Below are 288,358 nucleotides of genomic sequence, written 5' to 3'. Positions count from 1 at the left end.
GTATGATTTAACTGGTTAAAAATGTTCCTCTATTTTGCATAGAGCTGAGCAAATCACTCATTATAAATAATGTATTAACCTAATTTCATCACTTTTACTCTGTGAAATGTTCCTGACTAGATTTACAACTATTCCTTCTCAAAAAGTCCTGGTACCTGGGAGCAAATCGGCAGATATTTCATCTGCTCATGATAATTCCATACAAACAGGTAGTGCTGTAAATTAAGAAAGTCTAATATTACCTCTCCAGGTAGTATTTGAGAATTATTTAGGAAATAGCTTCAGAGAAAATATTTATAGCTAAAAGCAGCGTGTTGGGAACATTTTGTGCACCTGAAGCTAACTGATGTGCTTGAGGAGAGTCATTGTGAAGAACTCAGGGCCAACTAAAAATTAAATATTTCTTAATATGCCAGTAAAATGATTGCTATCCCTAGAACTGCTTAAATTAACAGAGTCATAGTTTTGTGAGACAGACAATATCACCTCAGGTGTACAAAATACCCAGATATTGCAGTGCTCCAGCACAACTCTCGATCTTTAGCTAAACTTGCCTTGGGATTACAGCAAATCTTTTATTTCCCTTGATGCAGTTGCATTTTTTGCTTTGAAGGTCTCCGTGCAGGGAGTTCAAATAGCAGGGAAAACACCTCCTGAGGTAATGCAGGCAGACAAAATATGCAAAGTGTGTCCAGATCTCTGTTTTGGAGAAGAAATTGCATTTCCAGCAAGCAGCAGAGATCAAATCAGGCAGCAAGAGCCTGGCTGCCCCCAGCCTATGAAGGGCAAGGAGAGTCAAGGGAAGATCAATAAATTTTGGGTAAGGCCTTGAAAGAGACTTTTAAATGTGCATAATTAGCCAGTCTTAGAAGTGCCAGAGCAGCTCACAGCAAAGGTGTGGGAGTGCAGATTGCACCCCCTGAAACCTGGGCTGGCCACCATAAAAACCACGAGAATCCCGACTAAAACACTGAATTTATTGTATCAGCCACTCACACTTTAGAATTGGGAGAGGATGAATCCAAAATTTCATGTCAGGGGTTGCAAAGCAGCTGGCCTGGCCTTTGGGGTGGGAAATGTTCTTCAGAGACTCGTGCTGCTGTAACCACACATCAGAAACCACCCTGACCCTGCAGCTGCACAAGCTTACAGTGAATCGAGTTTTAGGATAATATTAAATAGGAACAGGCTTCCACACAGCAGGGCTTGGTTTGTCTTCCTTACAGACTGCAGGATGTGATCCAAGCAAGCTTTTACCATTGGTTCCTTCCTAAACCCGAATTTTCCCTGCCAGGGTCTTTGTGAAAGCTTGGGCTGCAGAAATTTGGGTTGTGTTGAGTTTGGGCCCCTGCTCCAGTCCACTGGAACTGGGATTCTTCTTTTAGCATCTAAAGGTGTCACCAAGAGGAACTTTGTTTTGCAGTTAATCTTCAGCCTGTTGGTTTAAGAAGTGTGGCTAAAACTCCATGAATTCCACGCAAAAATCAGATTATAAAACAATCTGGTGGTCTGTTTATTATGGTGTTAGTTCATAACTCTCAGGAATTCAAATTAAAGCAGGATGGAGGGATGGTTTATAAATGTTTGTAGTTCTTGCTGCAGCCACTCCAAAAACACCAACACAAAAAGCAGATCTTGTTCACCCACTGCAAAATTAGCTTTTACTTTGCAATTAATAATCCACAAACAGATTTATTCTCTGACTGCTTAACAATCCTCAAACCAGCATTTTTTTCCTGGTTTAATGATTGAAGGAACTAAACTATGTGAATAGAATTCCTTCTTTTTACTCTCTTGTGACATTGGACTGGCATTTGAGAATTATCATTAGAACTCTCTGCTGCTTTTGGAGCTGAACCCCAGGAACTGCAGGAAACTGAAAGATGTAAAATCTCTTTTCAGGATGGGATTGTGCATATCCTCTGCTGCAATGTACATAACATAACACAGTGCCTCTGCTTGCACTGACTGCTACAGGATACACTCAAACTCTCAGTCTATTTATTAAAGATCAATTTTTGTGATATCATTGATCCCCTGCACTCTGGGATTGTCATCCTCGCTCAGGAGCAGCTGAAATTCAATCCTTTCTTCTCCATCCCTCTGCAGATGAAACCCTGGGACACACATAATAGACACTCTCTGGGAAGATAATGTGCCACTGGAATTAGACAAAAAATGACAATAATGAAGGAATATGTTGTTAAAAACGGTGAAGAAGAAAAAACATCCTGATCATTTCCTGCTATGTGCCCAGGAAGACACCAGGATAAACAGTCAGCCAATCTATTTAAGCACTCAGAAGATAAAGGGTGATAAGAAAAATGGATGTTCTGAGAACAAATCATGCCAAGCTACCTTCTGCAGATAAGGTGATAGGGAAGATGTGTACAGGAGCTGTGGTGGTGGGTTAGTAACAAAGAGAAACAGAGAGAAAATCAGGATGAATGAGCAGGAGCAGCACATTTTCAGTGTGGAGCAATTCCTCAAGGCTACTCTTCAGTTACTCCACAGGAGGAATATCTGCCTTGTCTTGGACTGAAGGAATTCTGGGGGGAACGTGGCCAAAACTGCAGGAAAAACGGAGCATGAGGAAAGCCTGGCAGGATGGAGCTGGGTTAATCTAAGGGGGGATGGTGAGGGAGGGGAAATAGAAATATCTTCTTCTAGAACCTCCACGGCATCAGCTCCAGCTCTGTCCTGTGTGGGAGGAGGGCTGGGAAGCGTCCTGACATCAGTGAGGGACTATCAGAATTCCCATGATGAAACTGCAAGGGAAATTCAGGTTAAACTCTTGGGAAATGTCCAGCCTAAAGGCCAGATGGGAACTGGAGTAAATAGTGCAGGATCTGTGGAAGGACAGGTTAAGCAGACACCTGCCAGACAAAACAATTTAAGTCTGGTTTATGTCATCTTGAGATAAAAATAATGTGGGTGACTTCATAAAAAAATCCTTTTCCATTATCCCTGCTTTCTACCTTTCCATTTTCATTTCTGTTCTGACATCCAGCTTAAGTTTGGAGTAATTAAAATATTTGAAGCCAAATAATAAATGTAAAATTTTTGGTATTTTGTATGGGGAAACTCAAGAGACACCATGTTTATTGTTAGTTGTAAGGATCCCCTCAAAGCCAATCTCAATTAAAGATATTGATCTTAATTTCCTTGTTTTTAGAGCAGTGAAGGCCCAGGTATGATCTTGACTGTTAATTCCATGGATTTACCTCATTCTGCAGAGGCAGAGCCAAAGGTTTCTTTAAATTAGATGCCCAGTAGCCAACAAGAATTTGCTGCTTATAAAGTCCTGCTCTCATGAGAGCAGAGGCAACTTCCATATTTTCCCTTGTTGAATTAATTTTACGAGCTCTTCAGGCTTGCTGTTGTTTCCTTGCTTACTGTGTGTTTTGCTTTTCAAGATTGTTTTCATCCAATTGTCCTTCTCCAGATTTACAGTGAAAACAACTGAGGACACTTTGTACATAACCCTTTCATCCAAAGTGATTGAAAAGTTCAGCTGGATGTGCTCAGTGCATTTTTTTCTTTTCACTTGTCATCCTTCACAGCTTCCCTTCTTTACGTTCCACCTCCAAATATTGTTTTGTTTAAGGAGGAAAAAAAAAAAAAAAACCCATCCTGGTGCCAATTTGCATAATATGTTAATGCTGATATGCATCCAGACATCTGGATGGCATTTTAATATCTCATTCTCATTCAGACAAGTAGGAACCACACAGATGGGAGAGACAATTTTAAGAGCATTGTTGTAAACAAATAAGGCAGCCAGGAAATCAAACACACTCCAGGATGGGCTTTGTGTGCGAGGATGTGCTGGTGACACGTTGTGAGTGCAGGAGAGAGCTGCCTGCTGCACCCCCAGCTACACCCAGAGCTAAATGCACCACTGGAAATGGAGATTTGGGATCATTTCGTGGCAAGTTCCTTTCCCAACCCAACCAAACTGGCACCCCAGATTATCCTCAGGAGTTATTTGGGGCTCTGCTGTGTGCAGACTGTGGGGTTTGGTTTATCTCATTTTCAATTAGTAACCGAAATATGAACAATCCTGATTGCTTCAGGAAGGAGACCTGTGAATGGTGTTCTCCTGCTCCACATAATCATGCACCTCCTGGGAGTGATTTGTTCCTGCTGCTAAAAATTCATCTCCACGGAGGCCTCAGTAATTCCCTGCAGTCCCCTTTAATCTGCTGCTCGTTTGTAGCTCTTTACAGAGTGAAATGCCTCTGAACTCCAGCAGCCACAGCCAGCTCTGATATTTTGGGTGTCTGCTCCAGGTGTTTGTGTAAGAGCCGTGAGAAGCCTTTGCTGTAGGTGGAGCTGCCAGCTCAGCAGATGCTGCACATTGGTGCTGATCCCTGGATTGCTCTGAAAGTCACAAATCACAGAGTATTCCCAAGGATCTGAGCCCCACAGGGGTCATCCCAGCCCAGCTCCTGGCCCTGCACAGGCCAGCCCCAAGAACTGCTCCGATCTTTTCCAAATAACACCATAAACTGATTATTTTCCCCTTCACCTCTCATCACCTATGGCTACAGATCCTGCACAATTAAATTCCCATAATTTTCAGGAATTCAGCTGTGTTCAGTGAAATAAGTGATTAAAGGGTCCAGGACTCTTCATCTCCTGGAACACAGGTAAAAAGTTACCTTTAAAGGTCCCTTCCAACCTAAACTATTCTATCATTTCAATTATATATAAATGAAAATAGGAGAAAATCTATTCATTTTCCATTACCAAAATAGGTGTCTAAGCCTGTACTGGAATATTTCAGGCACTGAAACATCAATGAGCTATTTAGGAAACCAGTTAAAAACTTCTCCTGGTTCAGTCTGGTTAACTGAAGACCAAGAGACTCTCTTGAATAAAAGAAAATGTGGTTTTCTTTTAAGAAAGAAAAAAAATAAAAGAAGCTCCAAGACAAGGGTGGGTAATGACCTCAGAAAGCAGTTTAGCAAGGGAACTTGTGAAAACAGCAGTTCCTAAAATAATTCTGCTTTTCCTCTCACCTCAAAGCTGCAGCTTTGCATGTGGCAAATGCTAAGGAGGGGTGGAAGACAACTTAGAGGAATGAGAAACAGAGGTAATGGAAACACAGAAACACAGCCTTAGTTCGTGTCTCAGACCTAAAAATAAAAACAAGACTGCAGCATAAAATAACCTGACAGGAGCCTTTCAGAGAGAATGGTGAATAAACCAATTTTCCTTCACAATTACCTGTTCCCTGCGTTGCAGAAATGATTCCAGGGGACCGTTCCCATCAACCTGTGGATGATTTCCTCCACTGCTTCTTCCTTTTTTCATGACAGAAGTTTCTCTCATGCTCCATCTCTCTCTCACTGTTGCTTTTTTCTGAGCCCACATTTGGGTGCTGTGTCCAAGCTGTGAGCCAGGTAGCAGCAGATTGAAACTGTCACCAGGACTGGGATCAGGAGCTCCTGGCAGCAGAACTGGAACAGGAATCTGGGCCAGGAAGTCTTTTAATGCAGCTATGAAAACTTTATGTGCCATATCTTAAGTTTGCCTTAAAATAAAAAATAAAAAAAAAAATAAAAAAAGTCAATAAAACTTTAATCCTAAGCATGCTAACGTTGACAAATTGAGTTAATGTCTGGCAGAAAAGGGAGGATAAAAATAGTCATTTAATTTTTAGTCTGAAAATTGCAAGATTGTAAACAGCATTTGCTCTCCAAGAGGATTCTGTACTTTGTTCACACAGCTGGAGTTTTGTCATGGCTGGGACAGGCTTAAAGAAAATCACGATCTAATTGTTCCTCCAAGCCTGGGGATGATGGAGCTATTGTGGAAACCAGAATGTCTGGAAAAAAACATTAATAACAAATGATTCCCTGATAACAGAGTGCTGGAAAACAGGAAAATCATTAAATTATGATGGGAAGAGTGAGAAAACAGGAGACAGAGGCTTTAAAAGCAGAGATTTGTTTGTTTAAGGCAGATGGGGCTGATGTGTTCTCTCACCAGGCTTAGCAGGCCATGCTCATTCCATGATCAATCCTCCACCTTCCCCTCCTTGGAATTTCCCACCTCCCTGAATTAAAGAAGCAGCTCAGAGAACCCAAAGTTATTTTTGAAGTCAATCATTTTCCCAAATATCAATCTCCCTTCACCTCAGCATCCACCAGAAGCCAACATTTTTAGAGGATTGCAGGAGCTTTTGGTGAAAGGTTTCCATAAAATATGTATGAATTCCTTGTATACACACAGCAAGAGGAGAACAGATACATCACAGCAGATCATATTTTTGTGTCATCTTTGGCGAGAAAATATAGATCAATTGATTCTAAACTGTTTTCTGGGACTGGAACAGCACAGAAAGCCCTGGGTAAGTGATGGGGACACCACAGGCAGAGTTATTGTCTGATGAGTTTTCTCCACTGGGATCTGTAACATACAATTCCACCTTGAATGAAATTAAATTTGTTGTCTCCTGTCCTTTATCGAGATGTGAAAACCACAAAAGGAGTTGCATCTCCATTGTTTAAACCACATTAAAGCCCTTCAGCTGAAAACTCACAAGAACTTTTCTGTGAAGAATGGGATGTCTTGTTCCTCAAGCCTCTTTCCAAAGTGAATATCTTTTCAAAAACATCGAGATTTCTCCACAACAATGGAGCTGCTCGTTCAGGCTGCATGATTAAATTTGAGGATTTGAAAGCGAGTGAACAGAGAGCATTAAAGCAGCCAGTATTGATCTGCATTAGGAGCATAATCCCCACTGCTGGAAGAGGTGGAGAGGAGCAATCCCAGTGCCTGGAGATGACTTAAAGCTGTTCTTAATTTGTGCAGCCCTGGTTTGGTAGCAGAAGATCAGTCAGTAAATTGAGGGATCATGAGGGCTGATCTTTTAAAGGATTTTTAAAAATATTCTCAGGAACTTGGATACCTTGATTTCTGTGAAGAAGCTGTCAGTGCAGGTATGCTCCACAGCAGCATCAGGTGGACACAGTAAACTTTCTAGCAGTGATTTCAAAACTTACATTGTCAAAAAAAGGTTTAATTAAAAGGGCAAGGGTTCCTTTCAAGTTGTTCCAGGCTTCAGCTGATTACCTTAATCAATTTTAAAAAATAATTTAAAAAAAAGGTGTTGTTTCCTCCAACAGATCTTTTGGAATTGCTCCAATACTCTGTAATTTAAGACACAGGACAGCTCCTCATTGTAACCAAAATAATAAAATTTCACAGTTCCCAAATCCCCCCCTTCAAACCAGCACTGGCTCTGGCTCAGCAGACTCATCACCAGGGCTTCAGTGGGGCCCTTCTGATGGTGCTGAACCTCTCTGGGGCTCTCTCAAAATCCTTTAGTTTGGGTTTTTTTTAAAGCCAGAGGTTGCAACACTTCCCCACCAACCTGCTTTCCACCAGCCTGCTTTCCACCAGCCTGCTTTCCACCTGTTCTTGGATTTCAGTGTGGAAAATCCTTGCTTTTTACAGAGAAGTTGACCAGAAAAGGCAGAATAGAGAGACACATTCAAAGTGCTGGAACTCCAGGGAAAGGGGATCTGATTCTGCTGATCCTCAGTAATTCCTTTATTTTGTTTTGTGGACCACATGGCAAAAGCCCTGCTGCTCCTTTCTCCTCCATCATCTCGTGTTGTTAAAATTCCCTTCCATCCTCGATCTCCATGCAGAATAGGTTGTGTCCTAAAATGGTATCAATTCAGCCAACTCCTCCTGAAAGAACAGGGAACACTCCTCAGCAATTTGCATCAAAATTGTGGACAAAAATTGTGGATTCATCCTCTGTCCCTCCAGCTGGCAGGAGAGAGGAAAGGCTTTGTTTTTATCTGGGTATTATGTACAGTATTCATAACCGAAATGACAATTTTTAATGTTCTTGGCTGGTTTTTGTTCAGTGAGATCCGTTTCACCCTCCTGCCTTGAGAGGGGGATATCTTAATCATATTTATAAAAGTCATTCAGACCTTATATTGTAGGAGATCTGAGGCACACAGTGATTTTCTACTGAGAATCCTCCTTTTTTTTTCCCCCCACCCTAACAGAAGATAGGACTGCATTAAATTATCTGAAATTTAAATGCATTAGCTGTTAGCCAAGGCAAATTTTCATATAAATTAATATTGTTATTGTATTTTAATAAAGCCACAGCATTTATGGAATTATGCAGACATCAATTACTTAGAGATATCTTGGAACAATTATTGACTTCAGGCATCATCTATTCCCTCCCTTCCAAACCAGTTGCACTCTTCAGGAGCACCATCCATCAACAAGCCATAAACCACATTTTCAAAGCCTTGCAGCCCATCAGTGTTAGAAAAAAGCCCCCTGAGCCCACGACATCCTAATGTGTGTCTGTGTAATTAAAATTTTGACATATGCAAGGAGTTGTAAGATAGATAAAAGAGCCTGGGTTGTAAATAGAAGTTGAAAGGCTCCCAGCAGATGGTTGGTTTGTGGGAGAGGCACGGGCAGAGCCAAGAGATGACAAACAGATGGTTTAGGTGTGAAGGACAGGCTGGGAGAGCTGGGGATGGAATGGGCAACAGCTCTGTGGAATTTTGCTTGGCGAGGAGGTTAAACATTTTACATGTTTCTATTTGCACTCACAGAAATGTGTCAGTGGAAAACAGCCAACAATACAGCCTAAGAATAATAAAAATAATAATCTGTATCAAGTCATTCCAGACAGGCTTTAGGGAGGCAAAATCTGTTTGAGCTGCAGCTCTCACTGGGGTGAGAACACGGCCACTTCCACCCCAAGTCCTGTGGGTGGGCTGAGTTCTCTTAATTCAAACAGAAATATTCAAAATGGTGGCAAAATCAGATTGCCAATATTTAAATATTGTTTAATATTTAATATTATTTGCCTGAGAAGCAGATTTGGTCCTGCTGTAAATGAACTGGAGCTTGCAGGCTCCTTGCTTGTCTCTAAGAGTTAATTGTGTGATGAGTGAATTCAGTTCAGATTTAGGTGATTCTGCACCAAAATCATGATCAAAAGGAATCTCCTCTGAGCAGAAAGATCAAATCAAATATTACTTATTGTTTTTAAACTATGGCAAGTCTGAAATCACAATCAAATTAAAATGACAGTGCTGTTAATCCTATTCTTGGGATTACTTCCCTGTTAGGTTTTGACTCCTATTTGTCAGATAAGCTCAAAAACTGCAGCAGCAGCTACAAAATAGAAGAATTTCTCCACAATAATGGACAAAATATCCTTTTTTAGTAACCATAATCAATTTTCCTAAGAACAATAAAGGTGCAGGGATTTTGAGGGTGATCTTTGATAAGATTCTGTGGGAAAATTTGATCCATGTAGTAAAAGAGAGACATTTATGAAAAATAATCAATATTTATACTTTCCTCTTACTACAAAAAGCCATTTACATTTGAAACAGCATTTCTGTTTATGAGAATGAATTTCTGCAAAGCAATTGTTACATGGGAAGAACTTTTGAGGTGTAAGTTTTAACTTGCAAAACTCAGCATAATTGTGAGTTTTGTGTAGGTTTTTGCTCAATAGTAAGAAGTTGTAGTTTCACTAGTAGGGGAACACTGGAGTGCTGATAAAACTGGTGCATTCTATAAAGGCTTGGATTTTTTTTTCTCACAACTATTTGAAAGATTGGCACAATCTGTTGCTCCAAGAACCAAACCAAAGTGTCCTGTAGTAAATATTCCTGAAAGCAACACCTGCTTGTCTTTGAGGAGCTCCCACAAACTGGTGGAATTATCATAAAGATAATTATCATAAAGATAATTATCATAAATATAATTATCATAAAGATAATTCCTGTTTTCCTGCCTTACCAAGCCCAGGAGTTGTTCCAAGCCTGACCTGGGGAGGAGGTGCCCTGGGAAGTGCAGGTTTAGATTTTCTCTCTGCTTTAACTCCATCTGCATTCCCTCTGCTCACTGAATCATCTGTTCCAGCCCTGCCAAAATGCCTTTCTTTGCTCTTTTGTGGCTGCCTGTGCCTGCTGGATCCTGGCTCAGCGTTTCTCAGGCGCTCCCAGCTGTCACCACTCCTCGGGGTGACAATCCCTGCTCCTGCCAGCTTCTCCCTGATTTTCCCACTCCAAGCCCTGCTCTCCATCCCCCTGGCACTGCAATCATGCAGCATCATCCCCATCACTGATCCAGGCTTTTTTCCCAGGATGTTGGCAAATTTATCTTCTTTTTCTGCCTGGAGAGGAGCTGAGTATTGGAGCTATAAATTATTCTCAGGATTAACTTATTTGACCTGCTCTCTTTTTTTATTTTGTCTAAGAAATTGTCACTTGTGGTGTTTGTTTTTGTTGTTTTTTTTTATCTCACTGCTGTATCCCTGGTTGTTCCTCTTGATTTTTTTCTCTCCTGTCCAAAGGAGGTGAATTTTTCTGTTTTTGCTCTGACAGCTGAGGCTGTGTCACAAAAATATTACAAACCACATCCTGCACAAGTTTCCAGTAGCCATAAACTTTTGCTCTAAAAACCTGTGTAGGATTTTGTTGAGGAAATTATTTCTATAAATCTGGATGATATTTATTTAAATGCTTATTAATAATGTGCAAATAAAATATATTGATATATTCTCAGGACCTAATAGAAACCACAGAAGCACAAATGTCTAAGAGAAATAACAGAAGCACATAATAAATGTGAGTACAGATTGGTCTTACTTTTGTGGGGGCATTGTTCTCATGTAAAAATTGTATATGAATATCAAATAGCCAGACCTATTTGGGGATATCTATTTTTCAAGGTTTTTAAAGCATTACAATAATATTTAAATATAATACATATTTCTTATAACTATCTAACTGGTTCTCAAAACTAGAAAAAAAAAATAATCTCACCTCTGCCCCTGTCTCTAAACTTCCAAAAATGCCTTAAAATAATCTCTACAACACTAAACTTCCAAAGATACCTTAAAACACTCCCTACAACAATCCCTCCTCTCTGGGTGAAGCATGGAGATGCAGCAGGGATTTCTCATGACAGATCTGATCTTTTCTCTCTGCTTCCATCAGGACTGTGACAAAATCATGGTTCATTTTGCTTTGCTCTGTTATCCTCTGTGAGGGTAAAACCCTGGAGCTCAATGATTTCTCCAGATGACTTCAGGCTGGAAGTGTCCTGAGACAAGAATTTGACTCATAATTGTTGGGGTTTTTTTAAGTTATGAGATTTATTTTTTTCAGCACCATCCATCTAAAGACTCACTTTACTCACCCATCAATATTCACACTTTAAAGGATGATTTCCTGTCAATGACCTACAGAAATTGGGCCCCTCCAACAATAAAGACCCCAATGACATCAACATCTGCCCCCATCCAGCCCTTCATTTGCATTAGAGAAGGGCTGGAGTGATGAGGAAGTTAACAGAGAGATCATTTTCAATTTTCACATTTCCCAATTAAGTGGCTCCATGAATCACCATTTATTGGCAGCCCAATCATGGAAGCAGTGACAAAACATCCCTTGACTTCCACAGGATCTTCTCCTGAACGCTTCAGAGAGGGAAAAAGTGAAGTACTGGCATTTATTGACCTTTACAACCCATACAAATACAATTTGTCTTTTCTTGGGCATGGAAAACCACCGACTGTCCTTCGGCTCCAAACTTCCCATGGCTACCTCAGATTTTCCCATGGACAGCATCACAGCCCTACAAGCAATAAACTGACAATATTCCTAACAATAAAACCTGGTGGAATGACAGGAAAGAATCATTTCTCTGCCAGCTGATATTTCTTTACACATCTGGTGCAAATCTAAAAGCAAAGTGATGGGGCCAGGGATGGAGGGAGATGTTGCAGCATCCATGTGGAGCTGGAGGGGACAGAAAATTGTCTGGTGTGTGTGTGGACTGCTGCTGGTGACCGTGGCAGGGACCTCCCTGAGCAGAGAGAATGTGGGGGATACAGGGGGTGTCAAATGTCAGGTGTGTAAAATACAGAGGGTGTAAAATAGAGGGTGTGTAAAATATGCAGGGTGTAAAATAGAGAGTGTGTAAAATTCAGAGGGTGTAAAATGTCAGTTGTGTAAAACGCAGAGGGTGCAAAATAGAGGGTGTGTAAAATTCAGAGGGTATAAAATGGTGTGTAAAATTCAGAGGGTGTAAAATAGAGGGTGTGTAAGATGCAGAGGGTGTAAAATACAGAGGGTGTGTAAAATACAGGGTGTGCACAATGTAATGTGTATCAAGACACAGAAAGAGCTGAAGTTTGGGGTTTGGGGAGTTATCCTGGCTCACTTGGAAGAAAAAGTCACAAAATCAGGGGGTGAGCCCCAGCTCATCCCCCTGCAGCACCTCACCCTTTCCTGAGTCTTCTCCAAACACATCCCCTCATCCAAAGGCCCGATTCCATCTGGATCTTGGCAGAGCTGCCTCAAAGGATCCAATTCTCTGACCCAGCTCAGCTTTGCTGCTCTGTTCTTGGCCTTCCCCAATATTGTGCTGTGAAATTCCCTGTGTGTACACAAACATTTATATATGCACATATGTATAGGTCATTGTATATACATTTATATAAATATAAATATATATATATATGCAGGTTGGGATTGCAAATACAGATTGAACCAAACCCAGTATATTTTAAGAGAACAGAAGCTTTTAGCAAATGAAGTTTAAAGAGATCAGGTTGTCAATGAAATAGAAAAACTCTTGTTAAAAAGCAAATAAAACAGTGCTAAGTACGACCATTGTGATCTGGTTTCTGATACATCATTATAATTTTTTTTAATACTAAAAATATTTTAAAATATTAAACAATATTAAAAAATAAGGAGGAAGCAGAACAATTGTAGTGCTGACACTGAAGCAAATGGAACCAGCAAACCCCACAAAGCACAGCCCTCCCCAGAGCAGAAGCACATGATGGAGAGGCTGTTTGACCATTCCATTTGTTGACAAAATTATCAAGATCATTAGGCTGAGTAAGGAGATGAGATTTACAAGAAAAAAGAACAGTAACATGGAAAAATAGAGGTGAAGGGTTTTATTTGAACTGAGAAATTGCATTTATTATTTAAACACCATCATCATCAATTGTCTGGGTGCCAGAAGTAGCCTGGAAAGATGAGATTTAAAAAGAGCTTAAACATGGAGAGAAGATCAGCACAAGGGCAATGAAAACCAGCCCAGACTGCTGTCAATTGAAAGAGCAGGTTTGGATGGGATATTGAGAAAAACCCTTCCCTGTGAGGGTGGTGAGGGGCTGGAATTCCCAGAGAAGCTGTGGCTGTCCCTGGATCCCTGGAATGTCCAAGGGGATTGTTGGATGGGGCTGGGAGCAGCCTGGGAATGGGGAAGGTGTCCCTGCCATGGCAGGGGTGGAATGAGATGAATTTTAAGGTCCCTCCCAAGCCAAGGTGCCTGTGCCATGAACGTTCTCCCTGTGCCACGGGATCAGCAGCAGCAACATCCCCAAATTACCCAGAGGCTGCATAATTTATAAATTAAATAATATATAATGCCTAGGAACGCAGACTCAGAAAATGCCCTTTCATCCTTATTCAGAGTTTTGAGTACACAAGCACAGATGCTCACACATGGGGATAGAAATTCAGTTTTTCTGATGGTAGAAGTTCTCCCTGTCTCCTCTGATATCATGAAAAGCCAAAATAATTCAGTATCAGGTTGGAATAGATCTGTTGTGAGCAGCAATGCATCTGGGGCTGTGCTAACATAAACAATCCCAAGCCAAATTTTATTTCTCCAGAGAGTCCCCCTGTTTAAGCTGCTTTTCCTCATCCTTCAAGGCCATGGCCTGTATTCATCTGGAGAGAACCTCTCCAACTCTAAAGCACATTTCTGAACTTCACTCAAAAGCCAGGGCTCCTCTGAGTTATTAAACCATTAAAGGCCTCTGTCACTCCCAATATCGAGGTTACTCATCAAGTGATTACAGCAGTTAAAGTTGCAGCTGGAGCAGGAAAAATGCAGCACCCATTTTTTGAGATGAAGAACAATCCCAGGTGGGTTTGACATGTCAGAACTGTGCTGAAGTGCTGCTAATTAAAAGGCAGCTGACAGAAAAGGAACTTAAAGTATTGTTCCTAATGCTATGAAGAGAAAGTTGTTTGATTCTTCTCTGCACTGAAGAAATTTGTCTTCCATTTCATTTAAATGTATTAAAAGTCCACTATTAATTTGATTTAGCTGAGTTCCTTTAGGTTTGGAGAATTAAAGTGTTCCCAAGATGGGAAGTGACAAATCAAGAACAACAACAACAGCCTTTGCTCTGAGCAACCAGCAGCTGCTTTGATCCTGAAAAACTCTGGAACCAGGGAATACAAAGTCCCTAAACATTCTGTACACATTCCATGACTTTTTGACTTGGAATTTTGCCAGCACACAGCGAAGAGTTGGAAGAACAATCCTTGTGTAGAATTGAGCCTTGAGGTGAACGTGGCTCCCGTGCTGGACCCACCTGGGGTGAAACTCTTGGTCTGCTGGAACATTTCACCTGCCAAGAAAGGTAATTCCAGCATGGAGCACCCCAACATCATGGAAAAGACAGAAATTTGACTTCCCTCTAATTTCTGTGGAGCTCCAACTTCAGTGTTGGTTAATTTGGGTTTGGTTTTTTCAGCTCTCAAGGCCTCGAGTGCACCTAAGAGCTCAGATTTACCAAATCTTGCTTCTAGAAGAAACATGGAAAAAAAAAATCCCTCATTTTGGACTAATCTCCTCTTGGAATTTTCTGTTTCCCTTCACATTTTGTGGAGGGTGACCACTCAGTTATTTGTAACCCCATCAAGCAATGCTAATTTAGTCATGATCACTCCTGCTCCAGCTTGTTACATTCTGGATTTGGGCATCCTTCATTAGTTTCCTTATTGCAACCACCAGAATTATTCATGTGCTTATCTGTGTGTCTGAGCATTTGGCTGCTCAGAAACTTATTTTTAAAATGCTAACCAACAGCTGGAGTTAATGTTACATGAAAAATATTAATTCAACTGATATTTTCAGTAACTCTTCAACTCCTGAATTTCTGTGTTCGGATTGGGATCATCCAGACTTGGCTTTTTAAGTGCAAGCTACGCTAACAAAGACAAAAAGTGGATTACTCAACAATTACATGTAAATGTATGAGTGTGTATAGATATAAATATATTTATTTACTAGCTGGTTTTAATATGCAGTGGAAAGTTAGAATTTGCTGCAGAAACCTTTGCTGCAGAAACCTTTTCCTGGAGGAGAGATGTATTAAAATTCATTCAAGAAATCTTGCTGACAACTTCAGAGAATTCTATTGCTGCTTCTATTTTGAGCTGGTTTGTGAGGGATTTATCAGGTTTGTGAAAAGCTGCAAAATGGTGCTGTGCATTGTGTGGTGATACAATGAATTCAGCCTTCCTGGGGCCATTCAGACTTGTGCAGAAGTATTTCAGCTTCATGATGGGATGCTGCTCAGAGGGCAGCACCTGAGTTTTGTTTACAGAATGAAAAAAAAGTTCTGTCTTTAAATGAAAACGAGGTGTTAGGGCACACCAAAGTAAAATGAAAATTAATGTTATTAACATCTCTAATATGTCATGGCAAAAAATGCCTGTTTGGTAATAAACATCATTTGTGCTTCTGGATTAAGAAAATCATCTCAGAAAATAGGAAAGAAATAGAATAATAGAATTCCAAAATGGTTTGGGTTGGAAGGGACCTTAAATCCTATCTGATTCCAACTCCCTGCCATGGGCAGGGACACCTTCCACTGTCCCAGGCTGCCCCAAACCCTGTCCAGCCTGGCCTTGGACACTTCCAGGGACCCAGGGGCAGCCACAGGGAAGAATTCTTCCCTAAGAAACTCCATTTTTCATGGGACACAGCTGGACTTGGGAGCAGCTCAGGGTGCAGGAGCCTGACTGCCCCAAGGTCAGCCTGGCTGTGTGTGAGGCTGTGCAAGAGAAAACCATCCAGGTTATTGCAGCTTCTTCAACAAAGCCCTTCCAGAGAAAGAAATAACCCCAAACAGCATAAAACCAACTCTTCCCCCCAGATCCCACAATAAAGCAACCACGGGGCTAAAATCTTGTTCTCTTTTATAACTCACAATATTTATATTTATGATTGACTTATTTAATCTTCTTTAGACACACTAGGACAACTCTTTCTTTTCAAACTGAACAAAATGTAGAGTTTTAGATGAGTTGTATTTATGACAGGAATTATGTGATGTGATGTGCCAGCAGCAGACAGGATATGCCAACCCAGGAGATCTTTTCCCTCTTCTATTTCCCTTTCAGTGTTCCTGTGTTCCTACTTAGGAGCCTGCTATAATAAAAGTAGTGCTCATAATATTGCAATATACTTTTCCAGATTACTTTAATAGTGCCAGAAAGATAACCAATGAATAATCATAATAAAATATATGTAAAGGGGATCACAAATCTCACTGATGCAGAACAGGAAGAATTTATTATCAAAGTGTTGTTAATGACTTTCTGCCTGCCCCTTTGAAAATGGCTCTGAGCTTAGCACTATCCCTTGGAAATCCAATTCATAAATCCACAAGCAGCATGAAATTCCAGTAGGAAATGAAGCACTTTTATTCCAATGTATTACAGCACATTAATGCTGTTTGTTAGAACATAAACTGCCGGAAACGCCGGAACACAAACAAGGAGTGACCTCAGTGTGGGGCTTTACAAAGTTCTGGGGTTAAAAGCCAAAGCTCAGCTCTCAGACAGCTCAGGTTAGGAAAAAAACAGATCTGGATGAAATTCCTAATGCAATCCCAGTGCTGCTTCTGGGAGCAGAGCATCCCTTCCCTGCGCTGGGAATCGCTGCAGGAGCTGCAGGGACAGGAGCGATGCTGCCGAGCACAGCCCTGTGCAGAGCAGGTGCTGCAGGCCTGGCAGCAGGGCTGTGGCATCCAGCAGCTGCTGATAAGGGATAATTTTTCCTGGGAGCTCTCTCCAAAGCCTTTCTCCAAGTGCCTCCTCCTCGTGACTGCCTCTGCTCCCATTTCCCTCTGAGTGCTCCTCTCCAGCACACTCAAGTGATCTGCTCTGCCTGGAGGGGGAGAGAGAGTAGCTGAATTCCTAAATACTGCCATAAAAACACATTGGCTGCTAACAGGACTCTGGAAATAACTGGAAGTACCCTTGTTTCTTATTCCCATAGCTCTGCTGAATACTTCTGCTTGGTGCAGCTGGAAATTCTTGTGCTACCCTGCATTGCCAGGACAGATTTGGCTGCCTTGTGGCAAGAGCTGCTCATTCCCTTTCCTTCTTCTCTGTTTTTAAAGGAAATCAATATCATTAGAGACCCATAAGAGGCAGCCACAGAGGTTTATGAGTGAGAAAAAAATGGGGACCTCAGCACTGCAGAGAATCCCAGAATGGTTTGGGGTGGAAGGGATCTAAAAAATCATCTTGTTCCACTCCCTGCCATGGCAGGGACACCTCCCACCATCCCAGGCTGTTCCCAATATCCAACCTGGCCTTGGGCACTGCCAGGGATCCAGGGGCAGCCCCAGCTGCTCTGCACAGTCTCAGGGCCTCCCCACCATCACGTGGAGGAATTTCTACCCCTCATGCCAGGCAGACCTGCCCTGTGTCACCTGGAAGCCATGCCCCTTGTTCTTCCCGTGCTGGGGACCCCAGAGTCAAACGGTGCCTCTTTGGGAGAGAAATAAATTCCAAAAAATCCTTAATCACAGATCAGAGTAATTACCTCAGGAAAAAGAGAAGATTAATTAACCACAGCTCCTGTAGGTCCTGTAGGGAATGAGAGTTTGGCAAGCCCAGCCCAGTCCCTGAGATAAGAAGTGAAGGATCAGCCACCTGGAACGGCAGCACCAGGAAGGCTCTGGAGCCACCAACGCGGCTTCCATGGGAAACCTCGCCTCTCTCTGAGCTGCAGTTCCCTCAAAATATTAAAAGGCAAATTAAAGTGACCTCTGCCATGCACAAACTTCTTCAATAACCACGGAATCCCCCTCTCCATAGCTCACTTTCCATTGCAATTTTGTATTTTTTAATAACTGTTAAGTGCCTGGTAAAGAAGAAACTGCAGCTTCACCGTCTGGGATGAATGAATTGCTGGAATGACAGGAAGAGGAAAAGAAGGAAGGAAATATCAAGAATTGGCTGATTTGGGATCAATGCTCAAAAATCAATAAGGATCCATAAATGCTGTCTTGATATCTCCATAGCTGCATGATTTATCTCCATTATCAGTGTGTTGATTTATAAGCAGGCAGGTTAAAGCTGCCTGTGTTCCTAAACAAACATTTTCATCTCATCCTTAGCCCAGCACTCTTCCCTCCCTTTCCTTTTGAGCTCTAATATCCCAGACTGACTAAAACATCATTTTTGACTTGACTTGAGAGACAGAGAAACAAAATCTGCAACAGGACGTGCCCAGAGCAGCTGGGGCTGCCCCTGGATCCCTGGGGGTGCCCAAGGCCAGGCTGGACACTGGGGCTTGGAGCAGCTGGGACAGTGGGAGGTGTCCCTGCCATGGCAGGAACTGGATGGTTTTTAAGGTCCTTCCAACCCAAACCATTCTGGGATTTCAAGTCCATGAGCTGAGAAAGAACCCACGCGTTCCTACTGCAATTTGATGGCAAAAGACCAATTTTTGTGTTTTCCACTTTGCTCTTTCTTCCATCTCCAGGAATCCAGTGATGAGGATGAAGAACAAACACTGCTGCAGTGACTGATGGCCTCTCCTACCCAATCTCTTGTGGTTGGTATTCCTGCTCTGTAGCCTGGGAAGGGTTTAGTCCATTATTAAACATAATTCCAGCTCTGTCTTGTCAGGTTTAATGCAGCTGGTGCTGTCTTTGAAAGTCAGGGCCCAAGACAAGCACCTGAATGTCTCATTGCTTAAAATCAGACATCTAAATCCACCTTACACATCCAAATAAGCCAGAGGAGTTCTCAGAATGCTGAGAATCTCTAACATCCACAGCCTCAGTGAGACCTCTTTAGAAACAGAGAGCTCTGATTAGTACCAAAATTGTGGAATGCCTGGTACCCACACTTGAGTATCTCCTTCAGAGAACTCTGTATTTCATCCCCTGAAATGTTTTCATTTCCTGGAACAGCTGTGTTTATTACTTTAATAAACTGAATTAGGAAATATGGTTATTGGTTTCCTAACTAGGCTGAATTAAGTTTCATTAAAAAATAAAATCCAGGATTCTAGTTTATACTTGGTATAAATGCACTTAAAATGTTAGAGCAACCATACTCCTTTTCCTTTTAATATGTAGATTTAAAAAAATCCTTCCTGCATTAAACCCAGAGATATACTCAATATTTCAAATGGACTAAAATATAATAAATAAAAATTTAAATTAAAACATATAGTACATAATAGTTGTGGACTTATTATGTGTATTTTTTTTTCCTGCTTGCAGCAGACCACAGATCTGTAAAATATCCTCATTAAACCAGCAGGATGATGCTCCAAAGATGTCACCTGGATTTAGGGCAGTGCAGGGATCTGGCTGCAATGTCCCAGTGAAGTAAAAACCAGGGAGGATCAGGATGGAGGCAGTGCCACGCCCTGAGCAGGGATAACCTCATCTAATCTGCTGGAAAGTCCTGCCAAAATCAACTGGAATTTGACATAAGGAAATATTCATCATCATGTTTAGATTGAAAATTAGGAAGGAACTCTTCCCTGTGAGGTTGGGGAGGCCCTGGCACAGGGCTGTGGCTGCCCCTGGATCCCTGGCAGTGCCCAAGGCTGGGCTGGATGGGGCTTGGAGCACTCTGGGACAGTGGGAAGTGTCCCTGCCATGGCACTGGATGGGCTTTAAGGTCTCTTCCAACCCCAAACTCTTCTGTGACTCTGCACAGAACTGGGGTAAATGCTAATTTATAATAAACACTCAGAGTACAGCTGATTATCAGCTCCACACAAACAGAAGAGTAAAACGGGACAAGACGCAGCTCACAAAAGCAAAGTCCAGATCCCAGGTGTTAGAAAGCAAACTGAGAAAGAATTACCAGGTTCTGGATTTTCCACGGCTTGGGGAAGCAGAACTCCTGATGATCTGATGTGTTTCACAAAACTCGCTGTGAGCAGCACGGCACAGAGAGTCAGGCAAACGTAGTAATGAGGAGATGTAGGATGTAAAAATAATTAGTCAGGGTTTATGGAGCCTACCAGCGAAACACAGGGAGCTGTGAAGTTATCAAAGGCTCTGTGCAGGGTATGATAATGGGAAAATGTGGCGTGGCAGATTCAGAGAGAGAAGTGCAGGCCCTCCTAGCACAACTAATACAACTTCATTGCAGTTACTCTTGGGATTAGTCATTGTAAGCACAGCAAAACGTGGATAAAACAGCCTATTTGCACTGTATCAGCACCTGCTTTATTGATCCTATAAACTGCTCCTCCAGTCCTGCTCTTAACACATTTTGAAACAAAGAATCCTTGAAAGACATGGATGGCACTCAGACAGTGGTTCCCTTTCAAACAAGTGGGCTCTGAACACCAAACCCACAGAAGCAGCTTTGAAAGTGCCCACCTTCATCTTTCCCCTCCCTCACCATTAAAAACACTCTTCCACATTGCCAGCGATTTTCCATCAGTCAAGATCAGAGAATTCTGCATGCTGGGGAGGACTTTTGGAGTCACCTGAAACACAGCCACCTCCTGTATTGTATCACCTACAGGTAATGCAGCCGCAGAGCACAGAACAGCACCTGCAGAAAGCTTTGGAGCAAACAGCCATCCCTGGGGAAGGTGCAGACTAATTAAAACCAGTGCTACAAAAAGATGCTGCTGTTCTAACATGTGTTAATGTGAGCTGGTGCAAGGGAGAGCAATAAAAGAAATGTCAAAGGAAGCAAGGAATCGTGGAGGAGCCTGCACTGAGAGAGGCACAAACAAGAGTCTGGGGAAGCAGGGCACAGACTGTAGAAAACAGCTCTGTAAAAATGTAAATATGGGGGAAGGAAGGGGCAGATGAGTCTCTGCCATGGGGCCAAGGCCTAGTCAGTGCTCTTGGAGACAGGTGCTCCCATCAGAATAGGTGACACCGCCAAATGTGACATTTGGTTCACGTATCATCACAGTTTAGAACATGGGCTCACCTGGGGGCATCCACAGTCCAAGACAACCATTTCTCCAGGTTCCTCATAGCTGTGCTGGAATAGGAAAGAGGAGACAGATTTCCAACTCCTTCTGCAATCCCCAAATCCCTCCCCAGTGCTGCTGGTCAGATCACCAGAGGTGCCATGGAATGCACAATGGACCCCTGGTCAGCTGGGGAGAAAGGATTTGTCTGCTTGTGTCTGTCCTCTCTGGCTCTGGGATCACCAGGGCAGTGGGCAGAGGCTCATCTGACAGCCTGACTTCATTCCCAGTTCCCATCCATGGCCTGACTCCATTCCCATCCATTCCCAGTTCCCACCCACGGTGACAGAGAGCAGAGCTGCATCTTTGCTAACACAAAATCACCTGGGTTCCATCAGTGTTCTGCAAACTGAGGCTGGAGGAGAACCCAACCCTTCTCACAAAGGGCTGGGAGTCCAATTTCCCTTCCTGTGTTCAGCCTCCTGGAAACATGGAAAGAAATTAAAATCCCAAGTGCTCAAAACTGGGCAACAAGAAGTGCCTCTGAAAGCTCTGTGAGAAATCCTTCCCCATCTGGTCGGTCTTCAGCTAATTAACTGACATGGTTGCAAATGAGCAGCAGCTAATTGGAGCTCTCTGTTCTGCCTTTCCCTGGCAGGAATGGAAGGGATTCCACATGACCAATGCTTCGACATTTTCCAAGTAATCTCCATTCTGGGCCGGGCCAGCCTCCCAACAACTTGTCCACATCCTCACCTTGGACTGCGAATCCAAAGAGCATCACTGGAACTGGAGAGTTGTTACGGGGAAGCATCAGGCAGATGTGTCAGGCAGGCTCCAATTCCAAGGATATTTTGGAAAACACCTGCAGGCGATCAGAGGCCAGCTGAGTCCCAGCCGTGACTTCTCCTTGCAGCCAAGGGAACTCTCCGAGCTGGCCCATGGAACCTGGAGGCACAAGGGCCATGCTTGGTGCACTCTGCAGGGGAATTGCAATGTGGAAGAGGAGGTTCTGTGGGTATCCAGCAGCTGATGGGTGCCAGATCTCCAAATCTGAGGTCTTAAAAAGTAAAAAAAAATAATAAAAAGAAGCACCAGGAGGTTTTCCTGCTCCAGCCTCTGCTAGCATCCCTTCCCTGAGCTCCCAGCCTCTGTTCCAGTGATGTTATTTGACATTACCCCCAAACACCAGGAACAGTTTTACAGCAGCAAGAAATCCCCTAAACACTCTCCGTATCTCAGAATTACAGAATGCTTTGGCAGAGAAGGAACCTTAAAGATCACCTAATTCCAACCCCCTGCCAAGGACAGGAACACCTCCCACATTCCAGATCCAACCTTGAACACTTCTCCCATTGTACAGAACCAGTGGAGCAGGTTAAACTGGGACCAGTGCTGTCCCTGTCCTGTTGTTGCCTACAGATGGTTTAAACACCTCAAACACAAACAAGCAAACAGAAATCCCCTCCCCAAACACCCAGGTGTGCAAAATTAATTGCAAAAACACAAAAAAGCACCACAATGCTCCAAAGATCAGGCCAGATGTTGTGGTTAGGCTGGACTGGGAATAACCCCCAGGATTTCTCAGAAAAGCAGAGATGAACATCATGTCCATGTGAACATATTATAGACAGAAATGTCCTTTAAAATGAGCACATCCAGTGATGGATGGAAGCCCCAGTTGTTTTCACGTGTTTTGCTCTTAATTGCAATATGGTAAAACAGGCTTAAGCCCACTGAGATTTTTAGTTGGGTTGCAATGAACTCAAAATCTGTGAGGAGACTCATTTCTAATAAAGGTTTTCCCCATTCCTCCACAATATGGAATTTTTAAAATTCTCCTGGCTTTTTCAGTTGTCTGGTCTTTAGTGGATGGTAAGAAAACCCCCAGATTTCCAGTCCCAAACCATGACCAGTTCAAGTGAGGGATTTTTTTTCTATTTTCATCTTAAACTATTAAATTCTAGCAAAATTACATTAAAAGCTGGATTAACTAAGAGGAGTTTTGTGTTTCTGAGTTTGGTGTCTGTGTTTATCAATTTTGGAAATAAGAAAGCATAAATAAAACATCTCCATGGGATACAAACTCACTTCTCTGTCTCGAATACAAGAAATGCAGCTGTGGAATACAAATCATCTTCCAGCCAGAAATATCATTTAATATTTATTACTGCACACTTGGCTCTGTGGATTCAGGGAGGGTGTCCCCCACTTCATATCTGTCACCTTTTGGGGTCCTGACCTCACAGTGTGCCACCATTAAACAGTGCTGGAGCAAAATTTATTTTACCCCCATTTAAAACTACATCAGATTGGATGTTTCCCACTCTCAGATTTTTAGAAACAACAACAAAAGGCTCTCTTTTTCCATTGTAAGACATTTGGGAAACCAGCTGAAGGATATTCTTCCACTGTGAAAATGGGAGAACGATCCAACTGGAAGAAATCTCATGAGTGAGGGCAGAGTGGTGCTGGAATTGCCTCTGCAGAGGCTGCGTGGAGGTTTTGGCTTCCCAAAGGACTGCAGTCATCAAGAGCTTTCCAAGAGCTTCCAGGAAAAACAAATTACTCATTTTGATCAAAAAGTCAACTCAAGTTTTGAGGAAAATGTGAATATATAAAAAACCTAATACAGTGTGAGGTACCTGTAGGAGAAGGCTGATCACAGGCAGTGGTTTTTAAATACTGTCCTTATTTAAACCTCTGTCCTTATTTTTTGCACCTCAAAAATGAAAGTCAGAAGAGGTAACCATAGATTTGCTGGCAGAACTCGAACTGGAGTTCCTGTGCTCCCAATCTCTGGGTGGGAATGGTGGTGTTTGGCTGAAGGTTGGACTTACTAATCTTGGAAAGCTTTTCCAAACCTTAAGGAATTTGTGATTTTAATGCATATGGAAATAAAATTAACACCACTAAGGGCCTGCTCCATGTCCCCAGTGGGTTTGACATAGGGCTGTCTAAGGCAAAAACAGAGTTCAACAGCTTTTCAAAAAAGTCTTTTAAAGACAGGGAGAGCTCTTGGGCAGGGAAGATTTTTGACAATCAGGGCCCTTTGAACAGGAGGCAGAACCATTTTTTAGCTGTGTCTTTACACTCCCTTCCAACTGGCACCACTCTTCCTTCCAGCATGAGAAATGGGTGCCAAAAGGAGGGTGATTTTTGGGGGAAAAAAATGAAAAATAAAAAAAATAGCATTGAAAGGAGAAGTGCTTTTCTATTATAAAAGGGTTAAAAAGGCCTAATTCTGAGTTTCTATTTCTGCATCCCAAGATGCTTCTTTTCCGAAAGTCAAAAGCTGATTTAAGTGCCACATAATCATGTACAGACTGAAGCAGCAGAAGCAATGCTTTACCTGCTTCCCAGAACAAAAAATAATCCAAAAAAGTAACTTTCCCCTCATTACTATGCACTGGCAAAGCAGAAACCAGCCAATTATCCTATGAGAAATAACAGCACCTTCCCCCAAATGGGGGCAGCCCTGCAGTGGCTGGTGACAGAAACACTGAGCCCACTGCAGCCCACACCCCACGGGTCATCCCTGTCCAACATCCAGGATCCCACTGGATCCTCTCCCAGGATTTTTATATCCTCATGGAGATTTTGTCAGAAACAGCAGCAAGAATGGAAGGCTGGAGATCTGCAGATGGAACAACCAGGACTAAACCAAAACATCCTAAAGCCACTGAAATGCAGGTTAATTTAGGGACTGCCTTCAACCTGAGCCTGCAGAGGGTCCTGCTAGCACCCATCTATCAGCTGCTAAAACAGACTGCCCACAGCTCTAAATATACCTTAAATACATACAGCCACTGCCAGGGAAGAGCTGGTGCCCATAAAACACTGGGTGCTGCACAGCACAAAATTTAGGAAGTGAAAGCTGGAGGTGAGGACACTCCAGCGACCCTGAACACCACGGGACATTGCCAGCACTGGCACAAGAGGTTTTTTTCCTTCTGTCAGTTTTACAAACTTCTAGGTGTTTTCCATTTCCAGAGGTGGAACCACCCTTCTGTTACCTGTACCAAAATCCAGCACCTGTTTTCTGATCACCTTTGGCTCTTGCTTATCAAGGTTGCACGCATGAAAATGATTTTTTACTGCTTTAATGTGAATTATTTCATAACAGCTCTTGGAGCACTGATTCTGTAGCTGCTGAGGTGAATCCCAGAATGGTTTGGGTTGGAAAGGACCTTAAATCCCATCCAGTGCCACCCCTGCCATGGCAGGGACACCTCCCACTGTCCCAGGTGCTCCAAGCCCTGTCCAACCTGGCCTTGGACGCTTCCAGGGATGTGCTTTAGATAATTTTCCTGTAGATATAAAGTCTTCTACACCTTTCTCCGTGCTATCACGTTTTGTAGTCTTTGTCCAGCTGTTTCCTTCCCCTTTTTATGCTCAAATTCAGCACAAAAAAAAAGAATTCTGGGGCAATGCTACGTGCATCTCCAAAGTCCCATTTTCCTGTGTAATGTTCCCTCACAGGTGCTACTTGCTCCCAAGCAGATTAGGATCACTGGAAAATGCTCAAATCTTTTAGGAGCTCTCTCATTCCCACTGTTACATAATTAACTCTCCCTGCCACCTGCATTTGTCTAATTCCAGCAAAAACAACTCCCGTGCCAGAGCCCTCACTTTTGGAGGAGTGAAGAGCCTGGGGCTGGGTGAGAGCAGCCACTGCAGCCCCAAACTGCTGGGCTTTGTGGTATTTATTAGGAACTGAATTGCCTCAGACATCACCACAGCAGTGGATACTCTAGAAAAAACCTGGATATTGCTGGCTTGCTCCTTTCCAGCAAATGGAATTATTCCAGGTGCCAAATGCCTCATCCCCACCTTGTTCAGGGCTCTTTGTGAGCTGGTTTTTGTCGTGGTTGCCTGGAGAAAGAGCATCCTTTGGGAAGTTGTGGTCAGATGGTTTGAACACCTAAAATACAAACAAGCAACCAGAAATCCTCTCCCTGAACGCCCAGGTGAGCAAAACTATCTGCAAAAATAATTTCAAGTAACAAAAGGATCATGCTGCTCCAAAGATCAGGCCAGATGCTGTGATCTGCAGAGGAGGCATGGAACAAACCCTCACCTCACTCACCCTCAAAAAAACCTCACCTGGTTTTAATTAAACAGAGCAGAGGGTGGAAATCTGGGAAGCACTGGAAAAAAAAAAAGAATGGGAAAATATAAAATAATTCTGTTTTCCATCAGCACAGCCCCTACACAATCCAAAGGTCAGGGATCCGGTTGAACAGGGGATGGAATAAACTTCAAATGCTGAATTTGCCTCAGAATTCACTCAAAAAGTCCCTGCTTTGTGTTCCTATCTTTTCTTTTTATACTTATCTTTTGGCAGAGGTGCTGCAGCACTTGTGGCACAGCTGAGGAGGTTTTCTGGGAGGACATTTGAAGCTCCCAGGTATGGAAGTCGCTCAAAGTCTACCATTATTATTGTCCTTCAGGAAAAACATCTGTGAGAACTCCGATTGTGCTCACTTTCAGGCTTGCTGTTATGTTGATAAACAGAACTGCTGCTGAGTTGGGCTTCTCAAAAGCCAATTTTTTCCGTTTATCTGTAGGAAAAAATATCCAGAAAAAGTGCATTCCACAGGGATGTCTTAAACAGCACAACTTGGAAAAGTTTCCCATCTGCTACAAGTCCATTAAATGCGAAAATGTGGAATTTTCCAGCCTGTGATTTGGGTGGTGAAGGTTTAAGTTCTGTTCACAGCCACATTTGCAGCCATTCGGGCAGATGGGGATTGTTTAGCATTGCCTGCAAAAAGCCTCAATTTGTACCCACGGACGAGATAATTTTTATTAATGAATCATATTGACACATCAACCTCCACTTGTGTGTCACAGGCTTGGAGTACACAAACATCTTCTGACAGGGGAATATGCCATTATTCACCAGAACTTAATTTTAAAATGTATTTAAAAGATAGACACTGTGTGTCACTGCTCTAAATCACAGTATTTTTAGCCTTTCCTGTCTTTCATAGTAATGTTCAATTAATAAATTTCTTCATTAATTAGCTCAGTATAAAAACTGAAAAAAAAAATAAGAAATATGCTCTTTTTTAGTTCCAGTTACATAATGGAATAGTCTGGAATGTTTTTGTTTTTCCTTAATGAATAACGTGTTTTAAACTCACTCTTACTTAGCACATCTCCACCCTGCTTCTTTGTAGTGCTAATTACACACCATGAACTGTGTATTGGATAGTTGTGTTGAAATTTCGAGTCAATAATTACTTTCAGCACAAAAATAAGGTATTTTTACACCCTCCCTGTTCAAAGAGATAAACTCAGGAATGTAATGGATGCAGTAGATACAAATAGTAAATTTTAAGTGCAAATTGCATTTGGCCGTGATTTTTTCATCATCTCAGCTTTGCTTTACATGGTTTTTAAATGCCAAATAAAATGCCATATTCTGTATAAAAGGGGGGAAATCCCAACTCAATCCTGCCTGAGGTTCTGAAGGACAGTCACAGTGTAGTGATGATAATGGTAAGAACAACTCCATGAACTTCTGATGGTCAACTCACAAAATGAGTTTCAATCAGAATATAAATCCCTCCAGGTCTTCCTGCTAAACACAAAAATGAAATTACCATCTTAATCTCTCCATCCTTTTTTTTTTTTTAATATTCTTAAATTTTAGTAGTTTCTTCTCCTGAATTTTGTGAGTTTGACAGTTCTGCAGTTCTAATCTAAATAAAAATTTCTTCACCTTCTTTAGCATCAAGCTTTAGTCTTGCTTTGCCTTATGAAAAATCCTAATTGTATTAATTACCCCATGTGTTATTTATTTAGGGTGGTGGTTGCAACAATGTGGGAACTCACAATGGAGCTTTGTTTTGATTTTACTACAGCATAAAATCAGTGAAATCTGAGGCACACGTGGCAGAATGGATACAAAACAAAAAGCCTTTTAACAAAACATTTTAGCTTTTAAAACCCCTAAACCTTGTGATGTCCCTCCATTTAATAAAGATATTTCAATTACAAACAGCTTTATTTTAGTGAATATCAGTGCTCAGCATCACAACCAGCGCTGGAGGATGTTTTTCCCTGTTTTTCTGGAAAATAGCACTGCACACTCTGCTGTCCATCAGATATGCTGGAGGATGTGCTGGAAAGCTGAGATACCAACGTATGGATTCACTAAGCCTTTAAGAAGAAGAAAGTCTCACTGCTATCCACTTATCTCAAATTAGAATCCAATCCCAGCAAAGGGAAAGGGGAGATAGAGGTATTTATAATATCAAAACTAGACCACATGGTAACAAATGACATTGGGGAATAAAGAAGAGAAAATCTACTTTATCTCTGCTGAGGCCACCTTGGAAAGGCATATCCTGCATTTAACTGTAAAGTGGAAATCTCCTCCTCCTTCTTTGGGTAACAACATTTCCTTCTTCTGTAAAACATACAAGGTATCAACATCTGATCCCAAAATCCCAGTGCCACCAAAATTCGCCTCCTGTTGGTTCCTGAGGGAAAGCAGCACCCGCAGCATGAACAGGTTTGGGGCAAGGGCTGTTCCCTCTCCTAGAGCACACACTGGATCACATCCAAACAACCTTTTAAAATTCTAACTGAAGTTTTATATATGCAATAACCTGAACACTGAAATGCAAATTAAAAATCATCACTATTGCTGCCATACAGATCTGTCTTCTCCAGGCACCAGTTGTCCTGCAGCATTAAAAACTGGGGGCCTGGGGGGTCATTTCAGCTTTGATGCCTTGTTTTTACAGGAGAGGGGAACAGAAGGAAAGCACCTGGAGGAACATTTACCCCTGATTTGCATTTAGCCATTCAATCTTAAAATCCCATTTCTGGCTTTGCAGGAGCCCTCGAAGATATAAGCACAGATTCTCCCAGGACAGAGTGGAGCAGAGCTCTTGTTTCCTCCCAAACTGCTGTGCAACCAACTCTATCTCACTGTTTATGTTTCCTGTCCAGTTTATTACTTTGTTGTTGCTCCAATGTGCCCAAGGAGGGGTTTTCAAACTGTGCCACACAGAATTACCTCAGAACTTCACAGAAAGCCTGATTGAAAAGCTCGATTTCCCCTCAGGGCCCTGTGTGTGGAGCTGGGCCTGCAGAAATCAGGAGCAAATTATACCTGGTGACCCAAAAGTGTTGGGTGAAGGTGGAAGATGATGAATTTGTGGGTAGTTGAGCAGAGATCCCACCTAAAAGAAGAAGAAAAACTTTCCTGGAGTGCTTGTATCCAAGCTGGTGCCACCTAATTCTCCAGAATCCTTCACAGCGCCCGAGGAGCGGAGCCGGGCGCTGCCGAGTACCCAAAGCACTCTTCCTCCCTGAACATCATCACTGCCATCTTCCCCAAACCCAGCCTGTGCCAGCTGCTCCTAATCCAGCAGCTCCTCTCCTCCAGGCCCCACAGACCTGATGGAAGAGGGTGAGAAGTTTGCAGAGTTATCCATAAACTCTGTCTCCCCAAGAAAACGCCGTCTGCCGTGCTAAGGTTGCCACGCACGGAGCAGGATGTGCTCTGCTTGATGAAGGAACACATGGATGAGTGGATTTTAGCTGCCCCATTATTCTCCTTTATGGAAAACCTGCTCTCCCTGTTAAACCCTGGCATCAGAGCTGGCACGAGGGGAAACCAGGAGCCTGCTCCCATATCCTGGATCAGGAGACACAGCTCAGCCCCGAGAATCACAGCCCGGAATGAACCACGAGGAAATTAACCTGTTTAAAACACAAATCCTGCCCCCCTTCCACATCTCTTGGAAGTTATCTCACAAAAAATCTTCACCTCTCCAAGTCTCCCTCCTTGATTTGTGTTTCCAATGAAAACATTCCTATTTTTCCTCAAATCCCTTATGTAGAATGAGCCCAGATCACCATCAGAGCTGGAGAATAAGGACTCTGTAATCCCTGGGGTTGTTTTTTTGATAAAACAGGTAACAAAGGAGAGAAAATGTCAAGAACAGTTCACCCCTCTGCATCCACATTGCCAATACAAGAATTGGAGCTGCTGGATCATCCCTAATTCTTCCAGCAGCCCATGAAGCAATCAAAGCAAACATCTGTTTTCCTAAAAAACCCTTTCTCACACAATCACAGCACCTTTGGTATAAAATAAGAGCTGAGATGTGCATCTGTTACAGTAAAAAAAAAAAAAAAAATACAGCAGAACTTTTTAATATATTAAATTAAGCTATATTGGCTAAAATTCCATTTTAATTTGAAACTCGTTGGATATTAAAGTCAAGTTTAAAAAGTTATTATCTAGGGTTTAATTGCATACATTATGTTTGTAGCCTTAGGTACTGCAGGTAGATCTTTAATATTCCCTACAATATATTGAGAGCATGGAGCAACCATTTAATTCTGCTCCAAGAAACTTCCAGAGGTAACTTTGGGAAAACTGATTAGAAAATTCCAAACTTTTGGCTGTTGAGTGAAACTCTAATGGATTTGGGCCTGTTGGCAGGGAATTTCCAAAGTTTTAGCTGTAGGAAGTATATTGGAAACATATGGGCTGTCATGAAAACATTATTGAGTCCATCCTTGACAGTCAGACACCAGATTAAAAATAGAAGGATTTTCAAGCTGCAATATGGGTGCTTGGAAAAATATCAGATATTTTCCTTCAAAAATATTTAAAAAAATCAAATGTGTCCAAACATTTCAATGGGACAGCACCTCCCCTCTACCTCACGTGGTGGAGGAGGTTGGTTGTGTGAGCACTTCCACGCTTTGGCAGGATTAAGCAGAAAAATTGTAAAAATTAGACTAAAAATAATCAGAATTCCAGTCCTGTGCCAAAAGAGCTGCAAATTTGGTGGGGAGTAATGAATCCCCTTAGTTTCCTGTGCACCTGCCTTTCTGCAAACACCAAGGTATTCAAAATCTGGGTTACAAGAGACTAAAATTCCCCAGTGAGGAACTGTGTAAAGCCAGAACCATATTCCCTATAACCAGAAGTCATGTCACGTTCCTCACTTTCACTCTGGGGGCTCTGGTCACCTTGGCTCCCCCTGGAAATGCATTTTTGGGTCTCACTCAAGCAGGGGAACACCTTTATACCCATCCTGTCCCTGTTCCTGGGGCACAAGGTGGGGTCAGAGCAAAACGAGCACTCAAGGAAACTGCTGGAACATCCAAACCACTCCTTCCTCCCACACACACACAGGTTTTCTGCACAGCTGGTGGCATTTCTCCAGCCCCAATTCTTCTCACACCAATTGCTGCTCAAGTGCCACCTCAATGATCTGAGCATTCACACAAAGAATTTCACCTTTCCACCCTCACCACATCAGCCAGTACCAGGAGTATTTGACTTCCAGTGACAATTATCCTTCTAAAACCAATTCCTGGGCTTAGTGCTTAATGACACAATTAATTTGCTAAATTGCTAAGGAACTTCTGAAAATGCCCATTTTTTTTAAATATACATGAATCCCTTTAAATATCAATAATCATCATCATCCTCAGCATCACCATCCTACACAACTTCAACTCTCAGGTATTTTTTAAATGATCCAGAATATCTGCCCTGATTAGAATGTTACTTCCTGTGCTTCTTCTTCATCTTTGAAGAGTGGAAATCTAGAGAAGCACTCTGAGCATCTTCCACATCTCATTTTGACACCATTTTGGACAGAATTTGCCCAAAGCTAGCCCTGTCCAACACTAAAGATAAATAAAACCTCAAGTAATGCACAAACAATTCCAACTCATGCAAACATCTTCCAGAAAAGGATTAGATATCAGGAAATACAGATCCTTATTTCTTTCAAAGCACATGGAAGGACTTCTGACCCAGGACTTGTGATGCTGCTAAAGAACCCGAGCCCAGGATGGCAGCTGGAATTCCAGCCTGTGGAGGATGAGCAAAGTATCTTTGCCTCCTTCTTTTCAATTCCTCTGATTACCCCAGAGTGCTGCGTTCACCAAATGTTTGTTTAACTCGGAATGTTTGCTTATTTAAAGCAAATCTCTGCAATGGGAGTGTGCAGCCTGGTGTCTGGGTGGGTTCTGCTGAATGGAGAGCAGGGGACTGGAGGAAGCCGAGCTCAGCTATTCCAGACACACTCCACGCTCAGCAAACAAAGAGATACAGAGTTTTCATCTTTTGTTCAATCATTTCCAATGAATGCAAACTTATTTTATTTTTTTTTTCCTTCCTTGCCATTTAATTTTAAATTAGTCTAATCAGACATCTGCTAGGATGTGTCTGAATTAACAGAACTCAACACAAATCTTCTGCGAGCTCTCAAGTGCTGCTTCCCTCAAATGGCATTAACTCACACGGACACTCTGTGGAACTAATTGAACATCCCCAGCACAATATTCCAGACTCTCTGATTTAACTTTATTACAGTCAGAAGAAATCACAGGATAGAAGGAAACATGTTGTTAAGGACTCCGTTCTGAAGCAGTTCAATAAAAGCAGACTGCTTATCCTGCTTTATTATCTTTATTATTGCTGTACAAAGATGAAAAGAGAATTTCCTCTCAAGACAGAAAAGCAGAGTTTGTCTCAAAGCTCTTTGTTTTCTTTTCAATAGCAAGGTACAGTTTACTCCTTAAAATTTACAGGAATTTTTTTTTATTGCCTGTACAGGGAATTTTGATATTGTGGAGTTCTCTTGTTGCTGTGACAAATTATGGTGGCATTTGTCAGCATTTACTAAAGGTTTTGACATTACTCAACAATGCTGAGGTGGATTCTGCTGACTCTGGACATGTTCTGAATGAAACAGCTTTTGTCAAACCCTGACATTATCCAGGAGATGCACACAGGTGGTCTGTTCAGCTCAGTGGTCCTGGCCTTTGCAGGGGATAGGCATTGCAAAATCAGGTTAGTTAGAATTGAGGGACTTTTTTTAGCTTGTGTTTGTGGGGCTGACACCAACACAACAACCATCTGAAAATCCCACTAATTTCAGGAGCCAGCTTAGATCTGCTTCAAGCAATACTTCAGTATTGATTAAAATACAAATTCTGAATAAAAAAACAAGACTTCTTACATATTTTTAACCAAAAATTTGTGGTTTTTAAGCAGTACTTTTAAATCTATTTAAGATTTCAACCCACTAATTCTAGAAGTAGAATAACTGCCACATTCTGTAAAAGAAGCATTTCCCTAAGAGTTTTAAGCTCTGGCCATATTTGTGTTCCTGGGCTTCAGAGGATGACCTAGGAGAGGAGATTTCATTCTTGGGGCAGTCCTGTCCCTCGAGGTTGCTGCCAAAGCTCTACAAGAAACACCAGCGGAGTTTCCATGAATTTTTCAGCTACCTGCATCTCTGTCATCTCTTAAATACAAATAAAATCGAGCCCAAATGTCCCTTATTTTTATGAGTGATGGGAAATGAGACAGAATCAATCGTTGGCAAAGTAAAAGATGCTTAATATTGATTGTTCTTCTGAAGGATGAGGAAGCTTTTCTAAAGCTTGTTGGGGGACACGAGGAGGGGACAGCTTATGGATTTGTTTTCCTTTCTGCATTCCCAAGGGAGAAAGGAAAAGATGAGGCCATGATAGATGATAATTCTGCAAAGAATGACTAATGAGGCACTGAGCTGCCTCTGTAGCAGTAGTGAAGGCAGTAATAACCAGAGTAATTGGGTTTATTTGGTTTCTGCTTAGCACACATCCAGTCCTCTCCAACATCCTGTCCCTCCAAAGCATTTTATGCTCTCTTGTCTTTCCTTTTTATTATGCCTGACTTGAGTTATTTCATGAAATTTGACCTTGTACTCTTAATCTCATCTGCTTGTTCTGCATAGTTCATCTTCTTTATTTTCCTCAGTAGCTGTTCTGTCAAACTCTCCACGTAACCACGACATCTCAGGCTGCAGAGCCGGCCCTGACTCAGGGTGGATTTACATTCCCGCAGCCCTAACAGCTCCATTTCATCTTCTCAGGGAGTCTGGCTCAAGAATTAATACTCCAGGATAAATTTGCTAGAAGTGCATGACCCTCTTTTACAAATCACAATGCTAAATCCGTGTTAGAATTAATAACAACTTCCATTTTCAACTAAATGCAATTTTTTTTTAAGAGTAATTTTTTTTAAATATTGATGTGTCCCCCCAACAATAATTTCAATATCTCAGATTCTTTAAGAGCATGAGAGGTGCAGCTTTAAGGCCAGAATCTTCCACAGCATAAAAAGGAAAGGGATTGCTCAGCTCCTTTGGAAAGGCAGAGAGATGAACTGATGAGAAATATTCCAAAGCACCCTTCTGATACTCTGCTTCCTCCAGGAATTTATTTTCTCCACCTCTTTGGACAAAGGATTATTGTGAAATCTCCCCCAGACCTGAAATCTGCCACTTGACCTTTTAGTTACAAATGTGTGCTTAAAACAGACAACTTCTGATTTGGGGATGGGAGCCAAAGCACACAGAACATCTCAGAATGTTTGTGGTGGTCACATTTTAAATCCTCTTGGGATGAGCTCTGTTCCCATGTGACAAGCCCCATAGTCCAAACAGGTTCTGTGGAGTGGTTGTGGAAATCTTATTTCAAGACTCAAGCTTCTTCAGTTCACCTGCAAAGCACGTTACAGAAATGAGAACACACGTTTGGTTTTCTTCATAAAGGCAATTGAGGTGGTTCATCCCCACTGAAACCACACACTAAACATGTCACTGGGTCAGTGAATGATGGAAATTCAGAGTTTTTTGGGGATTAGCATTGCTCTGGCTGTGCCAGCTATGGTGATGACAATCACACCGTGAGCCTGTGAGCGCTGAGGCACACCTTGGACAAAATTTCCCTGCAAATTAAGAATAATAATGAATAGATAGCACAGGAAAAGCTTCCAAGATAAAGGTATTCATTCCTAGGAGGCTTAGTTCATTCCAGAATAGCAATGTGAAGTCAGGAGGAGCAAGGCAGGGCTCTGCACAGGGCTGGCTGAGCCAGGAGGTCTCTGAGGGGCCTCATTAACGTGGATTTCCCCATCACAGACGCCTCAGATGGAACCTGGATCAACACTGCTTCTGCAGGGCTTCAGATGGTTTGTGTTAAATTTCAGCAGTTACATGCACATCATTCGGCATGCAGCAGGAGGAGAAAGTGTTACTAACTGAGGAAAATTAAATCTACCAAAAGAGATTAATTAAGCCTCAAATAACACAGATTATTCAGGTTTTTGTGCTTCCTGGACTCACTGAAGTTGCCCAGTGAGTGCAGCCTTAGAGTGGCCCTCTCCTCTATCCACTAAATCTTGAGCTGATATCTTTATTCTGTGCACTCACATCCTCCAGCTCTGTTAACAAAGAGTTCCTGGCACTTCTCAAATCCCTGGAATGTGGCTGCAGCACAAATAATAAACACAAGAGCTTGTGCCTTCAATGACAGAGACTCAGCAGCGCAGGCAGGAAAGGGACTGATGATAATAATAAGTATAATAGTGACTGCATTAGGCCAGCAGGGCCAACAGCTCATCTTGCTGCATTCTGAAAGGGGTTATTTTAATTCCAGTAATTGGCCCCAGCCAGCAGCAGGAATTGATGTGCTGCCACTTTTATCTGTTTGCTGCTCACCATGTTCACATGCAACAACACTGCCTGATGAAAAAAAATTACCTGCTGGAGTCAATGAAAGCAATTGCTTTGTTCCCATTATTGATCAGTTGTGGTGCTCAGACAAAGCCTCAGCCACTGTCCCATCCCCAGCTTATTGAAGATGAGTGGTCTGTGGGTACCACAGCATCCGAGGAGCCGGGGAACAGCTAATTGTTATTTTACTGCTGATCATTATTATGATTCTTGCACTTAATGACCAACATTTATATGATGCTGATCATGCAGTTACCCTACAGCACTCTGCAAGCTTCACAAAAGGTTTTACAAATTATGTTTCTGAGCCTAAAAGCATTATTATGATTTGGTCACTCCATGTAATGGGGAAAAGAAAGATCAGGATTATCCTTAGTAAGTGTTCTGACAAAACATTTTGTCTGTTTAAATACTCAGAATATCCAGTGGGACCTGTAGCTGTGCTGGATGTGTAGGGACTCATCACAGTTCTCAGATTTACCAGCACAATGACTGAAAATCTACAGAGTCACCCAAAAAGGGCTGGTGCAGGTCACAGGAGTTCACAGGTGAGGGTCACAGCCACCCAACAAATGACACGGTCACCATCTCAAGAGGTTCCTTCTCACTCCCAAGGTTTTAGGGAGTATAAAGCTCCTGACACACGCTGGGTAATGCTGTTAAATGGGGTGGACATAACACAGAATTGTGCCTCTGTGTGAGTGCTGGAGCTCCATGTCAGAGCTACTGTTGTAATTAATATTTTAGATCATATCCCAGTTCCTCTGCAGAAAGGACAGGACAAAGAAGGTTTGGTCCCTGAGCTGGCTCAGTGGCCTCACAGCCCCAGCCCTCCCATCACAGGTGTGTTCTCAGCTACCTGCATCTCCCACTGGGATCCGGATTTTACCTCCTGTTCCAGCCCCACACTGGCTCTTACCTCACTTTGCTACTGAAGGAAAAATAAAAAAACACAAACACATGAGTTCAAGAGCTTTTAAAATTAAGGTATTACCTGATGAAATGCACTGCAATAAACAGGGCCAGGAGTTGGACTCCATGATCCTTGTGGGTCACTTCCAGCTCAGGATATTCTTCTAAATAACCATATCTAGCTCTATCTTATTTCAAGAAAATTCCCAGATCTGTAATACCCAAGGGAGAAAAACATGATCTATAATCCTATGTCATAAGAGAACAAGAAAACAGGGTACCTTAAAATTTGGGAAGTTTCATTAGGAAAGATCTTGGCTGCCCTAATAATCCCCAGAATCATGGGTTAGGTGGTGCTATAAATAATTGGATAATTTGTGGTTTTAGCCACCCTTTGTCCCACAAACAGGGCACAGGGAGGCAGCAGCAGCCTGGTGGAGAATCCTGCATTTCCCACAAGATCAGGACACATCTAAATGTCTTTTCTTCCCGCTGCTTGAACTTCCCATCCATGTGCTGAGGTGGAAGGAATTAATTACAGAGATTTCAGCAGAGCTGAGAGCTCTTCACAGGAAAGCACCTTAATATCAGGTGTAAATAAAACAATCCAGGAGCCTTGGACCCACTCCAGGAGCAAGACTTGTCTCCTGTCTTTATGAATACTCAGAGAGCTGCCCCATTCCCAAAAAAAAATATTTGGGGAAATTAGTTTTTCCACCTGATTCTTTGGCCAATTTCCCGTAGCAGAGATAAGACCCACAGCGTGTACATTTACAGATTACTGCTCTCTGTTCTCCTTGTCCTTGGAAAAAGGGACTTGTTTCCTCCAGGAGCATTTCACCCTACACAGCTGGAGAAATTTTTTAACAACATAAATAAAATTTGAATGTTGTGTTCAGCAAGGAGAAATGCAGCTGTCTAGATCCAAGCCACACATGAGATGATAAAACTTTTTAATTTTAATTGCTAAACTCCTTCTCATTGACTTTGCTAGAAAAAAAAAATAAACAAATAAACCATTTTGTTGGATTGAAGAAAAACAAGCAAACAAAAGTAGCAACTGGCAAAGAATTCTGCCCTAAACCCCTGAAATTTAATGGAAGTAAGATGTTTATCATTTGGAGGGGAAAAAGTAGGTTTGTGATTTTCCATGCCATTTTTTAAGGTGTTTTGTTTAAGATGTTGGGGAAAGAGGGAAGATTTTCACCAAACTTAAAAGTATTGATTTGTATGCTTAGAAGGTGGGTCTGATCTGGAAGAAAACCTGCCTAATTCCTGCAGTGATTCTGCACAAAACCCATGACCTGCGACTATTCCCATGTAATAAAGAGAGTTATTTCCAAGTCTGGTATTTATCCAGACCCTGGTGTTTCAGGGATTGGTGTCCACATCTTAATTTTGAAGCTGGCTTCATCCTGGTTCTGTTGCCTGGCCCAAAACCTACATGTTTTTTGTTACTCCACAGTGTCAGCAGCGTTAGTTTGTGCTGCCCCTGGATCCCTGGAAGTGTCCCAGGCCAGGCTGGATGGGGCTTGGAACACCCTGGGATAGGGGAAGGTGTCCCTGCCCATGGCACTGGATGGGCTTTAACATCACTTCCACCCCAAATCATTCTATGATTCTATAATTTCAACTTTACAATGAATTTCAGAAAGGTTTGGATGAATCTGGCACAAACAAGTTCAAGAAGTTTGGCAAAATCCCAAATTCTTACACATTCTGCAGGAGAGGTGGGAAATTGGAAAGGAAAAGATAACTTAAAACCTTTCTTTCATGTTTAGCTGTGATTTAGACATTGTTTTCCATCTAATTGGATGCAGATTAAAAAGCAAAATATGTTGGAAACACTCACCAATCCATTGGGTAAATAAAGGTAACTAAATTACATGTATTTTTGCTAATTACTACCCTAACTACATGGGGATTTGTCAGCAATCCTGTTCTTTATTCAGATAAAGGCAAGCATATTCCAAACAGCAATGCCTGTACTTCTGTATTTCAGTCACATAAAAGGTGGCTTGAACATGGCTGTTTTATAGATCAAAAGCCTAATTCATAAATAAAATTAAATGGTTTATATGTTAGAGGGTGTGCTCAGCCTTGCAGTTCTTTATAAATGAGCTGTGGCTACAGTGGCTGTTGCAGGTTTTAGATCAAAATGTTTCAGGCCTGTTTTCCTGTCCTTTTCCAGAGGAATCCCAGAGCACTTTGGGTTGGAAGGAACCTTAAAGATGATCATTTCCATCCCCTTGCCATGGGCAGGGACACCTTCCACTAGAAAGGAAGATATTTTATAATTGCCTTCATTTTCCCAATTTCCATTCTTTATGGGCCACATCCTCAGCTCACATAAACTGCAATTGCTCTGATTTTATAAACTGAACTAGAATGATTTTTGCTACCAGGAGCTCTGGCTGATTGCTTTGTTCTGAGGGGAAACACCAAACTCCTCATTGCATTTTCCATAGAATCTGAGAATTTTGGGGGTTCTATGGGACCTTAGAGTGCCAAATCCTTGTCATGGGACACCTTCCCATCCCAGATTGCTCCAAACCCCGTCCAACTTGGCCTTGGACACTTCCAGGGATCCAGGGGCAGCCACAGCTTCCCACATCCTGGGAAATGATGCATTTGGTAATGAATTATTTATCTTTAGATTGATTATTTGCAGTGGGAGTCATCCCTAGCAGCAGACAGGGAGTGTCACAGCAGCTGGCAAAACAGGGAAGAGTTGCACCACGGACTGGATTAGTTGTGGAATTTGGCCCAAGTCCCTCACGGAATTGGAGTCTTATGAGAAACTAGACATGAAACAATCTTTGTCATTCCAAAAGGCAACTCGTTTGATAGATTGGGAGGATGATAGACAGTTATCTCCTCAGAAAAATCTGATGGCTGACAGAGTGATGGACACGGTGATAACTGACACGAGGATTACGGCAGGTTAATGAAGTACGGCCGGCTCCCTGCAGCAGCAAAATTCATTATCACGTTTCAGGCAGATGAATCACAACTCTCCTCACATGCTACATTTACAGGGTTTATTTCTGCAACTGAAAACAGCCTTAAAAATTATTGTAAGCTTCATCTGGCTAATCTGTCAATATTCCTGAAAATCATCCCCAAAACTTTCCCCTCGGTTTTTAACTGAGCTGATCAAAAGCTTGCACTTTTGCTCATGTAGCCACCACCTTTATCTCCCCAACACCAAGGAATGCTTTGTCCATCTCACTGCTACTGCAACAAAAGTGTGTCTTGATTGTAGGAAAAAACTTCCATCACAAAGCAGGGGAAGCAACCCAAAGAGCTGCGGAGGGTATGGGACAACCTCAGGATAGGAGAGCTTGGGATGTGGGGTCATGGCCCATCTCTCTTTGCATGGATAAAGAATAAAGTGACTTTTGCTAAGCTGAACTTCATTGCAAATTAACAAGAAATTCAAGATCTGCTCCTGCTCTTCAGGCTGCTCAGTTTAACCCTGGCTAAAAGCTTTTATGCACAAGATCTTAGAGTTGTTAAGGCTGGAAAAAAATCTCCAATATCATCAAAAGCCCAACCTTGGACCGAACAGCCTCACACGCACTAAACCATATCACAAAGTGCTGCACTTGCTCAGTTTTTGAGCACTTCCAGGAGTGGTGACTCCACAACATCCCCAGGCACCCTGTTCCAATGTTTGACCACCCTTTATGTGAAGACATTTTCCTGATTTCCAGCTAAGATGTGCAGCTTTTCCTTCTGACACAATCTCAGTGTGTAACGATCACTTTGACAAGTGATCTAACCTGGAGCTCTGTGCTGTTCCAAGGCTCCACTCAGGTAGAACAGTGATAAATACTCAAACAGAACAGAACTCCCAGGATTTATTAATTGAAATTAAGATGAAGCAGCTTATGACACTCTGAAAAACAATTTCAGGAAGCACTCACAATAAAGCGAGGCAGTTACAGCCATATAAAGCAATCAGTGATTAAAGATTTAACATGTTGTCCTGGACTCACAATACAGCCATTCTGGAAACCAGGAATGTGCCTGTGGGATTTGTAATTCCTTACAGAAAGCATTCTCATTTACTTGGAAGAAATAAAGCCCATTTGATGGCGATATCATTTCAAGGAATGTACTGAAGCTTATTAAGAGCAGCAGATTTTATTTTTTCAATTGAATCAATGGTAAATCTAATGAGAAACAATGAAAAATTTTTGGGTTTGTTTTATGTCTTCAAAACAACCTAACAAGAACAACTGTGAATTTAACTGGAACATGCCAAAGTATATTTGGAGTGTACTTTATCAATCAATGTGCTGCCAAAACAATGATGGTTGTAGGAGATGGTCTCAAGGCCAGATTGGACAGGATGAGCTTTAAGGTCCTTCCAACCCAAACCATCCTGTAATTCTACAATTCCACGAGAAAAACAACAAATGATCCCTCAACCCACAGTGTGAAAACATCACTGAGACTTCCCATTTTCTATTAGCCACTTCCTTTGGTCTGAAATAACTTAGAAATTTTGTAGGAAAAAATCTGAGCGTTAATTTTAGCATAAAACACATCAAACATTCAAATGCGGCTCTGCATGGGAGTTGAATTCCTTCCACGTATTACAGCAAGCTGGATTCTGTCACCTCTATTCAAAGTAATCATCTGAGCCTAATCTTCCAAGAAATCCTGGCACTAGAAATGCAAAAAGGACTTTCAAAGGAGCTCCCTGAGTAACTCATTTTAGCATCAGTGCTTTTATTTAAGTAATAAAACTTAAATAATTGAAGATACACAGGCAACCACATATGCAAATAAATGTCATTGCAGGGCCCTAGACAGGTGTCATGCACCAGAGCTCCTTTGAAATTTCCAGCTGACATCTCTTTATGTTCAGGTCGATGATTATTTTAAAAATGTAGCTCTTAGGTGTTTCCATGGACTTCCCTGAGAAATAAAGATAATCCCTGACTGTTGTAAAAATTAATACATTTAAAGACTGTGCCACGCTCAGACAGCAGAGTAAAAGGTGTGTTCTGAAAAGATCAGAAACAAGACACCAGAAATGAAAACTTTACTGTGTTAGGGTTTATGTGTTTCTAGGAAATTGAGAATTGATAGATCAGAGACTTCAGAAAACTGGGGAGCCCTGGGAAGTTTTTCTGAATGGGCAGAGAATAGTTTCATTTCTCTGCCAAATCTGCCATACTGCAATGTAGAATATTTAAATCTAAAAATAATTTATTTTTTTTAATAGAATGGATTTCAGTCAGGCCCTTTCTTCTCCTAATATCAGTAAAATCATTATTTTGACCACATGTGTCCTTCCTTCACTAGACTGCTGACACAGCTCCAGCTGCTGGAGCAACTTTTCCTCCTTGCATTTTCCAAGTGATCCAGTAAAGGCTTTTCCAAGTCGTCCTGCTGGCCACAAGAACATGAACTGGAGATGTCAAAGTCTTTGGAAGAAGGGCAAAGCAGTCCCACACCTTGGATCCCCCCAGATCTCCCCCAGACCTTGCTTTGAGAGAGCAAGTGAGAGATTAGGGACAACAGAAATGATGGTTATGAAGAATTAATCCCTCTGGACGTTTGCCTTCCCAAAGCTTAAATCCCCCTCTGCCTCCCCCTGCAGCCTCAAATCACTGAGGGCTGGCTCCTGTAAATAAATGTTGTAGGGTGGAGGAGGCAAATCCTTCATTACCTTTGGGGAAGAACTCATTTGGTGACCTTGAAGTGGTTACACAACCTTGTTTTGCAATCCAGGGTGAAACAAGGACCACGCTCAGAGCCATCTGCTGCAATTCATCTCGGCCTGCCCTGCCAGAAGGATTGCAGTACATGTTGCAAATAGATTAGTTTGCCTGGGAGCAATCTATTTTTGGGTCCCAAGTTGTAATCCCAATTTACAAACCCTCTGTTGGTCGAGGGCAGTGGGAATGGCCAGTGTGGGCAGCTCGAGTGTGACATTAACGTCACCCCAGCCCCAGATTTTTACACAGTGAGGCTTTTGAGAAATGATCCATGGGAAGGAGGGAAGGGAAAACTCAAGTGATTCCACGTTTGCTGCAGAGCAGGAGTGGTGGCTAGGAATTTATCAGGTCTCTCTAGAGCTTCTGCATCTCCCAAAACCTCGTGTGGACAGCTTGGGGTTCCCCACCCTTCCTGCCAAAGCCCAGCTGCCATCAAATCCCAGGAGGATCTCGATGTCTCCTGACCACCCTTTCAGCAAAGAATGTGTTTTTTTTCCTGGATCAGTTAAAAGGAAAAATTTTCTCACTGAAAGAGTGGTGAGGCACTGGAACAGGCTGATCAGGGAAGTGGTGGAGTCACCATCCTGAATGTGGCACCTGGGGACACGGTTTTGGGGTGAACACGGTGGTGTTGGGTTCATGGCTGGACTCAATGATCTTTGAGGTCTTTTCCAACTTTAATGGTTCTGTGATTCTATGAAAATTCTCTGAAACTAAAGCACCTTGTCATAACCAGAGTGCAGCGATGTGTGAATGCCATCACTGCCAAAACGAAACACCTGAACATTCTGAATAGGGGAAATTCAATCCAATCACAGGTTGTGTCTGTTACCAGAATTTTCATTTATTCTGGCATTCTCAAGCACTAAGAATAGTGAAATCTGAGCTATTATCTCCATTTTGCTGCTCTTTTAATTTGGGGTGTTTTGTGCTGCAGTGAATACTGAGACATCACAATATTTTTAGACTCTGCAAAATAACATCACTCTGAGGTAATGGCACAAACATTTGCATTTAGAAAATAGGACAGGTGCAGCTCTAGCATCAGCTGCAGGCAGAAAAAAATGTGGCACCAATACCTGGAGAATGACTTTATTTTGCTAGACCTGCCTCATTGTAACTTTTCCTCGTTGAGTAGTCTCATAAAAGTCCTTTTCCAAGGCACTGAGCTTAATCCAAGCCTTACTGAGGGTAAATCCTGTGGTTTAAACTAGATTCACAAAATCTCCTGTGATAATTTTACCAAAACACACCCATTCATGGTGCAAAGGCCTCCTTGACTCACCAGAAGGATGTGAGGAACTGCCAGTCAAGTCCCACAGCTCGGCTCACTCTACAACTCCTCTTAAAACACAAAAAGAACAAGACAACCAACAGCTGGAGCTTTCCAGCTTGGGTTTTTATTTTTAATTTTATTTTCCTCTGGTTTGCTTGACCTTTTCATAGCTGGCTGAACATCACAAGGAAGCTCCACACGGGATCAGGCATGAGGATACAACTGATGAAAGATCCATGGCCTGCAGCCTCTCCCCACTGGACGCATTCTTTGCTGTCAATACACTTTACCCTACCCTATTCATTATAACCACTTCCCTGAAGTCCCTAGGTTTTAAATACCATGTGTTTTCACTTCAAAACCCAGAATAAATCTCAATTTATTCTGAGTATGGAGCTTTTAGGCTCCAATTTTTTGCCGTAAGTGAATAAATCAATTTCTATTTAAGTTGTAGTGTCTTTCTCTCGCTGTTTGAAGCTGCAAGAATAGTTACACTTATTCTACACTGAAAAAAATCACCTCATTGGGTACTTTATAGACTTTGGTGCCAACTGAGTCACTAATTTACTCTGTCAAATCAAATTAATCTTGTCTCAAAATTCACTCTGTTATGGTCAACGGATCAGAGATGAACTGCAAGGAATTCATTGGAAGGCCATGCTCAGATTAAACAGTGTATTACAGAATAACACTTGAAGAAATTAAATTGGAATTACTTTGGCTGCAGGGAAAGATTCCCATTCAGAATTTACTTTCAGAGAAAGGCCTGGAGTTTTTCAGCTTTACTGACATGAACATCCCAAGTTTAGAAACCTTCAGTTTTCAGTTTTAACCTTCAGGTTTCAGTTAAAACCTTAGTTTTAATTATAAAATGGAACTGAGACATCGTAACACAAACGATTCCACAGTTATCCTGCCTTAATTGTACAGAAATCAAGATACTGTTTGGAAACGCCAGAATTAGGTGAGCCAAAGCTAAATCCTTTGTACAAATCCTCTCCTCCAAACACTTGACTGGGCCACTTTGGATGCAGCACAGCTATTTCTATTCCAAACAGTTCTGGTGCTCTCTGATTGTTTTCTCTTTAGCTCAGTAAAAGGTACCAGAACAAACAGAGGAGGAAAAGGAGAGCAGCGAGGTGGGCGCTGAATCATCTGCTGATGCAAACAACATCTTGCCATTATTTTCACACACTGTTCCCAAGCTTAACCTCTTCAAATTCCAGCAAGAATTTTAAAAAAATAGCAGTTTTCTAGGTTCTGGGTTATCTAATTAAAAAGTTTGCTCCTTCCTTTTTGAGGGATGAGGCACAAACCCAACAGGCACGATTAAAAACTTGATCTACCCCGGTGAGCCCACACTGTCACACAGCAGAGCTGGCAGGATGCAGATAAATGGCAAAGCAACTCTGGGCACAACACCCTTCATGTTCCTTTTATTAGCAACGTTTAATGGCCTTGCCACTTTTTGCCATGAATTAGAGGCGCTCATGTCTGACATGTAAGAAATTAGCACGACACAAATCATCTGTAAAAAGACTTTTTAACACGGTGACAACTGATTTCAGCTTGCAAGGGAGAAAATTAGTCTTTTGTGAGCAGCCCTGAGAGCACTGAGAGAGAACCATCCTTTTACAAGGGAGCTGGGAATTTAACAGAAGCACTCAACCCTCTGCAGGATCAGAGCTTTAATTTTTTATTCTGCAAAAGGAACTCGGAAGAATTTGCTTGAGGAGAATTTATAGAGATGTACTTTATACACCCAGTCCATAATACAGATGAATAGCTCTAGATGTTTACGGTATATTTAAGTACACTCATGGGACCCATCCCAACTTGATTCTGTAATATCAATTTTGTTATATATTTGCTGTGGGGAAGATGTTAATAGGCTGTTAAAACAGTCACTAGGAAAAAAAAAAATTTGAATCAGCCTCATAAATCCTAAAGCATCTGATTTCAGTTTTATGTTTATTTCTTTCACTAGGATATCGAAAAGAAGAGTTAGATTCCTAGTAAATCTTTTATAGGTTACACTGGTTTATAGTCTTAAAATGATGGCTCTCGGTAGTTAATTTTTCTGCTTGGAAAAAAAAAAGGCAACATTATCCCTATATCACATCCTCAGCTTAACTGCACATTCTGCACCCACTGCTCTTTAAGGAATCGTTACTTAAAGCCAGGATTTTCATTTCCCTCCCTCTCTCAGGTTTCCTTGAGAAAAACACTTGATGATTATGAAGCAGGTTATTATTTAGAACAGGAGATCAGGCCTGAGGGTGGATTACCCTGCCCATGTGAGCAGCAGCATCACTTTTACCACAGCCACAGGGACAGGACAGCCCTGGTACCGCAAAAACCACAGGAAACCAAATCTGACACAAACCAGGCAGCACTCAACACAAACCTGACACAACACTCCCTGCTGGTGGAGAGAAACTGCCACTTTCCAAGGAAAAAAATCTCTCCAACAGCTTCCCTCCCCATTCTAAAAGCACCTCAAAGAACATTTAATGAGCTTGTTTGGTTCCTGAGCCAATTGAGGGAGTTGTTCTGCAAGAAGGTAAATCCAGGTAAAGGGGGGAGACAGCTAAAAGTGAACGTGCCTTGCATTTACCTCCTTCTAACACAGAGCTCTGCATTTTCTCCATTTCTCTGCCCAGGCTCTTCCTCTTCTGCCTCATCCCAAAGCAGCAGCTCCAGTTCTTTGGCCAAAAGGATGCTGAGGGCACTGCTGCATTGTCTACATGTTTTTGGTTCATTCTGCCTTGCACTGAGCTCTGGCTGTAGCTGTCAACAGACAACAAATTCAAATTATGATGCAGGCTCCCTCCCATTTTGAGACACAATTTAGCTGGCTGCTTTGGGGTTTTCTCTTTGGCAGCCTCTCAGCAGCCTGGTTTCCTTTCCCAGTCCCACAGGAAGGTTGTGCCACCACCCTCAGTGCCTCCAGTAATGCCTGGTGTGCAAGATCCCAGGCTGGGCACTTGTGTTTTGCAAGTTCTTGCTCTCTTGGGAGGCTCCACTCTGAAGAAATTGTTGGTGTTTCAAGATAACCTTCTCTCCTGGACACCAAACTGCTTGGCTACCACTCTAAAGAGAGATATAAATATTTTTTTGGACAAGTTCATTCCTGGCACAGATATTGTATTCCTACTTCTCTCATTTTGCATCGGGGTAATGCTGAGTTAATTCCAAGACAAAGAAGCACAGTCTCCCCAAATTCAGGCTGTTCCCTGTCTCCTATCATAGGAAAACACCTAATTTAGTTGAAATCAATGTTTATTTCTAAGGAAAGCAACAACTTCAGAGCCATCAAGGCCCTCATGCAGTATTCATTATTGATAAGTATTCAGGTCAGCAGTGACAGCAGAAAACACCACCTCCTTTGAAGCTCTGAACTTCAGTCCCCCAAGCCAATATAAAAATCTCATTTAGCAGTGTTTGGCTGTGTGAGGAATTGGGGGGACTTGTCTAAACGTGATTTATGAATTGCATTGTGCTTTTATGAACTACCTATACTCTTATATGTTGTGACTCTCTCTACTGTCTTATGACTCCCTTTTATTGTATTGGCCCTCACGGTTCTTATGCTAAGGACACCAGAGAATGGTTTGGGTACATCAGCTCTTAAATAATTGATAGTTAAGGACTACAAGTTGCTGAATAGACCTGTCTGGGGAGAACAAATGACCCATGACACTCAAAAAAACGAGTTTTCCCCAATTTCCTTCCAGAACCCTGGCATCTGAAAGGTTGTGCTTTAGCCAGAAGGAAGACAAACATGAAATATTAGTGAGGGTTCTTAAAAACAGAGTCTGAGTCACTCACTGAAGGCACTGGGAAGCAAGTCCACTCAGCACAGAGACCTTTTAGTGCTCAGCTCTGATTGCCAACTCAGAGCAAAGCTGGGCTTCATCCCTACCAGCTCCAGCTGAACTGTCCCACATCAGTTTCAACAGCCAAGTCAGAAGGGAAGAAGTGTTTTAAGAACAAAGCCAGAGCATCAAAACCCTCACAACACTTAGAAATTCAATCTGACCACCTGCACTTCTGAACATGTTTCTGTTCTTCTTTCATTTCCAAACTCGTCACAGATGCAGTCAAAGCAAGGCCAGAAAGGTCCAACCACTACAACTGACAGAGGGTAAAGGGCTTTAAAAACTGCTGCAGTGTGGTTCTGCTGGACTGGCAGTGTGAGAGGACTTTCATGCTTAAATAAACAAATAATATTTCCTTGCTGACAATTTATACAGGATTTTATGTTCCTAGCAAGATTTCCAAGCCCTCCAGTGAGCTCCTGGAAGAGGCTGAGCTGACAGTAAAAAGGCAGAGCAGCAGCAGCAGAAAACAGAGCATGAATGATAAAACAGAGCTTGAAGCAGTGGATGGGTTTGGCACAAGCATCTCCTTTGTGAGGGAACGTTCTTCTGTGTAAACTTAGCCAAGAGCCTTTTCATTTCAGCAAAATGGGCCCATCTCTTACATCTCTATTTTCTCCTCTGTAATGCAATCGTTTTGCCTCTGAAAACGACAAAAAAAATCTCTTCTTACAGTTTAACTGGTTCCACAAACATAATTCTGTTTTGTAAACTGGAGGATTTGTCATGCCACAAGAAAGTTAGGAATTCTGAGGTTTAGAAGAGATCTACACCAGGGTTTTGTGTAAGTTTTTCAAACACAGGAGAGACCCAAAGATAGGATCCCAAGAAAAATATCCTCAGTGGAGGAGCTCCCTCTGATCTCAGCTCCACACAGAGAAGAGAAAGGTAATTTTTCTCAGACTCCCAAAACCTAAATTTGTGCTTGGGCGAAGAACAGAACAATTGAACTCTTGAAATGGATACCCCTGTCCCCAGGGAAACGTGTTCCCACTGCAGAGAAGCTGGAATCTTCACTGCCACGTCAGAGAATCTTGGAATCACAGAGCCCCAGAATGGTTTGGGTTGGAAGAAACCTTTAAGTGTCACCCCTGCCATGGGCAGGGACAACTTCCACTGTCCCAGGCTGCTCCAAGTCCTGTCCAACCTGGCCTTGGACACTGCCAGGGATGGGGCAGCCACAGCTTCACTGTCAGAAGTGTTGTAGTAGACAAAAGTTTATCCACTTTCACAGATTTCTTACTCAGTTCTGTCTGAACACTGCAAATATTCCAACAAAAAGCCAAAACAAACATGGCTGGGCCTTGTTATCCCAGCTGATAACCTGAGCTAAATAAAACATTTGAAATTTGTAATTCTGGGAGGGTTTCTTAGATCTGCTGCAGCATTCCCGTGGGAAGGCTGTGGGCAAGACAGAATTACATTTGTATTTATAATTGTGTCTTGTGTAACACATAAACAAGAAAGGTCCACCCAAAAAACAAACCCTATTTTCTTCTAACAGTATGTTAACAACTAAATCAAGTCAGCACTTTGTGAGGAAAACAGCTAAGAGCTGTTATTTAAATAATATCAAAAGCAGAAGCTTTGGAGTGGGTTAAAACCCACAATGACTATAAAAAAAAATAAATTTGCTCAAGACAAGAATCTGAAACAATTCCTGCAAACACCTTTTAGATCATTTTACAAGTTCCACAAGCAGGATTAATTTAGGATGTTTATTTTTAATAGTTCCTCTGTGTAGCAAAATTCAGATGATGAAGTGGTGGAAAACTAAATATGAATAGCAAACAACGATTGGGAAAGGACATAAAGACGCATTTAATAGTGAGGGAACATTTAAAAATAGTAAACTAAGACAGACATCTGCACAAAACTCTGTGCAGGGTGACATCAGCTGCCACTAGAAAGGGTGAGATAATCGGAAGTTATTTATACTCCATCAAATGAGTGCTATTTTGAGACAATTTTTGGAGAAATATATGCCAATGTTAGTTTACAATGACTTTGTTTTGGTTGTGTCAGAAAATTCCTGCAGATACAGCAACGTCTGCTAGAAATATTCCTGTTCCTGTGCTGCTGCTGAATACCTGAGCTGTGACTTAGGAGGCAAATGGGATCTGTCAGAACTAAAAAATAGCTCTTCCTAAGAGAAGCAGGAATAGCTGAATATAATGATGAACTACTGAAGAATTTGATCATCCTGTTTCAGTGTCATTGGGATATGATTGACTCATAGACTCCTACAGCATTTACAACAGAGAACTCACTTCCCAGGTAGAGCTGGGGGAGAGTTTAGCACTTATTTACCCCAAGGGGTGATTTTACTCCCAAGTTCCAACAGCAGTTAGCCCAGCAGAGTCAGTTTCCCCTTTTGACTAAGATCCCACGATAGCAATTAGTAAATAACCCATCCTTTCACAGCCAAACGTGAGCAGACACACCGAGGTCATGGCAAAGATCTCTGACGTTCTCTCAATTTCAGCAATTATTAAAGCAAGCACAGGCAGGGATGTTCTGGCCTGTGGAAAGTGAAAGGAGTTTTGATCCTGACTTCCAGCACGCTGCAGATCTGTGTCTCTGTGTACCCAGCTCTTTGCCTGGCAGCACAAAGGGAAGCAAACAGTGCCTGGCTCTGCAGCGCAAATGAGCGCAATTCTGGCTGCCCAGCTGAGCTTTTCTCCAGCCTGGGAATGCAGACTCTGCCCTGAGGAGAGCAGGTATGGCCACAGACAAAATATCTCCTCTTCATCACATCCTATCCGAGGTCTGGCTGTGATTTTTGTGGCTGTAACTCATGCCCAGCAAGCTGGTTCTGTTCGGGAGTCACGGAGCTGGCAATCCATTCCCTGCTGTGATTTGGGTTGAGAGCTGAGTCCGAAAAGGAAAGCACTAATATATTACAAATACATCCTAAATCTGTTCAGAGGGGCTGACAGATCACATTAAAACATGTGCCCTTAAGCTCTGGGTGAGATGGCAAGTGACTGGTGATACATGATGCCGCTATTGACCTTTGAATCGGACAATTCATAACAAAAAAAAAAACAGACTTTTTTTGCCTGGTACATAAGCTAAACCAAAGGGGGAAAGCTCCATGCTGACATCATAAGGGAAGTTGTCTGTAAAGCTAAAAGTTCAGATTTATAGCAGGGAAGTCACACACAATACAAAAACAAATTCTATCATTCTTCTGTTGCTTGAGATTTTGATTTCTGTGTATGCCATAGAGATGAACTGCAGTGACTGATCCTGGTGCTGGAACAATTTGCACACATGAACACACTGCAGCTCTCACTGGCTTTCCAGGACTCACAGAAATACATGTCAATGCCACAGGATTTTTCTCATGGAATGGTCAATGCTGGCTTGAAGGAATCCTCCAAAAGAAAACACTATCTGTGACATAGGAATTTTTTTTTTTACTACAATGATTACTTAGTGTTAATTAAAGAAAGTAGAGTCAGGAATGAACTCCTGGAAAGTTCTTGTCATGCAGGTGAACTTCTTCCTGATGAACTTTTTAGTGCTGAATTTGATGACCTTAAAGTCCTTTTCCAACTGTATCAATTCCATGATTCCAGTCCCTCACAGCTCTTTTGAGGGAACACTGCACAGAAAAAGCTAACACAATATTTACTACAATAAGCAATTTTATGGATCTCCTCATTCTTTCCATTTATAATGCACCAAGGGCTGTGTTTAATTCACATTTCTCCACTAACTGAGAAAAACCATTTGCCTGGAAGTCTGCCTTGGATGAGGATGAGGGCACATCTCTGTGGCCATGGCCTGAGCACCTCCTCCAGGAGCCCAGGTGACCATCAGCAGCCCTGCTCATTACCTGCTCCTCCTGGAGAAGAGAGCAGCCAGAGCAGGGGACAGACAGATGTCACATTCACCACGGCCCAAAGATGGAATTCCAACACCAGGAGCATGGGAAGAGGCACGGAGCAGGTCCAGAGACATTCCAAGAGGCATCAATCAGCAGGACCAGCAGCATCAGCTGACAAGTGGCCTTTGGATTAATCACTTTACAAAACATAATTGGGGCCTTGTTCTGAGTCCAAGCAAATAGAGAGGCACTTACTGAGAAATGCTTTAGGACAAAGAGTTCAATTTTAGCTTGTTTTGAACCTCAGAACCAAACACTGGGCAATTATCTCTGATCACATTGCAGCCCTATGCCCAAAACCAGAATCCAAGTGATTAGTGATGCTGGACTTGCTTGTGTCTCAGTTCTCACTGATGTAAAGTGGGAACTGGAGCACTGAGTTTCATCAGTGACAGATTAATAAGGCATAATCAGAATCAAGTGCCTGATTCAGGGTGTATTTTGAAGGCTGTGCACACTGATCCTGCTCAGTCCCATTTCCAGCAGCAGTAAACTGGGATATATCCACTGAAATCAGGGAAGCCACAATAATTCTGCCCAGCTGAGCCCGTGGCCTGTACTCTCAGAAAACACTGATTAGAGACCAGAGTCCAAGAAGTTAATCACACTTTGTTCGAGGGGGAAGCTCTGCTCCTGTCAAATTCCCTGTCTGCAGTGTTTCTACAGACCATTTTGAATTTTCTGTCTCAGTTTTCCTGTTTTCTAAAACATAGTTTGTGAGCCTCTTGCAGATTTTTTCTGTCTGCAGAGCCAGAAAAAGAAAAGGATTGCGGCGAGACTTCTCTCAGATTGGTCTTCCCTGGATTTAAAAGCCTTCAGGAAACATTTGAGGTAATCCAGAAAGATTGAAGAGTACAGATGTACCTCCCAGGATGTGAGGACTAATGCATGTAATAACTGTATTTCTTTAAAATGACTTTCTCAGGCAGAGTTAAAGGCATAGATGTAACTAAAGGATTGGACTCAGGCCAACTTGTAATGGCTCTGCTGTTTATTTTTTTTCTTTTCTTTATCCCCTTCAGCAGAAAGAGCAGAACAAGCATTTCACTAAGAGATTTAAGGTTTGCTTTCACTCCCTCTCTTACTCAGCCCTCCTGCCCCAAACATTGCTGGGTCACACAAATCAAAGCCTGAATTGCCTGAACCGCAGCAGAACCAGAAAACTCACTGCTCCAGCTATTTTTACTTTCTTTGTCTGCTAGAAGAAAGGGAAGATAGATAAGACAAAATATTCATCAATATTTTAGTATTAATATATCAGAGTAAAAAGAGTAAAAAATTGTCTGTTATGCAGAGTGCAATTTAGCAGTGGCCACCCTGTCACCAAGGTGACTGAGATTTGTCTTGTATAGAAGTTATTTTCTTAACATTTTTATCAAGAGCCAATGGAGCAGACCCTGAAAAGAGTGAGGATCTGGGGTTTTTTTCACTGTTTTTCATATAAACAGAGTTTTTGCTGATAATCCACCTCTGCTGTGCTTGCCCATACTCATAACTAGGGGATTAAAGGCTGCCCTAAAAACCCTTTTCAGTCTTTATTAAACCCATAAGGAGTAACATTTCTCCTTAGATGGCTCACCCAAACAATGAAATCCCTACACAGAGCCCAGAAGAAAGTCTGGAACTCTGTCATGGTTATTTAAAATTGTGCAAAGGTGACACCAGCCCTGTGGTGCCCCTCTCCTGGAGAGCTCTGTCCTGAGAGACAACCCTCGTGCAAAGCACATTTTACATCCTATGGAAAACAGGGAAAATCTCTCACTTAGCATGTGGAACAGCACATTTTACATCCTATGGAAAACAAGGAAAATCTCTCACTTATCATGTGGAACAGCACATTTTACATCCTATGGAAAACAGGGAAAATCTCTCACTTAGCATGTGGAACAGAGTGGAAAAAGAGCTGTGTGGCTTTCCTGCCTCTGGATTTTATCCACTTCTGGTTTTCAGGGCTTTTCCAGCCAGCAACCTGCTATCCCAACCTTCAGAGCACTGATTTGCATGATATTTTAGATATATATTTCAGATGCTTGGCTAAAAAGGCTCAAATGCCAAGCCCAGAAGTGATTCAACGCTACTTTTCCTACAATTCTCATTCCAGGACAGGACAGCAGCAGCCCCTGAGCCCTGGCTAAGAGGACAGACTTCTTTCCTCCTACTCTCTTTATCCATGGGATTCCAGCTTATTTCTCAGTGCCTGCCCCTGAGTTAAATGCTGCTTTTTGAAATCCACACTGCAGAAAGCAAAATCTAGCCTCTTCCCATCATTTCCCAAAGTAATTTTCACGGTTAACCACAGGAAAGGAAGATGAACTGTGTGAAAACCATCACCTGCAAAGCCCTTTTTCAGGTGCTCTCCCCCACCCTGGCCATTTGCTCAGCGTGTGCTGTGGCACTGGACACTCACAGCACACTCCTGACCAGAAAATTGGTCAAAGAATTCAGATTTATGCAGTGCAATAATAACCAGCTTCACAGCAAGGCTTGCATGGAGCAAATAAAGATGAAAACTCTCCTCGCTTCCTGCCAAAATCTCTGGCAAACAAAACAACCCCGTAATAGAATCCTGCTTGTAAAAATGCTTCAGGGTGCCCGTGTTCCAGAGCTGGGAGCATAATAAATGAAGGAGTGGATGCCTAGGACAAAACCCTGTGGGATACCTGAGCCAAGCCAACAGGTGGAGAAATTGAAAACAAATTGATAGCCTTGGGAGAGGAAATATTAGAAGCAAGCAATTAGAGTGCCAGACTGTCTGGGATGAAAGGCAGGCAGAGCCAGCAGTGATTTGCATCGATGCAGCACCAGGAGTGGAGTGTGTCAGTGATATCCCAGAGCTTTACACAGCAAGGGAGCAGCAGAGCATGCAACAGCTGAGGATGAAGGGGGAAAAGCAACCGGCATCAAAATCCACACCCAAACAACAAAAGCTGGAGTGGGTTTGAAAGCAGGAGAGAGTGGGTTTGTCATGTGGGGGCAAGGAGGAGGCAGCTGGTTTGGGAATCAGCCTCCATGGTGCCTGTGCTCGGAGGAACTCAGTAAATCCAGTGGTTTCACCTGGCCCAGAGGTTCTGTTCTCCAACTTGAAGTGATGAAGCAAAGGAAGGAGATCCCTGCTAACACAGGCTGCCCCTTCCCCCTGCTCTCATTATTTTACCTCTGCACTCTCCCAGCCTGCATGGCTATCCCAGCTCTACTCCTGGCTCAGTGCAGCAGAAAGGAACAGAAACCATTCATTTTCACTTTTAGTCTATACTTTTCCTGATGCAAACAGGAACTTGAGCCACTCTGCCTCCCCCTGAAAGCTATGCCTGATGGATAGATTCTGCAGGATCAAGCAATGATAGCTTTCAATTGTGACCTTGGTTGGATCCACCTTTCCTGGGACAAATCTATAATTAACTGCAGCTCCAGTCCCACTGCCAGCCCCGTGCTGTTCTCTCTCAGTGCATCACTAAGGTTCAGAAAATGCCACACTCAAGGCTCTGTTAGATCAGAGAAAAGCGAGCCCATTATGAATTTTCCACAAGTTTTCCATTTTTCCCTGTGCCTGGGTGTGGAATACAGAGGTTGTCACCTCAGCTCTGAGCTCCTGGCACAATCCATCCCTTGAAGGGAAGGGTGGCCTTGTGGTAGGAATGGGAGGAAATGGGGTAAGAATGCTCCAGTTCAAGGCACAGGGAATCCCTGAAGTTGGAAAAGAACTCCAAGATCATCAAGTCCAACCCCCAAGAGTCTCTCCTATGGAGCTTGGCACAGGAAACACAACCACAAAGTTTCCCCAGGAAAATCTTCCTCACAGATGTAGTCTGAGGGATTCATATTTTGCAAGCGTCTACCCAATGGAAAATGCCAGAGAAGCACTCTCTGTAATTACAATTTTACCACTTGAAAAGCTTGGCTGTGTCATAGCAGTGGCTCAATTAAGTTGAAATGCAGGACTGCTCCTGATGGTGCAACGGTTGTGAATAATATCACAAAGCATTTGCCAGGCTGCTGGAAACATGCTGATTATGGGCACAGAGTACACTCTGCTTTCCTTCTGAGCACTGAGGCTCAGCACATTCACTTACGTGGGGAATCAGGACAGCTCCTGCCTTTTTTAATACAACTTCATGTCATTTATGCTTCACATCAAAATAGCTCCTCTCTGGAGCAGGAATCGCTGCTTTGGGGAGCCTGCCTGTTTCTCAGGAAAAACACCTCAGGTGGAGCTGCCACAGCTTCCCCTGACTGCTGGGGAAGTCAAGGCACTTTGTGGGACAGCAGAGAAGAGAAATGAGGGAGCCAGGAAGTTTCTGGAGCCCTGCTGATTAGGCTGCACTAATTAGAAAGGCTTGGGATTCAAATAATTCTACAAGAAACGCGACTGCAGACAAGATGTGATGGAACAGGCAACTTCTGCAAGGAATTCAAGACGTTCTCCTCTGCAGCTGCATGCAGGAGAGCAGGCAAAGAGAGATCAGCATTTCTGGATGACAATCTAAATGCAAGAACATCTCATCTGAGAGGGGTGAATCAGGGCAAGGGAATGATTTACAAACCACTCCTGACGTTACAGAGCTCCTGTGGAAGGATCAGTCACCCTTTGCTGCTCAAGAACACAAGCCAAAGACAGCAGAAAGAAGGAAGCTCTTGTCTACTTGCTTGCCCAAGGAAGCAGAGATTGCTTCCCTGTCTTCTGATCAAAACAGAAAGCATAGGTCAGCTGCTTTTGTCAAACATCAGAGCCAGAAAAAGAAATCTGAAATATTTTTAGTACCTCTTTTTTCAGGATGGAGTAGCTACATACCCATAAAAAATTAGAGGCTTTGACTGAAGAATGTTTCCATCATAAATAAGGATGATTCCCTCATTGTAAAGAGTGTAAAAATAAGCAAATACAGAGATTTTCAGAGTAGGGCTTGAAGAAAATGTTGTCTCTGGCTGATTTCTTGAAGCACACTCATTTTAGCTGCATTATTTGCCCCGCTACAGAGCTGTGATGCTCAGCTATTAACTGTGGACTTTGACTCAAAATACTGTGAATTTATACTTAGCATAAAATAACAACAGTCACATGTCCTGAACACCCAATGCCAACATTATTCCTCAGCTCAAATGCTCAGGGCTCTAAACCTGGGCCTCACACAAGGACGCCTGAAGGTTTTATATTAAATATTTCCTAACCCTAAATGAGAACAGCAACTGCTGCTCAGTAATGCCCCAAAGACAAAGTTTGACAGAGATCTGCTTCATTTTGTACCCAAATGTTAAGGCAGTGCCAGACAAAGCTCTGCAGAGCAGAGCCACCAGTTCTGACAGCTCAGGGCAGCCTCTGCAAGGAGAGTTTCTGGCAGGCAGGACCCTGCACAAGATTTGCTGGTGCAGCTCAGTTTGGCATTGGCGTTATCCTTGACAAGATAAATCAGATTAAAATGTGCAAGTAGCCACTGGGTCTGGAGTTTGCTGAGAGTAAGGGAGTTCTGAACATGTTCATTTTGGCCACTCAGCTGGACAAGGGACCCTGGGGGAGCATAAGTCCACATTAAGCTGTTGTAAGGAGATATAAATCTCCTCTGACTGGATGGCCACTGGCTATTAAGTGGCTCCATAATAAATGTTAATCATCCTGGACCTGATGGAGGATTAAAAGAGTCAGATTTTTGTGTCTGAAGTTGGGCAAGGCTGAGGATGCCCTGACATTGATCTGTGCAGGAGCCAAGCAGGTGCTGGGGTTTGAGGCAGGATTCACTCAGCCCAGAGCAGCTGCAAGAAACTGAGATTCCAAAGATTCCTAAACCCTTCCTAAAACACATTCCTCAGTTTTCTACATTCCAGCATCACAGGTGATACTTTAGCTCCATTTGCAGATTTATTTTTTGGATCATTCAGCACTGGAAAGCTCCCTTTAAGTAAGGTATGTTATGAGTTTTTTCAGGGACAGTAGTGTAGGAGAAATATGAAGTGGGGGTGATTTAATGCCCTTCAAACATTAGATTCCATTCACTGGATTCCATTCTTACTGCTTCCTTTTCCTGCCATAATTATCCCAAAGTCTTATGAAGCAGCAAGTGTCTGAGCACCAAAAAAAAATAAAAATAAAAAAAATCATCATCCTGGTCCGTTATATCTGTAAAAATATGCAGTTAAGGTGATGTTTTCATCCACTTCATTATTTGCCTTGTTTATGGAGCATAATCTCTCAGCCCCCTCTTTGTATTTCTGCAGTGACAATCCCTCAAAGTCTGGTACTCCCTAAAAACTCCCTTCCCCCTGTGATCAGCAATTCTGCTCTTCTTGGTCTCTGGGTTTCTTCATTTCAATTCTTTCCAAGCCTTCATGCAGTGTACCCAAAAGGAAGTGGGATGTTAATGTGAGCCATGTATTTATAACCACTTTGCTTCAGCTTGTAAGTGACAAATACTCCTTGTTTCTAACATTCCCTCGAGCCTTCTGTAGAGTGTGATTTCTTATTTTATATGTAAAAACCTCAATCTCTGTTCTTCTACAGCTCCCAATGAATCTCTCTAAGTTATACACAGACATGAACACATGTAAAATTGCCAGCCCAAAGCTGGAGGCAAAAAAATTAAATTTATTGATAAATGATGTTAACTAGATTTGACATTTGACCAAACTTCTTAAAACAATCAGAATATCTGCTATCATTAAACCTAATAAAGATGAAATATCCAGGATTATACATTCTGCCATGTACCCCAAGATTTATCTTCAACATAATGGTACTGAACTAAGCTGCCTTTATCAACTCTAAGCATGGCCTTGTGTCCAAACTAACAGCTACTGCAAACACATTTAAGGACTAAAAATTAATTAAAATTGCATGAACTCATATTTTAACTAATTCTGGAATGCTGCAGCACTGAAAAACAAAATGGATTTGAATCATTCAAGAATCCAGTCTTTTTTCACTCAGATCCTGTGTCTCTAAAAACCCTGAAAAGAATCCATGAAGAAACAGATTTGTGTTATATAGGACCACATGGAAATGAAGAGAATTCCCACTTCCTGCTAAAATTCATGGGGAGTTTGTTTGTTTAATTAGGGAAAAAATGTTTGTCCCAGCTGAACCAGGCAATACCTCAAGGAAAGGGAAAGCCACCCCTTAATTCTGGTTCAGCATTCCTGGAGATGTCTGCAAGGAATCCAGGGGATAATGAAAGGTCTTGCTGGTAAAACTCCTGAGACAGCTGACAAAGATCCCTCAAAACTCAGCCATTTAGAGTCCAACTTCCCTGTGTGCCTCACAGAACATTCCATGCATCAATTCCTCTGAAACAGAGATGAAAATCCACACCTGGAATAACGGGAATGGGACTGAACCATAAAATCTGCCCAGACCTGGATGGAAAGCAGAAGGGCTGAGCTGGACATTGGAAAGGAGCCACTGGAAGGGTACAGGGAAATCCCACAGCCCTGGGGACAAAATTCCCAGTGCAGAATGAGGTTGGGATGAAGAGGTCTGGAAAAGCTGAGTGGGTGGCAAGGACCCACCGAGCACAGAGAGGTTTCTGCAGGTCCTGCTCAGCTCTGCTCTCTCAACACAAGCTCTTAGCTCTTGTTTCCTTTCTCTCATCCCCTAAGCCAAATTTCCTACTGGAGAATAAATCTGCAGGGAATCGAGGCCATTGTTTTATTGGAATCTCTCAGTGGCTGCTGTTTATCCCTTGCAGGAGTGATAATCCTGTCTTTGTCATCAGCACCATTCTGCCACAACCCAATGCAATGTCAGAAATGAAATTATGACAAACATCTGGATCCAATGAATCCCCACGGAACAAAGGCCCTGTTCTCATGCAGATCAGTTCAGTAATAAAAATTAAGAAAAACCCACAAATCCTCTGGAAATACACTGTAATGGATGAGCAGAATTCCCTCTGGATAAAGGGCATTGTCACTGTATGCTCCCATGCCACATCAGCCAGGAGATTTCTAAAGAACAGATCTATTTTCATTGAAAAGTATCCTTTTTAAATGAATTTAAGCCTTTTATTTGTGACTGCTGCTGAAGGCTTTGTGTCCTGTGACAGACATTTCCACCGAGCTTGACCAATTTGCACATAAAACTAATTGAAAACAAAACATTTGGGGCGGTTTTGTTAAAAAATAATAATTATAATCTTTTAAAATTACCATGGAATAGAAACATTCTGATGAAAATCCAAAATGTGAATCTTAAAGATTTTTTTTTGTGTGTGTGTGATTTCTACTAAACAGATGTTCTTAAAATAAACCGTGGGGATTTTTTTTGTTTTTAAAAAGGATTAAGAAATGTTTCCTTGGTATTTTCAGGGTGATTATTATGAAAGGGAATGGAAAGAGTTCCAGGGCTTCACCACCCTCACAGGGAAGAATTTCTTCCTAATATCCCATCTAAATCTACCCATCATGTTCATTGTTGAATAATGCACGTCTCCATCGGTTGGATTTTAGCCTGTGCACGGTTTTCCAAAGTTTCCACTGGATCAGACACAAACACAGTACACAGGCCACGAGAACCCAAAGATTTTTGGGGAGAGGTTTGTTGTGACCAAACAAACCTGGATTTCCACTTGTTGGAACGCTCCCGGTGTTTTCTGTGGCACAGATTGAGCTCAGGTGCCTTCCCAGGAGCAGTGGGGATGGAAAACTGTCTCAAAGAGAGATCAGTCCAGGTAAAAACCCCTCACCATCCCCTCCAAGATGTGCCAGTTCCCAGCCTGAACACGCACATGGAATCACAGAAGCGTTTAGGGTGGAAAAGACCTTTAAGATCATCGAGTCCAACCACTGCCAAGCCCCCCATTAAGCCATGTCCCCAAATGTCACATCCCCACATCCTCCAAACACCCAGCTTGGGGTGGTGGAACAATCCAAATCCCCAGTTTGTCCAATTTATCCTCAGTAAAAATGGCTGACTCTAAGCCAAGAATCTGTGCAGTGAATTTCCAAACTTGTATTCAGCACTTACCAGCCTGCAAGAACATCTGAAGGAGCAGAGCCCTTTCTAATCAGCTCGCCCTGGAATTTGCTCACAACAACGTTCTCTTTTCTCACTTTGACAATTCTCATTAAGGGCTGCCTTCCCTGCACCTCCATGTGGAAAGGCTGATGTGAGCTGCATGCTGATCTGCACAGGGAGAGCTCACTGCAGGCTGCAGCACTCAAACTCTGCCCAAACGTTCGTGGAAAGAGAGGGAAGAGCGTTTCAAGAACCTTGAAGGAGCAAGGGGAGGAGAAGTGGGATACCTGAGCTGCAGAGAGCATTGGGATGGACTCAGGAACTGGGGAACAGCATCCTGCAGTCCCCACTTCCATCTGTCTTAAAATTTGCATTTTCCAGGTGAAACTTTCAGCATGAAAAAGGAACTTTGGAGGTATTTTTTATTTTAATATCCACTATTACTAATCTCACTAATACTCAATGTATTAATATCTAATTACCTACCAGCTGTCCTCAAAAGATTCCACAAATCCCAAAGGTCCAAATGTGACTTCAGAGGTTAAGTCAGGAAAATCAGGCACACAGCAGCTCATCCTTTATGCTGACAGGGAATTTGGCCACAATTTAAAGTTTTCAGTAAGAAAGTCTGGGTTCTGGGTATTTCTCTACAGAGAACAGTTATTTGTCAGAACAGAGCCCTGATGAATGAAACCATAAAGGAAGAACAGTAGCTCTGTAAGATAAGGAGATAGTTCAATCAAACATTTCCATTGACTAAACATCTTTTTAATGAGTAAGAGCAATTAAGTGTTACTCTGACCTGCTCTACCTATTTTTTAAATTGACTAATGCATTTTATTAATAATTCAGTTTTCTTTTTAAATGCACGTGAAATCTGCATTTTCCATTTCAGTGATGTGCAAGGCAGCACACAGATCTGGCAGTTCTTGATTTGACAGAAAATACTGTTTTCTCAAGACCGACATACCCACAAACATAGATTATGTTTGGGAAATCCCTCATCAAAACTGTTCCAAGCAACAACACATCTGTTCTTATTTACAGACATAAAAAGATGCAGCTCCCCATCAACAAGCAGAGTCATTAATTCTGATTTACTCTTTGCAGGCTCTACAAGTGTTTTAGAGGCCACCTCCTCCCCATTCACACAAACTCTTCCCCCCCCTTCATTGTTTCAAAAAACCTTCAGCTCTGGATGGAGAAACACCTTGGCTAAAATCTTCTTGCTGATATTTCCACCTCAATAAGTAAAGATATTGTTTATGCCTTTGAATTCAGTCATGTTTGCATTTTAAAGTGGTTTTGTTGTGTACACAATTAATTGAGGGGGTTCAAACCTCAGATTAATGGCTCCTCCAATTATGTTACAGCTTTGTGCCACTTGAAAGTGTTCACAGAAGAGCAAAGCAGATTTCACTGCCCAGAGCATTTGCACAGATTCTTCTCCAGCCTTGAATCCACGTGGCAAGTGCCAGAAACTCCCTCTGGGTATGAAACATGTGAATACTTTGTCTTTTTAAACAGCTGAGGGAATTTACTTTCATGCTTGGGAGATAATCAGAATATTCCTGGCTCAGAATTTGGATGAGCCGTGGCTTGTGAAGAGCTTTATGGAATTTTTAATGATCACCAATGATCAATGACTGCTCTGCTTCAAGGCACAGCTCCAAGGAACAGCCACAAGCCCCTGCTGCCCGTTCTTGACTGGCCCAACACAACCCTGCACAGATGGCATGGGGGAGGAAAAGGTGAAACAGGACAATCAAAAATCATCAGGGTTGGAAAAGACCTCTAAGATTATAGAGTCCAGTCAGCCCAGCACCACCAGGATGTTCAGCACTAAACCTTGTCCTCAAGTGGCATAATCAGACATGGTTTGAACACTTCCAGGGCTGGGGACTCCACCACTTCCCTGGGCAGCCTGTTCCAGAGCTTGACAACACTTTGAATGAAGAATTTCTTTTCCTAGTATCCAACCTGAGCCACCCTTGGCACAGCTTTCTCCTGTCCTGTCACCGGGGAAAAGGCACTGACTGCCACCTCTCTCCAACCTCCTGGCAGTGGTCACACACACCACAAAGAATCCATGGTTAGGCAGTCAGAAGTGTTTCAGAGATGCAGCCATTGAAAAATCAAACCAAACACAATTAGTGATGGTGATGGAGGTGTTACTGGTATCTGTGTCCCACATGTTGGGAAGGGCAGGACACCGATGTTTGCCCCTGTAATTGGGCACATGTTTAACTCTGAGTGCCAGCTTTAACCCCCAAACCCCTGCACAGCTCCACATCAAGAAGAAGCAAAGAGCATGACAATCCCAGTGGGAAGAAAAACTGGAAATGTTCAGAGCCTGGAGCCTTCAAAGCAGCTGAAGGAGTGCTTGGATTCATCAGACAATGCAGCCTCCCCAGAGACAGCCCTGCATGGGAGTGCATCAGGTCACAGCTCCACGTGAGACTGACAACGGAATGACTCAAATGCACTTCAAAGAATGTAAATATTTGGGAGACTGGCAGGTATGGAGAAAATATTTACCATAAACAGGAGGACGAATTAAACAGCGTGCCTGGAATGGTACCAGAGCTTGCTGAGCTGGAGAGAAGGTGTTGAATACCTCTGTAGCACTGCTCTGCTCATCTCCTTAAGGTTCCAGGGATGCCTCAGGATTTCAGCTTTTCTATTTCCCATCTCTGTGTAACCCTGCAGTTGTTTAGTGCAGAACTCCAAACTCCACACCCAGTGCCAGCTGCTGCTTCCCCACTTTGGGCAGACACAGCAATTCCTCTCCAGGCCTGGCAATCAAGGACACCTCACTGCCTCAGGCCCCAGAGATGGAAACAAAAGGGACTTGGGGGCAGCAAACTTGGGCTAAATGACTTCATTCCCTGCAGCTGGAATTGGAAAATCAACCCCCAAAATTCAAATGGACCAAACTTATAAAAGTGTAAAACCTGTGACCATTTTTGGGTGCAGCCCCTGGGGGGCTTTGTCTGCCCTAAATGTCCCTGAAAGCCTTCAATGAATAGAACTGCTTTTTATTCCCTTAATTCTGTTTGCCCTATGTTTTTAGGGACCCCAAATGGCATCACTACAGCAGCCAAGGGTTTTCCATCGGCTCACTCCTCCTTGGTACCACTTTATCCCAGCTCAAGGTCAGGGCATTCCCAGCAAACTCTTCACTCTGTTTTTCCAAGGGTGGAATTTCTGCCTAGGAACACACCAAGGCTTTTTGACAGCCCATCCCTTCCTCCCCCCTCTCCCAGGAACAGCCCCCCAGAACAAGAACCTGACACAGCTCACGCTGGCACTGGAGCTGCTGGGAAGGCACCTGGGCATTGTGAGCATTCATGCTCGGTGCATTCCTGTAATTTGTGGGAATGTGCTCCCGATCTCCCCTGCATACTAATGATGTGTTATATGCAGAAGAGATGGATGGCATTGAGTAAAATTTTTTTGGATGATCAAGAGGAAAAATGAGGAGCAGAAATGTAAGGGAAGATCCTTTCACCTGGCTGTGATCACAAAAATGTTGGTGAATGGTAACAGCAGTTTCTGCTCCAACATAGACTCCGTGTAACTCTGCAGGGATGGCTCTAATTTCACAGGTTTCTCATTTGTATGGCAGTGACAATGATGGACAATGTCCCCAGCATACAAAATACAAGAAACAGGACTTAAAGACCAGATGTACCTGATTTCTTACCTCTTACATTCCACCTAACCTTTCCACCTGTATTTCTTGGTCTAATCTAATAAGACAAACAAACAATATTGAAGGAGATTTACCATTTTTGTCCTGTGTTGGGGGGAGATATTAGGCTGTAAACACTTCTGCTGTCCTTTAACAGAAGGTGAAAATGCTGTAAACAACACTCACTCCACTGCAAGACAGGAGAACTGAACTGGCTCAGCTCCCCTGAAATAAAGAGTGAGTTAACTAATCTGGCATACTGAGCTGTTCCTTATATCTATATATTTAATGTTGAGGTATTAGGCACATGGACAGCAAGAAGAAATCCTTCCCTGTGCAGGTGGTGAGGCCCTGGCAAGGTTGGACAGGTCTTGGAGCAGCCTGGGATAGCGGAAGGTCCTGCCCATGGCAGGGGAGGAATGGGATGGGATTTAAGGTTCTTCCAGCCCAAACCACCTATCCTAAACGATTCTATGATCATTTTATGAGACAGACATTGCATCCAAAGCTGCTTCTTTTGTCCTGCTGGGAAGCTGGAATGCTGTAGGTAGTGAACACTGTAAGCTTTTATGAGAGGATAACTAGGAAACAGCTTTTATTATTCCAATAAATACCATTTGCATTCAGACAGCACTAAATAATGTCCACAAACACATGAAAATAGAGTCACTGGCTGAGAGAGCTTGCAGTGGAAAAGACAAGTTTTATTTACTTTTTAGAAACCTTTTAGTTCCTTAAAGCAGCAAAATATGATTTCATAATTATTACCTTATGCTGTCCTGACATTTACATTACCATACAGTGCTGAAAGCCAGAAAATACCAACTGTTCTGCAGAGGATTTTGTTCTCTGCAGGGTAAAAAAATCTATTAACTGCATTCAGACCTGTATATATATTTTTAAAATAAAAAAATACACTGGTGGATTGCAGGATTGGCTTGGAGGCTGAACGTGGAGTTTCATAGGATGGATCAGTGAATGATGGTGGATTTGGAAGGGTTAAAGGGGGTTTATGAAATCCCCTATGCCAGGGAGAGGTGACCTGTACACAGAAACTGGGCTGAGAAGGGGAAGGGAAAATGTAACAAAATGTGAGATACATTTCTGTTGTTCTGTATTTCTTGGTGCAAAGGCCTCCTGGAAATGTGTGTAGATCTGCATAATGATCAGAAATAATGCACTGCTCCATATCACCATCACCTCCTGAAATGTACAGACTGTGCCATGAAAGAGGGTGGTAAGGTGGGAATGAACAGGGACTTAATCCAAACCCTTTCACATCCCAAGCAAGGTCTCACCCCCAAGGGGCACCCAGAGCCCTGTTTCTGCACAGGGATTCAATCCATCCCCTCCCAAACTCCACACTGCCCTCACCAGTGACATTCAGCAGGGATTGGGGAGGGCTTGGAGCAGCACTCCTTTCACCAGTTCTCACTGGACTGAGGAATGGCTCCTGTAAAACATTAAATCCTCACTTTTCCTGCCCCTCAGAGCCGCAGCATTTCCCAATCCAAACAGTGCCCTGAGCACTCAGTGAGGGGAGAAGGGTGTGAGCAGCAACAGCTTTTCCCTCAAGGCAAAAGGACATTCCCCAGAGTCCAGCCAACTTTCCTTCCCTCTACCTTGAGCCTGGGGCTCTCTCCTTAGCCCTCATCCTCCGGGGATGAGGATGGAGCAGGGATGGAACAGGGATGGAACAGTCCCAGACCTTGGCCCAGCTTGGCCCAGACCTTCACTCATGTCACTGGATGGCTGACATCACCAATTAATTCATTTCCCAGCTGATGATGAGGGCCCAAATATCCACAGAGCAACCTCTGGGATCTCCAGAGGACCATTCCTCATGGCCAGAAGCTGGGAAGAACTGGCACAGGGAGCCCAGAGAAGCTGTGGCTGCCCCTGGATCCCTGGGAGCATCCAAGGCCAGTCTGGACAGGTCTTGGAGCAACCTGGGAAAGTGAAAGGTGGCAGAGGATGGAAATGGATGGTCCTGAAGGTGCCTCTCAAGCCAAAGATTCCATGAGGAATCCTTCCTTGCACTGCAGAAGTGGCAGTGGGCAGGGATGGGAGGAGGCCTTGGCCAGGCAGTGGATGAGGGATGTATTTCTGGATTCCACACAAAACCCTCAGAGGGAAGGAAGGGCCAGGAGCTTGTTCCCCACTGCCCTGACAGGCTAAAGATGCCAAATCCATCCTTGTCCTCTGTCACCAGGAGGTGCAAGGCTGTACCTCCGTGTCCTCGACACCGAACGCAGCCAGGCAACGTGTGGCACTTATCTTTAAATTAGAAAATAATTTAAAGCTGCAGTCCTGACACTCCATCATGCTATGGAGAGGCCAGCACAGCCTCATTATAGATAAAAATCACAAATTAAGGTGTCTCCTCTCATTGACTGAAGAGTTTCCTTCAGAGATAATTCAGAACAGAAATCTAATTTTTGTGCTCTGAATTTTCTGTGAAGGAGCCCTGTCGCCCTTCCCATCACTGTCTGCTCTGGCAATAATGGGAAATTATCCATGTCATCCACATCAAGCATCTCAGGACATCAGATTTGCTTGTCCTCTTTCTTTCTGGATTAATTATTAGCTGGATGGTCAGAACAGTAAATTTTGATGCTCCACTGCTTCCACAGCACTTCCATGTGAGAGAAATGGCTTCATTTCAAATCCAAACAGAACTTTTTGAAAACAAGGATAAATGTAATTTTCCTAAAATTAAAACCCTTAAGTTTACAGAGAAAACACCACATCACAGGTAAGATGATTCATGTAATTAAAAATACTCATGTACTATTAATAATCTTAATTTGCATGAGTATTAGGTCATTTTTGTGTAATTAGCTGAAGCAGAAGGTTTTTTGTCAATTAAACTAATTGTTTTTCACACTAGGTGTAGACTGAATATTGATCTTTTTTATTCAGCTCACTTACATAAGCAAATGAGATCTAATTGCATCCTTACCACATCATTACTCAGTTATTGTAAATTACAGAACATAGATTCTCTCACACAATAACACTTTCTTTGTGCTATTGCTGTTGAAGAGATGCTGCTTAATTTGGGAACTTCAAACTCTGTTTTCCATCTGTCGACTTAGGACAAATTTGCATTGGGGAGTTTGTCTCCTTAGTAGTTAAGCTAAGGTTCAAGCAGAGTTTTAGAAGGACAAAGGAAATGCCCAAAAGAGCATCTGTGTCTTTCAAAAACCAGTCAGAAGAGAGATCAGTCAAGCAATGACAGCTCCCACATACAAGTCATGACAGGACTTTTGGATTTAATAATCAATCTCAGCTTTGTAAAGAATTAGTGCTTTTGGCTTAACAAAGGTTCAAAAAAACAAGGATTTTCACAGGTTTAGTTGTGAGGTTTTTGCTTTTGTTGATGCTTTTTTGTGTGTTTGTTTTTAATGCCTCTGCACTGGGGCAGAGAAGCAAAAACTATTTGTTGTATTTTACCTGTAGCAAATTCCAGACTCTCAACAGCTTTACTGGGTGCTCCACTTTCCCACTGGCTGTTTTTATTATGGGATAAAGGGAAATGATAATCTGTGCCTGAGCCTCACCTTGTCCCCAGCCCAGAGCACTGAGTGCCGTGTCCTTCCTTGGACACCTCCAGGGCTGGGGACTCCAGCACATCCCTGAGCATCCCTTCCAGTGCTCTCCATGGAGAAATTCCTCCTGATATCCAACCTGAGCCTTCCCTGGCACAGCCTGAGCCCCTCACCAGGACATTTCACCTTCGAGCACCTGAGCTGCCGTGCTGAAGCTGCACCAGCCCCAGACAGCCCCCACTGCTTCCTCAACCATGGGGTTAATTTGTGTGTTCTACCCAAAATGAAAAGTCTTCAAGAATTTGTTGTTCCAGCAAAACTCTGAGTGTTTTGCAAAGAAAATCATAGCAGTGTTTCTGCTGCAAGTCAGGCTGGAAGAAATGCTCCTGAAGAGAAGTCACTGGGAACAACAATGTGTCTTGATGCTGTACAAATTGCTTCCCTTTAAAAAAAAAAAAAAAGAAATGAACAGTACTTAGGCTTGATGGATTGTTTGTTCTCCTCACTTGTTAAAATTCTCTGGTGCTGAAGCTGGGCCATATGGAGCAGAGCTGTTGGTGTCAGAGCTCAGATGCCAGCTGCCTACATTCTTCTAGCAACTGCATCTGGATTTCTCAGCACTCCGGATTCAAGATTAAAAGCAAAAATGCTAATTTCCAAAATGAAAACACTTTTTCCCCCACCTAAAAACGTTTTAAAAATTAAAAAAAAAAAACTCAAGATGGTCAAGTCCATGGAAGTGGAGGTAAAGGATTCCACACAGTTGTCTGCCTGTTGAGATGCCTTTACTCATCCCATGGCCAGCACTTACCCAGTGCAGCTGGGAGGTGAAACACATTCACTGTGGCATGGCCAGAGAGGGTTTAGGGGAATGCATTTATTGCTCAGTGAAGTGGAGCTCCCAGCACTTGCAGAATCAGGGAGAAGCTCGGCTGGTGAGCGGGAACTTGTTAAACCACTATAAAACAGTCGTGTTCAATCTTGTACCACGAGCCTACACAAGGGGGATGGAAAGGAAAAAAAAATCCTTAAGAACAAACAGTCACCCATCAGCTAAATTTAACCACTTCAGCAGGATCAGAGCTGTGGAAAGTGCAGTCCCCATGAGCACAGGGTGTGTGGTGCAGAGAGTGAAAAAGCCACTGGGTTTTTTAACGTGTTCCCTATGAAATGGGAGCATCTGAATTTAGGGTCTCGGTCTGGATCTGCTGATTCTTAAAAGTGCAAAGAAAACCTTCCACAAGCCAAGTAAAACATCCCACTCTATAGGGAATGGGACAAGAGGGAATGGTCTAAAGTTGAGCCAGGGGAGGTTTAAATTGGGTATTAGGGGAAATTTCTTCACTGAAGGGGTGGTCAGGCACTGGAATTGCCCAAGGCAGTGGTGGGGTCACATCCCTGGAAGTGTTCAAAGTGTGGATATGGTTCTTAGAGCCACGGTTTAATGGTGATTTAATGGTTGAACTCAGCCTTAAAGGTCTTTTCCAACCTGAATGATTCCATGATCTAAAAATTCACTCAGATATTTAATGTAACACTTCTTTAGAGCAGTGAGAGCCACCCCAAACTCAGCTTGGACAAGCCAGTTAAACAGACTGTCAACCAGCAGCAAATATTTACATGGTTCTAAAACATCTCACACTTACCAGCTGTGCAATTTTACCTCTGTTTAATCAGAAGCAGAAATTAAGGTGATAGCACAGTCCCTTATATACAGGGAATTTTTCAGCATTAGGGTCCTGCCTTCTTAAGGCACAAAAGCCACAGTGCAAAGGCCACGGTGCAGAGCAGAAGGACACACATTAATTTAGAAATACCCATTTATCCAGCAGCTTCAGGTGCACAATAACACATTCAGGTTTCACTGAGGACTGCACTGCCTGCGTTAGATACAATTCCCATCAACATAATACCTGTTCTATTCCACAGCAGAAGGAGGAAGAGCCCTTTGTTAGCAACACACAAAAGCCCTGCAAGTCACACCCAGCCCCACAGGGCAAGGTTTGGAATCTCCTCTCAAATACTGCTCAAGACGAACTGGGAGACACAGAATATCTGCTTGGAGGGATCAGTGGATAGCGGGAAAAATAGAATTAATTATCATCTGGTGGGCCATAAGCAGGATTTACTTTTTGATCTACCCCTCAGATGTCCAACTTGTAACATATTCTTAATTTACACTCTGCACTGGAGTTTCTGGCTATGTCCCTGCTTTGAATGTTATTTTTTAAGGCTCAACTATTGCTGTCCTATAGGTATGGAAACCAACAGCAGCCATCTCACTATAGGCAGCCGAGCCAGCTATAAGATTTTAACTTCCAGCACATTAATTTCTGTTAATTCATCATTATTTTGCTCCACAAGGTGGTGATTTTGCATATTTGAGAGCCCAGGATGAAAACACATCTCAAGCCCAGCCTGACACTCAGAAGGGATTGTGAGCAGACTGAAATCCTGTTCCTCCTTGCCCTGAGCTATAGTTTCAAATACCTTTCTACATATTCCCAGATTGTTAAGTGAGAAGTTTCCCTTGAAATCTGCAGCCCTTTGCCTTTTTCTTTATGCAGAAAGAACAAACTTTGGGTACTATTTGCTGCTTTGGTTTCAGGCACACTGGAATAATGAACAGAGAGAGGAGGACTCTGAGTAGCAAAAGAAATATCCAAAAAATAGGTGGAATATACATTTGGGATCATCTCTGAGCAGCTGATATTGGTTACAGAGAATCAATCTTCATTAATATTTCTAGAAAATCCTGTGATTTCCTAAAATAAATAAAACCGTTACCACTATTCAATTATTGGTGTAAATTAGAAATTAAACAATAATGATTTAAACCAGAATTCAAGCACTCTACCTCTTTATTTCTCATACCTTTTAATGTTGAATATTATGATCTGGAAGCTCCTAAATCAAGTGAAAACATCAATCCATACTCCTCCAGCATCTTTCCATTTACCTCCACTGGAGGTAATACACTGAAACTGCAGCAATTTTACTCCTTTAAAATATTTATTCCTAAAGTATTTTTAACCAACTGTTGACAAAGTACTGCAACACAACATACAGGCAAATATGTCAAGAATAACTTTCTCCTTGAACAATTTCCTTTGCACACACAAAGTCTTCTCTGGCACCAAGAGGAATCCCAGTGCAGTCAATTAACACCCAGCTGGTAGAACACTCAGCCCTTTAGGAATCAGCTTGCAATCTTCTTTTTGTTCCTTGAACAAAAGCAGAAATGTGAAGGAATGGAGAATGTCAGAGTCTGGAAAGCAGCAGGAGCATTCTTGTTTATGCAACAGGTTGAAGTTTCAGCAGGATAGTCTTTGCTGAAGATCATTATTTTAATGATCAGCAAGTAAAACATCAAAGGAATTTCCAATTATCCCTTGCTTTTATTAATATAAAAACAGTACCCTGTTTTCCAGAAAGTTTTGTTTATATCTGACGATACCTAGAGTTTTTTACTGACTTAATACTCGATATTCCCCTTAGACTATCAACAGAAGAACCAACAGAGTCCTTCTCTTTTGGCTTTTCTGAGCAACTTGATCTAGTAGGAGGTGTTCCCATGGTGGGGGAGTGGAATGAGATGTTCTTTAAGGTCCTTTCCAACCCAAACCATTCCAGCATTCCATGATGATCCCACGAATAAGAACATTCCCGTGTTTGTCCTGTGCTAGATAATTTTCTAACATTTATTTAAACTGGGTGAGGTATTTGCACAAAGTCCTTACCACCAGCACATCTCACAGCACCAAGCTCCCTCACCACCCCCAAGACTCTCTATTTCCAGCCACTCTGAGCAGAACCAACTAAAAACACCCCAAGAACTTTCATTTGGGCTGACTTCAAGCCTTGCTGAATTTTGAAAGGCTCTGGTTAATTGAATCCTCATCCACAAAACTCTTTCGTATTACAGCAGAACGCTTGGAAAAGAAGCAACTCCTGGCTGACTTTAGGGAATAAATTCACTCTGTAATATTCCTGTACTCCACACTCTGAGGATGCTGCTGAGCATAATTTCATTCCAAACCCCACGCCCTGCACTTCCCACAGGTCCATGGATGGAACAGAAGGATGATACACCATCAAGAACAACCTATTTGCTACTTTTGGGAAGAATCAGTTGTGTTCTTTAGGGCTGCCATGAAGGTGTTCAAAGGTGCACCCAGCAGGAGTGTCACACATTAAAACCCAGCTCCACAAATGACCTTTTCAAGGGAAGGGCTCTTCGCAGCTCACCTCACGCTCTCAGCCTGATCCAAAGCCTATTTAAAGCACGCTGCTCGCCTTGAATGATGCTCAGAAGTTTTAGAAAGCCTCGCTAAGTGCCTCCAGCTGCCGCTGGAATCACCAGGAGCTGCAGACACTCAGATGCTCAATCCCCTCCTGCAGGAATGTTTCTCTCTCCTGCTGTGACTCCTCCAACCTTCCTGCTCCAAGAATTCCCTCCCAAGGGAACATCCTGACTCTGGGAATCAAGGGACTGCCTCTTTTGCCAGTAGTTGTTCAATTTAAGATCATTCTTTGCTCCTGGAAGAGGAAAAATTCCTCTGCTCCCATTGCTTTCTATAACATCTGTGTTATTACAACATCTTCCCAATACTGATGCTTTATTTTATATATATTATAAAACCTGGCATCAAATTTAATCCAAATGTTTAGAAGTTCCTTTGGTTTATGGACAAATTCTCACTCCAGATGAGGGGGAAAATAATCCACCAAGTGGCTTTTTCTTTTTTTTTTTTTTCCCAAAGACATATCTTCCACAATTCCCCTCTTTTCTACTTGCTATTACACTTAGGCTTGAATATAGATTAAGAATTAAAAGTGAAATGAACCCAGTAAAAAATTTACCTGCAGATAACAAGCTCAGACAAAAAGAGAGCTTCACTGGCTTTTTTTTTTTGTTCCCTATGTCTCGCTCCTTTTTCAATTTTAAAAAGTGAAATCTCCTGGAATGGTTTTTACAGTCTTTATGACTTCTTTAATGAGTCTTCTGAGTGATAAAAAGTACAATTAAAAACTATAGCTCCCCCAGTTAATTCAGATTTTCTCCTTGTGCCACTAGCACAATCAGCTTTATAGTCCAGTTGATACACCTTTTCTGGGGCCCATAATTAGGTCCCTAAAAGTTCCCTAAGATCTTAATTTCAGGTCCATCTTCTATAAAAGATTATTTGCAAGAGAGATGTCAGCTTTTCAACATAGAAATACCGACAGAGACAGAAGTGTTTCAGTGATTATATCAGTGAAAGATGTGAAGTAATGCTCATGGATGGCTGGAGCTGTGTCAGAGAAGGTTTGGGTTGGATTTTTGGGAAAGGATCTTCCCCCAGAGGTGCTGGCACTGCCCAGGCTCCCCAGAATGGGCACGGCCCGGAGGCTGCCAGAGCTCCAGGAGATTTTGGACAGCGCTCCAGGGATGCCCAGGGAGGGATTTGGGGGAGTCTGTGCAGGGACAGGATGGACTCTGATCACTGTGGATCCCTTCCAAGTCAGGATATTCTGGGATTAACACTTTATCCCTGTCTGGAGGTTGCACGTGTTTCACACCTCACAGGGAACTTGCAGTCAGACACCTCTGCACTGCTGGACTGTGCAGTGAAAAGTTATTGAAAAGTTATTGAAAAGCTATTGGAAAGATATTGAAAAGCTATTCCATTATTGAGATGTGAAGTCTCCAAAGATAACAAAGCTATTTTAGGAGAGTATTTGAAGGAAGAATCCCTGGAGTAGAGCAGCACAGGTCACCTCAGAAGCTACAAGGGAAGGAATTCAGGGTAAATCAGCTGCTCCCCCAGTAATGAGACTCCCTCTGTTAAGGGAGGGATGCAAGACAAGGGATGTAAATCTGCTTTGTTAAGAGAAACCAGAGAGCTGCAGAGTCAGTGTCCAAGGCCAGGGGTGTTGAGCATCCTGGGACAGTGGAAGGTGTCCCTGCCCATGGAATGGGATGCTCCTGAAGGTCCCTTCCACCCAAACCACTCTGTGATTCCATGAAGAGACCCAGGGAACTCCAAGGCAGCTGAAGTGAGTGCCATCATCCCAGAGCAAAGCCCTGGTGAGGACAGAGCCACGGCCAAGTTTAGATGCAGAGTTTGCCTCGGGCCCCCTCAAATCACGATGGGACACATTTACACCTTCACAGCTTTGCTCAAGCCTGAGCAAATCATTGCCTTCCTTAAGGAGATGAAAAGGAATTGAAATCCTGGGGGTGGGCCTTGGTGGGCTCGGAGAACACTGCTTGCCAATAGATACTGAGCTCCTTAGAATAACAAACACTTTGTTATTTCAGCTTTTATCTTCTCTCAATGCTGGCACTGTACCTTCACCGTCTTTCTCATTAGAGCCCCTTTCTTCTGTCTTCACTCCTGACTTTCCTTACACTGTTTGCACTTCTTTATTCTTGTTCTCTATCCATGTATCAAAACTGTGCTGTTGAAGAGCAAATGTCTGAGAGTGAAGGGTTTTGAGCATCAAAAAGCACATCCCATACCCAGAAAGTGCAGCACAAAGGATTAAAAGAACTGAGTGATGCAGTGGAGATTAGAGAGAGCAGAGAATGCTAAAGACACACAAAGAGTGCAGGAAAGCTAAAATCACTTCAAACATTAATATCCTTCTTTGTCCCATATTCTACAAAAAGTGTTCTGTATCTCAAGCTTGAATCTTTTATTCTTTTTTATTTTATTTCAAGCACTTCTCTGATAAGATGAACATCCAAACTTTTTAAAAATTAATGTTGTTATATGGATATGGGTTAAAATATAGATTTCAGAAATATAATACCCTGTGAGGACTTCTGTTAAACCAATAGTTAGTGCCTGAAAAATACAATCATGGAAGTTTTAGTGCTCAAGACCATTAGAGCAGAAAAAAGGAAAGGGTTAGATGTAATCTTGAAAATGTGATGAGAGTACAAAGAGAAATGGTTTGCATTTTTCCTTCTCATTTCTTTGTCAAACAGTAGAGAAAATAGCTTTTACAGGCCACAACCACCAGTGGATGCTGTGACAGAGAAGGATATCCATGAGATGTCTCCTTAAGGAACAGATGAAGGAAAGGTTTAGGAAGGGGCTGTGTTAGTTTGGGTTTCCTTGCTGTGTTTTTATTTGCTTGTTTGTTTATTTCCTCGATACAGTTGAAGATTTTTGTCACTTTCTGATAAGTTTCACTGTCCAGCTGTTCCTGCTTGTGATCTATCCATTACATCTACTGTGACCAGGAAGAACCTGATGAAAAGTTCTCCAACCTCAAAAAAAACACACCAAAAAACCCCCACAGAAACCAAAACTCAAAGCAAAACCAAGTAAAGGGATAAGAAGAAAACCTAACTGAGATTATACAGAATTTTAAGGAATGACTCGAAATTTAAGACCTTCAAGAGAGTTCAACTGCAATTTCTCCATTCCCTGGAGTTTAAACCAAGGAATGTGAAATGAGGTGCTGGAGCAGACAGGTCCTTCCCAGAGAAGGGCACCCTTTGCTGTGGATCCAGCTCAGTGCACAACAATTATGTTTTCCATGGAAACTCCTACAGATATTTCACCTGGGATGAAGAATGAACTCCCAAGAATGTCATGTAAATACAGAAAGAATTTTTTTTTTCCTTGTTTACCTCGAATTTATCTTCTCTGCTTCTAAAAACACAGTGAGGCCATTCCCATTATTTCCTGCCATGGAGCAGGGAAAAGAAAATGCAATTTTCCAAGCAGAACATGGGTTTGGATTGATTCATCACATCCCTTTGCTTGGAATAAAAGGGACACATTTGTTCTCACCAGGGGAATGGGAAGGTGCCGGTTCCCCTGGCAACAATCGCTTAAGGACTTTTCTCTCCTTAATCATGCAAATTCTCGACAATTCGGGACAAATGCAGTAGGACGGTTCCACTCTCAGCCTGATCACTTGAAGAACAGTTTCCACACTCACATAAGTTCTGTATTTGTTGCCTTTATCCCAGCAAGGGTTGACTAAGAACCCTGTCCTGCATCTTGACTCCTTTTATTTTCACGGAATCATTAAAGATTTGAAAAGTGCTCCAGGAGCACCAAGTCCAACCTTCCATGAATGGCACCATTCCCACTAAACATCATTGTTCTCCTTTTAAATAGCATTGAAATTGCTTTAAAATAGCCTTTAAATAGCTCTTAAATAACAAAAAAACCCACATTCTGATCAGTTCTTTACCTGAGTTTATAGGACAGTAAAGTTCTGAGCTATTTTAAATTCCTAACCCATACCAGCACTTGTCTAATTGTCCCTTATTTCTCCTCTAAATCGAAATAATCTGCTTTGGCAATGGAGTTGGGGATTGTTTAAAAGGGGTAAAACCCTGCTGAGTTGCTTGTGTGTTTTATTAAACAGTAAAACCCAAAGGTACAAAATGTCAGTCCACACCCAGAATTCAGAAGTTTCAAGACAGATATGAGAGCCTGGAAATGTAGCTTGTAATTAGAACTAGCAAAGACTCTTTCATCCCATTAAACATCACCTCCATCCTAGTTTTCCAATATCATGTGATTATGTACTTCATTAAGGCAATTAGAACATATTTATGAGCAGTCCCCCGTCTCCCCAAGCACGGCTCTGACTGGGGGTAGGGTGAAATCTTATTTCCAGCTCTTCCAAAGTATTTTTTCCCCTCTTTCTGTAGTTAAAAATATTTTAATTAAATCCCTGGGCACAAATGGATATGATTTAGAAGGCAATTCAGGTCTTTAGGCCTACACAGATGTCACTTAAAATCATCTTTGAAGGATGACTTCAGAAACAACTAAAGCACCATTAACGAGAGTAAATTGGAGGTGCAGGAGTAACAGCCTCGATTATTTTGACAGCATTCAAGTCAAACAGCAGCTACAAGGAATGTCTGTCCATTAATGCTGATCAGCATTCAGCAGAAGAACTCATTAGAATATCAGTCAAGCTTTTTGAACTTTTTTTTCAATGAAAAAGCCTCGATACAATGAAGAATTTGCGAGATGCAGATAAAAACATGAATTTTCATAAAGCACTAAACATGTAGGAAATGAAACTGATTCACAAGGTTAAATACGTCTGCTGAGATCTTTTCGCATGTGGCTCTGCTCTATTGAATTATTTGCAAGAGGTGTTTGATGGTTCTTTCAAAACTGAATGGTGCAGCAAGCAGAATCTTGAAGTTAAGATGAAATCAAATATAAAACAAGATAAAATTCAGCTGCTGTCAGGTCTCTTTGCAAATTGAAACTTGATTTAGTGGCACGAAGAGGATGAAGTTTTTCACCGAGTTTTGAGCAAATCTGGCTCCAGTTTAGAGCAGGTGACTGCGGGAGGCAGCAGGGCTCAGTCCATCCTACAAGCCCCGCACTGGGGCAGCTCCTGAGAACTCAGAGATGATTTAGGATTATCCCAGTGACCCATCAGGACAGAAATCCTCTAAACCAGGGCTGTGGATGAGCTGCTGCAGCTCCACAAGGAGCTCACCATTTCAGAGCAGCAGGGCCCTGTCTCCCCTCATCTTCATCTCCTCACAGGATCACAGAGCCCCTGAGCTCTCCCACACACAAGGGTGAAATAAAATCCCTTCTGATCATTCCTGCTTCGCAGGCACCACGGGGAAGGAAACAATACCACGGCAGAAAGCAAAAAGTGCAAGTTCTCATGGCAAAATCCACAGCCCTAAAGCATCACAGCTGCCTTGCCTGAGCTGAACGCCAACAAATCCCCGAGATTTGCAGCGCTTTGAGAGCCACATGCACAAAATTATTGTCAGGCTTTTGGGATTCAAAGACAACTCTCTTTAGCAAGCACCCCGTTTTTTTCAGTAGATGCTTCCCATAGACTTTTATGCCCGTGCCAGCTGGGTCAAGTGCTATTATCTCTGATTTCTGTGGCTACTTAAACAACTTACTGCATTCTCCTTAAACATGCAAAGGGTAAAGGCAGTGCAGAATCCGCATAATTGTGGCTTTTTGTGGTTGTGAATGTGCTGCTGACAAAACTTGGAGTAGACAATGAAAATTTTAGAGGTTACACAGAAGGAGGCAGGAATTCAGAAGTAAAGGTAACCTAAGGCTTCACTGCTTCTAAAATTCTAATTCCTGTGTGCCGTGCCTTTCCAGATATTGTCACTGGGGTCATTAATCCCAAAGGAAAATAACCAGGATGCTGCTTCCTATGGCTACATTTTCTCTCATTACGTTATAAAAGAGAATTGGCAGAGTTTTTTACCTCGAGGGAATTAGAATTGTTACCCAATCACTTCGAGAGCAGCAGAGGGAAAGCCCACGGGAATACAAAGCTTCTCACAGTCCCCAATTTAACAGCGACCAGGTCTACGAGCCCAAAACTGAAATGGAATTCTTAAACCAGACCCCCAAACTCCAAACAAAGCCCTAGTCAGGTTTCTCACCCCTCAGCACCGCTGTTCCAGGAGGATAACCCTTCCTGGGACACCTGAAGCTGCAAATGCAGGCGGTGAAATCCTTGAGGAGCTCGACCCCACCAGCCACGCTCTCTCCTGGCCCTCATGGGGCTGAGCCTCCTCTTGCCCTCGAGTGGTGGCTGTGCTGGGGCTGTGGGGTGAAGCTGTGGGGTGAAGCTGTGGGGTGAAGCTGGGGGGTGAAGCTGTGGGTGAAGCTGGAGAGTGAAGCTGTGGGGTGAAGCTGTGGGGTGAAGCTGTGGGGTGAAGCTGTGGGGTGAAGCTGTGGGTGAAGCTGTGGGGTGAAGCTGTGGTGAAGCTGTGGGGTGAAGCTGTGGGGTGAAGCTGTGGGTGAAGCTGGGGGTGAAGCTGGGGGTGAAGCTGTGGCTGTAGCTGTGGGGTGAAGCTGTGGGGTGAAGCTGTGGGGTGTAGCTGTGGGGTGAAGCTGTGGGTGAAGCTGTGGGGTGTAGCTGTGGGGTGAAGCTGTGGTGAAGCTGTGGGGTGAAGCTGTGGGTGAAGCTGTGGGGTGAAGCTGGAGAGTGAAGCTGTGGGGTGAAGCTCTGGGTGAAGCTGTGGGTGAAGCTGTGGGGTGAAGCTGTGGGGTGAAGCTGTGCGTGAAGCTGTGGGTGAAGCTGTGGTGAAGCTGTGGGGTGTAGCTGTGGGGTGAAGCTGTGGGGTGAAGCTGTGGTGAAGCTGGAGAGTGAAGCTGTGGGTGAAGCTGTGGGGTGAAGCTGTGGGGTGAAGCTGTGGGGTGAAGCTGTGGGGTGTAGCTGTGGGGTGAAGCTGTGGGGTGAAGCTGTGGGGTGTAGCTGTGGGGTGAAGCTGTGGGGTGTAGCTGTGGCTGTAGCTGTGGGTGAAGCTGTGGGGTGAAGCTGTGGGGTGAAGCTGTGGGGTGAAGCTGGAGAATGAAGCTGGAGAGTGAAGCTGTGGGGTGAAGCTGTGGGGTGAAGCTGTGGGGTGTAGCTGTGGGGTGTAGCTGTGGCTGTAGCTGTGGGGTGAAGCTGTGGGGTGTAGCTGTGGGGTGTAGCTGTGGGGTGTAGCTGTGGGGTGAAGCTGTGGTGAAGCTGTGGTGAAGCTGTGGGGTGAAGCTGTGGGGTGTAGCTGTGGGGTGAAGCTGTGGGGTGAAGCTGTGGGTGAAGCTGTGGGGTGAAGCTGTGGGGTGAAGCTGTGGGGTGAAGCAGGGGACTGTGCCCTGCAGTTTTACAGGGCAGGGACTTGTTTAATCCCACTTTTCCCAGCACAGATCCCAGCCTACAGACGGGCACAAACGCCCCAAAGCAGAGGGGGCTCTCCCATCATTATCTGCTGGAGCCAAAGGAAAAGCACAGGGACAAGGACTCTTCCTCTCCCCGCTTCCCACGCCGCTCGAGGAAGTTCTGTCTGTAACAGAGCAAGCTGTGGAAGGTTTTGGACATTTCTTTCCTCCTCGTAACTAAAACAAAACAACCTCGTTTTTAATTTGTTAATGAAGTCTTGGGGCCATCTGAGGCAGATTCCGCGAGCTGCAGGGAAGGGAGGTGAGAACACGAAGGGCTGAGCTGCAGGGCATTGCTAGAAATGCTCAGAACTGGTTCCTTGGGCAGAGCTGGGGTGGCACAAGTTTCCCAGAGCAGCTCTGGCTGTCCCTGGATCTCTGGAAATGGCCAAGGCCAGGCTGGACTTGGAGCAGCCTGGGATAGTGGAAGGAGTGGCACTCGATGGGCTTTGAAGACACAACCTAAATCATTCTGAGATTCCATGATTCCATGATTCTAGTGAACAATTGAACAGGTTTATAGAGGTGCTGTCTTTGTGGAAAAGAGCAGAAATGTCAGAGCATCAGGCGAGGACAATGCCCATTGCCCACAGCCGGGACGCTTCACCTCTCTGTGGATTATTTCTATTTTATTTCTCGAGCCCGGCAGTCTGTGCTGAAAGTGAGCATTGCTCTGTAGAGTTTCTCCCGTAATCAGAGGAGACAAACTTTTCCCATTCCTTGCTTTTCCTTCAGCAGGAGCAGAGCATGTGTCTGTTCTTCTCAGCCAGCTCAGCCCACGGAGACCCAGCGGGGCCGAGGGGACACCTTTGGGTGATGCTGGCACCAGCCTCGCCCCTCCCTGAACAACCTGTATTTATTTTCCTATTGAGCTCTTCACTTTCAGCATCCTCTCCTTCCACCGATCTGCCTTCTTAAGAAGCTTTTATACTCCCACTGTTGTGACAGAGGGAAAAATGCAGGAAAATCGTGGTTTGGGGCTCATCTATGTGCACGTTCAAGTTTGCTGAGCGGTCTGTGTAGTGTTATTGAATCTCTGAATTGATTTTGGTCTGCGGCGGAGTTAAACTTCCAGGGAGTCAGCTGAGACAGGCAAGAAAACTTCTCTGGAAGGATTAAAAAATAAAAGAATTCCCAGAGGGGAGCCTCGGGAGTGGATTTTGAGGCAGGGTCGGGCTCACAGGTTGTCCTGGGGCTCACAGGTTGTCCTGGGGCTCACCTCTGCAGCTGGAGCTGTCTGAGAAGGACAGGGCTGGTGATCCTCGGGGCAGGATGGAAGTGACATGTCTAGTGCAACCCAAAAAGAGAGGGAAAAAAACCCAACCAAACAAACATAAAACTACTTTCCCCCCTGGATCTTCACAAAATCTATCAAGAAACAAGAATAACTTTCTCTGCTAGAAAATCTAGAGCACCTTAACTCTCACTTAAGTAGTAAAGTTTCCTAAATACCTTAAAGCAGAGAATGGCACCAAGATTGCCTGCAAAAAGCCGGCACTTTGTAGAATGTCTGTTTTTCCAAGAGCTCAGGCTATTAATCGGTGGGTAGTTAGCACCTTATCTCATTCTTATCTCCAAAACACTCTCCAAATCTGTAACATTTAACTTCTCTAATCACTGAGGGTTTTAAGGGTGAAATCCCGGCAGAGATAACAGCTGCCAAGTACCACATCACACAATTCAAGGTGAAAACAGCTCCCTCTGGCAAAGTAGACATGAAAGAAGGACAAAAAGATGGAAAGGGGTGGATGATGTGGAGGTGGTGAGGCCCTGGATCCCTGGAAGTGTCCAAGGCCAGCTTGGATGGGACTTGGAACACCTGGGATAGTGGAAAGTGTCCCTGCCCATGGCAGGGGGTGGAACGGGATGATCTTCTACCCAAAACCAATTCTATTGTTTGATGGCCAGGGTTAATAACTCAACTCCTGTGGCTTAGGCCAGTCAAGACCTCAATTAAGTTTTTAATTGCTACAAGTCTATAGAAATCAGTCTTCATTCTTAATTTGCATTAAAATGGGGGTTTGGGTACGCTGCACTGAGGGAATACCTTGGCTGATGCTTCCCAGCCCTGTCTGTCCCGAATTGCTCAGCAGTGCTGACAGTGACTGATCAACACTGAACACAAGAACCACAGAACATCTCCTAAGGACGCTGCCCCTGGGAGACTTCTCAGACTCAAAATAGCAGCTTTCCCAGAGCTTCTCAAACCAGATGTTTCAAGGTAAGCAAGAGTTATTAATTGTGGTCATAAAGTGTTGATGGCTTTGAAGTACAACCCTTTTTCCAGCAAAGTGAGAAGTTTTTTATACATGTTCTTAAAATGGAGAAGGGGAATAGGGAGGTCTATATCAGCAAGGCCTGTGGTTGAGTTCTTTGCTTTTTTCTCTCTCTCTGGATACCCAGATGACTCTGAAAACCTCATTTATTTATTACCTGAGATGGAGAATATTCAAGGTCATTCTCTTCCTTCCGCCACTAACAAAGCCTGGATTTGAACCTGGTTCCCCTGTAACCTTTTGTTCCTGAGGATTTGGAGAGGACTCTTTCTCTTTGACCAGAGGTTCTGCTACAGGAGGATAAATGCCCAGAAAAATAGATGCAGGAAGGGTCCTCTGCCTTCAGAGAGGGATTCACACAAGTGAATTTGTGTCTTTCTTCTTACTTCTTGCTGCCTTTAACAAGGTGAATAAGGGATAACAAAAGTTGAAGTACCCGAAGATCAGCCTCTGATGTTCTCATTTTTATTTTCACAATATTCTTTGACTTAAAAAAAAGAAGTGAAAAGGTGCATAAAAAGCTGGAAAATTTCAGTTCTTAATTTTCTGCATATTAATGGGAGCACCACAGAAGATTTTTTCATTTTCAAATAATACAAATGAATGTTCAAATCTTTAATTTCCTTTGTTGGGACAGATGATATGACATTTTGTCAGTTACATATGCAAATAGGTGCAGTGTATTGTTTGAATTCTCGATCATCTGGAGAGTAAATGCTGCTGACATTGAACTTTCAATACTGTGTTATTAAAAACCCACACTGTAGGGTAGCAAAAAAAATATATTTATTTTTTTCACTTCATGTGCAAGCCATGCTTTTGTTCCCATCAGACAAGCTAACAGTGTGTGAGGGGGGAAAAAGGGAAAAAATAATATCTTGAGATTTTTCACTCAGACCAAGGCAGAAAGAATAGGGCTGGCTTAGAAACTTGTATATTAAATTCCGAGGTCTAAAGGCAAACATGCCTTTAACTTCACACTGAGCAGAACGTGCTCTTGCTGCTTTGGCATTTATCACACGTTTGACAGTGAAGGAGCTGCTGAATCCCAATTAGGAATGGGAAGATTTCCCAGGGTCCAGGCTTTTTGAAGATTTTTTTGCAAATTTGCTGCTTATTCAAACTTTATTAAGAGTTTTAGGTAGGACTTTTCCTCTAAAACAAGTCACAGAATATCTGAAGGTCTAAAAATCCTCCTGGTACCAGAGCACCAAAGGTTAGAGCCAGCGCTTCTATTTCCCTGAACATTTCTGTTGTCATCTAATCAGAAACCTGAAACTCAACACAGAGGTAAGAGAAGTGGGAAAACTGAAGCTAAAGGTCAGATTGAGCAGATGAAAGGTCTGCTAGAAAGGTGGAATTGGATTCCTCCAGGTGGGTCTGGATGTAGGCAAGGAGAAAAGCCCTGAAATCAAGGGATGAACAGCAGTGTCCTACTGGAAGTCCCCATCCCTGGAGGTGTCTGAGGAATTCCTGGATGTGGCACTGAGTGCTCTGGGCTGGGGACAAGGTGGGGATGGGGCACAGCTTGGACTTGATGGTCTGGGAGAGCTTTTCCAACCTCAGTCGTTCTGTGACCCTTTGAAACTCCAAAAGGGGTGGTCACATCTTGGACTGGATGATCCTGGAGCTCTTTCCCAGCCTCAGTGATCCTTGTGATCCTTTGAAACTCCAAAAGGGTGGTCACAGATTGGGTTCAGTGATCCTGGAGCTCTTTTCCAGCCTCAGTGATCCTTGTGATCATTTGAAACTCCAAGAGTCCATTGGTGAGACAAGAAAATAGCAGATTTGGGGCTAAAGATAGTGACTTGGATTCATTTCACCTGACTTCACTCAATTACACGTTTGGAGCTTAAACTCCTCATGTGTTTTCTCCACAGAGTGATAGTCTATTGTTCTGGTGAAGACATGAATAAACCCTCCAGAGTGATTTGTTCCACCCTAAGATGATCTGTTCTGTTCATTGCTTCACTCACTGCTGAGCAGGGCAGGGCTTGGAGTGTAACTCCCCACCTGGAGAATTCAGCCTTTTTTATCTTTCTACAAAGATTCTCCTGGTTCTTCTTTCACCTTCATTGGCATAAATCTCGATTAAACCCATGTAAATCCTTGACATAAAACCAATTTCTAAAATTGAGTACATTTTTGTAGTGAATAGATTTTTCTTTTTTTTTTTTTTTTTCTTTTTTTTCTGAAAGGAAAATACCTCAAAAGGCACCAAATCCAACACAGGAAAGCTGAAAAATGTATATCTTGAATATTTAACTATTTTACCTGGGAAAGAAATCCCTCCACAACTCTTTCAGATAAATTTAAGAAGGATTTTGAAAACATGCAAATATTGATTAGAGCTGAAAATCAGAATTTCCGTTCAGCAGGGAATTATGGAATGCTATTTTTTTTTTTTAACATTCCAGTACAAACTGCTGAAGCATCAGCATATTTCCACATATGCCACATTTTTATTAAGAATTTAATTAACAGTTTTAATTAAAAATACCAGTGTTTGGCTGGCTAAATGTGAAATAACTGGGATGATGAAAAATGATACCAATAAATAATTTTAAAACTCAGTAAACCTCTCTCCAAAGCTGCACTGAGGAATGTTTTGATGATCTCTGCAATCAGGACACTCTTTTCCAATGTTTTATAGGGATTGCTTTGCTACAGAGTTTTATACAATGTTTTCCATAAAATCCCAGAATGGTTTGGATTGGTGGGACCTCAAAGCCCATCCAGTTCCACCCCGTCATGGACACTTCCACTCCAAGCCCATCCAGTTCGGGATTGAACACTTCCAGCAAAATGATTAGCATAAAGGATTGACCAGATTCCAAGAAAACCTTTTAAAGTACAAACTCACAGAGAAATAATAAATAGAATTTTAAAGGCATTTAGACGAGGATAATAGGGAGAATCCATATGTGAGTCTGTGCCTCAGTCTATAAAACTGGACACAGAATGCCAGTGATGAAACACAGGATTAACCAGCAAATTTCTCTCTACCATGACATCATCTAGCATATTTCTAGAAGTACTTTTCCTGAGAATATTCCTCCTGCACCGGTTTCTTCATGCTTAAAATTCCACATAATTTCCGCTAATACATTCATTAGGCTCGCAGCAAACGGAGAAAGAACAGTTGTTGCTGCTCTCAGCATCACACTTCCATCTCACTTCCTAGGCTTTAGCTCCTGCCCTGACCTGACTGCTAATATATTTTCACACTATTCAGAGTTGTATTTTCCTCAATGAAATGTGACCTACTTGCTTCCACCTGCGTGTCCCAAGTCACCCCAGCGAGGCTTCAGAGCTGTCAGGCACATGTGGGGTGGGAGAGGGAATTTTGGAGCAAAGCCTCCACCTGCAGTTACCAGTGGTGGGACTTAAAGTGATTATGGAGACATGAGGAGGGTTTGATCACAGCCTTTCCTCTGGGCCCAGTTCCACCACCTGGATTCACAGATAATTCCTCTTGAAGGAGCTCCTGGGAGCTCAAATTGGATCTTTTATTGTTGATACTACGAGGTTGCATGTAAGGGGATATTTGAGATAATGCAGGAGGGTAAAAGACAGGAACTTTCCCTAGGCAGGTACCTTCCAGGATGGGAAGAAAAGTGTTGTTTGACCTTTACTTCCTCTGCTAGACCTGGATGGGAGACCACAGGGAAGAGGGATAAGAGGGATAGAGGAAGGTTACTGGATCTCCAGTGTTGCCAACTCCTTCAATGCAGGACTCTCTGAAATTGGCTTAAAACTGAAAGAGAGTAAGTTTAGATGAGATATTGGGAAAAAAACCTTCCCTGTGAGGGTGGGGAGGTCCTGGCATGGGTGCCCAGAGCAGCTGTGGCTGCCCCTGGATCCCTGGCAGTGCCCAAGGCCAGGCTGGACAGGGCTGGGAGCAGCCTGGGACAGTGGGAGGTGACCCTGCCATGGCAGGGGTGGCACTGGATGATCTGTAAGGTCCCTCCCAACCTAAACAATTATGGGATTCTGTGAAATCATGAGATGCCTTTCAAAGCAGCAAATGCTGATCCCAGCATTTCAGCTCTGTACAGTTCAAGCCCGTTTGTTTTACACATTGAAGTTGTTGTTTGTGGGCTAAGATTAAAAACCTACTGGTTATACACGGCCCCAAGTTGTTCTCTGCGTTATCTCCAGCATATGGAGCAGGAGCTGTCCAACCACGAAAAGAGTGAGGAACAGAAAGCAGCACTGTGAATTAGTCCACCCTGCAGGGTCATTATCTCCAGTTAATATCTTTTATTGTGCCAGGAGAGCGATTCCGGCTCTGCTCCCGCTGGAGCCGGGTGATCCTCACTGGCACACTGCAGTGCTGGGCTGCTTCCCGTGAAAAGCAAAACCCTGGCTCTCTCCAAAAGGAGCTGCACCAGTGGCTCCCTGCCTGCATCCTTGGAAACTCTGGCTGTGTTGGTCCTGAGGCCACAAGAGAGAAGAATTCCAACTGCAGAGGAGCCAGAAGGCTGCAGGGCTTTAATATGAATTTAGAGGAGCTTTAATAAAAACGTGTCCCGATAAAACATTTGAACTTTGATGAACAAAAAGATCTTTAACTCACTCTAACTGGCACTGATCTCTACTCTCTGGTAGAGAAGAAGTACCTTAAATGTCCTGTAAAAACTCTCTTCTCCACAGTGACAAACAAAAGCAGGATGCAATTAACTCTGCTTTGAATAGATCTTGAAGACCCTTATGATGAAATGAAAGTCCTTTGAAAGTTCCAGAAACTTTAAAAGTCTTCAGAACTAAATTTAGCAGCATAGCTTTGAGAAAATTATGGAAAGTTACTCTTACTTCTCTTTCAAAAGTAAATTTGTTTTGCTCATGCAAATGAATCCCTTGTGCCCAGTTTCTTGGAAAACTACCTGCTTCCCAAAATAGTTGTTTGCTTTCTTTTCTACAGTGAATAAATAACATGCATCATCAAAGAAAATTGCCTTTTCAATTGAATTAGAAACAGCAAAATGAGGCACTGTAATGATGAATTCCATTAAAACAAAGACTGCTGATGTACAAGGTCAAGGAAAAGTTTCCATTGTAAAAGTCAGCTCCTTTAAGGGATATAAAAAACATTTCTTCTTTTCCTGTAATTCTCATGGTCACTTGTACCCACCTTGAGGAATGGATTTGTCTCCAAAAATAATCCCTGTGGTTTGAAATTTAAAATTAGTCTGGAATTAAAACCCCATGTGTCAATTGAGTGTTCAGTTTCTGGTTAATATTTCAGGGAAGCACCGTTAAAACACTACTGTGGCAACAAAATAATGCAGGTTCTAGGAAGAAGATTTGTTTCTTATTAGCTGGACTAGAAATTAATAAAACAAGCAATAATTTCCTGTTCTTTTCAGTACTGCTCAATTTGAATGGAATTTATCAAAGCCAGGCACAATATTCTCTGGATTCTGCTTATGTTTATCCACAAGAAAGACCCAAGAGTGCAGCACAAGGGGGGAACAGAAACTCTCTCCAAAGGCAATCTGTAACTTTGGAAGTTTGTGAAGTCTGAAAATGATGTTTGCCATAAATCTCCAGGATCTCTCAGGAGCCAGCAGCGCAGAAAGTATGTTATGGGAAGTCATTTTGGAAATGAATCTTCATTGATTAGGAGTTCTAAAGAACATGGGAATTCATTATACAAGTAACTCTGAATCTTGAGTAGATAAATCTTCTCAGACTGAAAATTTATATTGAGACATCCAGGAAACCTAAAGGTGATTAAAGACTGACTAAAAACAATGTAGGGAGCCTTTCTTGAAAATAATTTTGTTCTGCTACAAATCATTTGCAGCAGAATGGAGAAGGTGGATTACGAGAAATCCTGAAAAGTCACCATGCTCTGCACTGAGAGAATACAGAATACAGAATACAGAATACAGAATACAGAATTCAGAATACAGAATACAGAATACAGCAGCAGCACAATTTCTCTTGTGAATGCCTGAACTCCTTTGATTCAGCTGATGGTGGAATCTTCCTTGGATTCCTGATGGATCAATATTTGCAGGCATGCCCAGTGTGATTCTGCATCAAAATCTTCATGCCCTGGGTGCCAGAGAAAGGTGCATCCAACTTTTCAAAAGTCATTTTGTGTGTGGTATTTATTTTCTCTGTTTGCATTCAGTTCATGGGAGCTTAAGATTTCCTTACTGTTTGGACAAAACTGAGTAAATCTTGGTCCTGAAAGTCCATTTCAGACAAGCCCCAACAAGACATAAATCAGGAGTCAATAGCATCATGCTGCACTTTTTCAAATCCCCCTGAATTCGCAGTCAGAGCACTCAGGTTCAGTCTCAAGTGCCGTATTTTTAACTCACCCTCCTCTTACCTCACATATTGACACCATTCATTCCACCACTTACTAATTAAATCAAATTAGGTGAAGGCTTGATATTTGATCTACTTGTGGATTAGCAAGAAAATAAGGCTCCAGCTATGACAAGAAATTGCAAGACAATTTTCAACCTCCAGGTAAGCCCACTTGAGTCAATCATGTTACTCATATGCTTAAAATCTGTCTCTGCAGAGTTATGACTTGGATTTGCTCACAGGTTCCATGACAATGCTCAGTAAATTAGGAGCAGAACATGCCAATATAAATAGAGACATAAATATATTTATTTTTTTCAGAAATATATATAATTTTTCCTCTTGTCCTCTGTTGTTATGATAAGTGAAAGGAATGTTTGAATAATTTACTGCTTGATTAGTGAACTTAGGTTTTTTCTCACTTGAAATACTACATCAATTTATAGTCACTGTTATTCTCTCTCCTTTTGCTGAGAAGTTTGCATCACATGCTGAGAAATAAATACTGTGTGTTGTTAATCCATCCAGCAGCAGATGCCTGATAGAGACTCGCTCCGTAAATCAAAACATGAACAAAAGCAACTCTGAGCACTGCCAAAGACACAATGAGGCAAATATTTCATTCTTCTTTTAGAAACGGAATACTTTGGGCCAAATCTCAAACTTGTTTAAGTCTCCTGAGCCCACAAGAAATTCCTGTCTGCTTCCTGTGTTTTTCCACTCTTTTTAAAATTCCCATTCATCGTTTTTCAGTTCAGAGAACCACAGAAAGATGGAATGGTTTGGGTTGGAATTGACCTTGAGGTTCCTCCAGTTCCACTCTGCCATGGGCAGGGACACCTCTTACTAGACCAGAGCTCCATTTGACCTGGTCTTAAAAATTCCCAGTTCTTGAGAATGATGATGTAAATCCCAGTGCCTTTATCATTTTCCTTCCTGCTGAAGCATTAATGCTCAGTGTGAGATACCCAAGGATGTTTTCAGCCTTTACACATGCCAGGGTTCTTCCCCCAGAGGTGCTGGCACTGCCCAGGCTCCCCAGGGAATGGGAACATTCCCAAGGCTGCCAGAGCTCCAGGAGCATTTGGAAAACCCTCCCAGGGATGCCAGGGTGGGATTGTTGGGGTGTCTGTGCAGGGCCAGGACTTGGATTCGCACTCAGGAGATTGTATGATTGTACTTGAACAGCACAGTACACTCAGAACAGCCCCTGGCAGCTCCCTGAGGCACTGACAGCCCAGAACAGTCACATTTTCCCATTTTTTACAGCTCCAGTTATATGGGAAACAATTACCCTTCACCACCATTTATTTCCTAATAAAATGAAACTTTATCTTCTTATCATCTGTTCCTCTGGTCACTCCAGATTGTGTTGATTCCCATTTATTAGCAATACCTTCTTTCACTTGCCACACAAGGATCTATGGCACATTCATCACACCAAATAAAAGCAGTACCCAAGCCTGTCTCTGTTTACTCATTAAAAACACAGATTTGCTGCTGGTGTAAGAGTGGGAGCAAAAAGAAAAGAGACAAGAAAAGGATTTGCTGCACGTGCCAGAGATATCACCCGTGTGAATCAGGGCTGGCTGCAACTGCACCTGAGGAAATTGTGTAGCACAGCCTTTGATCCTTTGGTTTTGGAGCTTTCCTCTCCTTCAAGGATTCCCACAGAAAGCAAAACAAAACTCTAAAACTCGCCAAAGGCCATTTTCTTTTATTATTCATAAGTGGTAGATATTACCAACGGTGGCTCCATAAAATGGGGGAAGGAGAAAAAAAAAAAAAAGTTTTCTCAGTCCCATCTGTGTAGTAACATTTTATGAGAGATATATTACACACATTTATCCGGGAGTGAGAAAACAGCGACATAACTTTAAAATCCACTTATCAGGGGGGTGGAAAACAGGCATAATAAGCTGCATTTGGGAGGGAGGGAAAAGGGGAGGTTGGGAGGAAATGTGGATAAACGTCCCTGTCCGGGGGATACTCGTTCTGCACAAGCTCCATCTTAATTCAAGTCATCTCGCACGGCTCCATCACGTCAGTCCACAAGGGCCAAGGAATGTGTATCCTGCTCTCCCGGCTTTATATCCAGAACAAATCTATTTCACAGAGCTAAATGTTGCTGCTGGTCTGGGAATATTTGTTAAATGGCTATAATGTGATACAGTTAAGTTATTTACTACTTGTGGCTGGGGAGAAAATTGAGGTTTGTGAAATGTTACATTCTGAGAGTAAGAAAAGTGCATTTATGAAAATAAATAGTTCGGGTCTCCTCTGGTGTTCTCTGTTTTTTACAGGGTAAAAACAATGCATTAATATGCTTTTAATGTCATCTAGATGGGCAGGAATGCAAAGTTATTCATGTGGGAGGGGTTACACTAGCTGATAACTACACTTAGTAAAACCCATCATTTTTTCCACAAGTGCCAGAAAAATTGTGTTGGTGCAGCTTAAACCAAAATGCTGTGCTGATCCAATTTTTTATCAAGGCAAAGAAATCTCTCTTTGGCATCACCACTTGTTGGGCTCAAAATCTCCAGAACATAAGAATATAAACAAACCCAGAGTTGAAATCAGTCAAGCGTTGAAATCATGAGGGTGCTCCACTGCCTGGTATTGATTCACAAGGTACGACAGAATCCTACAAAGGTTTGGGTTGGTGGAAGGACCTTAAATCCCACCCGGTGCCCCCCATCCATGGCAGGGACACCTCCCACTGTCCCAGGTGCTCCAGCCCCAATGTCCAGCCTGGCCTTGGGCACTGCCAGGGATCCAGGGGCAGCCCCAGCTGCTCTGGGAATTCCATCCCAGCCCCTGCCCACCCTGCCAGGGAACAATTCCTGCCCAATATCCCATCTATCCCTGCTCTCTGGCAGTGGGAAGCCATTCCCTGTGTCCTGTCCCTCCATCCCTTGGGAATTGTCTCTCTCCAGGTTTCCTGCAGCTCCTTCAGGCCCTGCAAGGCCACCCTGAGCTCAGCCCAAAGCTTCTCCTGGCCAGGCTGAACAATGGCAGCTGTGCCAGCCTTTCCTGCCAGCAGAGCTGCTCCATCCCTCTGCTCATCCTGGAGCCTCCTCTGGGCTCTCTGCAGCAGCTCCAGGTCCCTCCTGTGCTGGGCCCAGGCTGGGGCAGCTCTGCAGGTGGGGTCTCACCTGAGCACAGGGGCACAATCCCCCCTCTCCTGCTGGGATCAGCCCAGGGCTCGGGGGGTTCTGGGTCCCAGCAGTTTCTGGCTCTGTAATGAAAATTTAGCACCATTTTACCACATCAACTTCCCAATTTAGCAATATTTTTTAGGCCTGATCTACACTTGATGCTTTAGTGACATTATTATGCCAGCAGCAGCAGGGATCGATGCAGCAGCATCACCTCAGGCCTCCCCATACCTATTTATTCATTTTCTAATGACTCCTCATAAAGTCTGTTTCAATTCACCAATTCAGAATGGGCTGTAGCAGGTTAAACACTCATCTTACAAAATGGTTTAATCTCCATAGTGATTATTGTTGTCTCCAGCAATACTGCCACAGTTACATGGCTTAACCCAGCCAACTGTTCAGTTGATTTTATGCAAATGTCAAAAAAAAAAAGAAATCAAAAATCACACTTAATCCTATGGCAGTCATGCCACATTGGAAAACAGTGATCTTTTTTCTTCTTTTTTAATGAAAGCTTTAATAATACTGAATATTTTATCTTCTTTATTTATTAATTCATGCTTCATGGTTCAAGCTGCTGAGGTGGAAGCAGGGATATATCATCAGATATCATGACATTTTCCTCATTTGTTCCATTTAGGACAGCATTTCTCCTGCTCCCAACAGCTGCAATGCTCACAGGAGTGTTCCAAGACTTCAATGAAATCTCAAAGGCCACTTTGATCTGGGTATTTGGAGGTCCCAGGGCGTGAAACTCAAAGTTATTTATTGTGTCTGGCTAAACAAGCAGGAAAGTTTATTGGAAGGCTCAGCAGACACCCGGTGCTGTCCCTCCATAGGGTCAGACACGAGTGTGAGGGCCCACAAAGGCAGGTGGGCAGGGAAAAATCACAGCTCTCACATTCCGAGGCAAAAATCAATACAGAACAGCAGCAGGCTTGGACTGTGATGTTGTTGAGGAGCAAGAGAGCTAAGCAAGCTTTTAATAGGAGTTACTGGGATTTTTGATAAAGATCTCCCAGTCTGGCCTGCTCTTGTAAAGCCTCACACCAGCTCACCAAAGCAGGGGAGGGAAGGCAGCAGCTGAGAGAATAAAGCAGGTCAAGCGTTGTGCCATCACTAAAACCAGCACTTTAATGAGAGGAGACCTCACCAAAGCTTGTTTTCTTCATCTGACACTGCAAACAGCAGCCTGGAAGTGTGGAAAGGCTTTGAGAGCCATGGGGACAAAGCTGAAGGGTCATTTCAAGCCTTCTCTGTGGGAAGTGCCAAAGGGGTGATTGAGTCGAGTTACTGCCTGAGCTGTGATGAAAAACAGAGCTCTTGATGAGGAATATTTGCTGTTGGTTCCCTGAAAAACCCTGTTCATCCCTCATTGTCCACTGAAAGTCACTGACAGAAAAACCCAGTTTTATGTCCCCAATATTCACAAACAAACCTTTTTCCCCCCGCAATTTAACGAGAATTTTAAGGAATATTGCAACATAAAGAGCAACTTGCTGGGTTTTTTCCCTCAACATTGACCACAATATATATGACTATTATATATAAATGACCCATTTCTTATTTTTGGGAGTAATCTACAAGTGAGCTAATCTTGAAGGCTTCTTACAGCAAGAATCTGTTTGCAGAATGAATAACAGAGACTCTTTGCCTTCACCAGTTCACCACATCACCACGGTCCTGCACCCCAGACACCTGAGGGTTCATAGGGAAGAGAGGTGAAAGCACTTTTCCCCTGTGGATATACAGCTGGTCTGATGTGGCCCAGAGAAGTTAAAATCACTGTCAAAACCAGGGGGTTGTGTTTGACCAAACCCAGCCAGAAATGCATGGGCTTGGCCATGAGGCCTCAGAACAAACATCCCAAAAGCTGGGGATTTTTGGGGGAGGAAGGTTGCCTCTGTGAGAGAGACAGCTGAAGGAATTCACATTAACTGTGTGATGACAAGTAAATCACTGGAACTAAGTTTTGAAAGACGGGCTCTGAGTCTGTACCCTGTATTTTACATGTTCCCGGCTTCACGTCCGAGGTCGTATTTCAGAAGAACAGAGCAGCTGAAGCACATTAAAATTATTCCCACAGCCCTGGGAAATGCTAAATACTCTGGGAAAAAAACCCATTCCTCAAACTTTCCACACTGGCAGCTGGAATTAGAGCATGTTTTTGGCATCAGTATCAAAATCCTGTGCCTCAGTTTCCAAATCCTCACCCACTGCGCTCTTCCCCAGCAAGGTCAGCGTTTGTGCTCCCCCAAACTCCTGCCAAGCACTCAGAAAGGTGATGAAAACCAAATAATTTCTCACTTGGGCTTCCATTACAACCTCCACAAGGTCTGGAGCCAGAGATTAGAGTAAGTAGCTGTTAATTTTATGGGCTCTGTCCCTCACGCACACTGAGGGGAGCAGAAGCCCAGCGTGAAATACTGCTCAGGCACAGGGTGTGTGTATATAGTGCTGACAGTAATGCTGACAGAAACGAGTCCTGCAACTTTGCAGCCTCCCAGGGCTTCTCTGAAGCATTAAATTATTTTAATTTCTGTAATTTATACTGTACCACCAGAAGTTTATCATCGTAAGAGCGCCGGTGACTCCACATTTTGGTTTCAGAGAGGATGGTGGTTTAAGTCAAACATAACCAGTAATTTGCTTGGGTTTTTTTATTTTTTTTTTTAATGTGAGAGAAGGTTGTTAAACCTTGCTTAATACTGACTGACTGAAGAGTATTAGCAGCGGACAGCTGATGTGCAGAGCTATTAGAATTTGGGTATTTCTAGACTGCAAAAGCTCAGGGGTTTATTATAAAACACTGAGAAAAGTTAGAAATTAAGTAGAAGATTGATAGGTTTGTTTTTTCAGGTTTTGTTTTTGTTTTTTTTAAACTGGGCACTGTATTAAGAAAAGAATATAAAAAAAAAAAAAATAAAAAGAAAACCAAGGTTCTGGAAAGGTATGGCTTTCACCTGATTTATTCCCAAATTTACAGCCTGCTGATGGTACTCCTGCAGGTTAATTTTTCAGCTGGCAAGCTCTGCTCAGCCCCGGGTGCTGGTGGCACTGGGCAGCTCCTGGAGGAAGGGTTGGGCAGTGGCACAGAACCCCTGTGTCCCCCAGCCCTTGTCCCAGCAGCTGCTGGCACAGGATGACAAATCCCTGAATCACAGGCTCTGTGTCACTAGAGGGTGTCACAGCCATGGGAAGCAGCACAAGGTTTTTACAAACGAGGCTCAGTGAATAGCTGAAATAGTTTTTTTCTTGTCAAACACACACCCTTCAGACCCAGGTGTTTGTTCCAGGTTCTGGGAGCCTCTGCTGGGGCTGCAGGCAGATCCTGCACCTTTCCCTGCTCCACCAGGCAGCAGCAGGCACTGGAAGCTGGGGTTGATAATCCTATTAAGGGCTTCTGTGTTTATTACCTGTAATTAAACGTTGCCATTTACAGCGCAAAGTATTCAAGACAATAAAAGAGTTAGAAAGTGCTTAAATCCTCTCTTAAACCCCCAGCCTCTGACAAAAGGGAAAGCATTTGGGTTTTCCTCCCTTATATATTTCAGTCTCATGAACATAAGGCTCTTAAATGGATTTAACAAAGCCGAACATAAAACCAGGTAGCAAAGCCCTGAGCTCCTGGCCAGACGGCGATTGAAGATGATTTTCTTTCTTTCTTCCTTTGACTTCACAGGGGACATCAAGATGGATCCAAACAGCACAGGCAGACACCACATCCATCAGCGAGTTCTCAATATTCATGAGCATTTGCTTCCCCCGTTCCAGTTTGTGGATTGCTTATTAGCTTTGCTGACATAAACACAGTGGTGGAGGGGGGGTGTTTTTTGCTGTTTTGTTAAGTGAATAGTCTGGGTGGAAAAACAACACTATAATTAAAACAAAACAGGACATGTATGTGTTGTAAACAAAAGGACTGGTGATCTTCTTCACACCAATCTTCACTGAGCTGCCATCTGTTCATTATAACGAGCTTATATTTCTTGAGTGCTCGCCGTCGTTTGAATTTCTGGTTAAGTCTGAACAAAATGAAGGGAAATTAATTTCTGCTCACTCATGAAATTGTTTCCCCATGAAACAAATATTCTCCTAACCCCGTTCTGCTTGCCACGACCACCCTGAGGTTCATAAAACCACAAAAAGTTTGGGTTGGATGGACATTAAAGATCATCCAGTTCCACTCCTGCCATGGTCAGGGACAACTTCCACCATCTCAGGTTGTTCCAAGCCCCATCCAACCTCGTCTTGGACATTTCCAGGGATCCAGGGGCAGCCCCAGCTTCCCTGGGAATTCTGTGCCAGGGCCTGCCCACCCTCACAGGGAACAATTTTCTCCTAATATCCCTTCTAAACCTACTGTTTTTCAATAGATTTGTTCCATTTAATTAGGAACAGTTACTGCCAAAGGTACCTTTAAAGTGATCTTCAAGGAATTCTCCTTTTAATTATGCTGTTATTAGGAAAATCCTGATTTGCAGCCAAGCCTACTGTGCTCTGCTTGTAGTGATGAGTGGCAGTGGCAGAGTGGGGAAGATGATGAGAAACATCTTGGTCTTTGCTTTGGTGAAGGTCATGTCCTGGTTTCCCTGGAAAGCCCTGATTTCAAACCACTTCAAACCACCACAACCACTGAAAATCCTGGAGTAAAATGAAGGTGGCATCAGTGCTGCTGTCTGAACCTCACCAGAAGAGTGACAGCCGTGAAGAAAGAGCACGTGAATGTTGTACAGCAAAAACATCAACAGCAAAAATCACTCTGCAAGTGCTGTTTGTCTCGTCACACCGAATTTAATTACAGTAAGGATTTAATTAGAATGTTTCTGTTATTCTACTATCTGTTTTTTCCACCTTTTTTTTTATTTTTTTTCCCTTTTCCGCTTGACTGATCGTTTTGTTGTTTCGCTGATGTTCTCTTTATACTCTGAACCTCAAACAGCTCCATGCCCTGGGGATGACAAATACTTTTAGGCTTGATTACTTGTAATGATGGATGCCTGCATTGCAGAGAGTGATCTCTACCTGTGCTGCTCTCCTGCTCTGCCAGCCAGGATTCCTGGAGGCAGCTGCCTGGCACCCTCACCTGCCTGACCCTTCAGCACTGAGATGTTATTAATTAATGGCTTGTTTTCTGATGGTGACTTCCACCATATATTTTGCACACCACGATGATCTGGCAGGAGAGGAATAACTATCATTTCAGGAGAGACCCCGGTGCCATCTGTTTTTCCTGGCTCCAGCGCTCCTTGGGAAGTTACAAAGGTGAAGGACCAAGTATTTTCTCCTCCACTTTTCTCTAAATCATTGTCAAAGAAAAAATGCTAAGTTTTGAAACACTCTGCCACCTCCTTTCCCTCTTGAGGTGGCACACACAGAGGTTACACCTACTTTTCCACAACATGATCTTATGTATTTTTTTCCTGTTGTCTGACAAAATCCATATGTTCCCTGCTCAGACCATCTGTCACTCTCAATTCTTTTGCACAAAAGTTTTTGATGCATTTCTCCCCTGATTGATTTCTTTCTATAATTGCATGGGGGGCCATTTGACAGAAGGAATTTTCATCCCTCACCACCCCAAAGCAATCTACAGGCACAGGTGTCCTCCGTGACCAAAGGTTCCAGGAATAAAGAGCTTTCAGCTCCCAAGCAGAGCAGAGTTGGGTTTTTCTAAGTTGGCTGTTTTGTTGTTTTTGGTTTTTTTTCCCCTCCAAGAAATAAAAATACCCCTGGAAAACCAGCACAGCAGAGAAAGAGTTGTTTGCTCTTCCAGGATTAGGAGTTCCCTACCAAAGCCAAGTCCTAGAGAATTCAGCAACTCCAGTAATAACCATAGCCATCAGGGTTTGAAAGGACCACATTCCTTAGTGAACTAATAATATGTATAATTTTAAATTATTTTCTCATTATTTTCTGTAGAAATTGAAGTGTGTTTCAAACAGGAATTAAATCAGACAGGTTTATTTTGCTTTGTACTATGGCTGTTTGCAAATAACTTTTCCATATTCCCCTGTGTTTTCCAGTTTTCCTTTGAAGCAGTCACTCATGGAATTGAAAAGAACATTTTATTTTTTTTAAAAATTTCCAAACACAATTTTTTCATTCAATATCAATAATCACATTATTGCTTTTTTAAAAAATGAATTGTAATATATTTGATCTTACTTTTGTTAGCTTCAGTCCCTGTGGAAACAAGAGAAATCCTTTGAAAGGTGATCTCCACAAAAGAATTAATTCTGTCCCTAAATCTTTGGGTTCAACATTCTAGCTCTGATTTATGGCAATAAAGAGTCTGTAACACAAACACAGCAGCCAAAAAAGAAACAACACGTGACTAATTAAGAACCACTAAAGATGATGTTAGCAACCTGTCAAAATTTACAGTCCATTAATTTCAGTTATACAGTAGAAGTATGTATTGCCACACTAATAATAAATGAAATCCTCATAATTAACATTATTTCAGTACTGGGGAACTTTAATATATTATACATACTTCTATGTCTGATTAGTTCTGTGTGACATTAACAGTCCAAGGGATAATTTATGATCTCCCCCACCAAAAGCAAAGCTGGGAATTGTTGAAAGTAAACTCATAACCTGAATTTGAAACAATCTGAATTATTTATTGGGAATAATGAAAGCAGGAATGAGGAGGGTTGATTGGTTCTGTACTATCAGGTGAATTTTCTTTAGTTTGCCTCTGTGTTCTCAAACTAAAGCTGGCTCTGTCTCTCTGAACCTGCTCTACTCCTCTTACTCCTCACTTACTCCAATTCCTGTTCATTTTAATGCAGGAGAATGGTGAATCCTCCCAACTTTTTAAGGATGTTCTTGTACTGCCATCACCCACAAAATATCCAAATTCTTTGGTATTTTTCAGAGCTGCCTCACCCCTGTGAGAGCTCTGCTGTTCCTCTGGGTGACTCCACACCCTCAGCTCTCTCCTTCCACCCTCTAGCACCAATTCCTCTTGAGGACAGACCCTCTCTAAGTTTCCATCTCTGCTTCATTTGCTTTCATGTTCGTGTCCATTAAAATGAGGGGGTACAAGGAATTAACAATATCACCCTCGCTTTATATGGGCCCTTTAGCCTGGCAGCTCTTGTTGGAGTTAATGGGATTTTAGTTCCTCTTCCGGAGGGTCAAACAACAGCATTTACCCAGGCTTTTAAACACATTAATTAGCAGAGACAGAGGAATTTCTTTCGGGGAGGTAAAACTGGAGCTTTTCCATTTGCCACATCTCAACATCTGCAGGTGTCCCACAGAGGGAAGGTGGGAAGAGGAGAATTAAGGTAAAAAGGAGTTTTGTTGGGGACCCACAATAATAATCTCGCCTAAAACAGGCAAACTCCACCCGTCCTTTACAGAGGGTAAAGCGGCTTTCAGCTGAAAAGTTTCTAAACTGCATCTATCAAAGATGTCAGGGGAAAGCAGGCTTGAGTTTCCGTCCCATTTGCATTCTCTTATCAGGAACGGGCCCAAGGGATGACATCGATTTTGCTGTAGACAAAATAAGGCGTTTTGACTTGTTAGTAAACAGCAAATCCTGCTGGTTTGTATCACTCTGCAGTGACACAAAGAGATAGAGACAAAGCCTCCACTTGATGGTTGTCCCGAAGATGGGAGTGATATCCTTGTTGTTGCAGGAGAATAAAGATAATGAGTCAAAGAGAAGGCAATTTGAGTTTCAAACACCAGCCAGGACTCAGCAGAGGCTCCAGAAAGGTGACCTGCACTGGGTCAGAGACACAGAAAGGCCTGGGGCTGATCTTTTGGGATTTTCCAGTTGGTGACAAAATGGTTTGAAAAGGGACAATCTCCATGGTGGGAGGCTGAAAGGAAAAGGAAAGGCAGATTTTGCTCTCAGACAGTTCTGTTATTTCAAATTTTCCAATTCCTGGTGCCACTTGGCGATTACAGAATCAGGGGATTATTTAGGTTGGAAAAGCCCCCCAGGATCCTCAAGTGCTGCTGTTATCCCAGCACTGCCAAGCCCAGCAATGACACAAATTCTCACCCTGTCTCAGAAAGGCAACGAGCACATCGTGCCCCTGGTGCCTCTGATGGTGCCCAATGTTAAGACAATAAAATAAATGAAGAAGATAAATAAATGAGACTCAGTGCTGCAGTGCCACCCCTGTCAATGGCACAGCTACTGGATAATCATGTCATGCTCTGCTTGGTTCAATAGGGGCAAAGATCTGCCCAAAACAGGAAAAAGAAGAGTAAGCTGAAGCACAAACAGATTTTAATGAATTTAAACAGACGTGAATTACCAGAGAGTCACATTTTAAGTACATTGCTCAAACCAGAAGAAAATTAGGTTTTTCTGACAGAATTTTCTAACACTTTGAAGAGAAGGATGGCCTAGAGAATCCCACAGATCCTGTATGGGCAGAGGCAAGGCCCTGGAGTGAATTACTGGAGCCAGGACATTATGCACTGTGATAATCACACCAGTTCTTGCTAAATTCCTAAAGGAGGCTGAAAGGCTTTATCCTGCTTTCTTCTCCTGAGACTTGTTGGGCGCTTTTTGACATGAACCCTTGCCACAGCCTGAGCTTTTTTTTTTATATCTCTAGAAGCCCCTATGCAGTAAAATACTGAGTTAGAAGCACCTTAGGAACCCTCTTAAACTCCCTAAAAAGGCCTGACTGTAAAACTGGCTTAAAAACCAGAGCAAAAAGAAGACCACATCTTTTAAGATGCTGAATAAAAAGCAGTAACAAAGTGAAATGCATCTGGAGGCTGCTAATGACTGCTGAGAGACACCTCACAGACATGGAATGGAAATACAGTCCCCACACTGAGCCCCCAGATCTCTCCAAACACAGAAACAGAAACAGCAAGCACAGGACAGCAGAGAATTAATTTGTTTTTCAGCAGTGAACAGAGAATTCTGTGGATTGCAGCTGCTGCCCACCTCATCCTCATTTGACTTGTCCATTAAGAAGGGTGGAAAGAGGATCTGTTTTTTCCCTTTTAAAGAACAAAATGGAAAACTGCCCTCTCAGTTCTTTAAAGTCATTCTCTTTTGTTCAAACATGTTTTTACAGTCTTTTTATATTGGGAATAACAATTATTGCTACACTATACATTTAAAGAAACCCTTCAACTTCAGACAGACATTGTCATCAAAATTCAGAGTGAGTGGTCTTCTGAACCTCCAGTAAAAGTATTTGCTATTAAATCAAATTGTGCTTTGAATTGCCATTTCTGTGTGCTCACCACATGCAGAGGCACTCAGGGCACATCAGGGGAAACGTCTGAGACTGCCCAAAGGTGGTGTCTGATTTTCCCGTTATTTTTATTCACTAACATTTCACACATTGCTCCTGTGTGTTGCAGGCTGAGGGGTTTAAGCACCTTGCAGAGGGTTCTGTGAATGCAGCAGTGACATGTTTCAGCTCTTCTAATTCCTCTCTCCATAACTGGGGCTGTGCAAATGAAAGGAATTGTGCTTCAGTATGAAATCCCTGAATATGCCTGGGATGCTGTTCCTTCCTCCCTTCCTTCCAGGCATCGATGCTCAGATTTCCCTCTGCTCCCATCAAGCTCCAGCCCAAACTCTAATCAGACCATCCAGTAGATATTAAATGAGATCATTCAGCTTTACAGCTTAGACCTAATTAGACTACTGGATCCTCAGAACATCCACATCGTGTTCTTTTCCTCTCTCACAGCTCCACAGAGGCTGAAGACCTACAAGACTCCAAAGTTTATTCACTTCCTATAAAAATTGCATGGAGAAACTGCACTTGGTGGTTCTGCTCACTCTTGTCCTAAAGAAGGCCACTCCTTATGAAGAAAATAGATCAGAAATTGTTGTTAAGGGCACCCTGAAATGTCCTCCCAGAGGAAGGAGACAGGAGGACAAGAAGAATTTTGCTGCGAGATGACATTTTGGGAACATGGAGAATGATGGAATATAGCAAAAGCTTAAACAAAAAAAAATCAATTTATATACAGAGTCTGTGCTTCAAGTAACATTCCAGTAATAATCATTACATAATGGTTCGACCAGACCAGCGAAACATCTACAAGGTTTGAAACTGCAAGCTCAGGAGAAAAAGATTTTAACCTCAAAGCATTCACATTTCTCCCTTTCCAAGTCAGCAGGAAGAACAAGAACTAATTTATGTTTACAATCACTCAGTTTGATTAGAAAGTCATACTTCAACAACTCTGAAGATGCATTTTTTGAACATCCTCTTTTCCATTCAATTAATTCCAAATGATATTTGCCCAGAAAATGTAGAGCATGTTTAACAGCAATGGAGATAATGCTAAAGCAAGCAATCCCTGCTTAAAACTCGGGCTCCCTCCTGTCAGCATCCTTGCAAGAACATTACACCTTGATTCCCTCATTAATATTGTTCTGCATTAGCCTAAAGGAAAGCTGAGGGGAGTGCGAGGCGGCAGAACCCGGCACGCAAACAGTATTTTCCATATGGCACATTTCCAGTGACCTTCTCCATTTCCCTCGCCATAAAATCCCTCTTTTTCAGGGCTGCAGCTGAGATTTTGCCATGTCCTTAAATGCTGAGCATCCCTGTCCCCAGGTCAGAATCTTTTGGGACAGGGCTGGGATTTAGGATGCTGGCTCTATTTTTAGTTGCACCAGTAGCTTTTTTTGTGGGTAAATCACATCAAATGGGACATGACTGACACAAATTGAGGAGTCACAGCTAATGCTGAGAGAACAGGTATGGATCTCTGCTTGCATCTGCTTCCAAAAGATGCTAAAACAGAGCAAATTAAACTTTATTAGCTGAAAAAAAAATACAGGAAAAAATGATGAAGTTCTATATGAAGTTACTGAGGCTTTGGCAATCACAGCAAATACAGGAGTCAGCATTTGACTGTGTCAGGTGGGTCACACACTGAAAATATTTATTCTCTGTCCCTCTGACACAGTGTCAAAAATTAATGAGGCTGGGAGGGACCTCACCAGGTGATTTTGGGCCATTTTCCCATGTTTTCCCCTGGATATTCAGTTGATCACGAGGCAAAACCTTAGAACTGTGCTCTGGAGAAGTGCTTGGGCTGGGCAGCAGCTTCCAGGAGCACATCCCAGCTCAACTTTCCCTGCTGCAGAGCTCTTGGGACAGCCCTGGGAGATGGAGAAGCTGAGAAAACACTTCAGGAGGAGAACATGGAGAGCAAGAGGTGCCCCAAGCTGCCGGGAGTGGTTCTGCCACCTCTCAGGAGTCAGAAGCCAAGCAGACAGCTCAGTTGGTGGAGTGGCTCTTAACACCTCTTCATTCCAGTGCTTCCCCTCGGAAAGGATTCCTCGACACCCTGCAGAGCATCGGTGCCTTGCCAACATCCCCAGAGTTTAGCTAAAAATAGAGTGCTGTAAAAAAAAAAAAAAAATCCACCGTGGTTTTAACCAAAATATTTCTGCCTTTTTCCTGTATTTCTGTCCTTTTTCCACGTGTGCAGCTTCCCAGTGTCCTGCAAGGCTGAGGGAAAAAACCCCGGGAATAATTAACTGGCGCAATTGAGCGGGGAACACCACACCTGCAAAGTTTGCAAGCCATGGAAATTTATGGTTTCATAATGGAATGTGGGTTCGGTTTAATGGGTAAAATACAGCACTGCGAGGGAAACAACTGTAAATTTTCATGGCTAGCAAACTTTGCAGGTGTGGTGTTTCATGCTCAGCTGCCCTGTTTAATTATTTCTAGGTTCGTGGAGATCCCAGCAGAAGATCGTGAAGCCAACCATCTCTGAAAATTGGGTTCTTTGCTTTGAAATTGCTAATATGGCCAGCTGAAGTGGCCCTGTTGCAGGTAGAGTTGTGCTTCAGGTGTGTGAAAGAGAAATCCCAGTAAAATTAGAATATTTTGCTTTGAGATTTTGATGTGAATAGAATATATGAATTTGTGAGACTGAGAAAGAGGGGGAAAGGACACTCAGATTTGATGTTCAGCCTGTTTTATATGATTACAGAATATAAATCACTCTATCTACCTGCTTCATCTTGTCAAGCATTGCTGCCTCTTTAATGTTGGTGAAATCTCTCCTTTTGATGTAGATCGTGGGGTTTTAGCTCTGGATAAACCTCAAACACAAACCCAATATGCCATAAAATAGGATATATGTGAAAAAAGCCATTGATTCAACAGCCACCAGAATTAACAGAAACCTTTCCATTGGTTTGAATCCTTTTTGGACCAGATCTTCTTATTTTTGGGAGCAGGACCTTTTATCCTCCCGCAGTGCAAACGTTTATCAGAGCAATTTTTCATCTCTGTGCTCCAGCAGGGACTGGTCTGGAGCCTGAACTTTGTCCCTGCTCTGCCAGCAGCACAAGCTGTGCCAACACCTTCAGTTTACAGATCCCTGTCAAGCTGTCAAACCAATCAGAAATTCAAAGCACCCCAGACCTTTTAAATGCTGCCAGTGTTCTGTCAGGAAATAAATTCAAATACGAGGAAGTTTTCAGAGTCAATGTCATTTCTTACAGTGCAGGGCCACGAGGAATTGTTAATTAGTGTATTCTATTATTTTTCATTTACTGAAATTATAAACCTAGCATCTTTTAAACCAAATGATGGATTCAGATTCCAGTCAGACAGGAACGCTTTTATCACGGTGAGTTTCCAGACCTTCAGCTAACACCTGATAACAGGGTTGTTCCTTGTAGATTAAAAGGTTTGCAAGAACTCTCCAGTGGGTTTTTAAATTAGAGGTGGGAATACTGATACGTTACAAAAAATATGTCTGAGTATAAATGGAGCTGAGAGGAAATCCATAAAGCTCAAGATCAAGGATCTTTTGGACTGGTGTAACCAGAGACTACCTAAAGCTCTCCAAGGGATTCAGAAACTTCTAAAAGTGGCCAAAAACACCTATTAAGAGCAAAATTCCTTGTTCTCTTTCCTTCCTGGAGGAACTGAAAGCTGTGCAGATGTGGCACTTGGGGATGTGGCTCCGTGGTGGTCTTGGGAGTGCTGGGGGAACAAGTGGACTCAATCTTAGAGATTTTCCAACCTAAACCATTCCAGGTTTTCCTCTGCCACTTTCCAGAGCCTCAGGAGTGTCTCTGCCTCAATCCTACCCTGGTATTTCCTCGTGTGGAATCTCCCCAGCCCAGCAGAGGAGGCTTCAGGCAGAGCCTTCAGCAAATACTCCGTGTTCTCCTGGAATGGGAGCTCCAGAGCAGACACCAAAGCCTCCCTGTGCTCCTCAAAGCCCACACAGAAACAAAACCACCAGAAAGAGCTTTCTGACAAAAAAAAACAACCTGAAAAACTTCATGGAATGCTGACAGAGAAGGGACCCACATTTAGGAGGAATTGGGGTTGTGCCCTCAAAGGACAATTTGAACCCCTGGTGGTGAGATGCTCCTGTCTTATTTTATCAATATGTTGTTTTCAGCACACCAATTTTAAAATTTAAATATAAATTTCAAATTTATAATTTAAAAATAAGATGAATGCTGAATTCTGGTACCAGTGGAGAAGGACAGCTTCTGGAACACACCATTCTAAGTGGACAACGAAGATTTGGATAATCTAAGCAAATTCTATTTAATACAAATATCTTGAGGACAGAACTGAAGTCCTAACTTGAATTTTACTTTGAGGTACTCTGCTCACATCAGCTTCAATATTTGCACAGATATTTGTCTGAACAACCACCAGAAAATAACAAATAGGAAATAGAAAATAAAACAAATTGCCATAGTAAAGCCAAGGTGAACATTTCCCTCTTCCAGCTGCTCTGTCCCTGTCTGAAATACTGTAGAGTGATATTTTCTATATTTGCTGCCACTCCCAGCTCCAGTGGTAATTCCCTTTCAGGATTTTGATGATATAATGTGATCCTGTGATGGAGAAAATGGTGAATTAACCCCCCTGGAGCAAACACATCAGAAAGTGTTTAACTTTCCCACATGGAAGTTGTGTCTCCAGCATGTTGGGCTGGAGTTGGGAGCTGTTTATAACACTGGGATGTAATTGGATGCAGCTCCTTGGGAGCCTTGCAAAATCCAGGGGTAAAAACCAGTGCAAGACTACAGGGACGAAATATTGGCACCACTGGAGTCACTTGGATCGAGATTCCACCCTGAATCTTCAGCAGCTTTTGGAATTATCACAAATAAGGGCAGTACCTGATACTGCAAGGAATTAAGGAAGTCTCAAAATGTGTCAAGGGAATCTCTCTCCCTGGAAATTTCTCTACTGCAACAATAGATCTTGTTTGTGTAGGAAAAGTGGCCCCTTCCCACCGTTCCAGGCATCACTGCAAGTCCAAAAAAAACAAAGAACCTGTGGAATTCCTGCTCTGCAATCCCTGCTGATGTGGTTCCTTTAGGATATGTTGTATGTTGGCACCTCACAGGCTCAGCCACAGTCACCAAAGACATTCCTGAGGGTTGAATTTCTTATTTTTATTTTATTTTTATAAAATAAGCAGTTTCTCAGTTGTTCTCATTCCTTCTCCTCCCCCAGAGCTTTGGAAGTTTTAGGAACTGGAAGTTTTGTGTAACTATTATCACATCAGTGTTGGTTCTGGAAAAGTTACCAAGAGCCAACAGCAAAGCCCCTGTAGATCCAGGGGTTCCCACCAGCCCCACCCCAAGGTCTCCCAGCACTGTTTTCCTGTAGTTTTGCCAGGATTCAGATCTGTCAGTGCTTCCACTACTCTGTCCCGACTATTAAAAGCAAATATCATTGTAAAAACTCCTTTATTCAGAGCTAGGGCTGTACAGAAAGATTTCCTTTCCCTGGTTAAAACCTCCTACTTCCCTGAAGAACAATTCCACAGGCCATGGTACGGGGAAGGAATTATTCTGTATTAGCATAAGGACAGACATTGCTTTGAATCCATCAAAACACTCAATTCTCCACGACTGTGAGATAAAATAAAGCCTCCTATTTATTTTTATTCCTTGAATCACAGGCTGGAAGTTTTCTTTCAGTTAAAGAATCCATTACCTCCTCCCTGCCTGGCCCTCCTGCTGGGTTGTGTTGCTTCTCTCTTACTGGGAGTTTTCTCCAGCATAAAAATAATGGCATTATTTACAAAAATGTAAACTTTTTGTGGGAAGTGCATTATTTGTAAAGCAGATTTTGCCTCAGCCATCAAAGTAGCAGCAGGAAGACTTGAGCTAGACACAGTCATGTTTTCTTACTTGACAGGAACATTGTTTGAAAACATTTGGGGTTTTTTGCTTGGCTTTGTGTTTATTTGTTTTCTTGTTTTTATTGCCACAGATTAGTGGGAGTGCTTTTATTTAAATACAAAAGTCAATCAGGGGAAGCTCCTACTTTCTGGAGGAAAAGAAATATTTCTCTTTCCAAGTCTGCGCTTCTCAGCTGTATTGAAATGAAAGAGCTGGGCACAATAATTTGAAACTAAATGCAGAAATTAGAGAAGGAATTCTGTCCAAAATCTTTCCATTAGGTTATTCCCTCTTTGTTGCTCAGCTTTATCCCATCCCTTCCTGCAAACACAGGCTGCTCATCTTCCTTTTAGACAGAACTTCAGAAATATCAAGTTGCTTCACCTTAATAAATGCTTAATAAATAAAGCAGCCCCTCAGAGCTTTCCCAGGATCTCAGGGTGTGACAAAGGAGGGCAGGGTAAGGACTGAACAGAGCTGCCAAGAGCTAAACTGGATTTTGTAATCATTACATTATTCACTTAGCTCCAAAAATATCTATTTCTGAACAGCTTCTCAGGATCCCCAGCGTTGCTCAAGAAAAGCTCTGACCACTGCACCAGGGGGGTTTCCCCTCCTTTAATAAATTAACTGTTTTTCACAAGAAATATCAAAATGAGACATGTTTGAGCTAAAAGCCAGGGACTGATTTTATCAGCTGTGCCTGAGGCAGGAAGCTGAATTCAGTGATTTTATTAGTGGGGAATAATGTTTTTAATATGATGTGATCAACTAAAACCTCCCTGAGTTATTCCAATACCAAACACATCCTAAGAAACAAGGCCCTGGAGAGCCTAATTATAAATTAATCCAGTTTCCACCAGCATTCCTCTGTGGAAGTTGCCTTTCTGGAAGCACAGAATTCCCAGCCTGAGGGTGGCTCGTGCTGCTGGTGGTGTTGGATGGAGCCTCCCTCCCACTTCCCAAAAGGATGAAGCACAAGGAATCGATCCTGGACTCATCTGGGATGTGCCACAGGCACCTCCAGCCAGGCTGGGGAGTGTATCCTAAATAAAAGTGTCCTGTGGGATCCCCTATTCCCATTTTTGTGCTTCTTACAAAAAGGCAAAATTTTGTGCAAAGTCCCCAATGAAACTGTGGCCACAGAGAGCTGGATTTGATTTGGCTCGAGATTAAAAGGGCAAATTCTGCTCCCTTCTCATATCTGCAAATATATTTCAGAGCAGCTGAGTAGAAGAATATGCAGGTATGATATAATTTTAATTATTTCCTGTAATTATGGGGAGAGAGCACACACAAAACTTTTCAACATTTTTCATTTAATGCCTTTGAAGACAAAGATTGTCCTTCTGGTCCCTTTCTATTGCTATAGCATCTGGGCTTCAGAGGAGAAACCCTTAAAATAACATGTTCTCCAATGTTTTGTTTGTTTGGTTTTAATTTGGAGTGATCAAAGTCGTGATTTTCCGTGTCCTTGCTGCAAAAATATGTGTTTAAATAAATAAATACACACTTTTATGTGTATATATTCTTTGAAATCAACAGGACAGGAACATCCCTGGGGTTCAGCCCCTTTGCTATCTGCACCAGCACAATGTTTTGGGCTGCTGGAATGAGTCTTCTTTCCCTGGATACTTTTCCAAATGAAGGAATGAAATGCTGATTAAAATACTGCAGCGTCCCCTTTATTGTAAGATCTGTTGCAATACCTTGTGTTATAAAAGAATCACGCAGTTGCCTGTAGTAAAACTTGCTCCATCTCAATGAATTCCAATTCTGAAAATGCAAAAAACTCCAAGTGAAAAACGAGGTGACGAACAGTCCCCAACCCTCTCAAACTTCCACGAGGTTTTGGCAAAAGCATCTTTGCTTTGGGATTCCAGCAGTGACATCAGAGCTGGGAGAGATGAAGGTTCCCTTTTAGTGAGATTAAAACCAGGGTTATTTATTTTAGATTAATGCTGTGAGTCATTGTCCTTCTTAACGATTCAGGTTTGACTCTGCCGAGGTCACCCGAGGCCAGCCCCCCAGCCCAGCCCCTCTTTATGCAATAATTAATCTCACAAGTGACAGCCCAGCCTAACAGGCTTACACAGAGATGACGTTTTAATTTGCTAAAATATTTTTAAGCAGGATTTATGCAGCCAGCACTTCAATATACACCTAAAAATATCGTGGGATGGCAGCGGAGCGGGTTTTGCACGGCCAAATTTGGGACTCTGTGACATTTGAGGAGGTGTGGAGCAGAATTTGGGGTGTCAAAGAGGCCAGGGAAGCTCTGTCCTGCTCCTTCCAGAGGGGAAGAAATAAGGAACCTACCACAGGTGAATATTTCAGAGCCATTCACCTGAAAACTGATGGGAATTAAGTCTGAATTGAGAACTAAATGCTGAATTAAGAACTTTGCTGCCTCGCCTGTACCTGGCATGTGCTGGAGACGGGATGGAATTTTTGGGGAAAGGACATAATGTCAGGCCTGTACCTAGTTCAGCCCCTCTCCACAAGTGTTTTTAGGGACAACAACAACGATTTTCATCTATTAACACCTTTTTGAGCATCCCTCTGGCAACAAGCTCTGCACATGCCACGGTCATCACCAACGTCACAAAACTTCAGCAATCAAAACACACCGAGAGCAATTAAAAAACATAAAAAGGCACGTGGTGCTATAAAGTCTCATCTTTTCTAATTAAACACCCTCAATTATCAAAATATTGAGCTGTTCTACAGAACGCACTCAAACCCAGCTTTGCAACTCCTTTCCCCCAGCGTTTAACTCTGTTTTAATGCAGATTCTGCTGTAAAGCACCTTCCATCCCCCAAAAATTCGCACTTAATCAGCCACCTACACATCCCCCTATGGCAGAGCCAGAAAAGAGACCCAAAAATTCACATCCCACTTCTCCAGCGGGTTTACACACAAATAAACCCGGGGATATCGGAACCCAAGGTGCTTCGGGAGCCTCGCCCTGCCTTTAATTTTAATTTTAATATAAAATTCTTGTGAAACAAAACGCTGTTTGTTTTTAATGTCCGAGGCTGAATAGATTAGAGGGGGCAGATGCATTATTGATTTAATCACAGCCACGAGAATAAAAGCGCCCGGTATCTCTCTCCGTTAGGGTTTTATATTGCAATATTCAGCTGCAGTTGGACATCTCGGGATAAAAACACATTTGGCACAAACAAAGGTCACTTCCATCCAACCTGGCGGAGTAATTACAGCCTCTGGAATACCAAATGTTCCTCTGGGATGTTTCGCTTAAGGAAAAGAGGAATTTGCTGGGAAATCCCAGCGAGCCCGGGCTGACCCTTGGGGGCGATGCCTTTGAGCAGGACGGGTCCAGGATGGGAAATGAGACAGCACCAGCTGAAAACTCTGCTTTAAACCAAATGAAAATTGCGGATCCCAAAGGGCTTCGGTGCATTTTTGAGCGTGTATTGTGTTTTTTTCCCACACCCAGCTGCTCACGGGTTCCCACGCTGATCTTCCTTGGGTCATTTTTTTCTTTAAACCAAGTTCTTCAGCATCCACCGCTTGATTCCAGCGCTGCAGCTTTCCGGGGAGAAGAAAAAACAAACAAACCCAAACAAACAAAAACCAAACCACCAAAAAAAAACCTGGATTTGGAACATTTGGACTCATCAAAGGGAAAGGAAATGGAAGAGGAGCTCACCCATCACCGCATCCCCCGGATGGGCATCCCCAGGGGAAATGAGGGATGAAGGAGAGGTAAAAAAACCTCTTCAAGTTCCCAGGGCAGCTTTAGGCCAAGCCTCTCACTTAATTATGGGAGTATCAACCTAATGGTGTTAATTAATGTTTGCCCCTTTTTAATCGATAGCTGAAATAAAACTGATAATGAAGGGAAAAGTTTTCCTTGAGGGATTTTATGATTACTGAGCATTAAAATCGGGGATGGATTAGGGGGTGCCAGCGGTCAATGGGCATCCAGGACTCCTATAATCGAGGAGATTAATAATTCCTTACTTTGGGAACTTGGTGTTTTTTCCCATCAGGATGTGAGCAATTAATGAGAATTAAAGCTCTCATTGTGATTACCGATAAATTTACCCCCAGCCTGAGGAGCTGAGGCAGGACCTGCCCCCACTGCTGGAGTCTGGAATACAGAGTGTGTGCCCTTGTTTCTGATACTTAGTTATAAGATCTAGAAAAACCCTGAATTTCATATAACATGAAATCCATGAGCATGTTTTCATGGTGATATATGAGAACAAATGTTAAAGTTAGATAGAAAAAGCTAAAAGTGTGAGTGTGTAGATTAGAAAGTTTTTTTAAATCACTGGGTGAAAAAGTTACTTTAGAGAACAGGAGATAAGATGGAGGATTTTGTGTTGTCTCTTGTCCTTCTTCTTTCTTCTTCATGTCCTTCTCCTGGAGGTTTTTAGGTAATAGTGAGTGATTGGATAGAGAATGTCACAGTGCAGCAGACAGGTGATGGGTCATTGGGTCATTAAGAAAAATAATATACGTGTCTATTGTTAATTGGGTAAAAATAGGTATAAAGATAAAAGAACTGTGTATTTCGGGTCTATTTTGTGCATCAGACACGAAGTGTGCCACAAGGCCTTGTTTGTACCACCAGAAGAAAGAAATGTACCAGATTGCAAAGATTAACTTTGTTAATCTTTGGAGAGACCTGTTAAGTTTTGTGATCACCTGTTAATAAACACGAGAAACAAGATTCTAACGAGCTCGGGAGTTTTCTTCAAATCATAAGAACTGAGATAAGCAGGGCTCCCCACCAGGGAGGATCCCAAAAGAATTCAGTCCAAAGGAGGCTGAGAAATCCAAGAATAAAAAGAAAAATACAGAAGAGGTGCAGCAGAAACAAAGAAAGAGAAAAAGAACTTTTCAGAGAAAAGTGACACCCACCCTGAGAGAAGGAGCAGCAGAGGGGGTGATGATCCCTCATTAAAGCTTGCCATGGTTTGTTTGTTAAACAAACACCTCCCAAGTGCTGTCCTTCAGAGAACAGCACCGAGCACCATCAGCTCAGCCTCTAATCCCTGTGCTGGGCTGGGGGACACAAACACAAACCTCTCCAGCTGCCAGCTCAGATGGCTTTATCCATCATCTCTGCAGGACTTGCTGCCCGCAGTAAAATACTGAATTGTCATATTGAGGAGTGTAGATATTTTCTGTGAATAAAACCCCTATTTATTTTCTATTAGGAGTTGTTATAATAGCCATGAATTCTATTAATAGAGATGCTTTTTAATTCTCTGAACTTCTTCAGAAATTGTTCAATCACTGAGTTTCAGTTCTGAACCCTCCTAAATCTCACCCTTCATTTTTTTATGGGATCCCAGCATGGGTTGGGTTGGAAGGGACCTTAAATCCCACCCAGTTCCACCCCTGCCATGGCAGGGACACCTCCCACTGTCCCAGATTTCTCCATGCTCCAATGTCCATCCTGAGGTGTGGCTGTTCAAAAAACTAATTTTTGTAATTTTGTATATTTTTAGTATATTTTATTATATATTATATCATACATATTATATTATATTTTACTCTTATATTATGTTTTACTATGTATTATATTATATGTTTTATTTTATTATTATTATTATAGCTTTTCAGTATACTTTTTGTACACATAAAAATCATTCTTTTTAATAGTAAAAACTATGAGTATAAAAACCAATAAAAGTATGAAAATTTTGAGCTGTAGCTATATAAAAAACTCATTTTTGTAGCACCAACAACATCAGGGCTCGTTCCTACAAATGATGTTTCCCACAAATGAAGGTTTAGTGATGCAGCATCTCCCTGGGAGTCAGCAAATTGCTAAATAACCCTGACCCTGCTGCCACCAGCACCTCTGGAAAGGAATTCAGAGCCTGAATTTCCCTTCCTAAAGCTCCCTGCTCTTCACCTGGTGCTCCATTAAGTGATTAAGTTCAGGTAATATCCTAAAGTGCTTCATTTAGCAGTCAGCTCATGGCATATTAATTAAGACTTGTGGTGTGTTTTTCCCCTTTGAAGAGCCTGAGTTGTAAGACAGGTGAATTAAACCTGGGAAACTCAAATTTCCCTGACCTTTTCCTTCCAGCTGCCAGCCAAGCCCTCAGTGACAGCTCCTGACCCCCTGGCTGAGCATCTCGGGGTGCAGTGACAGCTCTCGGGGTGCTCAGGGGTTTGATGAGCCCTGGGAACAGCAGCTTCCAGCTTTGGGAAGGGCTGGAGAGGAGTGGGGAGTGCACTGGGGCAGGGAAATCACAGCCTTGCACAGAGCTCTTGCTCCCACAGCCAGAAATTCAGATTATCCAACTGCTGCCCAGCGCTGGAGTGACGCTGGGGATGCGCAGGAGGCACATTCGGACCAGAACTGGCTCAGGACACAGGGCCCAGATGGCTCCTGCTGCTCTGGTCAGCAAATCCCTGTTTTTTTTTTAATTCAGGGGTTGGCAAATCCAGGTCTGGATGTACTCCACCCCCTGCACCACAGCACCAGAGGATGGGGGCTGGAAAACACAACCAACAACATCTCAAAGCTCATTTTGGGGTTAATTTGGGTTTGAGTTTTGTTTGTTGTGGTTTTCTTTCTTGTAAAAGCTCACATGTTTAGTTGTACTACATGAAACATTTATGAGCACCACAGAGTAGTCAGGCAATGTTCCAATCTCTGAGTCTGCTGCAAATTTGGGCACCAGTGGAAGGTTGGGAATGGCTTGGTCAGGGCCACTGGCTCTTGGAAACCTCAGTTTGGATCTGAGTGTCCTCTAAATACTTCACTGGAGAAAGCAAAGCAGGGATGCATAAAACAAATGGAGAATTTCCAAATATATTTCAGTCTGTGATTAAATTTTTGAGTTCCTCAGCCACTGGAGTGGTCAGTGGGAGGACAAATCCTCCTGGATGTGCTCTGCTCTGCCTGGAGCTGCTTTTCCAGGAAGGGATGAGCAGAGCAGGGAGCCCTGGATCTCAGTCAGAGACTGCCGTGGCAGATCAGAAGTTAAAAACATCCCAGAGTGAGAATGTGCAATTCAAGGAACAGGTAAAAATCCTGAATGAATGGGAACTCTGAATTCCATAGGTTAAACGTGGTGGATTTGTGTATAGGGAGACACCTTGGAAAAATTGCTAACAGAATTCTGTGTACAGAAATCCCAGTTCCTGTAACAGGAATTGTGCCAGCAATTTTTCCAAGGTACAATTCCTATTGCAGGAGCTGGGGTTTTTGTACAAAGAATTCTCTTGGCAGTTTTTCCAAGGGATCAGAGTTTGTCCCTGCTGCGTTTCTATCTCTGTGTACAAATCCTGTACTCGTGGTGAGGGGACCCAGGGTCCCCATTCAGGCTGATTAATTACCTGATTAATTAATTACCCCACACTGGGAGAGGGCAGGGATGAACTTTTGGGGAGCTGACAGTTCATCCATTTCCTTGTCCCAGCCTGGGACACCAAATTAATCTGCACAAAACATCCCCTCTTACAGCCCTGGTTTCATCACCCAGCTGAGGAAGGAGAACCCAAATGGAAAGCAGTTAATCCTACAGCCTCTCCCCTCCCCAGGCCTCTCCCAGACAATTCCAGCACTATCCTTATTAATCCTGTATCCCTCTGCTGGGAAATGTCTTCATTTCCATGTCAGCACTGCCACAAGGAGTGATTTAATGTCAGGATTTTCCTCCTTCCCCTCCATGGGAGGAAGATCTAAATAAGAGCTGCAAAGAGTTCCCCTCTCTTGTTTTCTTCTTCTCCAGTTTATGGCCTCCATGAGAATTGCTGCATGGAAAAATGAAATGTGTTACAGAAAAAAAGAGGCAGGATCCTCACTCTGTGTCTTTGTGGTCTTTCTTTGGAATGTGTTTCTCTGGAGTATCTGGCTGTAAAATCGGGTCTGGAGCTCAGAGTAATAGCAAGAGCATCTCTGTGGTGGGCTGGGGTGCTGGATGCTGTTGTGACTAAAAGGACAAAAAGGATCAGGTAAAATGAGACATTTGGGGTTAGTTACAACCTCCCTTTTGGCCTCCAGAGCTGCAAATTAAAAATATTTTAATTTTGGAGTAGTGCACACTCTGGGGATGTGGCTGAGCCTCTCCTGCCTCACACTTACAGCATTAATTGAGTTCCCTAAATTGTCCCAATGGGTTCAAAGCTGAGTTTTGCCTCTGCCTTCTGCTCCCCAGCGCTGTCTTTGTGTCACCCACACTGTCCCCAGGACAGATTTATAGGGACACACACCCATGGACAGGGAGTGTTAAGTACACTTGTCCCTGTGATTTTAAATAGAACTGCTAAAAATACATGAATAAAAAATAAAAATTCATGAATAATTTTTATTTTAAAAAAAAAGAAAGATACAGATTCATTCATTAGACAGCAATACTTAATGGGAAGGAAACAATGATAAAAATGATATGATATAAAAATGATATTTTTATATAATTTTGAGGGAATTATGGGATGTAAAAGGGAGGGAATACATAAAAGGAGTTGTGGATTCCTTGCAGAATATGAAGCATCTCCCTTGTAGTGTCCCCATGCTTTCACTGAAGGGTTAAAATGAAATCCAGTGTTTTTCTGATCCCTGGGTGTGTGGTGATTGATCAGAACAATTCCTCATGTATGAACAGAATCCTCTGGATAAACTCACTTCAGACACTCAGGGCTATGATTGTGCTACAGACCAAACATTCATGTTTCACTTGGATTATTTAAACTCATGTTCACCAGGGTCTGAAAACACTTGTCTGAAAGCAGGGAAAGTGGTTAAAAATTGAATGTATTTCTGAGAGAGTCCTGTCTCGGTATGTGTTAGTGACAGGGGAACATTCCAGCACACAATACATTAGAAACTTAGTAAAATAAGAGAGGAAGAAAGCGATGAAGCACAAAAAATGCCAGTGCATGTACATCTACAAGAGTATCTGCATCCAAGGAATGTCTGGATCATGCAAAGGTCCAGGTGTTGCTCTGTGTTCATTGTGTTCTCTCCCCCAAAATATAACAGATCCTGGAATGTCACCTGTGGGCCGTTCTCCCTCTGTGCATTTCTTGAGTTCAGTTCAGGTCAGACCTGCCATCCCCAAATAATCATGTTACCAGTTGTACACATCTTTATGTCTTTGTTTAAAAGGAATTCTCTGACCCTTCCCTGTTCTGCAATTCTCAGCAGCCCCAGGCAGGAGCAGGGACTGTTCCGTGCTGGAGTTCAGGCAGGATCAGGAGGATGGAGCTGAAACCTGCCCCAGGTAAGGAACTCTTTAATCTGTATTTAATCTGAATTGGGATCTGGACTCTCTTGAAGCTGCTCAGCTCTTTATCCATATTGAAATTCACACTTACTTTATTTCATTATGGTGATTTCCCTTTCCGAGGAGATTGGTCCAGACCAAGAATGGCAAGAGTGGCAGGAAAGCTGTGTCAGCACAGGCAGAGGAGAGGGCATCTCAATTCCGAGCTGCTTTTAGCCAGAGGTTTCCCATCTTCCTTTCCTTCCCTAAATCCCCAATTAGCATTTTCATTAACCGTGAGGTGCTGGCTGCCGTGCTCCCATGCTGGGCAGGAAATCGTGGAGCTGCAGCTTGGATTAGATTGTAAATTAAAACCTCGGGCCACTCTTTGAAAAATTCATGGAGGTTCAGCTCTCTCTGTGTTAATTTGCTGTTGTTTTGTGTTGTGGTTGTGCCAGAGACCCCATTGTCCCGGGGTTGATGTGCAGAACGAGGGACCTCTGTTTTCCCAATAAACCTGCAGCCTGAATCCCAGACAGGGCCATCCTGCTGATCTCCTCAGCAGCAGGCCAGGGAGTGGAAGGTGATTTCGGGAGGATCAGGTTGGAAAATGGGATTCACGAGCCACAGAGAGCCACAGCTGCCTGGATCCAAGCAGAATTCCTTCAGTCCTTCCCTTCTGTTTGCTCGTTCTTTGGATGCAGGAAGAGTTCCTGAAACTTTTGGTCCTCCAGAATAATAGAGCAGAACAGGCACAGCCCCCCAAATCTCACAGATCCCTTTGGCCAGGGATGGGATGAAGGGAGTGGGATGATGTGAGTGACCATTATTATGGGTTACACATTTCCTCTTTAACACGAGAAGGGAGATGCTGTGCTGCCTCAGAGCTGGGGTAACTTTTCCCAGGGATATAAAATGAGGACAGCAGCAAACCCATCCCTGCCCTAGGGAGTTATCCCAGCTGGAGACCACCACATCCCCCTGGAAGAGCTCCTAGCTCAGCCTTGTCCTTGAGATGAAGGGCTCAGCCCCCCCTCAGGACATGGTCTGGAAAAATTAATTGATGTGTTTGATGATTCATTTGCCGATTTGTCGACAAACGAGCTCGGCCAAACGCTTTGTGAGGAATCATAACCTAATTAATCCCATTTTAAAATAGAACAGAGCAATTTGAAATCACACTCGTTGCCTCTGTAAACACTGACCACAATTAACAGGGCATTCTTCACAGTTATGGATAAATGGGGAGACATCCAGGCAATCGTGGTGCTCAGTAACTTCCATCTTTCCAGTGATCCTGAATTAGTGCCCTTTGGAGAACCGCTGGAGAAATTCAAATTAGAAAATAATCAGGAGCCTTGGTAATGTGTGCATATGGTAATATGGAATGTGTTACACAATTAAGTCAATGTTAGCTCAAGGAAAACCTTTGGAAATCATTCACTGCTCATGCAGTGCCAGACTGTGGGACCTCACAGCCCCACATCCAACCCTGGGCCTTCATGGCACAAAATTCATTTGGATGTACACAACTTCCTGCTGGATATGAAGGGGAAAACTTCATTTTTATTCACCTCATTTTTTAATTTTTTTTTTATTTTTTTTTAAACCCAAATCAGGTGTAAATCCCCAGCTCTCAGCTGAATATCCATATAAAAGCTGGATAGAACATGGAAGGGAAGGCAGGGCTCTGAGTGCAGGTCCTCAGTGTCCCCCCGGGTGGGGAGAGGTGGCAGAGGGACAGCAGGGATGGGCTGTGCCTTCTTCAGGTTTTCATCAGCCTTTCTGACAGCCTGAGTGTGGAAAATAGAGATTTTGGGGCAGAAAAAGCTGTTTTGCAGCAAGGATGAGAACAAACTCTGAGTGAGACTGTGCCATAGTACAGCGATCTTCCCCTGGGCCAAAGGCAAATGTTCCATCATATCTTCAATTTTTTCTGACTGATTTGAAAAATAAGTTTAATTCCAGAGCTGTGCTTTTTTTTTTTTTTTTTTTTCTTTTCTCTCTTTCAGCTGCAGAGATTTTGTGATTTGTACTAACCTTGAAGATACAAAACAAAATATGTGCTAATGATATTCCTCTCTCCCAGCTGGTGTTGGCAACTCTTTTACTGCTCCACAGGACAAGTGCAAGTACAAATGCAAATACCAGAACCTTGTTGAGAGCAGAGTGTCCCACATTTCAGTGGAACCATTCGAACTACAAGACATGTAATAAAACAGTTTCTGCTCTGAATGAATAATTGAGCTGCTTCTGTGGGGAGGCCTCTAAAGAACCATGTGGCAGAATGTTTTTTGAGGCACTTATGAAAGCCATCCCACCTGGAAACCATCCCACACACAGAGCCCACGTTGCTCTTCCTCTCAGCTTGCTTTAATTGCTCCTTCCATGGCTGTACCTCGGCTGAATGGGGAGGAAATTCAGCAGGAGACATGAAAAGCTGTAATTATTTTTAAGGTAGAGCAAGATTCTGAAATCAGCAAACCCCACGGAAGTCACTGGGCAGGTTTTCTTGTTTGAGAACTCTTTCCCATAGCAAAATTCCTTCTGAGGATATCAAGAAGAACCTCAGAAGACTTTTATGCTAGGACCTTGAATTAAATGATAGAGCTCTTTAAAAGTTCACTCCACTTCCCTCACCTCACAGGTGCTGTGATTCCAAAATATTCCTCTTTAGGCAGGAAATACCCCTCAACCTTCTGCTCCAAGTCACAGGGACCACAGCAGAGAAGAGTTTTTACATCCAGAAGTCATTTTTAAATAAAAAAAAAAAAAATTAAATCTGTCTTTCTCCTTGGGATGTAATAGAGAATGAACCCACCAGCAGCAAGCACAATTAATATTGCTGATGCTAATAAAAAGATAATGGTAATTTTGAGAGTGTTTGTGACATATCAGCATTTCCCAGTGTGAGAGGTTTGTCAGGAAGATCCAAGCAGCTGGAAGTTCACCACCATCCTCCTGCCAGGGGCTGAACACCCCTCTGACTAACACAGAGTGTAGTTCCCATTCCACAGGGTAAACTGGGAGTAAGGACCAGGCTCCCTGACTCTGAGTATTATTTATGCCAAAGTTAGAGTTGGAGGAAAGATATAAAAGCCTCCAAAAGATTTCCTTCCTGAAATGCAGACATTAGGTGGAGAGGAATATTTCACCATGTCCTTGGAGGATCTCTATGCTTCCAAGGACTGCCAGGGGAAGAGGAGCAATCAAGTCAGGAGGACAAATTCCACTATTTTTAATATTCCCTCGAAAATTGTCCTACCCACAGTATGCAGTGCTACTTTTTAATTCCAGCAATGCAGATGTTTGCTTTACACGGGAAAAAATGATGTCAATGGCAGGTTCCTGTTCTCAGGGAGCTCCAGATGAGGGTACACAACGTGCTTTGGATTCCCACATTCCATTCAGTTCATTCATGGCTTTACTACTCAATGCTTGATTAGCAATCCTTAATTGCCCTCTAGCTTGTATGGCTTGTAAACTCTCTGGTTAACACCACGTTTCCCTTCTCAAAGTAACACAATGACATCATCTGACATCCATGATTTACTTCATCATTACCTCTTTTTTTATTTGTGGAGAAAAGGCTGCAGAGACCAGACCTGAATTTTTTTTTTTTTTTATTTTTTTTTTTGCTAAGCCAAGCAGTGCAGAACAGAGCATAAAGAGCCAGGATATATAAAGAATCAGGATATAACATTGATGTGTCGCAGGGAATCTTCTTCTCTTATAGCACACACAAAGTTTTGAGATATTTCAGCACTGGAAACTGAAAAAATCAGATTTAGGAAGTGAACAGTTTCATTCTGGGTGGCAAAAGTTTTGCAGCAGCTTTTTGAAACAAAAAGGGATTTTATTATTGCACAGGAATCCAGCCCATCCATTAGAGGTTTTCCTAAAGTTTACTGCTGATTTTTGGTGTTTTCTTTATGGTTTGCTCTTTTGGAATAAGCAAAGCTTGAGGTCATTTGCAGCCAAGTACACCTGGATTTTTTCCATCCACCCAGACCTGTTTTAGCCCTTTGGAATTTCTGCAGCCTGTGCTGTGATTCCACTTTTTAGGGAGCACCAATTTAATTCCCAGCAGCAGCAGCAGCAGACTGTGCAGGTAGATCCTTCAGCCTCATGCTGAGTACGGTGCTTCTCACCATGAGTGATGACACCAGGATTTGGGCTGCACTGGTACAGAAATCAGCCATTCTGCTGACCCTGGAGCAGCTTAATAATTCAATTACACCAGAGAAAAGTAGATCTGTAGCTGCAGAGACATGTTCTGCAAAGTCTACATTAAAAATAAACAACAAACAACTCAATAAAAGCAAAACATCAAAAAAATATAAACCCTTACACAGCAGCACAAGAGCAGCCTCCCTCTTAACAAGCATTTTGTGCAGGATCCTTTCCTCCAGCACTGACACAAAAACAATAAAGATCTCATGGCTGGTTAATAGTTCTGCCTTTAGGGGAGTGAAAAGAAAATTACCCAGACAAGAACAAGCCTTATGGCAAGTTCCTCTCAGGCTTATGGACTCTGCAGATGGAAGTGGCTTTTGCCCTGAAATATTTTCTAAAGTATTTCCATAAAGGGTTGTCAGATCACTCCGTGCCCCATCTTTTAGAGGCAAACAGAGTCTGCCAAGCACTGCCCCCAGCAATAAAGCTGTGCCCAGGATGCTCAGGGCCCCTCTGCTCCTGCATCCATCTCCTTCATCCTTCTTGTTATTTACCCACCTCGCCAGCACTCTGAGTGGCACCACTGTAACATCATTGATCTGATCTGTTCTGTGTTCTCATCAGAGGAGAATAAATACTTTAGGTGGTTAAAGATCTCCCAAGCTGGCTGGAGAAATCCCAGCTTTTCCTAAGCTCCCACCTGATGATGTTCCCAGTTTGTTCTGCCAGCTGGATTTTCAGATCCCCCATTTCAGAGTTACCAATATGGATTTTCTTGGAGTTTAAGAGCCAAATACACTCCCTTTTTATCTTCACAACCAATTAAATGAATTAAATTAAATTAAATTAAAGAACTGACATGTGAAACCTTAGATTTTATTTTGGAGAGAAGGAAGTCCATAAAGTCATAGAATCACTGAAGGGTTTGGGTTGCCTGACACCAAGGCTGGAATGGAGAGAGATGCACAAATGCTTTGTGCAACACTGGATATTTATAACACCAGTGGAAATGATTCCTCTCAACTCATTGGTGAAACAAATCTGTCACCAGGGCTGGCTGGAGAGGTTTTTCCAAAGCCTTCTGGCATCTTCCCAGGGCAGCACAGAAAAACTGCCCCCAGTGTTTCCTGACACAAAGAACATCACAAAGATCCTGTCTTCTGAGGAGAAAGGATATTTCCACACCACATCCCCTGCAGAACCGGATCATGGGCACTAATGTGTGGTGTAAAGGTGATTTATTCCCTGGCTACGTTGTCACTTGGGGTCTGCAAAGGCATTTGGGAATTTACTTTTTCTCAGGTTTCCCTTTCACTGATGTATTTCTGGATAACAATGTGATAAATTAATGGCAAAGCAAAATGCTTTGTTGGCATGTCATGAGGTGCATAAAAAAAGAAGCCTTTGATCTTGCCCCTATAGAGCAAATAAAGTTCAAAATTGTGAATAATAAGCTTCAAATTTGTGAAGCTTGTGGATAAAATTTGAAGTTTTCAGAGACAACAGCAGTTGGAAGCATTTGTGCTTGTGCAGAAGCTGGTCTGATCTTGGGCAAAGGATGAAAACACAGAGGGAAGTGGTTTTGGATGGTCAGGAAATGAAGAAAATGAAGGACCAATTCCCTGCTCTGTGGACTCCAGAGCCCCTGTGCAGACTTGTTTGTGCTGCTCATGCACAGTCCATAATACCCATTTAATATGGTACTGTGAAGGAAATGACAGATTTAGGAGGTGCTGAGATGTTTAGGTAACAGGACCACAGGAGCATCTATCTTACATAAAAGAGAAATACAACCTGTCCCTGCTGGCATTTTGCTTCTGTGTGGGTGGATATGAAGAGCAAAAACATATCTTGAAAATACAAAAATCTCTGTCCTCACTCCTTGGAGCTGCTCCTTAGCTGTGCCCTGCTCCTTGCTCTACCTGATGAGGGTGGGGTGGGTCCATCTCCAGTCCCAAAAGCTGCTGCCCCAAATCCTACTGGGAGGTGTTTTCCTCGCTCCAGCCCTAGAGTTTTGGAAAGTGTCCAAGTGTTTTCTCCATCCTGGAGCCTGGTTTCAGCAAGGAAATGTTTTCCCAGGAGCCTGTGAATGTTTAGCTTTGGTGGGAAGAACTTTGGGACTGTCACAGACACCCCTGAGCTCTTGGGGTTGCAGGAGCCCTGGGAGCCCTGGGAATGGCTTCCACTACCCCAGATTGCTCCAAACCTGTCCAACCTGCCCTTGGACACTTCCAGGGATCCAGAGGCAGCCACAGCTTCTCTGGACAACCCCTGCCAGGGCCTCCCACCCTCATGGCCAAACCTTTATCCCTTATAGCTGATCTAAATCAACCTTCATTTTTAATTTAAAACAAACAACCCTTGGCCTACAACAGGTCCTGCTCAAAAGTTTGTCCATCCAGCAGGGGATTTAAAGAAATCCCCTGTTTCCAAAGAGGTGCTTCCACAGCATCACTTGGGATGGCAAAGACCTTTAAGGCCACCTTTAGGCACCTCTTTCCTGCAGCCCAGAAGGAGCTGTCTCAGAGCCTGGAGTTCAAACTTTGCTTGTGCACTCAGATTTCTCTGTGGATCTGCTGAGCCTGGGGTTTTTGGGAATTTTCCTGCTCAGCATCCAGGTGCAGGATCCTCTGAGCTACAAGCACGTGCACTTGTGTTATTCCTGCACTGAATCCCTGACCTTAAATTGCTCTTTTCTTCTTGTACAGTAAGAATTCTGCCCCTGGGGACGTGGCTTCATGGTGGCCTGGGCAGTGCTGGGTTAATGGCTGGAAATGATGATCTTACAGGGCTTTCCCAACCTTAAACATTCCATGATTGCAGGGAGAGGTTCTGCAGTCTCTCCTCCAAGGCAGAAAAGGAGGAATAACAGAGTCTGAATTTTGTACCTGGTCTCATCCTTTCTGTGCCCACGAGTCACCTGCCTCTCACCAGTTGTAATCAAAATCCTTTCCTTTCCCCCAGCTGATTTCCTTGCTAAAAACACCCACACTTCTGCCTGTCCACTGCTGAAAAGGTCTTATTAGGATCACTCATAAAAAACCAAATAAACAAACTATATACAACCTACAAGCAATTGAAATCCTATTTCCAGCTTTCTGGATGCATAAATCACTGTCCTGCTCAGCAATCCAAACCACAGCCAGGAAAACTCCTGATCCTGAAGGACAACAAAGAAAGGAGAACATGTTCTTATACCTTTCCCTGGTCCAGGGGGAAATATCAGGAGATGACACCAGAGGCCTTTACAGTGTCAAATAAATGGGAATAAAGCACTTTGACTCATGGAAAGAGTGAGAATGAAATTGAAATTGTGGGAGAGGAGACATTCTCTGGGCTCTTGAGATGTTCTCCAGTGAGATTTTTCCTTAGGAATCCAACCTAAGGCCAAAGTATTAGAAGATTTAAAAATATATATGTAGTTTCAGGTATGGAGTTATCCATCTGAACTCTAACTGGTTCATAGTTCTTGCAAGGTAATGGAAGTTGCATCTTGGAAAATTATGTTTTCATTCTTTCTGGGTTTTTTTTTGTTCCATGAAGTGAACTGAGAATGAATTCTAAACCTGGATTTAAATGGTCCCTGAGATTGAGTACAATGTCTGTTTGCCAAGCCAGTGTGTCCCTGCTGAAAATCAGCCTTCCCAATTAATATGTATTTATTCATTGCCTTATTTATTTATTTATTGCAAGGATAACTTTCTGGAAGCTCCAGGAAAATGTTGCAGCAAATATTGCTTTACTCCCTACCTGGGCTGCTGCAAGAAAAGAGACTGGAATGTAAATGCCATGCATTATTTATTATCCAAGGGTTAACTTAACAAAGAAAGAGATAAAGATATTTACATTTGCTAATTTGATACTGAAGCTGAGCTGATCACTGGGGTTCTAAAATTGCCCAAGCTCTTATTTTTGTGTTTCCCTGGAGCTGTCACTGACATTCCCTGGTTTCTCTGCCCTCTGCAGAGATCCCTCAGGAAGATTTGTCAGAGCTGGATTCGATCCTGAGAGCAGAGAGTTGTTCCAGCAATGCCTGAAGGACAATTAGTGATTGTAGACACAAATTATTGATATGGTTTGGGCTGGAGACCTTCCTTGTCCAGAATAAATTTTAGAGGCTTCTCTGGACTACCAAGGTCTCATTGTGGGCTAAGAAGGGTGTGAAACCACTGGCCAGCATTATTCAGAAGATTTAATATTTTATAATAAAGCTTTTTGGAGATATTTCTCCAGAATGAGGAAAGAATAGTACATCTTTTGTGCTGCCTGAACTATTTTGGTATAAATAAATTATCTGGAATATTAGGATGGTTCTTTCCTGTTCAGCACTCATTTGTTCACTCACTGCTTTCTCTGGGCAGGGATTGATTTTGCCTGAGTTCTCCATATTTCCTCCTACAAATTTCTCTCAAATTCTTCATCTCCAAACATTTGATTTTTCACCTGGCTGTAGCTCAGATGAATTATGATGATTTTCTTTCTTAATTGACATTTTCCATCCGACTCTCTCCAGAGCACTTCTGCATCTTCTTCCTGGAAATTTTAAATATTTTTACTCATGCAGAGCCTTGATCTGGCCTGGATTCTGATGTGAATTTGTCTAAATCATCTACAATGATTTTCCTTTAGGAAAGAGGAACACAGGAGATCTGGGTTTTCCCAAATAAAGGCACCTGCCCGGGTGATGCTGCTCCAACCTTCATGAGACATTCCATGTGAGGACAGGTCTCTGTTCTGCCCCAAAAATCCCTCTGATTTTACTTGAAAAACTTGGAAAACAGCTTTCCTCTGTCTTCTCCCAAACTGCAGGAATTCCCTCTGACCTGCTTAGTCTCTGCTGAGTATCAGAACTTTTGGGTTTTTATTTAAGTGACTGCAGTAACTTTCATCCTTTCCTGCTTGTCACAGTTAATCAAAGTTGAAAGAGGGAGATATTACTGTGGAGAATCCATAATCTTAAAAAATTATGTTTAATAATGTGCCCTGAATTGTCCTGGTGGGTTTTGGGGGGGAGCTGGCAGTGAGTGGTGCCTTGGTCACCACCACAAGTCTGGGTGAAAGCTCCATGCACAGGACTCACCTTTCAACTCAAATCAGATCCATTTTTCAAATCTCCTGGGAACTCTAACAGACTCCAGGCTGCATCAAAGGCAAGGCAAACCTTTATCTTCAGCGCTGCTGAGCGTCATCTGAGAAAACTTCAGTGGGCAAATGTGCAAAATTATCCCTTTATGCTCTCAGGCTGTTTTAAAATAGTTTAAATTTCTCCTTGTGTCAGTGCATTTGTTTTCTGTTGTGGGTTAACTTTTCCCCAGTTAATTCACACAAGGAGCTCTGGAAAGTGCAGGTCTCCCCATCACTTGATTTTGCAAACAGATTCTGCTCAGGCCAATTCTCAGCCTGTGACCCCACACAGGAGGATGAAAAAGGGAGGAGAATTAACCCCTCTTACACTGCATCTCACTTCTAACCAAAAAAAGGACTTGGAGGTACAGCCTGGGAAAAGATTTTGTAGCTTATTTTCAGTTTATTATAAAAAAAACAACCAACTCTGTCCACATGACGTGAAAATTTGTCTGAGCTTCTGGCAGACTTTAATTATTAAGCTTTCTCTTGGAGTTGAACAGAATTTACCTTTCAAATCCAAAATTAAACACCCATTTCTGCTTAAAATCTTCCTTAAATGTCTACAAACGAGATGAAAATACATTTAGGAAGTAAACATTGAATTAAAAACGATGTTGATTTATGGCAGGAAGTTTGGGCATACCTGGTTTTACTCTTTGGGGGATTTTTTTCCCAACAGTTTCTTTGGACTGAATAAACCTGGCAAAAATGAGTGGTTCAAACAAAATTTCAGATTTTAAGATTTTCTGCAATGGCCCAGAAGAAAGGGTACACAGATCTTTGATGCTCAGGGTAGAGAAGTTAACACAAAAAAACCCTGATTTTTGAGAATGCTCTTAAAAATATAAACTGGACAATAAAAAAATTGTAATTGTGGAAGATCTGCACCAATTCCTCCATCAGTGGTATCCTGAATTCCCAGGGAAATGGGGTCCTGTTCTACCTCTTGGGGCCAGAAATCCTAAACCTCCTGATCCCCCCAATATCCCCAGGAGCTGCTGGTCATTATGGAGTGTTTGGAGCAAGGAAACTCCTGGCAAGAGGTGAAACCACCTGAATTTCTGAGGCAGGAGCTGAACGTGGCCAGGACTGGAAGGGAAGATTACAGCACTCGTGTTTTTCATGGGAATTGAGATGTTCTGAAGAGATCCTGAAGCCAGGAAATCCCCAGGTGTGGGTGGCAGGTTTAGTGGCATTAGGAATAGGCAGTGCATCACAGAGGGATTACAAAGGAAAGCACAAACTGCACCAGAAAATCGTTCTGAAATTAAAAATAAAAAACAAATCCAACCCAAACCTGTCCCTTTCCCAGGAGCTTGGAAAAGCCTGCAAGAAAATACCGGGCAAGTGACAGCATTGATGGTGTGGCTGCCGAGCTGCCTGATGCAGCTAAGCCCTGGGAATTTGAACAGTTAACAGCTGGACTAATTAGAGAGCCCAGAATTATTGGGATAACTGATAACCAGGGCTAAGCAAGGTTATTTTGTGAGTAATAGATTTGACTTTGCAAAGAACAGTGGATATTTGCAGAGCTAATGAAAACTGCGCTTCCCAAATTAAAGTGCGAGCAAGCAGGGAAGGAACTGGAGTGCACCTAATTAAAAATGCATGCCGAGGCAGGGAGGCAGAGTCCAAGGGTAAACAAATGGCAGAAACCAGATTTGTCTGCAATAAATGCAGAAGGAGGGATGAGGTGACTCGGGGTGCCCAGTTCCAGGGATGCCGTGGTGGAATCACCATCCCCTGGTGATGCCTCAGGATTTCAGCTTTTCTATTTCTCTATTTCTCTGTGTAACCCTGCAGTTGTTTAGTGCAGAACTCCAAACTCCACACCCAGTGCCAGCTGCTGCTTCCCCACTTTGGGCAGACACAGCAATTCCTCTCCAGGCCTGGCAATCAAGGACACCTCACTGCCTCAGGCCCCAGAGATGGAAACAAAAGGGACTTGGGGGCAGCAAACTTGGGCTAAATGACTTCATTCCCTGCAGCTGGAATTGGAAAATCAACCCCCAAAATGCAAATGGACCAAACTTATAAAAGTGTGAAACCTGTGACCATTTTTGGGTGCAGCCCCTGGGGAGCTTTGTCTGCCCTAAATGTCCCTGCAGGCCTTCAACGAACAGAACTGCTTTTTATTCCCTTAATTCTGTCTGGCCTCTGTTTTTAGGTAGCCCCAAAAGGCATCACAAGGAGCACTCAAACCACGAGCAGATGTGACCCTGCACAGCCTGGGGTAGTGGGAATGGGGGGTTGTGGTGGAAAGTGGAGCTCAGTGATCTTGGGGGGCTTTTTCCCCTCGGTGGTTCCATGCTTTGGCCAAAGGTCTCCGCTCTGAGCCCACAACCCTGGGGCTCCAACCACAGCACGGGACACTGTGCACCTCACAGAGCTCCTCCTCAAAGGCTCTGCCTTTTCACATGCAAATGAGCTTTGATTTAAACTCATTAGCATTTCCCTGTCTAAACCCTAGGTTGAGTTATTTTTAGATTCCTTTCTCTTGCAGGAATTATGACTTATTTATCTGACAGGGTGAGCACCATCTCCCACCTGGTAATCCACCATAACCTTCACAGTTCTCCTCACTCTGGTTAGACAAGGAATGTGTCACAGGCACAGCTGTTTGACATCTGCCTTTCCCAGCCTGGAGTTTGGATAAAATTCACTTTTCTTTGGTGCTCAGGTTTGGTGCAGCAGGATCCCAACTCTGGGAAAAACTCCCAAGGATTTGGAAACTCCAGCTCTTCACACTCAGGGTTGGGGTGGTGTTCCTGGTCTCCTCGTGTCAGAGTTCAAAGTAAAATTCTCTTTTAATCTTCCTGAGGTTTCATTATCTATCTATCTATCTATCTATCTATCTATCTATCTATCTATCTATCTAATAATAATAATTTATTTTTATTTTTATTTTTATTTTTATTTTTATTTTTATTTTTATTTTTATTTTTATTTTTATTTTTATTTTTATTTTTATTTTTATTTTTATTTCTATTTTTTATTGTTCTATCCCTCCCCATCTCTCCAACAGGATATTTACTGGGAATCGTATATGAGAAGGATAGATAGGATAAGGCACGGCACAAATTTTCAATATGTCTTAAATTGGTTGGAAAAACTAATCCAGCAACTGTGTGGAATAAAGGTTTGCTGGGCACTTGCTGGTATTTCTGGTTTAGTTATGGAAACAACTTTGGGGCGATGATGGGAATTAGGAATTTGCAAAAGCAAAGCTGTTCACTTTGGATCCGGAAAAAGCAGGGGCATTATATCAAAAAATGAATGGCTGAGAGAGGTTCTCACCACCTCAGACTGTGCAAATGAGGGATCATTGAACATTATCCACTTTAACCCAAGTGGATAAAAAGGAGCTGTTTTCATGGAGTGCCTGATTAGTTAGAGAAGTTAATTGATGCAAAAAGTGGAGATGGATCCTAAAAGCTGGTCATTGCTAGGGATGGCAGAAGCAGCCAGTCTCTAATGATACCATTTTATCTTTTTGTGCTTTAATAGAAAGACATGCATATATTTAGAGCATATTTAGCTCGAAATTTTAAAAGAGACACAAAGCTTAGTGCATCTGGGTTTAGAGCCACCTCGTTAATGATTATGAATGAAGATGGAGTGCCTAACAGCCCAAATTGGCATGTTCCAGACATCTCCTTCTTTCCAAAGCATCCTGTGCCAGCTCCTTGTCAAAGAGCAAATGTGGAAGTAAAAGCCTATGGATGTGAAGGAAATGAATTCCTGCATCTACACAGGGAAAAAATTGGCAATGGCCCCACAGCAAACTCGTGGCCCATAAGACAGGACATTTGTCAGGTGTGGAAAACACCAGCAGAAGCTGCCTCTTAATATCCTGACATTATTGCACTGGCTCCTGGCTGTAAAAAGTTTCCACATTTCAAGGAAAGCTAAGATCTGTTCTGTTCAAACCACGGGGGGCAATTTATCTTATTAAGGGATTCATCCCAGCTCGCAGAGGAAGTTGAGCTGAAGGTCAAGGGGTGTCCAGAGAGAGGCTTCCATCTCTGAGTGCCACCTTCTCATCCTCATCATCCTGGCATTGGATCAGCTCCCATCCTGCTCCTCACCTGGGCACATCACTTTGGACTGGGTTTGGACTGAAACCCTTAATGCTGCAGCACTGAAATGGCTGTAAAATCATTAAGCATATCTTGTTTTCCTTAACCTAAAGTCATTTAAATCACAAAGCTCCTGGAGAGTGTTACTGGGACTGGAATTCCCAGATGTGATCGTGATTTAATGCAAAATGAAGTCTTATCATATTAAGCATAATTTTTATCATATCAGTGACTTACTTAACAGATTAGTAAATGTTGTTTTTCTAAAATCACCAGACAGCTCCTGAGATGTAATTGGATTATGGCAGTTCATTTTCTCCATCAGCTTTGCAACACTGCAAAAAGCAAGGATTTGCCATTAGGGTATGGAAATCACTCAAATTTCTCTTGTAATTAGACTTAGCCTGCCTTTGCTGTTGGCACATAAATATTGGGTTGTGTCTTCATGCAGAAATCCCTGTTCCCTTTTAGCTATACACAGAATAAAACCCATGTGAACTAAGGAAAGCTAAAAAGGGATGAATTCCTAAACTCTGTAACAGAAGAGTTCACAGTTCATTAAATATTTTCAGGAGCATTTCAAAATGGTTTCAGGGATTATCTTTATAGAGAGTGGAATTAGAAATGTTGAGATCTTTGAGATGGTTACTTCTTCAATAAATTTGTTTATTTATTTACACTAAACTCAGTTAAATCTCACCAAGTTTTGATGTTTGGTGATTTTTTTTTTGGTGACTTCAACCAATTTCTGCCACTTCCCATTTTCAAAGCCACTGGGCCATGAATTTGTTGGCCACTGGAAAGGTGACTGTGGTTCACAGAGTGAAAATAAGGGCTGAAGATTACACTCTCAAGGTCAAGTCTGAAATTGTATAAATCCATCTCTATAGAGCTGCTTTAAAGTTACATTAAAGTTGCAGCTGCTCCTCATAGTGAAAATGCTTTTTCCATACCCTGATCTGAAGTTTTTAGGGTCACCCTTGCAAGGAGCTTTGCTGGTAGTTAAAGACTGATCCAGTCCCATAAAATCAGGATGAAGACTTTTTCCCTCTCTCCCCACTCCAGCAGAACTCATAAAATTCACCCTTTATTGACCAAGTGGATGTTATGTGTCAAATCTGAGCACCTGGAATATGTGGGGTTTATTACTGCTCTGCTATCAGCAAGAGGAATGTTATTCCTGCAAAATCTCCTGGATGGAATTACAGTTTATCCAGCAATATCGAGTGCTATGAATTCATGTGCATGGAAATCTCTGAGAGCTCCACTTGTACAGCACAAAATTTAGACATCTGAGCCACATTTTCATTTTCATATAATTTACTCTTGCCTACTAATAGCAATATTTGGAATAATTAGTTACAATTCAGCCTGAAGGTCTCAATTTCCATTTAACTGGCAAACTTTTACAAGCAGCACACATTAGCAGTTTGAAATGTCACAGGAAAGTTTAATCAGGCAAGACAAGGCATGAAAATACTTAAAAAAAAAATATTTCTAATTGGCGATGCAATTATTTAATTTATTGTCTAAACTGTGGTGCCTTTGGACACTTTATCCAAGGCTTTTGATTGAGACTTTCCAAAATGAAGGCTGTAAATCCAAGAAAACTGTAAATCCCAGGCCAGGTTGGATGGGGCGAGGTTTCCCTGCCTGAGGGTGGAATGAGAGGGGCTTTAAAATCCAAAGCACTCTGGGATTCTGTAACCAGCCAGGCATGTCCTCAAGGCACCTCCTTTGTTTAGGAGCACATCTTTAAGGCACAGCTAACCCAGCTGTGCGGATAACGAGGTGTGCAGGGCTGAAAATGAGGGCTGAAAATGAGGGCTGAAAATGAGGGCTGAAAATGAGGGCTGAAAATGAGGGCTGAAGATGAGGGCTGAAGATGAGGGCTGAAGATGAAGGCTGAAAATGAAGGCTGAAAATGAGGGCTGAAAATGAGGGCTGAAGATGAGGGCTGAAGATGAGGGCTGAAGATGAAGGCTGAAAATGAGGGCTGATAATGAAGGCTGAAAATGAGGGCTGATAATGAAGGCTGAAGATGAGGGCTGAAGATGAAGGCTGAAGATGAAGGCTGAAGATGAGGGCTGAAGATGAAGGCTGAAGATGAAGGCTGAAGATGAAGGCTGAAGATGAAGGCTGAAGATGAGGGCTGAAGATGAAGGCTGAAGATGAAGGCTGAAGATGAAGGCTGAAGATGAAGGCTGAAGATGAGGGCTGAAGATGAAGGCTGAAGATGAAGGCTGAAGATGAAGGCTGAAGATGAAGGCTGAAGATGAGGGCTGAAGATGAGGATGCATCCTTTGGGACAGAGTTTGAGCCCTGCCCTGGGTAAGGAGGTGAGATTTGGAGCAGCTCCAAGCACAGAACTCATCCCACTCCTTTGTGGATCGCTTGAGCCTTGGCAATCCCCACATGGGCCAGACCACAGCACACCTTTCCCAGAGGCACCAGCCTTGGAATAAGAACTTGCCAGCACATTTTGTCCAGATGTGTTCCCCATTTCCCGGTAAATTCCAGGCAGCGCTCCCTGCCCGCTCCCAGCCCCGGCGGATCTGCGGCATCTCCTCGGGAATTCCCACGCCTTTGGGGATCCATCTGGATCCAGAGACAAATGAGGAGGTTGGGAATTCTCACAGGTCCTCAGATGAGCTGTGTCTGTGTGTTTTTAAAGGCGCATCCCCGGGGAGCAGCAGCAGCTCTGTGTGTGTGCCCCTCTCCCTGCGCTCGCCATCAGCGCACGGAGCCAGGCCCTGCACTGAGGAGAATAATTAAGTGAAATAATCTTTCTTTACTGTGTCTTTCAATTCCCCACTGCCTGCTCGGGCTTTACTCTTCCCCAGAGAGCTGCTTTTTACTGCTAACACTACTTTGGCCAGAAGGCTCCATAAATCACCGGCTGGAGAAGCGAGGGCTCACCTGTAGCTCTTCCCCGTTCAGCAGTTCCTTAACACATCACTCAGGTACAAATTACACAGCAGAATTCAAACAATTAGAGCAGTTTATAACCTCATCGCAGGGCCCCATTGAAAGCCAGGGTTCAAAATTAGCAGGGGTTCAAGCAGAAGGGAAATATTTTGTTTCTGATGCTGCCGCTCTCGAGGAGTATAAAGAACATAAGAACAGCACAGCTGGCCAGGCTAAGGATGTATTTAACAAGATCCTGCTCTGTGGCAGAGATAATTATGGAAGGATTTAATAACCTGGCAGGTAAAGAATAATCCTTCCCCCTCTTGGAAATCATCCCTGGCAAATTTTGTTCATTTGGAGCTGTCATAAAGCAAGAATCCAGACTCTGGCCCAGGAGAGCGGAGTTGATCCGTGCTGCTCCCACCTTTTCCTCTCTTCTCCCTGCGCTCATTTCTGCGGCTCTGCCTGGAGAAAGGTGATAACAACACTTCCTATGACAACACTTCCTACATTCCGTGTGGTTTTTGTTTGTTTTTTTCACTTCCAAATCCTATTCTCAGGGTACAGGAGGTGCACATGAAGGGAGAGCACCTCACCCAGCTACTGGAGCATCATGGCAGGATGCTGCTCTTGTAACAACACAGTAAAATAATAGCAATAATAATAATAACAACAAAAAATTTAATATGAATACCCCTTAAAAAGAAAAAAATATTCAGTACAGTTTTGAAAAACCTACTTTTCCTCCCTGTTCATCAGTGTTCCCTTTCCCTGGTCCCTCATTCTTCTCCTCCCTGCCAGCCCTGCAGAACATGAAATGGATTTCCTTCCCCCCAGCTGGGAGCCTCTGCCAGTGGATATTGCTGCTGTGGAATGCTCTTATTTCAAGGTGCTGGCAGGGATTGTAAGACAGAGTCGAGCAAGTGAGTGAATTCCAAACTCACAAAATTGCATGCCTACAGCACATCATATGGTTAATAAAATGGAAAAATCGAAGCTGTGGTCCCACAAGTTCTCTCTTTTAAAGCTCAGACACCTTTAGTTTTGAATTAGTAAGCCTTTTTCATTTCCTAGTCCGGAGGGAATTGCTGTTTGCTGCCCTGCTCTTCCCGGTCCTGCTGTGCTGTGCTCTCTTATAACTTTTATTTTAACCTTCTACTACTTTTAATTGCATTTGAGGAAGAATTCTGCCTGAGCAAATGCTCCCTTCCTCACTGCCTGACAGCAGTTAGCTTTGGAATAGTCAGAAACATCATTAAAAATTGGAATTATTTTCAATTCTCCCATTGATCATTTATAATGTTTCAACCTTACTTGGTGTAAATAGGGTGAAGGCAAATGCAGTGCTTCTCCTGCATTTCCATGGGGAAATTCAGGAAGAATTTCCCCATGGAAAGGGCTCTCAGGCCTTGGCACTGCCCAGGGAGGTTTGGAGTGCCCATCCCTGGAGGCTGGAGGTGGCACTGAGTGCCCTGGGCTGGGGACAAGGTGGGGACAGCTTGGATGTGATGGTCTTGGAGATCTTCTCCAACCTCAGTGATCCTGGGATTCCTGAATGTCCCAGATGGAACAGCCCTACCTGGGGTTACCCTGCATGCATTAAACACATCGGGAACATATTCACTAAAAAGCTGCTTGCAGACAAAGGGTGTGGAACAGTAAATGCTCTCCTGAGCAGAGCAGCAGGAATCCTGCTCCATCCCTCAATCCCACGGATAAGTAATGCCTGGATAAGGAATATCTCTAATCATTCTGATAAGAGGCTCTATCAATACTTCCAAAATGACTAATGGCGTTTAACTCCCAGATTCTGTTTATAAATGGATTCCACTTAACTCCTTGGATAGTTGACTCTAATAAGTGCTTGTGGAAGGCTCGTGGAGCACAAACACTGCTGAGGCTGGGATGAAATTGTTCTCCAAGGAATACTTAGGAATACTTGCAACAACGAGTGCTTTGGCTAATGACAGCAAACATACTTTTGTGAAGGCTTTATTTACACAGCCCTCTGATTTATTCTGGAGTTGGGAAAAGACTTCTTCCCAAACAGGCAAACCCTGGGGAAAAGGGTATTGAACCTGCCTTTTTTGGGCCATTATTGAAGCTCATTCCTGACTGGGAGTGCTTTAGAAACAAACCATATCCGCAGTCCTTGGCTAAACAAATGAGGTTTAATCTCTGTGCTCTGATCTGGCTGAGCTCAGGCAGGTAAAGGTGTTTAACATGTTCCCAGTGCCAGAGCTGCATTCACCTCCCTGCCTGACATTTGCTGCTTATCTCTGACAATTAGTTGTGCCGAAATCACCTTGTTTATTCCATTATCAGGGAAGGAAGACAGCTCTGCACTCACAGCTCTGCCTGCAATCTCCTTTTCTGACTCCACTGCGCAACGGAATTTATTAACCCTTCACTCCTCAGGTCTTTTCCTTTCGGAAATTTCTGCTTTAAGGCTCTTTAATGGAAATGCAGGGATTTATTTTCTCCTAGGATGTGGTCGGTGATACCCCAGGGGTATGTAATTTGTAGAGGATTCATTTCTACATGCCTTGTAAAGTTGATGAATCTCTCGAGAATCTTTACAGAGACTACATAGATGGAAGATATATAATGTCTGTTATTACTACAGACTGGGGTATCCTGAAAATTGCGATTACTTAAGAGGGAATAAGAAGAGCCCAACTAAAAAATGTGCATAAAAATATAATATTTTGATTAAATTAGTGATAACAATTTTCCTAACCTACCCTGGTCATTTTTCATTTTGATTACACTTTTTCTCTCCCTTTCACACCTGCTTTTCATGATGAATTGTGGCTGTTGATCTGCCTGCTCAAGCTCTGCTGGAGCCACGTGTATTTGGGATTTGCAGGGGTTCATTTTTAAAAGAGCTGCGTGAAAACGATCTTTATGTGTTTGGAGTCAAGATTAACCTTGAAAGAAAAGTCAAAACAACACGATCTACATAGCTCTGATAAGTCATAAATCGTAGGAGCATGGAATGGGTTGGGAGTTTATCCCACTCCAGCTCCTGCCATGGCAGGGACACCTCCCACTGTCCCAGTGTCCAGCCCCAATGTCCAGCCTGGCCTTGGGCACTGCCAGGGATCCAGGGGCAGCCACAGCTGCTCTGGGAGTTCTGTGCCAGGGTCTCCCCATCCTGCCAGGAACAATTCCTGCCCAATATCCCATCTCACTCTGGGCCATTCCCCCTTGTCATTCCCGTCTCTCCCCATCATCCCTGTTGGCTCCTTCAGGTCCTGTTCTGAGTTTTCCTCATAAAATCACTCAATTCATGAACAAAACCAGCAGAATTGTGACATCCAGAACTCCAGATCCCTTCTGGTTTCTGCGTTGTTGAAATCCCTGCAGCTTTCTGTACTGGGTTTATCCTTCCCCACACAGGCTGCAGTTCCACATAAGGTCAAAATTTAAAGTTTTTTACTCTGTTTAGATGGAAAGACTATTTCTGAAGCAGTTCTTGAGAGAACAGATCAGGCTTTAGCTGCTGCTCATTAACACCTGCCCATTAAAGTGTAAATTTCAGACAGTAACACAGAGGCACAACAGGGCTCACTCTGAATATTTCCTCTAAGGTTTTTTGGGGTGAATTTCAAGGTTTGCTTACAGTTTTATGCTTTCAGCTCCATTCTGCTGTCCTGTAATAAATGCAGCCCTGGAGGACTCCTCTGAAGAGCAAGTTCATTCCTTCCCTCTTGACAAGAATATGATGAGTCCAGCATTGAGCCACAGAGACGCTACGTGATTTTTAGCCATAAAGTTATTTAAAAATACATTTACATTACTCAGAACTGCTAAACTTTACTTATAATTTTGTAAAACTTGGCTGAAGGAGAGTTGAAAACTCACCTGGTACACTCAGTGTATCACAGGCAGCAGTGGTGGAAATCCTGCTCTTCCTTTCACCCTTTCAGCTCCACAGACTTCAGAACCATTGATTTTAAACGAGAATATTATTAATATTATTAGTACAAAGGCTGCAATACCTTTCTTTTGCTGATTAAACCTCTCCCAGTTAACACATTTCTCTTTTCAAGCCCTCTCTAGGGGGTGGGAGGGTTTCATAAGAAGAAGAAAACAGCAGGAGAGGGAGGATAACTCACTATGGGCCAGCCTGGCAGGTTGGTGGCACAGGAAAACAGCATTTCCAGGAATGACTCTGACTCCTTCCCCTTCACGTGGAGAGAAGTTCCTCTGAAATCAACAGACATTTTTCTACCTGACACAATCTTTTCTGCTGCCTGACATAAGCTTTGGATCAGTCCTGGAGTAAAAAGGAGAAGAAATCCAAAGGTAAATAATGTGTGCAAACAAATTCATTGTGAAGTGACGTTAGATGAGAAGAGCCCAGAGATGACACCTCTGATCTGAGCCTTCCCAGAGCTCTTCAAACACCAGCTCCTGCATTTGCATGAAAGTTGTATCTCAGGGAAGCTTCTGAGACAGCACCAAGCAGCAGCAAAGTGATTGCCACAGCCCCGACATCACTTTGAAAAGACTCAGCCTAATTCCCTCAAAATCTGACAATTAATTGAAATTTGGTTCCTTGAAATCACTGGAATGGAAGCAAAAAGGGGAAAGTGTAACAAGGCAAAGCTGGTGATAAATTGCAAATCCTCTGTTTTAATTGCTTCAGGGTTGATGAGCCTTTTGGTGGCACCTAGGAGTCAAATGTCCACGGAAATACAGAAATCCCCAACTGAGCCAAACCCTCAGGAATGGTCCAGCTGGCTGAGGCACTAAGGGACCATCCCCAGAAGCTGGATAAAGCTGTTTTTTAAAGCTGGATAAATCCCTGCCAACGCCACGTGCTGAATTTCCATACACTGATCTCTGCTCAGCCACTGCAAAGGGAGAAAAATGTGATTTCCATACAGGAGAGCCTGGATGGACCAGTCCCAGGAGGAGGGAGAGGAATGGGGCTTTGCTGAGCACTGATTCCACACCTAGGGGTACAGAAGAGAGCTGAAGTTTTCGAAATGTGGAGAAGAAATAAATGTCTAGGAGGTGAAAGAGTTTGAAATGACTTCTAAGGTTGAAGTTTTGCTCTCAGGGTCAAAAGGCCCCTGCACTTGCCTTGCAGAAGGATGGCAGAAATTTTAATTGCTGGCTAGAAAAAAAGAAGACTTTGTGGGAAAATAATTCCTTGGCTCCTTTAGATAAATCAGGGCAGATTCTGGAGAGCTGTGTGTGCGTACAGCCAGGGGAATTTAAATTAGAAACAAAAAGGGAGGTTAAAGCTCCAAAACAAATTTCCAGGTGGGAGGAAATGGTGTTGCCACTCACTCTGAGGCAAACTGCAGTGCATGGGACAGCAGAAAATTTGAGGTTTGCCTCTCTAGGCTCAGCTCAGCCCCAGCTTAGGAACAGCCTACAGACAGAGTTGATGTGAAATCCTTAGGGACCACCTGACAATGGAATATCAGGTTAAAAACCTGCTGGGCTGTGCCTCTGAGCCAGGGGAGCTGGAGCTGCCCAGTTCAGGCTCCTCATCAGGCTCTAATGACAGAAACAGCATTTGCAAAATTCCAGGCTTTTTCTTAATAAATTGGGCCATTAGCTGCTGCAATAAAACACAACACGTGCAAAAGAAAACATTGCTCCCTGAACAAAGCAAACACATTCTGATTAATTTACTTTCTTTCTGAGTTGACAGCAGAGGTCAGCAAGGAAGACAACAGAAAATCCCATTTTCTCAGCTTGGTTTCAGATTGTTTAGGGAGGTCACTGTGAGCAATCACCCACCTGGGCACTGAAACGTTACCTCAAATTACCTACGAGTCCTGGCCACTTTTTATCCAGCTGGTTTGTTGTCACATCATGGAAACCATCAGCATGCTTTCACCTTTGGAAGTCTTTTTCTTCAGACACTGGATTTTCTCCGTGACTTTTTTCTCCATAAGCTTTTGTTCCATTATAATTAGAATAAATTATGTTGTGAAGCTGTGGTTTCCCCATTCCTGGAAGTGCCCAAGACCAGGCTGACCCTGCCCATGGAAGAAGTCTGGAACTGGATGAATTTTAATGCCCCTTCCAACCCAAACCATTCATTCTTTGAACTGGGGAAAAAAAACAACAAAAAAAAACCCCAAAAAAACCCCATTTATTTTAAACAGCTTCTCTAATCCATTTTTTTTTCTCCTAACACTATTACATTTTCGTTTAAATATCGAATCTTTTGAGGAACTCATCCTTACAACATTCCTACAACAACAATTAAAGTGAAGCACTGACTGACTCAGCCTAAAGTTTGCTCTTCAGCCCTTATCTCCCACCTCTTCCTTCAAAGCTTCCTGCTCTCCACACTCCATAAACCCTGAACACCAGAAATAACATTCAGATCACAATTAGATTTTTCCAGAAAAAGAAAACTCTAAATGTAATATAGGGATGGGATCTTATCATCATGGCTTTAATAGAGGGAAAAGAAGGAAGGAAGGAAAGGAAGGAAGGAAAGGAAGGAAAGAAGGAATTACATTATTTTTATAATTATATATTTATATATTCATCATATGAATGAGATACATAATATATATAAGCATATATAATATATGTAATAAGATACTATAATATATTAATTTTATAATTATATATATTTATATATTAATTTATGTTTGCATAGAAAGACTTATAAAGAATAAAGATGTTGCTGGCTAGATTTTCTCCAGAGAAGAATTGCTTAATTTAGACATATTTAACATGCCATTTCTTCTGATTTTTCTTTTGGTAAGTCAATAAAAAATAGCAGGGAAAAATATTTATTTCATCATTATAAACTGTGGAGCTGGGTGGATTATTTTTGTCACTTCTGCAGTGCAGAAAAGAGGTCTATTTGTAGAGAACCAGAGCCCTTCTGTGATGTGGGTGCTCTTAAACAGCCTAATTGCAAGGCAGATGGTAAGAAACAACACGGAAAAAAAAATCAACCCTGATGAAACAAAACCCTGCATAAAGGTGGAAAATTGCTTGAGGAATGCTCTGGTCTCACAGGGAGAAATCTTTCTGTTTGTAGCTGGTAACTGCAAACTCCAGGGCTGTGATTAGGCTTTAATGCAGGAGAGGTAACACGATGTAGCTGATGAAAACACGTCAACACAGCATGAGGGAAAGAACAAGGAGGCGACTTTTGCCTCAAAAGGAAAGTTTCAGATCTTCAAACGAGCTCCAGCTTCAGTAGCAACAATTGGGGGGAAGAAAAATTCGGTGTTCGTACAAAACATCCAAAGTATTTTATTTAATTTCTTCAGGCTTGTTAATGTTGTGGGCTGCTGAAAATCTGGGATTCTTCCTCAGGTTCCCAGTTTTAGGTGCAGTATGACATCATGGGGGAATTGGACCAAACACAGTCTGAATTCCAGGGGGACTGGAGCACCTCCCCTATGGAGAAAGGCTGAGAAAACTGGGGATGTTCATCCTGGGGAAGGGAAGGTTCTGTGGAGACCTCATGGAAACCTCAGACTGTCTGAAGGCACCACGAGGAAGCCAAAGAGGGACTCTGCATCAGGAACTGGAGTGGCAGGACAAAGGGGAATGGCTTCAAACAGAAAGAGGTTTGAGATATGCAAGAAATTCTCCCCTGTGAGGGTGGTGAGGGTCTGGAACGGAATTCCCAGAGAAGCTGTGGCTGCCCCTGGATCCCTGGAAGTGCCCAAAGCCAGGCTGGATGGGTTTGGAGCACTCTGGGACAGTGGGAGGTGTCCCTGCCCATGGTGGGGGGTTGGATTAGATGATCTTTAATATCCTTTCCAAACCATTCTGGGATTCCGAGATATTGGTGACGTTGTTGGTGGATCCCTCACAGTGGGGCATGGCCCCAGAGGTGGAATATTTGGTGGAATATGGGGAACACTGAAACTTGCCAAAAAGAGGCCTCAACTCCAGCTGTATTCTCTGTTTTAACCATATTAGTGATAATTATATTACAGATATGGATAGAGAGAGGCTTCGAGCCAAATCATGCACTAAAGACACCAAAACATGAGGAAAGCAGTGTCATCCATTACTAATTCCAAAGCCTGGACTGAAATTCCAGCTGAAATAACAACTCCCTGTAGGAAACACAAATGTTTAGAGGGGGAAAAATATAAATTCTGCTCCTCTGCAGTTGAGAACCACAACCTTGATATTCCCCAGGGGATTTCACCTCAGCCCAGGCAGGGCATTAGGAGTGAATTACCCATGGATTGAATCGATAATCAATGCAAAAGACAAGGTATTTAGAGAATAGATCATAATAATCATGCCAAGAAAAGCAGTGGAGTTTTCTTGTTTCTGCAGAATGATTGTAAGGGCTAAAAAGAAAAAAAAATCTGGCCCTAAAGTGAACATTCAAATGCAGGCTCACAAATCCTTCTTGTGACTTCAAAGTTTTTAAAATTTCTAAACTGTAGGAGCAAGGAGGGTGAATATCCTGGTTCTGAGGAGTCACAATTATCATTTTAAGGACCTTTTTGTACCACTGCTGTTTCATAGACTCATATGAAGGGCTGGAAGAACTCAAAGCTCAGCTTATCCCAATTCCCTGTCATGGGCAGAAACACCTTCCACTACACCACCAGACCATGGCTAAATCTAAGGAAATGGTAAAAAAATAAAAATAAAAATTAATAAAAAAATAGAAAAAAAATTTTAAAAATAAAAATAAAAATAAAAATAAAAATAAAAATAAAAATAAAAATAAAAATAAAAATAAAAATAAAAATAAAAATAAATAAAAATAATGCAGTTATAACTCCAGATAGGGGCTCTGTGATCAAAATGTTGCTGTTTCAAAAAAGAGAAATAATTTCACATTTTGGTGGGAAGGAATAAGGGTAAAACCTGGATTTGGATGAGAAAATGCTTAAAGATCCTCAAATAAATATATTTACAGCATTACTGAGATTATTATAGGACAGATTTTGACCACTGGCAGTGGAATTAAGAGCTCTTTGCAGGGTTCTCCATCTAAATTTCACGACTGCCAGATCCTAATCTCAGGTCTATGTCATGCCTTGTTTGTTCCACGGAGAACACCGCTGTGATGCTCCCTGTATATCCATTACCCACACATTTTTCCCTCCTTCTCCTGAGATTCTCCCAGATATATTGCTCTTCTGAGATTAAAATCTAGACCTAAATCTTCAGAGCAATTACCTAGACAGAAAAGCAGCTCTGTCCTCCTGCTCAGGGAGCAGAAACGGCGGGATCGGAAAGCGATGGGAGATTCTCAGCGCGGGGAAAAGGCCCCGCATCCTGCAGGAGTGATCAATACCTGCACAAATATTCCTACCTTGATCTCGCTGCTCTATAAAGCTGTAGGAGTTTGTTGCATATTTTAATGGAAAGACAATTGGACAATATGGATTTTTCTTTCCCCTTGGCAATGGATGCGTTTAAAGAGCCAAAGCAAAACAAACGAATGGTGGAAACAGCAGCTCGGATTTGTTTTCTGCCTTTGTTTGAAATAAAATGCCACTGATTATTTTGGTGTCTTTGAATACCTTTTTCGGTGCCTTTGAATACTTTTTTTGGTGTCTTTGAATGAATGGGTTTTTTTGATGTCTTTAAATACTTTTTTCAGTCTCTCTGAATACTGTTTTTTGGCAAGTTTTAAATAAAAATGAGCAGACAAAGAGAAGGAAGTTGCTTTTGAGGTCCTCAAGAATTGGATTTTTGGAATGTATTATGCCTGTTTATGTTCTAATGACTGAGAATGACATAAAAATTAATTCATAATTTTTTTTTTCACAAATAAAGTTTTATAGTGAATCAATCCTAAATTACTTTATACTGGCTTTGTTCCCACATAAACAAGTCGTGGTGCCTGGGATCCCTACATTGGCATTTATCACTTATTTTAAAAGGCAGGAGGCAAGATTTTGAAAACATTTCATGTCATTGTGATCCCACAACCATTAATAAGTGAGGAGGGTTTTTTTTTCCACCACAAAGAGACAATTTCAACTTAAATATGGACAGCAAGAGACTTTGCCACCAGTGCTGGGATTTCACTGAGAGCACTCAGTGAACACCTCATTTTCCAAGGTGGGTGTTCAGTTGTAAGGGCAGAAATCAGCTTTTCTCAGACCTAATTCACACCTAAAGCTGTCCAAGGAATTTGGGTGTTTTAAAACTGCACAGGGGAAGTGATGGGTAAACTGTGGTCTACATAAAGTCTGTAATCCAACACAAACCAGGCTGGATCTTCAGAAATTCCGGCATTTCCAACATGAACAGAATCAGAAACAGGAGTACCTGGGACATCATGGATCAAAATCACTGTAATTTGCAGATTTTACTGCATTACAGAAATAAAAACGGAGGAAACTTTTTCTTTTGGGTGCAGTTACCAAAGATTACAGAAGACAAGGTCAGAAAAGGATTAAAATAGAAGAATTTAAGAGTCTTATCATTAGCCACACTTCTTTTATGCTATTAAAAGCAAATCCACCCAGGTTAACATTAAAAAAATGTTGTCTATGAAGTTTGCTTGATTTTAAACAGAAATAATTAAATACTGCTGCAGTTGTCTCAAGAAACAAATCCTTCTCAAGATCAAATATCTCCTTTAAGGTGTAGAGGGGATTAAGTGCTATTGCAAAAAATGTTCATGTAATTCTATTTAGAGCCATGAATTATGCAGGTAGGAAAAGACCTATAGCAGAAATAAAATAATAGTAAAAAAAGAAACAAATATAGGTGGCATTTATAATAGCAAATACAGAAGAATTCAGCCCCTGGTTCATCCCAGAGCTCTTGGCTGCAAGTGACAAAATTATACGATCCTACAACACTAAAAAGGGAAATTTAGGTTTGCTATAAAAGAATTGAAATGGGTTTTTGCCTACCAGGCCCCCTCCAAATCAGCTCTGTGCACCATTTGCACTAACAAATGGTTATTCCATGAGGCAACAGACATTTTGATGTGCTGATACATTATTTGACATTATTGAGGGGGAAGTGATGCTTTGCTAGAGTAAAAACTGGATTTACTTAAATCAAATAATAGGATTTTTTTTTCTAGTAACAACCTTTAACTTTCACTCTGTGTTCTGGTCAATATTTTGGGGTATTTTAAACATCTCCTGGCCTTTAGAGGAGGAAATAACCAATGGGCTCAGAGCAGACATGTGAATTACATGTTGTGACTGTGGCTCTGCCAAACCACCATGGGAAAATGTTGGTGCTTCATTTCTTGGTTTCTGGGTTCTTTGCCCTGGTTATTTTGGGAAAAAAAAAAAAAGCCACCTAAAGATCCAGATCCCGAGCATCTCACCTGGAAGAGCCAGGTTTTCCCTGTAAAACTGGAAGATTCCAATTTCATGGATGCATTGTGAAGATAAATAACACTTAAGAGGTGTTTTGATGTATTCATGGATAAAATCTGTGGATTGCTCGCAGTAATTTCATTGGGATTCAAACTGGAGCTTGATTTCCTTTCCTAAAATTTATATTTCTTGCAGTTCTTTTTAAGGCTTCCAGAGGGGAAAAAAGAATTGAAGATTGTAAACCAAGAAGAAAGAGTCTTAAATCCTTTGATTCTACTTTTGTTCTAATGGTGAGGACTATCTGAGAGGAAGGTTTTATGGCTAAAATATCATTAGCTGCTATGACTGAGGTACTTAGGATGTGCTATAAATTTATCTTAACTGCTGCTGATCCTTAAATATAATCCACATCTAAACCTCACATCTAATCAGCCAATTAATCAACTTTTTAATCAACATTTCACAAGTAGTCTTGACCTCCCTAAGACCACAGGTTTATCCATGATCCCAAAAGGAACTGCTCTGAGGTTGGAAAATCCTGGGCATTGTTTGGGGCTCAGAGTTTGGATTTTTATTCTGTATTTTGACCTTGAAACCTCTGAATTCATCAGATTTGTCAGTGACAAAAGTGAGATCAAGTCCTGGGCGCTGGGGGATGCTGTGTCAGTCTTGTTTCATGGGGGGTCACCCAAGGGCAGAGCTGGCAGCTCTCCAGCAGCAGGAAGATCCCAAGGGACAATCCCTGAGGGCCAAGCGGCTTTCCCAGGCTGCCAACACCACCCAACACCCCTGGCAGGACAGAGCCAGCACTGCTACCCATGAATTTGGCCCCACATCTGGATGATTTCCTAAAGGCAGCTGCTCCAGAGCGAGGTGTTTTACCCTGGGGATAATCCCAGTGAGATGTGGAGCCCGGGAGAAGGGAAAAGCCATCCCTGTGAGTGCCGTGGCAGCCATCCCTCAGCTGCTTGCAGCTCCAGCCAGACCAACTGGATGTCAAACAACAGCTTTTCAGTAGACACATTTGGGTTTGTTTTTTATTTTCCCCGTGGGATTGAGAGTGACAAAACCTATTCATGGCAAGCACTCGAGGAACAATGTGGCTCCATATGGGAACAGCCTTTTGTGCAGCTGCAGCTGCAGGGCTGTCACACACAGCACTCACAAAAGGCTCCATCTCCCATCCTTTGTGGGATATTTCCCAGGATTTAGTCCTGCCCAGTGTTGATGGCAGACCTGGGCACAGGTCTGATGTTTAAACAGATTTATTCCTCAGAAACCGGTGGTGGATAATGAATTTAATTCTGTGAACGCAGCAATAACACAGCCACACATTTCCTCCCTCCTGTCCCTTCCTGTTCCAGGCTGGACTGAATAACCCAAAATCTTTCATACCAGTATCACCAGTCCTAATCGCCCTCCAGCCCCAAATTGCTGTCAGTCATACTGGGGTTTTAACTTTGTCTTTATTCTCACCAACACTAAACAGCAGAAACACCAATTTTTCCTCCTTAGCAGCACTGAGAACAATGGATTTAATTCCACTTTAAATATTTAATTCTAATTTTCTACAAGCACAAGAGGAAGTTTGAGCAGCCAAGTGAATGAAAGGATGAGGTGCTTTGGTCAAAATATGAGTAAATTTCTGGTGTTTATCAAGAAGACAGAGAACCCAGTGATCAATATCAGCTAAAGGCTCCACACCAGGACAGCCCCACTTTGTGGTGAAATTACAGCCTCCATAACATTGACCTTTTCCTGAACGAGGTTTCAACCACAGGTCCAAATTACAGACATTTATTGCTGGAGATAAAGGAGTAAATCCATTACTGGGGGTAATAATGGACAGTTTATCTTTTTCTGCACACGAGTCTCTGAAAGGGAATCCAGAAAATCCTTCACCAGTGACTTCCAGGAGTGCTGCTGGAGCAGGGCAGAGCATGGGGAGCTGGGTGAGGGAGTCACTGCTGGCATCACACGAGTTCACTGCTGCAACCTGTGACCACCAAGGGCTTTTCTTACCAACATTCTTGGAATTCTTTGATTCTCCTTCAACTGCTGACTTTTCCTTGCCCTTCCCACATCACACCCCAAACCAAACTATCGGGCTCTTTGTCTAAAGAGTGTTTTGCTGCTGAAAGGTCACAGCAAAAACTCTTTCCTGAGATAATTCTACTCTTACATGACTTAATTTCACTCCAAGACATCTCAAAGTGCAAATAAAAGGTTTAGGTAAGGGGTTGTACCCAATGATAGCCTGAGTGATGATTTCCCCTGAGCTAATTACAATCCTCTGGAGTGTTCTTAATAAGGGATTCCAACACAAGGAATGTGACTTGTTCTACCTCCATTTGGTACCCCCATCCCTGGAAGTATCCAAGGCCAGGCTGGATGGGGCTTGGAGCTCCCTGGGATAGTGAAAGGTGTGGAACAAGATGGACTTTAAGGTCTTTTCCAACCCAAACCATTCCTGTAGCTTCAACAAGGGTTATATTAATAAATTAATCATTTGATGAATGCACAGATCCTAAGGATTGAGCACCAGCTATTACCAGAGATACACAGAGGATAAAATATGCTGTTTACCAGCTGAAGTAACAATCAGGCTGATTTAGATTATCAGCTCTCTCATAGCACAAGACAAAATTAAAATGAGCTACTGTGAAGTTAATTTGAGATGTTTGTTTTTTTCACTGCACATTATGCACCAAGAGGAGAAAAATTGGTGGAACAATTTTCATAAGCAAGTTGAAATAACTGGTGCTCAGGAGATAACAGGGAGATCTCTGTGTGGAAAAGGATCTGGTAAATCATTCCTGTCTCCTCTTGCAGAAGTAGGCTGAGGAGCTGGGAGATTTCATCCAGGATTAGTGCACTGATAGAAATTAAATCAGCTGGTTTGGGTAATAACTCCTTGTGCCATTTCACAGTGATGGAATGGTTTGGGTTGGATGGGACCTTAAAGATCTCCCCCCCACCCAGTTCCAACCCTCCACTTGGGCAGGGACATCTTCCACTATCCCAGGGTGCTCCAAACCCCATCAAGGGGCTCTCCAATATTTCAGGTTGAAGATGCAGGTTTTTTTTAATAGACAGGGTGCAGGGCTGCCTTCCCCAAAATGTAAAATTCCATTAAATCAGGCAGAAATGTGGGGACCAGCTTTTCATGAGAGCAGTGGCATAGGCTGAAGGCAGATTATTCAAGGGCATGAATTCCTTCAGATTTCAGTGCTCAATGCTGGAACCAAAGGGAAAAGTCTAGACTTAGTTTTAGGAATAAAAAATATCTTATAAAATGTCCCTCATTTAATAGAACCGTTAAGGTCTGAAAAGACCAAGATCATCAAGTCCAGCCTCTCCTCACACATTCTGCCCAACAATGCAAACTGATGGAAGAAGCACCACAGTTTGCAAGGGAATGTTTCACATAATTGTTTTATCCAGTACATTTCCATACAGGAAAATTCACACCAGCCAGGCTTTTCTTTTATGCAGGAAACACAACCAAGCTCTGACCTCGCTGACATTTAGGGGGTTTGATCACTGGCACTAAAAGCTTAACAAGCAGAGATTTGATTGTGTGGCACAAAGCCTGCATAATTTTTTTTTATTAGTCTGATAAAACCCCTTGCATGGGTGAAAGATGCACAAGGATTTGGATAGTGGAGAGGACTCTCCCTAGAAAGATTTATACCATGAGTGTGTTATAGGAAGAGAGATGGGGTGTTAAACTGCTGAGAGCTGTTGGAGTAAGAGCTAAATAGAATGGGCTAAATACTCTCATTTTGAGGAGGACATGAAAATTGAAATATTCACTTTAAAAGTAGGTTCTAAAGCTGTGCAAAAGTGCATTCTAAAAATACTCCTGGTGATATGGTTTAGTGGGGACGGTGGTGTTTGGGCAAAGATTGGTCTTGGTGATCTCAGAGGTCTTTTCCAGCCTTAATGGTCCCGTGATTCTGTGAAAAATATAAAAATATCTGACTCCAGTAAAGCTGTTCTTGGTCAGGTTTGTTATCTATTGATATAAAACAGGATATACAAACAGGACAAGGAGCATTCAGAGCAAACCTCCTGTAGGTTTCCACAATATTTTGGGAAGATTATGAGCAAATAAAACCCTTCCTGAGCTGAGCTTTGCCTCTCACTGAGCTGCCTCCTTTGCCAGGTTTATCCTTGTAGGCTTTTATACAGCCCTGAAATATATTGGGTATTAAAACACAAAGCCAGGCTGATCCTTGGGTACAGCCCCTCTTATTGCAGTTCTACAAGGCAACAGCAATACAAAATCATCCTGTGAGATACAAAAACTGACCTGCATTAGTTAATTTTCATTAGTTTTCATTCACTTTCATTATAATCATAAGCAACGGTCTGTTTTAAGAGAGGGGAGTTTTAATTAAGCTGATCTTTGAGGAGGATGTTGATGGGATTACATAAAGAGAGTTCTTTTTCAGCGTAATGAAAGTTGGTGTAACTTTACCAAATTCAATTATTTCTTCCCAACGCAGCATGAAAAATATTTGGGAAACGACTGAAACAATTCTTAGAGCAAATTATAGCCCTGTCAGAGAACAAGAAATCAGTGTGTCAAAACACGAGGATATTTCTGTACAAAGCATCCAGCAAGTGACTTCATACAGACGATCCCTGTCTGAATATTATATTCCTCATTAAATCTATCTACAGCTGGAAAGGGGAATATTTTCTGTTTGCCATTGGAAATTAAAAAAAAATAATAATAACCTGAATGAAAAAGGTCCTCAAACATAGTCCAAAGAAAGGTGCAGGAAAATGTTATGTTTTAATTCATCTAAGCTCACTCAGTGCTGTAAAAACCTAGGTGCAGCTTTACAGCTTTTGTGAGCCCCAAATAACTACATTTTCTGCAATAAAACCAGATCTATAAAATTCCACTCACTCTTCTCATGTATACATTTTTAATAAGTGAATTTTATATACTTGTTCCCTAAAAGAAGGGCTGATATTACAGCCACTGTTGGACCACGGACGCTGCACTGTTCATATTTTCAATTAGACCAAGTTGTGATGAAGGCAGAGATGCTCAAAGATCATCCTGGTGAGCCCTGGGGGGACTGGCTGCAAAAAGAGCAGGTGGAATTCCCTCTCCCATGGATCTGGTCCCACTGACATTAACACCTGGCTGGAAATGAAGGAACCAGAGGAACCAGGAGGGAGAAACAGCGCTTGAAGGGGTTTTGTATAATTTTCTAAAACCATTATTACAAAATCCCAGACTAGTGTGGCTTGGAAGGGACCTTAAACCCACCCAGTGCCACCCCTGCCATGGCAGGGACACCTCCCACTGTCCCAGGCTGCTCCAAGCCCTGTCCAGCCTGGCCTTGGGCACTGCCAGGGATCCAGGACAGCCCCAGCTGCTCTGGAAAATCCATTCCAGAGCCTCATCGCCCTCATGGGGAACAATTTCCCCCCAGTATCCCATCTAAACCCACCCTCTCTCTATTTGAAGCCACTCTCCTTGTCCTGTCCCTACAGTTCCTGATGAAATACACACATTTTTCTTTCCTTCTTTTAGATCAAGATGGGTTTTTTGAAAGTTTACACCTGGCATTTTCCTGCAGGGCTGAAATGTACTGAGCAGTGAGACACAAGTCTTTAAAGGATTCAAAAATCATAGGGAAAATTGAACGTATTTGCTGGTTTTAATCCACATTTTACCCGTCTCTGTGAGAACTGTGCCTATGATGCAGCATTTATTCCTAATTCCAAATGCCTTAGCATTAATTACAATACTTAGACATTTACCTGGTCAAATGTAGCTACAGAATCCCAGGATCACTGAGCTTGGAAAAGCCCTCTGAGATCAAGTCCCAGCTGTGCCTGATGCTCACCCTATCCCCAGCCCAGAGCACTCAGTGCCACCTCCAGGTGACACCTCCAGGGACGGGCACTCCAAACCTCCCTTCCAGTGCCTGACCACCCTTTCCATGGGGAAATTCCTGCTGCTGTCCACCCTGAGCCTGCCCTGGCCCAGCCTGGGGCTGTTTCCCCCTCTCCCTGTCCCCTCTGAAGAGCCTGCCAAGTGTCAGATGAGAGAAAGCCACGCTCAGCAGGAGTAACGTGGTTGGTAGCTGCACCAATTTCTGTAAATGGAGAGGATTTGTGCATTTTCCTGTTCCAGTCTGGGTTTTGGAGCCTTCCCTCTCACAGCTGAGTGGCTGCTGGCAGCTGACACCCATTAGGTGACATCTGGTGCCCTGGACAGTGCTGCCTTCGTGGTCTCCTCCTCCACAGGGCACAGATGGTGGACACTGATCCTGTGACCATTTAGCACAACTGGGAGGGGAAGTAATGGAAGGACGCTGCAATTCCCAGGCTCCCTGCTCCAAGTTTTCTTTCCCTTGAGGAAAATCGATGCAAAATGTGAGCCAGTTATCAGATATTTCACATCCAGGAAGGTACAGGCACGAACACAAGCCCTGGAAATCTGGAAATGCACAGCTGGTGTTTTCTCAGATGGCTTTTTTCTTTAAAAAAATAAATTTTAAAAAATAGCAGAAGAAACACAGGTGTAAAAATAAAAGCATAAAACCACATCTCACTCAAAAAAAAAGCAGAAGAAACAAAGAGATAAGCAAGCTCCCCAACATTTTATGAGTAGAAGATCATGGCAGGATTAGGCACAAAGCCATTAGAAATTCTCACTAAGGTCACTGGAACTGTCTGGAGAGCAAAGGTTGTTCAACAGTGATTGCGCTTCAAAACACAAACCACATCCAACAACACCACCAGCTGCAGCAAAAATAACTCCAGTAAAACCCTGCACACTTCTTTTTGCTTATACTTTTTAAATTTCCTTGTCCAATCATTCCCAATCGGGGCTGTCCTGGTGTTAAAGAGCTTCCAGTTCCATTATAGATAAACCCCCGGCTATTGATCAGAGCATTTCCCACCCCAAGAACCAGGACACAGGTTTGAAACCTGCTTTTCTGCTGGCAGCAGAGCAGCTGGAAGCAGAGGAACTATTCAGAGCATCATTCCTGGCTCCAGAGGTCACCTTTGCTGGGGGGATCATTAATAAAGAGCACATTTTGCAAGGATTAACACCCACTAAACCTTGGCATTTATTCCAGAGACGGAGATCAATGGGGCACTTTAGCACAGGACTAACAACATCCCTGAGCTGCTTCTTTCCCTCTTTAATCATCTTTAAGTGGGGGGGTAGAGAAGCAGCAGTTCAGAGAGTTTGTTTTCTGGTTTATTTGTGGAGCTGGGAGCTAATTAATCCCCTTGTTATCAAAGCAGAGCCTCTGATTGGGGTTGTCCAGAGCTCTGAAATGGAGCCCTGAACAAACCACGTAGAGACAAAGCCTGAAGTTCAGGCAGAGGAAGGAGCTTTGTGGAATACAAACAAGGGATAAAGTAGCCTAATTCTGGTTCTTTGATGGATCAAGTGTGAAAAAGAAGACCAATAATCTTTATACTTTGAATTGTATCTTTTTTCTACTCAGCAGAAAATCTGTTTGAACATTTATCTATGTTAAAACTGCAGATCCCGTTTTTCAGTGTCATGTCTCCATCATGTGTGTGTGTTCCAAGTAGAATAAAATCTACAAAAAAACAGAGAAGAAACAGCTATTCCATATGAAAATGCATTTCCTATAATTGACATTATTTTTTCTGTATTATTATTCTTTAACTCACAGTGCTGAAACACATGGAGAAAACACCTACTGCTCTCTCCAGTTGCAGGATAAAAGCAAAATAAGGATTTAAAACTAATAATAATAATAATAAAAAAAAATATTTACACAAAAAGGTAAAAATTATGAACATCGCTCCCAGAGCAAATTCCTTTCCTTTTTCTGGAGCTTTGTTGCTGGAGTGGTTGTACCATCTCCCTTCCTCGTGGTGGTCACTTGCCCAGAACTCATCAAGAATCCAGGCTGGTTTGGTTGTGTTTTCTTGGTTTCTTTGCTCCAGCAGCAAACCTTTTGGGGAATTCAGAGTGCAATAATCCATTTCTGTGGGATTTCAGGATCTCTTTTATGCAAGATCAGGTCATTCCCCAATGCCTGCACTGTTCAACCACCCAGCCTGGCCAGCAGCTCCATTTACTTCATAGCACATTTTAATTCTTACAGTGCAAGTGAATTGTGATGGATTTTTGCTCTCAGGTTTCCAATATCTGTCTCTGACAAGGCTTCAAGGAATATTCACCAGACAAAGGTGGTGTAACTCCAGGAATCTGAAATTACATCATTACATTACTCTGTATTGAAAAACAATTGCAAGGTTGCATTCATGAAAAATTAAGTTGAAATTTACTTTAGAATGTGTCTAACAGGACTGAGGGGAAACTAAGCCAATACTTTGAGAAATGTGTACTGAATTAGCACTTTAATTAATTCAATCTTACTTGAGCAGTGCCCTGGATTCATAAAGAGGAGCAACCTGGGACAGGGGAAGGCGTCCCTGCCCATCCCTGCAGCAGGCTGGGATGAGATGATCTTTTTAGGTCCCTTCCAACCCAAACCATTCTGCAATTCTGTGATTTAGAATTTTAGGGTAACCAAAAGCCTAAAATTGCAATTTAGGTGGGTTAATGGATGGATGTCAGAGCAGAAGGTGGCACTGACTGAGTAAATCTCATGGGATAGGATCGTATTCCTTTGCTAAAAAAAAAACCTCATCTGGGGCCTTAAATTTTGCCTTTGTGGTCGCAGGGATTTGCCCTTGAGCCAAGCTGATGTTTGTGCACAGCAGAGAGCTTAGATCATGTTAGCCCTCCATCTAATTCAGCTAGAAAGTTGATAAAGACATCCTGGGTTTATCTCCTCTGTCCACAGGAGAGATAGAAAAGCTGACAGAGCCACAGGGAGCTGGAGAGCTCCTGAAGGCACAGTGACAAAACCCCAGTGTATCATCCCAAGGCATCTCCAATTTCCACCCAGCAGACAGAGGGGAAAGTGTCTTCCAGGCCGAGTTTTTGCAAGAGACACCTTGGCTCAACTTCTAATTCCCTCCTGTCTCCCAGCCTGTGCTCCTGATGCTCTCCTGTCTGCTTTACACACCAGATCCTATCTCCAGGGTATTTTTAGCCCATGACAGCGTCCTGAAGCAGCACAAGGACGTTGTGCACTTCATCCTGAGACAGGGAAACTTCTGTCACTGCAGAGCCAACTTTGGAGGTGACTGGAGGCCCACCCCAGGCTGCTGAGGTTGCCCCAGTTTGAAGGAGCTCTGACACTGTCAAAACTCCAAGAGGAGTTCCCTTCCTTAACAGTGGAAAAGTTTTGTTTAAGGGATTTCTGACAGCTGGAAACACAACAGAGGTTCAGCTGTTTTTTAGGTTCTTTTGGTTTTTTTTATTAAATCATCAATGTTTGCTTTGGCTTTGTTTCTTAGGTTTTTTTTAAATGTGGTTTGTTTGGGTTTTTTTTCTGATGGAATATCGCAATTCTTCAAAAGTAAAATATTTGACAAAGAAATGTTGATCTCAGTGAATTTTTGTTTTGACAGGGTACTGGGCAAAACCACAGTATTTGGGTAACATGCAAATGTTTTATCCTGACCTCTAGGAAAAGACTGGTTTAATATTCAAATTTATCACCACTTTCTGTGTCATCTCTCAAAGATAATGGGAGGAATCTTTAATAGGGTATAAGATAGTTCAGAAAAATCTAAATCAGAACTTTACAAGTTCTAACAAAAAGAAAACTCAGATGTTCAGAAGCTCAGCATTCAGCCTCTGAACTTTTACAGTCTTTGTTGAATGAGAAAAAAAAAATGAGACCATGGAAAGATTTGGGTTGGGAGGGACCTTAAAGCCCATCCAGTGGTCCCATGCCATGGTGGGGACCTTCCACTATCCCAGGATGTTCCAAGCCCTGTCCAGCCTGGTCTTGGGCACTGCCAGGGATCCAGGGGCAGCCCCAGCTGCTCTGGGAATTCCATCCCAGCCCCTGCCCACTCTCACAGCCAGGAATTCCTTCCCATCCATATCCCATCCAGCCCTGGAAGCCATTCCCTGTGTCCTGTCCCTCCATCCCCTGTCCCCAGTCCCTCTCCAGCTCTCCTGGATCCCTTTCAGGCCCTGCAAGGGGTTCTGAGCTCTCCCTGGAGCTTCTCCTCTCCAGGTGAGCACCCCCAACTCTCCCAGCCCGGCTCCACAGAAATCTTGAAATGAACAATTACCCTTTTGAAGAGTTGTTCCTAAAATATCTTTTTTTTTTTTTTTTTACATTCTCAGTTGGAAACTGAAAAGCTTTAACAGCATTAATTTCCTCAGCAACTGAAAAATTCTGTTCCCAGTCTTGTTTGATAAAAATGCATAAAGAAATTCTTTTATTTTGACATAGAAAAGGCTAAATTTTTAATAAAAAATTAAAATTGGCTACAAGAAGCTTGGGTTAATCTGTTGCAAGCAACTTTTAGTCTATTTACTCTTGATACCACTTAGAAAAAGCCCTGTAATTATTTAAAAGAAAATTTTAATGAGGAAATACCTAAAATTCCATTTTAAATTTTATTCCTAATTAAAAATGGAGCTGCTAATTATAATGCCTATCTCCTTTAGAAGGTGCTGCAAGGCTTAATTAATTGTCGGTAAAGCTCATTTGAGAAGCTCACAGGATGGAAGTGCAAAATTGTTTATGTTAATCAGGAGGAGGCTCGGAGAGCTCTGAACGGGGCTGGCAGGGGCTGCTGGCACCTGTGGGCACATTCCAGGAGGTGCCACCTCCTGCTGTCCCCATTTCCCAGCCCAGGAGCCGACCAGGACAGCTGAGGTGCTCCCAACTCATCAGAGAGGTCTCCAGGAGAGCTGGAGAGGGATTGGGGACAGGGATGGAGGGACAGGACACAGGGAATGGCTCCCAGTGCCAGAGGGCAGGGATGGATGGGATACTGGGAAGGAATTCCTCCCTGGGATGGAATTCCCAGAGGAGTTGGCCCTGGACCCCTGGAAGTGCCCAAGGCCAGGCTGGAGCAGCCTGGGACAGTGGGAGGTGTCCCTGCCATGGCAGGGGTGGCTCTGGATGAGTTTTAAGGTCCTTCCAACACAAACCACCCTGGGATTCAGTGATGAATTCAAGTAACTTTCCTCACTAAGAGAAGGACTCTCCCCTGCCCAACTCCGCCTTCTCTCTGCTGAAGCAATCCCAAGAGGGAAAATGGAAATCCAAGAAGGTTTGAAGTTCAGAGTTTAAGTCTGTGCTACTTTAGACCAGCAAGTCTCCCCTCCCTTTTTTTAAAAATGTGTTTAGCATGTCCCATGGGAAGGGGCAGCTGAGTGTCCGCAGGGGTCACTCAGTGCTGGGGGCAGCTCCCACCCCACGAGCTGAACCTCACAGAGCTCAGGACACCATGGTGGGGACCAGGACTAAACAAAACTATTCCCACTCCTGTTCTAAACCTAAACCCGTGCAGTGACCCAGTTTTTGAGGAGAGAGGTTTGTGATTACCTGACAGGAGCTCATATTTGTACGAGAGGAACAGCAAGAGCACATTTAATCTTTCATGCTCCGCTCTGACAGCTGCGCTTTCGCTCGCTCAGCTTTCTTGAAGGATGAGCGAGGCAGAGCTAATTTTTATACATCCCAAATTTCCAGACAGGGATATGCACAAACTGTAGGAGCTGTTTATCTGATTGAGGCACTAATTGTGTGGGTCCTAGCTGGAGCAGCGCGGGGAAGGCAGCGCATTTCACGCTTAATACCAGGGAAGAGACACGCAATGCTCAGTGGATAAAAGGCTCGTGGTCCCAGCTGGGAAAACAGTTCCATTATCTCCCAGCTGCATAGACCTTCCATACGGCTCCGTTCTGCCTCGCTGAACACTCTGCCTTGCTGAGAGCTCCAAACAGTCCTGCAGAAAATTGTGGAGATCCTGAGACATCTCCCTGCTCGGAGCTGTAAGTACAGAATCGTGCTGGCTGCTGCAGTGGGGATGGAGCTGGGGAGCTGCGTTTGCCGGGCTGGGTTTTTATCCTTCCTCACTCATTTCCATTTGCATAAGGGGGAGAGAAGGGGGGAAAAATTCGCTGCTTTATTTCTTCTGCGTGCCTGGAAATGGCTGATGCTCCAAACGTGCGCGTTCTGGGCAGAAAAGGACGTGTAGGATGAATTTGTATGCGAGTGAGGGCTGAGGCAAGCAGAGCCCAGACTGTGCTGGCCATGGGCACCACAGGTACCTTGCTGAGGCTCTCACAGCTCCGTGCTGCAGTGAAACAGGCACCACAGAGCATGACACTGCTAATTCTGGCACTTCCAGATGACTTTCCACAGCGTGTTAAAAGCTGAAGTGGGTAACGAGAGCCTAACCTCATTTCTGCCAGCTGAAGGTGGAAAAGCAATAAACGTAAATCTGCAGGAAAATGTAGACAACTCCTAGAAAGAAAGTTTTTCCCTGTTGCTCATTTGAATCATCAGAGGAAAATATAAAGCAAGTTCACAGCCTGTGCTGAACTTTGGGTCTGCACCCAAAGAGCTGCAGGAGCGTTAGTTTGGATATTGTTATTTATTTACACTGCATGATACAGCTTTAAAGGATATGATATATCCTTTTTCAAAAGTTTGGGAAGTCTGTGCTTCCAGAGGCAAGTGCTAGAACTTTCTGTTAGATCAGATATTCCCAGGGTGTTTTTGGGGTAAATCCTTGGATTCAGACAGTTGTTGCATGTGGAAAGGGGCTCCTCCAGCAGCTTTTGCAGGAGCAGGATGTTCCAAGCTGACAATTTCCTGCAGCACTTATGGAGCTGAATGATCAAGCAAGATGCAAACACTCTGTAAATAACAGTTACTTTCCTTTCATCAGCACTGCAACCCTTTGCAGATAAATATTGTGAGTTAAAAATCCAAATATTTACTCCAGTGAAGTAGCCTTTCCACCTCCTCCCCTTTTTCTCCCCCAAAGAGAGGAGACTTGTCACTTCCACAGGAAGTTCTGAAAGTTCAGAGAATTTTTCTGTGTGTGCCACTAAACCCTGCAGTGTTTGTAATTCCAGGCACCACGTCCCCACAAATAACCCATCTCCATCAGCCAGCTTTGCCTGTGGTGCTCCAGAGGCACAGTGTCAGTGTTTCACATTCCAGAAGTCTCTGCTTCACAGGTTTTATGACACTAAAAAGTCCCAAATCAGTACCTCTATGAAGTTAGCAACAACCATAGATCACATTTTATTGTGTAAAAAAGAAAAATAAAACCCCCCAATGTTTGCAGCTGTGGGTTTCAGATGCTGGTGAGGTACTGCTGGCCACGGATTACAAGTTTTACCTTCCATGCTGAGGATAAAATTATAAATAATCCATAACAACTTAAGTGCTTTAAATCAAGCAGGACCCATGTCTCTTTTCCTTTGCTTCCAGCTTTATGGCCACTATTAAAAAGGTTTGTGATGCATAATAAGATACCCTAAAATTAATTTCTTGCCATTGAAGCAAGTCTTTTCCTCACAGAACAAGGTGCCAGTGTGCCCAAGGGGCCTTAAAACACAAAGCTGGGTGGCTCAAAACACTATTTGTGTTTGAACTAATTTTCATTAGAAGATATTTTGTGAGTATGTGGGAATAGATCAGCTCTATGAAACAGCATCAAATTTGTATTTCCCTCAAAAACAATGTTAGCTGCACGTTGCTACAATATTCCTTCTGTTAAAAACTGAGTTTATTGCAGGAAATTGCCACAGGTTGGCCTCTGCTCACCTTCCTCAGGGACAAAGAGACACAAAAACCATCTTAATGGTGCCCTGCTTGTCCCCAGGCTCTCACCCTGTCTCTGGAGCAGGGGAGGCTCTTGCAGAGGAGGAAAACCAGCAAACCCTGGTCCAAAAAGTCATTTACTCCTTCTTCCCAAAGGCTGCACTCAGAGCTGGCCATAACTCCGTGCTTGGGCAAGTTGCAGCCTCGTGTGGTCGGGAGGGAATCTCTCCAGGAGAAGTGGAGACACAAAGAAATTCAGGCACAGTTTTACAGCTACAACTCCCTGAGGGGTAAAAACCATCCCTGGGACACAATAAAAACCCCCAGGCACAGCAGAATTCAGGTGATTAAGTGACCTCATTTGCATCCAAAAAAAAACGATCAGGCTCCACAAATCTAAATACTTCTTTACACAAAGGTTTTCCACAGGAGCAGAGTATGCAAGGAAAAAAACACCTTAAAAAGAGAACAAAGCATCTTCAAGTGCCCTACTGACAGATAACAAGAACAACCCCAATGGAAACAGATCAGGGCACTTCACAGTTCTCCATCTTTCAGAGGGAAAAAAACCACACACAAGTGTGAGACAGAGCAGCAGAGGTACGGAAACCCTACCTGGAGCTAGGAAAGTGCTAAACACACCAGGTCAGCACAGGCTAAGGAGCCAGCAAGATGTTTTTGCACAAAATACCCTCATGGGGACTTGAACTCATCGGTTTCAGAGGCTGGAGGAGAAGCAGTGAGGAAAAGCTGGAATTTTTCCATACCTCAGCTCTAAGCTCTGTCCCCTCCTCCAAGAAGCTCCTGGTGCAGAATCTCCACCCGTGGCTTTTCCTGGTGGATGAGGAGCAGCTGGTCAGCACTTCCTGCTGCTTTTGTTCTTGAGGGCAAAGGGCCTTCTTCCCAAATCCTTTGAGACCCCAAAAATGATTGATCATGGGTTGATGATGGTTATGGCAGCCTTCCAGTGCCTAACCAGCTCCAGGAGAGCTGGAGAGGCACTTGGGACAAGGGATGGAAGGACAGGATACAGGGAGTGGCTTCCCACTGTCCCAGGGCAGGGATGGATGGGATATTGGGAAGGAATTGTTCCCTGGGAGGGTGGTGAGGCCCCAGGATGGAATTCCCAGAGCAGCTGGGGCTGCCCCTGGATCCCTGGCAGTGCCCTAGGCCAGGATGGACAGGGCTTGGAGCACCTGGGACAGTGGAAGTGTCCCTACACAGGGGATGAGATGAGCTTTAAGGTCCCTTCCAACCCAGGAAATTTCATTATTCTACACTCTTATATCTTTATTCATTTTGGGAATCGTTGTGTTTTGGGTTTCCTGCAAGAGTTAAAACTCCAGAGCACGCAGTGTTCAGAGGAACCACTGAGAGAGAGGGATGGGGAGGAAGGAGCTGGGGAGAAGAATAATTTCCCTCACTTAGACCCTTGGATGTATTTTCAGCCTATAAAGACCAGAAGGAATGGGCCAAGTGAGTCAGAAAGGCAGTTTGTTTTATTAAAATTCCTGCCAGCATCTGCTGCAAAGCTCTTGTTAAAAGAGATGGAAAACATCAGAAAGATGAGAGAAGCCATGTTCTGTCCTTGTTCTTTACACAACACAATAATATGGAAGGGAGTGTAATTGGTTTCCCAATAACTGCTTTTATTGGTTATATCCAAGCACAAGTGGCCCAGGTACACAAAAACCCTCCCAGGGTTCCGATCCCAGCTCCCAACAGAGGCAGCTCAAACAAATAAGAACATTCTGTCTACTTTTCCTACAATAAATCCTTACTTCTCTTCAGGATACCCTGATGTCATCACCAATAAGATCCTTTTTTTTTTTTAATAAGATTCTTCAGGAAAAAAAATAAATATATTTGGTAATGAATTCAGCTCTCCCATGGCTGCAACCAAAACATGAGGATCCCAAATCCCTCTTTGTGGTGATGCCTGCAAGGAATCTTTTATTAAAATTCTCTTATTAAACTTATCTCTTATTAAATGGGGGAAGACTGGCTGGAAAACAAGGATACTCTGCTGTAAAAAGCAGTGTAAATATCAAGTGTGTACCTTTGAGCAGCACCTGGCTTGAATTCCCATCCCTGTGGTTCACACTGGGAATGCAGAACCTGGCTGGGATGAAGTTCTGCACCAAGTTTCTCACTGAAATGAATGAATTTTCAGTCATTTAGTGATTATTTCTGCTTCAAACACACCTTTTCTTTGGGAATTGGAAGTTTCACCACATCCCACTGCCCGGTCCATTGTAGGGTCAGGACGTCAGGAATGGGCCTGCCTGGATCACAAAGTGCTTGGCACTGTTTCTGAAACCCTGGTGCACTTCAGCAATTTAAATCCAATTCTCCCAGACATTCCCTCACCGAGTTTGATGTGTGCAGAACACGAGTGGTACCTTTGGTGAGAGAAATGGGGATTAAAAGCACAGAAGTTTCTGCAACTTCATCTCTTGGAGCAGTTTCTGATAATCCTACCATGAAATTACAAAACCAGCGGGACCAGAGCAAACCTCCCTGGAAATTGTACTCCCTCCATTTGTAAAGGAAGCCAGATAAGGTGTAGATTTTTATCAGCTAAATGAGAGAGCTGTGTCACGTGGAGTAGCCAATATCCCACCCCTCAGCTGCAAACCCAGAGTTTGGGCTGGTGTGCAGTGGATCCGTGGATCCCTGCCTTTCCCAGGCTGCTGCAGCTTCCAAGGAGTTTGTCCTTGAGCCAAGGAAAGAAAAACAAAACCAAAATTCTCCACGGAGCCACACTGGGCACCCACACTGTGACCTCCAGCAGAGCTGCTGATTCTCCCTCGTGCCTCAGTTTCCCCTCTCTGATTTACCAGCTAGCAGCCACCATTCCAGCTATTCCTGCAGCTTTAGAGTGGGATAACCCTGGCTGGTGACAGCTGGGAGCTGTTTTACCCATGGCACTGTCACTTGTCCCTGGTACCGCAGCATCCAGACTCTCCTCACACTGATTCTGCTAATTCCCTTAATTTACCCACTTAGCCCCAGATGGGTTTGTTTTCCTTTGGCTGATAATAGCAGGGAAGCTCTGCAGTCCCCAGCGAGGGAATTTCTGTCCCAGAAATTGTTTTGTCTGCTGCTTTAGCGGGAGCACTTGGGCTGCACAGCGGGTTAGAGGTTTTACCCCTGTTAAAGTCACTTAAACTGCCACCTTTCCCTCAGCACTGATCTCATTAGAGGTGACACATTGCTGCAGCCTCTCCACAGAGGTCACCCAGCCCTTTCTGGAGCTATCACACAAAGCTAAAAGCCATAAATATTATCTTTAACCCTCTCCTTTCCTGTCTGACTCCAAAACCACTGGAGGTGTAGGTCTAATTTCTTCCCTGAACACACTCTGGCTCCTCTATTCCACCCAATCCATGAGTTAGGTTTGTGCTTTCAGTCCTGGCTCAATCTTCCCACCCCAAAATCCAAATAAATACCGATATTTGGTATAAAACTCTAATGCCTGGGCAGCTGTATTCCCATCTGTCTGTGAGGGCAGAGACACAGGGGAAAGACTTGTCAGAGGGATCTTCCACTTACAAGGAAAATCTTTGTTTCCTACATCATTGAAATAGGAGCAGTTATTCATGAATTCCTCTGCAAAAGCCTGGCCAGTGAAAGGTGTCCCTGCCCACAGCACGGGGTTGGGACAAGATTATCTTTTATGGTCTTTCCCAATCCAAAGAGTTCTGTCATTCCCTGAAAAACTTTACATGAAAATAAACAGACTCCTTATTTAGGGAGAGAATTCTTGTAGAGCTGAGTGTACTCTAAATATTTGTTGTTGATGTTTAAGAACTGAGCAGATTTTGAGCAGGATGAAGTCAGGCTGGCACCTGAGCCAGCATTCCCAGGAAAAACTCCTGTCCCAGGCTGGAGGTGGGATGGATTGGAGTTCCCATCCCTGGAGGTGTCCAAGCAGGGCCTGCAGGTGGCACTCAGTGCTCTGGGCTGGGGACAAGGTGGGGATGATGGTCTTGATGATCTCAGAGGGCTTTTCCAAGCTCAGTGATCCTGGGATTCTGAGAAATGGCCCTTGCTCAGGTGGGGCTCCCTGAAACCGAGTCCAAGCCGTGTCCTCAGCACACTCCTGCTCAGGTCCCCTCTGTTCCCTGTGTGCTGAACACAGAGCTATAGGTTTAATGCACCATTTGACTGTTTTTTCTATATTTTTTTCCTGCCTGTTAATAGGATTATCCACCCCCTGTGCTGCTGCCATGGCCCAAACACAACTCAGTGCTGCAGTTCTGTCCTAGCCATGGTGCCAGTGCTGCTCCATCCCCTGCTGCCCCTCTCCAGGTCTGATTCCAGCTGAGACATCACCTCAGCTTTTACTCAGCTGCCTGAAGCAAGGGAGAATCCTGGCTTAGGAACCTGCTCACAGTTGCTGCAGTTCCAGCCAGGAATAAACTGTTCTTAACCTAAATACTCCTCTGAGGACACTGAGCTTGGGGGAAGCAGCATAACTGTGCTGGATCTAGTGCAAGCAGGGATAAGTGAGCCTGGACATGCTGGATAACTTGGGAAAGCAGCTGGAAAGAGAGGGGAGGGAAAGGGGAGCAGTGGTGAACGCAGCTGAACAATAATGATCACTTTAGACTGTAGTAAATGCAGTGTTTCCAGATAAAACACGGACTCATTGAAGCTACAAAGAATGAAAAGGCTGCCAAAGTGAAAGATTTGTCCAGAGGCAGCCCAAAAAATACCTCAAGGAGAAGGGAAACCCTTTCCATAGTGAGAGGGAGGTGAGGCTGTGCTTGGTGCTGGGCAACCCACAGAATAATTGATATGGCAAATTAAAGAGTGATAAAAGTGATAGAGCAAAGTGGGAAAAGCTCAGTGGAAAAAGAGCTGGTGTGGAGTTAAATTTACAGGGAAAAGATTTTTTTTGCTTTAAAGCAAAATGCCCACTAAGGTGAGCAAGGATCTACCAGTGAATCTTAGGGAAATCTTGATAACAAGAGACTTCAGAGGTGTTTTGGGATGCTCTGAGGAAAGCTGTGGGGTGTGCTGTTTGGAATTATTCTGTACTTGAGGTATTTCAGCATTAATTGTGCAGCTTTACTCAAAGATTACTCATTTTCAAGTTAGTCTTACCGAAGGTGTTGAATAATGGATGATATTAAACTTTGGGTTAGGGATTCAGGGGATTGATTTGGAAGACACAGGTGAGACATCCCCAAAATCAAACTTCTGTCAAAAATTAGCAGAATAAAAGTTACATTTGAAGTACAAGAACTGCGGAAAAAGCACCTTTCTCACTGATTCAGGCAAAATAAAAATGACTAAGCCTGTCACGATTTTACCTCTTTGTCTGGCTGACTTTCTCAGCAAGATTGATTCCAAATCCAGCTAAGCCCTGAAAGGAATTAGCAGGAAACTGCTTTGTTGGAGGATGCTGAGGGGGTGGGTTGAGCAGCCGGGGAAGCAGCAGCAATACCCAAAAATAAACCCCAGCCCTGACTAACCAGGGGGCCCTGTTGTGTTCACTAAAGTATGAGTAAGCCATAAAACCTCTCACTTGAATCCACTGAGGCAAAAGCAATACTTTGAGAGAATAAAAAGCAGGTGAGAAAAGGTTTGTGAGATCATAAAATCTGAGAACACAGAGTGGGAGGGACCTTAGGGATCATCCAGTGCCACCCCTGCCATGGGCAGGACACCTTACACCGTCCCAGGCTGCTCCAAGCCTCATCCAACCTGGCCTTGGGCACTTCCAGGGATCCAGAGGCAGCTCCAACTGCTCTGGGCACCTGTGCCAGAGCCTCCCACCCTCACAGGGAGAAATTCCTTCCCAATATCCCATCCAACCCTGCCCTCCTTCAGCTTAAGCCATTCCCTGTGTTCTGTCTTTCCTTGCCTTTGCACAAAGTCCCTCTGATCCTTCTTGTGGCCAGCAGCAGGAAGGCTTCATCCAGAGAAAGGCCCTGGGTTGGATTCATAGGTGGATTCTGAGTTTTGTGTTTGACTGAATTTATACAAATATATGCATATATATATTGAAAGTAGAAGAACTTTATAAAGCAGAAGTTCTGCAGTCATGCTTATTCCATACAGAGACCTGTAATAAAAACTCCTGACCCTTAAAGCATGGAGGTGAGGCACAAAGAATCTGTTATTCCTGGTGTTAATTAGCATTATTCTATCCAGAAGTGTCCAAAGCCAGGCTGGACAAGGCTTGGAGCACACTGGGATAATGGAAGGTGTCTCTGCCCATGGCAGGGCTGGAATGAGAGGAAATTTAAGGTCCCTTCCCACTGAAACCATTCCAGGATCCTGCAGGGCAGTTTGGAGCAGCATCACTTGTGCACCTGATGCAGGGGGAAGCTGAGGCAGCAATATTTTACCCTCTGTGCCCTGGTGATGGATGGATGGATGATGGATGGATGGATGGATGATGGATGGATGATGGATGGATGATGGATGGATGGATGGATCGATGGATGGATGATGGATGGATGGATGGATGGATGGATGGATGGATGGATGATGGATGGATGATGGATGGATGATGGATGGATGATGGATGGATGATGGATGGATGGATGGATGGATGGATGGATGGATGGATGGATGATGGATGGATGATGGATGGATGATGGATGGATGGATGGATGATGGATGGATGATGGATGATGGATGGATGGATGGATGGATGATGGATGGATGGATGATGGATGGATGGATGGATGGATGGATGATGGATGGATGATGGATGGATGGATGGATGGATGGATGATGGATGGATGGATGGATGGATGATGGATGGATGGATGGATGGATGGATGGATGGATGGATGGATGATGGATGGATGATGGATGGATGGATGGATGATGGATGGATGGATGATGGATGGATGGATGGATGGATGGATGATGGATGGATGGATGGATGGATGGATGATGGATGGATGGATGGATGATGGATGGATGATGGATGGATGATGGATGGATGATGGATGGATGATGGATGGATGGATGGATGATGGATGGATGATGGATGATGGATGGATAGATGGATGGATGATGGATGGATGATGGATGGATGGAGGGATGGATGGATGGATGGATGATGGATGGATGATGGATGGATGATGGATGATGGATGGATAGATGGATGGATGGATGGATGATGGATGGATGATGGATGGATGGATGGATGGATGGATGGAGGATGGATGGATGATGGATGATGGATGGGTGGATGGATGGATGGATGGATGGATGGATGGATGGATGGATGATGGATGGATGATGGATGATGGATGGGTGGATGGATGGATGGATGGATGGATGGATGGATGGACAATGGATGATGGATGGATGATGGATGGAGGACAGCAGATCATGACCCATGGGCAGCAAACTTTCCCTGCAGTCCCACCCTCGTGTCTGCTCCCATCTCAGCTCAGGCCTTGCCGGTGGTTGAGCACCAGGCCACAGCCTGTGCGATCACCCACTTCAATAATCAGTGTCTGCTCTGATGAATTACAGCCCAGGCTGGGGATGCCTCAGAATAAATGAGCTGGGATGAAGGGCGTGACAGGTAACAAAGCATTTGTAATGGGCTATACAGACATTAAATGCAAAATAAAAAGGGGCACTAAAATATGTGTTAAAACAATCATAAATAAAGCTGAAATCTGTTTAGGTCTTGGTTGCTGTCCTGGCATGAGAGACTGAAAATTAACCTGGCTCTGTATAAATGCAGGAGGGTGTCAGGGAGGTTCTCAGGTCACTTGTGCTGCCACTCTCCAAGCTTTGGGCCATTTGAGGGGGTTGTTCCTCCTGTCACGGTGCAAGTTTGGGTTATCCCCACCTGCTGTACCAAAGCCTGCCCAGGCTGGCCATGGACAGACAACAAAAGGTGTGAGAGGTGTCTCCAGGAAGGTCTCAGAAGATGCTGCTGCACCAAGCAGCCCCCAGGGCTCTGGGTTAAACTCCTGCCTAAATCTGCACTTACACCCAGGCTGGGCAGGGCTTGGAACAACCTGGGAGAGTGGGAGGAGGAGCTGATCTCACACAGGGATGGGACAAGGACATCTCTAGGCTGTTCCCAGGAATTTACATTCTTCAGAGAAGTTTCTCGTGGCTACACTGTTAAAAAAACCCGTAATGGATGTTTCTGTTTTGCTTTTATTTCAGTGTTTTGGAGGAGCAGTAATGCTTTGGGTAAAATTCAAATCAATGCAAACCTCATAAGCCAATAAAATTTTATAGATGGTTATCCAATATGTAATTTGTTACACAATTTCTCTGTGGCTTCTGTTTATTGAGACATAAAGACTTTGCTTTTTTTAAGGGAGATTTTATGTGAGGAGGGCATAAGAGGGAATAACCTTTCATACCTATTGTGCCATAAACTAAATTACTCTTAACCCAAACCATTTATCTTGTGGTGGCAGCCTAATGAGACCAAAGGAAACAGAAACAAACTGCCTGGAATTTTCTTGAAGGGACAATTTTTATTTCCATCAAGCCTGTAGCTTCCCAGAATGGCCACATGGATGTCACAATTGATAATATCAGATAATATAATAAAAAATAATCCAAGGAAATGATGAGGATATAAAGCTTGGGACAGAGAATAAGTGTAGAAGAGATGTTATGGTGTAGTTGCACACTCTGCTTATTTCCTGGCAGGAGTTTCCTGCTGGATGTGAGTAAAGGAGGGAAGGGAAGGAAATCTGAGCTGCAGCCTGGGGGCTGCTCGAATAGAGATCAGCATGGCTTTGGTGATTTGGATCAGGAGGGCTGGAAAAGCTCTCAGCAAGAATGATTCCCACCCTGGTGAGGAAATTCACTGCAATGCCTGGTGCTCATGACTAGGATGTTCTCGCTCTAATACAAATTTTCTCTTTGCAATATCCTTTGGCCTGTACACAACATCCTTTTTTCCCGGTGCAATTTCAAAGCAAAGGAGCAAAGCTTGGGAGCAGATGCGACTTTTCTTTTTTATGTTTCATTTTTTTTGAGCCAGACACACAAACATAAAAGGAGCTTTACTCAGTAGGTCCTGCTTGAGGTACGAGTGCACTGACCCAGAGATACACACAGAGTAAAAGCCTATTTGAGGCTGTCTCATAAGTTAAGTGAAGCTCCAAGTCTTTGGAAAGCTGATCTAAATTGTGCTGAAATCAGTGGGATGTGTTTCCCTTTCCCAGGACTGGGTCAGCCCTGGCATGCTGCTTATCAGCTCCGTTAATTCCTGGGTGATTTCCCCTCCACAAAACACATTTGTGGCTGTGGGGTTTGCCTGAGAACAGGGATTGAAGTATGTGGTGATGGACTTGCTCTCTGATGAGGACTGATTTGCCTGTTAAAGAAAGAAAAGCTAAAGGCAGTGGATCCCTTCAGACCCCAAACTTGCTATTTTTCCCTTAAAGGATGACAGATTTTTGTGAGAGGAGCAGACCAAGAGAGGAATAGAAATAATCTCTGTGTTGCTCTTAGCATAGAACTGGTGAAAAAAATGGGTTTGTGTCACTATGAGGTAACAACATTGTTTTATGTGTCACGGGAAAAAGAGAAATAGTCCATTATTTAGATCAGCACCAGTAAATGGATGTTTTTAAGACTGAAAAGCGGGGCCATCTCTTTCTTATCACCTCCATTCAATCTCCTAAACTCTTGCTGAACCTGTAACAGAGCCTGGGCTGTGAGAGAGAGCGAGCCAAGGCTCAGAGTGACACAGAGTGACACCAGCAGGAGCTATTAGAGGAATTTATGAGCACAATCAGACATGGGCATGACAAGAAGTTGGGGAAGCTCTGCAGTATCCCAGGAAACAATCTGCATTATTAAGAGCAGAACTCCAGGGAAGGTGTGATGAGCTTGACAAAGTGCAGACCCTTCACTTCGGGATCCTCCTCAAAGCCTCTTCCTCAAAACCAGAAACATTTTTAAGTCAGTCAGAGACCAAACTCTGTTTTGAGGTTTTACCACTGCAGTTCCAAGGAAATGTGTAGGAGCTCGTTGATGGAGCAGCTTTGCAGGGATGTGAGGCTGAAAATGAGGCTCTTACAATGTTTTTTCTGCCGTTGTTGGGATGGGTTTGGTAGTCCTGGGGCAGCACCAGGTTGGGTTTAGTGGCTCTGAACTGGTGTCAGTGTTGGTGTGAAACTGGGCTGAACCTTCCTGAAATGGGGCACATTTCAACTTCCTGAGTGTTTAAACAAAGACTTGAAAAGGAAACTTCATTGTTAAATATTGTAGGTCCTTGTCCCATGGAAATGTTCACCAGAGGGGAAGGAAAGATGTGATCATGGGGGTTTCACTGCTCAGGTTTACCAATCAAACTGTTTAAAAAAGGATTTATTTTTTTTTCTTTTAATATGTAGCCCAGATTCAGCAAATCACCTAAATCCATCCTTTGCACTTGATATGAGAGTGATCCTATAGCAAAGAATGCACCCAAAAATATGTTAATTAGCAATTTCTGCTATGGAGCAGCCATTCCACAAAGCTGGCTTTAGATAGACCCTGAAGCAGGGAGCTTAAATTCCAAGGACCCCTTAAATTGAATGTTTTCCTTGAACAAATCCTTGTTTTTCTCTGGAATATTTGCAGTGTTAAATCACCAGCCTCCAGTTTTGAAGGCATTTTATCTTGGGCACATTAAAAAATGAAGGGGAAATATGGGATGTTGACTTGTTTTGTTTTGATTACTGTGGAAAATGAGTGATTCCTTGATAATGAATGCACTCGTGGATTTCTTGGGACAGAACTTTTTTATTTTTCATGTTCTAAATGTAATGATTTTGGCTTAAAACAAAGGACAACTTTTGTAAGAGGTTTAGTGAAATAATGTGCTTTAGTAGAGACCCCAAAAGGCAAAAGTTGTTTTTGATAAGGGATAAAGGAATGATAAGAGCATGAGGAATGCTATGAAAAGACAGATTTTTATATTCTTCAATTCTGCTGAACCAACAACTGTAAGAGTTTACAACAGTTTGATGCAGGAATGAAACCAGAGAAATTTCAGGATTTTGTGCCACCACAAAAACCCAGCCAGGGATGGATTAAGGAAGCAGGAACTGCTTGGGAAGTAGACAGAAACAGGATATAAACATGGAATGGAAAATACAGAGCAAGGGGATGAAAGGGGAAGGAGAACCAGCTAAAGATGAGGTGAATTTTCGTTGAATGTTAATAACGATATTCAGACCCTCAGGATTTTTCACTCTGCAGATTTCTCTGGTTAATTGTGTTTTCCCTGCACTTTTCTGGGTGCTCAGGACCTTGGTGGTGAGGGATGGGAAAAATTCCCCAGCACCCCGTTGTAATTTGGGCATTTAATCAGAAAAACCCTTTGCATCAGGACGTGCCAAGTGCTCCTCAGAACAGCCTTGGGTGAGACAAAGCTTAATTCACTTTTTCTTTTCTGTGTTATAACAGATCGTTTGGCATTGTCTCCTCTCAATTATTCCCTGTGATTCCAACAACACATTTTGGTGCATAAAGAGAGTGGAAATGAAAGCACTGAATAGAAGGGGATAAAAGAGGCTCCTTGGAGAGCTGATGTTAAAAGGCAACAGGTGAAAGTCCTGTTAGATTTCAGTGTCCAGTTTAATGGAAACAAAGCAGGAATGAAAAGGAAGTTCTGCCTCTGGGATAAAAACAGCACACTGCCAGGAAAAATCTCTTGCTAAATATTTATACCCAGTCCTGGCCTTTCATGGCCCTTCACGTTTTTGAATTTTAGAATTGATTTATTTCGAATAACTGCATACATAAATAAGTGCATCCTAAATATATCTCTCTGTGTATTAGGAGAATCTAAGTAAAATTAATATTCTTATCATAAAACAGATAAATTTAAGGAGTTCTTCTTACAAATATATTTGGTTCTGGTTCCCAGCTGGTGCAAATTTGCATTTTTCCATGAAGGTCAAAGTTTTCCTACTCTCACCCTGGAACAGCCAACCCTGTTCACCTGCTAAAAATCCAGAACACCTCCAGAATTGCAAGTTCAAGTTCTTTAGTGTACCCAGGAAGGGAAAACATTCCTAAATCCTGATTACTATTCCAGCTAGCATTTTGCTTTTCTAACCTGTTCTGAGTTTGTAGGAATTTGCTGCATATCCAGCAGATGCAAATGCATCAATCCCTGCGTGTGTGACTTGTTTGGAGTGCAGGGCAATTATCCAGGAATAAAATCAATTTCTAACAAATCATCTGCCATGTGCAAAGCGGGACTCTAATAGTAATTAAAGTCATAAAATGGATTAATGTTTATCTCTTTCTTTTACCCACTGGTAAAAACAGCTCATACATGGGTTCTAGGAAAGAGCATGAACTGCAGAATAAATTAATTAATAAACAACATATAATCACAAATCAATTCATTTCGGGCATAGGATTATATCACAATTTTCAAGCAACTTGATACAATTGATTTATGTCTTTTGAAGTGACTTTGAAGTGATTTTGAGGAAATTTAGATGCAAAAATAAAAACATATTTAATGAGTAAAAAGGGAAAAATAGATATGTCTTGTTTCAAGTGCACCAAAACACTCTCTGTAATAAAATGAATCTCTAAAGTTGTACTTCTAGTTAGCTCACATTGACATGTTCTTCTCCAATACACTCAAACACACAGCTCATAACCAAGTTTTCTTTTCAAATCACCAACTTAAATGCAAAATAATAAGTCTGTAAGTTATTCCCTGGCTTGAAACACAACCATCTTCTCAAAATCAAAGCAGTGCTTAATATTAAAGTTGTTAAAGAAGGACATGGCTATTTATATTTGTTAAACCCTAATAACTCCATCATTTTAATTGAGAGCAGTGGACCTTCCATTCACTCTGGGCAGTGAAGCCTTCCCAATTTCCAGTCCTTGTGCTCGCTCCTCCCTGCTTGGCTGGTGTGGAGCAGCCTCAGAGCATCCCTGTACCTGCCCAGCCCTGCTGGGGATCCCTCTGCTCCTCCCTCTTCACCCAAACCCTTCTGCATTTTCCGTGGGCATCCTTCAGGAACTCCAGCTTTTCTCCTTGCCTGTTGTTTAAAGGATTTCCTCCTCTTCCTCTCCTGCCTTGCCCCAGCTCTTGAGCTGCAGCAGAAGAGGTCAGTCATTGGTATTCCTCTGCCCATCTCCAGATCATCTGGAAACCTGTCTCGACACTAAAGCCATCTGTTTGCTGCACTGATTATTCCACTTGGCCGTATCCCCTGTCTTAAAATACATAGATTATGCTGAATTAAGTCCAATTTCATCCAGAAACCAACTGATTATTTTCTTCCTTTTCCTCATTATCCAAGAGATTCTAAATGATAGCAATAATCAGCAACAGCATCGCCAAGGAGGAAGGGAAGGGGGAGGATCCTCATTTCACACTGAATCATTTACTTGTTAAACAATAAGCCTTGAAATTAGCTTTCCCTCCTGACACCCCTGCATGCACAAATGCAAATCAAATGATTACAGGCTTCATCTTGGGCAAAAATAATGGTCATGGATGGTTCAGTTAATCTTAAAGTCATCCTGGAATTCCAGCCTTGCTTGTTCCTATTTATATTGGTTAGAATTCCATCTAATCATGGTTTAAATCCGTGGCCACCCAGGTCAGCCCAGTACTAGTCCTGGCCACTTTATTTATTGCTGCACTGCAGTATATGGCTATTAAAAAAATTCAAATATTTCCTGATGGCTCTCAGGGGAAATCTACAGTTCATAATTTCCTTTCATGGTACTATTAATACTTCCTGACAGGCTGAAAGCCAGTTGTTAATAATCTGGCAGATTTCCAGGTTCTTGTCTAAAATTAGCTTCAGTTTCACTATTTTTTTTATTTTTATTTTTTAATTTTTTTTTTTCTAAACCTTAACCCCTGATCCAGAAACTTCTGAGGCAGGAATGGCAGGGGATGCTCTGGTCCCCTTGTGCAGGTTTTTGTCCCAGCCTTGAACCTCCTGGTTGATCCAGCTCCAAAACTCCAGGGGTGTTTTGCTCAACTCCACATTCCCTTTGGGAAAAAGGTTTGGTGGATTGGTGTGTCCTCTGTGTCCAGTGGGTGAAGAAATTGCCTTTTATTATTTTTTTTTAAGGTGTTGTGAAAGCCTCCAGCTGGAGGAACAGACGTGTAAGAAACGCAGCAGCAAAAAATAATAAATACTAAAGATATTGTTTTACTTAAAAGGAGAGCAGCATAAAGATATCACAATGCCTTTAATATGGATTTTAATAAAAAGATCTGGGATATTGGATGTGAAGAAGCAAATGATTAAACTGCAAACATCCAATAAGAGATTTTAGGGTGGCACAAATGAAAGCATTGCTGGGATATCAGCTCATAGGGAAACAACTTCTGCATGAGACCTTGAAAGAGATGAAGTCTTCAAGATATCATTGTAAAAGTTTATCAACAATCCCTTTATTAACCTCCATATCTTTGAAGAAACCTGCCCACTGTCTTTTGATGATATTCTAATTTTGATCCTCTTTTTGCTGAAGAAATGGGACTTCTGCTGCTGACTTCAGTTGAAACAGAATCAATTTTTTTTTATCAGTATTACATGGATAATATTTGGAAGGAGGTTTTTTTTTAAGCTTTTACTGATAGATATGAAGTAGATATTAAACTTTTCACCTGAGAAGAATAATGTGTGCTCTTCATTCTCAGAGTTTGGGTGCCATCAAGATCTGCAGCTTTAATTTAGTTTTTTGTGAACATGTTAAAAGAAATGTGATAATTGGTTTACAGGTGATATTGTCAGGTTTGATAATTTTAACACTTTCAGATCTCTTCAAAAACTGTATTTCATAATGTATTGAATTGAAAATTGATCCACACTTACACTTCAGCCAAGCTTTGGAAGCCTTTTTATCAGACCTTTTCCATCTCAATGTCTGCTCAGTAATTGCTGGATTGTATTTTAAATGATTATGAGGGAATCTTCCTCTTGGAGGGAATTATCTTTAGGATGAAAACTCCTAAATTCTAATTCACATGGAAAACATTCTCTTCTGTAGCTCCCACAAATCTCTGAGGACTGAAATATTTTCATCCCACCAACACCTCCAGGACAGATTTCACACAGGTGTTGGAGGTGCATTCCCACTTATTTAGGGATTAAAATGAGAGCAGCAGTGTTTGAGCTGAGGAATGAGCAAGGAGCCCTTTCAGGCTGATCACTGACATTGCACTGTGTGTGCATTTAAAAATGGGGTGTCAAAATACAGCTCCAGATGTGGCTGTAGGAGATAACTGCACCTGGGTTCAGCATAAGGCTTGGGGTTGGCTATAATATAATAATATATAATATACATCATGTATATTATTATACATTTTATGATATTTTACAATTTTATAATACTATTATATATTATAATGAATTTACTATATATTATTTTGATTAAAAGTAAACATTTATTTTTATATATACTATATAAAAATATATAATATATTAAATATACAACATATATTAATATTATATAACTTATATCGATCTTATAACTAATCTTATATCTTATATCCTATATCCTATATCTAATATCTAATATCTAATATCTAATATCTAATATCTAATATCTAATATCTAATATCTAATATCTAATATCTAATATCTAATATATATAATATATAAAATATAAAAGATAAAATATGAAATATGAAACATGAAATTTAATATATAAAATATAAAATATAAAATATAAAATAATATAATATAATATAATATAATATAATATAATATAATATAATATAATATAATATAATATAATATAACATATATAATAATAATATAACATATATATAATATAGTATATACTATTATATGTAATAGCATATATTATATGTTGAATATAAATATATTAAATATTTTTATTATGTATTATGCATTTTATTGTTTTATAATGTAATATTACATTTTATATATATATATATATATAATATAATTTAACTATTTTATATTCATTATCATTTAAGTAGTTTGCTGTTGAAAGACATTTTAATGCTGATTTGTCAACAGCACAACCCAGTGGGGTTCCTATCGCTCAGTCTTTCTATTTGGGTTAAATACAGGAAATTGTCTGGTTGGCTCTTGCCTGTAGAGCCAGGGTTATTTACAGCTGGGAATGCCCAGCAGTGTTTGGATACTCATGAAAGGATGGATGAAAGAGAGGCACTCCCTGAGTCCTCTCCAGCAATTCCAGTGGGATCCTGAAGCACGTGGACACTTTCTGCAGTGCACTGATGGCAGAGGAGGGTTTCTCTTTCAGCATCCTGCTTTAAGCTCCCTAATTGTTGCTGTGAAAATAATGACAAAGGGAAAAAAAAATCTAAATAATTAAAAAATAATTTAAAATAATTTATTTATATATTTTTTTTAATCCTACTGTGTCTTCGACTTGACTGTTGGAGGAGGTGGGAATCCTTACATGGATGTTTAGAATCACAGAATGGTTTGGGTTGGAAGGGATCTTTAAAATCACCCAGTGCCACCCCTGCCATGCCAGGAACACTCTCCACTATCCCAGGTTGCTCCAGGCCCCGTCCAGCCTGGCTTTGGGCACTTCCAGGGATGGGCATCCAAAAATTCCCTGTGCCAGGGCCATGTCAATGCTGGTGAATCCATCTGGGGAGGTGAGGAGGCCTCATCAGACACCAAATCCCATTTCTCCTCAAATGTCTTGATTTGGGGAGTTTAAGACAACAAAAGCCTCTGTAGTGTCCCACCATGTAGGATCTCAATGTCACCTGAAACACAATGAGCTGTTTGCTCGGATTTAGGGAAATGTTTTGAAAACACAAGATTTAAACCCTCCCCGAAGGCTTTATGCGCTGAATTTGAATTGCAAATGAGCCACAGTATTTTCTGCTTCCCTAGGAAAAGCAATAGCAGTCAGGAGTGAAAACCAAATGAAAATCCAAGTCCTTTTGTGAAAGAGGAAAAATAGGAGTGATCAGTATCGGAAACCTTTGTTAAATAGCACGGGGTACTTTTCTCCCTCAAAATATGGTTCAATAATTCTAAATAAGCAGTAAGTACTCCAACAGCATACATAAATCTTGCTGGAGCCTGGAAAACTGGTCTCTTCTGCTCCTGCTCTGGTAGCTGCAAGTGTTTGCTATTCACTCTGTTATGGATATCTGGAAAATAGTTTGAGTGCAGAAAGCGCCTCAGGGATAAAAAGTTTGAAAAGAAAAATGTAACTGTATATCATTGGCATTCATGAGAAAATTCACATTAGATGCCTTGGAATCAGGTGCTCAGGAGACAATAGAGAGATCAGGAGCAATGGTGTGCCAGGAATGCAAGCCTGGCTGGGACAGGATTATTTCCTGGCACGTGAGGAACACAAAAGTGTGGAAGGCCAAATTCAAAAGATAATAGAGATGTGTGGAAGCTGGCGGGAGGGAAAGCTGAGGCTGCAGAATAAAAAGGCTGTGCGTGCACTCCCTGGATTCCAGCTTTTCTCTCCACATTTCCATTCCTTTCTTCTCCCTTCTGCAGAAGATCTCATGCCATAGATGGTTACACCAATAAACTGGATTAAATAAATAAATTGGTTACCCCCAATAAACCTGGAGTGAAGCTCCTGCACCAGCACCACTGTGGAATTTGGCCCTAGATCCCTGGGAATTTGAAGAAACGTTTCTTTCTCCACCAGGTCAAAAAGCTGCTCTTTGTGCAAGCACAGCTACATTTTGCCATGGGTAAAAATGTCAATTTACTGGAATTTAGCTGAGAGCAAAATCTCATCATTCCCAGGGCCTGACAGGTTTTACCCCAGTTCGATGTCACATCACCACCTGAACCAACTTTTGCTTTCAGAAAACTTAACAGAAAATTGTGGTAGAAGTGGAAAATTCTATTTTCCTGAAGATTCAGATAACACCAGAAGAGCATTTTGGTTTTTGTCACAGATTTGGTCTTGTGAGTGTTTTGTTACTCGAAAAATAAGTGGTTGTAGAAATTAAGGGTGTTGAAAACCAAAGCCTTGACACCAGGTCAGGCTCAGTAAAGAGCAAGGCATTGGCACTTTTGTTAATGTGTTAAATATGTCAGATTACTTTAATTGATAAATGAATCCACAGCCTCTTCCCTTCTAAATTCCTAGGAAAACAGCTGTACAACTGCAACCTTCAGCCACACAACAAAAAGCCTTTCCCTCTGTGTGCTAAGTGCCAAGCCAACGCTCAAATCCCACTTTTAGGCTGAATTTTTCAGTATCCCAGATGTCCAGGAGGGAATGGTTGATGACAGAAATAGCTTTGTGTGCTTTCTTCCCAGTGATGTCACCCAGAGTGTCTGCAAGGAGCAGCAGGAGCTGCACAAGTCATCCACACAAAGCCATTGCTGACCTGGGTGTTTTATCCACCTTTTTTACATTTATTCACCTCCTGTATATCCCTGTGTGTCCCACACTTTTGGATCTCTCAGGAGCAGGTATTTCTCCTTCCCCCACAGATAAGAAGTGAAAATGACAGATATAAAGTGTCTGAGGACTGAGTTCTTTCCTATGGACTTGTTTTCTCTAATGGGAAAACAACAAAAAAATGATGTTGCCTCCTTCAGTAACAAACATATTTGTATAAATTACATCCTGCTGACAAATGGACACACAATCAGGATTTTTAGGGGGAAATGTAATGTTTCCCCCATGATCATATTTAACATATTTTGTTTTCCATCCATCTCTCTGCTCAAACTGTGGCATAACAATTAGAATAAGTGATAGCAGCACATCCAGAAAACAAAGGGTATGATGGCAGAATTTATCTTGTTACATTTCTTGATTTAACGCCAGTCTGGGATTTCTGGTCTGAACCAGATTTTTCCTACGCTATAAATATTTCAGTTTTTTCATTTATTCTTGATTTAGTTTGACAGTAAATAATCCCATGGAAGCTGCTGTTGGAAAGATGTTGTAAAAATTATTAAGTGCCTGCTCGCCAGTTCGGTCCTTGTGTTTGTCAAAGGGAAGGGAGTTGGGTAACTTAAGGGAAATATGTGTGTGTTTGTGTGTATATTTACAGTAATGTCCCATAATTTGCAGTCCTGGGAGCAGAAGAATTGCAGTTCTGAGGACTGATCAATACCTTGGATGAATACAAAGAGTTTGGGTTGTATATTCTGGATATTGGCAGCTGCAGGTTCTTGTTTCAGGGTTCAAAAAAACTTGTCCATAACCCAACAAGAGGAGAAGAGAAAGCAGGGAGGCTTTCAAAAGGATATTTCCTTGCAACAAAACCCCAAAAACTATCTGTCCTCTTGGAAAAGGCAGAATCTGGGCAGTTATTTGGCTTTTATTGGTTATTTTTTGTTTGGAATATCAGGAAGAATGTAACTCTGGATGGTCTAAGTCCATTCCCAATTTTCTTTGGCAACTCTTGCACCTTTAGAAGGGATTTCTGCACTAAATAACTCACACACCCAGTGTGGGAGGACCAGAAACTGAATATATTTGAGAGATCTCGAGGAAAAGGAGTTGGGTGGGACCAGCACTGGGAAGTGCTCCAAGTCCAAGGAAACAAAATCCTCAGCAGAGGAGGTGAATCCAAACAGAAGCTCCAAGGAATGTGCAGAATCCATGGCAATAACTCCAGCAAAAGGGGATAAATTGCAGACAAAGGCTGGTGGTTATCTGCTAACAGCCAGCAGGCATCCACCAGGAGGATTTGTCAGCAAATGGACAACTGGAGATTCCTCACCCTGTGGTGCTGCTGGGCTCCTGGGAATTCCTTGGGGAATCTTCTCCCTCCTCCAGGGGAAAAAAAAAGCGAAAACTGGGACAGGTAAAGTCACAAAGTTAATACAGGAGGAACTGGATGACATCTAAGTAATTAATTAAAATCCTAACTTACATTTTCTGATCTGAAGGGATAAGTTCTGTTCAGGAGGGACAAGGGAAAACAAATTTAAAGCTGTTTTTTTGGTCTCAGATATCACAGATATGTACACGAGCTCTGAGACAAATATTGACAAGCAGGAGAAAAGGTGTGAAATAAATATGATGTGATTCAATAAGGAAAAGCACCAGGTTTCCCACTGAAGCAGAAATAATCAATGCCTACCTTCAGAATCGACAGGTGGTTTAAAGGAGGGCTTGGAGTGGAACCTGAACTGAAGCAAAGTGTTCTAAAAAAGGCCCCAGAAGTATTAAAAAAGAAAGGAAATATTGATTGAGGGTATTTAGGCACGGTTACTGCTGCTTGGGGCAGGGTTGATTTATAAAGGTACAGCCCAGCTCATCCTTCTCTGTTTCTACTTCAGCAGAATTATAATTTAGTACTTTTTAATCCTTTTCCTTTCAAACACTTATAAATTTTGCAAATGTTCTTCAGTAGATCACAGCTGTGTGTGAAGTAGGACATCATGAAAGGCTAAAAGAAACTCTGGGTTTTTCCATCCTTTTTTTCCCAAAACTTAGAAGCTTGTCAAGTTTTGATCATTCCTCAGGTTTTTTAAGAGACCACCTGTAATTTTTAGGTGAAGTTTGTAGAAAATATTAACAAAATTAAAGTCCCTTAGTGTGATGGCTTCTAGGTTATTTGGATTTCTTAATTTTCTAAAAAAACATCTCTCTCACTCCTACCAGCAATAAGTTCCAGGGCAAGCCTGGATGAGATCTTTTCACACTGCTGTGAAAAATGAGCCAAGAGAGAAGAGAATAAGGATCCATAAATGTGGCTCATAATTGTAATTTCTCAGTGGAAAATTTTCAGCACTTAAAAGGTTTGGAATGATTTTACAATTTTGTAAACTCATTTTATTAAGTGATTTCTGGTTTCAGCTGCTTTATGAACTGATCCCCAGCAGTAAATCACTCATTTGCCCTTTGGGAGTATAGGCCAAACAGATACTTTTTCCTGGCTTAATTCATCATCTGTTGACTGAAATGTCAAAGGAAATTAGAGGAAATTGTTATGTAAATCCTTCCAGGCGGATGGTTCATTTCTGAAGGATAAAAGTTCACACAGAAGAGATGGTTTATTCTCTTTACACGGGGTGTGTGTGACATTGTGATCCCTCCTCCTCCCGTGGGAGATCAATCATTTTGCAGCAGGATCTGCTCACGTTACACCACATCCACCAAAGGATCCTGGCTGGGGTCAGAACCACACCACTGTGGAATCCTGAAACCCCAGACTGGTGTGGGTTGGGAGGGACCTTAAAGATCCAGAGCCACCCCTGCCATGGGCAGGGACACCTCCCACTGTCCCAGGCTGCTCCAAACCTGGCCTTGGGCACTGCCAGGGATCCAGGGGCAGCCCCAGCTGCTCTGGGAGTTCCATCTCAAATCCTCCCCACCATCCCAGCCAGGAATTCCTTCCCAATATCCCATCCAGCCCTGGGAGCCATTCCCTGTGTCCTGTCCTTCCATCCCTTGTCCCCAATCCCTCTCCAGCTCTCCTGGAGCCCCTTCAGGCCCTGGCAGCTTCTCCTCTCCAGCTGAGCACCCCCAGCTCTCCCAGCCTGGCTCCATGGAAAGGAGCCACCTTTGATGGAACAAGAAGTATCTCAGTGTTTGATGAACATTCAGGATCTGGGAAAAGCCCACATTTCCAAACACCTTTCCTTCCACCCCAGCGCTGTCTGGAGGAGGCACCACAGGCAGATTTTTCTCTCCTACTTGGAGAAACTCCCTCTGATCCAAGAGATCTCTGTGCCACAGGAGTGGATGGAAGGAACCCCAACATTCCCTGTGATTTTCATTCCAGCTTTGTGTCATTTTGGAATTACTGCTGTGGAGGGATGATCCAATCCAATTGCATTTGTAGCGTCTGAGTCTCCAAAAAGTGCAATAGAACATGATTTTACCTGGGGAAATTTGGGGTGTTTATTTGGATTCTGTACTTTAATTGCCCAATATCTCTTCCTGTTTTTGCAGAATATCCAGGTAGTCACAGGAAGACACACTTTACTTTCTTCCACTGATTGGATGGGAGGAATTTTTGACCTTGGAAAGTGGAGATGGTGTTGCTATGGAAACTAATAAGTCTGCTGCCATTCATGAGCTGCAGCACAGGTAAAATGTTCCACTATTAGTGTTTGTGATTGATAAATCTCTATCAGTGTCATAATTCTTGGGGAAAGGAGAAGCAATTACCAAAATTAACAGCCCTTTTTTGTATGAACAAGGGACTAAGGAGCTTTTCATTAGGACACACTTTAATTTTAAACAACTCCAGGTGATGCCTTTGAACCAGGAAAACATTTTTCAAGATCATAAGAAAGCTGGAATCCAGGTAATAGCTTTAAAAAATAGTCCAAGCTGTAACAGTGAGAAAAAAACCCAATTGTTACTTGGGCGACAACGTCATGAAAACATTTCTTGGCCACAATATCAGCAAATGAAGCTGGATTGAAAAGCCAGTTTGGGAGCACTGAATTAATGGTTTTGATTCCACATTTCATATCACACCCTTCAAGCGCATCCACACAAGTGAAGCATCTTTAAATCCCAGTTAACTGAATGGCAAATTAAAGTATTTATTTATGAAGGCCAAATATGGGTGAGAATCATAAGGACTGTCAATATAAATTCACAAAAAGGAAAGAAAATCTTCCTTAAAGCCCAAAGCAAATGGAGACATTCCCTCTTTGCCTCCTGCTGGAGTGATGATGGACCCTCATCCTCCCACCCTGGATCCATCCTCAGGCTGGGATCAGAGGACAAAGCGTGGTTGGAGGAAGCAGGGATGTCCCCCCCATTCTTCTTCTTGAATATCCCTAGTTCTTAATTAAAATATCAATAGTTTGCAACCTATTGTGATGTAAAATGTTCTTTTCTGCCTGGCATTGCTCACAGCCAGGGTTTGGTATTCTGAGTTCATTCCTTCTCTGAACCTTTCTTCTAATTAAAAGCATATAACTTGACAATCCTGCTTCATAAAGCCATAAAAATGGGATTAACTCATGTGGTTCATTACAGCCTCATCTCCAAACAGGCACTGAATGGGAACTGAACTCTTTGAGGTTATAATGAATTTGGGGATGGACTGACCCTTCACAATTGGCTGTGATAGAAACCATGACAACTGACTTTTGTCTCCAATTAATGTATTGAACTCTAAATAGCCAGGATATTACTCATGTACTTACAAGGAAATTGTATTAAAGTAACCTCAAATGATACTTAAATTAATTATGTAGTGCATGAGTCAGCAGCTGTTTGAAGTGAAGAAACAGAGCAGAGGGCGGACTTCAGTAGCATTTTAAAATACAATTTAAATTAAACTTGATACTATTTTATCTAAACGTGAAATGTAAACCTCAGGATGAAAAAATGTAAATCTCAGGATCAGACTTTCTGTTAAATAAATACAAAGTTGCTATTTCAAGAACAAACAAGCAGCATGTTAAGGACTAAAAAATCTTGGAATATATAAAATATTGTGACATGTAAAATATTTCAAGTGAGCAGTTGCTCATTTAAGCCCAGCTTTGCTGAAGTAATCTCAACAACCCCGTGTTTAGGACCCAAATCTTCCCTTTAATTCCCCACTGCCCCAACCCAGCCCTCTTGGGTACCTCTCACAGATCATTCCCTTCTTTACTACTCTGAGTAAAGCACTTGTAGCAGTCTTCCAGAGCACAGGATTCCCCTGTAATTCCTTGATTTCTTGGGAAATAGATGGTGGTCCTGGAATCTGGATCTCCAGAGGAGAGCTGCATGAGGGACAAGATATTCTTACACCCATAATTTGTATCTCCAAAAAGAACCTTTTACTTTTATTTTTTTTTTTTTTTTTTATTTTTCCCCCCCAGGCTTTAATTTTTGAAACTTTTTGTTATCTTCATCATTCTTGCCAGAGGATTATCTTTAGCAAGCCCAGTCCAGGGCTTTAAACCTGAGTTAAAAGGTACTGGGAGCTCACTTTTAGATGAAGACGTTCAGCTTTTAAAGACTCAAAAATAGCTAAAAATGTAAATGTTCCATATTCCCAGGCACCAAGAGTGGCTCACAACAGCACTTTTGTCCTGCTTCTGCTCCTAATTAAAGGAACAGCAAAAGCTCCCACTGACTTCACTGGGGCAAGTTAATTTATACCTGAGTATAAATTAACTCCATTGATTTCAGCAGAGCTCCGCTGGTTTTCACTCCGACATCCTGAAATATGCCTGATGGTCACAGTCAAACTGCACTTATGGCAAAACTTCTCTGATTTATCACACGGAAGGTTCACATCAATTTAGGAATAATAGAAATGAGTGGGATGAGGAAGCAGATGCTGAGCAGAGCAGTTTTGTGGGCTGGGGATGGGAAGGTAATTCAGGGTGTTGGATGGCATTGGTCACTCATTTCCTCCTTGTTTCTACCTCAATTCCACCTGACATGTGGAATGAAAATGATTTTGACCTATAAATTAATCTTGAATCTCAGGATTAAATGTGCTGTGCAGAAGAGTTGGGTATTATTACCCCCCAAAATGGCAATTCAATTACTCAAAACTCAATCTGCCCTCTATATTGTCTTTATAGACAAAAATCGTGGAATGAATAATGTTCCCTCCAACTCTTATTTTCCAGCAGAGCTTTTTTATGTGTCTCAACGAGGGTCTTTAGGGTTTTCTTGCAGTGCCTTAGGGGACAAAATAAAATAAAATAATGTATCCACAGTGACACAGCGAGGGAACAGATTAGATTTTTTTTTTTCATAACCCATTGCTATTTAAATGAGATAATCTGATCTAAGCAGAGCACCAGAGGCAAGAAGGGTGATGAAGATAAACTCAGAGATCATTACTTTAAATTCTGTGTACTTGCTATAGGGATGTACAACAACAATCTCCTGACATTGCTGAAATTTAAACATTATTTGATATGAATATGCTAAGAAAGAGCATCCACTTTCTGCATTAAAGATGTAGAGAGGATTTTGGGAAGTTGAAATGAACAGACCTGTCCAAAGTGCTCAATAAAATAAAATAATTGTCTCTTCACACCAAAGCTCTCTCATGTGTTCCTCCTATGGCTGCTCCTGCATTGTGCTGCTTCCTCTGGAGTTGTGCAAGGCAGGTTGACAAGAATATCTTAATGAGGGAAAATTTTATTTTCATTTTTAATATCCTATTTCTGTCTTAAGCATCCATCAATTGAACCTCAGGCTGTTCCTTGGGTGTGGATGCCAGGTCAGGTTCTCCATCAGGTTAAAGGAAATTCCTCACCTCTCTCTCTCTCTGGTCCCTCCATTCTCTCCTCTGTCAATAGAGAATTACCTTCTGATTATTTCAAGTGTCTGCCTTCCTCCTGGACAGCTGATCCACATTTTCTGTGTCACTCCTGTTCCTAAAGGGAATGGCACCTCTTTTGACCTGATTTCTGGTGGCTTCTTCCCTTCAAATAAATCCGTGATGGAGAGGTGGCCCTTGTGGCTCTCCTTTGTTCTGCTGTTGCTCTTGGCCCCACCGTGGAAACAAAGGGGATTTCCAGGATTAAAGACAAGGGAAAAGCAGAATGGCAGTGAATCCCATCAGGCTGTGGACAGTAGAAATATTCCTCAGCCAGTCTGACCTGCATTTTGGAAATGAGGCATCAGCTGTATTTTTACACAGCCCTTTGGCTTCCTGCCTCCAAATCAATCGAAGATGCAACCACAACCTCCCGGGCTGGAGTTTTGGCCCATCATTTTGAAAGTGTTAAATTAGAGAGAGACATTTCCTGATGCAAAGTGTCCTGATCCTCCTCTGGGTCACAGCAGGATGAATATTGAATACATCACATCCCACACTCTGCCTGCAGTGTCTCGCAGATTTATTGTTGGCATAACAGCACCTTTAGGGATGGAACAGCAGACCATATATTTTCAGACAAGTGACATCTTTGCTATTTCTAACAGCAAAATCTGGAGATGAACTAGCCCAGCCTGGAAATGTTAAGGCTTCCCTGAACAGCCAGAGGCATTTGGAGATGTGCTGATGAGTCAGGCAGTGATAATAATTAGGTGTTCCTTAGACAGCATGGTGGTTTCCATGGGTTTGGGAAACAAAATGCTGGATTTCTGTAAATGACTTGCAGGATGTGACTGACACTGAAGTGACCTTCCCAGGAGAGGGAGCAGCGACATTTGAAGAAGTTTTGTGTCCATGCTGTGGGGTGCCAGGAGGTTCAGCTCAGTGCCCAACATCAGTGAACACCAACCATCCCCTGGTGCAACAAAGCAGGAGAGAAGGGAACCTCGTGCCCTGGAGATGAACTGTGGCACTCAGGGAATGTGAGGGTGTTAGCGTTCAGGAACACACATAATCATGGAATGATTAATTGAAGGTGCTTTATTAAGAGATCTGGGTATCAGGGGTACCCATATCCAAATCTGACCCAACTTGGGTCATACTCTATCATTATATAGCTTACATATTAATTATTAAAATTACATTGTTCCATTGTATACATTGATTCTACCCAAGCATGGATTTCTCATGATCCCCCCAAACCCCTAACATTGTTCCTCATGTTCTTTAAACAATAATTATATCTAATCACATCTAACAATTATATAATTTATCATATGTACTATATATTTACATATTTATCATATGACTACACAGGTGCAATTTCACATGATCTTAGCAAGCACAAGGCCTAACATTTCCCAGGTCTTACTTTTAACACTTTCCCCAGGCTTTACCAAGCCTAACTTTCTTTCTAACTCCTCAGATTTTCTATGATTTTAAAGTATTTTACTATCGAGGGGTTTGAAGCTTTCCACCAGACATAAACCCACCTCAAAGCTTTGTCCTGAGTGACACCAGCACCGCTCTCGTATTCCCAAGGATTCCACACCACCCCAAACCTGGAGACAGGGAATTATATTTGATTTTATATTTGATTTTCACTACCACGGGCTAGGCTCACTCAGAAGAAGAATCTCCCTCATTTGGCTTCATCTCCCAAGGGAGAAAAAAGGGAAAAACCCTTTTTTGGAATTCCCTGAGTGCAGGGATGTGGGGTGGAGAAGAGGTGAGAGCTCAGGTGATGCTTTGAGATTGGAACCTGCATTGATTTTGCTTCCAGGGAAATGTTATTTATGGTTCCTGGAGTGAGGTGGAGATGCTGGAATTCCTGGCTGTGAATTCACCAGAGTTTTACATTTTCTATATGGCTCTAGCATCTAAATTCTCTAGTCTGAAAGGCCTTGTCTATTTTTATGCTGCTTTAAATAATTATTGCTTCCCAATCTTTTCAATTAGTTGCTTTACATTATTTTTTTCCCCTTTTATTTAAATTTTACATGATTTCTTCCTGTTTCATATCAAACCATTTCATCTCCCAGCACAAAAGGCTCATTAACTTTGTAAAATAACATCCTGGTACTTTAGAAGTCATTAATTTTTTTTTTTTTCACTTTTTTTGTGGCAACAGCTTCAAAGACAATTCAATTTTACTTTATTATCACTGCCAAGAAGTTGAAATTAGCAGGTGATTAAGCACTTCAAATATTTTGAGCATTTTCAATTGTCAACAATGGCAAATTTAAGTATAAAGAAATTAAACTTAAGAAGGCACAATAATATATTACTGTAACAGTTTATTGAAGCACAAAATTTTCAAGGAAAATTGCTGGCTTTAAGTAATTGTTTAAATAAAGAGTAGGTTTTTATTAGATTTTAGAGATAAATTTTTCCCTAAAAAGGGTTGAGGTCCTGGCACAGGTTGCCCAGAGAAGCTGAATTTTGAGATTCCCCATTTCAGAATTACCAACAAGGTTTTTTTGGAGTTTAAGAGCCAAATCCACTCCCTTTTCATCTCCACAAGCAATTCCACAATTAAAGAACTGACACTTGAAACCTTAGATTTTATTATGGAGAGAATGATGGCCATTAAATCATGGACTCACTGAAGGGTTTGGGTTGGAAGAGACCTCAAGGATCATCTGCATCCTTCATGAAACAGAAAAAAACCCACCTGAACTCTAATTTCCCACCAGCAGAAATGAGAATTTTATTTTTTTCCCCAGGAATCAGACCATGAAAATGCAAAAAAAAAATAAAATAAAAAATTAACTCACCTTTTTTTGACATGAAAACCCAGAGCAAACTTCCCTGCTGTTTAATATTCCCACCCAGCAGCTCTGCACACCCTGACAAGGGTGAAAACCTTGCCCACAAACTTTTAAGTGCTGCAACAATATCTGGGACTTCCACGTAATCACAGCCTGATCATCCCTCCCATTGTTTGCAGAAGCTGGAAAATAAAACGTCTGGGGTTATTGATTTGCTACTTCTTTTTCATTTAGCGCCTATTGATCGCTGTTTATGTGTGTGTTTTTTTTGTTGAGCAGGAATTAACATTGAAAACTTCTTGGAATTCACTGCATTCACACCTGCTTGACATTCCTAGGGAAATCGTGCTGCCACAATCCCACTCCAGTGGGGGAGGTCTCAAAAATCAGATTTTTCTCCTCTGGCTTCTTGACAGAAAAAAAAGAAAAAAAAAAAATTCATATGCAGAAAATTTTAAAAATATTATTTTTATCATATTAATAATTAATAACAATTATCATATCAATAATGACTATTAATATATTAGTATATTAAATACATTACTATATTAAATATAATAAATATTTAATATTTAGTATTAATAATGAATATTGTTATTAATAATAAGAATTAAGAATAAATAATGATGATAATGATAATGATAATGATAATAATGATAATGATGATATGATAATGATGAAGATAATGATAATGATAATAATAGTAATAGTAATAATAGTAGCAATAATAATAAAAATAAAATACTAACAATAACAATAACAATACTAACAATAATTAGTAATACTAACAATAATGATTATTATTATATTATTTTATAATAATAATAATGATAATAATGATAATGATAATGATAATGATAATGATAATGATAATTATAATTATAATGATAATAATTATAATAATAATAATAATAATAATAATAATAATAAGAAGAAGAAGAAGAAGAAGAAGAAGAAGAAGAAGAAGAAGAAGAGGAAGTAATATTGTGGTTGGCACTTGCTTGGGACAGAAAATGTGGCTGTCACAGGGTTTGAGCTCCCAGAGTCATTTCCAGCCCCTCAGGATGATTTAGGCCGTGGTTATCGTGCCTACATTACAAAAATAAACCTCTTGGGGTTGGGAGGTGTTTTTTCATCCCTATCTGCAAGAAGAAATCTTGTGATTGCCACAAAAAATTACTTGTGGAGCATGGATGGGAAGGCAGCTCTGGGACAACGAGTCGGAAATAGGGATGGATGAGTCCTGTGGGGCTGGATGGATGGAAATATCTGGGATAGCTCTGAGCTCTGACTGCTGCTGGCACAGCTGGACCCTGTGTAAAGCACTCCTTTCATTGCTCTTGTGATATTCAGGGCCCACAATTTGCCCACTTTTAACTCCAAAACCAATCAAAATCACAGGCCAACCACACATTTCCCAGGAGACTGAATTACAGTCCTGAACCAGCCAGTCATAATGTGAATGGGGTATTTTTATTTATCTTATGTTTTTCACCCTCCCAAGCACCCCTTTTCTCAATTACTCCATTCCTAGTTAGGATTAAACTCTTAAAAAGAATATTTAAAATTAAAAGCAATGTTTAATTGTGATGGAATTACACAGTTCCAGGAACTGGAGGAGCAGCCCCACATGCACCATGTGAGGATTTATGTCAGTTATTGCTGTGGTTCCTGGCACAGTTATCACAATTAACATCCAAAGGCAGGTAAGGCTCTCTAAGGTTTCTCTTGCAGGAGGTGAGAGGGGAAAAAGAGGGCAAATTTTGAGTGTGGAGGCAGAGATCAGGCACAGAAGGGACCTGTATCCCCCTTTCCCTGGGTCTCTCTGCTTTCCTCGTGTGCCAAGCTCACCCACAGGTGACAATTCTTGTCCTGTGGGTCAGACACTGCCAAAATTCCCACCTGGTGTGCAGCAGGGGGAAATTTATAAACTTTATTTTGATATATTTGATTTTCAGACCCTCGTAGAATTTTAGTAATAGCACTTTTTCCTCTTCTGTGTAGCATAACCAATATTTTGTCCTGTGTTCAATATTAATATCTGCTTTATTGTTCTATTCTAATTACAATCTCATTATTAAAGGGCCCTATATTTTCCTGTGACAGATATTGCATCTCATTGCTAGTGGATCCCGGTTATTCCATGCTTATTGTTATTAATAATTTGTAGCAATTGGATTGGAATTAGACTATTACTTTGCTAAATCACTTTTGCTGCTAATTAAGGCACTGTGTGTGACATTGTTTAGCTCCAAACATCATCGTCCTGCTTTTCAGCCTGCTCTAATTACCTGTAACTCATTCATTTCAACTCAGAAATCAGGGCTTTTAATCAAACTCCTTCGAGCTTTGCCGTGATGGGAGCTGCTCTTGGTGGGAATGAAAAGTTCTCATGGACAAAGATATTTATAATGACAAATGCACCTTTCACTGCAGCCCTGGAGCTCCTTAGAAATAGAGTAATTGTTCTCAATGCTTCCAAACACAATAGAAGGAGGAAGGTTCTGAGGGAAAAGTGAAAGATGCCTGAAAAATTCCAACTCTTCAAGGTATCAGCAAGGAAATGGCTGTAGCTTTAAATTGTCTTCTCTCCACAAAACATCTGTGAGATCTGTCATGCTGTTTGCTGGGGTAATATCTCCTCTGAAGAAGCAGCATCACTTTGTTATTTGCCTGGGAGCTTTGCTCACTTTGGCTACCAAATAAACAGAAGAGACACAAAGGTCGTGCTGGAGTCAGGAGTGAAAACTCACATTAATGGCCAGGGGGCTGCCTGGTGTTAGCAGGACAACCTCTGACATGTCCTGAATATCTCAGCTGCCTGAGGAAAAGCAGAAAAAAAAGGTTTATTCCTGTGCAATTCTTTCCTCAGCCATTTCAGGGGGGTGTAAAAAAGGTGCAGGTATTTGAGCTGGAGCTGTTCTGTGAACAAACCTGGGCACACGTGCAGCAGCTGGGCCTTTCTTTTGCCATGGAATCACAGGGTGATGGAATGGTTTGGGCAGAGAGGGGTCTAAAAGCTCATCCCACCCCACCCTGCCATGGCAGGGACACCTCTCCCTGTCCCAGGTGCTCCAGCCCCAATGTCCAGCCTGGCCTTGGGCACTGCCAGGGATCCAGGGGCAGCCCCAGCTGTGCCAGGGCCTCAGCACCTCCTGCTCCAACAGCATCCCTGCTCTGACAGGGAGGAGAGCTGTGAGGCAGGCAGGGATTCAGGCACCACTCCAGCATCATTCCAAAGCCAATGGAAGGTTATTTCCATGGGAGGATATTTCTGTGCATTGATCTCAGTCTGGGTGGATTGTTTGACACCGGATTTCCTTAAAAGCAGGTGCAAAGCTCTCAAAGTTATCATTTGGGAGAATTGCCTGGGAACAGCAACCTGCTAGAACATCTAGCACATTGTCCCTTGGGATTGGCTTCTCCTTTGTGGAATTGTTGGCTGCCCTTGGGGTTAGTTTTGTTTCACTGCCCAGCAGGTACCAGGCTGCCACTCTTCCCTCCCAAACCTTGGCATTGTCTCCATCTCAGTGCCCTGAGCTCACCCTGGAAAATTTAGAGTGCCTGAGAGTAAAATCTACCCAAACTTTGGCTCTCGTGCCCTTTCCCCCCAGCCCCAATGTGATTTATGGAATGCAATTTCTTCATCCTCTAACATTGTCTCACTTCATACACTTATGCCAAATTGTTTTTGATGATTTACTGCTTTTCCTACAGCTCATAAAAAAATGGGTATCAATACAATGTCAACAAAACTGTAGGGGTTAATCTCTAGTAACTTACTGAGCATTAATCAAATTCATATTTCAGCCACATTAGTCTAAAGCTGCTAAAATCACTGATGGTATAACACAACTTAAATCAGAATACAATGTGATACCTCCAGCTGCTATTTCTATTTAGGTTTATTGTGGTTTACACTGAATATGGTAGAAATAAAAGACTTTTCTCTGTGTGTTCCTTGTACATTTGTGAGTTTGCAAAACACAAATAGTTTGCTCTAGGCCAGAGAAAATGTAACCATTTATGCAATAGATATTGAATTCATATTTGCCTGACAAGTGACCTTATCAGCTATAACTTGTCATCTCCTAATTAGTCTACATTTATTTTATTCACTCAATTAACCCCCAGCCTCTCCAGGAGATAAGTTGGCGATACACGAAATTATGTGTGTGCTGCAATTAAAATGGTGCTGCACATGTACTCCACAAATTTGCCTTAAAGAAAGGTAAACCTCATTAATATCCCACCAGCCTGACTGCAAATTAAAATGGTTTTATTGCCAGTGATGCCACCGACTTTCAGTGCTCACTGGCAGGGAACAACAATGTCTTTTCTTCAGAGAATCTAATAATAATCACATAAAACTAAGAGTGAACAGTGAGATTCAGAGAGCAGAAATATCTATGTATTATTAAACCTCTCCTTCCCAGAGAAATGCCCAAGTTATTAATTTAAAAAGAATTTACAGATTAAGAATGACCTGAAAGGTGAGCACCCAGAATTTGTATGGAAAAGAACAAAATCCCATGAACAGAATTTCTATGAACAGAATCCAGCTTAATTCACATTTTGTGCCTTGAAATAACTTGGGTTAAGAGTTTGAATAAAAGCTGAACCACATGATCAACAGAAATCCATGCAAACTTTAAGGAAAACAAAATTGAATCGAGATTTCTGTTCCAGTTTGATGTGTAAAATGCTTGTGCATATTTTATTTATGTGCTAATTTATAGGAGAAATCGAGACAAGAGAACTGTTGTCAGCTCGAAGGTGGATGCCCACTGCAAGTCAAAATAATCAAACCAACATTTATTGTATTGCACTGACATTTTACCCAAATGTCTGCATAGTTTTCAAGTTATTAGGGATGTGAAAGCACAAACACACAGAAAATGAATGTGGTGAAATAGGACGTGCTGTAAATTCAGTTTGATGCAATTATTGAGGAGAGGCAACACGGAACACCCTCCTCTCTTTTCTTTAAAACTCTGCAGTGTAAATGTCCTGAAATCAGAGCTGAACCCATCACTGGTTGTGTCATTCCCCAGAAACATGGCCTTGAGCAGATTTGTCATAGCTCTGCTGGTGATGCTGCACCTGCTGGACCATCAGCCAGGAGGACACGGTTCCCCAGGGACCACAAGTCAAGCAAAAGTGTCCCCAGCCTTGTGGGACAAATTCTGCTGGAGAAGGATGGCACCAAGCTGTGACAGATGGCAGGAACAGGGCAGTTCCTCACGCACCTCCAGGCTGTGATCAGGGTTTAATCCTTAGGGAAGGACAGGCGCTTCAGCTCTGAAACCCCTTGGAAGTCTGGGGAAAAGGGAAGTGCTGGCTGCCCATCCCTGGAAGTGCCCAAGGCCGGGCTGGATGGGCCTTGGAGCAGCCTGGGATGGTGGAAGGTGTCCCATGGCAGGGAGGTGGGACTGAGTTCCCTTCCATCCCAAACCATTCTGTGTTCAATGATTCTGTGATCCAGTCTGAATTCAACACTTGCCCTCTTGTCTTCACATCCTGAAATTCTCCACCACCTCTGTATCTCTTGATTTATTTTGATTTATAATCTTATCTGTATATTATTTTCACTTTTTGGATTTCATCTTTGCATTTGTATTTTGTCTTTGCATTTATTCCACATTGCAGTATATGCATTTATTGCATTTATCACACATGACAGTATATTACACATCACTGCTGACATGACCCCCACCATTTAAACACTCTGCCCCAGCTCAAGTGATGAGAAGCAGCCCCTACATCGAGTGTCCTCCTTTCTTTGGCATCAAAACACTTTCCTGTTTTTTTTATCCCCAATCTGCTGCAGTTTGAATTCCACCACTGGCAGAGATGAGATGACTAATCCAATTTCCCTCTATGCAGAGAGTCCTCTTGCATTTCTCTCTGCACTTCTACTTTTTCCCTGAATAGCCGTCATTTAATGCCCCGTTATCTTGGATGGCACTCATTTAGTGGTTTATTAAGCAGTAATTCAGCAGCCTGTTATCAGTTCCTACTAGAGCTGGGGAAAATATGCCAGCCAAGTATGTGAGATTTCCGCAGAATTACAGCGGTTTTGTGATTTTTGGATTAGAGAAAAATTACCCCAAAGTAATAGATATGAAATGTTTTCTCTGCATTTCATTATTGGCCCGGTGCTAAAGCTCCCATCAAGCCATTCTGGCTGTGGATTGTCTGATTTTTATTTCTGTTTTCAACCCAAGCAGCAAAATTCTACAAAATCACAGAGAGAGCTCAATGGACTGAGAAGTCCTAAACCTGGACTCACTTTTTCTCCCACACTCATGTCCTTTCTGAATGTTTCCAAGTGGGAAAAAAGACATAAATTAGTTTTTTTAGATCTTCTTAAAAACCAGGGAGTTGAAGTGAAATAATGGGCAAGGGTAGAAACAGAAGGGTGGAGGGATCAATGTAAATCCCAGCTGGAAAAAAATGGGTTTGTGAAATAATTTTGATGATAGAATAGGTAAAGGCTAAAGGAAATTACAACTTATAAAAGTTGATGAAAACAGTATTTTTTTTTTTTTAATAATAAATCATTCCTGTTTCCTAAAATGGTTGGATTTTAACAAGTAATGAATGTAGAGATAAAAGAGAGGAGGTAAGAGGGTGATGAGGCAGCTAAACTGGCACTGGCCACGGAACAGCTGCCAGAGTTATGGAATTTTTCATATCCACTTATGAAAAGCATTTCAGGTTCTGGTTTCCCTCTGGGAACTCACACAGGAGATACAGGAGGACAAATGGTGCAAACTCTTCCCGTGGCCTGGCATTCCATGCTCTGAAGGCTCCACTCTGGGGCTGGGAAGGGTTAACTGGGACACCTCAAACCCCAGTTTTGGGCTGCTGAGGTTTCTGTGCAGCTTTGAAATGGTGTCAAACAGTGACCATCAGCAGAGGAAAGGCAGTGTCTAAATGGGATTGTTTCCAGTTTTTCCTGGATTTTCAGCCTGCTGACATGGCCAGAACATTTCCACCTCACCTGTCCATGGCTTGAAGCCCTTCCTGCTTCCTTTTCCATCTCTGCTCCGAGGCAGAATTTCAGAGCAGCCCTATCAGCCTGCATTTCCCCCCTCTTTTCAGCTGGGTTTTGTTTCGTTGTTTACGCTGTCATTTCTTTTTTCTTTTATTTGGAGAACACATCAGGTAAAGGTCATTTTCCCTTGAATGGAAAAGCACAGTAATTTTGACAGTGAGACATTCCCAGCTTGCTCTACATCAGAAATGTTGGCATTAGCTCCTTTAAAACAGAGAGTAGGGACAAAAATTACCTGAGCAGCTCAATGGCTGACAGTCATTTCCCAAAAAAAAGAACATTTGCAAAGTTATGCTTGTGGCATCTACAAAAGTCCAGGGTGCCATTACTGGAAGGATTTTAACTTCGTTTGCATTTGCTCATTAAAAAAAAAAAAAAAAAAAAAAAGAGAGAGAGAGAGATTATCATGGAGGTATTAAACAACCACAAAAGATGATGGCTTCAAATAGTGTCTTTTGGCTGATCTATAATCATTTGCTTTGGCAATTTTATTGGGGAACATTAAGGCTGATCACTAACTCTGTGTTCCTAATTATTTCTGAAGTATTGTGCTGTTTTCTGTGCTGAAATGTGGAACAAGCAGAGCAGTGGGCTGCTTGGGATTGCAATGTTCTAACTGGTTTTTAATCAATGAGTGATAATGAGAGCTTGTGTTTTGACTTTCCCTTCTTAATTGCCAGTAATAAAGCAGATCCTCATTGATGATATTTAGCAGAGTTCAGTTTCATTCATCTCTGTTTATTCTATTTATTTTGAAAGTGCCTGGGAGCTTTCAGCATGCTAGGCACAATAACAGAATATACAATGCTAATTATATTTTCCTAGCCTGATATTTTCCACAAGAGAGGACGATGCTGACTTTTCCTGGGGAGTGATTTCACCTCCCTGTTTTCAGCAGATTTCTGGAATGCAGGAGGGGAGGAGGGGTCAAAGGATAAAACCAAGTCCTGTGAAATCCCAACTGCATTTTGCTGCTTAAATCTCTATTTCCCTTCTGCTGCTCACGATAGTCGAGGTTTTTTTGTTTTGTTGGGGTATTGGGGTATTTTTTTGTCAGGATGCCAAAATAAGAATTAAATATAAATATTCTCAAGATGAAGCCCATATGCAGGTGCTGCTGGCCAGGAAAATTTATCTTACCCAAACAGCCACAACAAAGCTACACGAGGTCTGATCTATCTCAGGTGGATCTCCACTGGCCAACTGTCAGTTTTGCAACCTGATTTTTGGTTAAGAGAAACCATTTTTCTCCTAAAAATTTAAGTTCCAAATTTAGTTTTGGTCCTTCAAATGGATGCCAGTACAGGGATGACAAATGCATGCAAACAGTCAGTCAAGACAATAAATATTTTGATAATATCCTGCCTGAATAATCTAATTTATATCAGGACCTGCCTTAGGTTTAAAATGCTTTAAATATCCCTTACATTCCTCTTCAATTATATGTAAGAAAATAAAGAGTTTTTTAATCTTGCCTGGATCATTGCTTGAGATGATTTATATCCCAAGATTTTCTTCCTGAGTTATCAATCATCTGAAAGCAAGAAGTAGGTGGCAGCCTGAAATTTCTATATCAGATCTTTCTGTGTCCTGAGGAATTTTTTTTTCCGTGGCAGTAATTTGGGCTACAAAAATAAATGTTCTCTACATGTTTTTTCTATTATCTTCATGATCTCAATTATTTCTAAATGTTATCCCAGGATATAAACCTTGTTATCTGCATAAAAAATCATCGCTGGTGTCAGGGTCTTACAGCTAATTCCTGACTGGTTTAATTCATGCCTCTTACTTAAGCCCTAGTGAGAAAAACAAGCATCTGGGAAGGAGCCATTTTGTTCCAGTTATTCAAAATAAATAAACCAAATTTAAATAACTTGTACAAGGAGCTTAAACACCCACCTGCATTATAGTGCTGTAGAATGGAGATTGTATCTGGATTTTTACAAGGTCTGGGATTCTCAGTGCTGCAGAACCAAAATGCAACTTCACATTACAGCAATTTTCCTGTTGAGCATAAGTGGGAATTACCAAGTGTGGCCTCTGGAAACAAAGAGGAATCACTGCTTGCTTTAGTAAATTCAAACTATTTTTCAAACCAGCCTTTTCCATGATTTCTCTGCATTCCAGTGTGGTTGGATCTCTGAGTGCAGCAATTCTCCTTTGTCCCCCTCTGTCTCCAGAGTCACTGGGTGGGAGCAAAAGGTTGCAAAGACTCAAATGGACCTGAAATTTCTCCAATTTATTTTTTTTCCTCATTTTCTTGTAAGCAGAACTGCAGTTTCTCATGTTGCTATGTGCTTTTTTGAGTCATTGTTTCACTCACTTCCCTCTATCAAGATCACATTGATGAGACACTGACAGGGCATCTATCAATAAAATCTGGGAATCATCACACAAAATTCCAATGACAAAAATCATCTGAGCTTAATTAGTCCTCATTCTCTATGAGAGCAAAACAGTTACATTTTAAACAGAGAAAAGTTAGAAACAAAGTGCTGGCTTTATTTAAGTGGCAGGATATTAAATGATATAAGTGTTATCTTTTCCTGTGGTATAAATTATTGAATTAAGCCTTCAGTCAGTTTGGCAGCAGTGCCAAATGAATATTACAGGATTACAATGCAGCAAACAGAATCTGTCACTGAATCTGGGGCTCCCTTCGAACTGAAATTACAGTGAACAAAATGCTAGGTTGGAAAAGGTTCATTATTATTTATTCATCTTGCCTAGCAACACAAAAAACTAATGAAATTTCATTGAGAAGGGGGCACGTCAGGATTGGTATCCATCAGAAAAGCTCATCCCTCCAACTTCATCAAGGATATTTGTCTCCATAATTAGATGTCTGTTCCACGAGAGTTCTCCATCTGAAGGACGTGCCCAAGTTCATGACATGAAACAAATCACCCACACTAATGAAAAGGTGATTTTCACCTCTTATTTCACCTCTCTACATCTCCCACAATAGCACAAAGTCTTTGGGAAATCTTTTCATAAAGCCAAAATATGTCAGGCCCAGGTAGGAATTTTAACACTGTGCCTCACATGTTTGTTTATTTTCCAGTAAAATATTCCATTATTAATATAGGTGACACATTGTGTATTTATAGTCCCTCTCCTGGAGCACCTTTCCACACATCCCCACAATGAATTGTTCATAAATCTGTGCTCATCTCCAGCTGAAAGCTTAAATCAGTGCAGCTCCACTGAATGCTCTCCCCAACCCATCCATTAGGAGCAATTTTCCTTCTCTGCAACTTGAACTCCTGGTCTGGAATCTTTAGGGAATATTTGGGGGGTTGTATGGAACACGGTGTCCTGTAAATCTGAGGTTTGATTGCTGTACTCGGGGTGATACCAGGAGAAAACGTCATATTTTGGCATTTAGGGATCCATCCTAAATTATTTTGGGATTAGAATGTGTGTATCTGCAATATATATATACAGTATATTTGCTGCTACCCAAATATATTCCTAGAAAGTGTTGAAGAAATACAGTTTATTATAGAACTTTAAAAAAAAATGTTAGGAGTATCACATTTTGACAAAATCTTTTGTCACTATATATATATTTAATTGAAAAAGGCTCATAATTCTCATGCCTATGACAGTTTTTGCATAATACTTCCTTAATTATCACCTGTGATATATTACACCCTAATTTTCTCTGCTAGGTTCTGACAATAATGGTTATATTAGGAATTAAATCCATATTTTATAGCTCGATTGTTTGTTTTCACACCCAAGGAAAATGTGCAGTCAGTCCATGCCCTGAGCATGTTGTTTGCCACATCAGCCTCAGCTGCCCCACCACAGAGATCCTGTTTAAATAACAGGAAAAATATTGGAATATCTGACTCATTTCTCAAGGAATAAAATTGTCAGGATGCAGAATCAACTTACTGAAAACATTTCAAGTTTTTTGTGTCATTTAGGGCTGGAGGAGCCCTGATTAAATAGAAGTTGTATCTCCAAGCTCAAATCAAGAGTGAGGTTCTCCAAGCGAGCCAGAGGCAACTTCCATCCATCATACCTGGGAATTTTCCCCACTGTCTCCCACATGGAATGGGCTCAGGTTGAGACAGGGCAGGTTTAGATTGGATATTAGAGGAAATGTCTTTATGGAAAGGGTTCTGAAGTATTGGAACAGGCTGCCCAGGGCATCACCAGCATTGGAAGTGTTCAAAAAAAGTGTGGATGTGGCACTTGGGGACATGGTTGAGCGGTGATGGTGCTGGGGTGGATGGATTTGTTGCTTTGGAAGTCTTTTCCAGCTCAAGGAATCCATGGTTCTGTGAAAGGGATGCCTTGCACTCTTGGCTGTCATTTTAAAGAGTTTCATTTAAAAGCCCTGGGCTTGAGTGCCAAATTTCCCGTCATTACTGAGAGTTCCTCTGATTTCAGCAGTGTCAGGACTTCCCCTTGTGTGCCTCATCACTGCCTCCCCTTCTCCCAGCATCACAGGGAACTAAATGTCTCCCTGGTTTGGTGTCTGCTGACAGAGACACGGTGGAATTCCACCAGTGCTCCCAATTTGACTCTTTCAATAGAAGCTGAGGCTTGAAAGGAGCCCCGTGTCCCTGGAGCTCTGTCCATCAACATCTGAAGGGAGAAAACACAGGAAAGCTGAAGGCCCTTTGGGAAAATCCCACAGGTCTGATGTTGCTTCTTCCTGCTCAAGCCTGTAAGATCTAATCTGCTTTTCTCTATGCTGCTGCTTCTCTCCCAGAGAGCTGGTGGTGCTGGGAGGGAGAGGGAATCCTGCCTGTGCTCCTGACAACTCCTTTTTCTTCCCACAGAACATTTTCATGGTTTTTCTGCTTCATCTTTTCCCATCTTCTGTCCCAGTGTAAAAATCTGACTCCTTGAAGGGATGTGTGTTGCTTTAGGTTGTACCAAGCAGTGCCTCATCCATTACATCTCGTTTTGCATCTGTCAGGCTCCTTTTAAAGTCCTTGAGCTCCCTGGTCCAGGCCTTTGAGAAAGGAAATAATAATTTTCTTCTGCTTCTGACAAGATTTGATCAAAAACTCCAGTGCTCTTTGCAGGGTAACACTCCGTGGCATTTAAAAATCTGAGGACCCCATAAACTCCCCGTCTTCCAATTAAAAATTACCCATGTCCTCAGCTGAAATATCAAATAGATTTTGAATTAGCTGGATTTTTCATAATTTTTCTGCTGTCATTAGAAGGGGGAATGGTCTAATTCACCTGTGCCATGCCTTTTGCTGGAGCTGACAGGTGTTTTACTATCACACTGATTTAAAAGACGCCTCTTAATCAGGTGTCAGCTTTGGCCCATAAAGTCATATTAATGTTTTGGATCAGATATGAAGCTCTATCTAAGGCACATTAAGAAAGATTCATTAGGAACTCACTACCCCTGGAATTTACAGCCTTCCTGGAACTTAATAGCCTGGATAAATTCCTTCTTATCTGGTTTGCTTATGTGAATTATGGCAGTTTTGCATTTAGAAGCTTCTCCTTATGATCTTCCATAAAGATTTGCTGATATGGTCCATCCAGAACCATGGAATGGTTTGGGTTGGAAGGGACATTAAAACTCATTCAGTTTCACCCCACAGGGACACCTTCCACTATCCCAGCTTGCTCCAAATTTTGTCCAGCCTGGCCTTGGACATTTCCAGGGATTGGCAGCCACAGTTTCTCTGTGCTCCCAGCCCACCAGAACTCTCCATTCCTGCTCCTGGAGCAGTGAATCCTCTGGAGTTTGGCTCCTTGGAGCTGATTCTCCCAGGCAAACCTGAACTCTTTCCCTGCAGACCGATCACAATATTTCTGGGACACTCTAAGTTTCACCAAACAGATTTTATCTGATATCACTGAGCAACTTGGAGTAATGGTAATTCCAATTGCACTTTGCAAAAAATCCTAATGGGAAGGAAGATCTGTGCAGGAAAGGGATAAAAGTCAGCTAATTTACAATATTGGCCTGTGGAGTTATCCCTACTCATGCTACAGACTGAGCCTGGGCAACCTAACCTGCTCTGGGCATGTTCTCCTCTGCATTTCCAGCAGGGCTGAGACCTCACAAGGAGCTCAATAAGCCAACCAGAGTCAGAAGCCAGAAAGAACAGGGGGCAGGATTTGGCTGGAAATTAAGTTGATTAACTGTGAACTCCAGATCTGTGCTTCTTTCTCCCTGTCTGAACGAGGCAGAGCATAAATATTTAAATGTTGATCATGGCTGAGTAAAACCTCTTCAACTCTCTTTGACAGAAATATCAGGGTGTGACAAATCCACCCATTGCCCATGGAGCAGTGGCTGGGGAGCACTGGGACACCCCCTGCTTCTTCCATAATTATGGGGAAAACAGGGCTCCTCCTCTTCCATTGGCGCTGTGTTAATCCCTGGATTGGCTGAAGACAATATCATGTAATGAATGGAGGAATGATGATTCATTTTCCTGCTTTAGCTTTGAATTCAGGCTGGCATAATTATGGTTTTTATGGAGATCAAACTGATTTGGCATCATAAAGAACTACATTTTAACTTCTTATCAAACATTCCATAACAAGAGTTTATATTTACTTTCAAGCACTATGCTGAGGATTCATACACAATTTTTATGTATAGAAATGATACATTTAATTAAATATTCATACTCCAATCGTCTTTTTAAAAAAAAATCTGAACTATTTAAATTTTAACAAAAGCAAACAACCCCACAAAAACACATTTGTCATGTGTATCTCTGGAGAAATCATGGGGATTGTATAGAACCTGGAGGATGGAGAAGAAATATACGGCCATTCTCTATAGGAAACACAAAAGGATGCATCAGGAAATTAGAAATGACCAGCCTGACCTTTTCTATAAATAAGAGATGGACTCCTAGGACACCATTGGCTCTGTGAGTGCACATCATTTCTCACAAATTTGATGTTATTCTCTGCTGCAGATCAGCCAGCAAGGAAAGGATATTAAAGAGAAAACAAAACAACAGCAAGAAGCTGCCTTTACTAAAATTCATGGGCAGTATTTTTGTGACAGGGACTGTGACATGTCCACTGGAAAGGAGCTGTAAAATATTGTGTCCTTATTCTACACATGAAGGGCTTGCTGTATTAAGGACATGGGAAGGGGATATAAAATGAAGATATTCAATAATCTGCAAATAACAAATGAGTCTAAATTCCATTTAGAAAAAAAAATGGGAAATTAATCCCAGGTTTACCAAAATATTTGCATTTTTATGAGGTGCAGTAGGGGTTTTTGTGTACATCAGGTGGCTCACCACTGGCCCAGGCAGGTACAGGGATTTAAAATGCAGAATGATGATCCCTGGGTCATTTTGTGGCTTCAGAAAAACTTCTCCCTGGCAGTTCTGGGGAGGTAATGAGAAGGACTGAGGAAATGAACCCAGAAGGGAAGAAAATTCCTCCCAAAGAAAAGACAAGTCAAAGGGTCAATTGCAGAAACAGTGAAAAGAGAAGTCTTCAAACTTGCCCAGGGACTAAACCCAGAGGAGTGGCAGGACAAGACACAAAGATTATTTCAGCAGACCCAGGCAACATCCCGAAGAGCTGCTCTGCCTTGCCCTCGTGGTTTGCTGAACAAATTGTCTTCTCCCCTGCTGGAAATAGCTCTGGTTTGCAACCATTTCATTTTGGATATAAAATAGGGGTTGATGATGTAATGCTACTCCTGTTTCAAAAGGATTGAAAAAGAGGAGGGGGGAAAAACCCCAAAACACCAATAAGGAAGCAAACAAAAACCCCATCAACAACCCTAAACCTGGGCCAGTATAGAAAAATATACATAAAGTATACAAAAATAATATCTCAGAGGGTGGGAAGGGTTAGAGGAGAAAGTGAATGATTCCCTCAGACCAGGGAACACCAAACACAGAACCACAATTCCACAATTCCATCTTTTCCTGCTGCCAGTCCTGATCCCCAGCACAAGGAGGAGCTGGATGGGCACATTTAGCAATTGGCCAGAGAGCTTCCATGGGAAATATGCAAAGAAGCTTCACTGTCACCTGCAAAAATAAATCAGCAGCACCTGAGCTCTGCGATTTTATTATCAATCAGCCTTGAAATATTTCCTCCTTAATAGTCCAATGTCTGGAGGTGGATTCTCTGCTGAATATAATAGCAGACCTTAACTCGCAGCTGAAAGCAAAGGACTCCAAAGGACAATTTTATGTGGAAGGACACGCTAAAGACATCTAATCTTAAATTATTGTTTTTCTTTCACAGGGGAAGAAACCCTTCATGGGCCTATTTTTATCCAAGAGCCATATGATATCACTTATTCCATGGGCTCAGCAAATCCAGAGATCCTCCTGAACTGCACAGCTAAAGGATATCCACTGCCATACTACAGGTGAAGTCAACCTTGGGGAAATACTGTCTCACTGTGACTCTTTGAGCTGTGTTTTAATCACTGCAACACCAGAAATAAACACCCCAAAATTTATTGAGTGCTCACAGCAAGAATATGCAAAGTTTAGAGTAAATTTGAGGAACGAAGGAAAAATATTTTCGCTTCTTTGCTGTAAAGAAAATTAACACAGGAAAAGAAAATAATTAAAAATCATCCCCAAAGTATTTAAAAATATACAGAATTAATTCTGAATCCACAGAACAGCTGTGAAAAAATGGGAAAATGGAAGCACTGAGCATCTGTACTTGATAAAACTTTCCATACACTAATAAATGCTTGGAAAGCAGAAGAACAGTATCCTTCCCCTTTTCTAATTCCAGCATTTCATGTGCATATTTGTGGTGTTTGTTTAGAGAAACACCTCCAGTACCTTACAAGAGTCACTTAATAAATCCTTGGCACAGAGGATTCTTTGTTTATTTGGTAACTATGGTATCATCATTTACAATATAATTTATTATATTGCCCCAAGGATCTGGAAATCCAAGTTGGATAAGAGGAAAACTGGGAATCTAGGGAAAAAAATAATAAAAAAAAGACTTTGTGCTTCCTTCAGAAAATAATGGGGAAATAATGGTTGAGGTGAAGGAAAATTATATACAAAAAATAAATCATTCATGCAAGACATGAAACAAAATTGTGTCCTACCAAATTCTTAGGGAATATTTATTGAAGAGATTTTAACTGCTCCCACCACAGCCTTCCCTGGAAAGAGCCACCACTGGTTATCAGCTTGGTTTTTGGAATTCATGGCTTGATTTGTCCCCAGAATCTGTGTTATGAAAGGAACCCTTAATTTCTTTTATTTCCTTTATGAAAGGAACCCTTAATTTCCTTTTCACAGAGTAACTTCTCCTCCTACGAGTAGAAACCTTCATGTATTTCCCAACCCATTTGTTCTCCCTGTTCTCAACATGAACATCAACAGGTTCAGGACATGAATTTCATGTCTTATCAGATCATCCACCTTTCTGTTTCATATTTAATCAACTTCCTAAAAAATTCCTGGGCTCTTGTATCCCCCCATGGATTCCTCACACCCCAAAGAGCAGAGACAGCAGCTTCTACCAGGCAGGAGAGCTGGGAGGTCTCCCCCATCCCATATTTAAAATCCATATTTTTTACCTTAATTTTTTCTATTCACCCATTAATTAAATCCCCTGGGTTTTTTTCACCATTCCCATTTTTTTGCAAAGCCTCAGTGGCTCCAGGGACATGAGATCAACATCTGGGGATGGATCCTGGAGCCCTGAGGTCAATTAAAAGTTATCAGACAATCACTGCTGCAATTACACCACGATTTGGAGGGAACAGGGAGCTTTTCACTTTGCTTTGATTTCACCACAGCTAATGCTGGCTTTGTCAGATAAGGATTGAGCCCATATATTTAAAGTTCCAACAATTTTAGATAAATCAAGCCCAGTATGAAATTTTAATCATCTCTTTTGCTGAGTGATGGCAAAGAGCAGCAAGGACTGCTGGAGGTTTCTCTTTGATTCAGAAATACAGAGCCACTCCAAGAGGAAGAAACTTAGATATGAGTTAATTTGCTATTTAGCATTTTTTTACATCAAAAAATATGCTGGTAAATGTCTTTTCTTGAAATAATAAAAAAAAAATGCTTAGCATTTCCAAAAAGTTTTATTTTACTAAGTACTCTTTTATTCTTATAGACTTGTCAAATATAGTGATAATTCTTTGCAACTCCCCCTCAAAATATTGTGTGTCTGAGAAGCAGAGTGCAAGAATTGTGTAGAACTGTAGGTGGAAGGGCTGAGTAATAAAAATGAGACACAGTTTTCCCTTTGGAAATAACAGAGAACACAGATTACACTGGAAACGAAAATATGGATGGAAGCATCTCTGAAACCATTAAGAAATCTATATAAATGTTCTGATGAATATAATTTTATCTCTTATGTCTTTTTTATAAAGTCAAAATTGTCTATAATATTAGGTGTTATTCCAGGTGTTTCCTGGTGCGATGTTGGTCATAAATAAACACAACTTTAAATTAAATTTATCATTTTTGGTACTTAAGCTTTTTTGGTTATAGTCACCAGAGGGTTTATCACCAACTAACTCAAGGAATTTTATGGTTTGTTTCTTTTTTTTTTTACTTGCAGCCTATCCATGAACACCCTGCAGTGTTTCCAGCAGTATTTTGACATTTTTTGTTTGATTTCAGGTGTTCTCTTTTCCTGCACTTCTATTCAATATCCAGAGCAATCCCACAGCTCTGCATTTTCATGCAAGCTGGAAATTGAGGGTGTTTTCCCCTCAATAATCTTCTCAGAGAGAAGTCAGTGGAACCAATAAATAAATCCAAGGGCAGCATAAGCAGCATTCATTAGAAGAACATTTTAATATTTCAGCCCAACACAGAGTGCTTCACTAAAAGGAGATAAAGAGACCCAAATCCAATCCAAATCCAAGCAGCACGAGGATAACTGGAAAGCACAAATGAAAGGGAGGGAACAGAGCACAAAGTCCACAAGGATTGCAAATGACATCAAATATGTTATAATAATAATTATAATAATCACTGCATCAAGCTGGAGAACAATTCCCAGTAATCCCAAAAATCCACCCTTGACAAAGAAATTGCAGCCCTGATCTCATGTCCTTGTTCCCTGGAATGCTGCTCCTTGGCTTAGTGCAGATTCTGCCTCAAAAATGGGATGGGATTAAAAACTCCTTCACCCTCTGCTGTCTTGGTCAAAGGGAAGAGTTTTTAAACTTTATATTTTCTTCCTGACTGGAAATGCTGTACATGAATGGGGGTTTTGCAAATCCTTTTCCCAATTACAAGAAAGCCTCAGGTGGCTTGGCAGGACATTTCCATTTGAATGCAAATAATCTAAGAAATATAGAACGCAATGAAGTCATAAAAATATTGATATTTTTATTATAGCAGCAGGCTGAAAAGATAATTTATTGGTAATTATTATGTGAGCATATACCTACTCACAGTCCTTGGGCTCCTAGGGAACTGATCAATTCGGCATCAGAATATAGGAAATTTTTTAAAGTTTAGGTTCTGAAACAATTGGTGAAAGAAAAACAACCCAGGATGTATTTCCTATAATTGAGAAAAAATATTTTCCAGTGGTTGCATGAAAAAAAAAATCACAAAAAATACACAGATAATCTCTGCCTTAACGGGTTTATGTTAAAAATTCCCTAAAATAATTATCCAGATTTCTGTGTATTAATACACTGCAGAACACACAAAGTCATTAAATCATTGTCTACCACATGAATTCATTAATTCGCTTCCTTCAGTGATGTAAACATATTAATTAGGGAAAAAGCCCACACCAGGAGCTGAACCCCTGATCTATATGCAAAGTTTAATAATCATTGTACCATGGTGATTAGAATGATTATGGGGATACTGTGAAGAATTCATTTGCAGCAACTAAGCCAACGTCTTCACATTTGTTTGGAAAAACAATTATAGACCTTAATTGGGAGCCATGCAATGATGACAGCAGTTATTTCAGTGATTGATTCTGAAATTAAAGAGAACTGGCAAATTAAATACCAGAATATCTTAGATTAGAAAATGGAAAGCTTGAGACAATTTGGAGCATATGTAAATCCTGAAATACGGCAAAATGCTAACACTAATACCCTAAAATAACAGCAGAACCTAGGCCAGCTAAAACAAATATCAAAAAGGAATCGAGGAGAGGTACAGAAAAATCAGCTGGAATTTGGAGGAAGAGCTCCTGACAATTGAGTGTTGCACCCCAATTTTTCAGTGTGGACGCATCCATGACAGGGGAGGCAGCAACCCAAAGAAATGATTTCATGTTATTAGAATTTGCTCACAGAATTCCACTGATTTCATATTTAATCAGTCATTACCTGTCAAAACAACAAGTGCTCACTTGAAGGTCAGGGCACGCCCTGTACTTGTGGAGATTTCCCTTGGAGCACAGAATTGCATTTTTCAGTCCAGTGTGGAAATCCTCCCGCACAAAACCAGCTCCTGAGCAGTGTGAGTGTGTGAGAGAGGCCTGGGAGGGGACTGACAAAACCCTGTGCTGTGTACCCAGGGATAAAGTGTGAGTTTGCTTCCATTTGTTACCTGGGGAAACTGCCCTCACTCTCAGGAACTCTGAAAAAAACCACAAATGCAATGTTTTTATGCTGTGATCCTTCAGATAATTAACAAGGAGATGATTGCCCTTGGTTTGAGCATTGCCAGGAGCCCGAAGTGAGCCATTGGCAGTTTTTGTATGAACCTTCCATCCCATGGAGGGCTGACACACCCAGAGATCAACAGAAATTATACAGATATATAGAGAAATTATACAGAATTATACAGAAATTATATTACAAAGCAGAGTGGCTCTGATGTAAAATCAGGAGAAGAAAGCACCTGGTTTTGTAGTTTTAGGATTACTGACCACTTAAAAAGTGGCATTAACAAACCCCAAACTTGCTGGCCTCAGTGGCTGAGTCTTTTATCCTCCCTTTGGCCCTCACGTGAGCAAGGAAAATTCAACCCTGACGTGACTAATGGCAGAGGCACAAAAATTCCCTTCCTCAACCACATAATATTCATTTTCTTTGAAAGAGAAATTGTATTTTGACATCTGTAAACAGCTGGGTAATGTTGCAGACACAATCCATTTTCTGCTTAGTGGACTAAAGGGGACGAATGATGATTTAAAATAGCAGCGTTCTCATCATTAAATGATCAGGCTCAGACTTGCTATATAAAAACTTCCCTCTCAGCTTTTGTTCTGCTCTCTGAAGTGCAATCCTTCCTGATCTACATCTCCAAAGCATTTTTGTTGCCAAGTTCATGATTAGTCATTTGCAAGGACTGTAAAGCATATTCAGGTATCACTGATATTATGAAATATAATGTAGTTGTAGGCAAGGTATAAACCTCCCTCCTGACTGAATGGATAACTTTGTGTGAATAAGTTATAATTACTTTTCGTGGACATTTGGGTGACTAAAGTAAAGATTTTCCAAAGAATACTATTATTGCTACCATTAAGATTGATGTAAGAAGCAGTCGTGTGTGAAAAATGATCTAATTTTGTGATATTTAACTACATTTTTATCATTACAGGTATGCTACAGCACACTATTTAAGATAAATATGAATAGGCTCTGTAAATTATAAGCATAATTTGATTTTTTTCCCCTCAAAGGTGGAAGCAAAATGGCACAGATATTGATCTTACCATGAGTTATCACTACAGGTTGGTTGGAGGCAGCTTGGCAATCAATAACCCACATAAAAATCAGGATATTGGAACATACCAGTGTTTGGCCACAAATTCATTTGGAACAATTCTGAGCAGGAAGGCAAAGCTTCAATTTGCATGTAAGTTGGGAAGATCATATTTATTGGAGCATTATTTTCCTATTAATTCTGCACATGGATTGTAATTTATTGGGTAATTAAAGGATCATTGGGGATTCTGTCCAAAAGGTTTGACTTTTTTCAGCACTGCTTATTCCTAAAAAAAAAAATAAATGTTCCAAGTAAATATTAATAACAAAACCAGACATCTGATGGCTGCTGCCCTCGGGAGCCAGAATAAAAATCAGGAAATTGAAAGGTCAAGGAAGATGAGCACAATTATATTCACTTAATAAAGGTGTTTTCACTCTTTAGGACAGTGGATTTTTTGTTATCCCACAGGTAGGTACAGCTGGGGGGGGAGGAATTGTTACAAAAAGTTGGGCTTTGAATTTTCTGTAGCTAATGAGGTCTAATTGAGACACAAAAACATTGTTCCCCTAATTGGCACACTGATTTTTTTTTTTAAATTTTTTTTTACATTACTAAAGAAACACTCTTTTTCCTTACAGTGTGTAAAAGTGTGAGCTACTCTCTGAACTATTTCATAATTCAGCTCCCTCAGGTCGAGCATGTTGTCTGTCTTGAGGTGATTTAAAATTTATTTCATCTTTGCTCCCCCTTTCACTTCTTCACAACTTCACAACCTTTTTCACAAGGTTTGGACACGGTGACCGAGTTCTGTGAATGCCCTGGGGAGGGGGAAAAAACCAGTGACAACCAAAAAACTCCAGATATTCCTTCCAGCCCTTTCTATATTTTTTCAGTCTAAAGCTCAGAGCAGTCTGTTGCTGGGAGAAAGCAATTGTTTTCAAAGCTCATTAATAAAACATGTGACTAAAGCCAACCTTGTGTCACTATTTCAGACACCAGCAAATGGATTAATTATTAATCTTGTTCCATTTCTCATAGCAAACCTCGTGTCAGAGGGGTTACACAAAGGAGACATCAGAGGTCAGGTTGGTTCACAGAGTCTCTTTCAGCAGAGCTGATCAAAAAGTGTATCACTGGTACCTCATTTAATAATGTTTTACCCTGAATTCCTCAAATAGCTTTGATTTCCAAGAGCTGGTCATACGTAAAAAGAATAAAATTTTGATTCATTATTTTACCACTTTTTCTGCTGAAACATTTTTTCAAGCCAGACTTCCTGTGTGGGAATTTTTTTCAATATTTGCAGGTGAAGGTTGTTTAGTGACAGAACAAATTCCATTTTAGAAAGGAGCAAGAATAGACAGCCACCTCAGTATTGTCCATGGAGTCTGTAATCCCCAAGGAACCAAGGCAGGCCAGGGAGGGAGCTGAGAAAAGACCTAGGGAAAGGGAATATCCTTAATTGAAGGCACAAATGAGGTGCAAAAAAACATAAAATTGAAAAAAATAAAGTGGGGACAGAAAGAAAAAAACAGGAATATCTGTAAAAAAAAAGAAGGCACTGATGATTATTCAGCATTTTATATCAAGCAGCTCCTTTGTTTAAGCTTAATACCTCCACCCAAGCACTTCCCAAAGTTCCTGCAGGGAGCAGATCCCAGAGCTGGGTCTGGTTTGCCCCCAGCTCTCAGCCTCCAACTCTAACAGCACCACAGAATGCTAAATTTATCCCCTAATCAAGCACTACACCATTTTTCCTGTAGTGGTGACAGATATTTACATCCTTCCCCATGGAGAAGAGAGAGGACAGACAAATCAAAGGCTGTTATTTACACTGACAAGCACAAATTTACAGGAAAATGCTTCAATTTAGCAGCATCACTGCAGAACTGGGAGTTTTAAATTGTCTTACAATAGGGAAAAAATCCCCACAGCACATGGAAAACGTCATAATGACCTGATGAGAATAGTGGAACAAATTACCTTGAAACACTTATTTCACAGTCAACATTTCCTTGTTATTTTCATGTTGCCATCCAATTTAATTCTTTGTTTCAACCAGTACTTCAGGCTATATCTTAAAATCCAGGCAGGCAGGCACGTTGCTGTTATGACACTTTCATTCAACACCTCACAAAATGGGATTCCTCCCTGGACTGGAATGCCTGGAATATTATTGCAATCTCCCTGATAAAGAATTGAATCAAATTTATTATCCAAGTACCAGGGTTTATGTCTATTTGTCTCTTTACTACAAGGTAACTAACTCTGAGTTGGAGTTGGAATTAATGATACCTCCAGAAACCTATTCAACATGTCAACTTAATATGTGAAAAATACTTTTTTCCTCTGTTCAAGATAGGAAGTTCTCCGAGAAGCAAAATAAATGCGGGACAAGATTAGAAATATGTCTTCAGATTCAGCTGGAGTTTGGTGCTTATCCTCTATTAAAACCAGAGCTGTCAAAGGAAAGCTGCAGGAGGAATATTGTACAGAAGGCAGTGGCATAGATTATTAAAGTTACAAGCTGAAAATGAGAGACAGCGTCAGGGAGAGGGAGCGCGTAAATGCATTAGCGGGATGCAAGGATGGCAGGCCCTTGGCATCCCCGCTTCCTGCACAAGGCTTGTTTTGTCATAAATAAACTTGAAAGCTGCCTATAAATCCTGCATGTCTCCTGCTCCCCTGCCAGCAGTACATTCGGAGCAGCCCACGTGTGGTTTACAGGAGCTGGAGTTGTTGAGGTGGAAGTTGTTGTAAAGCTTTGGTGTCAGGCCTTGGCTGCTGCAGCCAGAGCCAGACCAGGAGAGGGTCCTTGTCCAGGCTGGAGTCATGGCCTGCCACCCACAGGGCTTTTCCCCTTCCAGGGCAGCGGCGACATCCAGCACAAGGTCACCAGGAACGCTTTAGCTCAGCCTAAAGCGAGGTCAAAGGCCTGGGAGGTTCACCTTGGAAGTAGGCCCGAGTCAGCTCAAAGGAAGAGATGAGGATGTGAGAGCTTTTCCTTCAGCTTTCACACAGCTTAGAATCACAGAAGCAGCAGAGGACACAGTTTTAAGCTGCAGCAGGGGAAGTTTAGGCTGGACAATGGGAAAAAGTTCTTCACAGAAAGAGTGGTTGGGCATTGGAATGCGCTGCCCAGGGAGGCAGTGGAGTCACCGATCCTGGAGGTGTTTAAGGAAAGACTGGATGAGGCACACAGTGCCATGGTGTTTCTTCTTTTAGTTCTCAAACACATCTATAGCAGAGGCATTAAAGGATATGCAGGAGAATAAGTGCAATTAAACATAAGGTATTGTTAGGTCATAGGTTAGAGGTATTTTCCATCTTTAATCATAGAATCATAGAATTAACAGGGCTGGAAAAGACCTTTGAGATCATCAAGTCCAGCCTTTGCCCAGTCTCCCCCTGCTAGTAAACCACATCACAAAATGCCACATTTACTCATATTTTGAGCGCTTCCAAGGATGGGGACTCCATCATTTCCATGAGCAGCCAGTTCCAAAGCTTGGCCACTCTTTCAGTGATGAATTTTTTCCTGAGGCATTTTTGTTTAAGGCATTTCATGCCTTAAAAAAAAAGAGAAACATAAAACCTGTTAGGGAAAACTGCTTCAGTATGGCTTCAACCAGAACTTTCTCCCAAGGCACACAGGGGATTTGCTTTAATTATTTCCTCAATTTTAAGCAAAAATAACTGTGTGCAAACAACTGGTCTTGAGGGAAATCCCTGTAACAGGCTGCATGAAACAGCCTGTCCAGGCCTGTTACTTGTTCTTTTAGTTCTCAAACACATCTATAGCAGAGGCATTAAAGGATATGCAGGAGAAATAAGAAGTGCAATTAAACACACTAGAATAAAAAAGGACTCCACAATGAAAAAGAATCAAATGAGAACCTAATTCATAATTATTCAGGGCATAAACCCAGAAAATTCAGTATTAATTGAAAGCATCTTGTTGCTTAAGGATCTTAAATTAGATTCTCAGTCAAATATTTCTACCCTTGATGATAAAAGTCATGATGATTGCAGCTTCCTCAGACCTGAAATTCTGAGAAACAATGACAACAATCTAATTTCATGCCTACAATTGGTCACTTTGCCCTGAACCACACAGGAGGGCACACACTGGAGCCTTTTAAAGTTTTAAAAGTTTAAAAAAATTTTAAAAAAAATTAAAGTTCCCCACAATGCTACAGACCCAGGAAGGTTTTCTCCTTGGTGTTTTTGGGCTCCAACCACATTCTCCTGGTTTTCAAAGTGGTGCTTAGGGATTTTGCTCAGTGCTTATTCTCAACAGCATTTTCCAAACACTGCCACCCTCACTGCTCTTGGCCAGTGATGTGCTCACAGCAGTGAGAGTGACAGTGCTGGAGCACTTGGAATGAAATCTGCATCTCCCAAGAGCTTCCACGTGCTTTTTGGCAGAGACAGAAGACACAGTTTTGCTGAAATAACAAATTAGAGGCAATAATTCCTCCTGGGCTGAGTTTTTTTCATTCTGAAACACAAGAATAACAGTCCATCGTTAGCATTTAACCATTTCAGAGAGGAATATATTAAACCAAATCAAACCCATTCAGTGTTTGCTGGATGGTGACAGGCTGAGCTTTAGCAGAGCCCTATTGGAGAGGCTGACTGGGAGATGCTCAGTCAGCATGAAAACCCACTTTTCATCTGATTACTTCATCCTGTTATTTACCTTTGAGTGCACACAAATTACAGAAACATCACAAAGCAATCCAGCAGCCTCAGGATGTCATAACCCTTTTCACTGGCAGTGTATGCTTTGAAACAGAAAATGGAAAAATCAATAGGCTTGGATCAGATAGGTTGAATTTGCAAAGTCTGGACATGCATGAATTTAAGGCTAAATGGCACCTACACTTCTGGCTGGGTTGTGTTGTGGTGCAGTGTGTGTCCAGAAGTCCCTCTGTAACAATTGTATTTGATTAAAAGGTGTGCTAGCTGTTGTAACTACCACCTGGAGTAAAGCTCTCTGGGTCTTTAAGCTGGTTGTTAATTCATCACAGCACATGAGGGCTGGAATACTGATCAGACTCCCTGGCAGCTGGATTGCAGGAATGAACTCTGGCAGCACCTTTCTTTATCAAAAGGAGGCAAAAACTGCTCAGTTCAGCACTCAGCAGGCACTCAGGGATGAGCAGCTGAGAGAAAGAGCTCAGCTTGCCAGTGCCAGGAAAAGGTCATCATCATCATCATCATCATCAAAAATACATCCCCAAAAGTTTGACTTGGTTTTCTAAATTCCCTTTTCCCTTTAGGGACATATCAGGTAAAGCCATAGATTTGCCTATATCCATGTAGAATCATGGAACGGCCTGGTTGGAAGGGACATTAAAGATCATCCAGTTCCATTCTCTGCCACCTTTCACTATCCCAAGGTGCTCCAAGCCCCATCCAATCTGGCCTTGGACACTTCCAGGGATCCAGGGGCAGTTTCAGCTTCTCTGGGCACCCTGTGCCAGTGCCTCCTTACCCTCACAGGGAGGAAATCCTTCCCAATATCTTATCTAATCCTGCCCTCTGTTGATTTGAAGCTATTTCCCCTGGTCTTGTCCCTCCAGGACCTTTTCCCAAGTCTCTCTCCATCTTTCTTGTAGTTCCTTTCAGGCACTGGAAGGCTACAGTGAGGTTACCCCAAAGCTTTGCTTCTCCAGGCTGAACAATCCCAATTCTCTCAGTCTCTATCCCAATTCTATCACCTCTGCCTACCCTACACATGCTGAGTAATGCACTAACCCCACCTCTGTTTTAAAAGGGTGGCCTTCTATATAATCCTAGAATGGTGTGGGAAGGACCTCAAAGCTCATCTCATTCCAGCCCCACTTCCACAGGGAGGGACACCTTCCTGTGATGCAGAAACACATCTCAGCTGCAGATACAGGGAGAATCAGCCATAAAATTCCCCTTGGCATGCTCTGCACAGCCCTCCTGGTGATCCTGGTAACACCTCCCAGTCTGCATCTTCCCTTCAGCGGGCGAGGAACAAATGCAACGTGCAGTGGGAGCACTCGCTGTGGATTGATCCTGTCTGGAGGATGGAACTGCTGCTGTCGTCTCTTCCATATGTCACTAAACAGGCTCACAGCTCAAAATTGCCTTTTGGATTTCTAAGCACAGGTAGAATCCAATATCACTGCAGCAGCAGCAGCAGCCACCCTCCCTGGTGTGGGGAGCTGAGGGCCAGAGCAGAATGAGTTACAGGAAATAAACCCTGTATTTTGTCAAAATTCTGCTTGGAGGGAAAAGAAAGAGAACTTTCATTTATCACTTCTGATTGCTATGGACACTCTGTGCTAATGCTCCAGATGTCTCTGCAGCAGCTCCTGTAGCAGGAGACCACACCAAGGTCTTTGCTTAATGGATGCTCTCCATGGAGCAGACCCACCAACCTCAGGCATGTTTTCCTTTTTTGCCCCTTTACTTCACAGAGTTTCCTCAGGAAATCAGGACAAACCTGGTGAGGTTGTAAGGAATATGACATTTCCAGGAATAACAGCCCCAAGTCTCCCAGCTGTCCTCCCAGGAGAAGCGCTCCAGCCCTCTGATCAACTCGGTGGCCTCCTCTGGGCTGGTTCCAACAGGAAGGGGTCTCTAAGGGGTCACTATCCTGCTCTACCCACCCCAAACTGGGGCACTGGGCATCCTTCAAGGCCGCTTTGAGCAGAACACATGCAGAGAACTCTCTATAGTGATGCAATTTAATCACTCCAAGACCAAAAACCACTGCAAGACCTCACCACGCTCAACTCATCTTCCCATATCCCCATTGAGCCTCCAGTGTTTATTTCTTTGCAGAGTCCTGTGCACACAGAGCCTCTTGCAGGCTCCAGGAAAAGCAGGAACCACCACTCAGCAGTGATGAAGCAGGAAGCCTGGAAGGGTTTCACCTGCCTGCTGACAGGACAAGGCAGGGTGATAATAGAACTTCTATTTTAAAGCTCTGATATCACAAGAATAGGATTCTGTGAATCTCCTGCCATTCCTGAAGACACAGAGAACAGCCTGGATTCTTAAAACCAGAAGATATGGGTGTATCTCCATAAGGAAGGGGGTTTGCTTTCTCCATCATTCCCTGTTTTAGTCTCTGCATTTTCAGAGCCCATGTGATGTCCATTGACACCAAATGCTGTCACAGCCTCCTCTCTCCTGTTAGACACATCCTGAAGCTGATGGGAACAACATTCTCTGTTTATTTTATGTTGTAACAGACCAGGCACATCAGAAACTCCACTTTTCTGCCCCTCCAACTGTTTTAACATCTCTCTCAGAGTATTTAACCACTGTGTTCAAGGCTCTGCTCTTGGTTAAAGCTGCTTTATTCCAGGTTACTTCCTTAAACTTTTATTATAAAAGGAGGTTTTTAATCTGTGAAACAGAGATCTACATTGCAGAGGGGTTGTAAGGAGCAATACAGGCAGTGAACCAGGCAGCTAAAGTAGTAATAGGGAGCACAGAAGTATTTGAAGATTATCTTTTAGTTCTATATTACTTACTCTTCTTTAGGTCCTTTAAAAGTGCTTATCCTAAATCAACCCATTGCCAGTTGTATTGGAAAAGCAATATATGTGATTGAGATATGGTGGGGAACAAAGCATCCACAGGTCCTGGAGCTGATAGATTCTGATTGATAAAATTTAATACATGGGAAGGATAAAACCAGTCTATGTTTGCAGTCTGGGTGATTTGCTAGTTTATCTGCTCTCCTTTCATTACAGACAAGATGATGTAGATTCCAATAAATTATTGAGTGAAATATCCATGATGTTCACATGAGATTTTTCATTTTTTGGCATGGTGAAAGAAGTTATGGTGGAGGTTTGCAAGGGAAAAAATACTAAATTATTTGGAATAAATGATGGGATTTTTTTTCTTATAAAAAGAATGAAATTAATTGATCAGTTATTTTTGCAGTGAAGATTGATCGTGTGTAATGTTTTAAGGTAGCAGATAAGCTTGTCTATTCTGTAGCTGATATTGGAGAAGGAGGAACAGCGTGTAACATTTGGACTTTTCATGGAGTGAAGGAATGAGGTCACAGACATTGCTTTGCTCAACAGGAAAACCACATCTGGCACTGAGAATGCACTGAGCTGTAAATATCCATTTCTAAATGCTACAGCAAGAACAAACAATGTAACCTACACCTGAAATCCCACTGACAGGATTCACATTCAAAAAACCCCCACATCAATCGCTCGGGTAAATCTTGAAATTCCCATTGGAAGGAATTCTTTGAGGGCTTTGCAGCTGGAACGAGGGAGGTAAAAAAGGGGCTGGGGGTAACTCAGGGTAATTTTACCAGAAGTAATTCTGTGCTGGATCAAGATCTCCATAGGGCTGGGCAGGAATTTGGGAAGGGCTGAAGCAGTGTCTGGGAGCTCTTTCTTCCTTACCACTTTCCCTCTCTTCCTTACCATTTATATTGTATGTATTACGTGCCTTGATTATTATTTTATTGGTAGAAACATAACAAAAAGAATTAGTGGCCTGAGGTGGGACTGCATCCACCAGAAGCCAGGAGAGGGATGCAAGAGGGATGCACGAGATGTCCTTCCTGCAGGAGCAGGGACATCTACGTGTCCCCAGCAGCAAGGTCAGGGTTTGAGGGAAGGGAGAAGTTCCTGAACCATCTCCACATAGTCAAGAACAGGTTTCTGTGGGAGCAGTGGGAAACATGAAGGAGAAGAGGTTTGGGTAAGAATTAACCCCCCTGCCAAAAGGACATTTGCTGCAGCAGCCAGGGCTGTCTCCCGTGGAAGTCAGTGTAGCTGTGGCAGGGATAAATCCGACCCTTGAGGTTCAGCCCAGGAAGAGAAATCTGTCTTTAAGAGCTCTCCAATCTGGAGAAAACTCCTGCAGACGGCGAAGTGACTCTGGTGATGACAGGTGACAAATGAACTATGCCATGACAAGTGAGAAAACTGTTCAGGAATATAAAATATTAAACAAATATTCCCTCTGTGCCCCTCCCTGGGAGAGGGGCAGCTCCTCAGCTGTGCCTCTGGCCTGCAGATGGGCTCTGGAGCAGGAGCCCTAAGGCTGTGTCAACACTTACTGCTCAGAGCAAGTCCTGTGCTCAGCTCAGAAGAGAAATTTAATATTTTATGCTGCTAACTCTATAAAAGCAGGGGAAAAAATAACAAAGGCCAGATGTAGACCAGCTCTACAACTCCCCAGCATATGTTTCTGTGCTCTGGGTTTGTTGGTGCATGAACAAAAATCGAGCCAGCTCAGGGTTTTTCTCCCCCTCACCTCACCCTCCTTCTTTAATTTAATTGTGACCTTCCACTTTTTTCCTCTAGAGAAGCTTGGTATTATTTTGTAAAGGGCATTTTCACTCTTTAATTGAATAAGACAATCAGACTGCGGCAGAAATTATTGTTCCCCACCTTGAAAATGAGTGCCTGGATTGGCCATTCAGGTCATTTAAGCTGAATTGAGGACCCGTGTTCATCCTGAAGTGTAAATTACAGGTCCTTTCCCTTGGAAGCTCCAAAAGTAATTTAACCAGATAAGGAAGAACTGATGAAGGCCCTTGGATGATTACACAGCTTTGGAGAAGGACAGGACCCAGTGACTGTGGTTTTTTCTTTCTTTTTTGAGAAGTATCAGAGTGTTTTGGGGGACATGGCAGCTTTCCCTTTACCCACTCTGGGATGCAGCGCTCCCCTAAGGTGGAAATGAGAACAAAAATGGGAATTCCAGTGGAGTTTTAACCTGTCCTGGTGAAAGGGGACACTCAGGCATTGCCCAGGCTGCTCCTGGCTGATTCAGCTCCAAATCTTCCAGACCTGAGGTGTTAAAGGCTCATGAGAGCTTCAAATGGAGCAGCAGAACTCAGAAGGTGTTGAGGAAAAAAAAAATCCAAGTATTTAAAAGGCAGGAAATGGGAAATACTAAGCGGCTTTCAGACACCTTAATTAGAGATAACACTGCTCTTAATCTCAGAATTGAATTCATAGAAAATCAATTAGAACATTTAAAAAATTGAGATTAGATGCTAACGGGAAAAGATTAATGTATTGACAGTATTTTCAAGACAAAGGAACTGTCAGAGGGTTTGTTCAGCAAGTTTAGTGCAGTTTGGAAAGAGAAAAAAGAGAGTTTACTTTGCAGTGGAAGTTGTAGGGAAGGAGATTAGCCATTCCTTTGGGAGATATTTGGAGAAAGAAGGATATTTCCATGTAGTATCCAGGCTGCAAGAGATTGGTGCTCATCTCCTACAAGGCAATTAAGTACAAAAACACAGAGGAGAAGTAAAAAATCAGGGATTAATGTCCAGGAGGGATCTGGGGGGGTCTGGATAGGCACAGCCTGTAGCTAAAAAGGCTTTAACCCCAATTTTGGGGGGATTTCCTTTATGTGAGAGAAGAAATAAACCCAAAATCTGGAAGTATGGGGCATTCCAGAATCTGAGATAATTTAAAAGTTTCAATAGGCTTCACTTTAATTATTTGTAGTTATGACAGACCTAAATTCTCTGATTCAGGCACCAAATTCAGACCCAAATGGGGCCTCTAATTCACCACAGGCAGAGCAGAGGAAGGGAACTAATTGACAGCTGATAACACTTGTGCTGAAAATACAACAAATCATAACCAGGAGCTTCCTTGGGAAACTGCTGAGCTTGTCCTTTGCACCCCATTTCCCTGTGAGGAGATTCCTGTGGTGCTGCACCACTGCAGGAGCACCTCTCCTATTGCAATATATCACAGGCAATAAGAGACACAGGGAAAAAAATAAAGGCAACAGAAGTGATCTATCACCATCTGACACAGGCACGTGGAAATGTGAGGAATTGTATTGATTTGTCCTCAGAAGCGTGGCTAATTTGTAAGGAGCTCTTACTCCTCATGCCTTAACATTCATTGCACATTTCAATACCAAGTAATTACAACCATTATATTTGGGATTATGTAATGACAAAACATTTATGAGGGAGGAAAAAAAAATAAAAATCAAAAGTTCAAGAAAGCATGAAATCACATTAATTCAGATGAACTGTGGTAATTATGCAAGGTGATAAATTGGAGTTTCTCTAATTGTCTGTAACAATTTCATATATTAAAACAACCAAGTTTCCTTGGTTTCCTTGGAGAAGTTCTATGCTCCTTCTTAAGATGGACTGGTTTGGAATGGATGGGTTTGGCTGTCTCTGAGCAGGTTCAGGAATTTCAAACACATGATTTGGAGGTTGAAATGACTGAGTGGCTTCTTGTGATTAGGTTTTTGTTCCTATCCAATATATTTAAGAAGCAGCTCCCTAATCCCAGGAAAACTGAGCTTTCACTCTGTTATGTAGTTAAATCTGCTACTCTGACACCTGTAAGGCAGTTTTATATTAAAATAAACCAAACAAAAACCCCAGATGTGGAGGTAGTGGAGGTGGTGGTGAAATTAGAATAAATATATTAATGAACAGTCAGCAACTGGATGTTGCTTGGAGCAACCTGCTCTAGAGGAAGGTGTCCCTGCCATGGCAGGCCATGGGACAGGATGGGCTTTAAAGCCCCTTCCAACCCAAAGTGCTGTGGGATTTTTGATTGTCTCTATTATTATGAGCTTTAAAACATTAAGGAAAAAATAATGTATGGCTGAACTTATTAATTAACCTGTTAATTAACACAAGTGCTTCAACAGGAAAGATTTCTATCAGTTCCATTTTGTTTCTGTCTCCAGAGACCATTTCTTTGGGCAAACACCTCACCCAGCCTGGGTTTGGTTCTCTCACTGTCAGGTTTGTGCTCAGCAAAGTGGCACTGATGGTCACCTTCACCCAGCACTGATATTCCTCTCAGCCTCTGGTTTCACTCTGTTTAAAATCTACCTGGAAGATTTTCAGGCTATAGATCAGGATAAAGGCAGGTTGGAGGGGCTGGGAGCACCCTGGGATAGCAGAAGGTGTCCCTGCCCATGGCAGGAGTGGAATGGGATGGGCTTTAAGGTCCTTCCAACCCAAACCTTCTGTAATTCCACTAAAGCATCCTTGACCCCAGTGGGCAAAGTTGGGTTCCACCAGGTGAAAAATGCTCTGACCCATTCCTTCTCCCCATTCCTCCCTTCATTCCCGACGAGGAGCTGACAGCCTCGTCCACCTCAAGCCTTCCTGCTCCCATGGGAGAAAGCTGTTGCCAATCTCCATCCCACAAAATGCCATATGTTTGGGGTGCTGTGAGCACAGCCCCTCCTCGCTCATCTCTGCAACATTCCCAGCCCGGGACGAGGCCGTGCCACGCGCAGCTGAGTCCGTACGTTCCCACTCTTCCCTGGGAAGGATTACTTGTGCATCTGAGCATTTTGCTTGGCCTCCATGACCTCATTATCACATCAAACTGATTAATCGTGCTCTACCAAGAGCTGGCTGCCAACATGCACAGATCTGGGGGAAAAAAAATGTGGTTTTTTTGTTAAAACTCGCAGCTGAGAGAGCAATGGAGTGTGAGGGAACTCGTTGTTCTTCAAGTGAGATAAATACAGACAAAGAATGAAAGGAATTATGTAGGAACTAGGTGATAATTTATTTATAGATCTCTGCAGAAACACTGAAGTTAGCAAATATACCATCTGTTAAATAGTCATCTTATTCCTAAGTGCATATTAGCAATCTAAATGTGTGCCAAACACCTGATCTTAGCCTTCTTAGTTGATACTCTTTTTGACAAGCAACATTCTGCTTTATTAGGTTATGTCATGTTACGTTATAAAGCTGTGCTAGGGAACAGGAGCTGGAAGAACACAGTGGTTGTGCTCTCTTGGTATAAATGAACACCCAGGGCAAGGAGAAGTGGTTTTGACAGCAGACAGAATTTCAGAATAACAAGAACAAAGTAGAATATCTGTATTTTTATCCTCAGGTAATTTTTTTTTATATATATATATACACTTAACATGTTTCAAATTGCAATGAATCATTGAAAATACAACCCCATAGGTTGGAAAATAGACAGAGAAGTCTTTGTGGCAAAGACAAACATCATTTCTGAGCGTCCACCTCTTCCTTCTCTCATCCACCTGGACTGCAAAGCCAAAGTGGATTATTTTATAGCTCATTATTGAACTCATTTAAATGAGATGTCACAATATTCCATGGGAGATGCTGCCTGCCTGGAGGAAGAGCCCAATAAAGATGAAAACAGAAGCAACACCGACTGTTAATGAATTCTCTTTATCTATTTTGCCTTGGTTTGCTCTTTCAGGGCTTTGGGGTTCTCTTGTTCTTCAATGATTCTGTATTACAGAGAGAGGCAGTGAATAAATTCACTTTTTACAATTATCTATCAAAATCAGTCCAAGCAAAAGATCTTTTCTGGTTTGGCCTGTGAAATTTTGGGGAGGTGAGGGTTTCTAAAGGACGCAGAGTGATGAAGATCTTGGAGTTAAGCAGTGGAATGGATTCTTCAAAGAAAATATCTTTTCTTAAAGGTCTTTAAAAATTGGGTTAAATAAGGACATTGCATATTTGTCCCTGTCATGGGTGAGATGAAGAGATTAAATGATGATTTATGTGCCTCCACAGCTGCTTTTTTATACCTATGATTAATAAGCATAAAGGGATGGAAATCTCCTCTCCCGCACTGGAAAATCTGAGTTGCTTTGTAAAACAAAGCTACAAACACGTCATGAAAGAGCCCAAACTCCTGCCTACGGATTTTCATCCTCAAGGTTGAAAAGTAGAGATCGAAAAGGCACAGACAACTTTTTCCCCACATGGATTTAACAGAAAGGTTTAGATGGGATATTGGGAAGGAATTCCTCTCTGTGAGAGCTGGGGATGCCCTGGCACAGAATTCCCAGAGCAGCTGGGGCTGCCCCTGGATCTCTGGAAGTGCCCAAGGCCAGGTTGGATGGGGCTTGGAGCAGCCTGGAACAGTGGGAGATGTCTCAGGGATGGAGCTGGATGAGTTTCAAGATCCCTCCCAACCCAAACCACTCCATGACTCCATTATACAATCAACAATGTTCCTGCTCCCTATAAAACTGGATCCCTAAGAGATCTCATCCTCCTGCTTTTAATTATTCAAGTCAGGGACACTTGTCATGGTTTTAATGGAGAGACACGGACAGGTGACACAGCACCTAAAATGAGAGTAAAACTGATAACATGACATATTGTGTCATTAAACTAAAAATTGCTACTAGCAGCTCATTACTTTCCAAAATCTATTCCCATTTCAGAGCGAGGTATTACACAGTTAATTCTCAATTGTCAGGAAAACCTTTTCCTCCTGCTGCACTGCACTTCCTTTATTTTTTTTTCCCTCTTTTCTCGGATGTCTCATAACAGCTAAAATTTTAGTCTTAGCAAAAAAAAAAATAATAAAAAAAAAAGTAGTGCTGATTTCCCACAGTGAAAATACTGGGAAGAATTACTTAGACTGCACAGATTTTCCATACTGCCCCTGAGTTTTGGGGGGGTTTAACTCTATTTTTAAATAGAAATTGCAGTTTGTTTCATATTAGCAGCAGAGGGAAAGAGGAAATGGAACTGTGACCATTTCTGTTGCAAGCACCTGAATCCTAAAAAAATCTGATTTTTTGCATCTTTCTAATATTTTAAAAAAATTTAATATAATAAATATGAGAATTTGAGGGTCTTTTTTCCCCTTGTCCCAGGGCACAAAGCCTCAGACCAGTCACCCCAAGCAAATCCTGACAGGAACTCCAGGGACTGCTTTTCCACACAGATATTTGGTGCTGGCCTTTTTCTTCTCAGAAAACAATTGCCAGGAAAGAAAGAAAATGCAGTAAATTTCCTCAGATGGAATTTTCAAAATGAGTAAATAAATCCAAAAATTCAGAGACTGGATTAAGTATGAAGCCAAACTGCAATTAATCATATTACGCCCACCTACTATTTTGTCTTTTAATTAGAATTACAGGATGGAATACAACTAAATATTATTTTTTTTTACTTATTTTTCTTGGCCTTTCTTGTGTTTTTTTCCTCTTTCCTCTACCCATAATCCATGGCAGAGCTGTAGCCAGCAGGCAATTAAAAGAACATCAGAGTTTAAAACCCTTTCCCCGTGTATTGACAGGCCCCATCCATTGTGCTATGACAGCACGAGGAGGTGCTACAGGTGCTTAATTCAATCCAGCCCCCTCTGAGCAGACAATGTCTTCATAGGAGACCAATATCCAGGAGATGAAGAGGAGGAAAAGAAAAATTAACTGTGTAAAGTTCAGCTAAGGGGGAGAAAATTGATATATTGACATAAATAGCTGAGGCTGTACAGGTAGTAATCGTTATTGCTCTGACCAACGAGGGCTGTTTCTCTCTATTGAACTCTGGCTCAGGTTGGTGTTCAGCTGATGAAAAATGGAACAATTGTTTGAAACAAGAATCTGCAGCAAGGTAAATAAAATGAGCTTAGGGCAGGCAGTTTACAGCTCTGTGGTATAAAGAGGTTTAAGGGGAAGCTGATATTTATTGTATTAAAATGTATTTTGAATGGGTTTCGAGCAATCATCTCCCAAATGGCTGTAAGGAAATGGGAAGGCTTCTCATTAGGATGAGAACTAGATCAAAAAGTAAATAATCTTTTTTTTTGTTTTAAGCACATCTCCTGTGTCATGTTTTGTAACTGAATTAACGGGAATCAGGCTTAGAATTCTTCACCATCTCAGTGAAACGTGAGGAAGCAGCAGACTAAGTGTGGTATGAGATGTAGTGAAAAATAGACATTAAAGGTCATAAAAATCACATTTGAGAGATGGGCATGGACAGATTTCCCATTGAAAGTCCCCTCTCCCTCCCCTTTAAAACCAGTGCTAAAGCTCATGGCAATTCAAACATATCCAAACACTGCAGCCAGTTTAGGCCAGACCAGAATCTTAAAGAAAACAACATATTTTTATCATCATTTAAACCTACACTCTGTGGGAGTCCTGCTGATCTTTAATTATCACTTGTATATATAGAACACAGCTGTTCTGTGTTTCTATAGAAGAGGAAACACTACAAAATGCATTTTTTTTTTAACTCCAACCCATGTAGATTAAGTCTTGCAAGTTCCAAAAAATGATGCTGGAAAAAGTCGTGGAATAATAGACTGGCTTTGCAAATAGAAATTGTAAACACAAATTCCCAGAGTTGCAGTAGAACTGCTGCAGGAATAAATATTTTGTGAATGCCAAAGGACTCAGTTATGGTTGATCTGGGTTGATCCAGGATGATCTGGGAGGTCTTTTCCAACCTTTGTGATCTTTTAAATCCACGATACCAGGTTGAACGAGCTATTTTTGCGTACAATTTCTCAATGAAATTAAATTCTGCCGTCCAATACGTGACTGTTCTTGAGCTAATAAACTGGATAAATTGGGATGCAGTTGGGAATGAACCTGCTGGATAATAACCAGGCCTTGTTTTCTCCTTCTCCCTCAAGACCTGGAGAACTTTGAGATGAGACCGAGGAGCCCGGTGTCGGTGAGAGAGGGACAAGGAGTGGTGCTGCTCTGTGGAACTCCTCCCCACCATGGAGGTACGATGAGGGACAGCCTGAGCAGCCCCTGCTCTGCCTCAGGAGAGCCAGAATTCCCTGTGGGATTGGCACTGGAATTTGCTTGTGCATCAGTTTCCGGGGTTGACAACAAATTTGGGGTTTGTTTCTTCAAAAGATACTGGGTACACACTTTTTTAGGGTCTTTTTTAATTATTTTGTTAGGGAGTAGAACCTGTCATTCCTTGGGACACAGCAAGGATGGCATGAAGGTCTCCAAGACTCTCTGCTGATATTCCTGGTAATCCCAGAGTCCTCATGGAATGGCAGAAAAGCAGCTCAGAAATTCTTCCTACACCAAATCTGCTCCAGGTCTGCATGGAATGGCTCCTTTCCCCTTTAGTGCTTGCTGCTGCAGTGCCCTCATTTGAGTCCTGCATCAGACACACTGGATTTGTCATGAAGCTATGGCTTCTGCTCTTGAATCCCTGATTTTATTCCTCCCTGATAATCAGAGAACACTTTAGGCTGGAAGGGGCTTCTGGAGAGGTGAACTGCCTGATTAAAGGAGGGCCTAGATCAGGTTTCACAGTAATTGCCAGTGCTCCAGATGGGGAATGAAAAGGAGTTTTCTGATGAATTATTTTGGGAGGGCTCACCATAAGACCCTGGAGTTCTTCCTTTCTGGGTGGGGTAAATCCAGGTGAAAATTTTACCCAAGTAAAGCAGGTGTTTATTAATAGAGGGGAAATATCAATGGCATAGTTACCAAATTGTCTTGTTCTGGACTTAAAGAATGAGCAGCTCTTGGGTGACTCACGTCCTGCTTTTGGCAGCAGTGACCACACACATCCACAGGAGCTGCAGTTTTCCACGTCCTGCTCCCAGCAATCCTCCTTAAAGAAAGAGAGTTGTAAGCCAAAGTCCCAGGAGAAGGTAAACAGTGATGCAGGAAGAACATGCAGTATTTCAGGGAGGGAGAAAAACCCATCAATCAATAGGAACCCCTCCAGTCCTGTAGAAAGGAAGTGTCAGTTCACTGGGTTTTTACAGCCATATGAAAGGAGGATATAATCAAGGAGACGAAGTGAAACCTGGTCCTTAAGGGCACAAAAGGCTTCAAAGAGTTCCTCAAATGTATCAGTGGGACAGGCAGAAAGACAACACATCCATCCTGGGGCTGGTGAACTATCTATTTCCCTCCTGCTGCAGGGTAAAATTATGATTTGACAAATAGGAAGGAGAAGAAGAAAACATTCAGAACAAAGAAATAGTTACCAGGTGAGTTCCCCCCAGATTAATTGAACTGACAAAATGGAATCCACGAGCAAAGCCTTTCCCAGAGTGCTGCTGCAGCTGGGGCTGGGAGCTGCTGGCCAACAGGCCTGGAAAACCTGCAATAACAAGTCCCCAGAGAACAGAGCCCGAGTCCTTTTGTCATCCCTAAACACTCTGTGTAGGACCCAAAATGATGTGCCATGGGGATGGAGCACGTGGTGAGAGCCATGAGAAGTCAGAGATTATTTCAAGATGCTCGGGAAGTTGTTTTTGTTGAAAAGGATTGTGTATTTAGGTCTTTTTTTTAATTGAAACCCCTGTCTCCACCTCTCAATACCTACAGGAGGAAGGATTACAAACTGTGCTTCACATTACAAGAGTTCTGTGCAGCACTTTAAACGTGTCAGGAATTAGAGAGATGTCAAGGAATTTGGAAGATAAGCCCTACCAGGAGGGAAAGAGTTGCCTTTCCTGTGATGTAATGACTTGAAGGAAGACAGGAACCCTCTGTAGAGCAGTTGTTTGAAGCAGCTGCTATTAATATAGGAAATTTGAAATAGGAAGCACTGGGTAAAACCTCCTGCCAACCTCTAAAAGTCAGGATAACAATAGAAAAAGAGGAATAGAAATAATGGAATGGAAAACAAGGAGGGGTCATTAATTCAATTCCTCCCATATAACATCAAGAAGGTGGAACGGGAGCTGCAGAAGTGTTTCTACCACCCGTGGTCTCTAGGGAAGTGTCTCACTTCTCTTTCTGCCCCTCACATTGCTAAGTTTTCCTGGTCCTGCACCAAAGCTCTGAATTTAAACCTCCTGCTCACAGGAAAACTCTGCAGAGCTCATCAGGACACTCAGCTGACACCAAAAGTGTTGGCCTATGGTCAAAAATATTTAAAATATTTAAAGCTCAATTGGAATTAAACTTAATTTTCCAATATAGTTGACAAGGAAAGATGTGCTGCCTCTTTTTTTGTGTGCTGGTTTCTTAGCTGTGAGCACTGCTAACCTATTTTTGTACAAGAGAAACGAGTGATTCATTTAAATAGAGGACAAAAATATATTAGTCAGCTATAAACCCAAAACAAACAAACAAAACCCACCAAGCAAACAAACAAACAGACAAAAGCGCTGCTCCAGCAGCTTCCACACCAGCTTCAAACCATCTCAGAGAACAAAAAGGGGATTTCATGTTGCTGTGAACTAATATTAGGACTTTCAGGATTGATCAAACACAAGCATGAAAAAAAAAAGAATCCCCACCCAAGTTTCTATCTTGGATCAATTAGGACATTAAAAATGAACAGTTAATAGACAAAAAAAAAATAAAAAAATAGAAACATCACAGCCTGTAATTAGTTTTTAAAGCAAGAGCAGGGCAGCCCCAGCTTACCTGACCCACCCCAAACCCTCTATTCCCTCTACCTGTCCCTGCTGTCTAATTTCTGCAGCGTTCTGCTGTTGTTGATGAGGCTCATCACCACACCTTCCAGGGTCAGCTCTGCTTCTTAGCCAGGCTCAGCAGGGCAGGGGGACCAGGCGAGCTGCATTCCTCCCTGAACCTCATCCCATCTCTGCTTTAACTTCTCCAGCCCTTTCCCCTGTGTAACGTACAGTAATATTTTACTAGTGAAAAAAAGCGGTTTACAGAGAGCTCTGGGGCAGGGAAAGGCACGGAGGGAGTAAATTGGAAGAAGCTTTAATTTCTGCAGCTACACATGAGCTTGACCTGCCTGTGCTTAAGAAGCTGCTGCCTAAATGGTAATACTTGACACAAGACTATGGGGTGGACTGTTCATTTATTTCCTTAGAAGTGAAGCTTGATCTAAAGCCTGTTTCCTCCGAGCTGGCTCCCTGCAGAGCTTTAAGGAAGTTGCTAATCTTGTTAGGAGCAGCAGGATCACTCTGCATTTGCATTTATTTGTGTGGAAGAGCTGCCAGGGCTGGGAGTGGGACAGAGGATCTGGGTTTTCTTCTGTGCTGATATTGCTAAATAAACCCCAAAACACTCCTAAGGATGTAGGAGCCCTGTGGACCTGCTTGGAGGGGGTAAAAATTCCTAATTCTCAGCCTGGTGAAGGAGGTGAAACGTGAAAATGGGTGTGTGCAGAGGACGGGATGAGATGAACAGCGCTGGAAAAGGGCCTTTGATTTCTGTATTTCCTATTAAAGGCTGCACTTGATAAAGTGCCTAATCTGAAAGGAGGGTTTGAAGTGTCTCTCCCTTTATAGAGCCCAGTGCCTCAGTCACGGGCTGAGAGTCCCTTTCTCTCTGCTCCTGTGAATCTTTAATCCAGCTTTCCCTCAGCTCCAGAGGGAGGGAGAGTCCCCTCCCTGAGCCCAGCCTGGAGCTGCAGATCCAGCAGCACAGATTTGGATTTGGATTTGGGTTTGGATTTGCTTGGGCTGAGGGAAGCACTGAGATGTTCAGTTCCCAGATCAGCACATCAGGAATGATTATCAGGAATGAAGGAAAACTCTCAGGAGTGACTGAGGTGGGAGATGCTCTCCAGCCTGGCCAAGCTCAGGGATTGCCCACCTGGAAGGTGAGGTGGGTTAAGCAGCTTTTGGGGTATCTGGGGTGAGAAGGGACACTGGCACCACAATCACTTCCCTTGGATTCAAAAAACCCCAAGCAAACACACCCTAATATTGCAGCAGTATAAAATAACTCCTGCTCTGCTGTAAAAGCGAGAGCAAAGAGCTTTTTCTCCTTTTTTTGGCTCTTTCAGTGGATCTGCTCATCTGATTTATTTCAAGTGACCCCAAATGGAAGATTTTATGACACAGTTCTGGATTTTCTACTCTATTACCTGTTGCTGGAGTAAGTTTCCAAGAAAAGATACTGAGTAAGGGAAGTAGGTTGCTGGTATTATGCCTTAAGAGCATGAAAAAAAGTTCAATTTCTAAAGTTTGGCTCCTCCCTCTTGAGATTTCATCCAGCTCCCACTGAAGTCAATTAAAATTAGGGTTTCTACAGAGTTTAGTGGAGCTGAATTAGGCTCTAGGCAAGGATGGCCTGCAGATGGGTGATGATGAAGCTGCAGTTAGGAGAGGGGGAGTGTTAATATCCCTCATACTGGGGGGAAAAAGGGATTTAAATATGACTAAGAGGAGCCTGTGCTTGTTCCCAGTTGATGGCAAAATTCATCAAGAGTCCCTGAAGCAATGGTGGGGAGCAGACAGGGAGAAAATTCAGAAGATGAAGTCAGCTGGAGTCCCCCGAGAACAGAAATCAGGACAGGAAAGGTCTGGTTCTCTTTTAGTGATTAATTAATTCACAGATTGACCTCCTGTAGAATGTCTGTGTAGCACAAAGTTGGCTTTAATAGAGTTTTATTTGATTCTGTTTTGCACTGAGAATTCAGCTGCATCACCTGCTCCCACGGCTGGAGTCTGGGTTTTGGTTCCATGCCATAAAATGTTTTAAAGATCTTTCCTGAGCGTCCTTTTGGAGTCTTGGCAGGAAGAGCGATGCCCTTAGAGGGGGTCAGGGCTTTCTTCAGCTCTGTAATTGCCACCACCAGAACTTTGGCAGAGAAATTCCAAGCTGCTTTTCCCTATTACTCATTCTTAAAAATATTTCCAGATCCTCTTGGACACACTATCCTGGCCTCGAAATCTGGGCATCCAAATGTCAGGTTCAAGCACTCGGAGTGGTTTTATTGGCCAGAGGTGCCTTAGTGCAGGTCTGAGTAAGGAGGAAGGCAAGAACTCCAGCTGGCAGGAAAAGAACATTGGGGTACCAGCCCTCACTGTTTTGGGAAATGTGGGGAGGGGGCAGATCCAAGGTTTTTTTTCCACAGAAATGAAGACAACATTTAATTGAACATAGATTAAAGTATTTACTTTGCAAATCTTCAGCATTTTCTGTAGAGTCCCCATCTGGCAGCTTAAAAACCTCCAAAAAATGAGTTGAAATCAGAATTTTGCACACTTTGTTCTGCTTGCCCAGACAGTCTGCAGTCAGCAAAACCTGTGCCTGAGACAGGGAAACAGTCTGTGTATCTCTGCAAGACAGATCACAGGGAGGCTACAGCCCTTATTTCCTGTAGGAAAACCCCTCCTGCTCCAGATTTTCCTCTGTAAATAAATGCTTTAAGGTACCTCCAAGTCTGTGGGCAGTAAATGTGCCAAGGTGGGGCTTTAATCCTGTGGGTGAGCACATGGACCTGCACACACCTCGTGTAACACTGAGAATTCATTGCTGCATAGCCCAGGTTTACTGCAGAGCACGGCAAAGTTTCGCATTATCTGCAGTAAAACGGAGCCTGTTGCAGGATTTAGCCAAGTATAGGAAGTGTCATTGATTGCTCCCTGGAGATGCATCATTTCTAATGAGAGTCCTAAAATGCTGGAAGCTGATAACATAAAACTCCACAAAACTACTGGAGTTTGCAGACTTATTACCATACTGCTCCCCAGCCGGAGCTGAGGGGGGGAAAAGCAACGTAAATAATCTTTTTGGAATGGGGTTGTTGATGGGGGAAATGTGTAAAAATGAAGCTGTTGGCAGAACACTGTTAGCTTATGAATTATGCATTTAATTAAGAGGAGCTAAACTGGTAGATTTGGAAAGTTCTGATTTACTGTGGCTTGTAAAAGACAGGGTTTGAGTCCTGCTGCTGCTGTTGGGTGTGGAGCAGCTGAAGGGAGGGGCTGGCAGGACACCCTGGGTGACCCCACACTGACGGACCAGCTCTGAACCTGCTCCTCAGTGCTCAGGGCTTGGCCCAAAAGTCTTTCCCAAGAGCAGGGAATGGCAAACTCCCAGGATATCTGCTTTTCCAGGGTGGGCTGGTCAAATAAATGAGTTTTAAATTGTCTGGTCTAATAGATCTACGTTATGAAGAGCTGCATTGTGGAGCACCATGGGGGAAAAGGGGCAGGAAGTGAGGATGGGGCAAGAAATATGGAAGAAAAGGGAATGTTCATTATCAAATGTGCAAGAGGATCAAATTTTAAGTCGTCTCCAAAATACTTCTGTGCAGCTGAGCTCATCCCTCCATGAAAATCCACTGATCAAGCTCCATGTTGCCAGTTCAGTTTTTCCATTTTGAGAGTGAAGAAAGGAGCTGTAGCACCGAGCAGCAATTTTCCCTCTGGATTTTCAGAGGGAAAGTGCCATAAACAGAAATTATTTACTAAAGCAGCTTTCCCACGCCATTGCAGCGCTGCCATTCCTGCTTAGGAGCAGGCTGAGCAGGAAAATGAGAAGTAGCAGGGGACAGAAGCTGCTGTGACCTCCTGAAGTGGCTTGAAATGAGCTGAAAAGTTGAGCAATGCTTACCTGGCCTGTGCTAATTTGTGTCTCCCCGGTGGTTTTCCCTGCAGCTGCCTCGCTCTTCCCGCAGGGGAGAGGGTTCTGCTGGAGGGGATGAATGATGTGTGTCTGGTGTTTTCCAGCCTTGTCCTACACCTGGATCTTCAACAATAACACCTTGGACCTTCGGGAAGACAGCCGGCGCTTTGTTTCCCAGGCAACAGGAAACCTGTACCTGGCCAAGGTGGAGCCGTGGGATGTTGGGAATTACACCTGTGCCGTGAGCAGCGCCCAGGCTCAGCGCCAGGTCTGGGGGTCTCCCACTGCCCTCACCCTCCGAGGAGATGGTGAGTCCACGGCGGGGCTTGGCTGCATCAAAACACATCTGGCTGCTCCTGCTCCAGATGTTGGGAATTCACCCAGGGCAGGTTGTGCAGCTGGACACGGCCCCACAGTAGCAATGCCTTTTGGGGCTACCTAAAAACAGAGGCCAGGCAGAATTAAGGGAATAAAAAGCAGTTCTGTTCATTGAAGGCTTTCAGGGACATTTAGGGCAGACAAAGCCCCCCAGGGGCTGCACCCAAAAATGGTCACAGGTTTCACACTTTTATAAGTTTGGTCCATTTGCATTTTGGGGGTTGATTTTCCAATTCCAGCTGCAGGGAATGAAGTCATTTAGCCCAAGTTTGCTGCCCCCAAGTCCCTTTTGTTTCCATCTCTGGGGCCTGAGGCAGTGAGGTGTCCTTGATTGCCAGGCCTGGAGAGGAATTGCTGTGTCTGCCCAAAGTGGGGAAGCAGCAGCTGGCACTGGGTGTGGAGTTTGGAGTTCTGCACTAAAGAACTGCAGGGTTACAAATAGATAGAAAATATAAAAGCTGAAATCCTAAGGCACCAGTGAGGTTTGAGCTGTCAGGAACAGGGGTGAGGAGATGAACACGCAAAGAAAGTTCTCAATGTCACCGAATAACAAGAGAATGTCACATGGGACGTTAATATTTCCCACCTCGTGCCTGTGTTGAGGTTTAAATCTGACAAATCTTTCTAAATTTGTCATCTAAGTATAGCTCAAATATCAAATCCAGAGAGCTGCTTCAAATCAAGTTGCTGAGGTGAGAAACTCCCCTGCACATGTACAGACGCCTTCCTGGCAACATTTGTAATTAAATGTTCACAGGGAGAAATACAGACCTGGAAATCTGTACACAAAGTTTATTTTGTGAGTTTGCCCACCTAAATTTCAATATACTTCTGCTGTTTGCAAAGCAGCGGTGACAATCAGTGACAAAAGCCTGTGCAGAGTTGGATTTGGAAGATAAACAAAACTCAGCTGTGCACTATGGAATAATGCACTGCGAGGCTGTTCAATAACACCAGCAGATCACACAAAGCAAAGCTGCACTTCCTCAGCTCCAAAGTTAATAATTTGGCACAAACTCTGATTGGAGATGCTTAAGATCTTCCCTGATTCCTTTTTTTTTTTCTTCTTTTCATCACGCTATTCCTTTTCTCGATCTCTTTATCTTCTCCCTTTCACTCTGGTGGCCTCTGGATTGGTTCCAACTCTGGCAGCCTCTGAGGCAACAGTGGAAGTTGCATCTGCAAAATTATCCAGATGCCTGTTAAATATAAAACAAGAATTGGTTCATTTTCTGTGGGGGATCTGGGCAAAGACACTGCAGGAAAATATCTGATTTATCTTCATCCCTATGGTTGGAATGAGTTTCACTGTGAGATACATAAAGGATATTTAAGAAGTTCAGCTAAAAGTTTCTTTTCCTAAATCCATCCCAAACCTGCTACAAAATTAAATGCCCTAAATTAATACTGGATTATCTGTGATTTATCAGATGTTCAGCCAGATTTTCAAATATGATAATTCCATCTAATTACATCAGCCTTCCTCAAGTCTGCAACTCACATTTGGACATTTTAAAGAAGTTTTAAGAGTTTTGCAAGTAGTTTGGATATGGAATTTTCTAGTTTTCTTGAGCATGGGATCAACAGAGTGTCCTGAGAGCAACTAATGGCAAAAATGTTGCTTGATAAGAGGTGTGAACCCAAAATTATCTCGAAAACCTTGATGCACAGCAGACTTGTAATGTAAAACTTGTGTAAAATCACGCTCTTCAACTCCTAAATGCAGGGAATGGAGAGATTTCACAGGATTTTCAGCAGAGGGTTGAACTCCACCCCGGAGGTTAAACCTGCTCCATCATGTGCCGCTCGCCACGGGTGGAACACGAGGCTCTGAAGTGATTCATGCCACCTTTCCTTTTACCCTGAGCTTCTGTTGCACGAGAAGGTCTGGGGCTCAGCTGGAGTGAGCTGTTTTGATGTTCCACAGGTGCGATGGGGGAGTATGAGCCAAAGATTGAGGTGCGTTTCCCAGAAACAACCTACGCGGCGAAGGGCTCCTCTGTCAGACTGGAATGCTTTGCCCTGGGAAAGTAAGAGCTTTGTTTTTATTAAATGTGGGGTTTAACACTGCTCCTTCCACGTGAGAATCACTCTGGTCAGAATGGGGTTTGTGAATTTTACTGTTTTTTAACCTTGCTTTGATTGTTTCTGTGCCATGTGCTCCCAAGGAAATGAGAGATAACACTGTGCTGTAGCTGAAGCTCACTCGGGTGCAGCTCGAAGCAGGGGGAGGGAATGTGGGAAGAGGAGGGAAAACTGGAACAAAGATTTTCTTTCTTGAGAGCAGTTTTGACTTTGAGATGAGGCCTGGGTCCAGGTGACAGCGCTCAGTGTAGCTGCACACTGACACTGATAGATATCGCAATAGGAACAGGGTTTTTTGGCTTGTGTGACATCATAAAATCACAGACTGGTTTGGGTTGGAAGGGACCTTAAAGCTCATCCAGTTCACCAAGTTTCAGCCCCCTGCCCTCAGCAAGAACATCTTCCACTGTCCCAGGCTGCTCCAAGCCCCATCCAGCTTGGCCTTGGGCACTGCCAGGGATCCAGGAGCAGCCACAGTTGCTCTGGGCAGTCTCAAGGTCTCACTGCCCTCACAGGGAAGGATTTCTTCCCAATATCCCATCTAAACCCACTCTCTGTCAGTTTGAAGCCATTCCCTGTGTCCTATCCCTCCATCCCTTGGCAATTGTCTCTCTCCAGGTTTCCTGCAGCTCCTTCAGGCCCTGCAGGGCCACCCTGAGCTCAGCCCAAAGCTTCTCCTGGCCAGGCTGAACAATGGCAGCTGTGCCAGCCTTTCCTGCCAGCAGAGCTGCTCCATCCCTCTGCTCATCCTGGAGCCTCCTCTGGGCTCTCTCATTGCTAAAAATGAAATGTGGGGAATCAGGTTATGTTTGAAGAGCGTGTGGGATGGATCCCCTGACCCTCCTGTCTCCAAAGCAATGCTCAGGAGCCCTGAGAGGACCCAGCAGCAGCCCTTCCTCCCAAAAATACATTTTCCTGCATTTTTCTTGCTCTGCTGTGCCTGTTCCCAGCTGCAGTGGTGGCTCAGGCAGCTGCTCTGTATTCAGGGAGCAGCTGGGCTACTGAATCACTGTAACCAGCCCACAAACCCCAGTCTTTCCAACGAGCATCATTTTCCCTGGAAAAGCCCAAATAACCCTTAGATTGTTGACCTCTATTTAGTTTAAGTTCACTTTGACAATCCATTTTAAGGCTGTAAGCTTTTAAAGTGTTTAGAGCTTTCCCAGAGGTTAAAAGCCTGACTTGCAGACAGCACAAATTAATCAAATGTTCCTCTGGAACCTATGCTGGCAAGTAGAAAAATAAAGCAAATAAAAAGTTAATAAGATTGAAATGGCCTTGCCTTTCAGATGAGATTTCTATACAAACTAATACTAGAGCTAATTTTTATTAAAGGTATATGCACTTTTTTGGCCCAGAAGCAGTACCAGACTTTAGCACCCTTGGTAAAGCTGATTCTCTTTCCCAAATACTGTCAAACTACTTCTCTTTAAACACCTCCTTAATTGTGTGTTAGTCCATAGAGGCTTTGCATTTCAAGTTGTCATTTCTTATTTCCATCTGTTGCATGGAAAACATTGGACAATGACAGAGATAAAACCAGAAAATGAGATGTACAAAGCACTGACATCTTAGTGAAGGGGTGAAGATGGGTCATGTTAATGTGACAAACAGATTTTGCCACTTTAAGAACATCTTAAGGAGAAAAAAGAGGACTGAAAGGATATATGGATAATGAGATCCCTCAGGGAGACCCTTCTATGCTGTGCTTAGGAATGCCTGAGAGGGTTAATGCAGCTTTAATGTAGATTTTCTTCTGCATGTGCAGGACTGCAGCTGAAAGCAGTGCTGCCAGACTTCCCTGGAGTTATCCTGCCTAAATTCCAGGGATCCACGGGCCAAAATCCATTTTCCACACACTCTGGTATCACCCTGCAGATGTGCACCCAGTGCTGGAGCTGCTGCTTGGGAGCAGAGGTAGAGATACTAGAGAATTTCGGAGAATTTCTCCTCTTACATTTTATTTTTAGAAGTTCTGTGTATCACACAGAACTGCACAGGTTTCAGTCTGTGTTTTATTTCTCCCTAAATCACCTTTTCACCAACATGTCCTTCAGCAGAAAAGCTTCATTTCAGAGCGTGCGTTTAGGCGTGAATAAAGCGAGCGAAACAGATTGCAGGTGAAACACTCTTAACTTATTAGATAAGGCCAGATTTCCAGAGGTATGCAGGTGATTAGTGGCATTGTGAAAAGCTGGAAGTTTCCTGCCTCCAACTGTTTACAATTGCGGGCAGAACCATCTAAATGCAGCAGCAGCGTGGCCGTCTGCACCTTCAGATTCCCAAATTCCACTAAAACCCTGGCCCCTGCTATTGTCTGTTTATGTTAAAATCAATTCAGCCCAGCGTTTGTTGAGCTGTACCTCTGATCTGCCACAAGCACTGGTGGTTATTATCTCGCTCAGATTTCAGAACTGCTTTCCCATTATCCATAATTTTCTATATTCACACTGTTAGGCCGCTGGCTCCGACAATGCTGCGGCTGCTGCTACCTGGGCACGGTGAATAGCAGAAATCTCTCACACTGAAGGCAGATCATAGGCAACCTGCTGGGGTTTTGGTCTGCAAAAAGTCTTAAATGAAAGTAGTTTTGTGGTATTTAGAGAAATAGCATCTCTTTTCTGTGTGGAACAGCAAATCACACCAATTGGGCCTCGCTCAAAAGGCACTTCCACAGTTCAAATGCAGCTACGAGAGGCCAGAACTCGTGGCTGAGTTTAAAACTCGGTTTAAAACGTCTTAAAGATGCTTTTTTTTTTACTGGGGGGGCTCAAAGTCACCCAAAATGTGCCCCTGTGGGGCACCCCGGGGTAGGTACATTCCACACAGATCTGTTGCAAAGCTCATTTTGCACTTCGCATTAAAATATCGCTAATGATTTTTACAAATCATCTACCAGCCCCAGAAATTCTTCTTGTTTTGAGGAAGATGAGGGGTTAAATAAGAATTTCTCCCTGCAAAGAGGGTTTGGAGGGATGGATCCCAAATGGACAAAGGACCTTAGGCCAGTCCTTGACTTTGAACTTTATTTTATAAAGCACAAACAGAAGATTTTGAAAAGCAAATTAATGCTCATTGTGATGGAAATATAAGATAAAGTGCAGCTCTCTGATGCGTCTATACAGGCAAAAAACTGCACCTTACACTTAATCCTTTGAAAGGGGGAAAACTGAAATATGAAATAGTGGCTCCACTATTTCAAATCCTGCAGCCTGTGGCAGTTTAATAGAAGAGATGAGACTTTGTGTTCTGCACCAATATTCATTACCATGACAGTGTTTAATATTATGCCAGGATTAAAAGTCCTGCTTTGGATCAAGCTCTATTAATCACGCCATATATCCAAATTATTGTTCCCTGTCTTTCAGGGGATTGAGCACCATGGAAAGAATTATGTTCAGTTGAGTTGCACTGTGCTGCTTTCTGTAGATTTCTCTCAAAATAACTTTTTTTTTTATTATTTTCTGTTGCACAAATAAGAATAGTCCCTGGAATGAAAATAAGCAAAGTAGTTTCCATGTCTGGTGCACATATTTATTAAACTCTGTCTGTGGTTTATATTTTTCTTCATTCCCTTCTCAAAGAAAAGGAAATAATCAGTTCACAATCCCTGCAGATGGGCTGTTGCCGGCTGAGGTTGTAAAAAGCATATGTGAACAATATAAAACAAGATTTCTTTCACCCCAGAATATTCATTTTTCATGGGAAGATCCCACCTATTCCTCTAAATGTATTCACGGAAGGGTTTTTTTCTGCCAACTCTTGGAATAAGATAATCACACAGCTCCAAGGGGGTTCCAAATAACCATTTTTGCTAAATTTACATAAAAATCCCAGGCTTCTCCTCTAGTGCATTCTCAAGTTGTTTATGCAGGAGGATTTAAAAGGGTCAGATACAGAATTCTGAAATCCCAGCTATGGGGATGACTTTTGGCACCACCAGTGAAGTTTCCAGCCCCCATCCCTGATCAAAGCAAGGCCTGAGGATTTCTCCTTCCAGGGATGAGCAGATCCCCTCTCGCCCAGTTCAGGTGGTGCCTCCAGGAGAGCGAGACTCAACACCTCGCAGAGAACTGCTGCTTTCAGGTAATCCATCAGGAGGATCCAAAATTAAATGCTTTAATTACGGTGCTCCTCGGATCCTAATTCCTCCTGGTGTCAGCGGCGATGCGGCTTTCCGACCTCAGCTCAGGCTCATCTGTCTAACGAACCACGAGCTTCATTATCCCAAATGCAGATTGAATTTCCCTTTGAAAGGCCCCCAGATGCACAGGACAAAAGATGAGGCACGGTCCCAATGCATCATCTTTGCTGGAAAAGGTGAAACCTCCCTCACGGTGTGGGTTCTAATTCTGCAGACAAATTAATTTCGCGTTCGCTGTGACAAGAACTTGTCACCAACCACAAAATATTTTCCATCTCCTTTTCTTTCCCAGTTAGTAACTTATGGTTTTGTGATTCTGCTGCCTGTATGGTGGAGTATAAATTAAATTAGTGCTCCTGGATGCTCTGAAGGTTTCAAATAAACTGCAGATTTATGTACTAAGACACTCTCATATTTATGCACTGTTTTCCTATTTACTCAGGAGAAAGCCAGACTTTGTCTGTGAAGTGTAATAAATTTGGGAAGTGCACTCATTGTTTCTTTATGTATTCCAAAACTTTTCAGGCCCACCAAGCAGTTATTGTTTTTAATCTGGTTATTGGAAGGGACTGAATGATGGGAAGACCCACGAGGGGCAGGGCCACCCCAAACCTGCATGGGCAGGCTCTGGTCTGTGCAGCAATGTCAGGTCCTGACCTTCCAAGGAGCATGAACGTGCAAAATAATCCCACAGAAATACAAGAATATATGAAATACATTAATATAGAATACAAGAATCCCAAGAGCTACAAGGCTGTATTTTTTGGACTAGTTTTTATACACAATTACCTACATCTAAAAGAAAGTTTCACTTCTTAAAGCATCCATTTCTAAATAGATTATTCATTCCAAAATCCAATTTAATCAAACTGGTTTTAGTTTGGTTTTTTTTCACCTTGAAAGGTTTCACATGGCCTGAGTTACTGTTAGGAGATTTGGTTATAAAGATGGAAACTAGCAGCAGAAAACAGTGAAACCAGCCCAAAACCCATGTTTTCTGCAAAATGCAGTGACTGAAGATGCTGGGAATTCTTCAGCAATGAGGTATCAATGAAGAAATGCAGATACTCTCTAGGAAGGTCCATCCCATGGAACTGGCTGAGTTGTGGATCCTCCCAGATTCTGCTCCTTTACCTGTAGCTCATCAGCTGGAGCTGCTGTCCTGACACAGAAATTCCTTCTCCTGATAAAATCCAGGCTCCCTGGCAGGAGAACAAAGTGCTGTTAACCATTTATTGTCTTTAAACATAGCAAAGCTGATGAACTCCAAGGTTTCTCCGTCCTCCTGCTCAGCTGACATCAGGAGTGAGTTTCAAACACCCTCATGGCTGGCTGGAAATGAGCTGAGCTTGCCTTGAAACATCCCCAAGGACGTGATTATAGGTCTGTGGCGTGGAGAAGGAGAACAGGGGAGTGTCTTCTGCTCAAACCTTGGCCAAGGTGACAGAAGGGGCCTTTTCTCACCAAGCACTGCCTCTGGCCTTGGTGTCAGCACAGAATTCCCAGCACTGAGGGAAAACAAATGGCTGAGAGAATAGAAAATATGGAGATGAAGCTCTTTCAGGTGGCAGAATGCATCTAATTATTGTTTTCTTCTCCCATATGGCTGTCAGTTCCCTTTAATCTCTTTGTTATAAAAGAAAAATAAAAATTAAATCCAGAAGAGATGCCTTTAAAGCAAGTAGTTAAACGCTCCTGGCATTCTGCAGGCTGCTGTTGCACAGTTGCTGCTCGCCCAGTGTTGAATATGCAGGAGGATTTGAAGAGCCAGCCGTGCTCTCCTTCCTGTGGATCAATCCCATCCAGGCTGGGAAGCTCCCCTGGTTGTTTTCCTGCCTGGAGTCGTGAGCCAGGCTCGGTCTGCACTAGAGCTGTGCTTCTTTTAAACAGCTGAAAGTACCTTGCTTTATAATAACTGCCTAAATAACTGAATAAATAACCGAAACTAACGTGCTGTAGAGAAATCCTGCGGGAATGCTGGCATGCAGGATTAGTCTGGAGGAAAGAAGGCTTGAGGGAATCCTCCTTGCTCTCTCCAAACACCTGAAGGGATGTGAGCCAGGTGGGGATGGACTCTTCTGGCATGACAATGGCCTCAAGCTGCACCAGGAGTGGTTTGGACCGGATTTTAAGAAAAATTAGTTCATTGAAAAAGCAGAGAAAGAGCTGGTTGGGAAGAGCTGCCCAGGAAAGTGGTGGAGACACCAGCCCTGGAAGGCTTCAAAGCACGGGTAGATGTGGCACCTCCTGATATGAGCAGGTGGAAGGCTGGACTTGATGATCTTGGAGGTCTTTTCCAGTCTGGATGATCTTGTGATTCTGTGCCAAGCTTTCTGGAGGAGACAGCACCTTTTAACAACTCACTCAGGAAAAACAAACTCTTCTGAATTCCCTAGGAAGGAATTAAACAGATGTATCAAATAACACATCTCAAGTAGCTTTTGGTCTTGTTGGAAAGGACAGTTAATAAAGGTGGTGGTGGTGGTGACACTGGCTGCTGTCCAGAAAGATCTGGAATTTTTTACAACTTGAACCAAAATGGGGAAAAGTAGAATAAAACCTCAGTTTTGCTCTGCAGCCCTTTCACTGGTTAACAATATCTGAAATGTCCCAGTCATTCCCGTTTGTAGGAAATGGTTCAGAGAACTCGCATTTCTCCCAAATCCTCATTCTTCTCGCTTAGAGGGAAGTGTGAACATCACAGACACACAGACTCAAAATGCAGAAATCAGGCCCAATCTTCCTGAATTATTAAGAAATTAATCCATTCTGTATTTGTGACTCGATTTCTTTGTTCAATAAACAAGGACTTGAACTTAAATAATTTAAGGTGTGAGCAGTTACAGTCTCTGCTAAAAAGGAATAAATCCTTTGTAAGTCAGCACTTCAGGCAGAGACCTTGGAGACTGGAAACAAGGACTTGTAATTTCCATGAAAGTTGTGTTTTAAGTTGCTGTGGTTGTTACCTCCAGTGCAAAAGAAGTCAGCATTACCAAAGCCTCTGTAAAAAGCTCAAAACTGAATTTGTTAGAAAAAACAACTTCAGTTTGCAGAAACAGCAAACTGTGAAATCCATGACCATTAATATTTCAAAGTGTTTTGGTGACATAATAGATCATGAGAGTGAGGCTCCTATGGTTTGTGATATTCCCAGAAATCCAAGGTGTATTTATAGCTGCCTTCACACTTCAGTGTTTTGTGTTGTATGAGATACATTGATCCAAATATAAATGAAAATGATAGGAAGCTTCAAAAACATGAAAAAAGAAACATTTCTTTTTTGTCTCTATCTCCTTCCAGCCTCAATGTTTTGTTCTTTCCTCTCCTCACACAATTCTCTGTCTGCTCCATTCTACCTTGGCTCCCATTTTATATATTTAGATTGATTGGTATTTTTAGGTCTTTTGAAATCTTGGCCAATATTTCTTATTTTGGGGTATGAAAATACCTTTAGTGCTACAGAGAGTTTGTTTGCTGGGAGAACCAGTCAATAATTCAGCACTTCTGCCGTGTTTATTTGGACTTGCAAAGTCATTGCTTCAGTGTCACAGGGTTTAAAAACAGGTTTGAGCCCCGAGTTGCTAAGGGGAAAATACAAATTGGCCTAAGGAAAAATCATAGAATTGACTGAGGATAACATCCCACTTTGGACCTGTGCTCCTAAATATACTGGATGTGCTATAAAATCTCAGTCTTATATGAACCTCCGTATGTCATGCTTAGAAATTATTTCTTTTTAAAAAATATTGCTACTCTCAAGAAAGGATTTTACATTTTTTTTCCTCTGCTGTAACAAATGCTGTCTCTTTTTCTCCAATAAATACAATCCTTTAGTCCTGTTCCAAGTATTAGCTGGAAGAGGTCTGATGGAAACTCCTTGGCAAAGAAAATCCAGCACAAGACCGGAGGAGTTCTTGAAATCCCCAACGTTGAGGAGGATGATGAAGGTTCCTACGAGTGCATGGCAGGAAACACTCGAGGAATAAACATTGCAAGAGGTCAATTATTTGTCTATGGTAAGCAGATTAATTGAATTTTGATTTTTAATGAAGAGAAGGATGGTGTTCAGTTGTGTGGTGCAGGTGAGGTCTCCCAGCCCCTTCCTGGAGGCAGAAAGTGCAGCTCAAGTTAAATTGGTTAAAAACTGACTGGGGGCTCTCAGTGACCTCAGCAAATAAAGTTGTTTTACATCAAAGCTGGGATTGGAAATGTGGGAAGTTGGGAATGTTAATGCAAGGCAGAGAGGAATCCCTGTGGATTTGTGTGGAACATGACAGGCAGGGAGGGATCAGTGTCCAGCAGCAGAGGAGGAGCAGGGAAGGATTCAGGAGCCTTTGGTCTTGGCAGTGAAGGTGATTTCACCCCCTCTGTTGTCCCATAAACAGAAGAGGACAAAGCACAGCGAGCTCATCCCATTCCTCCCTCTCCCTCCAGCTTGGCTAAAAGTGGAGAATAATCTGGGAATCTTCTCCCTTTCCTTGTGCCTCCCCTTGTGCTCTGATTCCAGTCCCAGTCACACAGGATGGTCCCTCATTTCCAGGGTGAATTATGTCTCTTTAGTGGAGTTGTTAACACCCAGGGAAAGCAACATATTTTGACAGGAATAAGAGGAGAGATCTTTTCTTTACCTCATAAATCTTTCAAAGGAGAAAGCAAAAAATAAAAAAATAAAAAAAAAAATGAAACATAACAGTGAGGAGAAAAAAAATCACAGCAAGCGAGAATGAGCCTCCAGTTAACATCTGTTGAGAAGACTCTGGCAACTATTTTCCTTTTTTTTTTTAAGTAAATCTCTTCTAATGAAGAGATGCAGGCTTTGCTGATAAGCTACCAGGCTTCTGCAGCCATGGCTAATATCAAGATATATGCCAGGAATAGAACAGTCTGCTGCTGGTTTAAATATTTCATTATTTCCTTGCTTTCAGGGGGTAGATTTGCTCTCATTGCTCACTAATTTTTTTTCACCACGTCAGTCAAGCAGTTCCATTAAAATTAAGTTCAGTAGATTACCTGGCTGTGATTGATAACAGCACAGGCAATTATAAAATTATGATCAGTTAATTCAATCTAAAACAATGTGCTTATTAACTGTGCTTTGTACATTAATTAATAGCTGTTCATGGTGCAATGTATAAACAGCACTCACAAAGCCTTGGCATGAGGTTTTTTTTGTCATATTAGGAGTGTGCTGGTGAATTATCTCTGTAATTGATTTCCTCTTGCTCCTTTTTTGTTCTCTGGGGGTTTTCCTTTGGAGGAAGGTTGTCTCTGAAAAACAGGGATTCTTTCCTGGACACTGCTTTGTTTGTGATCCCTCCAGCCCATGCTTCAGGCTCTGAGAGCAGTAAAAATTCCGTGTAAACAGAAGTGGGGTGAACTCATCCTTATGGGATCTTTGAGCACTGCAAGTGGCTCCAGGAGAGCTGGAGAGGGTTTGGGGATAAAGGCTGGAGGGACAGGACACAGGGAATGGCTTTCCAGTGCCAGAGGGCAGGGATGGATGGGATACTGGGAGAAGTTGTTCCCTATGAAGGTGGGGAGGCCCTGGAATGGAATTCCCAGAGCAGCTGTGGCTGCCCCTGGATCTCTGGAAGTGCCCAAGGCCAGGCTGGCTGGGAACAGCCTGGGACAGTGGAAGGGTCCCTGCCATGGAATGAGGTGTTATTTACCCTCCCCAGGTCTCACCTCCACCTCTGTCCTGACAACTGTTCCAAATGTCAGCCTTCCCCATGGGAATTCCTGCTCAGCTCAGTCCTTAAAACTCAGCTGTTTACAGAGCTCCTGGGTGACTCCTGAAAATTCTGCTTTTACACCACAGGGAATTTCTTTAGAGGAAGAAATTTGCAGAAATTAGGTGTCCTGGTGCTTTCAACACACATATCCTGATTTCAGGCATCTAAAATCAGCCTTTCTGCACATTTTGGCCACAAAAATGGATAAAATCTCAACCAAACTCCCTACCCATGGACCACTTGATTTCTAACATTTTCCCAAGCTTGTCCCAAAGTTTCATGCCAGGGAATTGTACAGAATTCACTTGCAGCATAATAAAAATGTGTTAAAGAGATATTAATTAGCCCTGCTCAGTTCATTAATTAATGGCAGCATACCTCAAGCAAAATCACTTTTCTCCCACTTAAAACACTTTGCTTATTCTTTTCAGCACCCCCTGAATGGGATAAAAAAATCCAAAATGCCTTTCTGTCTCTCTATGACAGTTTATTTTGGGAATGTAAGGCAAGAGGAACACCAAGTCCTTCCTATAGCTGGTTAAAAAATGGCCAGCCCCTCATGTCAGAGGTAAGATTCCTGTCTCCTTTGATTTCTTCTTCATCTTTTTGTTGGTCTTTTATTATTATTTAGTCATTATTTTAATTCCACAATATATTGATTATGTTTCAAAAAATAGATAAATATTAATATATCAAAATAAATATAATAGCACAAACTCTTTGCAACACAGAGCTTCAATTCTTGGAATTCATCTCTATTGGAAATGTATGATATTGGAGTTTAGAGGGAGAGAAAAACACCAATTTCTTCATGGGAACGATCTAATTGCTACAAGATATGGCTGTAGGTATAGAAGGGCTTAAAAATATGAATTATAATTGGTGAAAGAAACACTAAATACATTTGTAGACATAATCTGCAGTTTGGGGGACTGGTAGGATGCCAAAGGACTGGAAGGGGATTCCAGAGCTGGAATTGCAAAGTGCTCAGTGCTGAATTGCACTTTTCTTCTGTTTCTGTTCTGAATCAGTGGCTGGGTGGGCCTTTGGTCTCGTTCAGAGTGGCTGCTCTCCTGCCAAGTTAAACTTTCACCTTAATGAATCAGTCAGCTCTGAAAATCAGCTGGTTCTGAGGGTGATATTTTCTGTGCTTTGGAGAAGGATAACCCAAAGAAAGCCATGTAAAGGTAAAAGGAAGAGCTGGATAAGTGTAAATTGTCACTTTAAAGGACCAAGAGGAAAGGGAAGTAGGAGTGGAGGAGCAGAGGGGAAGTTTGGAGCTGAAACCCTTGAGAGCCACGATCAGACCCATCATCAGCCAGGTCTTTGAGAGCCCAGATTCCAGGCACAATCCCTGCACTCCTGTGGTGGCCAAGCTCTGGCACATCCATCCCCCAGCCTTCAGCACCCTCATGGAGAAGGATTTCTGTGAGAAGAAGCTCTTTGCATTCTGCTGAGGCCAAGTTTCCCTTTTTTTTGTATTTATGGAGCATCCATGCAACACCTCTGGGGCACACGATCTGCGAGGCATCCTCACTTGGATAGAAAAAGATAATACTCTGATTAATTCCTGCCTAGCAAGAGCACATACAGGAGAATTTCCAAAACATATGGGCTAAATTAGCACCTGCTGGGCTGCAGAACCAGCATTTATTTGATTTAGTTGTACTTATTTAAAGTAGTTGGAGTGGGATCCAATCTTCCATATAATTTTCTGCTGGATCAGTCCTAAACAGACCCAACCTGCATCTGGGGAAAATAGCCAGAATTTACCTGGACTGCAATTTTTCTGAACCTGCTCATTGTAGTCATTGTCACCTTTTTCTGAGCAAGATTATCTTGTTTCTCTCTCTTTGAAGGCAGCAATATTTAGAGTCTGTCACTCTTCAATTGCGCCGTTTCAATAAAGAGGAATGAAATGCTCAACAGACACATTTTCAACCAGCATTTTCACAGTACTTACAGTGTGCTGTAAATGCAATTCTTCAGGCAACAAAGTGCTGGATGTTATTGCTCAATGGACAGGATGGACACTTTGGAGGGGAAAGTACAAGGGAGATGTAATAAAATATTCAGTTTGTCGCAGCACCCTGCGTGTCGGAATTCTCCCAGGAAGAATAACATCCAGCTGCTTTTCACCCTGGGGCTGATTCTGATTGTCTCCTCTTTGTCAAACCTCTCTGCCTGACCACCTGGTTGGGCATGCCAGCATTCTCCCTGCTCGTGTACACGGCGTGCTTTATTCTTCCCTTTGTCTGCACGGCTCAAAAAACCGGCAGAGAACGGTGGGGAATTTGGGATAGGCAAGGAACACGAGCCTTGCTTCAGAGAGGGGTTTTGTATTCAGAGGATGTTTGTAAAAATAGAATGCATTGAGAGGATAGAAAACAGCCTGGAGGTAAAACTAAGTATGCAAAAGATATCTGTAGTGAGAGCCTCGATAAAAATTATCAGTGGCTAAGTAATGTAATGTTGTTAATTAGTTTGCCACACAGCAGCCTTGCAGCCCCAGGCTGTGCTCTCATCACTTTTCCAAGCTAAACAAGCTTGGGCTGGGTCAGTTCGTGGTGGGGAGACCTCCAAGGGAAATCTGAGGTGTTGGGAAACATGTCCTGGATGTGTGTGCTGACCCCAGAACCCCCCGAGCCCTGGGCTGATCCCAGCAGGAGAGGGGGGATTGTGCCCCTGTGCTCAGGTGAGACCCCACCTGCAGAGCTGCCCCAGCCTGGGCCCAGCACAGGAGGGACCTGGAGCTGCTGCAGAGAGCCCAGAGGAGGCTCCAGGATGAGCAGAGGGATGGAGCAGCTCTGCTGGCAGGAAAGGCTGGCACAGCTGCCATTGTTCAGCCTGGCCAGGAGAAGCTTTGGGCTGAGCTCAGGGTGGCCCTGCAGGGCCTGAAAGAAAGATGGAGAGAGAGTATTTACAGGAGCCTGTGGAGAGACAGGACACAGGGAATGGCTTCAAACTGACAGAGAGTGGGTTTAGATGGGATATTGGGAAGAAATTCCTCTCTGTGAGGGTGAGCAGGCCCTGGCACAGAATTCCCAGAGCAGCTGGGGCTGCCCCTGGATCCCTGGCAGTGCCCAAGGCCAGGCTGGACATTGGGGCTGGGACACCCTGGGACAGTGGGAGGTGTCCCTGCCATGGCAGGGGATGGAAGGGATGGGATTTAAGATCCCTCCAACCCAACCCATTCTGGGATTCTGTGACAGGTGTTCAGCACTTCACAAGTACATTTGAGACACTTGTGGCTGTTCATCAAACACTGGAGTGCATCCCCTCACTGAGTACTCCAACCTCTTCCATTCCTGCTCCAGAGGCAGGAGAGCCAGGCTGAATGAGCAGCAGCATCCTCCCAGTGATATCTGCTGTTCAAGCTTGCGCTTGGTGATGGGATTTATATTCCCCGTGGGTATCTTCCAAACTCATCTGTTTGGGGGAATGTTGTTTTTTTTCTCCTCCTCAGTGCTCCACTTTGCAGTGCAGCTATTATTGTCTCCAGAGGGTAGTAATTGTAAAATCACAAGATATTTAGCTTTAAGTTATGATTGCAGCATGAAACAGGCTTTTTTTTTTTTTTTTTTTTTCTGTTTTCCAAAGCAGAGCGAGTAAAACTTCTTTTAATACGTGAAATTCCAAGCTCTGGTCCAAATATACCCACTGTGCATCTTCCTGTATTTCAGCAGAATTGCTGAAGGAAGTTGGCATGTGTAAAAATCCAAGCCTGGAGGAGAATGCCCTCCCTGTGCTCTGAGCAGCTGCCTGGGGCTTTCCAATTGGAATTTAAGTGTTGGCTTAAAGCAGTGGAGCTTTTCCAGCAGCTCAGGGTGTGATGATGTTTGAAATGTTTCTGTTAGTGGAGCACCTCTGTCTCCTGTGGAGCTTTTCTGAGCACCTGGGATTATCACCATCAGGTTTATCTGATGGGATGATGGAATGAATCCCAGCCAGGGACGAGGTCAGGATCCAGGTGGAAGATGCTCCAGGCTCCCAGGGTGGAGTATCCCTACAGGCTGCTCCTGAGCCACCTTCATGGAGAAGGATAACCACAGATTCCCATCTCAGCAGTGCAGGGAAACACATGGAAAACCTGGACAAACCTGCCCAAAGCCACTACTGCAACGTGTGCCTGGATTTCCTGAAAAGCTGGAAGAGCTCAGAGGGCTAAAAAACAACCACCACCGCTCAGCAAGGTGCACATCCCATTTCTGATGGTTCCTTTCCCATTGCTCCCAAGAAAACAACATTTCTGCTTCTGAATCCTGATCAGGTGCATCGGTGTGATACTAAAAAACCTTTTATTTGTTCACTCGTCGGCTTTGTCAATGTTTTTCCTTGTTTTTCTCTTATCAGGAAAGAATTCAAATAGAAAATGGGACTCTCCTCATCCCCATGCTGAATCTGTCAGACTCAGGCCTCTATCAGTGCGTGGCAGAAAATAAATATGACACCATTTATGCCAATGCTGAGCTGAGGGTGATCGGTGAGTAAATGTCACTAAAATGTGCAGGTACCAGTAAAAAGGACACTCGCTGAAAAAAAATTGAATTTAAGGAAAGAGGAGATGAAACCTGGCAGTTCAAACCTGATATTTCTTTGCTTTTCACCCACATGGAAATGTGGGGTTTTTTAAGTTTAATTTCATGGCTTGTTTGAGGAAAGAATCTAATCCATGTGTGGTCTTTTTTATTATCACATATACACCTGTTTAATGAATGCTGTTTCTCTCTTAGCTTGAGTTATTAATAGTTATCCTGCAGGTTTTAAAGTTATTTCAGAAAGCAAGGGAAATAGGTTGAGCTATAAACAAAGAGCATATGGCAAGTATGGACATAAACAAATAACACAGAACAAGGAATCTCATTAATTAATGACAACCAGAGATGAACATGAATGGAATTTGCTCATATATTATAAAAGTATTCTGTTCTAGACTTCAAAATGTAAAGTTTGTTCAACAGCCAAAAATCAGTGAAACCAGTAACACACATCAGGAGCACCCAATGTCTTGTGTTTTCTCCTTCTCCAAGAGTGAGTTTTCACATAAACCGCTGGGAAAATAAACAGATTTTCAGAAAACAGAGTAGGTCTATGAAAAGAAAGCCAGAGTATAACTGTGTTTGTGACAGAAGACTCTCTGCAGATGGATATATGTGGCTGGATCAGGAGTGTGAAGTTTATCCTGCTCGGGAATCTTGTCTTCCAGTCCTCCCAGTCTCCAGATTTCCTCAGGAAAATTTATGAAATTACTGTGTCAGAGCACACAGCTCTAGGTAGAGAGCTCAGAAACAGAATTAGAATTCTTTGGTCCATAGAAACAGTTTTAATGTGTAGATTTAGATTTACTTTTGCAGAAATCTGAGAACCGAAACAATTTCTGGATTCTCTGGCTGAGCTCAATGAGAAGAATTTGGCAAGTTCATTTAGCAGAGTCTCTTCTTCCTTCTCTCTTTTTAGCTGCAGCCCCTGATTTTTCCAGAAATCCTGTGAAGAAGCTGTCTGTTGTTCAAGTTGGAGGGGAAATTACAATTGGTTGCAAACCCAGTGCTTCTCCCAGAGCTGTTGTTTCCTGGAGAAAGGGCTCGGAGGTTCTGCGCCAGAACAAAAGGTAGAGACAGCAATCAGTTATTAGGTTATTAATTTAAATGGATTTTTAATTTGTCTTGTTTTTGGATTTTTGACTAGAACCAAAGGATTTTCTCCCAACTTTGCTTGAGTACTGTTAGAAGAATACCCGATAATTGGCGGAGTTGGTTTTGTAAAAGAACTGTTCAGAAAATTTGCAATATATATCAGATTTTTACACTTTTTCTTTTAAATTTAAAATATATAGGGTTTTTATGCCTCTGAGGCGTAGCCTCTGCTTCCCCCCATTTTTGTAATTAAAGGTAGGATATCAGTTTTCTTGCCATGAACATGAAAAACCATCAAAGTCAAACACATGTACATGTATACATGTAGTAAATAACACTTTTACAGTGTTGGGCCATTGGATTTCCTCTGTTTTAACATCATTTAAAGCTGATTGAAGTTCATCTGACTCAGGATTGCTTTTGGCAGCTCATCCATGGAAATGCCAGAGGCTCCTTTGTCTTTGGAGTGGCTGTGGAGCTCTGCGGGTACGATGAGCGCAGAGCCGGAGCAAACCCACGCGGGCCATCGTGCGATCCATACCTTTGTGCTCATCATTGCTTAATCCATGACCAGCCACGGAGCTGGAGGGAATCAGCCTGACCAGGAGGCAGCCCTGGAGGCCCAGGGAGGCAGGATGTGCCCCCAGGCTGAGGTATAATCGCTGTGTGGCTGTGCAATAACCCCCGGCACAATTGGCCTCCCTGGCCTGGTGCTCACGTTTAGGCAGGATCGGGCCCCTGGCCCAGCACTGACAGGCCCCCACACACTGGTTTGGGTCAGGTGGGGTTTGGTGAGGATTAATTCCTTATTTCTGAGCTGCCAGGAAGCATCTCCATTGTTAAATTCCATGTCCTCAAGCACAGGGTGGGATCGTTGGGGCGGATAATCCCCATGGAGTTGGACTCCACCATCCCTTCCAGCTCAGGCTTTTCCATAATTCTATAATTCCACACTGATGGCAATTAAATAGTGAAATATTAAAATCAGAGGGTCTTACTGACAGAAATGAGGGATATTGTTTGCAACATACAGCCCTGAGGATATTTCCATGCACAAATGGAGACAGATGGATTAAATGGGCAGCAGTGTCTTCAGAAGTGCTGAGAATGTCTGAGAGTCCTTCTCAGCATCTCTTTCAGCTCACAAATATAACAGCAACCCTCTTTTGTCACATTCTGTCGTCAGCCTTTGAAATCTATAATCAGTAATTCATAAAGCTCTGGCAGCTGAACACCAGATTTTCACACAGGACCACTTGCTCGAGGAGGTTAATTCGGGTCACATCAGAATTAAAATGATGATGATTCTCTAGAACATTATCCCAAACTGTGGCACAAGGAACTATTTCCCTATGCCATGCTGTAGGGATGAGCAATAGAGATAAATCACAGGAGTATTTATGAAAGAAGGTGCAAATCTGAGAATTTTACATAGGTGCTGGCAATGGAACAGAAAAATTTGGGTGAGAAATCATCCCATGGGCATAGAAAACTTCTCAATTACTTTTACCCCTTTAAGAAGTGGTGGTTTTATTTTCATTTTAACCACTTACGACGGAAAACACTTTTCTAACCAGTGTTTAATCAAATCTTTATTTGTCTTCTGATTGTATTTTGATTGTATTGCCTATTCCAGAGGCTGAACTAAGCTTGGATCTTCAGGTTCCACTACTCTGATATTCCCCACCTGATTTACTGATAAAAGAAATATTTACACACTCCGTACAGTATTTACTTGTGCTCCTGTATTAATATACTAACAATAATTCCAAGCATATTGTAATTTCTGAACATCCCTGAAGGCTCCTGCTGCTGGGCAGGAGCAAATAACAGGAGCAGGATTTACAAAGGAGACAGGGTTTAAACTCTCTGTGTGCACATTATTGCCAGCGTGGCCACTGGTGCAAAGTGGAATTTATGAGGTTGTTTGATTATTAAATGACAAACTGGCTAATGCCATGGTTTAAAAGGATGGGAAATAAATCATCAGTCCAATGTTAGTCCAGAGATCTCCCTGACAGAAAACAAAATGAAATAAGGGTTTGTGTGGCTGTAAAGTACATGGCTAATTAAAGTGCTGGAATTACACATAAAAAGAGAGGGAACATGGTCTGTTTTTCTCCACAGATATGATTAAACCCTGACAAATCCTTATTTCTGCTCCCATTTTATCATGCTGCAATTATAACCTTTATGGCTTCTTTTACTGGCCTTTTTAAAAATATTTGGTAGGGTTATAGTTGCTAAAAAAAGGAAACACCAATCCCTTCCAGTTCTGGCAGCCAAACTGTGATGGGCTCATTCCTAAATAAGTCAGATCACACAGCTGCTTTTAAATTATTTAGATAAATTTAATATTTTGTTAAGGAAATATTGAAACGAGACCTATTCTGCCCAAAGGGGAAAAAATATTCCTTCTTTTTCACCTTTTCCCTTTCACTCCTGGTAATAGTTTATTCCTGAATATCTGGTAACCAATCTCCCTGATCAGCTGAGCTCTTGATATCACAAGAGAACTTTCCTTTATATTAAATTCAGTTTGTAAGTGTGTAAAGAGGAGTGTGATAAATAGGAACACTAATTATTAGATTTTACATATTAATAGATGCACAATTAAATATTTTTAATTACATTTCCTCTGACTTCTTGAGGTCACTTTAAAGTTTACAAAGCTGCAGTATTTGGGCCCCTGCTATCTGAAAAATATCTTAGAAGTTTTTGAAGGGTAATTTTCTGCATCTCTTTCTGGGGTTCAGCAGTGAAGGTTCTCAGCCCTCTGTCCCCTTTTCAGGGCAGAATTTTCTCCAGCCCCATTTGTCTTTCCCATCCTTTCTGTAGCTCAGACCTACCATTGCTCAGCTCTTCAGCAGCTTGTCTGCTCTCATTTCTGTAAAATACTTCACTGCACTTGAAGCACACATCTAAATCCTGCAAAAAACGCCAAAATTATCATTTTTTTCCATTAGATGGTGAAATAAATCCTAAACATAGCAGTACCAGATCTGTTTATTGTTCCCAGCCCTCTCCACTGAATGTTTCCCTTCCAAATTATCAGAAATAACTCCATTCTACCTTTATTGGCAGGGCTCAGGCTCTGAGTAATGGGATTTATCCATGGTCCATGGACCTGAGAGAGGGAATTTGAGGTTACCAGCTGCAGGAATCCAAAGGAAATCCCACAGCTGGCGTATCCTGGCTGGTTTTCCCTGCTCCCTCCTCATGTGATATCCACCAGTTCAGCTTCAGGCACTCTCTTGGGCAATTATCTTTCTTCTTTGGGTCAAAATCTGGAGAAACAGGGTTTGAGGAGCAATGCCACTCTAAGGGACAGCTGTTTGGCCTTTGTGGAATAAAGAACTTTTCCTGGTGTGTGCTGTGGGTTTGAGCTCACTGTAGCAATGCAACACAACAAAAACCAAGTTTTATGCTCCAAACTCCCTCCCTGTGGAGTCTGGCACAGATTTCAGCTATTTTCATGTGTGTCACATCCTCAGTGCATGCAACAGGAGTTTTCTTCATCTCACTTCTCATTTCTGTCTTCTCATATCCAACTGAAGAAACGAAAGAGAAGAAAGGAACAATTCCTGTATTAAATAAAACAAGTTTTCAAGTCTAGACACCAATCTCATCACAAACGTCTGTCTCCATGCCTTCAGTGGATTCAGATTCAGGACCCTCGTGGAAAACTTACTTCACAAAAATTCCTTTTGATGGGAGCATTTTAATGAAAGGGAATTTGGCCTCGTTTTGCTTTGCCAGAGAGAGGTGCTATTCCCCCAGCCTGGGCTGAGGATCCCCAGGCACTGCAGTGACTGCATAGAAACATTTGGGATTCATTTCACTCGGAATTTCGATGAGGAGAGCTGAGGGAAACTGAGAAATGAGGTAGGCTGGAAGACTGCATTAGTCATATACAGCACTTTCCATGCATTAATAATCAGTAATAAGCAAATATTCATAATTTAAATTGTTTTTGGGGGCCCAGGCAAGAAGTACATTTAGAGATGATAAAATATGCTCAATACTTGTTGGCTCCAAGTCTTTCTTGTAGGAAACAGCTCAGTCCCAGTTCTGTGAAGGTTGGGAATGGATCCTCTGCCATAAATAAAGCTGTTGAATTCTGTGTCCTGTGGCACACTTGGATTTGGTGTTTTACACTCAGGTTATTGCCATTACTTAGAGGAAACATGGGAAAAGGGTGGCGTGGGAAGCTGTATTTCATCAACACTGGGAAGAGAACGGAGCAGATGTTTGTGACTGGCAGGGGGAATTATCTGGGAATTGCTGAGTTCTTGGAGCCCAGACTCAAGGGGTTCTCCTGCTCCCAGGGGAGCAGCCAGGACCCAGCAGCTTTCCTTAGGATCTGTCCTCCCACCACCCTCTGAGCACCCCCTGCTTGTGCTTTCCATCTGCTCCTCCACTGTTCACAGCCAGGTTCCAAAACCACGAGCTCTTTAACACATTTAAACTTCTTTGTTATTTAGGAAAAGGATTGTTTTGTGTGGGTGGGATTAGACAAACAGGGAGTTAAAAAGTGCAGCTCCTCCTGAGATGCAGATCCAAACTCTGTTCTCTGTGACTGGGGATGGCTGGAGCTGTGCCAGGGCAGGTTTGGGTTGGATTTTAGGGAAAGGCTTTTCCCCCAGAGGAATGGGCACTGCCCTGAGGGGACATCGCTCCCAGGGATGCCCAGGGTGGGATTTGGGGACTCTCATCCTTGTGGGGCCCTCCCAGCTCAGCTTCTCCTGTGATTATTTGGTAAACAGGAGAAGCCCTCACTCAATCCCCTGATCAAACACAACACACAAAATGCATTGTCTGTGAAACCAATTTGAGCAGAAATGTGTCAGGACAGTTCAGCAAACTTCAGGCAAACATTTCAATTACCAGAATGTCAGCGCTGTTGGTTCAGCTTCAGAATACCTGTTATCCTTAAAAATAAATAAAAAAATCTGCTTGGGGAGGAATCAAGACCAAATGGATAGAAAATTCCAAAATTTGCACTAGTCTGCTAACAAAGGAGGAGATTGATGGCACTTGACTATTCTTTAGCTGAAGTCAACATGCAGCCTGAGGGAGTTATTTACTTCTCCTTGGCAGGTGCCTCCCTCTCAAATGAGACACCAAACTTAGATGAGAAAAGCTGAGGGAATGGAACCCATCCACAGCGTCTGAAATAACCCTCAACTGCCTTGAAGTCAAAGCAGATGAGTAGCACAGGCAAAGAGGAGTTTTGCTTGTCAGGCTGCCCAGTGCCACAAACCACCCTGCCTTCCTCACCCACTGCTTGCACATAAAATACCCCAGATATTTGCATGCAGGTACCAAGTTCCATATAAAGCCTATTTTTCTTATGATATTCCAGAATTTATTATTCTATTCCCAGCTTTCTACAGCAATGCAGCTGGGTGAATAGCACTGGGATATTAATTTTACTATTATTTTATTTTTTAAGTCTGGGTTTTGAAGCCTGGATTAAGTGTGTCTCTGTGTTTATCCTCCTTGCTTCTCTACCACGAGGAGCTTTGCATAGCTTTGATGAGATGCCTTAACCCTTCTATCTTATCAGAGTCTGTGTGCTTGTAAAGAAGTTCATTTCCTATTTTAGTATTTAAATAGAGCACTTGAAGTGTGGGCATCAGCAATCAGAGCAATTCCAGCTATCTCAGACACCGCTGCTGAAAGTCAACACGAATACAAATTAAGCTTATCTGTTGATGAAATCCCACTTTTGCCTGGAGAACCAATGGGATTGATTCCACCTCTGCTAAATTTGATTAATCACTTCAGCTCCGTTCCCTGCTTACAAACAGATTGACAGGAATCAAAAGCACTGGATTTACCTGCCTGCTTTCAGTGTTTGGTCTGAAGTTACTCTTTAACTCATGAAAACTCCTGCAAAACCTGGGGATGCTGTTTGGAAGTGTTTTTTATCTCCAAAGCCCCGGTGTCACAGCACATTTGGTGCTAACCAGACAAACCCCACCATCACACCATCCCTCAGGGAATGCTGAGAGCTGCAGGAAGTATTTTCTAGCTAAAAATATCCAGTGCTGGCACCACAGTGCTCCTGGTTTCAGACAGAAAAGAGAAGGGAACTGCTGAGAACTGGGAGAGGCAGCTCCAGTGTATTTACTGGTATTTATTTGCTCTCAGCAGGGATGTTTGTCAGGTTTTGGGGTTTGTGTGGTTTTGCTGTTGGTTGTAGGCATTTTCCAGTGCTTCCCCCTGCACAATGCCCCTGGATCTGGGAGGAACACCACGAGAATCACCAATGATATTGGTGATATTGGCATAAGAGAAGTTTTACAATCAAAGGGTTGTCAGAAAACACCCCAAATTCAGTACCTTCAGTCTTTCCTTCTCCTCCTGCTTTCTGGTGATTTTGTAGTTGCTCCCCACGCTGAGGGTGAAGGCAGGGGAATGGAAAACATGACTGAAAGATGAGGAGGGAGATAAGGAGAAGGAAGAACAAGCACAGATGATGGGAAGAGAAAAGAAATACTTTATTTTTCATTCTTTATCTTATTTTCCTTTGTTTTCCGCCTTTCTTCTCTCTCTGTTCTGTTTCCATTTGAAGTCAAGGCACTGCAGAGTAACGAGGAGGCAGGAGGGGACCCCCATTGCTACCTGACCCAGGCAGCAGCCAGAGGATATTGGTGCAGGGGATTACATTATAGGATATTGGAAGACAGGAGAAAAGGGCTTTTCCTTTCTTTTCTCTCTTCCTGGAGAGTTTTGCAGTGGAACAAGCCAATAAACCTAATTTCACCCTGTACTGCTGAGTGCTCAGTGCCAGTGTTTAGCACAGCAGATAATGTGAGCGTGGAGGAAGTAAATGAAGCAGATGTTCTCACGTGAAAATGAGAAGGATTTATTACAACTCCCCTCTGCAAGACACCCCTCTAATGCAATTTGAAATTGTTCCCACTCAAGTCATGGCAGCCTTGTTAAGGGGAACATTTCCAAGGGGTTGTCCTGCATGCTGGGATGTCCCAGGAAATCTGTCACTCTTCCCTGTCACGAGGAATTGCAACAATCCAAACCCCAGAGAGTGTCAGTGCTGTGTCCTCTCCTCCTTCCAGCTCATGTCCTGTCTCTGCTCCATGCCCATTTTCTGATGGATGTTCAGGGCTCCATCCAAAGCCAGATAATCTCATTGGATTTTTTCCACTGAGCAGGCTGGGAATCAAGGTTCCTAATTAGGAGTTTGCAGGAAAAAAAAAAAGGAATGAGAGAATGCAACCTTCTGTGCTTCTCTTCCAGTCCAAGTTGTGCTGCTGTGCACATCATTGCTGCTGGGCGTACTGCAGCAGCATCAAAAATGTCAGTGTGGGGTGGGAAACATGCACCAGGTTTGGAAAACCTGCACCAGGTTTGGAAAACCTGCACCAAGTTTGGAAAACCTGCACCAGGTTTGGAAAACCTGCACCAGGTTTGGAAAACCTGCACCAAGTTTGGAAAAGCTGCACCAAGTTTGGAAAACCTGCACCAGGTTTGGAAAAGCTGCACCAAATTTGCTGCACAGGCACCAAATGGAAGATTCTGATGCCCAGAGTTCTCTGAGGAAGCGTCACGTTAGAGGGAACAGATCAGGGTGTGTTGAGGAGGTGACATAAAGTGAGATTGATTAACAAAGAATCACAGAACGTCCCAGGCTGGAAGGGATCCACCAGGAGCATCAAAGTCCTGCTGCTGCACAGGACAAAGGTGGTGGGCACAGGGACTGTAGCCAGGCACTTTCCAGGCACGATGAGCAAAGAATCTTCCAGGCTGGGGTTTCTGGGATCATTTGGAGTGGGAAGGGTCGTGTGAGTGAGAGCACCTTGGAAAAGTGGCTGATGCTTGGCCAACATGAAAGATCTGTAGGAGGCCACAAACTGCTCTGGTTTAGCCATGGGATTTTGGGACAAAGCAATGTTGCTCTTGCACTGCTCCTTTTCCACAAGAGATAAAAATCTTCTCGGATTTTCAGTGCAAGGGAAATCTGGAAAAGGGAAGGGAAAGCTGAAGGGACACACACAAGTGACAGAATGTGACTAACACATCAAAAAGACAGAAATTTCCTATGCTCTGTGCTATTTGGAGCAAGGATGTAAGTCTGGGGCTTCAGTCAACCACACCCAGTCCCCATCACTCAAACTGGGCTTAAATTCTCCAGCCCAGCAGGGTTGTCCCAGGTTTTCTGGGGAGACCAACCAACAGGCACAAGAAATCAAAGGTGATGAGACCAGGCTGGATGGGGTTTGGAGCAGCCTGGGATAGTGGAAGGTGTCCCTGCCCATGGCAGAGGATGGAATGGGATGAGCTTTAAGGTCCCTTCTACCCCAAAGCATCCTGGTATTCTCTGACTCTATTTTGGGGGTTTTGGTCTCTGATTCTATTCCAGGGTTTCTGAAATCCAACCAGGGCCATGCTGGTGTCAGCTGCTTGTTGTCTGGACAGAATTCTTTAAGGTTACCCACAGGTTTTGTTGTTCTTGTGCTTCTAAATTGTGTTCTGACAAGCAGAAAGGGAAGCAGCTTCCTGCAAGCGAATGAAACTCACACGCAGAGGGCAATTCAGGGCCTTCTGTAGTGCTTAAATTCCACTTAAATCCCATATTAAGGGCTTAGTTTTATATCTGGAGTGAATTTAGTTGTGTGAAGGGCTGAGTCAGAGCTCCTGATAGTGTCTGGATCATAAAAATGATGATTAATGGTGGGATTAGAATAGTGGCAGTGTGGACATCCCATCCTGTGCTGGAAGAGCTTTTGTCTGATGTAGTGGAGTTACAAAGATTTCACAAAACCAGCAGAACTTGGAAGATGAAGAAATTGGCAGAGGTTTTATTTGGCAATTCTGTTCCTTTTCTGCTTTTCTTTCCCATACACACAGAGGTGCTGTTGCCCAGTATTCCCTGGCTGCCAGTTCTGGGATGTAGCACTACAAGACATTTGGGCACGGGGTGTTTTTTGTCCCTTTTTTCTTTGGCCATCACAGAGGAACATCTGCCTCACATTTAATCCTTGAGTGCATTACAGCCAGGGCAAAATAATTTTTGCTGCTTTGTGTTAAAGGCAGTAGCAGCTCCTGAAAATCCTGTGTTTTCTCTGGAATCTGCATGATGGAGTATAGCTCAGTTCAGATGGCTGTATATATTTACATAAATAAATATTTGTGGTCCCAATTGCAGGGATTTTATGCAAAAATAATTCTATTTTTGGGAAGAGGGAAGAATTTTAAGAAATAGGATGCAAGAATTCTAGTGTCATGTTTTATAATTTCTAATAATATTCTTTTCTACAATATTTTAATAAGACCACTCAGCTGAATTGTGTAATTTTGTTTTGATCCAAATAGTTAAAAGATTATAATGGCATTTATTTGATTTCCAGTTAATTGTCAGTCAACCCTGAAGCTCATTTATATCAGCATGCAGATAAGGGAAAAAAATCTTTTAAGCACAGTTTATTAAATGGCAACACTATTAGCATACAAATTATGCTCAGAATAGAATAAACAGGTACAAAGTTCATTAACATATGATACAGACAGTCAGATCTCAGATGGGATTCAGTGGGACCTTTTCAAAAATACCAGGGCTGTCAGCAGCAGGGACAAGTCATTCACTCAGCCAAACTTTACTCACATTTCCTTCTGCATAAATCACTGCTAATTCCGAGTCACCTGGGAGCTGTGCTCATCTTTCTGCCCCTCTCTCTCTTCCCTTTGTAGTTTTTAATGCAGCCTCTCCTGCTCCTCAATCTTGGTAAAATTAGAGGAGTCAGATATTGTCTCTGTGTCTGGCAGCATGTCTGGAGAAATTTATAAACAATATATCTTTGCACAGCCTGGAAATAAAGAGGGGGTTTGCTCCTGAGCAGCAAAGGGAGGCTGAGCAGACACGGTTTCAAATCGGATTTCTCAGATAATAAAAATTACTTTGCCTCTGATTTCATCAGATCCAGATTCCTCCCTTTTTATCAGCACAGTGCCGTGATGAGGCTTCAATAACGCCGGGAGGTGTCAGATGTTAGAGGCAGACAGGAGACAAGAGGGAATCTTTACAAAGTACCAGGGTTACTTTATTTGGAAAAGAATTATACCCTTGAAGGGAGAGCTGCCCTTCTGGCAGTGCTGAAACCTGCAGAATTCACCCAGTTTTACACCTAGCCACTCAAGATTTTGACGGGGATTTCAAAGCCCTTTGCTGTTCGAATCCATACATTTCATATCCATGAATTAACATCCCCCTTCTCCCGAAAACAGACTGGCTGAACAATGCAGCGGTGCACAAAGCTACCCCTGCTGCACTTTTAAATCTAATGACTTGACACCTCTTTCTTTTCTCAGATTTCATTTCTTCTACCAGCCTTGTTAAATACATATTATTCTTTCATGCTCTTAAGATCAAAGCAAATAGCCATCAACAATCTTTTGTTCACACGAGACAACACGTTCGGAGATGGTTTGTTTGGCCTGGTTAATTAAAAGCCGTACCTATCATCCCTGCTTGATTTCTCAAGTTCTTTACTTAAAAAGTATGTGTGACAATTTTAATGAGCTCTCACTTCTTCCCCACAGCCCTGTGGCTTCTGGACAAACTTTGCAAACTCTTCTTTTTGAACATCACACGGAGCTCTGACTCCAGCAGATCCCGGGGACTCTGCTTGTTTTCCCTTCCTGCACATGGTGCTCATCTCATCTCCTGATGGAGTCACTCAGAGGGGAATTTCAATATTTATATCTGATGGGTTTAAAGTAAAAGAGGGCCAGGTTAGATCAAGAAGGAGGGAGAAATATTTTACATTGCTGGTGACAAAATGCAGCTGTGGTTGACCCTGGATCCCTGGAAGTGCCCAAGGCCAGGCTGGAGGGGGTTTGGAGCACCCTGGGACAGTGGAAGGTGTCCCTGCCCCTGGAACTGGATGATCTTTAAGGTCCTTTCCAAGCCAAACCATTCTAGGATTCTGTATTTCTACATGACAATATTTCTGTGTATTCCCAATTTGCCCTGGTGTGCAGGAGCTTTGCATGAATAGTCAGAACTGGATTTTCATCTCCTCTTTTGCTCACATCAGCTTGGTTTAATTGAGCTGCTCACCCAGAGGTTGCACCAGGCAGGGGCAGAGGAGGCAGCAGGACTCTGATCAGGATTTAAGCATTTTGTAAATCAGAGATGCCAGCCTAGAGTTAGGCCTGTGCTTAAGCAATCCCTTGCTGACTCAGGGCTTTATGAACAGCTGGGTCCTGAGTTCTTCCTTCCCCTGCCTCTTTCACAGCATTGCATTTATCAGATCTGCTTCAGATCTCGTGTTTTTGGTCCCTTGACAGGCACTTATTTACTTATTGAGAGAAGTCCAGTCCTCCTGGCAGACAAAATATTCTCCTTGCATTGTGTTGGACAAGTTAAACTTTTCTGTCTCGTCACAGCACTTGGAATTGCCTTGTCTGGCGATGCAGCTGCTAAGAATTATTATCTATAGCCTTCACACAGCCTCAAATGTTGTGAAAAGGAATGGTTTCCAGCAAGCCTTTCAGCAGGTGAGAGGTGCCTTTCACAGCTTCTTTTTAAACCATTTGTCAGAGCTTGATCCAAAGCCCATTAAAGGCAATATTCCCATCCTTTCTGCATCACAGCTCCCTGATTTGAGAGAGAAATGGGAGAGGACAAAGTGCAGCCCCTCTGAACCCACCCAGGGCTCAAAGCCGAGGCTCTGAGGGGGTTTAGGGCAACTCTGCTGTTCTTGGCACCTGGGGCAGCATTTCACAGGGCATTTGAAATGCATCATCCTGATTTTCTGCTCTGCTCCGTCTTCCCATCCCTCTCCTGACACAGAGCTCAGGACAGCTGGAAATTTCTCACTTTTTCAAACGTTCTTTTTTTTTTTTTTTTTTTTAATTCCCTTCCCCACTAAACTAATTACTCTGGAGTTCCTTTGTGCTCTTACACAAATTCTGCCGAGTGTCTTATTTACTGCTCGCTCTAATTGTCGTTAGGTAGCGTGACCTGTTTCAAACAACTCAGGAGCTTTTATTTAGCAGATTTTCTCTCTGCTAAGCTCTGTTTTGATCCACTGAAAGAGCCATTCCATCCTCAGCCTGCTCAGCCATTGAAATATTGTTTCAGAGCAGAATTTCTTCAGATCAAACGTGACACTGACAGCTCTTGAGTGGGTACAAACCCCTCTTAGTGGCTAAATGAGAGAGATGGGAATTATCAAGGTCTCAATTCATCATGAAGAATACAGGGATGAAAAATCTGAGGCATGACCAAGCTTCAGTGAAATAGCTGCAACCAGAATCCACAGGGGCTAAGACAGAGCTTTCAAAGCTTCTCCCCTTTGCCATTCTGTATTTTACAGACTGTTTTTCCCTGTGTGTTTACCTACATTGAGGCTTTTGGGGATGGAGACTGTCTTCTTTTCTTTAATTTTTTTTTTTATTATTTATTTTTTTTTGCTTTATGCCACTTCTGGATTTTAATTTGCACCTAAGAGCTTTCAGGTGCAACTGCGGTAAAAGTAACAGGTCATCAATATTTGATGGAAAGAAAGACACTGAGGTGTTGTGTTATAAATTATTATTCAGGTTGTTATTTATGAACATTTGCTGATCCACACTGGCATCTCTTTGGGCACTGTTTGATGAGCTCCATGTGTTACCCAGGCACTCGACTGCATCCCCTATTTTATCACCAGCAGTTTTTCTGGTGGTTGGTGCAAGCTGATGGGAAGAAACGCTCCATTAATGCAAAAAATATTGCAGAGGCAGAAAGGGAACGCTTGGAAATGTTTCTTTGTATTCAAACTGCCTTTGGAACAGTCAGAGGTGTGTCCCCACACAGAGGGGAGGACCCAGGGCTCCTGTGTTGATGCACAGGAGTGACACCAGCTCAGCCCATGGGATCACAGAATCATGGAATACCCTGAGTTGGAAGGGACCCAAAAGGATCAGAAACACTGCCCCAGGTGCCGAGATCCAGCCCCTGTCCCTGCCCAGACACCCCAAATCCCAGCCTGGGCATCCCTGGAGCTCTGGCAGCCTTGGGAGTGTTCCCATTCCCTGGGGAGCCTGGGCAGTGCCAGCACCCTCTGGGGAAGATCCTTTCCCAAAAATCCAACCTAAACCTTCCCTGACACAACTTCACTCATCCTTCCTTATCCAAAAAATATCATTCAGCTGATCCATCGCAGTGTTGAGGGGTGGACTTTGCTTCTTCCTATTTTCCTCTGCTCCAGCTCAAAATGATGGATTATTAAAGCTGAACTTATTTCCTCACTGTACCACAGTGGCAAACCCAGAGCTGCTGCAGTACCTGGTGATTATTGCCAAGGAAACAAAGATTTTTCATTCAGGCCTCAATCCCTTCCCCTCTCAGCTGCACACCCCAGTGACAGCAGCACAGGGACCTCTCTGCTTGTCCTGGTCCTAAATCCACCCTGAAATCCACCCTGCCCTGCTCAGGAGCAATCTTTGTGCAGGGAAAGGTCAGATGAGCGTGGGAGACATGGAATTAGGGGGATGTAAGTGAGAAGATCACCAGAACACCACGTTTAGTGCTTCTCCTTCCCAGCTGAGATGCTGGGAGGGTGTGACAGGAGCAGGACAAGGTCTGACGTGTGTTCCACTGGCAGTTACAAATGTACAAATGCCAGAATGGGGAACAGAAACACACTGTGATGGGGTTTTTTTGTGTGTTTAATGGTTCTGATGCTGCTGCCAGCTCCAGCTTCTGCTCTTGTGATTGTTCATTTCCTTTAATAATTCAGTACATCACCCAATCTTATGTTGTTAGTAATAAATATTAAATACCCAAGCTGTGATGCATGAATTAGATATTTTCTATTTTATGAAAGGAGCCTTGTATTAGAGTTAAATGTCAATTAAATGAGGGATGTAAAAAATGATGCAGTGCTGCTGTGAGTGAATGGAGCCTGGTTTCCTGTGGAGTTGTGGCTTACACTGAATTTTTTTGAGTGTAAGGAAATGTGACATTTGGGTGCAGGTTCTCTGATGCCTATTGAGAACTGAGCTTAGCAGCAAAAGGAGATGCACATGGGACCCTGACCCCATTTTTTATGAAACTTCCAGGACCTTCGTGTCCTAAATTTCTTCTAAACTCAGAAAAAAAATTGTTCAAGTTCCACATTTCCCAGGTGCAGCAAGTGGATGTTGAACTGGGGGGAAAAAACCCAAAAATATTACAGAATAATATTTTCTGTGCTAAAGTTCATTGTTAATTCAGCTTTGATTTGAAAATCCTCTACTTTTAGATGCGTTTTCTGTGTGATTCTGTAGAAAATCCCCAAAATCCTGAAGTCCTGCCCTTGTATGTGACAGCAGAAGGGACCCAGGCACAGTGACAGCTTATCCAAGGAAATAATATCCAATCCTTGTCCTGACTTACACCCCAAAGCATCTTGTTAACATGAAAAAAAAAAAAAAATTAAAATTTAAAATTTAAAATTAATTTTAAAAATTAATTTTGTCCAAAAAACCCAGGAGAGGTCCTGAAATTACCATTAAATGCAATTTCCCCAATACTCTGCAAGCTGATATAAACCACCCAGTGACTCCAAGGTGGTTTGGGGGCCCTTTGAGACAGTGATGGAATTGATTTGGCTCCCTGGCCTGTGAGGTGGCATTTGAGCACCTCAGCCAGCCTGATAATATCTTTTAATAATCCTGACATAGCTCCACGGGCAGCTGGGCTCACACACAACCTTAGCTTGGCTTAGGAACACTGAGTTTGAAAAATAAACCAACAAAATCATGGTAAAATAGAACACAAGGAAGTTGCAAGTTGAGTCTTTTGAGTTTTTCTTGAGATTCCAGATTTTGCTGTAAGAAAGTCACCAGGAAAAGTAAATTATCAACCCCGGTTTGGCAATAAAACATTTCTAATATAGAAATTAATAAGCAGCAGAGGTGAAAATTGGTTAACACATATTCAGCTCCTGTAGAAGAGAAAAATCGCAATGGAAATATTTAAATATAAGAAGTTGCACTGAATTTCTGTTACTTCTCCTCTGCCAGAAATCTTTTTTATTTCTATTTTTCCATTGTTTCCCAGGAAAATTGTGGATTCCCCATCCCTGGAAGTTTCCAGGGCCAGTTTGGAGGGGACTTGGGGCAACCTGTGATGGTGAAAGATGTCCCTTGGCATGGCAGGGCGTGGGATGAGCCTTAAGATCCCACCCAAGCCAAGCCATTCTGGGACTGTGGGATTGCATTTTGTTTGTTTTTCCCCAGGGTGGTGCTCCTGGAGGATGGCAGCCTCAGGATCTCCAACATCACCAAGGCGGATGCCGGGGTTTACATTTGTGTAGCCACAAACCAGTTTGGAACAGCCAGAAACTCAGGGAACCTGATTGTGAAAGGTATTTCAGTATTTCCTTCTTTTGTGGAACAAGGTGAGCTTTAAAGACCCTTCCAACCCACGATTCTCTGATTTTGGAACTCTTTTATTTATTTATTTTTTAACATCCTTGTTTTCAGTAGTATCAGAATTGTTGTTGCAGCCTGCAGTGCAACCTCCTCCTCCTTAACTTTGCATCTGGCAAAAATCTTTTGAACATTCACCTTCTGACAGAGAAATTAGCACTGATACAGCTCAAAGTGTGAGCTGAGGTGGTGCTGCAATGAAAACACCAAGAACTTCAGCCTTCCAGCAGCTCTGACTTCATTAAGGTTCTGTCCCTTTCACGTGTCCCATACATTGGGGCAATATGGGAAAATCCCATTAAAACACGAAACAAAAAAATGTAGTTTGCTTGGCATTTATGAAGTTTATTAAAACACCAAGTAACAACATGGTATAAAAATGATCTTGTTTGCAGGGAACATTTGTTTTTGTTTCCCCTCTGGAGAAGTTTGGGCTGTTCAATTATAGGCCTCATTGCTTCAGCATTATTTTCAACTGAAATGTCAGAACTTGGGAAAGCATAGCTAATGTGCAAATTAAGTTTATTGCTGCTCATTGAGTTGTTTATTCTTTGTGGGAGAAGACTTTATTGCACCTCCAGCACTCACATCTCCCCTCTTTTCTCCTCTGGAATGGGATTTGCCATATAATGCATTTTTGCTGTTGCTAAGCAAGATAGATGGATAAAGCAGAACCAAGAGCTTTTAAGAAGCTTTTAAAAGTATTTGAGGTGGAAGTTTTGAAGACAAGCCCATAAAAGAAGTAAAAAATATCACCCAAGTGAACATTCTGCATTAGTGAGGATGAGGAGGATACAACAAGAAGTGTGAGAGGATGGGAATACCATAATAAATTAATTCAGTTTTCGTTATCACTACTGAAAAACACACCTCATGTCCAAATCCACTGTAATTTCCTAAAGGACAGTTTTCAATATTTATTTGGTGGAGATAAAAAGGTTCAGACCCATAATGAAGGAGATTTATGATAAGAGCAATGCCCAAGGCCAGGCTGGACGGGATTTGGAGCAGCCTGGGACAGTGGGAGGTGTCCCTGCCATGGCAGGGGTGGCACTGGATGGGATTTAAGGTCCCTTCCACCCCAAACCTTTCCAGAATTCTCTGATTTAAGAATCACTTAAACTCTGGAGTTCAGCTGTGATGAGAACTAACCCAGCCTCGTGCACATTTCCTTCTCCTCCTCCTCTCACATTATTTTCAGATCACATTAATATTGTTGAAGAGATTCTGCTCTCGTTTTCTACATGTGTCTAAATTCTCACCACTTTATAACACTTCCATGCACAAAAGCTTTATTCAAGGGAATTGCTTACAACAAAGTGGTTGTTATCTCTAATCTGTCTGCCAGTCATATCAACAAAAGTGAAGCCATATAAACCCATTTCTTTCCCCTTCAGCGAGCTGATACTTCCCTTCCTAAGAGCTGCAAGTTTGGGTCTCGATGTAATGGGTTAAAAATGATCAAATAAATAATTTTCCTGCCTGGGAAAGTCTTTGAAGCCATAACTTGACTAGTGCTGTGGAGTAAAGTACCACTGACATTAATAGAGATTAAGGATGTCAATGTCTAAAGTGAGTGGAGATGAGCAGCAATTTTGCTTTTGCTGCAATCTTTGGCCAGGAGAATTCTTCAAGTTCAAAGAACCGTGGGCAGGTTTTTAGGAGAAGTCTGTACCTTTTGACTGAAATTGTAACTATTGCTTATGGGCTTTATGAAATAAATATAAAATAATTTATATATTATAATATATATTTATATAATTTAAATATAATTTAGGGTGTTCCTAATATAAATACAAACTAATTTAGGGTTTTCCTCTCACATCTGTTCACTCTCAGGCACACAACGTGGTCGTGGGGCTGGTGCTGCCATAGGAGTGCTCTAAAATCATCACCATATTAGAGAGAATTCCCTTTATTACAGAACATTTGAGCCAATTTGAAATCATTTCCCAAACGGTACAAACCTCCTTCAATAACCTCTATTTTTATAAGCATTTTAATTAAAAACCTCTAATTTTTTTTGTCTCCTCAGAAAGGACTGTCATCACCATTCCACCCTCTGACACGGACGCAACAGTTGGAGAGAGCATTGTCCTGCCCTGCCAGGTGTCCCACGACCCCTCCCTGGACCTGGTGTTCTGGTGGTCATTCAATGGCCAGAGAATTGATCTGAGCAGAGGAATCCATCACTTTGAAAGGATTGGAAGAGTGAGTTTCCCAAACTCCTTGATGAAACTCTTTGCCACAATCTTTACGCCACACCAATGTTTCTCATAATTCCTCCCTCGCTGTTTATGTGCCTGGCAAATCACTGTTTCTTTACAAAGGCTGCAACCATTTATTTTTCTTCCCTAAATTTCATAAAGGCGCTTGAGTTATTTGTGAAGCCATAATAAAAACGTCCCCATGAAAGAAACTGATGATAGCTATGAATATTTTAATTTAAAAGCTGAATTTTTTATTAATATTGAGCAATTTATTAAAATGCCCAGTACAGAAAGCATGTTGTGAGTAATTAGTTTACTTCTTTTTTCTTTTTTTTTTTTTTTTTGTATCTCTCCAGGAATCTGCTGGTGATTTGATGATAAGAAATATTCAGCTGCATCATTCTGGAAAATATGTGTGCATGGTGCAAACTTCTTTAGACAGTCAATCTGCAGCAGCAGATATAATTGTGAGAGGTATGTCTGTAAGGGAGACACACATATCTTCTAGAGGAATTAGGAATTCTTAACATCAGCTGTTGTTTAAATGGTTCCTAGGATGTCAATTCCATGTCTCAACAGTAAAATGTTTTCTTTCTTTTACTCTTGGCCCCTAAATTGTGGCCAGCATGATCCTGGTGCTCAGCCAGGGGAACCTCTGCAGTTCTGCCCTGGTCTCTTTGGCAAAAATGTTGGGCCACAGAGATCAGAGGGAAATCCTCTAATCTCAGCAGTGTTGTTATTTCCTTCAGGCATCTCTGGGTCACTCTGCAGGCTGGGAAAATCCAAATACCTCATTCCTTTCCCCTATTTGGAGATAATATGAAATAATATTTCCTAACTCAGCTTTTTACAGCCAACAGTGAGGAATTGCTGGGAGCAGATCTGTAAACCCTAAGAGAAATCAGAAATCTGTGTAGTGCACCATCCTGCATTCTTTCTGAACTCAGTTTTGATTAAATTCAGTCAGAATTCTCTGAATGTTCAATGGTTCAACAAAAGACAACATTGGGTGCCTCTCTTTGTCAGACACAAAAAAAAAAAATCATTCTTTTGTTTGTAGTTTCCACGTTAGCAACATCAAGACATTAATTTTCCTGACTCATAAAAATGTAATCCAGGCATGGAGCCATCATTTAGGGATTGTGCAGCTTCATGAATAATTCCTCTGACTTGAGAAAGTGAGAGCTGCCCAACCCATTCCAGCGGTGAATCTTCTCTTCCCAATACCTTCCTCTTAAAATGCTGATCGTGTCAGGCCCCCCAGGTCCACCAGAAGATGTTAAAGTTGAACATGTTTCTAGCACGACTGCTGGCTTATCCTGGAAGCCTGGAGTAGATAACAACAGCCCAGTGCAGATCTACAGTGTCCAGACCAGGACTCCCTTCTCGGTGGGATGGCAGGCGGTGGCCACAGGTGAGCAATTCAGGACTTGACTTGGATTTTTTTTTTTTATTTTCTATGTATCATTAATTACCTCAAAAATCCATTGGTGGTGTCATGTTTGCCTTCAGCTCCCGAGGTCATTAATGGCAGGACTCTCAAGGCCACGGTGGTGGATTTAAGCCCCTGGGTTGAGTACGAGTTCCGGGTGGTTGCCAGCAACAGCGTGGGGATTGGGGAGCCGAGCAGGCCATCGGCTCTCCTGAGAACCAAAGCAGCAGGTAAGGCCCTGCTTTCTGCCAGGTTTTTCCAGCTCTCAGCTGTGGGAATTTCACTGCAGCAGAGCCACTCCTTCCTACAGGGTTATTTACCCAATTCCACAGGCTGGGAACCAATGAGTTCCACAAGAATGTGTTACTGGATGGACTCGGAGCACCCTGGGGCAGTGGGAGGTGTCCCTGCCCATGGCAGGGGTGGGACTGAGAGGGCTTTAAGGTCCCTCCCAACCCAAACCATTCTGGTATTCCATGATAGATGCTGGAGTTAGCCTATGTTCCTCCCTTTAATGTGTCCCAGCCAACTTTTCACTCAGGCAACTGGGGAGAACAATTTTTGTTCTTCCAATTAAATCCAAGTTTTTACCCCACTCAAGGACTTGCACATGAAATAATAACTCCACTCTCTGAATATCCCTTGGCTGCAGAGGTGTTTGATGTCTGAGCATCAGGAGGAACAGGATAATTTTAACTTTGGCAATTGGAGGAAATAAATGCCAGCATCCAAAGCCCAGTGAAACCAACAGCTTCTAGTGACTCCAAAGTGGAACCCTTTCTGTCTGTCTGTCTGACCTTTACTCCTTTATCTTCTGGGAACTGGAACCTCACGGGAAGCTGCCTCGTTCCTGGGTGACCAACACTGTCAGTCCTTTGACCTGCTCAGTTTGGTACAATTTATTTGCAGCTCAAGCCTTTGGTTTGTTTTATTTTCCTCCCAGCCCCCTGCTTATCAACTCTCTCCCACCTATAAAATCAGTGTTTTATAGGATGGAAAGCAGTAAAATGGAAGCAGCTTTTACAATCCACTTTCTCTTCTCTGTTTATCTCATTTGCCAAGCTCTGAAGTTTGGCAAGCTGCATTTCAGGACAGATCTCAAAACACAGTATTGTACATTATACAGAAGAAAATACATTCCTTTTAGAATGTGGAATCCATTTGTTTCTGGGAATAAAATCCCAGAATGGTTTGGATCAGTAGGGACCTTAAAGACCATCTAGTTCCAACCCCCAGCACCTTCCAGAGGAAGTCAGATTTTTTTTATATTTCCCAGCAAAGCATCTCAAATAAATATTCTCCATTACACGACTGATCACAAAGACCAAATTAATCTTGAGAAGGTTCTTGTTGCTGTTACCACCATGGGGCTTTGTAAAGTGGGATATTCAAAACCAGACAGTCAGTGAAAGCTTTCATCTTTTTAAAGCGTTTATTTATTTATTTACTAGAGGGATTCATAAGACTGGGGCGACAAGGAGAAAGAAACAATGAAATTATTGTTATTTATCATGGCAATAACACAGGGAAGATTATTTCCTTACAGCATAGCTCTGTCTGAAGTTTAACAAAAGGGACAGAAAGACTCACTTCTGGTTTTAGCTGCTTAACTCCTTCACTGCTGTAAATTCTTCTGTCTCAAAACGTTGCAGTGCAGTGGGACAGTATCAACTTTTATTAATTTTTTAATCAGAATAGGAAACTGAAATCAGTAGGGCAGTGTGGACAGCAAATGCATGGCCAGGAAAGGGTGAATTTGAGCTGCACTGTTGTAATAACTATTTTGCCAGCCGAAATTTGAGCATTAGTAGATTTGTGGATGCAAATGAGCCAGTGTTCATTTCATTAAAATGGAGCTGAGAATTAATTGAGCCTCTGTTGGTGCACTCAGCTGTAAATTTTCATCTGTTTCTCAACTCTGACCCAGTTGAGGCTCTGCTGAGCCACGGCACAAAATTTTCCACATGCAAATGGAGTAAGTACCAAACACATTTAACACATGAGCTAATTGAGCATCACTTGGTTCATGAAACAGCGAAACACCAGGACTGAAAGTTTGTTTTGCCGTTTCCACACAGTTCCTGCCAGTCTGAGATGATTTGCCTCTGATGTGCCCAAAGACATTGACTGTGGGTGACAAAAATGAGCAGCTCTGTGAAAGCTTCCAGAAGAGCCCAGGCTGTTTGCCCGTGCACAAAAAAGTGATCCTGAAATTCCTCCCATTTCTAGAGGAAGGAATCAGATAAATATTGATACGTGGATTAGAATCTGGAAATGATAATGGGTTGACATCAGTTTCTCTGAACTTTAAGCACTCCTGGAGCTGGGTTAATGCATTTGTCAATGGGAGGGACAAGCAGATATGGAAAAACTTGCCCAAAATATCTGAACAAAAAAGCTTCTGAGATGTAAGCCCACCTATTTCTCACCCTACACATCAGCTTTTCAGGCAGTGAGAGCTGAATAAGGACAATGACAAAACAATCTTGAATTTTCTGAAGATAGAGTTTGGAGATGGCACCACCAAATGTCCTGTAGAGGGTTCCTGTCTCTGCCCATTCCAGGGATGTCCTCTTATACTTCTCCAGCAGCTGAAAAAAAGCATGACATCATAGAACCACAGAATAGTTTGGGTTGGAAGGGACCTTAGAGAAGAAATAAAAAGCAAGAGGCAGGAAATGCTGATGTTTTCTTTGCCTCTCCACCATGAGCCCTTTCAGCCTCAACAGAGTTCCCTGATCTCAGTCCTCTACCTCTGGTGTCACACACCTGTGCAATTTTGGAGAAATCCAACTCTGATCAACCAACTTCAGGACACTTACAGTCTTGGAGAAGAGAAAAGCAAATTGTGAGTTTTGAATTTGCTAAGAAAAGCATACAACCAATTAAAAAAATTAATATATTGCTCCAACAACATGTTTACTGAACAAATGCATAATTAGTAAATCAGTAGTGTTGCAACTACAGTCTGAATGGAACATCATTTTGCCAATTAGTTGATGAGGCATAATAATGTCAGATACTTGATGCTCCTAGTTCTTTAATTAATTTTTTTAACCAGGGTACTCATGTATCAAATGCATCTATGACTTCAGCCTTAGAAAATGTGTAAACATCATTTCAGTTCATTTCAAATGGGCTGCTGTGCAGTGCAATCCCTGTTCCACCTGCTGAGAGGTGGAATGGCTGCAGGTGAGGTTGGAAATGCTCTAATCCCACTTGGAAAGGCCTCCAGGGTCATTGAGTCCAACCTTTGGCCGATCACTGCCTTGTCCAGAACTGGACACAGCCCTTGAGGAGTGGCCTCAGCCATGCCCAGAGCAGAGGGACAATCTCTGCCTGGCTCTGTGGCCATGCTATCGCTGATCCAGGTGACCTTGGCCCTCCTGCCCACCTGGGCACACCTGGCCTCATCATCAGCTGCTGTCACCAGCAGCCCCAGGTCCTTTTTTGCTGGGTCACTTTCCAACCACTCTTCCCCCATCCTGGAGTGCTCCATGGGGCTGCTGTGACCCCAGAGCAGGACCCTGCACTTCACCTTGTTGAGCCTCACAGCCCAGGCCCCACGGATCCATCCTGGCCAGATCCCTCTGCAGAGCCTTCCAGCAGATCCACACTCCCACCCAAACCGGTGCCATCTGTGAACTTCCTGAGGGTGCCCTCGATCCCCCAGATCAGCCATACAGACCTTAAACAGGCCTGGCCCCAGGGGTGAGCCCTGGGGAGCCAGCTGCAATAAACACCTTTTCTTCTGCAGTTCCTGTGGTGGCACCTACGAACATCAGCGGAGGAGGAGGGAGCCGCTCCGAGCTGGTCATCACGTGGGAGGTAATTCTTAGCTCAATTAACCTCAGCTAACGGGGGAGAATCCGTGGTGAAATCACAGCCCTGCTGAAATCCAAAGGATTTTGGTCACCGGCCTTGGTAGAGCCTGGGTTTCACCCTGGATGAGGAGAGCAAACAGCCTGTAAGATATACAGCAAGTTTTCTGTGTTATAGGGAACAATTTATAAAAATAAACAGTTTAAGAGGCATGTTGTAAAGATGTTTAAAAGTCTGCATAACCCTCTTATCTCCATTGTACAGGAGGTGCTTAACACACTAATCTGCTTGGCCATTTTCTGCATTTACATTTTTCCTACTTTTGTTTACATGTTTTCCATTCTGGAACGCTGTGCTGACAAGACATATCCTATTATGCGTTAAAGGAGATGAGCCCTTTAATTCTCCAGCACTCCAGCGAGAGCAAAGAATACACATTTTCAGAGCAGTTAATGCCAGACAAGTTGCAAAGGGTGAGTGCAGGTCACTTCAGAGAGTAGAAAGTGAGTGCTGTGGGAAGGTGCCTCCTTTTCCAGCCTCCCAGCAGCTTCCCACAGGCGCTGGGATGAAGGCAGACAGCCTCTGCCAAAGCCTGGGAAGTGATGGGGCAGCTGCTTGGCCAAAAAGTGAAAAATCAGATCAAAAGAAATTAAAAAAAAAAACCCCACTTAGATAAATAGCACCACTGATGTTCTCCCCTCCCTGTGCTGCAAACAGAGTGAAATTCCACTTTCTCTGAACTAAGTTTTCCTCCATCTGCACCTTTCACTCTTTTGTTTCATTTTCTCCTCTTTGGGAGCAGAAGAACATGAAAATGGAAAACAACCTGAGAGGTCTCAATCAAATTATCTTGTTGGACTCCATAGTGTGTCCTGAAAAACAATCAGAAGAAATCCTAATTATGGCCAGCTAACAACACTGAACACGACTCTGCGGCTTTCTGTGATGAACTCACTAAATGTCTTGATTAAATCTGAGGTCACAGAAGCCTCAAAAACAAATTAAATGCTCTAGAAAGTAGCTTGAACTCCTATAAATCCCCAGTGAGCCATCATCCCTCACATTTAACTCTCTCAGGACTGGAAAAGAGATGGAAAGGGGAATATTGGGTGTTTGTAAAACACTGAAGGAAAGACACGTGTTATAAATGCCAGGGCAAGCTTATTATCATTATTTTTATTGTTAGAATTAGAAGGAAATTATGATAAAAATAACATGAGTGCCCTGAAATCTTCTGAAGTGCTTCCAGATTTTCCCCTATCATCTCACACTGCTTGTGCACCCAAGAATTTGCAGGAGAAGAGGTTGGAGCCAGGACTCAGGTCATGACCCTTTTTCTGTGTTTTTTCACCATTTTCCATGCCTGCTTTTCCATGCCCCTTTCTTTGATGCAAGCCTGTAAAATAAATGTTTTACTGAGAAACACTTCCTTTCTCCATTTAATCCTGATTTTGTTTCATAAATGTCCTCTTGGTTTGAGAATGTGGAAGTATTTTTATCCCATGAAAAACCAAACTTCATGCTGGACACGGTGTTGCTGTAATTGCCTTTTCAGTTTGAGCCTTTCATACGTACCTTGACATGAGATTTTATTAATAGAAACATTAATTTTGCCATGTTGACTTGCAGGAACATTTCTGTTCTGAGAACTTAAATATGTTCATGCACTTGAGGCTTTCTCCTTGCTGAAAAAATCACGTCAGTACTGTACTCAGAGGCAGGCAATTATACAACTGACACACATTTCTTTGTATACATTTGTTCCTTCCCAACTCTTTTTTTTCCTTTAAAATCATTTATTTAAAATTAGCATTCCTATGCCCCTTTGGGGAAAAGAAAAAATCTACAAGCTACAACTTGTACTGAGTGAAACGCTTTTAATTTTGCAAACTTCATGCCTGAAAGAGACAACTTTAATGGAGCTGATCAGACCTTTTGTTTCTAAATCAATTGCCCCGATAGATTTATTATTTTGATTTTTATTTCAATATTACATTGACGGATGGAGCAAACATTATTATCTTCTCCAAGGCACAGCCAGCTAAATCAATACCACTAAAATATAGTCAGGGAATGAAGATTCAATTAAAACTGTGGATACATGCAAACCTTTATTGACTGCCTTGTCACCGCAGCCAGTGTCAGAAGAACTCCAAAACGGGGAAGGTTTTGGCTACATCGTCATGTTCCGTCCCCTGGGCTCAACAACCTGGACCAAAGCTGTGGTGGCCTCGGTGGAATCCAGCAAATACATTTATAGGAACGAGAGCATCACACCCCTCTCTCCTTTCGAGGTGAAAGTTGGTGTCTACAACAATGAAGGAGAAGGGACCTTGAGCTCCATTTCCATCATCTACTCAGGAGAAGATGGTAACACAAGTTACTCCTAGTAGTAATGGGTGTGCAGCAGCAATAGGTCACAGGTAGGATCAGGCAGATCTCACAGGGTTTTTAAGGACCTTGCTCAAGCCTGCTCATTGGATATTTGTAACAGACATGAGGCAGGGGATGGGAATCTGAAGTAAAAATAGCAAGGAGCAAAATTTCGGCATGATTTTCAGTAGAGGCCCTGTTTCAACTGATTTGTCACCAAGGTGCTGCTGCTGAGTGTGTTGGGAAAACTGGGAGACACTCAAAGGTGTCAAAATGTCAGAGCATTTGGTTCCTCAGACTGCTCAGTGGAGCCGATCTCTGAAAATCTGCTCTAGCAGATGGGGAATGACCAATTCTGAAAACAGGTTTTGCTGCCATTCCACCATAAGTGGAGAGTAAAGCTCGTGGTTACAGCAGGGGCTCTCCCCACCCTGCTCAGTGTCTGTGATCACTGCCATGTCCCAGCAGCTGTGTTTTCCTGTCCCAGAGCCACAGATGGCCCCGGCGGGCGCCTCGGCGCTGAGCGTGTCGGCGGCGGCAGTGGAAGTGTCCTGGCTGCCCATCCCCTGGAACCGGCACACGGGAAGGGTGCTGGGCTACGAGGTGAGGGCTGGGCTACGAGGTCAGGGGCTCTGACACCTTGAAGATGTCCCTTTCCTGTCCAGAATCCTTCTGGCCTTCCGGTTCCTCCTCCCAATCAACAAACGGCTGCTTCCAAGTCAACAGAACATGGAGCTGTTCTCCTGACTCTCGTTAACAACAACCCACCTGAGAGAATCAGGAGGATTTACAGCCCAGAACTGCAGCTCTGTCCCAGACCTTTTGTGCTCAGATCTGGGGACAGAACAGGGCAGGATAAATGCCCTCCAGTGCTACCCAGAGCTTGTGCTGTGGTGCATTGAAAGAATTTTAACTTCTCCCTCCTCTTAGAGTCATAAAATCATTTAGGCTGGAAAAGACCTTTAAGACCATCAGGTCCAACCATTAACTCTAATGTTTGAAGAGGGCAGTGGTGGAGTTCCCATCCCTGCAGGGATTTAAAGGCCATGTGCATGTGTCCCTTGGGGACATGGTTTAGTGCTGGCCTTGGCATTGCTGAGTTAATGGTTCGACTTAAAGATATTTTCTAACCTAAATGATTCTTTGATTTCAGGATTAAGTAATGTCAGATATCGTTCCTTCTAATTTTACTTGCACAGTGAAGCAATTTCTTTTCTGTTTTCTACTTTTTTTTTTTAAAATTTGTAGATAAGAGGAAAACGAGTCAAAACCACTTTAAATTCTGTCCTATCATTGCAATGTATAAATGAAGGTAATAAGAGTCATGTACAGTCCACAAACCTTCCTAAATCAATTACTCACTGAAAAAAAAAGCAGGTCTAAATAGGGGTCACTGAATCAAAACTAGAGCCAGGATACAAAATAATTAAAAACCCTTTAGATGATAGAGATAAATGTTCTTTTGTATCTCTTTCGGTTTTCTTTCATTGTGTTCAACCATAAAACCAACAAAGCTTTTATCCTTCCTTACCTTATCAAAGGTTTCCTTCTGGACATCTGTAAATTTAAGAATTTCATTTAGTTCCTTAATTGGGATTCAGTCTCTGAAACGTTATTGCTTCTCTATAAATATTCATGCCTGGGTTTACATCCTGCTAGATTGGAGGACAAAAAAATCCTGTATTCCTCGAAATCTTCCTTGTCAGCATGTCTGCTTCCCAGCCAAGCCTCTAATTGCTGGAACACAATGAATTGCCTGTTCTTTGTTCTCGCTTTTTAGGTTTTATATTGGATAGATGATCCCAAGGAAAGCACAGCTGGGAAGGTCAGAGTCAGTGGGAATGTGACAGCCAAAAACATCACGGGCCTGAGAGCTAACACGGTGTATTTTGCAACAGTCCGAGCCTACAACACTGCGGGGACGGGGCCCTCCAGCACCCCGGTGAATGTCACCACCAAAAAATCCCGTGAGTATTGGATTTGGCACAACAAGTGTCCCAAATTCCCGGCTGGGACAAGCACATGCCAGCTCAGAGCGACCCATGGCTGCCAAAAGCTTCAATAGCAAAAAAACCTAAATGCCAAATTTCTTCTTAAGTCAGACAACAAAATCTGTGACTGAGAAACTTCCTCTTGCTCTAAGTGACGGGGGAGGATTTCTGTTTGCCTTGGAATGGCAGCCCCCTTGCTTTCAGGGGATTTCAGAGTCAATGGAGGAAGGATGTCCACAGGTCCAACCAGAGATTCTGGGCTGAGCCTGTGTTGTTTTGGGGGTTTTAAAGGAAGTTGTTGAATGCAGAGGGGTTTTGAGAGCTCTGAACTTTGCACTGCAGAGGGCAGCATAAGGGACACATTGATATAAAAACAATTTAATATTTTTATTTTTTCTTTTATTTGATACTAAAAGTAAAGCCCTCTGCTGTTTTGTTTTCCTTGGACTCTGTTTTCCCAATAAATTATTGATCAGCCCTTTAGCATAAAAGAGAAATATTTCTCCTGAGTTTCACTGAATTTCCTCTTTTCTCTATGCTGTCCCATGCCATTACTCCAAGTGCAATACAGGGACAACTTGTAGAATGAGTTCATTGATTTTTAATTGCCACCAAAAAATATTTATTGTAAATAAAACAATCAAAAATAAAGCCAGAGAAGATATTTCTGAAGAGCTCAAACAGGACCCATCCCTTGAAGTGTCCAAGATGAAGTTGGACAAGGCTTGGAGAAGCCTGGGGTGGTGGAAGGTGTCTGTGACCATGGCAGAGGGTTGAATGAAATGAAATTTAAGTGCTATTCCAACCCAAAACTTCCTGCAATTCCATGACTTTTCTCACAGTCAGTTTTTCAATGAAAAATAGATTCATCTCTGGGAATTTTTCCCTCTATTCCTACATGCATCTGTATGAAAGACAAGTTAAAGACATGGCAGTCAAATGACAAAACACAGAAGGAATAAATTTGCTTTTGTTTTACATCTACTTTATCTTCCGTCAAATTCAGGGTTGTGCTAATGGCTCATTTAAAAATTAAAGTCAAAATAACCTTTTTAATATTTAAATATATAGATTAAAATTTCAAGCTCTGTCTGTGGAAGATGCAAGCACTTGCAATAAGAGAAGAGATAATATGTCAAGAGAATATAAACAGTGTGCACCTGGAGCGGGAGATGGAGCTCCAAAGTAATAGCTCTGTCTTCCTGCTCAGCATCCAAGATTCCTGCAGCCCCCTGCTCATCCCATTATTGCAGGGACTCAGCAAGGCTGAAATGATCCTTCTGCCAAGGAGGTGCAATTCTGATTGAAATGTTCTCCTCTAAGATCGATGTAAGGTCTAAGGTGACATCCTGGTTTCAGTTAAAAGTACTTAGGGAGGTGGAATTGGTGTCCTCAAACCATGGACATGGCTCCATAAGGAGATGTTCTCTTCTGCATGGATTATACTGCATGGATTTCTTTCATTATATGGCATGGATTCCAGAAAATCCTCTTCCCTCTTTCCTCTTTCCTCTTCCCTCTTTTCCTCTTTCCTTCTCCTTCTCCTTCTCCTTCTCCTTCTCCTTCTCCTTCTCCTTCTCCTTCTCCTTCTCCTTCTCCTTCTCCTTCTCCTTCTCCTTCTCCTTCTCCTTCTCCTTCTCCATCTCCTTCTTTTTTGTTTTCCTTTTCCTTTTCCTTTTCTTTCTTCATTTTCCTCTTCTTTTCCCCTTACAAATAAATACATATACACACAAAACACATCAATATTACATATAAAACCTCAGCTCAGTTCATCAACGACACCAAGTGTTACCTAAACCATGACAATAGCCCAAATACCTCTATAAACTTAAGCAGATATTTGGAATTTCTTTTATTATTGATGGCATTGATTACAAGAAATTAACTGAGGAAATAATCTGCCAATCTTAGACCTGGAACTGCTTGGTTTTGTTTGCAGATATTCCTATGGATTTGGAAAAGTGCTCTTACCACTTATTCAAGTTTCTGTCTGAAAAAACAACCCAGATAATTTTGTTTTGCAAATCCTCCTGTGGTGTTTTTTCAGCCCCAAGACCATTAATTAAGATGCATTAAGTTTATATGTCAAAATGCTTTGGACAAGGCCATAATTCACCCATTTTTGAGTGATTTGAAACCTCTTCAGAGTGCACAGCCAATGAAGTATTTGACATTCTTTGCCTCTTGTGACTATTTTGTTATCCAATTCCTTATATAAAATGTTTCCTGAAAGAAACAAAGATCTTTCAAGCCATTCTTAAATAAATTTGCAGTTTGATATATGTGAGAGTGGATAAATTAATCTTTTCCAACACTGACAGTGTGGCTGATGGAAGAACATCCCTGGACATTCACCTGGGAGCTCCACCAACACCTCATTCCCTCCCAGAAGGATGGATTAAACTTCTCCAAAGTCATGAGGCAGATGGATATGAAACAGCAGGGCCCACCAGTTTGTTTTATCTCTGTGGGAAATGAAAGAAATTGTCACCAAGTCAACTGTTCCTTCCAAGTGACATCCATCAATCACCAACATACAGAGGGGAAGAGAAGGATGCCGGAGTTAAACAATTTAAAATCAGGGCTGGAATGTGTTTCTCCAAATCTCTCCTCATTTTTACCTCTGTTTCAATCCTTTCCTGTGCCACCACCCAGCAGGGCCTGGGAGGACGTGCCATGGAACAGGAGAGGATGTGCTGGCCTAAATCCGAGCTCCAGTTCAAAGGCACAGTTCCACCCTCACATGTTCACACCGGATTCGATTCCAGGCACTCGTAGGCAAATTTTCAAAGTCTGCACACTTAGGCATAAAAAGCCTTTGAAAAAGCTGCTCTCAGCCCATTGTGCTGAGAATCTCTAAAATCCTGCAATGTTTCATGGTGGATCACATGGAGACTTTCATGTGCAGCTCTTTGTATCCTGTCCTGGCTGATGGAAATCTTGGCTTCTGTAGTTTGCTCTCAGTTTTGGCTTTTTCTGAGATCCAGACAGCAAAACATCCTCTAGGATGTGGAAATACAGAGAGGAACAACATTTTCCTTCCACAAAATCTCTCAAATATAACTTGAACTGTCAGACACTGTCAGGCTGTGCCTAATTTCGCAAATGAAGTCTCACAGTAGGAGATTCTGTGCTATGAACTGATCTTTTTTTTCTGACTAATACCAGAGCAATGATGGACTGGAAAATGGTTTTTTGTTCTTTTAGGTTTGGATCACCCAAGCATTTGCTACTCCCATATCAGCAGCTCATTCAGCTACACCATGAAAATTAATATTCAGTTTATCTTGTTATTATCATAATTTTCTTTATTTTTATTTTTTTTTTTAAGCACCAAGTCAACCTCCAGCAAACATCGCCTGGAAGCTGACAAATTCCAAAATCTGCCTGAACTGGGAGCATGTGAAAACAATGGAGAATGAGTCTGAGGTGTTGGGCTACAAAGTAAGTGATTTTTTTCTCTCAATAATCAGATATTTTGGTTACAATACATGTACAGAGATTTAGTGGAAGGTGAGCATTCATTACCTGGAACACCAATTTTTCTGGATTTATTTGGATTGTTGGCTGATGTTTATACAAATATTCATTCAGAGTAGGACTTCTTTGTCCCAAGAGAGGGATTTTCTGTCCTCAAACCTATATTTCTCCTGTTCCCTTGTAATCTTACTTACCTAAAGTTTCTTGCTTTCACATCTCCAGGGAAAGAGTTTCACAAATATATAAGAAATAGAGAACAGTCCTTTCAGCATTAAAGGAAGTCATAAACCACATTTAAACATTCTCACTCTCTGGCAGTTCATAAATGTGCCTTTAAAAAAGAGACTGGAAGATACTTACACAAAGATCTGTGTGAATGAATCAAAAAGCACTCCCATAAATCTACTTTTAAAGGAAATAAAAATTTATTTTAAAGTTTGGTTGCAGTGCCGAATTCTTTGATTATCCTCGAGTTCTAGGAAACCACCTGCTGTGGTACCCACTCCAAAACCCTGCAGAATTTATTCCCCTGTTTTAAATTGCTTTCAACACCCTGGAGGATGCTGAGAATGCTCGGAAAACTTTGGGACACAACAGAAGAATCTCTCAGCCCCGCCCAGAAAAATCCATTAAAACTGAAAACTAAATGAAATAACTCTCGTTTTCCAATCCCTTTCTGCTTAGATTCTGTACAGACAGAACAGGCACAGCAAAGCCCATATCCTGGAGACAAACAACACTTCAGCTGAACTTCTGGTCCCGTTTGAAGAAGATTATCTCATCGAGATAAGAACCGTTAGCGATGGTGGCGATGGCAGCAGCAGTGAGGAAATTAGGATTCCAAAAATATCGAGTAAGTGAGAGATTTTTTTTTTCCCCTGTGAATGCTGTTGCATAAGAAGAAATCTGTGCCTCTAAGCACAACAGATTCCCAGTTTTTCCCTTGCCATAGGTGTCCTTCCTCCTTTTCGGTGCTGGCTCCTATAAATTTGTTTCTGATACTCTCACATTCATTAGAGGAAAAAGTGGTTTGCTCCACGCCTAATTTTGAGTGCAGGTCTCCACTACCCTGGAACACAGGAACAAGATTTCTTGGGAAAGTCAAAGTTCTCACATGTAATGTGACCCTAAATCTGCTCTGGAGCTGTTTTTGGGACAGAGATCTCAGCCCTGTCCCATGGCTGGGGTGGGGTGGCCCAGGGTGCAACCTCTGCTCTCATAAAGAACTTACTATCCATGGAAAAGGGAACATTTTTATATTTATACATTACAGATTGTTTTGACACAATACAATCAAAACCCTCATAGAGAAGATACTCACAGGAAAGGTGGGAAGTTGATCCAAAACCCTCCTCCATGAAATGGCCACTACAACTTAATAAACAAATAAATAAAAATAATATTTTTGGATAATATTTCATCTTGAAAAGAGAACACAGATTGCTGTTAAGTTAAAATGCAAAGAAAAACTATTTTTTGACACAGATTTACCTCTGTCTGTTTATATTTTTACAGGTTTGAGCTCTGGAGCAATGAAATTATCCCAAAGGATAAACCACACATTGACATCTGGAATCCTGCTGTTGAGTTCTGTTCTTCTAAACCCTTTTCCTTGCTGGTTCAAGAAATGCTCAGCTGTGGACTTTTAAAAATAAAAAGTGTAGATTTTATCTTAATTCTTCACCATAACCAACATTCCTGAGAAAAAGCAACACTGGGGAGGGGGAGGGAGGTAGAAGTGGTGTGTCATTAAGAAAATATTAGGTATCAATATTCCATGAATTTTTAAAAATGGGCTTGGAAATGAAGGGATAAATCAGCGTGCATTAATTAGACAGAGTGGTGCCAAACCTAATTTGGGATTGACACGTGGGTGGTCTCAAATGTTTTTTCCAAGTAGTTGTTATTGGAACAGCATTTTAATGGAATGTCAACCTGTGCAAGCTGATGCCATGGAGGGGAGAAGAGATTTAAAACTCCTGTGATGTGGATATTATTTATCTCATGTTCTTCAATGTATCCTGTTAAAAAAAACCCCACTTTCAATTAAATAAAGGCTATTTGTTTACTTTTTGCACTTGTCTGCATTAGGAGAGGTGTCATAAAACACATTATTTGAAGTGCTCTGTTTTATTTGCTGCAGAAAAGGGGAACTCAAATAAAAGGAGTCTCCTACAGACCAACCCAAAGCACAGTGAATTCCATAAAAAATGTTCAGTGGCATCAGCAGGCCTTGAACCAGAGCTGAAATAGCAGCACCTTTTATGCCTTCAGATACTTTACATATTCTCAATTCCATTTTCAAGGACTTTTCCATGCAAAGATTGCTCTGATCAACAAAACTTCCAGAGATACTGAATATTTTTTGAGGGAAGGCTGAAATCTATCTGTCATCAAGCAGGATCAGTTGGTGTCTCCTGATTTTGTTACTCTTTGCTGTGGCTTGAAAGCGTAGATTCATCTTTGGGTTGGGCATGAAGGTAAATGAGAAGAACACTGATTTTCATCATCTTGAAATATAAATAAAAGAAGCTAATTAAGCCCTTCAATCTCCTGAGTCCCCAGAATGACAAATTAAACACCAGAGCTTGGCTTTCAAGTCAGGAGATGCAGCTGAACACTTGAAGCCACGCTCCTGCCAACTTGAACTACACCTGATAAAAGGAGTTCTTTGCCTGATGTCATTCCTGGGAAATCCTTTCTTCCTTCTCGCTTTGCTCTGAAGTTTGTTTTCTTTCCTCCGCTGTCAGATCCATGTTGTGCCATCTTTGTAAACATTTAGAGCTACAAGATAACCAAATACCCCAAATATTTTTAAAAAGGGGACTGTTGGAATGGGGTGAGGATGTGTCAGTGCATGAATGAGTAAAAGAAGTTCAGCTGTGCATGGAAATCCTTCGAAGAACACTTCAAACCATGTTTGTTATCCATGGGCGTGGGAATGGGAATTCAGAGAGGAGGCTCCAAAACTTTGGTTCCTCCTCAAGATCCCTTCCTCTGATTCCTCACAGAGCCCCCTGGTTGGTCTGGCAGGAAACAAACTCAAAAAATGATAAAATCACTGCAAAACCACATGGTAGAAATTGGTGTCCAAGCAAATAGCTCTTCACAGAATCATGGAATGGTTTGGGTTGAAAGGGGTATTAAAGATCTTTTACAGCTATTTAATAACCCCCACACTGAATTCAATAAAATATTTTATAGAGGTCACTCCTCTTTGGTTTTGAAAGAGCTTTTTGCATCATCCCTTCCCAGCAGGTGTCCAGCAGGACCTCTGCTCACTCCCAGACCTTCTGTGCACATTCAATAACAGGTACCTTTTATTTCCCTTCATTAAACTAAATCTGAAATTCCTAAACTCCACAACATAAATGTAATTCTTTGCTAACTTTGTCCAAAACATCTTTTTATTCGAGTGAAAAGAGATTTTCTGCAGAGCAGTTACAGCTCAATAGAAGGTCTGAGAGATGCTTAATTACAGGGAGGCTCTGGAAATAAAACAGAAGTCTGTCCTCTGGGATTTCTACAAAGTTCCTAATCACAGGAGTTATTAGGAAGAGATTTAACGCAGCTTTCAAAAGAGGAGAATGGTTTAGAAAGAAGTGAATGTGCTATTAAAAATCCTGATAATACCTTAATGAAGTAAAAACATTTTTCTTCGCAGTGGATGTAAACAATGAATCACTCCTTCAGATTTCTTCTCATTTTTGTGCAGCACTGATGTTCTTTCCTCACTGTAGCATATCCAAACCAGGCTCTTTAACCTCAGCATTTCCCCATTTTGTCACTCCCATGGGAGCAGCCCTTTTTAAAAAAGGGACAAATGAAGAATCCCAGGAATATGAGTCAGTGTTCCCTTGATGAATTCCCTTGGAGCCGGAGCTTCCAGGGTGAATATTCTGCTTCAGGAGCAGAACTAAGCAGTCTTAAGGAGAAAAACTTTAAATCCAGCTCCTCCCATCCTTCCCAAATCACTGCAGGACTTGTGCAGGTTCATTTTCTGCTCTTCAGCTCCCCAGTCCCTTCTTTGGTGTTTCACCAGGACAAATTGAGTCTGAGCAGCCCAAAGCACTGAAAGTCCAGCTCTTTTTATGTGAAAATGTTATTAAAGCAGCTGATGCTGAAATGGAAAGAGTTCACATGGCTGGCAGCTTTCATTAAAAAGAAAAGAGAAAGGGTCAAAAAAGAGTTTTGCCACTTAGAGTTGCAGGAAAAACTTTGGAAATAGGAACAGCACAAATCCCCTAAAACCAGAAGTTGAAATGAAAACAACAGAAAGACTCTGCAGTGCTCCTGATTTTTAACAGCCAAGAACCTGAATTAAAAACCCCATTTAAAGGTGCCCAGTAAAGGGAATTTTGGGCCCAGACTTAGCAGATTTTAGAGAAAATCACAGACTAGCCAGAGTTTTCAGACAGCTGGAAAAATAATACCTATTTTCTTTTGATAACCTAAGCAAAGTACCAAAACATGAAAGAGACTCACAGTCAGGGATTTTCATTTTGAATTTAACACATCAACAAAATATTTCTCCATGAAAAAAGCAATTTTGAGCCTCTCCAAATGTTTCCGTTCCCTCCAAGCACAATGTTTCTTTGTGATTTACGAGCATTTAAACTTTATTTAACATCTTCTCCCTTCTTTATGGGGCAATTTTTGAATAGGAATGCCAAGAAACAAAATAAAATAGCCCATGTGTGTTATTGTACCAGCCCCTAAATCAACATTATCCCGGCGTGCAGAAACTCCCTGTTTTCTGTGGGTTGTTGGAATGCAGCCCTGGTAACGCCTTGACACCGAGCTCTAAATCACATCCATGAACAAATCTGTTGTAAATGTGCAAAAAAAAAGGATTTTATTAATATCTGCTGTGCCTCAGTGGTGGAGAATTCCCATGTGGAGGAGGGGATTAATGTGCTCCTGGAGATTTGGGGACTCACTGGGGGCTGTGGGTGGTGTCAGGGGATCCTCTGTGCCCCCCTCCATGGATTTTTGTCTGCTCAGGGAGCACAAAAGATGTGAGAACTTGAATAAACCAATGTCTTTGCTTTCCCTGCTCCAAAGATGTCAGAGCTTGAATAAACCAATGTGTTTATTCCCCTCCAGCACTGATATTTCCAAGACACCACCCCCCAAAATCGCCCTGGACATGCCCAAGGGCTGCTGCATCTCAGTTCCCCCAAAAATGAGGTTCCAGGTGTCTCTGCAGGTGCAGCCACAATGTCATGGAAGCACAGAATCCCAGACTGGTTTGGGTTGGGAGGGACCTTAAAGCCCACCCAGAGCCACCCCATGGGCAGGGACAGCTCCCACTGTCATTTCCATTTCCCATTTCCACGTGCCCATCCATTTCCATGGGCTCCTTCTGCTCCTGACTGAGTTCATGGGAGGGACACAGCTTCCAGGATTCCTCTGAATGGAACATGTGAAATAATGGCAAATGATGCATTCAGAAATATCCACCTAAAAATTTAAATAAGGTTCCAAGACACAGAGTGCCCCTGGCCAAATCCAGGGTCTGGGTAAGGGTTTGACATTTGTCTTGCTGTGACCATTATCTAATCTAAAAACTGGGGGAGAGGGTGGGGAATCAGCACTATTAAAAAATAGCCTGTATAAAACCTTCCTTGAAAAAATTTACCATGAGGAAAAGGTCAGTTGGACATTTTGACAGCACAGTACAATGAGGGCCTCCAAATAGCTTCAATCATTTGGGCTTTTTTATTAGGAACTTCCTTTGTCAGTTCCTAGCACTAAGTACTCGAAAATAGGTCTAACGTAGAAATTAAAATGTCATATTAATCATACAGGTGTGCATTGTTTCTTTACTTAACCTATTTTATAGACACCAATATATTCCAGTACTGGAAAGCAGCTACAAATGTTTGTCATTTTTATGGAATGAACTGGAATAATTCTGAAATGCTAAGGGGTCCCAGAAGTTTTTTTGTAAGGTGTGTTCAATAAGATAAATGGAATTGCTGCCCTTGAGTCATCACCTCCTAACAATTGTTTTTTTTCCAGATGGTGAAAATGGTGAAATGTCTTTGGTGAAATGTCTTTGATGAAATGTCCAGCACAAACTTTCCTCGTTCATGAAGCTGTTTGTCTCCTTGTGCTGGTTTTCCAGCCACATTCCCAGTCTCATCCCTCTGCTCCGACCACTCTGCTGCCATGGGTCCCATCTCCTCAGGTATAATCCAATTTTTCCCTTTTAAACCATCCACAGGCTCTGCCAGCAGCCTTGCACTGGGTTACTGCTATGGTAAGAAGTAAAATAAAAACTGGGGTGATGGAATGCAGGGTTTTTATAAAAAATGGAGGTGTCTGGAGAGGCCAAACCTCCCACAGCTCTTGGGGCTGTCAAACAGGCAGGTGGAGGAGCAGCCTTCCCTTCTCTGTGCACCACTTGCTGCTCTTAGAGCCACAGAACCAGGAATCATGGAAATCATGGGAATCATGGAAATCATGGGAATCATGGAAATCATGGAAATCATGGAAATCATGGGAATCATGGAAATCATGGGAATCATGGGAATCATGGGAATCATGGGATGGTTTGGGTTGAAAGGGACCTCAGAGCCCACCCAGTGTCCCCCTGCCATTTCAGGGACACCTCCCACTGTCCCAGGTGCTCCAGCCCCAATGTCCAGCCTGGCCTTGGGCACTGCCAGGGATCCAGGGGCAGCCCCAGCTGCTCTGGGAATTCTGTGCCAGGGCTCTCCACCCTATTCACCCTGAAATCCCCTTTTCCTGGCAAATTTGAGGGAAGGGATCTTTTCTGGAGCTCTCACTGCAGTGGTCTGTGGGAGCACTCCTACCATGGTTTAATTACATTATTCTGCAGCCCTGCTGTCCCAGAGACTTTAAAGAGAAACAGCACAAATCTTCCCCAGATCCCAGTGCCCTCAGCAGATTCAAACCCTGTGCAGTTTGAGTGGGTTTAGAATTTATTTGAAAGCCTTCTTACATCAGTACAATTTATCCACAGAGATCAGCAGTTTACATCGTATTGATTAATGCAGTTATTGATTTATTCTGCAATTGTACTGGCCAGGTTTATACAGCACTGGAAAGTGCTATTTTCCAGGAGTGATTGACTTCTTTCTTTATTGACTAAAATGAGCTGATAAAAATCATCCACTGGCTGAGCCAGAAGTACTTTTTTTTGTGTTCCTGCTTCCAGCAGAGAAAAGTGGGAGACAAACGCTGCTGCAGAGCAGAGGAAAGAAGTTCCAAGGCTTAACCCCTCTGGAATTGCCCTGCCTGGGCTAAATGCAGCCTTAGCCAGGTGAGAAGCTGGAGGGCTGGCATGGTAAAAAGGCAGGCAGGCATTTTGGGGTTGGATTTGGAGGGGGAGGATTAATCTGCTCTTCCTTCTTCTCCCTTCAATGCCTGACTGTGTTTTTCAGAGCTTCCTGCTGCTCCTAAAGCTGATGTCACTGTCCTTCCCCGGGAATGGGAGCTCAGGTGGGCTCCTAGGACGGGCTGAAGGTGACCCCCAAAGGATGGAATGGTGCTTTTCCTGCTTTTCCTGCAGCTTTAGGGAAGGTGCTGTCTGCTGTTGGAGTTTTTTGCAGCATCTCGTGGCTTTGCAGTGCCATGAAGGGAATCTAACATCCCCTGACCCCAGATGTTCCAGGGTTTTCCCAGTTTGAGGGAAGAGCTCTGTGCTCTGAAACATTTGGCTGTTAATCACATCAGCTCTGAGCTGTTCTCCTGGTGGAACTGCTCCATCAGGCCAGGGAAATTCCACTTTTCAACAAGTACCAGGGTGCAGAGCTGCATCCTCCCCCCGGCCTTCAAATATTTCAAATGTCCCAGCTCCCTGTCTAGAGGGTGAAACACTTATTTCATGTTGTCTGTGCTGCTTTCAGTTTACAAGTCAGTATTGCTATATTCATCTTTTTATATATATATTTATATATTTGTATATTTGCATTTTCTAGTGAAATATGTAAATTAAAATTAACACAGATCAATGAAGAGCTCCTATAGGAAACCTCCATGAAAACCCACACTACTGCAGCTCAGAAATACTCTCCAACAGGAAAGTTCTTCCAGGCCATTTAGTTTCACAAGGCTTTTAAAATGTCTTTTAAAGTCTGACTTGTATAATAAACTTGTAATAAACCTTTTCTCCTATTTAATATGCACACAGCTCTCTCCCAGTATCCAAGTATCACAAGTTGGAAGAGAGAGCTGTGCTCTGCTGGTGTAATTTTGGCAAAAGGTGAAGTTTATTCCATCAAGCAATGGATTTAAGGTCAGGGATAGTCTGGGGTTATGGATTTATATTCCCACTGTTCTGCTCAGGAGGAATTTCTTTCCCCAGGGAATGAAACACAGGGGAGGGGAGTGCACTTAGCAAAAGGAAATTCAAAAAAACCCCATAAAATTAAAAAATAAATGATGGTAAATAAGTGATGACTCATACATATATATAAAATATAGATGCATGCAAACTCAGAAATGTGTATATATACATGAGGAGCAGGAAATAGAGAGCTGTGTAATGAAAACAGCACCACATTTCTGATTTTCCCTCGCTGCCTGAGAAAGGGAATCACAGGGGGGATCCTGCACTGGCAGGCAGGGGAGAGCACAGACATTGCTATCTAGGGCCCAGAATAATTTATCTAATTCAGCTCTGGCACCACATTCCTGAGCAGGAGCTCCCAATCATTCCTCTGCGTTAGGAGATGTGTGTTCCTTCCTCCAGCCACTGCAAGATTTCCTCCATAAACACATCCTGCTATAAATACAGCCCTGGCTCTCTCACTTATTGGTTGTTGGAGGAAATAAAATAACAACATGCCTTGCGCTTTAAAACCTTGTTCCTAAAACATCTTCATAAACCCAGCCAAAGAAACACCTGAAATAAAATCATGGCTGTTGCTCCCCATCATGCCAGCCCTACAAATTGATTATTTTCTTTAAATTAAAGCCATCAACTACAACAGGGCTGCTTTGTGGCACTTCACAACTTTAAGTAAAATAAGCCTGCCAGCATTTATTGATTCATGGGCCTGCTGGGCTGTGCTGGTACCTACCTGGGCATTTCAGAAAATTAAAGAGCCCAGCCCAAATGATGCCTTTGGGTTTTAATCACTGGGATATCCAGTGGCTGACAAGGCTCTCAGCACCTTTCCAGGTGTGCAGGATGCTGACTGTGTATCCACTGGTATTCTTTACTTGGATACTAAAACATGAGGGTTTTTTTCCTCCAACAAAACCACACTTTCTTCAGTTTTTCCCTTGTAATACATCTATTTTTGCAGAGAACAGGGGCTTCCAAATCCTTCTAACCAGATTTCCCCAGATCTGTGTTTTCCAGAGCTGTTTAAGCCAAAAGAGGCACCCAAATTCTCTCGGTGTGATGCTGTGATTGTGCTTTGTCCCTCAGGATTTTTGGCCTCTGGACTTGTCCCCTCAGGACAGGAAGAATCCAGGAATAACTTCCCTCAAACACCCCCTGTTGTGGGAGACAAAATTTGGCTGATTGCCCTGAGCTGTTGTTTCCTCCCTCTGCACGACAACTGTTGAGTGGAAATAATTTGAAATTAGAGAATGAAATTAGTTTGCAAAATACCCACAAATATCTGCTACATAATTTTTTAATTCTTTAAAGATTAATGGATGAGAAGAAGTGATTAATTCACGCTTTGCTTTGCAGATGATCTCTCAGGCCTCACAGTGTACGTTCACAGTCAATATTTTGCAAATATTTTGATTAATAAATCTTTATATAGCCCACTGCAACTTTGCAGATTTAAACTGATGCTTGCACTCTGCATACTGATTTTCCTGCATGGTTTCCTGATTCAGGCCAAAGGAAAGAAAACAAAATAAACGCTGCTGAGCACAGAATATTTCACTTTCACCACATAAGGTATAAAACCCTTTGGAAGCCACCGTGTTCTAGGCAGAACCACTGCATCAGGCAGCTGTCCCCACCTCCAACCCAGGCTCCCCAGCATCATCCCTGGATTTTTTCTGAGCTATCAGTTGCTCCCACAGCCAGAAAAAATGAAGGAAGTGGGGATCAGTCTCTTCTCTCCGGGAACAAGGATGATGAAATATCCCCCAGCTGTACCAAGGGAGGCTCAGGTTGGACACCAGGAGGAATTTCCCCATGGAAAGGGTGGTCAGGCATTGGAAGGGGTGGCCCAGGGAGGTTTGGGGTTCCCATCCCTGGAGGTGTCCAAGGAATGACTGGACGTGGCACTCAGTCCCCAAGGATTGGGCACAGGTTGGGCTCGATGACCCTGGAGGGCTTTTCCAGCCTCAGTGATCCTGGGATTCTCTGCACAGTCAGGTTCAAGCAGCTCCTTTAAGGTTCAAGCACCTTTAAATCTGCAGCAGAAGTTTGTTCTTGCTCTGCTATTTACTTTGAGTTTTGTTTAATGCCATAAGCGCTGAGTTATTCGCAGCAAGATCTTCCAAATAACCCCGGAGCACGAAGGGCCTGGAGAGGGCACCATGGGCTGAGCCCACCCTGGGGGGACCTGGGCTCCTGATCCCATCCCCTCCTCCAGGTCTGCACAGCTCCAACACCTCCCAAGGCCACCTGGACACGGCCAGAGCTGCGCTGAGACAAACCCCAGGACTGCAGTAAATCTCATTAATAAACACAATCTGAGCCAAGGGACAGTGGAAGACTTGTGTCCCTGCTAGGGACAGAGACCAAGCACTGAATCTCTTTGGCAATGCCCCATCGCTCACAGGAAACATAAAAGACCAAATGAATGAAATAAAAGAGGAAATGAAAAGGTTTTTCTTTGGTTTCTGATGCACAACAGGATCGCTGGGAGCCACTTTTTCTTCACGTGTGCTTCTCACAGCCTTGAATTCTCTTCTCTTCCTTTCCTGATCACATTTTCAGTCCCCCTGTGCCCTCCTCTGCCTCTCACCTCTTGTCCTGGCACTCCTGCAAACATTCCTGCAGATCCATATAAACCCTCAGTCCATCATCCAAGGAATTTGTGGGACAGGGAAAGTGTGTGCTGCTGTTGAGCTGCACGGGGGCTTTGCTGTTCTTTCCCATTTTTCTGAGTAAAGGAAGCATTTAGCAACTCCTTTTCTTTCTCCAGACTGAACTTGGGAGTCACATCCAGTGACTTCTCCAACGTTTTATCTTATCCTGACATTGGATTATGGAAATGCAACAGGCACCTTAATTCTACACTTAAAACATCCCCAAAAGATTGAAGCACACTCAGGCTACTCTCATCCTGCAAAAAGAACCACTTTTTATTAAAAAAAACCTATAAAAGCACTCAAGTGCCAGAGAGGATGCTCAGTATCATTTTTTTAATAGTAATGGAGAAGATTAATGAGAAAAAATTTGGACCCCAGCATTATAACTCCTGCAGCAGATATTATCATTACATGCATTTCACATTATCACTAATTTTGTATTCAGCATGCCACGACCATTAATTCAGATCCAG

General features: G+C 42.5%; 1 protein-coding gene and 1 long non-coding RNA gene across 4 annotated transcripts; one reads left to right on the top strand and one right to left on the bottom strand.

Moving 5' to 3' along the window:
* Positions 1-6,919: 6,919 nt before the first annotated feature.
* Positions 6,920-21,631, bottom strand: LOC111934863 (uncharacterized). 2 transcript variants are annotated; one of them, XR_002867453.2, is made up of 5 exons: positions 21,418-21,631; positions 21,051-21,104; positions 12,303-12,456; positions 7,381-7,707; positions 6,920-7,008 (listed from the first exon to the last, which is right to left on the bottom strand). It is a non-coding gene; the product is annotated as an uncharacterized LOC111934863 (long non-coding RNA). The 2 variants fall into 2 exon arrangements; XR_002867452.2 differs by lacking the exons at positions 6,920-7,008; positions 7,381-7,707; positions 12,303-12,456 and adding an exon at positions 12,632-14,458 and having other exon boundaries at positions 21,418-21,604.
* Positions 21,632-154,308: 132,677 nt separating this feature from the next.
* Positions 154,309-278,978, top strand: LOC111934942 (contactin-6). 2 transcript variants are annotated; one of them, XM_086846915.1, is made up of 23 exons: positions 154,309-154,716; positions 178,358-178,495; positions 199,758-199,884; positions 205,173-205,297; positions 221,563-221,658; positions 228,301-228,504; positions 230,502-230,604; positions 238,638-238,819; positions 240,967-241,103; positions 244,889-245,018; positions 245,993-246,143; positions 261,406-261,533; positions 263,633-263,808; positions 264,164-264,281; positions 265,063-265,221; positions 265,320-265,469; positions 268,997-269,067; positions 271,197-271,431; positions 271,922-272,037; positions 273,215-273,401; positions 276,757-276,869; positions 277,590-277,758; positions 278,421-278,978. In XM_086846915.1, the coding sequence occupies exons 2-23, from the start codon at positions 178,441-178,443 to the stop codon at positions 278,552-278,554; spliced, it is 3,066 nt and encodes a 1,021-aa protein (XP_086703041.1). In that variant the 5' UTR covers positions 154,309-154,716; positions 178,358-178,440; the 3' UTR covers positions 278,555-278,978. The 2 variants fall into 2 exon arrangements, with proteins under 2 accessions (XP_086703041.1, XP_086703040.1); XM_086846914.1 differs by having other exon boundaries at positions 154,578-154,716; positions 205,122-205,297.
* The last annotated feature ends 9,380 nt before the right edge of the window (positions 278,979-288,358 follow it).

The sequence above is a fragment of the Cyanistes caeruleus genome, chromosome 11 (assembly GCF_971803275.1).
Source record: "Cyanistes caeruleus chromosome 11, bCyaCae1.hap1.1, whole genome shotgun sequence".
Classification (NCBI taxonomy): Eukaryota; Metazoa; Chordata; class Aves; order Passeriformes; family Paridae; genus Cyanistes; species Cyanistes caeruleus.
The sequence above is the reverse complement of the archived record's forward strand: the minus strand, read 5'-3'. Positions and strand labels throughout refer to the sequence as shown.

Bases quoted from the DNA above. Each gene is read 5' to 3' on its own strand.
- LOC111934942 (XM_086846914.1), top strand. From the start codon at position 178,441: ATGGTGTTGCTATGGAAACTAATAAGTCTGCTGCCATTCATGAGCTGC. The intron at 221,659-228,300 runs GTACGATGAGGG...GGTGTTTTCCAG, and splicing joins AACTCCTCCCCACCATGGAG to CCTTGTCCTACACCTGGATC. The intron at 277,759-278,420 runs GTAAGTGAGAGA...ATATTTTTACAG, and splicing joins TAGGATTCCAAAAATATCGA to GTTTGAGCTCTGGAGCAATG.